The sequence below is a fragment of the Heptranchias perlo genome, chromosome 20, assembly GCF_035084215.1.
Source record: "Heptranchias perlo isolate sHepPer1 chromosome 20, sHepPer1.hap1, whole genome shotgun sequence".
NCBI classification, from domain to species: domain Eukaryota; kingdom Metazoa; phylum Chordata; class Chondrichthyes; order Hexanchiformes; family Hexanchidae; genus Heptranchias; species Heptranchias perlo.
Window position 1 is genome coordinate 49467382 of NC_090344.1, and position 244115 is coordinate 49711496.

The 244115-nt window shown below is 46.3% G+C and overlaps 1 protein-coding gene and 1 long non-coding RNA gene across 9 annotated transcripts; both read right to left on the reverse strand.

Moving 5' to 3' along the window:
• Positions 1 to 6634: 6634 nt before the first annotated feature.
• Positions 6635 to 218935, reverse strand: LOC137335843 (zinc finger MIZ domain-containing protein 1-like). Of its 8 annotated transcripts, none has more exons than XM_068001309.1 (24): positions 218839 to 218935; positions 213564 to 213736; positions 178891 to 179001; positions 147398 to 147541; positions 137678 to 137791; positions 120088 to 120193; positions 71425 to 71578; positions 66992 to 67109; positions 64148 to 64356; positions 57730 to 57928; positions 54495 to 54767; positions 41829 to 42008; positions 38558 to 38638; positions 35429 to 35600; positions 34621 to 34762; positions 30874 to 31084; positions 29451 to 29556; positions 26765 to 26925; positions 25770 to 25837; positions 25002 to 25070; positions 23457 to 23704; positions 21815 to 21975; positions 16686 to 16931; positions 6635 to 8238 (listed from the first exon to the last, which is right to left on the reverse strand). In XM_068001309.1, exons 4-24 carry the CDS (start codon positions 147464 to 147466, stop codon positions 8131 to 8133), a joined length of 3195 nt encoding a protein of 1064 aa, XP_067857410.1. In that variant the 5' UTR covers positions 147467 to 147541; positions 178891 to 179001; positions 213564 to 213736; positions 218839 to 218935; the 3' UTR covers positions 6635 to 8130. The 8 variants fall into 8 exon arrangements, with proteins under 8 accessions (XP_067857410.1, XP_067857408.1, XP_067857409.1 ...); XM_068001307.1 differs by having other exon boundaries at positions 41829 to 42011; positions 218839 to 218933; XM_068001308.1 differs by lacking the exons at positions 213564 to 213736; positions 218839 to 218935 and adding an exon at positions 208501 to 208651 and having other exon boundaries at positions 41829 to 42011.
• A 247-nt stretch (positions 218936 to 219182) lies between these two features.
• On the reverse strand, positions 219183 to 231556 carry LOC137335845 (uncharacterized). The gene is made up of 3 exons (XR_010966521.1): positions 231439 to 231556; positions 221819 to 221912; positions 219183 to 219822 (listed from the first exon to the last, which is right to left on the reverse strand). It is a non-coding gene; the product is annotated as an uncharacterized lncRNA (long non-coding RNA).
• Between the last annotated feature and the right edge of the window lie 12559 nt (positions 231557 to 244115).

Genomic DNA, 244115 nt, shown 5'->3' on the forward strand with positions numbered 1-244115 from the left:
TTATTAGTTAGGGTGAGCCATATATTAGTGTTATTAATAGATTTACTTTGTGTATTAGTGCCAATATTAGCAACATTTCTGAAGCACACCCTGAAATAGAAGACTCATTGTGAATGAGGGTCAAAACAGCCCATAAGCACGCTCAACAGAGTCTATATCAATGAGAAAACAAGGAGGGCAAGTCACAGTTAGTTAAGCTTAGGGAGGACAAAGTGCAGGACCTGACTGGATACATTCAAGGATCCTGAGAGAAATTCGGAAAAAAATAACGGAGACCATAGAAATTACATTTTAGAGTTCTATTGAGAATCGACGTGTGCTGGAGGACTGGAGAGTGGACAATGTAATATCCATTTTCAAAAAGGAAGACTGAGCTAATCCGGGTAATTACGGGCCAGTTCGTTTAACATCTGTGATAGAGAAAAATTTAGAATCTTTAATCAAAGATGGAATTACTAAATAGCTAGATGAAGAGAAAATAATTAGAAGCAGCCAACATGAATTTCAGAAAGGAAGCTCGTGCTTAACAAACCTGAGAGTTCTTTGAGGAGGTGACAGATATGATGGATGGGGGAAATGCAATGGATGTGATGTACATGGACTTTCAGAAAGCCTCTGACAAGGTACCATGCTGGAGACTTTTGGAGAAAATTAAGTGATATGGAATTAGGAGAAGGATAGAAAATTGGATTGAAACTGGTTGGAAGGGAGGAAAAAGAGTGTAGGAGTTAGGGCAGTTTCTCAGAATGGTTGGGTGGGTAGTGGTGTCCCACAGGATTCTGTCCTGGGACTACTTCTGTTCACTGTGTACATCAGTGATTTGGATTTAGGCCTAGAGGGAATGGTGTCCAAATTTGTAGAGAATAGGTGGCACAGTAAATAGTTCTGAGGACAAAAGGAAGCTGCAAGAGGATATTGATAAGATGGCGGAATGGGCAAAAAAGTGGCAGATAGAATTCAGTGACAAGTGTGAAGTGGTACACTTCGGTTTTAAAAAGAAAGTAATAATTATACTTTGAATGGGGGAAAGCTGGATGATATAGAAGAGCAGAGGGATTTTGGAGTTCAGGTTCACAAGACATGAGAAGTAGCACCTCTAGTGAATAAGGCCATTAAAAAAGCAAATGGAATGCTGGGTTTTATGGCAAGAGGTATAGAATTTAAAGTTGAGATGTAATTGTGAATCTATATAAAACCTTAAGTGAGGCCACATTTGGAGTATTGTGTGCAGTTTTGACCTCCACACCAGAGGAAGGGTGTTGAGGTAATGAAGAGGGTACAGTGCAGATTCACTAGGATGCTGGCTGGTATGAGGAAATACAAAGTGATTATTGTTAGAATGGAGATTAAGGAGTGATTTGATGGAGGTCTTTAAAATCCTGAAGGGATAGTACAGGTTAGATAAAAACAGGCTATTTCCAGTGATTGGGATGTCTGGACCAGGGGGACATAGATAGAAGATTAAAGGTAAGAGATTTAAAAAAGGAGAGCACGAGAAACTTTATTACACAGAAGATTGTGAGGCTGTGGAATGCACTATCGGAATTAGTGATTGAAGCAGAGACCATATCAATATTTAAGATTAGATTAGATAGGTGGTTGAAGGAAAGAGGAATAAAGGGATATGGAAACAGGGCAGGCACATTGGAATAAGGACTACCTCTTGTGTGGAGGATAAACACCAACATGGACGGGTAGGGCTGAATGGTCTATTTCAGTGTTGCAATTTCTATGTAATTCTACGTACATGGAAATGCAACCATTCAGGTACAGCCTGGCTCACTTCTCAGCAAATGGGAAAATTCCTAAATGAGACAGATGGGTCTCTGTCATTGGTGTCTGCAAGAACAGGTTGTATGGAATCACCCTGATAAAATGGTGGCTGAAATTTAGTCAACATATCCAGTTATATTAATAATGTTTCACAAAAAAAGTGAAAACTTGTCAATATAGCACAACAATTCAGTGCAGCAATTGGTACAGTATGTTTCAGTGCAACTTGTACAGTGTCATTACAGCACTACAATTCAGTGTAGCTGTGTCAGTGCAATATTCTATACCTGGAAAGGTGTCAGTACTTGGTTAGATTAAAATGCTGCTGTACTAAATTTTCATGGACTAACTTCACATTGCCAATGTAAAGCCTAATATTAATAACATTAGAAATAGGAGAAGGAGTAGGCCATACAGCCCCTCGAGCCTGCTCTGCCATTCAATAAGATCATGGCTGATCTTCGACCTCAACTCCACTTTCCCGCTCGATCCCCATATCCCTTGATTCCCTTAAAGTCCAAAAATCTATCGATCTCAGCCTTGAATATACTCAATGACTGAGCATCCACTGGAGTAGAGAATTCCAAATATTCACAACCCTCTGAGTGAAGAAATTTCTCCTCATCCGTCCTTAATGTACGACTCTTTATCCTGAGACTATGTCCCCTATTTCTAGACTCTGCAGTCAGTGGAAATATCCTCTCAGCATCTACCCTGGCAAACCCTTTTAGAGTCTTATATGTTCCAATGAGATCACCTCTCAATCTTCCAAACTCCAGAGAGTATAGGCCCATTCTAATCAATCTCTCCTCATAGGACAACCCTCTCATCATATTCTTCACTATGAGGGGACAGTAATTACAGGCCAGTACTGACCCCAGCATAAGTCAAAAGAGACACATGGGAGGATATTTATTAGGAGGTAATATTTCTTTTTTGTGTTTGAAAAAGTCTCCTAAGATGTCAGTGGGAAGTTGGAAGCCAACTTGGAGAGGCGAGAGCTCATTTTGGCCCATCACCCATTCTTCCCTGTTGTGTCAAAGCTAAATGGAAGAAATATGCAAGAAGTGACCTGTACTATATTTTTGCAAAGTGTGTGTTTGATAACTAACCAAGATCAAGATACAACCTTTATCTTCAATTAAGTTAACTGAAAGTACCTTTAACAATATCCAAAGACCAGGATATATGAAAAAAGCAATGCTATGTAGCTTTGATTTTTGTTACTTTTGTTGATGGGTTCAAGAGTCAGTCTGTCTTTTTAAAAATTGAGAAACTCAGGTGAAGCGCCAAGGGCCACAGTACAGCAAAGGGAGGAAAGAGTAAGAAAGAAAATGGAAAGCTTGTAGGTTTTAGGAGGAAGGAAAGACTGAGGGAGGTAAGGAAATTCCAGTTTTGAGGTTCTAGGAAAGAATGAATTGGAGGAGACAGCATAATTCGTTGATTTCAATGATGATGTAGAGAAGGAAAAGTATTTTCCTCTTTCTTGCTGTCTTGGTCTAAGCAATGCTTTCCCTTTATAGTTATTGTGCATCTGGTGCGACTGGGAGAGTCAGGATGCAGAGATACATTATAACTTCTGTTTTGTTAATTTATATGTTGGCCTATTCCAGAGGAGATATTTTCTATAACACCACACATCATTTCCTGAGCAAGAGGTGAGCAGACAAACTGTTCCCAAACTTTTTGTCACATTACTTAGAACCAGTACTGGTGGATGCATGAAATTGGTTGACAAGCCTTCCAACCTGTCCTTTCACCCTCCAAGGATGCATCCTGCCTTGGCCTCTGGAACTTACAGTGATTTCAGGAAATTTCAGATAAGAATCTGGTGGCTCCGTAGTGCACCAGGGCAATTGCTACCAGGCTGCTCTCCAGACCAGCTTTATGAATGTCTTGAATGCATTGATCAAGTTCCACTCTCTCCCTAGACCATTCTATTATTCTACTCACATCTGGTTGAATGAGATGAATTAAAACCCTTTACTGAACAGTGCTGGACCTGGCCATTCTTGTCAGTTGTTTTAGCTCTCTCTGAGCACACAGTGGGAGAGCAGGCTGCCAGACTTCCACAGTTTGTATCTGCCTTGCTCTACATATTGGCTGATCAGCGTTTGCAACAGACTGGAGTGGGATGAGTAGAGCTGTTAGTCATTCTTCATGGTTAGTCCCACAGCCAAGCAGCAGGTTGGAATGTGAGCCTGTAATTAAACTCAAATCTAAAATAGCCTTGCCAAGAATCAGCTACAGGAAAGGAAAGGAAAAAGTATGAAACCAGTACTTATTTTCTTAGCATGTGTTACTGCTGTGGCTTGAAGCTATTGGTCTCTGCACTGGATTTGCAGTTTAAGTCCATTAAAATGCTTAATGGTAGAATCAATGATGGCCATTTCCAAGTACAACCTTCATCTAAGAATCCTGATGTTACATATTTGGCAAACTAATTGTATGGCCAATTTACTGATTTTGTTTGAGGAAGTTAGAGATCTAGTGGATAAGGGTGAGGCAGTGGATGCTATCTGCCTGGATTCCACGAAGGCATTTGACAATATCCCACATAGCAGACTGACTCACAAGGTGTGTGACCATAGGATAGGTGGCAAAGCATGAGGCTGGATTGATTCATGACTGAAAGGTAGACAGTAAAGGGTGGTGTGTGTGTTGGTAGGTGGAGACCAGTTGCCAGTGGAATCCCAGGGGTTGGTACTGTTCATAATTTTTATAAATGACTTGGAAGATGGACTCTTGTCCAAGGTGTCTAAGTTTGTGGATGACACCAAATGGAGCACAGTGGCCAATGACGCCAAACAATGTGCAATAATCCAAATATGGATAAGTGTTAAGTGGAGTACATGTTAAATGGTTAAATGGATGAAGTAACAGAACAGGAAACAGATGTTGATGGATCGGTTCAGTGTTTACAGGCAGTGAAGAAATCAAATAAAATTTTGGGATATATAGCTAAGGGTACGACTTATAAATCACAGAATCATGGTAAGTAAACTGATCGGTAGTGTGGATGATTAGGCGGGATGCACCAATTCTGCTGCCCCAAACATTGCTATATGCTGTGTTTATTAATATTTAGTTGTCAATCAAACCTGTTCCATTCAAACTAAACAGAAGTTAAAGGACTTCCCTGGGTATGTGTGTGCGGCGTACATGTGCTTCTGCGCCTGTCTTTGTGTAAAAGACAAACCTGCATGCGTGCATACACCAGTTGGTAACTTACACGAAAGCTTCCTTCCGTGAGCCATGTCATGATTGACCAGTGTTACATTTCCCAAGTGCACACTATTTGGTAACATACAACAGCAGGGACAGGCCCAACAGAGAAACAAACATGCCTACAGAAACAGGCATACAAACACAAGCACATACATGCACACACAGGCAATAAACAGTGACGCTGAAATCCCAGAAGCCAGAGGAATTTTTAACTCTTGTTAGGTTTGTATGGAGCAGAATTGATTGATAACTGAAAATTTATTTGAATGGACTCAGTCGAACGGGGTAGGAGGATTGAGCTAACACGTACTTGCTAGTATGGTCATAATCCAGCTTCAGGATGACATATGCTTTCCAGCTCAGGCTACTCTAGCTGATGCAGCATCTATTGCCACAGCTGCCTTATCAGCATGATACACTTTCAGGGTGACGTGCCCTGGATTGTTTCGGTTAAAGGCAGTTTCAGGTACTTTGAGCACAAAACCCAGAGTTGTGAGACAGAAATTTAGAGGAGGAATCCAAACATCACTTCTAGAGATGACAAAACCTGGGAATGCTGATCCAGATCAGAAGTTTGGATTTGCATTCTCCAATGTAAGATCTGTGCAATGTATTAGCATTTTGTCAGTCTCAGTGTAAATCAGATTTTTTTTTTCATTTAATAATTAAAAATCATGGGCTAACAGGTGCCACAGTGCCCTAATGTACAAACATACTGGGTAACCAGCTGGTCGGATCCCAGTTTGCTGCATGATTTCCACACACTCATTAATAATCTCAGCTGGGCAATGCAGGGAAATCAAAAGGCGGAAACAAGTTGAGAGGGAGGGAAAGTTAGAGACCATGTTATTCCACGCTACCCTCAGTAGTTCCTGGCAACCACACAGCATTGATGGGCTCGAGAGTTGGTTGCCTGCTTGAACTTTTGCTCAGGAAATGTTGCATGGTTAATTAAAAGGAAAAATGGGATATTTAAGAAAATCAAAACCTGAGAGAATTGGACAGATGCAATCTCTTTTCTGTTTTAAAATTCACACTATCCCTTTGAATATTGACTCATCTTTCACCTGGGCACTGTTGATCCCTTAAGTGTGAACGATGACTCGGCAATTTCAGATCTTAGCCGCCGCACTCCCCACCCCCCCCCAATTTTTCTCTTATCCACATTCCACTGCTTTCTCTTCTATTTGGAGATATTTAATTCCCCTTTTGTCTTTCTAATACCTTTCACTTGTCTGACCTTTATACAGCATACTGCGCCCTGCATCTCTTTTCTGGCTATTGAACTATTTGCTGCATCATTGTGAAAATTGCATATTCGTACCAATTCTTCACCCCTCTTTGTTTTGCTCAGGCCTGTAAAAAAGCTTCTCCTGCCTGCCTGCATCAGTTTTGATGGACAGTTCCACCCAAAAGTCAATCTGTCTTTCAGACACTGAATCACCCTCTGTGTATTTTCAGCATTCATGACTTTGTATCTCATTTATTTGTTTTTGATCCAATTTAAAAGCAGCAGCCCGGCTCTTCATGTCCTGGGGTTGCTGTAGAATCAAGACTTTCAATGACTAGTATAGATTACTGTATTAAAATTTAAATTCTTTCTAATAGAAAACAATAGTTTAAAAATAAAAAGTTATAGAAATTGAACAAAGCTTTTATTGTCTTACAGATTTCAATACAACCCTAGAAAATCCTAACAAAGGAGATGGATTCAATAAACTTAAAACCCAAACCTACACAACATTGATTTACATATCCTAGCCATCTTAAATAGTTCACGGACATCTTGAACTGCTTTAGCTCAACAGAACTGATGGAATATACATACCCCCCCACCCCTCCAAAGTTATGGAAGTAATCTGCACATACAGAATGTCAGGACAAAGATTATTTTACGCAATGATTGTATTGTTTTAATCCATCTCTCTCACCACAAGGTGTATAAAAATGTTGCATTTCACTTGCAATCGATGGCAGTATTAAAATGAATGACAATTGTTGTGTGCTGTTGTCAATTATTTTGCCAAAAGCCATTGCCACCCCTATTCCACAGTACTTTAGGTATAAAGGAAGAAAGCTATGTTTTTTTGGTGCCACATGGACTTGGTACAAAAACCACAGCATGTAGAACAGTATTGGTGTGTTCAGATAAGTCTACATTAAGATTAGGGAATGCTCTTTTTCAAATATACAAAAGAACAAAAAAGGTGAAAAGGGTAGGACATCAAAATGGAATAATAACACAGTACTCTGTCATTTAATCACCTCTGCGTACTCCTTTTATATTACAATGACACGACGTCCAACATTTTTACTCACAGGTTGTGAAATGTAGGCAGTGATACTGTTTCATTACAGCGTAAGAGAAGACATCATCTTTCCCCTCATGGTGCTGTAGTGTCCCTACATTGTACACTTAGAACCTCTTGTGCTTTTTTTTTGTATCTGATCATAATTCTTTTTTTTTGCGTTCTCTTCAGTAATTCTGAAGTTAGTGTTGGTGAGTCCATCCATCTCTTCTATACAGATGGAACTGTAGGGATCCAGGAAAGCCACTATACTTGATAAGGAGGTTTGCAAGTTCCCTTTTATTTTTGTTTTTCAGCTTCCTCCCTGTACAAGGCATTTGATTCCTAGGATATCACAGTCCTCACTTCATCAGTGAATGTGGAGAATAATCCACAATATTACTGAGCTGAAGAAACAACTTCTGCAATTAGTGGCCCAGGGCTAATTGTTGCATTGAAGTCTTTCCCATCTTTTGCCTTCTAATGCCTTGAAATCCAGACAAGATTTGTGGCATTAGTAGCAAAAGATTACTCTGATGATTCTTTGACAACCATTGGTAGTAGTTAGAGAATCCCTAATATCTGCTTTCTTCTAGCTTGTCAAACTTTCAAACCTGGTCCGTATCCTAGTGTTCTAAAGATATTTAGAACTCTAAAGGTGCTAGATGACATTTTACAATGGGTCTGGGAGGATCTCCTACCAGTACTGTCCACACAGACATCTGTCAATAGGTTTTCACTGCTAACAGTGCAAAGCAGTGCGCAGTCTCGGCTGAGCTTCAGTGGAGATGGAGCTAGGGATATTATGGTGGTTTCACCCGCTGTGTAAAAGGGAAGAATTTCAGTTGTTCTCAAACAAGGAGAGAAGGTCTTCATTGCTGTTGTTTGGCATGTCTGGAGGTCCTAGGTAGGACAGTAGCTCATCTGGGTTTGTGATCTCCGGAAGAAGCTAGGAAATAGATAGAAGGAAACAAAGGGAAAATTAAGATCAATTCTGTTTTTACTCTTTTCTGACAAATTAATTGAACTTTGTGTTGATGTTGGAGCTAAAACAGTTTAAAATTCCTCAGCTGAAAAAATACTAAACAAATTCCCACAGATTTTAGCCTTGAAATCCATGGGGTTGTCAGCTTTGCAAGAACACAGCTCACAGGCACCTAATTAAGAATAATAAGACTGCTCAAGTCATTCCACAAGACTAAAGGTGGCGATCTTGGTCCTTTTCCTTTATATTCTCCAAAACACATTTTGTTTACTTTCCTTTAGGGACCTTCATGACGTACTATTCTCTAACCAAAAGGGCAGGCAAATTACCTTCACTGATGACGCTGCCCACTGGTCAAACAACCTGTTGATACTCATTATCAAGGCTCCATGGTTACCGGTCACTTAGACAAGGTACCAGAGACTTAGCACCCATGGAACTATTCCCAGAAAGGAGTCAATTCCAGGGGATGTGAAGGAAGGGAGGAAATTGGCAGAAGGAAACAAAATGAACAACCTTTTTGGAACAAATACACAGTTGATGGAGTTTGGTTATTGAAGGAGTTTGGAATTCATTTCACATCCGCGGTTTCTACCAGAATGATCAGTAGTGGATTTTTCAGTGTTTGAAAACACCAATTGCTGTGTATTATCATTGCCAGGAATAGGTTAAGTAATTCCTTGTGCTCAAATCTAGCCAAAACAAATACAATCTAACGAAAGTGATTATTACATCAAGGTGCCGTCACCTTCAGGACAAAAGGAGAAGGGCAAAAAGTGGACACACACTTATTGATGGAAGAACTGCTTGGGATAGGGAGTTAGACTATGCATGGGTGGCAAAATGCAGACACGTAAGCCCAGGGTGGGGGCTGAGGTTGCCGGCAAACTGTCCTGACCCTGGTAGCGTGAGGTTCGGGTGATTTCATCTCCCGGACCTCATCTGCATGCTCCCCATCAGTTGTCTGCCTGAAACCGGTGGGCAGAAACGTCATGTCGGATGGCAGGAGGCCAGTCCCCGACACTTAGGTAAGTCACAGAGAGGGGCTTTCAAGAGGGTCTTGTGATCGATCAGGTGAGGTAAGGGGTCCTAAACTTTTCTTGTGCAGCCCAGAGGAGCACTCCTGACCCCACAAGGAAAGTAAAAGTTTACAAACTTAACCATTTGGGCCTGTCTGGCCTAGACTGTTCTTCCCACTAGGTTGACCTGTTGGGCTTCCCCGCTCAGACCACTGGTTAAAATACCAGTTTGGCTCTGATTACGTCTTCAGAGCCTGATCTGCATATTGAAAGCAGGATCCCACCACCTTCTGGCAGGTGTCTTTCTCGCACGCTCAGAAGAGCAGGTTAAAATGGAAAAAAAGAGAGGGACGTCAGCAACTAAGTCTCCCGAGTGATTTTAACTCACTGCTTGCCCAGTTTCCACTGGGAATGCAGGGTTAACATTGCCCCTATAGTCCTCAGCTGCCATCCTCTCTATCTTCTTCATTTCAAGGTGGAAGGCTTAACAGAGATTCAGGAGCAGCCCCAGTAATTACAAAATGTACACATATACATTAGGTTTTCTGTTTTTGTCAGCAGAATGGTAATGTTGATGATTTTCTTGGCAACAGAGCTTCTTCAAGAAAACAAGCAAAGAATTTGGCTTAAACTCCTGAGCTAAGGGATAGGTACCTTTTCTTTCTTACTGCAACCATACCACAGAACATTCCTTGTGATTGATAACAAATAATTCCTGTGACACTATAATTTATTGCACAAGCACTGTGAACTATCCAGGAAATGTTTACATGCTCCCAACCTATCTGAAAATTACCCATCAGCGATATACTTCTCTCCTATAAAATTACACTCAGCACTTGCCCCTCTTTCCCCCTCTCCTATTTTAGGAACCGAGGAGCAGGAGTCGGCCATTCAGCCCCTCGAGTCTGTTCCGCTACTCAATTAGATCATGGCTGAGCTGTACCTCAACTCCATATCCCTGAATACACTTGCTATCAAAAATCTATCTCAGTTCTGAATTTTTCAATTGACCCTCAGCCTCAACAGCTTTTTGAGAGAGTTCCCGATTTCCACTATCCTTTGTGTGAAGAACTATTTCCTGACATCACTCCTGAATGGCCTAACACTAGGTTTAAGGTTATGCCTCCTTCTGGATTCCCCCAGAGGAAATAGTTTCTCTCTTTCTACCCTATCAAATCCTTTAATCATCTTAAACATCTCAATTAGATCACCCCTTAATCTGCTAAACTCAAGGGAATACAAGCCTAGACGATTTTTTATGCATTCATGGGATGTAGGCATCAATGGCAAGACCAGCCCTAATTGCCCTTGAGAAGGTGGTGGTGAGCCCCCTTCTTGAACCACTGCAGTCCGTGTGGTGAAGGTTCTCCCACAGTGCTGTTAGGGAGGGAGTTCCAGGATTTTGACCCAGTGACAATGAAGGAATGGTGATATATTTCCAAGTCAGGACGGTGTGAGACTTGGAGGGGAACGTGCAGGTGGTGTTCCCATGTGCCTGCTGCCCTTGTCCTTCTAGGTGGTGGAGGTCGCTGGTTTGGGAGGTGCTATCAAAGAAGCCTTGGCGAGTTGCTGCAGTGCATCTTGTAGATGGTACACACTGCAGCCATGGTGTGCTGGTGGTGGAGGGAGTGAATGTTTAGGGTGGTGGATGGGGTGCCAATCAAGCGGGCTGCTTTGTCCTGGATGGTGTCGAGCTTCTTGAGCATTGTTGGAGCTGCACTCATCCAGGCAAGTGGAGAGTATTTCATCACACTCCTGACTTGTGCTTTGTAGATGGTGGAAAGGCTTTGGGGAGTCACTCGCTGCAGAATACCCAGCCTCTGACCTGCTCTTATAGCCACAGTATTTATGTGACTGATCCAGTTAAGTTTCTGGTCAGTGGTGACCCCCAGGATGTTGATGGGTGTTTTTGTAACTGGAAGACTGTTTCCAGTGGGGTTCCGCAGAGCTTAGCATTAGGTCCCTTGTGTTTTGTGGTATATATTAATGATTTGGATCTAAATGTAGGGGGCATGATTAAGAAGCTTGTAGATGATATAAAAATTGGCCGTGTGGTTGATAGTGAGGAAGAAAGCCGTACACTGCAAGAAGATGTCAATGGACTGGTCAGGTGGGCAGAAAAGTGGCAAATGGAATTCAATCTGGAGAAGTGTGAGGTTTGCCCTCCCCAAATGCATTACAAGGCAAGGGAATACACAATAAATGAGAGGATACTGAGAGGTGTAGAGGAACAGAGGGACCTTGGAGTGCATGTCCACAGATCCCTCAAGGTAGCAGGGCAGGTAGATATGGTGGTTAAGAAGGCATACAGGATACTTTCCTTTATTAGCTGAGGCACAGAATATAAGTGTAAGGAGTCTTACAACACCAGGTTATAGTCCAACAGCTTTATTTAAAATCACAAGCTTTTGGAGGCTTCCTCCTTCGTCAGGTGACGAAGGAGGAAGCCTCCGAAAGCTTGTGATTTTAAATAAAGCTGTTGGACTATAACCTGGTGTTGTAAGACTCCTTCCATTTGTCCACCACAGTCCATCACCGGCATCTCCACATCACAGAATATAAGAGCAAAGAGGTTAGCCTGAAACTGTATAAAACACTAGTTAGGCCACAGCTTGAATACTGCGTACAGTTCTGGTCACCACATTACAGGAAAGATGTGATTGCACGAGATGGGGTACAGAGGAGATTTACAAGGATGTTGCCAGGACTGGTGAATTTTAGCCATGAGTAAAGATGGGATAGGCTAGGGTTGTTTCACAGAATCATAGAAAATTTATGGCACAGGAGGAGACCATTCGGCCCATCGTGTCCACGCCGGCCGAAAATGAACCATCCAGCCTAATCCCACTTTCCAGCACTTGGTCCATAGCCTTGTAGGTCACGGCACTTCAGGTGCACATCCAGGTACTTTTTTAAGTGAGTTGAGGGTTTCTGTCTCTTCCACCCTTTCAGGCAGTGAGCTCCAGACCGCCACCAACCTCTGGGTGAAAAAGTTTTTCCTCAGCTCCCCTCTAATCCTTCTACCAATCACTTTAAATCTATGCCCCGAGGTTATTAACCTCTCTGCTAAGGGAAATAGGTCCTTCCTATCCACTCTATCCAGGCCCCTCATAATTTTGTTCACCTCAATTAAATCTCCCCTCAGCCTCCTCTGTTCTAAAGAGAACAACCCCAGCGTATCCAATTTTTCCTCAAAGCTAAAATTCTCCAGTCCTGGCAACATCCTCGTAAATCTCTTCTGTACCCTCTCTGGTGCAATTACATTGTATGTTTCCATTGGAACAGAGGAGGCTGCGGGGTGATTTAATTGAGGTGTATAAAATTACAAGGAGCCTAGATAGAGCGGATAGGAAGGACCTATTTCGCTTAGCAGAGAGGTCAATAACCAGAGGGTATTGGTTTGAAGTAACTGGTAGAAGGATTAGAGGGAAGCGGAGGAGAAAGTTTTTTACCCAGAGGTGGCGGGGGTCTGGAACTCACTGCCTGAAAGGGTGAGAGCGGCAGAAACCCTCAACGCATTTAAAAAGGTACTTGGATGTGCACTTGAAGTGCTGTAACCTACAAGGCTACGGACCAAGAGCTGGAAAGTGGGATTAGGCTGGATAGCTCTTTTTCCACTGACACAGACACTATGGACCGAATGGCCTTCTTCTGAGCTGTAACTTTCTCTGATTCTATGATGGTGGGGGATTCGGCGATGGTAATGCCATTGAATGTCAAGGGGAGGTGGTTCGACACTCTCTTGTTGGAGATGGTCATTGCCTGGCACTTGTCTGGCACGAATGTTACTTGCCACTTGTCAGCCCAAGCCTGGATGTTGTCCAGGTCTTGTTGCATGCGTGCATGAACTGCTTCATTATCTAAGGGGTTGCGAATGGAACTGAACACTGTGCAATCATCAGTGAACATCCCCATTTCTGACCTTATGATGGAGGGAAGGTCATTGATGAAGCAGCTGAAGATGGTTGGGCCTAGGACACGGCCCTGAGGAACCCCTGCAGCAATGTTCTGGGGCTGAGATGATTGGCCTCCAACAACCACTACCATCTACCTTTGAGCTAGGTATGATTCCAGCCAATGGAGAGTTTTCCCCGATTCCCATCGACTTCAATTTTACTAGGGCAGTCACTCTTCACCTCACCTCACCTCAGTGCAACTTGTCCTCATAATTTAATCCTTTTGGTCCTGGTATCATCCTGGTGAACCTGCGCTGCACTCCCTCCAAGGCCAAAATATTCTTCCCGAGGTGCGGCGCTCTGTACTGAACGCAGTACTCCAGATGGGGTCTAACCAAAGCTTTATATAACTGTAATATAACTTCTACCCCTTTGTATTCCAGCCCCCTTGAGATAAAGGCCAACATTCCATTCGACTTCTTAATTATTTTTTGAACCTATCCATTAGCTTTTAATGATTTCTGTACTTGGACCCCCAAATCTCTGCTCCTCCACAGTTCCTAGCTTCTTACCATTTAGAAAATACCTTGATCTGTCTTTCTTAGGTCCAAAGTGGATGACCTCACACTTCCCCACACTGAACTCCATTTGCCACAGTTTTGCCCACTCACTTCATCTATCAATGTCACATTGCATCTTTCTGCTCCCATCTACACTATTCTCTGTGGCACCTAACTTAGTGTCGTCAGCAAACTTGGATATCCTGCTCTCTATTCCTTTCTCTACGTCATTTATAAATATAGTGAAGAGCTGAGGCTCCAGTTCAGATCCCTGGGGGACACTGCTAGTCACATCCTGCCAATACATACATCGGAATACATACCCATTATCCCTACTCCCCATCTCCTACCTCCTAATCAATTCCTTATTCACGTCAAATAGGTCCATGTATTCTCATTTTTGTTCAAATAGGTCCATGTATTCTCATTTTTGTTCAAGAACATATTGGGCGCCAAATTGGGCCGTGTAGCGCCGAAACAACAGGCGCTACACGGCCTCTCCGACATCCAAGATGGCGTCTTGGATGCGCACGCATGTTTCCAGTGTGACGTGCGCCAGATGCCACCTTGGGATAGGAGTTTGTGCAGGCGCAGATAATGCACGCTGAAATCATGTAAAGTAGGAAGAAAATGGCTTCAATCAGTGTGCAACACTGATTTAAGGTGATAGACTCCATTTTGGGACTTAACGCTCAACTCAACGGACAGTCTTAACTCCGACCATCTGAACGTGTCTTAGAGTGCCTGGAAGACCCCGCACTGGCGCTATTTAATGGGACCATGCAAGATTTACAGGTTAGTGGCTGGATTATTGCTTCTGGCTGCCGAGACATTTGTAACTCTTTTTGGAGGTCTCCTACACTTCAACACTAGGACGTGGGGACATAGCCTAACATTTAGAACCAGGATGTGCAGAAGTGAAGTTAGAAAATGGTTCGACAGGCAAAAAACTGCAGACGGCAGTTGATGCTAGCTCACTTGTGAAAGTTAAATCTGAGATTGATAGATTTCTGTGAACCAAGGGTATTAAGGGATGTCGGGCTAAGGCGGGTATATGGAGTTAGGTCACAGGTCCACCATGATCTCATTGAATGGTGGAACAGGCTCGAGGGGCTAAATGCCACGGCCACTTGCTGCCTCTTGATATGCGCCACCTTCTCCTGCAAGAAAGCAGGACGTGTGTCTGGGTGATGTGCATGTTATGGTTGAATAGTTGCCAGTGTGTGTGGCCTGTGAGTTGTGGGTGAGTGGCTTGAAGTAGTGGTAATGTTTAAGGGTGAGAGGAAGCATCTGATTGGAAGAGATGAGTACTGATGGAAAGAGTTTGTTGGTATGTGGGTGATGGGGGGTGTAGTGCATGGTGCAGTTGGTAGGAGACGCCACTTGACAGGTGACCTCACTCACCCTGACCACTCATGTCAAAGCAATGAACTTCTTCCTGCACTGCATCCATGTTCATGATGCTGTGTGCCTGGCATTGACTTCGTCCCCCGCTGCCTCCCACTGCCTTTTGAGTTTGTCTGGAGGGCCTCTTGTTCCCCCCTCCCTGCGGATATACGATGTCCCTCCTTCTGTCCACCTCTTGCACCCAAAGTCTTTACTGCATCAGCAGAGAACCTTGGTGCATGCACTCTCGCAGGCCTGGTACCAACTCAGATCGGCAGATTGGTGAGGCCTGGCGTGCAGATTGCAGGATGTGGGATTTAGTAGTGCGCAACCATTAGTCAATGTTTTAACATAACTCATCAGTGTGTAAACATAGGGATGGGACCTGCATCTGTGTTTTACGTGTGCGATGTCTGATCTCCGTTCAGACAATAGACTGTTATTTCCAGCAAATAACAGGTACCCGCTACCTTTAAGAGATTTCTAAGAAACATCCTCCCTTTAAGAGATTGAGCTCCCTCTGGTGGTGGAAAGGGTGAACTGCATTGATTCCAATGCAAGGCCTGGAAAGGAACGCTGCCGATTGCGGGTAAGTTCTCTGGTGGGTCCAAACTTGCGTCCTGCCTGCGCTGGGGCCATTGGGCGCGGGGCACTACTAGCGCATTGCGCTATGCGCATCCAAAAACGGCCCCTATCGAATTTTTCCCCCATTGTTTCCGAAATCTGTCTCAAACAATCTCAAGAAATTTGTTGCCTTTGGGACTCATGTTGTCCTGCTTCTCCCCTCTATGTGAAAATTAACGTCTGTCATTATAACCACTCTGTATTTGCAATAAGCTTTCTCTTGAAAATGGCCATATTTTGCTGCAGTATGGTCCATGGATGCCAGCACTCCTTTTGTACCTTGCCCAAGTGGTCATTCTTTTTGTGTGAACCTAGACAAGGTTGACAGGCTATTCAACTGTGATGGACAGCCTGTCTTGTCCTCACCCAATATCCAAGCACACACACACTTCTCAGGGGGAGTGAATGAATAGCAATAAGGAATAAGAACCCTGCCCGATTTTTCTCTTGCCTAGTCCATGGACACTGACACCAGTATAAATTCGGTCCAGATCAACCACGTAAGCACAGACCTGGAATGAAATCTGGCACCACACCAAGTGGAGCTGTGGTTGGTGAAGAGAGATGGGGATGAAGATTCTGTTCGCATTTATTTCTACAGAAATATTTTGGTGTAAGATTTTTCAGGACAAAAACAGTCAAAGCTACAGACTGCTTATTAACACAGGTTCCTTTCGAGAACTGTGGAAATGTCCAATAGGGAAAGAGCATGCACAATGCAGCTTACCGAAACTGAAGTCCCAAGATAAAATCCCTAACATTTATGCCACAGGAGTTGGAATCTTGGTTGCACTATTCATTGTATTAAGAGTTCCTGACCTTTCAGTTCGAAGCAAAGGTAAAGTTTTGTGGCTGACATATTATTCACTGAAAAGAAGCTGCTGATAGTACATGAAGGGGTAATGAAAAAATGCTACACTTACTTCCAGAGAAGGTTCTGGAACATCAGCTGCTCCCTGGCCACTTGTCTGACCTTCCATAACTGAGGATGGGTTGAAGGTCAATTCGCTGTGTGAATGGGCACTGGAGCCTGCCTGCTGGAGCTGCCGTGGGTGCTGGGAAGGGCTTCTGTGGTGCAGTGACTGCCCCGATTGGGTGCCAAGGTGAGGTGCATGGACTCCTTGCTGCAGAGTAGTGTGGGATTGATCCATTGTGCCAGAATGAGGGATCTGTGGACAAAAAAAGATAAAGACAGAAATTACATCAAATAATGGGACGATCATAGACGTGCAAACCTTTCCCAGGCTATTTAACTGGCGATGGGAAGAGTACAATGCATTACACAATGATCCAAAAGTGTGGCAATACAACCCAATACAAGACCTGTGACATGGAAGCAAGAACGAAGAGACCACAGTCCATCATGGGTGGCCTTGTAGGGATAGGCACTGGCTGATATAGTACTATAGCCCCAGAGGGCCCAGGTTCAATTCCTCATTTGCTAGCTGATCTCAGTTGGGGCAACAGTTGGAAATGCTCGTACGTTCGTAATCTATGGGGTATACAATATAGGAGATTAGCTGGGGCAAGCATTATGTAATTGTGAAGACTGCTATCTGTGTGTGTATATATATATATATATATATATTAAAAAAATATACATACGCACACACTTTTGTTCTTTTTCCAAATTTCTCTCCTGTCTCTTGGTGGGGTACTGTTCCTTGGGGGCCAACAGTTCTACAGCACCATATCCAAGTGGTTATTCTTTATGAGAGAGCCTGGACAGTGAGTATGGGGGGAGTTATTCAAACACAGAGGGCATCACAGCTGAGCTGAATACGCTCTCTCTGCTAACTTCAGCATTTTTAAAATTTATACTTCCACCTCCCATTCACTTGTAATGTTTGTACCACTTTCGAAGTGTGTAAACTGCAATTCCCATGCTGATGATGCTCGAGGGTAAATTAACCCACAAACAACGATGTCATGAGAGTTGAAAAAAAAAATCACTGTTTTGTGATTATTTACGAAGCATAAAGAAAAATGTTTCAGCATCATTCCCATTCGTGTCGCTGATTTTTTGGGGAATGGATTGCAGAGTGAATTGGACAATGGTCTTTCACCTCTGAGGGTTAAATTCAAATGCAGCCATGAATGATGGGATCGAACTCTCCATTGGCTGGTGGCTGTCAGGATCCCATGTAAAATGAGTTTGGGCAGACTCAATCCAGTTCGTCGTCGGCACGGGCGCACAAAAATGAAACTGCAGCTGATTTTGCATTAATTGACAACCTCATTCAGGTGGTTGACATTGATCCTCGGAGAATGTTTCAATGGTGCTATTGTGATGCTCTTCTTCTGAGGTTGGGGCTGAGGAACAAAGAGGGAGCTCCACTCTGTTTCTAACCCTATTCTGTACCTGACCTTGGAGTGCTTAATGTTGACACTTTTGCCTGAAATAGAAAGTGTTCCATTCATTAGGACCAATATCCTTCTTCGTGATGAGCACAAGATTTACAAAAAAAAACCTAGTCAGTTCTCTCGGTAAGCTCGGGGTACACTCACACCAGTTCGCTAATTTTGAAGTGTAAATCCAAAGTTAGATCGCACGAGGAAGTGGAAAACAGCTGGGTGCTTCAAACCCAGACTGCACATCCCTGACCACACTGTAAATGCGGTCTTCAGCAGTTTGGGTTCCAAACTCTTGATTACAGGCAGCCTTCGCCAAAATGTCACAATGCTTGAAAACGGGCTGCAAAAAGAGGAAGTAAGATGGATTTTGACGAGGCAGGGTATTGGGACTCTACTGTTATACATTGCATTTATTGTGTGGTAAATTCAGCATTAAACATGACAACTTTATTCTTCCCCGAAGCTGAGGGATACTCACTTCCAACCCGTGAGAGACAGTATATGCAAACAATTTGTAACTCTTAATAAGAGACAGATTAGCTGTTGACCCAGAGTTTACCCAAGTGTAAAATACTTGTTACTGTTTTCGCTTGTCAAAATGCCAAATGCAGGTTATGCTGGATGAGAAGGTGTTGTATATACAGCTGTACCAGTGTCAGTGGAAAGCAACAATCTGAAGGGAGTGTTGCAAGCTCCCCTTTCCTTGGAATACAGCAAGAACAGAGGCAAAGTTTATTTCCTATCTTCTGCACAGCGATAGCCAGCTAGAAACAGCCATCTTAGGACTTTTACCAAACATTCTTTAAAGACTGGTAATCTTGTAACAGAGACTGAAGTCATCTTTTGCTGGGGCGCATATTAGAGACATATTTTACAATTGGTTACGTCCAATTAATGGAAGTCGGCAAAACCAAAATTAAAAATGGGCAGAGATTCATTGCACCAGACTTTCTCCCATGCACATTATCCGGTCTTATCATACATAAAATGGGCATCCAGTGCTGCTCAGGTGTGTATATGGAAGTGTATTTAAGGAGCCCTGTAGCAGCATTTTGAGCCTATTTTAAATCCTTTCTCTCATTTCTTTTCTGTTCATGATGTGGAGATGCCGGTGATGGACTTGGGTTGACAATTGTAAACAATTTTACAACACCAAGTTATAGTCCAGCAATTTTATTTTAAATTCACAAGCTTTCGGAGGCTTCCTCCTTCGTCAGGTGAACGATGTGAAAAAAGCGTTCACCTGACGAAGGAGGAAGCCTCCGAAAGCTTGTGAATTTAAAATAAAATTGCTGGACTATAACTTGGTGTTGTAAAATTGTTTACAATTCTTTTCTGTTAGTTGGTCAGGAAGCTTTGTGCCAAGTGTCCATTATTTTATTGTGTCCACCATATTGGGGGGACAGTGGGTTTCCCAGAGGAAACCACCTTTTACTTGCATTTTTTGGAGGAGCCATGGAGAGATGGCAGGCAAGTCAGCCTGCACCCATCTGACAATGCCTTTCCATCCCCATTTACAAGCAAGGTGCACCTACTTGAAAACGACCACGCAAAACTGTTAATATAGGGTGTTCTGGGACGGTAGACAGCCAACTACAGAGGTGTGTCATCTGCTGCAAGGATACTGCAACTAACATGCAACATAGTGCTGTACTGTCAGGACCTCACAGTCTGCCTACTTCCAGGCATGCTGCAACACTGTCCTTTGGGGACAAAAAGAGGGTACCCTGGAGTGGAAAGCAGGGCAACCCTCTTCACTGCCGCTTCAGTCCGCACCACCTCTATTCACCAGCCATTAAACAGGGAGCTGGAATGTTGCATCACTTTATCACTTGGCCACAGACTCATTTTCTTCCCTTCACATTTATTGCGCTAGTCACTGGGTTTTTCCAGTCATTTCTGTTATCCAAAGAACTTTTGCAAAACCGGAAACAAACATTAAAAATATTAGCAGATACCAACATTTTTATCCCCATATGAGGTCAGTTAACTTTAAGTGGTCGCATCCCGATAAATTTAACCATCACCTCTTCTCTAGATCGGGGGTATCAAACTTAATTTACATGGTGGGCCTGATCTGACATCCTGGTACTTGGCATGGGCCAAATTCAGCGAAAGTTATTTGGACACATTGGGGGTAGAAATTGGTAGGCGTCTTGCCTTTTTTTGGGTGTAAAATGGACGCAATATCTGGGCTTAAGGTGCTGCACCTAATCTGCGTCGGTGGCAATGGCCCCCACCATATTGGTCCTCAGTGTACTTAACCAGATCTGGCGGCTGCCTGAAATCAGTGTTGGATCAATTTAAATATGCGAAGAAGGATTCTTTGCCTGTTTCAGGACTCTTCTGCAAAATGTGTGAAAAACTAAAGGGAGCATGCACCTTGCAAGCTCCGACTAGTTTTTCCAGATCTACAGTGGCCTAAACAGCGGTCCTTAAAGGGACTGCTGAAGAAATGTTTGGGAAAGTGTTTTTTTTTACTTCCCCTTCCGTAGAGTGTGGAAGGACAGGAGCGCTCCTCACAACACCACAGTGGGCCACTACCGGCCCCTACTCGGCCCTCCTGCATCTCCTCCATGTATTCGAGCTTGTGATACTCCCTGTGTGCAAGGAGAATTGTCGGTCTCTGTCCCCTTGTTCCCCATTCGCCCATCAGTGGAAACAAGCTTACACGATTTACCCACAGTAAGGTCCCCGGGTTTCACTCACCCCATTACTGGCTGCTCCTCTCTCGTCACTGCTCCCAATCACCATGTTGCTGCTGCTGCTCCCTGCTCTGCAGAAAATGCTGGGCTCCACGCCCATCCCATCCTTCCCTCCCTCTCCCCCCCCCCCCCCCGCCCAACCCCCATCCAAGCCCCAATCCTCACGACCCTCAGTTTCCCTCTCTCCCCCTGCCCCGAGCCCCAATCTCCCGACCCCCCTATTTCCAATCTTTTGAACCAGCCATCTCAATCGCAGCCTCCTGACAGCACCGCCCCCACCCGCCACCCAAGTCCCAATATTAATCTCCCGACCTTAACCTTGCAACTCCCACCCCCGTCCCGACCTTTATCTCGCGACCCCTAGTCTCAATCTGTTTCCTGACACGCACCCCCCCCCCTCTCAGTACCAGTCTTAATCTTGCAATCCTCCAATCTTAATCTCACGACCTCCGATCTTACACTCCACTGTGTGCCGGTGGGGGAGGGGTGACATTGCGGAATGGGGCCGATGCTGCGGCACGAATTTTAAAAGGTGCAGTTCTCACAGGCTGTTAGAATTGTGCTGCTGGTATTCTGAATCAGCCTGTTTTTACTCTGTAAATGTCCAGTTGCTCAGGAGTGACTTTACACTTCTGGTCCATGGACTTCAATCAACTTACAGGCCACCAAAATTCAGCAATGTCAGTGGGATCCATTTACATTTGCTGTCACCCCCATATCAGCTAGGGCTGTTTTCCTTCTGCTCTCTAGTATACTTGAACCAGAAGATGAAGTCATTTTGTTGATGATAAATCTCATGTTGACATTGACGAGATTTGATATTCTCTTAATTGATAGAGTAGGGTTGAGTGTGAATACCAGATGAAACTAATTTGAATTTTGGTCTCTGGTGCAGTAGGTGCTCCGCTGCTTTAGCATTGTAACTACTCAGCTGCCTCAGTGACTAAGCTCTAAGGACACAGCAAAAAATGTTTCAAGGTGCAAAGCCTTACCTGATCTGGCATGGAGTGCCCCAGGGACTTGTCAGAAGTCATATTTGACATATCTGGTGGGTAGGACAGTGGTGGTCCGTGCATAAACTCGTTAATGGATGTGTTGGTAGGATTGCCATGGGGGAAATCAGGAAAGTTCCCCTGCCCAGAATAAACGGCATCTGTTGAAAATAAAAAGCAGTGCTGTCACCAGGCTTTGCGCGTATTATACCGATGCACTGTGGAGAAAAACACACTAACTAAATACACTTTAATGTTCTGCAATACTCTTCATTGATCCCTAAATTGCTCCTACCTCAATGATAGGTCTGTACCCACCAGTACTTTACCTAGTGATATACAGCTTAAAATACTCTGTCCAGATAGCATACAAATCTATATTTGTACTCCTGGTGCTTTTTACAGTCCAAGTTAACGATATGAAAATTTCACACACTGTTATACTGTACTGAAATCTTGGTGACAATTAAAACCACACTTTGGAAATGCGTAAACGTTCTAATTGGTAATCGGTCCTTGATTTTATATTCGCCAAATGTACAGAATCAAAGACATGTCTTAACTTGCAACCTTGGCTTAACTGTTAACAACCACTGATGTTGGGCATTATCATAAAGAGATGGGTCTCACACCGCACCTGATAGTCCCCACTCAGGGACTTCTCTATGTCAGGTATTCTTCTGGGAGGCCCCAAGCAGAGGCATGTAGCTTTGGAAGGAAGATTTAACGAGGTACCTCCTTACTGGCTGGTTACACAACATCACTAGTGGGGCCCCAAGCGGGTCACATGCCCTTTTGGTTGGAACTGAATGTGCATTGTGGAAAAGAAACTGTGTTGAAATCAGTAATAAAAATGAATCCTTTCAGTAGCCATGTGCACCCTTGCCTTGCAGTAATATAACTTCATACTCACCATGAGCATCACTGCTGGAGACCCACCAGTACATTAAAAAAATGGAACTCTTACTTTGGAATAAAATTTCAATGCACTATATCATTGTCTCCTGGAGCATTTCTAATTGCTAAAGTTGATTATAATGTCGACTTTGATTAATGCCCAGAATAACAAAAGTGATTTATTCAGACTCAGACTAGTCACTGGTTGGGACAAAAAGTGAGAGGTGGACACCCCTGATATGTATAGATATCATAGATGAAGCTTACCAGAGCATGGAACAACTCACTTATAAATTATGGAATGTGGATGTGAGTACTGGCAGAAATGATAATGAGGGAGAAATCCACCGCAGGGAACTGAACTGATGCTGAGAAAAATCAGGATTATTGTTGATGTTTTCGTTTGTCTGACATTTAAAAAAAGGGGGAAAAATAGGAAAATCCACAAAAGGAAATGTGTGGATAAATGTCTTGTTGATAGGTTTACTGATGCAGTTGTGCATTCAGGAGATAGCTTCGAAATTGAAATGCCGAGGAAATCCTGCCAAAGATTAGAATATCTGCAGATTTCTTCACCTTCAATCCCCTATATTTATGTGGGATTTTATAGGTGTAACTAAAGTAAACACTGAAAATTGGAAACCTGTAAGGATCTTTCTGAGCAAACTGACTTTCTATCTACCAGTATGTCACTGTGCTGGTCTGGAGGAGCAGCAGCACAGCCTTCTGCGGCAGATGTACTTACTCTGATGAGCATAGTCACTGTTATTACTGCCCCCTGGTGGCAGTGACAGAGATGGGTAGGGAGATGTTCCTGGACCCAGTGCTGCAATCATCTCCATTACGTTCGGCATGATCATCTGGCTGGGGCTCATCGTCTTACACCTCTTGGCCATCGGACCATCTGGGTCGTCCTTAATGTGAATGTCTGACTTCACTGGTACCGGCCTCCAGCTGCATGTCGGGTCGATTGTGACCTCTTCGAACTCCGTGCTAGGGAAATTAAACAGAAATGTAACCGTTTCTCGTCCAACTGCTTTCAGGTTGCTGTACTCTGACCATTCTGCGTCCATTTCTGTATATACTGCATATGAAAATGTGAAAAGCCGATTGGGCACCACAATTCGTCTGAGTGGCCTCGGCCAGGGAGGGTGTAGTAATTTGAAATCAGGCAGGGTTCCAGCTCCTCAGCAGTATCCAGCAACTTCTGCTGACGTGCACACGGATAGAGATACCATCCACAATGAAATGGCCTGTCAATGCTCACTGTCGAGGCTCATTTTATGAAAACTTGCCGTTTAAATGGATTGCTATAGCCAATATCCATACACAGGTTTCACCTCAGAGTCAGGAGTGGAAACTGTAGCCAGTGTATTCCCACCACTGCCAGAAGCCCAACTGTTGCACCATAACTCACCACCACCTTCTCAAGGGCAATTAGGGATGGGCAATAAATGCCGGCCTCGCCAGCGACGCCCACATCCCATGAACAAACAAAAAAAGATGTCCCCTTTTCATCAGATGCTCCCTGATTTTGTAGGTGCATTCAATTCTGGCCTGAATATTTTGCAATTTTAAAAATGTCCTCCAAGCACAAACTATTGAGTTTTGGTTTAGAGTTACAGAAATAAAGCAAGACTGAAAAATTAATTTATATTTTATCGTTTCTCAGTCCAAGGGATCAATGTTGAGGGAGTGGCTCATAGACACCACCTCCTACTGCATAGGCACAACCACTAACAAAATGGTGGCAAGAACACCAGCCATCCCACCCAAATCCTCGCTCTCCCCTCATGCATGCCCCACGCTCTGTAACTTTTCATTAACCTCATTATTGCTGCAGATAACAAACACAGTGTTCAGCATGCAGATTCTTTCAGTAAGGTTTGTACTTGCAATACATAGCTAGCTTTGAAAAACAAACGTAAAAGGAATGTGTTCCTAAGCAGTATTTTGATTTGCTGTTCAAAGACCATCACTGCAGCCGGTCCATAGCCAGCCGCCAGGTCAGACTGCCTGCTCGCATTCAACTATCAGCAGCTGGCTGCCAGCTCGCAGAAAAACACCTGAGTTCGTCCACAGCAAGACCAAAGGGAAGGAGGAATGATGGTGGAATTTCAGTGCCTCAGGTTACAGGAGGTTCTCTTAACTTTAAGGTTGTACAGTGCTTTAGGACATTAGACTGTATATAGTGGTCCGTGAGTTGGCCAGTCATTGAGCATTGGTATCCACACAACTACAGAGGAAACATTGCTGACGTCACAAACAAAATAGTAACACATTCACTTACTTCTGAATGGCTGCCAAGATGCCCCACATGTACTGGTCTACCTCCAGCCCTTCCAGCAGTGCTGTTTTACTGTTAAAAATAAGAGAGAAATATATTAAAGGCCAAAGTTAATAAAACACAGTGCAGATCTACAACTCCAAACTAACAGCACTACAGGGTTGATTTTTCAAATGCATGGAGCTTCAACTGGAGGGTCTGAGGAGCCCGATACTATACCGAGAGCAAATTTCTCAACTGATCCTCCGGCCAGGACTTGGAGCCTCCTGGCAGCTGCTCTCCAGCAGCAGCCATAAGGCCCTGAGGATGATGGCCAGAACTGCATCTGCCGGCCTCTGCTGTTTGTCAGTGCAAGGCCCCACCAGGGTGGACCGAGTGAGGTGTCGAACAGTGGGGGTAAAATTGTGTCCCGAGCCCTGAAGAGGAAAAATCAGGCAAGGTTGATTGTGGTCCAGTGATCCCTGCTGGAAAGTACACAGTATGTGGATATCAAGTGAGGACAGATTTGGAATGAGCTGTGGCAGCCCCCACAATTGAATATCTTGCCAACACTCATTGTTCAGGCTAACAAATAAAGAAAGGAAACTTCGTTGAGGTACCATAAGACTCCAGTGGCTGTGGAATTGTACCCGGACTATTGAGGAGACAAGGGGGAGACAAGTGGAGTCTTTTTTTTAGAACAGAGCTGATACCAATTGTAATTCTTTTTTCACTGCTTTCTCTACTGACTCTACCAATGAGGAACCAAATGAAGATACACTTTGCACTTACTTGCACACCGGACACCTCCACGTTCCTCGCTCACAGTTCAACTGTAGATAGGACTCAAGATCAAAACACTGGTAAGGACAAGAAAGCATTGTTAGGCTCATTGATCCTGTATTGCAATTACCCAAATGTGAAACACTTTGAGGGTGAAATCCCTTTTATCGATAATTTTAAATGAACTCTTTATTTCAATACAAAACTAGAAATCTTATTTAATATGTACTTTATGTGTATATTTGGGAATGATACAGAGCGTGCAGCAGTAGTCAGAGAATCTGTAATGGTATAGTACCCACACTACGCAATGGATGTTTACGCTCAGATTAACGAGTATGTACTAGTTGCGCACACGAATGGTAATGGATCAGTACCCACGGTATGTATTGGATGCGTGCACTCTAACGATAATACAGCGACCCTGGGGAATCTTACTTTGTACTGGCAGAAACTTTTTTCACTAAAGGTATGAGCAGGATGACTTTCAAACCCTTTATAATTTACCCAATTGATGTTTTTTTAATTGAAACCAGGCCGTCTATGACCAGAAAATTGAACACACACCCACGAGTGAGCAAACAAGATAAATATGGAAACACAAACTGTTACAATATTTTTTATTGCATGCATGCACACCTCGGGTCCATCAAAGAAAATAGATAGGAATTGTAAGTGTCAGCGCTGTCTCAAGCAATTCATTCCTTTCATTTTCCTCTCCTCCTCCCCAAGACGCTGACTTGGGTGAGACAATGTGAACACTGCATCGTTATCCTTAGTGTATGCATCCACAGCAGGTGATGTGCAACCGTACCCCAGTCCAACTGGCAGACTCTCCTGTGTGAGCCTTGATAATGGCCTGGATTTTCCGATCTGGAGGCAATGCTGGGTGTCCACTTCAAGAGTAAGGGGAGAGAAATTGCTGCGGTACCTGCCGAAGCAGTCGGGGAGAGGAGTGCTATTGTCGTGATCAGGGACAATGTAAGTTTGTCAGTCCCACTGACCTGTATGTGCTTACAGTCGTGTCCTCGTGCTGGAAGCTGGATTCGTCTGAATGTGATCGGACATTTCAGGGACACTTTAATTGCTGTTTGTTCAACACCATCCTCTCCATTCAGCCCAGGGTTACCTGATGACACTGCACTGCTGCTGAAATTCCGCTTGACTGTTACATTGAAAAATAAAACGTTTGCAAGTTTAAAAAATTACATCCTGCAGAATGTACAGCAGCTTTATTGATACAATGAATCCGACTTAATTTTTCATCCCCTCGTCTGATGGCACTCATTATTGCTAGGGTACAGTTCCTGCAGCCTTGCAGTGCTCCAGTGCCTCATCCAAGTGACCGTATTTCAACATTTGCGAATCTAGACAGTAAGTCAGCAGAATATTTTGCTGCAGGGGGGGGTATCACCGCCAAGCCTGCTGTTCTCCACCAATATCCAGACACATTCCTTGCGCTAGGGGTCATTAGATAGTGAACACCAGAGAATCCTGGCTAATTTTACTCCCTTTGAAGCCCTGTTACAAGAACTCTGTATTCTGCTTACCCGCTTGCCTTAAGCAGATCATTTTTTCTCAGAAGAATCAGGTTTTAAAATTTGACATTTTGAGGTTTCTCCCAACACTCATCACAAATACAGCTTCCACAGGCAAGTCCTCATTTCCTAAAAACCAGAACTTAAACCGTATGCATGAAGTGAATGGGGTAGCATGCTGAGTATGGAATTCCCATTGTATATCTCTGGTCCCTCAACAGGCAGAAAACACCATGCTGACTGTCCAGATGTTTCAGGCTAAACCATAAATTTATGCAGAAGCAAAAAAAAACCAACCAAATAAAGGGTTAGACAACACATAAATGTCAATGGTACTACTGTTTCCTGAAACTAAAATAACATAGTGTTTGAATTCTTAAGAGTCCTTTGACTGAGTTATTTGACATCTCTTATGTGGGGCATACATCGGCTTCCATAGAGTTCTGTCTCACCCAATAAAATGGGACTACATTTCAAACAGGTGCATGGAAAATGAATGAGATCTGGGGGTCCTGACTGACAATAAATTGAAGCTGTCACAACGATGCTGAGTGGCTGTGAGTAAAGCAAATGTTGGGATGTATTAAAAGGTCAACATTGAGCTGAAATAGTGAGGTAATCCTGCCACTTTATAAATCATTGGTGCAACTGCACTTGGAATACTGTGTACAGCTCTGGTCGCAACAATACAAAAAGATAGTGCAGCTATTGAAAGGATACAGAAGAGAGCAACCAGAATGATTGAGGGGATGAAGGCATTGCAGCATGAGGAGCGATTATGTAAATTGGGCATGTTCTCACTGGAAAAGAGGTGGTTATGAGTGACATGCTTGCTGTTCTTAACAGGGACTAGATAATGTGGACCATGGCAAGCTGTTTCACGTTGTCCAGAATAATAGAACCAGAGGACACGAACTCCGCTTGAAAGGGGGTTAAATTCAAAACTAATCAGCGGAAACAATATTTCAGTGAGTGAGTGGTCAATCTACGGAACAGCCTCTCGAGCGAGATAATAGAAGCAGTTCGTACTGATTCATTCAAATGCAAATTAGATAGATTTCTTTCAGAAAATAACATTTTGGGATTCAGTGTGTGAGTAATTTGAGACATGACGTGGTGAGTGCAGCAGGCTTGAGGGGAACAGGTGACTTTGGACCTATGGTTCTCAAAGCTCTCCATCACTGGGGGTTTTTCCTCACCTCATGTCTGGGTCTGTTGGAGACTCATGGATAGAGATTGATCGCTATGATTAGTCAAAACTCCATTATCATTATATCATGCAACTACCAGGATGGTTAAAGGCGAACTAGATGGACCGCAGCCCTTTTCCATCGAGCAATTCTTATTTTCCTCTGTAACTAAAAATATGTTGAAAGCCTGCAGTAAATATACCTAGTTTGGGAGCTTCTGACACCTCAGAACAAAGGCACATCATAGACAAATATCCCAAGAGGAATCCCTAAATCTTTTCTCAACAGATCGGTAATCAACAATTAATTGGGGAAACTGTTTTGAGGGTTTTCTTGATTTACTGTCATAACCTTGGCAAAACCCTTGGAGAATCGGCACAAATGGCCGTTTTTAGCCATTTAAACTGGGGATTTCGCCAGTTATGGTATGAGAACCCCAAGGAAATTCCAGATTTTTATCTCTATCGTCCAGGGAAGTTCAAGTTGTCTGATGAGTTGATCAGACTATTGGAATTTCATCCTCTTTTAATGGCCATAGCAATCACGGACAATTAGCTCCTGCCTGCCCCTACCAATAGGCACATTGAGAGCAAAGTGATGTAAAATGTTACTCCCGATGGAGGCAATTCTGAAGTGAGTGGGATTGGAAAATTAAAAATTAGGAAGTTCGGAGTAAGAGGGGATATCAGGTGTAACTTTTAAACCTTTGAAGTAATAGATTGTGGATAAGTTACTGCAGAAGGACATTAAAGCAGACAGCATAAATGGGCTCAAGAGACAATTGGATGTGTTTCTGGTGAGAGAAGGGATTGAAGGACATCGTTGGTGAATGGGGTTGTTCTGTGAAAAAAGGATTGTTGAACCTATTGGCCATTTCCTACTCCTAAACATTCTTCTGTTCTTGGAAAATTCTTGACAGCGTGTTTTCTCCAGATTTGACCACACATTTGGTGAGTACTCACTTTTTGTTATACAGTGCTCTGCGGGCAGAAGTCTCTTTTTCAGCAGGCCTTGTAATACTGATCGAACTGAAGGTCTGTGCACTAACTGTAGCACAAACAGATGTGACTGCAAGAAAAGCAACAGAGTGTGGTTTAATCAACAGCAGGAGAATTGCTCCAGACTCACAAAGTGTCTCCATATGGAAATGCAATTAAGAGTCTGTTTTTAAAGCGATTTGTTTGTAAAATGCCTCCACAGAGGAACCTCGTTACCTTGTTGATGTGACTGGCTAAACCCCTCACTGTAATAATGGGGCAATTTCCCAAGCAGTGACTACAAATGCTGAACGTGCACATTCTAAATTCCTGCCTGTGCTATTTTAACCCTTCAACAGATCAACAGCATTTGAAAAAAAGTGCAGAGTGGAATTTAGTATGAGTGCGTTAAGTGTTTGTCTCTGAACAGCACCGTTCAGAAGATCTACCTCTCTGTGTACATTCACATCTAAATCCTGACAGGTGAACAGATCTGGAACTGCATGGACATTCAAGCTGCTTGGCCATGCAGCTTGAATGTCCATCTCTTCAAATATTGAAAAAGATGCAGGTACTGAGATATATGGAGGTCCCTCATGGACAAATATTGGGTTTTTGTATTTTCCATTAAGATTTGATCGAGCTGAAACTAAACCGTGCGATCCCCAAGCTATTCATGTTGTAACTAATAAAAGTAATCTTATTACAATCTATGGAGTGCCACAACATGATCAATTTACTATTTCAATAAGGCTACTGGACGTAATGCTGAGGACATACAAGGCAGATTCTGACTTAAGGGAAAGGGAGAAAATTGGATGAGTCAACATTCTTCTGCGGATTAAAATTGTACTGTTTGATATTGGAAACTAACACATTGATAGGAAATTCCTTTGTCTGCACCAACCCGCTTAATGTATAGCACTATTTCAACACTCGAGTTTTCAACACCCAACAGCCCTCAATACAGAAAATGTCCCATGGTGCTTCTCAGAGGAGAGATCGATGCCGAGCAGCGGTGGAACAGTTAGGCAAGATGATCGAAAGCACAGTCAAAAATATAGGCTTCGAGGAGGGGAAAGGGAAATCTCGAGGGAGTGGGTTTTTTAGTGAGGCAGGATCAGAGAGTAGGGCTGAGACAGCAGAAGGATCCGCTATTGATGGTGAAGCAGAAGGAAATGGGATGCAGCGGAGGTCAGGAATGGAAGACCGAAGAATACAGGCTGAGAGGTGGGCTGGAGGAGGTTGCAGAAGTAGTGTGGGGCGTTTATAAACGAGGACAAGAATTGTGAATTTGATGTGTTGCGGGGGGAGGGAGCTGAGAGCCAGTGAAGCTCAGCAAGGATGATGGTGACAGGTGAAAATAAAGCAAAACTAACAATCAACGTCGGACAGCAGTGGTACTTACACAGCAGCAGGCAGTCACAGTGATCTGAATGGTGTTCCTCCCAGGCTGGCACACATGTTTCAAGTAGAGAGGTTTGTGGGAAGTTTTATTGTCGCCTCGCTCTATTGTGAGGGGTGTAGCATTCACGCTAACCTGTACAGAGGCCGGCCAGTTTGTGTTCATCTGTCTGTCTTCGTGATGATAACATTTGAATTGAAGCTCCAGATCCGGCCTGAAGGAAATATTTGGAGCAATGTGCATGAAAACAAATCCTTTTTCCTGGGCTTTTTTTTATACTGAAATCAGAATGATTAGTAAAAACACATATTGTATGCCACCTCCCCATTTTTTGGTAGTGAGATGCCTTTTAAAAAAAAAAAAACTTTTTTGTGAATTGCGCTCTCATCAGAGTGAGGGGTGTTAGTGCTAGGAATGGAGCACTTTCCATTTCAGGCACCCAGTGTCAGCATCAAGCACTCCCAAGTCAGATGCAGCATGAGCCAAATACAGACTGAAGCTCCATTTACCCTGTCCCATAAAGCACTCCCAGGTCAGGTGCACTTTTACCTCAACAATGTGCCTCAGCCGCAACTTCAGAACAGCGCTCCCCTACTGCTCCAGTGGGATAATTTTCCATTTCCCAGGCCAGCCACCTCGTGGCCTTTTGAGTGAGATGATGAATTTAGTGGTGAATTAGGTGTAGTTTTGTGCTGTGGGCCTTGTTCGGTCAGAACTAGGTTGAGACGGGTCAAACTCATTTCATCTGGAGTTCTTCCATTCAGCAGGGAGGAACTGTTTATCCCAGCGGACTGGGCTGCATTTAATGGTCTCTCCTTGGGAGGGCGACCCTGTTCCCAGACCTTTGTCAGAGCAGCACTGAATCAGCTCCCGGAAGATACAAAGCAACTCTGGTAATTGTCCTTCTCTAACTGTCAGGAGGAGACTTGGCTACTTCTGGCAAAACGGTTCAGATAAAGGGCTTGATGGGTTAGTGGAGGGGCGGAACACAGTTGCGTTCCGCCCTCTATCATAACGCCCATTGATACTCCAATGGGCAGTACTGCTGTGCCATCTTAACCATTACATCGTTTAAGACATTGCAGTGATTTGCTATTTATCATTCTGCTTGTTAACATTATGAAAATATATCTCTGCTGAAAGTCTATTGGGCACCGCCTGTTATGGTACCGAGCCACACAGACCAGAAGGTTCCAAGTCCAAATTGCAAGTCTGTGCTGTGTCAGCCAAGGGAGTAACAACTGAGCTCCCCATTCCTGGATTGAAGGTTGAAAAAAAAATATCAGCAAGGGTTCCAGCATTAAACAAATACCAATTTTCTAGACTCCCATATGAAGAATTACTCCAAGACTGAGGTTTCGGAGGTGCACTGGCACCTGTGAAACCGTTCCCTGGAATCAAAAAAAAACATTGGGGCATTAGAGGATAGTTCTGTTTCTGAAAGTACAGAATATGCAGGCTACAGTAAAACCCAGGTGCCTGCAGGTAAAATTAATCTGGGATTTGTAATTCAGACTCATGGATTTCAATAAATTCAATTATTTTCTTGTTCGTGTCAAACTGACGTGGACTTTTACAGCAAGTGCTTCTGGCTGGCAGCTTTTAGCAACTGACTGCCCTTTTTGCAAAAAATATGCCAGAACTATATGTAGTGGCAGTAACTCCCACACCTCCAGATGTATCTCTGTGTCATCTTTGATTATTCAGCCAAGTCAAGATTTAGCTCTCGCCTTTATAATGAGCACATCACCATGACTGCAATGCAGCAAGAAACAGAGGAAACACCCAAAACTGAAGAAAATCAGTGCAGTAATGAGAATCCAGTACTGGCTGCGTGGCACTGGCTCCACAGTACTGCCTCACTGATGCTGGTTCCATGGTGATGCACATGCAAAACCTCGAATGCAAATTTTTTCAGGAAAGGATGCTCGCAAAGAGTCATCAATATTTAGAATCGTCTTGCACAGAGGAAATTGGGAGTTAAATATGTTGGATTCATTCAAGGTAAAAAAATTAGATGATGCGATTGGGAGGCAGTAACTTTTCCCCTCCCCGACAAGGATAAGTTAAGACAGGCCGATTGGTCTTGTGATCAAGACTAAATTAATTATTTAATACTGTGGGAAACTCAGCTAATGATTACGACAGACAGCGGGCCTATAAAACAGGTGTTACTTTACAGAAATACACCAGCCATCAAGAGACTGTGCAAACCTGATTGCATGTGACCTCTGAATAGAAGTGTAGTGCAGTGAATTCTGCACGGTGACTCTGTCACGCCATGAAGTAAAACTGCCTCCAGGGTGAGGTCATGCCAGGATCTATTCAGAGACAGTACATCACATCATCTTCTCCATGATGCATTTATGGATATGTCAGTCACTGTCGGTGCATAAACACATACAGAGCCAACCAGTCTCTCTTGCACACATGCACAGGTGCTGCAATGTGAAAATTCACAAACACACATTACCCTCCCCACCCCCCCCCAATTGTGGGTAAATGCACCATCCAGTTTGGTGACCACAGAGACCAGAAAGGTCCCTGGTCTGTGCTGAATTCGCTACAATGAGCCTCCGTGCCCTCGGCTGGAGTTCGTGGGGAAATCGGCAAGGTCCTGATCTTGATCCTGATTTCTATTCAGTGGCCCATGATGGAAGATGCTCAGATGTGAATATCGAGTGAGAAGAGGTTTGGTCTTGGCTGCGATACCTCCTACGGTTGTGCAGTCTGCCAACACTCATTCTCTAGGCTCGCACATTAAGAATAGTTACTTGGACGAGGTATCAGATGGCTGCCAATGCCTGTGGAACTGTATCCAGTCACGAGGGGACCCTGCCAGCATGCAGACAGGTCAAGTAAAGCTCCAGGATTCAATATGAACCCAGACATTACCGTGGGCAAATTCAGCAATGAAGAGAAGTAATATTGTTCAATGTGACAGATACCTACTGAGGTGGAAAAAACAACACAAGGTCATTCTTCCCCTTCCCAAATTTTCTCCCTGACTCCCGGAGGTGCTCAGTATTGCTGTACTATTTCATAAGCAGGGGTTGCACAAGTAGCTGTTTGACTGTGAAAGGAAGCACAGCGAAGCTCAGTGCTATTCTCATCACACATGCAGGAGTGGGAAGCCAAAGGGTTCAGCTATATTCCAAATTTAGTGTCACTTGCCCTGACTTCAGAGAGAAGTAGTGTGAGGTTCCCTGGAGGAGCACTTGGGTTATCACCACTAAGTGTCATTACAATGTGGGGCCAAACTGGATGTAAAAAGTGTTCAGGCAGGCGGGTGGCCATAGACACTTTTTAAACTTACCTGTAGATGGTGGAGATATTTCCCCTCTGCGCTCTCTAAACACTTTTAATTGCCAGGAGAGGAAATGTGTGCATGCGCAGAGGTTTCTGCTGGGCTGAAGAATTCCAGTCAGAGCCAGGCAGTGTTAACGATCCACTGGCTGGCTAGAACCCATACTGAACCTGTTGATCTCACAATGGCAGCACAATTTAATTCCCTTGTCTTGAGCTCAGGGGTGCCAAGACAAACTGTCGTGCCCCGAGGGCAGATCTCAACTAAATTTTTTTGGACAATTAGAAATGAGTTAACTATGAATTATTAATATTTCAGGAAGGACAGATTCTCCTAATATGAAAACACGTCAACTGACAAGCTCTGGAAATGTGAAACTTCACGTTTTAATTGGATTTCCCACCACCCTATCTCTTTGATACCCTCTTTTATCCCCCACTCACCTCCACATTAGAGTCTGATGCACAGAATGGCGCAGGTGAAAGACGTGGTTGCTGACAGCAAGATTGTGCTCTAACCGGAATGGTTCCAATACAACACCATCCCGCACGGGGAATGTCAATCGCAGCTCATCTGCAGGGTTTGCTGCAATCAACAAAAGCCATCTTGTCAGATTCTGTTGTTCTTATATTTCCAATACCATTTAGTTCTTGTACTACAATACAAGGTACTAACTATCACCATTAAATATAAACTGTGCCTTCAAAGTCCTTGTTTCCAACAAATCACTCACTGTCTCCCACTCCAGCTGTTCTTCCTGGTACAGTCGCCATCTTTGCTCCCTTCGGTCTGAGGGCTGCAAACTGCAGTGCACCTGTTGCACGACAGGTCCAGTCATTCATTGGCAGATTGACTTGACCACATCAACCATTACTGTACCGTACTTTTTCGGACAAATCCTCCTACTACTCCATGATTGTCCCGGAAGCAACGACAACCCAAAAGCTCCTTTTATCGACGATGAACTGCCTCTTCATACCCCTTCCTCCTGCCTCCTCACCTCCAACGCTAAGTGCAAAAGACTCATGGATTTCTTCATCTCTAATATTGAGACCATTTGTATCGTTGCCTCTACCATTACTTCCCCTTCCTCTCTACTCTTACTCCTGCCTTTCCCCAGGTCTCTAACCCACCTTACCTTGGATCCCCCATCATTCTGCAGTTTCTCTCCAAGCTTCCATCTCCCAGGCTTTCCCCAAGTTCTACTCTTATGTTATCGTGTGTGATTGCATGACAGAAGCTCATACTTACACGAAGGGGGTGGAGGAAGACTATTCAGGTTGGGCTTTATGTCAGGGAGAAAGGGTGATTTGACATCCTGGTTTGGTGACATGTATGGAGGAATATTGCTTCCTGGAGTCATTGGAGGTGTTGGGTTTCCTGATATGGGAGAATTGGGGTAACCAGGCATTGATCTTGCAGGCTGGAAAATAAAGTTTGTGGATTATTTCCGGTTTAAATATGCAACCCAGGTTAACATTCAGCAGTCATAAACCCTCGACTCCTCTTCAGAACACTACTGAATTTAGGGAGAAACTGACCGTCACTATTTTTCAAAAATGTAATTTCCTTAAGTTCCCACTCCTCATCACTCTCCAGTGTCTCCTTCTGGAAAGTGTCCGTGTGGAGACAGGATCAGGTTCATCCATGATTCCCTCCGTAGTCAAATAGCCTGCTAACGCTCAATATAGCGTCTAGTCTAGTCAGTGATTCTGTGCTCCCAGTGGGGAGTCCCCCTTGATGAGAGCCTGTGTTGGAGAATCGGTGTGAGTGATATAGCGCCTTCACCAGTCAGTGCTCCCATCAAACGACACTTCCCGCTGGGAGCACAGGATCACTGATTTACCCTCAGTTCCCAGCAAGAGGCAACACTTACAGGAGGAAAGAAAACTGGAGAATGGTCCTTTTCAAATTAGATTACCAGCAGTTTGAAGAAATTGTGATAACAAGGATAACTGGTTTGCACTATGTTCCCCCTCTATAGATCCAATGCTAATATCAATAGTGGAAGGATGATAGTGAAGGAGGGAGTGTAAAAAGTTTACATTGATAGACAGATTGTGTGCACACAGAAACGTAGAAAATAGGAGCAGGAGTCGGCCATTCGGCCCTTCAAGCCTGCTCCGCCATTCAATATGATCATGGCTGACCCTCTATCTCAATACCATATTCCCGCTCTCTCCCCATACCCTTTGATGCCTTTTGTGTCTGGAAATCTATCCAGCTCCTTCTTAAATATATTCAGTGACTTGGCCTCCACAGCCTTCTGTGGCAAAGAATTCCACAGGTTCACCACCATCTGAGTGAAGAAATTTCTCCTCATCTCAGTCCTAAATGTCTCACCCCGTATCCTGAGACTACGACCCCTCGTTCTGGACCCCCCAGACAGGGAAAACATCCTCCCTGCATCCAGTCTGTCTAGCGCTGTCAGAATTTTATATGTTCTCATTCTTCTAAACTTGAGTGAATATAGGCCTAGTCGACCCAATCTCTCCTCATACGTCAGTCCTGCCATCCCAGGAATCAGTCTGGTGAACCTTTGCTTCACTCCCTCTATGGCAGGTATATCCTTTCTTAGGTAAGGAGACCAAACTGCACACAATACTCCAGCAAAGCCTTTGACAAGGTACCGCATGGTAGGTTGTTACATAAGGTTAAATCTCACGGGATCCAAGGTGAGGTAGCCAATTGGATACAAAATTGGATTGACGACAGAAGACAGAAGACAGAGGGTGGTCGTAGAGGGTTGTTTTTCAAACTGGAGGCCTGTGACCAGCGGTGTGCCTCAGGGATCGGTGCTGGGTCCGCTGTTATTTGTTATTTATATTAATGATTTGGATGAGAATTTAGGAGGCATGGTTAGTAAGTTTGCAGATGACACCAAGATTGGTGGCATTGTGGACAGTGGAGAAGGTTATCTAGGATTGCAACGGGATCTTGATAAATTGGGCCAGTGGGCCGATGAATGGCAGATGGAGTTTAATTTAGATAAATGTGAGGTGATGCATTTTGGTAGATCGAATCGGGCCAGAACCTACTCCGTTAATGGTAGGGCGTTGGGGAGAGTTATAGAGCAAAGAGATCTAGGAGTACAGGTTCATAGCTCCTTGAAAGTGGAGTCACAGGTGGATAGGGTGGTGAAGAAGGCATTCAGCATGCTTGGTTTCATTGGTCAGAACATTGAATACAGGAGTTGGGATGTCTTGTTGAAGTTGTACAAGACATTAGTAAGGCCACACTTGGAATACTGTGTACAGTTCTGGTCACCCTATTATAGAAAGGATATTATTAAACTAGAAAGAGTGCAGAAAGGATGCTACCGGGACTTGATGGTTTGACTTATAGGGAGAGGTTAGATAGACTGGGACTTTTTTCCCTGGAGAGTAGGAGGTTAAGGGGTGATCTTATAGAAGTCTATAAAATAATGAGGGGCATAGATAAGGTAGATAGTCAAAATCTTTTCCCAAAGGTAGGGGAGTCTATAACGAGGGGACATAGATTTAAGGTGAGAGGGGAGAGATACAAAAGGGTCCAGAGGGGCAATTTTTTCACTCAAAGGGTGGTGAGTGTCTGGAACGAGCTGCCAGAGGCAGTAGTAGAGGCGGGTACAATTTTGTCTTTTAAAAAGTATTTGGACAGTTACATGGGTAAGATGGGTATAGAGGGATATGGGCCAAGTGCAGGCAATTGGGACGAGCTTAGTGGTATAAACTGGGCGACATGGACATGTTGGGCCGAAGGGCCTGTTTCCATGTTGTAAACTTCTATGATTCTAGGTGTGGTCTCACCAAGGCCCTGTATAACTGCAGTAAGACATTCTTGCTCCTGGACTCAAATCTTCTTGCAATGAAGGCCAACATACCATTTGCCTTTCTAACTGCTTGCTGCACCTGCATGTTTGCTTTCAGTGACTGGTGTACAAGGACACCCAGGTCCCTTTGTACATCAACATTTCCCAATCTATCACCATTTAAATAACACTCTGCCTTTCTGTTTTTCCTTCCGAAGTGGATAACTTCACATTTTTCCACATTATACTGCATCTGCCATGTATTTGCCCACTCACTCAACTTGTCTAAATCGCCTTGAAGCCTCTTTGCATCCTCCTCACAGCTCACAATCCCACCTAGTTTTGTGTCATCAGCAAACTTGGAAATATTACATTTGGTTCCCTCATCCAAATCATTGATCTATATTGTGAATAGCTGGGGCCCAAGCACTGATCCCATAGATACTATGAAACTCCAAATGATACATTACATTTAATTACAGAAAAACTGACTCCTCAAAACCTGAAGGATTGAATGGCATACACAAAACTCATCTGCTTTCATTATCCAGTGCTGTAAGTTAGAGATGGATTGCAAAAACTGTACATACCCCATTAATATTGGCCTGAGTGTAATTGCTGTAGTTGCCACCTGCGAAGCTGTTATTCTGCCCATTATACTGCTCAGATGGCTGTAAAAGAAAAAGGCACAAGATATGCTACCATCAACAGCTCCAAACATCACAGTACCATTTATCACCAAAACAGTTCTTTTGGTCAAAATCATGAGGGTCAGAGGCAAAGACTTTATTGTGTCTGTTTTCTTCCTTCCTCTCCTCTTCTCAAGAAATCTGTGGACACTACTTATCATCCAGTTCCTCATCCAAATTGTTGTTCTTTGTATGTAAGCTTGGGCAGTGAAGCACCAAATTTAACTTGGGGTGAGAATCAGGAGCGTGGCAAGCCCAGGGGCAGGGGAGGACAAAACATTCCTTGTGGGGCCCGGAGCAAAGTAAGAAGACGTACCTTTTTAGACCTCTTCTGGCCCCAACTCCTCTTCCCGCTAAGTTGACCTGGCAGGAAAGCCACAATAATTTCCCCGCTCAAGCCCACGTTAAAATAGCAGTCGGGGTCCCAATTACATCATCAGAGCCTGATCTGCATATTTAAAGAAGGACCCCATCTGGTTTCCGTTGGATGTCCGTCTCACCTGCTCAGAAGAGCAGGTTAAAATCGTAGCCTGCGGGGGGATGTCAGCGGGTCAGTCCCACATGCGACTTCAACTGCCCGCCCGGTTTCTGTTGGATGGACAAGGTTAAAATTGTCCGTTGTGTGTCAGTACACTTTTCTGTCTTGGGGTTCATCACGGCCAAGCCCAATCCTGTCGTCGTGTGATCTGCATCCAGCAGGGGTAACTCAATAGTGATCAGTAATTGGAACCCTGCCAGAATTTTTCTCTATCCTGCTCAGTGGAATTTGTAGCGATGCCTACTGCAATGCTGGCTCACAACAGCTAGCTAGCACAGACCTTCTGATAATTTCTAGCATTTTCTGTTTTTATTTCCGATTTCCAGTATTCAGTGCTTTGGTAATACAGTGGAGCCGATATGATAAATATCTGATGCGAGTTTCACAGGATTGTGGTATAATGCAGATTTATTAGTGTTGCAGAGCACTTTACAAGAAATCCCCATGTCACTAATTGGGACTGTGAAGACACAGCGATGCCGTCTCTCAGTCAACGATTAACAATTGTGGCTCAACCCTCCAAAGATTGAAGGACAAATTTCAAAAATTTAACAAGGCTACAATCTGGATATAAAAACAGAAAATACTGGAGTTACACAGCAAGTCTATCAGCATTTGAAGAGAGAAACGAACAGGTCAGTACTTCAGGTGGAGAACCAGTTTCGCCTGAAATGTTAATGCTTTCTCTTTCAGATGCTGGCAGATCTGCTCTGTATTTTCAACATGTTCTGTTTTTATTTCAGATTTCCAACATCCTTTTCATTGTTACAATTTGGGTTTTACTCCAATTAAGAAATCACTGCCTCTTTCACTAATTGCAGATGATCATTATTCCAGTTGGAAAGTGAAGCTGATAGGTGTGTGTCAGCTTGGCTCGATACGCAGCCACAAGCTTGTGGGTCTCTGCCCATACCAGTGTTTGAGCTCGCTTTAGGAGTCAGTGGGAGCACGCTTGCCTCTCAGTTGGAAGGTTATGGGTTCAAGACCAACTCCGGAGACTTGAGCATGTAATCCAGACGGATACTTCAGCGTAGTACTGAGGGAGCACTACTGCGCTGTCAGAGTTGCCTTCCTTCGGATGAAACGTTAAACCAAGCCACCGTCTGCCCTCTCGGGTGGACATGGAAGATCCCGTGACACTATTCGAGGAAGAGCTGGGGAGCTCTCCCCGTGTCTGGCCAACATTTATCCCTCAACCAACACCACTAAACAAACAGATTATCAAGTCATTTATCTCACTGCTGATTGTGGGATCTTGCTGTGCTCAAACAGCACAGTGTGTTTCCCCACAGTGACTACACTTCAAAAGTGCCTCATTGGCTGTGAAGCGCTTTGGGATGTCCTGAGGTCATGAAAGGTGCTGTTTAAATGTAGGTTCCTTCTTTCTCATAATTAGGTTGACAGTGCAGTGCAGTATCGTGGGAATGTTACATTGTTGGAGGTGCTGTGCGTTGGCATTCATCTGCCTGTTCCAGTGACTCATTTGAATGTTAAAGATCCCATGGCAGCATTCGAAGAATTTGGGTATGGATAGCTACGGGATTTAAGGTAATTTCACCACTCCTACACTCAGTGGGGAGCTGCTTTCAAAGGGAACATGAACCATAGCCAGGGTCACAACAGTAGTGCTAATTCTCCAATCTGGACTTTTATAATAGTTTTATAATTCTTTACACAATAGCCAATTCCCACAAAGGGAGGTGATGCCTTTTAATTAACCTGTAGAGTAAATTCATCAATTCCACGATCCTGGTAGGGAACCATGCTTGAAGGGAGTGCAAAAACGTTCTTGGACCTAATTCATTATGTTAAGCACTTTGAAATGTTTTGATGTGATAAGGCCGTACATTATAATAAGTATTTATAGGAACAGGAGTAGGCCATTCAGCCCCTCATGCCTGCTCCGCCTCTTGATAACATCATGGCTGATCTGTGATCTAACTCCATATACCTGCCTTTGGCCCATATCCCTTAATACCTTTTGGTTGCCAAAAAGCTATCTATCTCACATTTAAATTTAGCAATTGAGCTAGTATCAATTGCCGTTTGTGGAAGAGAGTTCCAAACTTCTACAACCATTTGTGTGTAGAAATGTTTTCTAATCTTGCTCCTGAAAGGTCTGGCTCTAATTTTTAGACTGTGCCCCCTACTCCTAGAATCCCCAACCAGCAATTTATAATTGCTAAAAGTAAAGAACTTGCATTTATAAAAATTTGTTCTTGGGATGGGAGTGATGTTGACAAGGCTGCATTTATTGCCCATCCCTAATTGCTCCGATAAGGTGGTACTGGGCCTTCTCCTTGAACTGCTGCAGTCCTTGTGGTGATGGTGCTCCCGCAAGGCAGGAAATTCCAGGTTACTGACCCAGTAAAGATGAAGGAACGGCAATATATATACCTGAGTCATGATGGTGTGAGACTTGGGAGGGTAAACAGGAGCGTGCTGGTGTTCCCATGACATTGCTGCTGTTGGAGGTCAGGGGGCAATGCCTTTCATCCTCAGGAGCTTCACAGCTAACAAATTACTTTTGAAATATAGTCACTGCTTTCATGTAGGCAAATGCAGCAGCCAATTTATGCATGGTTTGAAGTTTAAAAATGGAATTTCCATATTCAATGCTACTTTCTTTCTTACCTTGTAATACTGCCCCATTGAGCCTGGTGGCATCGGGTACTGTCCTGTGTTTTGCTGGCCTGGCATCCTATGAGCAGGATAGTTGGGAGAAGGAATAGATCGCTGGGGGTTCGCGGGAGCATACTGGCTGGGTTGGCTAGCGTACTGGCTGTTTGGACCATATTGTTGCCCTGGATAGCTCTGCTGCAGGAGATTAAGAACAGAGCTATGAGTTAATAATGTTAGCAGGCTCCCCTCTCACCAAAACAACCCCACGACAAAAACTTTTAAAAATAGAGAACATTTTCTGAAATCAAGCGCAAGACTGTCCAAAGATAACAGAACGTGCAGTCCAGCCGAGTGTCACCAGAGCAGAAAATCTATAGATTTTGGATTCGATTCCAGATTTAGTGCAACATTTTAACATGAGGAGTATGTACATTAACTGGGTGTTGGCCGGGTCTATGTATTGTCCGGGTACAGGCCAGTTCTCTATTTTACCCAGGTATCTGCCAGTTCTGTGCATTACCCGGTATGGACAGTTCTGTATATTATTCGGTATCGGACAGTTCTGTGTATTATTCGGTATCTGACAGTTCTGTGTATTATTCGGTATCGGACAGTTCTGTGTATTATTCGGTATCGGACAGTTCTGTGTATTATTCGGTATCGGACAGTTCTGTGTATTACTCGGTATCGGACAGTTCTGTGCATTACCCGGTATGGACAGTTCTGTATATTATTCGGTATCGGACAGTTCTGTATATTATTCGGTATCGGACAGTTCTGTGTATTATTCGGTATCTGCCAGTTCTGTGCATTACCCGGTATGGACAGTTCTGTATATTATTCGGTATCGGACAGTTCTGTGCATTACCCGGTATGGACAGTTCTGTATATTATTCGGTATCGGACAGTTCTGTGTATTATTCGGTATCGGACAGTTCTGTGTATTATTCGGTATCTGCCAGTTCTGTGTATTACTCGGTATGGACAGTTCTGTGTATTGTTCGGTATCGGACAGTTCTGTGTATTATTTGGTATCGGACAGTTCTGTGTATTATTCGGTATCGGACAGTTCTGTGTATTATTCGGTATCTGCCAGTTCTGTGTATTACTCGGTATGGACAGTTCTGTGTATTACCCGGTATGGACAGTTCTGTATATTATTCGGTATCGGACAGTTCTGTGTATTATTCGGTATCGGACAGTTCTGTGTATTACTCGGTATCGGACAGTTCTGTGTATTATTCGGTATCGGACAGTTCTGTGCATTACCCGGTATGGACAGTTCTGTGTATTACCCGGTATCGGACAGTTCTGTGTATTATTCGGTATCTGACAGTTCTGTGCATTACCCGGTATGGACAGTTCTGTGTATTATTCGGTATCTGACAGTTCTGTGCATTACCCGGTATGGACAGTTCTGTGTATTACCCGGTATCGGACAGTTCTGTGTATTATTCGGTATCGGACAGTTCTGTGCATTACCCGGTATCGGACAGTTCTGTGTATTATTCGGTATCGGACAGTTCTGTGTATTATTCGGTATCGGACAGTTCTGTGTATTATTCGGTATCGGACAGTTCTGTGTATTATTCGGTATCGGACAGTTCTGTGTATTATTCGGTATCGGACAGTTCTGTGTATTACTCGGTATCGGACAGTTCTGTGTATTATTCGGTATCGGACAGTTCTGTGCATTACCTGGTATGGACAGTTCTGTGTATTACCCGGTATCGGACAGTTCTGTGTATTATTCGGTATCTGACAGTTCTGTGCATTACCCGGTATGGACAGTTCTGTGTATTATTCGGTATCTGACAGTTCTGTGCATTACCCGGTATGGACAGTTCTGTGTATTACCCGGTATCGGACAGTTCTGTGTATTATTCGGTATCGGACAGTTCTGTGCATTACCCGGTATGGACAGTTCTGTGCATTACCCGGTATCGGACAGTTCTGTGTATTATTCGGTATCGGACAGTTCTGTGTATTATTCGGTATCGGACAGTTCTGTGTATTATTCGGTATCTGACAGTTCTGTGCATTACCCGGTATGGACAGTTCTGTGTATTGTTCGGTATCGGACAGTTCTGTGTATTGTTCGGTATCGGACATTTCTGTGTATTACCCGGTATCGGACAGTTCTGTGTATTATTTGGTATCGGACAGTTCTGTGTATTGTTCGGTATCGGACAGTTCTGTGTATTATTCGGTATCGGACAGTTCTGTGTATTACCCGGTATCGGACAGTTCTGTGTATTGTTCGGTATCGGACAGTTCTGTGTATTACCCGAGTATCGGACAGTTCTGTGTATTATTCGGTATCGGACAGTTCTGTGTATTACCCGAGTATCGGACAGTTCTGTGTATTACTCGGTATCGGACAGTTCTGTGTATTATTCGGTATCGGACAGTTCTGTGTATTATTCGGTATCTGACAGTTCTGTGCATTACCCGGTATGGACAGTTCTGTGTATTGTTCGGTATCGGACAGTTCTGTGTATTGTTCGGTATCGGACATTTCTGTGTATTACCCGGTATCGGACAGTTCTGTGTATTATTTGGTATCGGACAGTTCTGTGTATTGTTCGGTATCGGACAGTTCTGTGTATTATTCGGTATCGGACAGTTCTGTGTATTACCCGGTATCGGACAGTTCTGTGTATTGTTCGGTATCGGACAGTTCTGTGTATTACCCGAGTATCGGACAGTTCTGTGTATTATTCGGTATCGGACAGTTCTGTGTATTACCCGAGTATCGGACAGTTCTGTGTATTACTCGGTATCGGACAGTTCTGTGTATTATTCGGTGTTGGACAGTTCTGTGTATTACCCGGTATCGGACAGTTCTGTGTATTGTTCGGTATCGGACAGTTCTGTGTATTGTTCGGTATTGGACAGTTCTGTGTATTACCCGGTATCGGCCAGTTCTGTTGATGATTCCTTTTTCGCCAGTTCTGTGTATTACCCTGTATCAGACAGTTCTATGTATTACCCAGGTAACTGCCCGTTTTATGTATTACCCGATATTGACCAGTTCTGCGTTTTATCCAGGTATCTGCCAGTTCTGTGTATTACCCAGGTATCTGCCAGTTCTGTGCATTACTCGGTATCAGACGGTTCTGTGCATTACTCGGTATCGGACAGTTTGTGTATTAATTGGTATCGGACAATTCTGTGCACTAATCAGTATCTGTCAGTTCTGTGTATTACTCGATATCAGACAGTTCTGTGTATTACCCGGCATGGACAGTTCTGAGCATTATTCAGTATCGGATAGTATCTGTGTATTGTTCGGTATCGGACAGTTCTTTGTATTACCCGAGTATCGGACAGATCTGTGTATTACTTGGTATCGGACAGTTCTGTGTATTACCCGGTATCAGACAGTTCTGTGTATTACTCGGTATCGGACAGCTCTGTGTATTACTCGGTATCGGACAGCTCTGTGTATTACTCGGTATCAGACAGATCTGTGTATTACTCGGTATCGGACAGCTCTGTGTATTACTCGGTATCAGACAGTTCTGTGTATTACCCGGTATCAGACAGCTCTGTGTATTACCCAGGATCGGACAGTTCTGTGTGTTACTCGGTATCGGACAGTTCTGTGTATTACTCGGTATCGGACAGTTCTGTGTATTACTCGGTATCGGACAGCTCTGTGTATTACCCGAGTATCGGACAACTCTGTGTATTACTTGGTATCGGACAGCTCTGTGTATTACTCGAGTATCGGACAACTCTGTGTATTACTCGGTATCGGACAGTTCTTTGTATTACTCAGTATCGGACAGCTGTGTATTACTTGGTATCGGATAGCTCTGTGTATTACCCGAGTATCGGACAGTTCTGTGTATTACTCGGTATCGGACAGCTCTGTGTATTACCCGAGTATCGGACAGTTCTGTGTATTACTCGGTATCGGACAGCTCTGTGTATTACTCGGTATCGGACAGCTCTGTGTATTACTCGGTATCGGACAGCTCTGTGTATTACTCGGTATCGGACAGCTCTGTGTATTACTCGGTATCGGACAGCTCTGTGTATTACCCGGTATCGGACAGTTCTGTGTATTACTCGGTATCGGACAGTTCTTTGTATTACTCGGTATCGGACAGTTCTGTGTATTACACGGTATCGGACAGTTCTGTGTATTACTCGGTATCGGACAGCTCTGTGTATTACCCGGTATCGGACAGTTCTGTGTATTACACGGTATCGGACAGTTCTTTGTATTACTCGGTATCGGACAGCTCTGTGTATTACTCGGTATCGGACAGTTCTGTGTATTACACGGTATCGGACAGTTCTGTGTATTACTCGGTATCGGACAGTTCTTTGTATTACTCGGTATCGGACAGCTCTGTATATTACTTGGTATCGGACAGCTCTGTGTATTACCCGAGTATCGGACAGTTCTGTGTATTACTCGGTATCGGACAGCTCTGTGTATTACTCGGTATCGGACAGTTCTTTGTATTACTCGGTATCGGACAGCTGTGTATTACTTGGTATCGGACAGCTCTGTGTATTACCCGAGTATCGGACAGTTCTGTGTATTACTCGGTATCGGACAGCTCTGTGTATTACCCGAGTATCGGACAGTTCTGTGTATTACTCGGTATCGGACAGCTCTGTGTATTACCCGAGTATCGGACAGTTCTGTGTATTACTCGGTATCGGACAGCTCTGTGTATTACCCGAGTATCGGACAGCTCTGTGTATTACTCGGTATCGGACAGCTCTGTGTATTACCCGAGTATCGGACAGTTCTGTGTATTACTCGGTATCGGACAGCTCTGTGTATTACTTGGTATCGGACAGCTCTGTGTATTACTCGGTATCGGACAGCTCTGTGTATTACTCGGTATCGGATAGTTCTGTGTATTACTTGGTATCGGACAGCTCTGTGTATTACTCGGTATCGGACAGCTCTGTGTATTACTCGGTATCGGACAGCTCTGTGTATTACCCGAGTATCGGACAACTCTGTGTATTACTCGGTATCGGACAGCTCTGTGTATTATTCGGTATCGGACAGTTCTGTGTATTACCCGAGTATCGGACAGTTCTGTGTATTACTCGGTATCGGACAGTTCTGTGTATTATTCGGTATCGGACAGTTCTGTGTATTATTCGGTATCTGACAGTTCTGTGCATTACCCGGTATGGACAGTTCTGTGTATTGTTCGGTATCGGACAGTTCTGTGTATTGTTCGGTATCGGACATTTCTGTGTATTACCCGGTATCGGACAGTTCTGTGTATTATTTGGTATCGGACAGTTCTGTGTATTGTTCGGTATCGGACAGTTCTGTGTATTATTCGGTATCGGACAGTTCTGTGTATTACCCGGTATCGGACAGTTCTGTGTATTGTTCGGTATCGGACAGTTCTGTGTATTACCCGAGTATCGGACAGTTCTGTGTATTATTCGGTATCGGACAGTTCTGTGTATTACCCGAGTATCGGACAGTTCTGTGTATTATTCGGTATCTGACAGTTCTGTGCATTACCCGGTATGGACAGTTCTGTGTATTGTTCGGTATCGGACAGTTCTGTGTATTGTTCGGTATCGGACATTTCTGTGTATTACCCGGTATCGGACAGTTCTGTGTATTATTTGGTATCGGACAGTTCTGTGTATTGTTCGGTATCGGACAGTTCTGTGTATTATTCGGTATCGGACAGTTCTGTGTATTACCCGGTATCGGACAGTTCTGTGTATTGTTCGGTATCGGACAGTTCTGTGTATTACCCGAGTATCGGACAGTTCTGTGTATTATTCGGTATCGGACAGTTCTGTGTATTACCCGAGTATCGGACAGTTCTGTGTATTACTCGGTATCGGACAGTTCTGTGTATTATTCGGTGTTGGACAGTTCTGTGTATTACCCGGTATCGGACAGTTCTGTGTATTGTTCGGTATCGGACAGTTCTGTGTATTGTTCGGTATTGGACAGTTCTGTGTATTACCCGGTATCGGCCAGTTCTGTTGATGATTCCTTTTTCGCCAGTTCTGTGTATTACCCTGTATCAGACAGTTCTATGTATTACCCAGGTAACTGCCCGTTTTATGTATTACCCGATATTGACCAGTTCTGCGTTTTATCCAGGTATCTGCCAGTTCTGTGTATTACCCAGGTATCTGCCAGTTCTGTGCATTACTCGGTATCAGACGGTTCTGTGCATTACTCGGTATCGGACAGTTTGTGTATTAATTGGTATCGGACAATTCTGTGCACTAATCAGTATCTGTCAGTTCTGTGTATTACTCGATATCAGACAGTTCTGTGTATTACCCGGCATGGACAGTTCTGAGCATTATTCAGTATCGGATAGTATCTGTGTATTGTTCGGTATCAGACAGTTCTTTGTATTACTCGGTATCGGACAGTTCTTTGTATTACCCGAGTATCGGACAGATCTGTGTATTACTTGGTATCGGACAGTTCTGTGTATTACCCGGTATCAGACAGTTCTGTGTATTACTCGGTATCGGACAGCTCTGTGTATTACTCGGTATCGGACAGCTCTGTGTATTACTCGGTATCAGACAGATCTGTGTATTACTCGGTATCGGACAGCTCTGTGTATTACTCGGTATCAGACAGTTCTGTGTATTACCCGGTATCAGACAGCTCTGTGTATTACCCAGGATCGGACAGTTCTGTGTGTTACTCGGTATCGGACAGTTCTGTGTATTACTCGGTATCGGACAGTTCTGTGTATTACTCGGTATCGGACAGCTCTGTGTATTACCCGAGTATCGGACAACTCTGTGTATTACTCGGTATCGGACAGCTCTGTGTATTACTTGGTATCGGACAGCTCTGTGTATTACTCGAGTATCGGACAACTCTGTGTATTACTCGGTATCGGACAGTTCTTTGTATTACTCAGTATCGGACAGCTGTGTATTACTTGGTATCGGATAGCTCTGTGTATTACCCGAGTATCGGACAGTTCTGTGTATTACTCGGTATCGGACAGCTCTGTGTATTACCCGAGTATCGGACAGTTCTGTGTATTACTCGGTATCGGACAGCTCTGTGTATTACCCGAGTATCGGACAGTTCTGTGTATTACTCGGTATCGGACAGCTCTGTGTATTACTCGGTATCGGACAGCTCTGTGTATTACTCGGTATCGGACAGCTCTGTGTATTACTCGGTATCGGACAGCTCTGTGTATTACTCGGTATCGGACAGCTCTGTGTATTACCCGGTATCGGACAGTTCTGTGTATTACTCGGTATCGGACAGTTCTTTGTATTACTCGGTATCGGACAGTTCTGTGTATTACACGGTATCGGACAGTTCTGTGTATTACTCGGTATCGGACAGCTCTGTGTATTACCCGGTATCGGACAGTTCTGTGTATTACACGGTATCGGACAGTTCTTTGTATTACTCGGTATCGGACAGCTCTGTGTATTACTCGGTATCGGACAGTTCTGTGTATTACACGGTATCGGACAGTTCTGTGTATTACTCGGTATCGGACAGTTCTTTGTATTACTCGGTATCGGACAGCTCTGTATATTACTTGGTATCGGACAGCTCTGTGTATTACCCGAGTATCGGACAGTTCTGTGTATTACTCGGTATCGGACAGCTCTGTGTATTACTCGGTATCGGACAGTTCTTTGTATTACTCGGTATCGGACAGCTGTGTATTACTTGGTATCGGACAGCTCTGTGTATTACCCGAGTATCGGACAGTTCTGTGTATTACTCGGTATCGGACAGCTCTGTGTATTACCCGAGTATCGGACAGTTCTGTGTATTACTCGGTATCGGACAGCTCTGTGTATTACCCGAGTATCGGACAGTTCTGTGTATTACTCGGTATCGGACAGCTCTGTGTATTACCCGAGTATCGGACAGCTCTGTGTATTACTCGGTATCGGACAGCTCTGTGTATTACCCGAGTATCGGACAGTTCTGTGTATTACTCGGTATCGGACAGCTCTGTGTATTACTTGGTATCGGACAGCTCTGTGTATTACTCGGTATCGGACAGCTCTGTGTATTACTCGGTATCGGATAGTTCTGTGTATTACTTGGTATCGGACAGCTCTGTGTATTACTCGGTATCGGACAGCTCTGTGTATTACTCGGTATCGGACAGCTCTGTGTATTACCCGAGTATCGGACAACTCTGTGTATTACTCGGTATCGGACAGCTCTGTGTATTACTCGGTATCGGACAGCTCTGTGTATTACCCGGTATCGGACAGTTCTTTGTATTACTCGGTATCGGACAGCTGTGTATTACACGGTATCGGACAGTTCTTTGTATTACTCGGTATCGGACAGCTCTGTGTATTACTCGGTATCGGACAGTTCTGTGTATTACACGGTATCGGACAGCTCTGTGTATTACCCGAGTATCGGACAGTTCTGTGTATTACTCGGTATCGGACAGCTCTGTGTATTACCCGAGTATCGGACAGTTCTGTGTATTACTCGGTATCGGACAGCTCTGTGTATTACCCGAGTATCGGACAGCTCTGTGTATTACTCGGTATCGGACAGCTCTGTGTATTACCCGAGTATCGGACAGTTCTGTGTATTACCCGGTATGGGACAGCTCTGTGTATTACTTGGTATCGGACAGCTCTGTGTATTACTCGGTATCGGACAGCTCTGTGTATTACTCGGTATCGGACAGCTCTGTGTATTACTCGGTATCGGACAGCTCTGTGTATTACCCGAGTATCGGACAACTCTGTGTATTACTCGGTATCGGACAGCTCTGTGTATTACTCGGTATCGGACAGTTCTGTGTATTACTCGGTATCGGACAGTTCTTTGTATTACTCGGTATCGGACAGCTGTATATTACACGGTATCGGACAGTTCTTTGTATTACTCGGTATCGGACAGCTCTGTGTATTACTCGGTATCGGACAGTTCTGTGTATTACACGGTATCGGACAGTTCTGTGTATTACTCGGTATCGGACAGTTCTTTGTATTACTCGGTATCGGACAGCTCTGTATATTACTTGGTATCGGACAGCTCTGTGTATTACCCGAGTATCGGACAGTTCTGTGTATTACTCGGTATCGGACAGCTCTGTGTATTACTCGGTATCGGACACTTCTGTGTATTACTCGGTATCGGACAGCTCTGTGTATTACTCGGTATCGGACAGTTCTGTGTATTACTCGGTATCGGACAGCTCTGTGTATTACTCGGTATCGGACAGCTCTGTGTATTACTCGGTATCGGACAGCTCTGTGTATTACTCGGTATCGGACAGCTCTGTGTATTACTCGGTATCGGACAGCTCTGTGTATTACTCGGTATCGGACAGCTCTGTGTATTACTCGGTATCGGACAGCTCTGTGTATTACTCGGTATCGGACAGCTCTGTGTATTACTCGGTATCGGACAGCTCTGTGTATTACTCGGTATCGGACAGCTCTGTGTATTACCCGAGTATCGGACAGCTCTGTGTATTACCCGAGTATCGGACAGTTCTGTGTATTACTCGGTATCGGACAGCTCTGTGTATTACCCGAGTATCGGACAGTTCTGTGTATTACTCGGTATCGGACAGTTCTGTGTATTACTCGGTGTCGGACAGTTCTGTGTATTACTCGGTATCGGACAGTTCTTTGTATTACTCGGTATCGGACAGCTGTGTATTACCCGAGTATCAGACAGTTCTTTGATTAAAGAAAGTTGAAGCTTGCACGACAGTAACTTTTAAAATCCAGCACTGGCTGCCCCATGTATCAAGATTAAACTTATTCTATGCTAATTTATGGAGCACTAAGATTCTAGAATCATTTGACAAAGATGAAAACCATCATCCAAGACTGAGATGATCAGAGGCTCATGATAACCCAGTGGTGCTATGGATTTGAGAGTCAGGAAGCTCCACTTTGGCAGTGTGACAAACTGCTGCAGCAGAGTTGGAGCAGTTCATCTTGTGACTGCATGAAAATACCTGCACTGCTGCCAACCTACTTATTAAGGTCGACCAAGAGACAAAAAAGGGTGCAGACAGAGGCAGAGAATAAAACTGATACATAGGAGGGATAGTGATAGTGAGAATGAGAGGGCAAGTGATGGAGACCAAAAGAGAGGATAGGGATAGAGAGAGGGAGTTATAGAGCCTCATGTGAGAGAAGGGTAGTGATAGAGAGAACGGGTATAATCGAGAGACAGAGAGTCAGTGAGATTGCCCATGTCACCAAGTTCCCCGAGATGTGGAGAATCTCAGTGGATACAAAGATAGAATGTGAGAAAACATTTTCTCTGCTGTTATGTTTAATTCTTTTTAAATCTATCACAGAGTGCTGTGTAATGTCTTGCTGCAAACTCCTAACCGGCTATCTTATAAACTGGGGTCTGTGTAATATTTGGCTTGTTTTAATGTGCAGTGTTTACCAGCAGTGATGTGCTAAAAATGTCTTCATTCACATTAGTCAGTGTCTCTTATAATTAACTTTAAACAAACTGAATAAAAAAACCTTCTACAACGCTTAGACAGTATTCATTATTTAGCAAAAATGAACCACAAGTGCCATCTCTTCAGTGGCTCTGTTCAGCTTTTAACACCCGTTAGTGCATGGGAAGTTTAGACTGGAAAATGTACATTTAGCTTTCAACAACACACATACAGATTACATCGGGAATGCCATGACCGTTTAAGCAGCTTTATACTATGGATTGACTACAGCTAATTGCAGATGCACGGTTCTCTGTCTGCACTCCACATTGTAAACCTACAGCATCGTGGGCCCAGAAACGTGGATAGGGTTGTGGTGTTGGACAGTTTAATTACAGCAAATGCGAGAGTTGCTCTTTTGTGTTCTAACTCTGGGGCTCCATGTTCACAGTGGAGCTACAGTTCACGATGCAGAGGGCAAAAAGGGGGAGAGTGACGGACAAAGGCAGCTCTCCTGAAAAAGGAACAAAAGTTCTGATATAAAATGTAAAAGCACCCTAAAGCTGTACAATGGACAGCAACATTTTGTGACATGCTGGCTCAGGAGCTGGCAGTCATGGCATTCTTTCATGGTGTCAAGCCTGCTAATTTGTGGTTTTCATGGAAAAATGGACAGACTTGCAGTTTAATTGCCAAAACACCAATAAAATTCCATAATGTCAGGTAATGAACAGAATTTGACTTATTTAGTCACCACAAACCAGTGCCATTGATTCTCTCAATGTACCTCCCTCCCAGTAGGCAATCCGTTTACACTTTTGAAGAAATGGGGCTCACTTGCCTGCCAAAATTAGTGCCCGTCTCTACCAAATCTATCTTCCGCTCTGACAGACAGGGATCTAATTTAATATTTAAATTTCTTGGCCACTTTATTCAGATGTTTTTACATCTGAAATGTGGAATCCCATCAGAGGAAAGCAGAACACAAGGCATCCAACCAACAGGTTCAACACCCCAGATTCAATCTATTCAACAAAAAAAAATGTTTTTGTTTTCTTTCCTCCTCTCTTGAAGGCACAAACTGTTGCTAGGGTAGAGTTCCATGGATACCAGCAGACCAATGGTACCTTACCTAAGTGACCGTTCTTCATCTGTGAACCAAGACATTGAGTGATTTTGTCTCCCTCTCAGCAATTGCCTGGACTCCACTTTTCCCCTCCCCTGTCAAGATAGTGCAGATTGGGAACTCACCTTATCAACCATTGTAAACAATTTTACAACACCAAGTTATAGTCCAGCAATTTTATTTTAAATTCACAAGCTTTCGGAGGCTACCTCCTTCGTCAGGTGAACGATGTTTCACATCGTTCACCTGACGAAGGAGGTAGCCTCCGAAAGCTTGTGAATTTAAAATAAAATTGCTGGACTATAACTTGGTGTTATAAAATTGTTTACAATTGTCAACCCCAGTCCATCACCAGCATCTCCACATCATGCTTATCAACCATGTGAGAGCATACATCCAATCATGGTATTCTGGAGCGCACAAGAGCTTTGCCACCATTTTTATTCTGGGCTTTAGCAGGTTAGAGTGATGCTGCTCAAAATATAAGAGCTAAAGTGAGTTGGGTGTTTCTGCTGACAGTAGCAGCCTTCCCGTGTTGGATATGAGTAAAATAAATCATAATACTCTGGAAATTATGACGAACAACCTTACTGTACCAACGCTTAATGGTCTGTTAAAACAGCGGTGAGAGGAATTTAGTCTGAATGCATTAAGTATTTGTGAGATAACGTTTCTCAGACTTATACCCTCAAGTGGCTTTTCATGTGTTAGAACAAAGTTGTCGTAGTCAGCACTCTAGCTTAAAGGGGATGGAAGTTTTCTTTAGATAAGGACATGTGCATGGCATGGTAGTCGGAGAGCGGGATGTGGGGGTGCAACAGTGATCCTGCATATGCCGAGTTATCACTGGTCTCAGGCGTGCTGTCATGGGGAACTAGTGAATAGAAATGGCCATTTCAACAGGGGAGGAAGGTGGGGGGGAATAGTCCCTTTCCCAGTCCCAGTTTCTTTGAGGAAAGGCATGGTAGCAAGTTGCCAGCCAGTGTAAGTGGTGCGTGGGTTCAGCTAAGATAGGAGATGCCTTTGAAAGAGGGTATCACAATTTGGAAAAAAATATATAAGGAAAGCTACAAGGATGTGTACATTTTCTCAGTCTGGGATTAGCACTAATAGATGTAGCCAGCAAGAATGATTCAACAAGCTTACCTCACTGACGTATGGCCTCTTTACTCCTTGCCCAGGCATCTGCTGCGTTGGACGGGGTCCCGGGTATCCATGCTGTGGCATTCGCTGGCTTTGTGCACTGAACATGGGGTTGATACCGGGAGGCCTTGAATGGTTCATGGACATATGTGATATACCCGATGGTCCCATTGCACCAGCCATTCCTCCTGTGGTCATTCCAGCTGACATCTGGGGTGGACCTCGAGGGCCTGAGTGAGTCATGTACTGGTTATTATAGGACTGGGCTGCACTTATCTGAAAAAGAAAAAAGCTGATTAAAACATACGTTAAGTGTTTCGCTGAAATCCCCGAGTGCTAACGTCCCAGACGACTGACATTTACTGTGCCATATAATCGGAGAAGGTCCCAGGTTTGATCCTTTGTGCTGAGTTGGCTGATCTCCAGTAGTAGAATCGCTACAATTGGCCTTAGAGCTCCTGGGCTAAGGAAGGAGAGGAAAAGAAGATCATCCATCATTCCTGCTCCTGACCAGTGGTGATTACTGGAAGTGCACGTTTGTGGACACTGGCAAAAGGAAGACCAACAAAATGGCATACAGACACTCACTGCCGAGGCTCACACACTTGTACCTGTCCAACGACTGGCACTTTGGAACTGTATGTACCTCAGCGAGAGGCAGCGGCTTCAGGGGAAGAGGGGAGAAAATCACAGGGGGAGGAAACAGTATTGACTTTTTATTTGATACAGGTTGATGGGATTGTTTGGATGTATCACAGTGGCAGTGCCAGTTACAAACTTGAATTTGAGTCTCAGACTTGACTGATAATCACACTTGAATTTGTCTGAGGGAGTAGAGGCATCCTACAACATATGGACTCAATCTGGCCCAATAGGCATTCCAAAATAAATATACTGTCCTGGCCACACTCAGAGCAGCTGAGAGGCCGATGTCAGCTTGGCTCAGTGGGTAGCAGTCTCACGTCTAGATCAGAAGATATGGTTTGAAGCCCCACTCCAGGACTTGAGCACATAATCGAGGCTGACACTTCAGTTCTGAGGGGGTGCTGCGTTGTTAGAATTGTTGTCCCTTCAGCTCAAATGTTAAACCAAGGTCCTCTCTGTCAGTTCAGGTGGATGTTAAGGATTCGTTGGCACTATTCAAAGAAGAGCAGTGGAGTTCTCCTGGCCAACATTAATCCTTCCATCAAAATACCACAGGTGATAAAACAGGTGAACGCGGCCATTCATCTCTTATTGTCTGTGGGATCAGAATGGTTTCTGCCATAACAACAGTCACTGTATTTCAAAAGATAATTCATTGTGTCGAAAGTGCATTAGATATTATAATGTACCATATGAAAGAAAATATTAATATCTAAAACTGCAGTCATATTTGCTGTTTGACCTCCTAACTCAGACCAGTGATACTGACTAAAATAGCTGCACTCCCACATATGTCACAATATCATTCCACTAACACAGGGCTGCCTCTGTACTTTCCCATTTCATCTCCCACTTGTCATAATGCAGTGGAATTACTTCGGACTCATCAGAGTCCAGGTGGTCTCTGCTGGTGGGTGTGAGACAGCACACAGCATCACACATCAAAACAAAGAACTGTTTTGTTAACACTACCGCTGTTGAGAAGACATTTTCAGAAAAAAAGCAAAATGTACCAAAACATACATGGAACAACAGTGTTATTTACATTAAATCATCTTCCTGTAGAAGAGTGTAAAGGATTTATTTACAACAAATCAAAACACATTAATTAAATCCCACACAGTCCTTAAAGGCCGAGCATGTAAAAGCACTACCAGCTGCAGCTCTAAACCATCCAGACCAGAAGTGTCCCAGTTCAATTCCCAGCTAAGTTAGCTCATCTCACCCAGGACCCCAACCTGAGGTGCCACCAATGGGCGCAGTGCTCCACATTACAGAGGGGGAAATCAGCCAGAGTCCGACTGCTGGTGGCTATCCAGTGACCTCTGCTGGACGTGCGCGCGTGTATGGTTGTCGAGTGAGAACAGGATTGGTCTCATCTGTGACGCACTCAATAGTCTGAGTCTGCTGATGTTTACTGTCTAATGAATGGCTACCTGAAAACTGTAAACAATTTTACAACACCAAGTTATAGTCCAGCAATTTTATTTTAAATTCACAAGCTTTCGGAGGCTTCCTCCTTCCTCAGGTGAACGTTCCAACAACGTTCACCCGAGGAAGGAGGAAGCCTCCGAAAGCTTGTGAATTTAAAATAAAATTGCTGGACTATAACTTGGTGTTGTAAAATTGTTTACAATTCCACATCATGGCTACCTGAAAACTGTCAGAGATGAAAGGAGAGAACTGGGGAATTAAAAAAAAAATCATTTCAGTACACTGCATCCAATGGGACAATTCTGCTCTGCAATTTCGAACAACTGATAATTCCGAGCAAGCCTGTTTGCTGTGACTAGTATTGGGATTAATAGCGCCACCTATCACTGGAGGAAAAACAGATTGGAACGACGACTTGCATTCCGAGAATCCGCCTTACGGGCAGGAAGATACCCGAAAGTGCTTAACTGTTGGGACGAGAATCAGTTGGCACTGAATAGGATGGTAAAACATGAGAAAAGGAGGGTGAGTTTGGAGGAGGCACCAAAGGCACAGTCGAAAAGAAGGGTTTTGAGGAGGTTTTTGAAAACCGACAGGGAGATGACAGGGCAAAGAGAAGCCTTAGTGTGGTGTTCCAGGCAGCAGGAGTCTAGTGAGCAGCCACCAATGGTGGAATGGAGTGAGTGGATAACAAGGAGAAATCAGTGTAGTGGAGGGTGTGTGTGAGGATGTAATGTTGGATGAAATCATGGATAAAGTAGAATGGAGAGTGGCTCTAGAGGGAATTGAAAATGAAGAGATTATTCCACCTGCAGTTAGAGTAAGTGGAAGCAAAGCATGTATGGCATTGTACACTTTACAAATCGCCCTATGTTTCCGGATGGAACTTGGATGATCTGTGCCAGTTCCTGATGTTGCAGACAATCCTCTTCTCTGCACTGTCCCACTGCTCTGTTGGAGCAGTGCAATCTGAAGCAGTGCACAACCAGGAATTGGGACCCTCTAGGAGGCCTAAAAACCTGGGTTCCACCATGGGCCAAGGGCGTTACAGGTCTATTATCCAAACCGCACTCCCATTGTTCTGTTGGTTTATTGCTCGCCCGCTCTGGTGGCCACTCAAAAAAATGGAGGTTAGAGAGAGATAACGTCCAGTTCTTACCGGTCCATACTGACTCATCTCCTGGTTTTGCTTCTCCTGCAGGGCGGCCACGGTGGCTGTGGCGGTGGCAGTGGCAGTGGCCGCAGCTGCAGCCACTGCAGCAGCAGCCGCAGCAGCAGCTGGTTGGGTGAAGTGTGTTGGCGGCCTGGAGTGTGAAGGGATTCCCATTCCACCAGAACCGTTAGGGCCACCGGGGTAACTAAAAGCAAAAAGAAAGTGAGTGTTAATGGAATGAACTGATAAAGATTTTTTAAACTCTTGGAAAGGTTGCTTCCCTACCCACACTGAGGATGGCAGTGTTGCCCTGTGTAACCTCTCGTTTGTATTCATTACTCAAAAAGTTTCTGATACACAATGAAAGTCTTGGCTATCGTTCACATCATGTCTTTAAAATTGCAGCACAGGAGGCTCTTCAGCCCATGATATCTGTGCTAGCTCTGCGACTGGGACTATCTACTCTAATCCCATTTCCTTATCCTCTTATGTTCTTCTTTTCAGATATTTATCAGACTCCCTTTCAAATGAAGTTCATAGTCTTTGTCCCAATGGCCTCTGTGGTAAAGCATTTCATGTTCTAATAACTCTGTGTGAATATATTTCTTCTAACTCCTCCCTTCGTTCTTCGAATGATGATCATCAGTCTGCTCCTCTTGCTCATTCACCAGTGAGCAAACAATCTTCACTTTTTACCCCCTCAAAATTTGAAAGCTCTATTTGATCCTCCTTATCCTTCTTTGTTCCAGTGTAAAACATCCAGTTTTTTGAGCTTTTCTTCATAACAATATCCTCTCATTTCTGGTATCATTCCAGGAAATCTTTGCCGGGTTCCATTCCATGGTTCTAATATCCTTTCTATAATTGGATACTGTGGCCTTGCCAGTTGTCTTGTACTAATTCAAAATGACTTCCTTGCTTGCATATTCAATGCCCATATGTATCAAATAGAATCCCATTTGGCTTTATATGACCTTTTCTACCTCTGCCTCTACCTCTCTACCTGCAACCCGAGGTCTCTCTGTTTATCTCTGTTAAAAGTCTTACCATTTAGGGTTTCCTTTCTTTCACTGTTCTTATTCCCAAAATGTGCTACTTCTCATTTCTCTGCACTAAACTGTATCTGCCACCTCTAAAAACTGTTTTTCCACTCCAAGTTCTACTGGCTGCCTTTATGAGTGTTCAATGCAACAGAAATTTTATGACATTTTTCCAATGTCTTGTTCTGTCTGTATGCAACACATATATTGGTTTCACATTAAGAGTAATATTTTCCATGTTGTTGACACCCTGGAATGAAGGAGGAGTTGGAACACAAGAAAACCTCCAAGACAGTAAGGGTCTATAAAATGTCTTTAGCCTAAAGATGAATCAAGCAAAATTCTGAATATTAATGAAACTGTACAATCCACATTATGTAACTCTGATGAACTGCATTCCACAGATTACACTTCGGGTCCCAGGATCACTGGAACAATTATGTTCCCCAGCATTTGTTCATTGCTGTCTACTCATCCTTAAAACCTTCAATCCTGTTCTTAATCAAATATTTATTTAGCTCATTTTTAAAGGAGTTTAATCAAAATAGTATTAACTGTTTTGTTGAGTCCATTCCACCTATACACTACTCTCTGGGAAAGCAACATTTTTTCTAATGTCTTACTTGAAACTTGTCAATTTTCCATTAATGTGCTCTCATGCTGCAACCACACTAAGTTCAATAATTTACTTCTACAGTTTCGATAACTCCGATTATCTCGGAGACCCCTTCTCTTGTTTATGACATAAGGCCTGGAATTCCGGAATCAACTTTGATGCTCTGCTCTAAACTTGCTTTGTGCATCAATGTTCCTTTGGCAGTGCAGTGCCAAAACTGCACAATATATTTTAAAGTATCAGGTCAAAACCTTTCTGATAATAAATTGTCCATCGGTAGCTTGATTCTTAAACTAGCAGCTTTGATAAAGGGGAAACCAGTGATGTAGTGTATTTGGATTTTCAAAAGGCATTCGATAAGGTGCGACATAAAAGGTAGTTACACAAGGCAAGGGCTCGTGGGGTTGGGGGTAACATATTGGCACGGATAGAGGATTGGTTAACGGACAGAAAACAGAGTGGGGATAAACGGGTCATTCTCAGGTTGGCAGGCTGTTACTAGTGGGGTGCCGCTAGTAACAGCGGCACCCCACTAGCGGCACCCCACTAGTGGGCCTCAGCTATTTACAATCTATATTAATGACTTAGATGAAGGGACCGAGTGTAATGTATCCAAGTTCGCTGATGATACAAAGCTAGGTGGGAAAGTAAGCTGTGAGGAGGGCACAAAGAGTCTGCAAAGGGATATAGACAGCTTAAGTGAGTGGGCAAGAAGGTGGCAGATGGAGTATAATGTGGGGAAATGTGAGGTTATTCACTTTGGTAGGAAGAATAGAAAAACAGAATATTTTTTAAATGGTGAGAAACTATTAAATGTTGGTGATCAGAGAGACTTGCGTGTCCTCGAACAAGAAACACAATAAGTAAGTATGCAGGTACAGCACGCAATTAGGAAAGCAAATGGCATGTTGGCCTTTATTGCAAGGGGGTCGGAGTACAAGAGTAAGGAAGTCTTACTACAATTGTACAGGGCTTTGGCGAGACCTCACCTGGAGTACTGCGTACAGTTTTGGTCTCCTTATCTAAGGAAGGACATACTTGCCTTGGAGACGGTGCAACAAAGGTTCACTAGATTAATTCCTGGGATGAGAGCACTGTCCTATGAAGAGAGGTAGAGTAGAATGGGCCTATACTCTGCAGTTTAGAAGAATGAGAGGTGACCTCATTGAAACAGGGTAGATGCTGAGAGATTGTTTCCCCTGGCAAGAGTGTCTAGAACTAGGGGGCTTAGTCGCAGGATAAGGGGTTGTCCATTCAAGACTGAGATGAGGAGGAATTTCTTCACGCAGAGGGTTGTGAACTTTGGAATTCTCTACCCCAGAGGTCTGTGGATGCTGAGTCTTTGAATATATTCAAGGCTGAGATCGATAGATTTTTGGACTCTCGGGGAATCAAGGGATATGGGGATCGGGCGGGAAAGTGGAGTTGAGGTCGACGACCAGCCATGATCTGATTGAATGGCGGAGCAGGCTCGAGGAGGGGCCGAATGGCCTACTCCTGCTCCTATTTCTTATGTTCTTAAAGGGGAACATGGTTCCAATGGGAATATGTAAAATACTGCCTACAATGCTTAGTGACAAAGTTACTCTGTGTTTCAATGTCAGCAGTAAGAATCATGGAAGCAACAGGAAAGGGGTAAAAGATAAGAGTTCTGTGATGGTCTCAACGTTCTTGTGAAGGACAGTAGCTTTTACCAGCAATCTTTCAGCATTATCAGTCGACTGTGAAGTTAAGTAATTGGGGGAGGGTCTATACAATTTAAAGGATGCTTGTACAATAATTCAAATAAAATAATTGTTAATGTTTTGATTAATTATCAGGGCCTAATGTAATATATATTAGTTATATATCATCTTGACTCATCATTAACCGTGGAAAAAATTAGCCAAACTGCAATTCTTCATAAGTTTTTTGTGCTATAGACGTTTACACTGGAAAGAACATTTGAAGTAGGGCTTAATTTCTCCTCTCTAAAAGAAATGACTCACTACATTCTCTATCTATATTGTCTGCTATGTATGAAATGCTGGTGATGAACAGAACTATTGTGATTCATCATCATTCACTATGATGCTATCGCACAAGAACTTTAGAATTCTGAATCAGTCTAGATTTTAACAGTGATTATATTACATTAAACAGTTGACAGTAAGTAACAGAAACAAATACTACAAATGGAATTGCATTCTACATTACTCAACCAAGCATCTTCTGCATGAAGAGAGGAAAGAAATTAGAACCCAGACGTTAAAGGTGAAACACACTCGCTGTAGACTTCAGAAAGTAAAAATAAAGCCCGACACAGGGTCACCTTGCAGCTCTTGTACCACATTTTTAAAAAAAAAGAAAATTGAAATGGCAACCAGCCTTCTGGCAATGAATGAAAAGAACATGGACACAGATGTGATGAAACAACTTTATTTGATAAGTATTCAATGAAAAGGTAAATAAATAATATTCCAAATTTAATAATTAAAAAGAAATGATTAGTAGTTATCTTCGCTACTGATCATCTTTGTCGTTAAACTGTAAACATAACATGTTGTAGAACTTTGGGGGGTGGGGGGGGGGGAGGATTCACTGTTTGGACTCTCCAGTGCACCAATCTCTGAATGGAGGGACTCATCAGGCAAAGCAGCACCCGAGACTACCTCAGTAATCTCAATACAAGACATCGGAAGACTCCAAGAAAGTCCGGCAATGCGATGCATAGAAGAATGTGGTCATAACCAGATTGACAATAGAACCAATCTGTTCAGCTAACCCAGGGCCAGACAACCTGCACATTATGCAGCTGGGGGAAATCACTCTGCAAGGCATTAAAAACACTTCAGGGATCCTGAGCCTTCAGGGTGTTGTGTGGGGATAGGGGTAGTTGAATGGGCAACTCCAGACTTCCATAACTGAAGTGTGTCTCTTCCCATTTTCCTGATGCAGCAGAGACTTCCTCCTTTTGTAAGGTGCTTCTGCGGAGGATCCTGCAATTGAGGTATAATTCTGCAGGCATTTTCTTTTGCAAATTGAATTATGGCCTTTGAATGTTGGCTAGCATTCCACAGAGTCAGTGGTGTGCACCTCCTTCACTTCTTCCTACTCCCCCTCGGATTAGAAAATAATGCATTCTTTGGAGGAGTCGGTCACGGTTTGGCATGTTGATAGTGATCTCTATAAGTTATAATTTATGGACGTGAGATTTTTTTGCTTCACAACATCTCAGCAGTTTTACAGCATTATGTATTTGCTCAAAAAAAACTTAATGGCTGCAGATAAATGTGGGTGAGGACCACTATAGCTGTATTTTGACATGCTGTGTAACATTCTGCTCACACTCATTTCATGTTAGCCTATACTGTTTTCTACAGTCAATAGCATGGTTCCATCAAATTAATAACGTACTAGAATCCTGGTCTCCTCACCCATGGGTTGGAAAGATACAACTACTTTCTGCAACATTGGATTTTGTTTTTTGGTGCCACAGCTGTACCCTTTCTCTCGCTTTGCAGATTGTCATTAGGAGTGACCTTCAGCCTTTCCATTCACCACTCACTGAAATCCTCTCCATTTTTCAGATTCTAATGTTTTAGCTCAGGATTCCAATGCCACATGCTGTTGATAAATGACTTTGGAACCCCCCCTCATTTTCTCCATGAATTCTGACGCTTTGAAGTCCCTCCTCCCAGAAATGTAACTTGTGCCTTAGTTGGGTTTGGTAAACCATTTTGCTTCCATTGGTGATGATGCAAACTAGACCACACTCAGCAGCAAAGGTCAAGTAATTCATATCTGGTTGTAGAACTGTTTAATTTGTATAACTACATTGGATGGCTTTACTCATCGCTGGTGCTCAATGCACGGACACTAAGTGGAAAATGGCATTGCAACATTTGGGCATCAACGACATATAATCACTGCACATTTACCCCTCCATTCCCTGCAAATATCCGCAAAGACTGCAGACAGGATAATTCTGGTGTGCATTATTTTTAAACTGGAACTCTTCAACAAACACTAACACGTCATAGAGTGGACAGATGATTATTTAATTATTAAATATTGCACTTTGAAGTAAGTTAATGTTACTGGTGTGGCCAATATTGGTTTATATGTTAGGATTGCGGCAGGATTTTTAAAAAAAATGTATGACAGTAGCATGTGAATACCCTCCATAGCGAGGCAAATGCTTGCAGGGAATAATATGATCTTACAACTTGTCTTCAATCAATCGATTGATAAGTAGACAATTGCTTAGTGGTTGTCTTCTGATGTAGGCCAGATTACATTGTGTCCAAATATATCAATTATGAATCTGTAATATCGTAAATGTTTGATGTTGAAAATTGTCTTTTTCTTTCTGTACATTGCTGTACAAATTTTTTTTAAATGCAAAAAAAAATACATCTGCTATTTGTCCTCAGTCAAGTAAGTCCACAGTCCAAGTTTCCACTTGATGTTTCTTGATAAATATATTTATAGTTCAGTGCTGAACCTCCCCTCCTTAATATGAACTGAAATTCCAGAGATATCCTATTTTTTTGTAAACGTGTACTTGCTGTATAGACCAACGCCATCATAATGCTCCACATTTGATCCTCACATGCACCGCAGGCCTGATCTTAAAGACACACAAGCACATTTAGTGACATGAATACAATTTGACTGTCAACCATCAATCAGCTGCTGAGACAGCTCTGTAAAAACCTTTCAAATTGGACATATTTCCGCACTTGTAAATCATCATTCAATATATGTGTTTTTTTTCTCTGGTTACCTTCCTCCGTATCCTGCTCCTCCAGGATAGTTAGGCCGTCCATACATGTTTTGCTGCATGTAACTCTTGCTTGAACCTGTTTCTGTGGCTGGGAATGGTTGCTGTCCCATAAACTGTGGAGAGTTCATTCCTGGACCATTTCCAGGTATCCCAGATGCCATGTGATTCCCACTGGAGTTACCCCCAGGAGCCATAGGATTTCCAAGGACCTGTGAAAGGGGCAGGAGAGGGGTACAGATTTAAAACAAGAAAAGTGGCAACTTTTTTGTTGAAGTTTTCAGAATCGTACACTTCAGTACTGAAGTGCGTGCACAAAATCCTTTAAAAGCTACTCTCCATTTTATTCATACATTTACCCAATGTTTCTACCCTTTTCGTCTTCATGCTGGTAAAATTCCTTTATAAATTGTAGCTGGGAAGTTTTCTGAGGCTGCTGTCAATGAGATAAGACTGATGAAAAGGATGGGCCAAGCAATGGCAGATGTATTTTAAATCAGATAAATGCAAGACAACACATACTTGTACATGAAATATACTTGCACAATGAATTTGTGCCCATTAGCAAAAATGGAAAAGGGCCAAATTATCAACCATTCACTCAAGAGTACCAAGTCAATGTAAAGTTGTCAGAAAGATGAAAGAACATGCATTTATATAGCACCTTATCACATCGCTCAGAAGCGTCCGAAAGCACTTCACGTACAATAAATTACTTTTTGAAGCACAGTGACTGTTGTTATGTAGGTGAATACGGCAGCTATTTTGAGTACAGGAAAGTTCCACAAACGGCAACAAGACTAATGACTAGTTAATGTGCTTTTGGTGGTGTTGATCGAAGAAGGAATGTTGGCCAGGACACCGGGGGAACTCTCAGCCTCCTCTTCAGAAGATCTTTCCAAGGAAACTTTAACATCCAGAACAGAAAGTTTGAAAGCCTCAGTTTTTAATGTCTCATCTAAAGAACGGTCATTAACAAAGTTATCAATTACTAGGATGTATTTCAGAGACTACACTGGGACAGATCAGAAAAGAGTAACAAGAATGATTCCAGGAGTTGGGATTCTAAATTACTAAGATAAATATACAGACATATTAGATCTTGTTTTCATTGTCATAAAGACGATTGGGAGAGGGGGTTCCAGGATCTGAAATACCGAGTGGTATGGATAATATAGAAAAAGCAGTTTAATTGATTTACAAAGTGACCACAGCCGTAAAGGATGGGTACAACAAGCCTCAAGCAGGACTAAAGATTAGAATCCTTTCGTCACACACAGAGAATTGTGGACATGTTGAATAGGATCACAGTTGAAGAATAATCATAGACAAGATGAAAAAGTCCTCTCTCAAACATAATGGTTCCAATGCTGCTGGGACCAAGGATATTTTATCTGTGGAATGCAACAGGTTAGGGTAGAATGATGCTGGTTATAATGTTGGATTAACATCCAGGAGTTCCTTGGGAATCAGAGAGATATTTCATAGAACTTTGTCTTGGACGGTTTACCTCATCTTGAGAAAGGTCCACAACAGGACAAATTGTACATGGCTTCTAGAGGAAACTGGATTGAAGGACAAAATGGCCTTCCGTTCCATTCTTTACATTCAGAAGGCAAGTCAATTCATACCACCCTTAGGTAGGTCTTAGTGGATGACTTAAGAGTGGCATTGGCGGAGGTTTGCAAGCAGGGCAGCCAACTCCTTTTAAGGAAATGACATCATGAGGTGGGAAGGAAACTTGGGGGCTGGGGGAAGAGAAAAGAACCTGGTGGCCACACTGGAAATTCAATCTTCAACTAGGAGACCAATTTCAAATCTCATTTCACTGATATTCACAGTTGGTTTCCCTAAGTCGTGAGTTTGCTCATCTCAGCCACATCACCTAGGGAAGGAAGAAACATGGATAAAGTGAGGTCTCTTCCTGCACTAGTCTAGCCCTCTCCTTGTGCCAGGCCCACTAAGCACTGTCGCTGAAATTGCTTTAAGTGATGTCTGCCAACCAAGAACTGATAATCACAAAAGTCAAGAAAGTGATTTACTCCAGCCTCAAGTTGAATGGGCTGAAATGTTGGCCAGCAAAGAAACCACAAACTACAAAAACTAAGCACTTCCAATTACCACACTACCAGGCTGCTGTTGGTCCAATTTATAGATTTGTAATAACTAAGAATTATGTGGGAATAAATGTCTTTGTAGAAATAGCAATAAAGAGATTGCAATCAGACAGAAAAGTGAGCAGAAGTAAATAAAACAGATCTTACAAATATAATATCTGATCTGAGAAGAATTCACATTCGTATTGATATCTGCATGTGTTGCTAACCAGTAGTGAAATGCACATTTTACATGTTTATTAAAATGAGCCTGGTCCAGTGATATAACATGCTCGTTAACGGACGTGCTGTTCCATGTAGTGGCAGGGAGAGAATCCACACCCGTGAGCTTCTACAAGGGGTGTTCCCAATTTCCGCAGACCATGAGAAAAGGCAGCTGGTGCAGGGACTTCCTCTGCACAGAGGGAGAGAGAACAGGAGGGCAAGTCAATGCAGGACACTGTCACATTCTGAATAGTACAGGGCTGGTCCTCTCAGCTGGGAAATTTTCTCAAAAATAGAGAAAGGAAAACATTCCGGCAGAAGAAAACGTACAACCTCACTTAGCAGAGCAGTGAATTGATAGTGCACTAATTTCTTCTCATGTCACTGCACAATCGAGCCAACTTTAAACAGTTTGTGGTTATTGTGGACCTATACAGGTGACAAACACTGAAATTCATAGCACTGGCTGCAAGAGCTGAATCGTGTTTTAATATAGAGGCAACCCTAGAAATGGAATGAATTTTACCTGACTCTGAGGTGTATTATTGACTCCCCATACTGTAGTTACGACAGAAAGCGAACCTGGAGGCTGATTGGTGTTCTGTTGCCAAGGAACAGAATCATTGTATGTGAATGACCCATCACTGAGGAAGGAAGGGAAAAGAAGACAGCAGCTGTCAGTGTGGGAGGAAAGGTTTGCTCTCTTGTGTTGCAATTAAGAGACAGAAAAACAATGTGCTACGTTTGGCACTAGCAGGATTACGAAAATCCAACTCTCATGCATTCAATTTGGTCATGCTCACCTTTTGTTTTCTTCTTGTGTAGTGGGAAACCAGCAGCCCATTAAAGTAATAATCAGCAACCTTAATCAAGAGCAACTCTTGTAGATCTACAACTGAGTCATATGTTCCGTTACTATCATCTGGAACTAATGAACTAGGTATCGACATGTATTTAAAATGAAGGAAACAAAAAGTATACAGTGGGCGAGCCAGTGTGTTCCAACACTGTCCTTTCATCTCTGGAACTGAAATCTGAATCTAGCCGAGAGACAAGAATGTCTCCTCTCTTGCTTGGCTGTTAGGGACACTCAAGTAAAATGGTTCAGGCAACATCAACCTTGTTCCCAGTGGGTAAAACACAAATCTGGTTTCATAATTGGGAATAACTGACACATCGAATTCCCCTGCCACATAAATAAAAGATCACTGTTTTATCTACTTTTCACATCAAAACATCAACTTAGCTTATCATAGTTTGATGGTGGCATAAATCTGAACAGGTCTGAGATTTTGACAATACAGGAAATTAAAAAGCAATCATGTGTTTGTGTGTGTGTGTGTGTGTGAGCGAGAGATGGAAATAGCCCCTACCAATGTTACTTTTCATACTCCTTCATTCCCTTGTAGTTGATTTCCTTTCTTACCTTTTTCTCATATTATTTTACTGATTGTCACCCCTCATTTTTAACTCTCTTTGTGTCGTTCTAATGTAGCAGATGGCACCAGGATTGGGAGGAGGGTAGAGTAGACAGGGCTCTTTTATCTCTTGCACTTGGCTTCAAATCTAGCCCATGCAGACAGAATGAAGATCTTGATCCTGTATTCAGACCTTAGCCAGTCATTTGGTGTTGACTGTGTTGAGCTCACTGAGCTCCTGATGCTAAATATTCTGATTCACTGCTTCCCAACTTTACACTAGCAGTAGGTGTAGCCATCCAATGAGAAGTTAGTCAAATTAGTTGAACTTATCATTCTAACCAGCAGATATGAGGTAGATGATCTCTGCAAATGAAGATGGCTTGGAGAATTCTGGCGGTAAAGGATGGATGAGGATGTATAAAGGAAAGGCACTATCCAGACTGAACTGATCATTTTCATGATGCAATTAAGATGTATTGCTTCAAAATAAAACAATAGCTGCAGCAGAGGGCTGTTAAGATGCTTGGGCAATTAGAGTAAAAAAACATTAACACCATTTCCAAACATTTTTCAAAATGCCACGGTCTGTATAAAACGTAATGATTTAAAATGTGCGGCTAGATTCAATATAGCATTCATCAAATAAAAGTAATTGGTGAATAAATACCGCTTCAGCTCCCCACATCAAATCCTTACAGCTCCACTAGCAAATCCTTGCAACTGCCTCCCCGTCAAATCCCGAGAGCTCCCTCCCATCAAATCCGAACAACTCTCTCCCTGTTAAACCCTTATAACTACCTCCCCCTACCCCTCCCACCCCCCACCGTCAATTCCTGACTGATCCCCCTTCAAATCCTGTCAGGACCAGAGAAATTCATGCCCAAAGCCTCCCAATCTGTCGGTTATGGAAATGTCTGACTCTTCCAATTGTACCAAATTATATATCCTGTTTGTTCAAAAATCTACTTACAAATTAGAAATATAACATAATATCGTATTAGTAATATTGTCAGGAACATTTAGCAAAGCCTTTAAGTCTCAAGTATAAGATTTTGCGTTCATAATTGTTTGCTGTGTTTACTATAAATTAATTGTTGATTCTCCATCTTCTTCAAACATCTAATTGTAAAAGCATTAGCAGTTCATGGAGAGCGCAACGTCAAAAAATACTCTTTCCTGTCTTCACAGAAGATGGTTCCACAACCACATGTTCAGCGTGAAGATGACATGGTCTCAGGCGATCAGTTGTACATCATGGCTTCAAAGGCAAAAGATCATACACTATGCTGCTGATCCATGGGAGGACATCACACCGATGGGAGGGAACCTCCAGCCACTGAATCACACTTCACCAGTCAGTGAGTCTAGTATCATAGGGACATATCAGACAAGTCCCATTACACCCAGAGCACACAGCATTTTCGAGGTACATCAAACCATTCTAAATGCTTGTGACCTGCGCAAACTGATCTTAACCAGACGCACAGTAACAAGCCAGCATTGCATCACATTATGCAATTTCATTGGGCACAGTTGGTGGAGCAGATCAGCTCTATATTTAATCTCACCGCACCGGCCAGAAAGCCTAGTTTGCTGATAGAACAACAGTTACTGCATCCCAAAAGGTAATTCACTGGGTGAACCACTTTTGAGACATTTCAGCACAGTAAAGCGCTGTTTTAATGCAAGTTGTCATACAACAGCAAGATCCCTCCTCACAGCTCTAGGACTTAGGTTTTCAGAGCTCCCGCAAGTCCTCTGAAGGCTAGTCCAGGGTGGGGTCGGGGGAGGATGGGAGATTGTCATTGCAGCATGCAAACTCACTCTGCCTGAGGTGCCTTGCACCAAGAATCCTTCAAGGGATGAGTCTTCCCAAAGCTCAGCAACCAGTTTGTTGTGAATTCTGCAAACAGAAAATATTCACAGTTTTATGTTACTGTAAAAAAAAAGTGACCAGAACATCCCTTTGAATATCTTGATTAATCTTTTACACATTTATCATGCACATAACTACTATTAATTTAACAGTTTTTAAAGAAATAGATTTTGTTTAAATGAAATGAACTCCATTTAATCTACACATTTTGAAATGCAGAAGTTCTACATTTACCTGTGAAGTCTTATACATTTTGTTTTGATCACTCGTAAACCCAACAGTTTGTCTTGTGCCTTTTCTTTTATCTTCTCCAAGGGCAAAAAAACAGCTGCAACATCTCGTTTCACTTCCTAAAGTTTCTGGAAGTCTCTGTCACACCTGATGTTCTTTTATCCTGAAGTTTCTTGTGATCACTAATATATCCCAAGTAGAAGATGACTTGGCTTATGTCAGATCAAAACCACAAGTTATTTCCCCCCCCCAACAAAGTTGGAATTGTAAATTTTTCCTGTGTCCATCCTGAGCACTGCAGTAATACAATGCAAATCTGAGAGGTTAGTTACACGTCACAGACCACGCAGGTCTTTGGGAACATATCATTTGTATTGCACCATGATGAATCATCATTTGTCTGTAAAGTATGAAAGCTTATTGCAGATTCTGTCATACATAGTTACAAAGAAACCGAAAAGTATTGACATGGTGGGAGCATCAACGAAACTGACTGTGATTTAGAAACGGTTTCATAAGAAGTCTAAAATATTAAAATACTGATGGGTCCAACCGATAATTGACTAAATTGTTGCTTATAATTCACCGAGCAAATGTTTAATGCTGAATTAATTCCATGACTGATCACCCTCTTCCATCTCCCTTCATTCTGAATATGTTGAAATCAAGCCTCATTGCACCACTTCCTACTCTTGATTCAATCTTTCCCAGAGCCTCAAAACTGTGGAATTCATCATCTGTTTCAGTCTTCCCTTCCTCTTCCACAAACTGAAACCAAGCTTGGTTTCACCCAACCATCACTTCCTGATCTGCCTCCACTTTTCATGCTTGATGGTGTTCTGCACTATGGGACTTGATCCATCAACTGGGTTTCTCAATGGGAAAAAAAGTACAGGTTTACACCTCTCTTTACATCAAAACTATTAAAAAGTACTTTTACTGCACAAAGTATAATTTTACACTCAATGCGGTTAGGCATAAAATTTCCGATGAGATTCTAAATATAGGTTCACTTCTTTCCAAAGCGGCTAGCTGAAATGGGATTAGGAAGTCTAAATCCCATAAAGCTGTCCACAGATTCAATCCATTTTGCACCAATTCATCAAATTTTACCCAGATGCCTTAAGATGAGACACAACATGGAATGGAAAAGTTCTGCAATTGCAGTAATGACACTGAGGTTGAGGTAAGGTGGTGTTGAAAGAGCTCTGAATTAGATGCATCTGATGGACCTGACTCACTCTAAATGCAAACTGGAAACTTATTTTAATCCCCAAAACTATCCTTCACTTTGACATGTAAACACCACAATTTACAGTGTAACCCAAGATAGCGATGCTCTTTGCTTGATAAGAAGGAGAGTTGGACACAATCTCACTCTCAAACATTGAGGCCCATTTCGGGTTATACACGCTCGGTGCTAACACTAACCTGTGAGGTGTGGGTGGAAGGGAAGGCTTCATGGGATTCATTGAGTTCATGGGTGTCTGCAAGGGCAATTTGACAGCTGAGTTGTTTGCACGGGTCTTCTGATGGCGCAGAAGTAGGAGTCTGCCCAAATCCTCACACCACGAGGTAAGGAGTGCTGGACAAGAAACAAAAAAATAAGGTTCTTAAACTCGAGATGAAATGCAAAACTAAATCCAGTATATATTCAATAAAGGACTTGTTGTATATAATGGCACTGACATAAGCTTGGACTGAGATTACACAATGGTGGTCTTCAACCCTCTGATGTTAGTACCTGATATTGAAATACTTCACAATTGTGTTTGGAACAGTGGTTTCCAAGCATTCCCGTGTGCAAATATTTGTATTTTTGCTATGTTCTGTTCAAGTTCCCTCTTTGCATTTTTTGATCAGTCCCCTGGTCTTCATCTGCTTGATTTTGTAATTCTCCCTATACTGTTCCTTCTGTGCACTTCAGAATCTTGTACCCCATTTCTTTCTCCCTCTGTTTTTCATCCTTTCCTATTTTGTCTTCAACCTATTTCTGGGAAAAACTGCCTCTGTATTGTAACAAAAAAAAATCTTTAGGACACTCCCATTTCTCCTATTTTAATACTTTCAGGCAACATTTCATTCATTCAAAGTCGATTCTCCTGAAATCCAATTTCTTAATTGTTTTTGCTATTTTTACCTCATTTCGACCTTAAAATTAACAACTTTATGCTCCATAGACCCCAAATGTCCCTTTACTTTTACTTGACTTAGGACTGAATTTAATCCTGCCTCCTCTTTTGTGGGTTCCCTCATCTGCTGTTTAAAAAACGATTCTTGAACTAGTGCAATAAACTCCTTTGTCTGTACAGACTGCCCCCACATTAAGTCCCAGTCTATGTCAGGATGATTAAAACACCCCATGATTACAACTGGGACCTGAGCACGAAACTTCTTTAAAATCATCTCCCACAGCAGAACATCCCCAAAACTGTCCCTGACATATAAACACCACAATTTACAATGTAGCCTAAGATTTGTTAAGGGAAGGTCGTGTCTGACTAACTTGATTGAATTTTTTGAGGAGGTAACAAGGCGTGTTTGATTAGTCGACATGGATTTTAGCAAGGCTTTTGACAATGTCTCTTGTGGCAGACGAGTCAGAAAAGTAAAAGCCCATGGGATCCAAGGGAAAGTGGCAAGTTGGATCCAGAATTGACAGAATTCAGTGGCAGGAAGCAAAGGCTGACAGGCGTTCTTGTGACTGGAAGGCTGTTTCCAGTGGGGTTCCGCAGGGCTCAGTACTCTGTCCCCTGTTTTTTGGGGTATATATTAATGATTTGGATCTCAATGTAGGAGGCATGATTAAGAAGTTTTCAGATGATACAAAAATTAGTCGTGTGGTTGATAGTGAGGAGGAAAGCTGTTGACTGCAGGAAGATATCAATGGACTGGTCAGGTGGGCAGAAAAGTGACAAACTGAATTCAATCCGGAGAAGTGTGAGATAATGCATTTGGGGAGGGCAAACGAGGCAAGGGAATACACAATAAATGGGAGGATACTAAGCAGTGTAGAGGAACAGAGGGACCTTGGAGTACATGTCTATAGATCCCTAAAGGTAGCAGGACAGGTAAATAAGGTGGTTAAGAGGGCATACGGGATACTTTCCTTTATTATCCGAGGCGTAGAATATAAGAGCAGGGAGGTTATGCTAGAACTGTATAGAACATAGAAACATAGAAAATAGGAGCAAGAGTTGGCCCTTCGGGCCTGCTCCGCCATTCAAAATTATCATGGCTGATCGTCTAACTCAGTACCCTGTTCCCGCTTTTTCCCCCAAATCCCTTGATCCCTTTCAGATAATAATCTGCCTTTCTGTTTTTACAACCAAAGTGGATAACCTCACATTTATCCACGTTACACTGCATCTGCCATGTTCTTGCCGACTCACCCAACTTGTTTAAATCACATTGGAGCCTCTTTGCATCCTCCTCACAGCTCACATTCCACCCCAGCTTTGTGTCATCTGCAAACTTGGAAATGTTACATTTAGTTCCCTCATCCAAATCATTGATTTTTTTTTATTCGTTCACGGGATGTGGGCATCGCTGGCGAGGCCGGCATTTATTGCCCATCCCTAATTGCCCTTGAGAAGGTGGTGGTGAGCCGCCTTCTTGAACCGCTGCAGTCCACGTGGTGAAGGTTCTCCCACAGTGCTGTTAGGTAGAGAGTTCCAGCATTTTGACCCAGTGACTATGAAGGAACGGCGATATATTTCCAAGTTGGGATGGTGTGTGACTTGAGGGAACGTGCAGTTGATGTTGTTCCCATGTGCCTGCTGCTCTTGTCCTTCTAGGTGGTAGAGGTCGCGGGTTTGGGAGGTGCTGTCGAAGAAGCCTTGGCGAGTTGCTGCAGTGCATCCTGTGGATGGTGCATACTGCAGCCACTGTGCGCCGGTGGTGAAGGGAGTGAATGTTTAGGGTGGTGGATGGGGTGCCAATCAAGCGGGCTGCTTTGTCCTGGATGGTGTCGAGCTTCTTGAGTGTTGTTGGAGCTGCACTCATCCAGGCAAGTGGAGAGTATTCCATCACACTCCTGACTTGTGCCTTGTGGATGGTGGAAAGGCTTTGAGGAGTCAGGAGGTGAGTCAGGAGGTGAGTCACTCGCCGCAGAATACCCAGCCTCTGACCTGCTCTTGTAGCCACAGTATTTATATGGCTGGTCCAGTTAAGTTTCTGGTCAATGGTGACCCCCAGGCTGTTGATGGTGGGGGATTCGGCGATGGTTATGCCATTGAATGTTAAGGAGAGGTGGTTAGACCCTCTCTTGTTGGAGATGGTCATTGCCTGGCACTTGTCTGGCACGAATGTTACTTGCCACTTGTCAGCCCAAGCCTGGTTGTTGTCCAGGTCTTGCTGCATGCGGGCTCGGACTGCTTCATTATCTGAGGGGTTGCAAATGGAACTGAACACTGTGCAATCATCAGCAAACATCCCCATTTCTGACCTTCTGATGGAGGGAAGGTCATTGATGAAGCAGCTGAAGATGGTTGGGCCAAGGACACTGCCCTGAGGAACTCCTGCAGCAGTGCCCTGGGGCTGAAATGATTGGCCTCCAACAACCACTAACATCTTCAAGTGGTTGTTGTGAATAGCTGGGGCCCAAGCACTGATCCCTGCGGTATCCGACTAGTCACTACCTGTCACCCGGAAAAAGACCCGTTTATTCGTACTCTCTGTTTCCTGTCTGTCAACCAATTCTCAATCCATGCCAGTATATTCCCCCCAAGACCATGTGCTTTAATTTTGCACACTAACCTCTTATGTGGAACCTTATGAAAGCCTTCCGAAAATCCAAATACACCATATCCACTGGTTCTCCCCTATCTATTCTACTAGTTGCATCCTCAAAAAACTCCAGTAATTTGTTAAGCATGATTTCCCTTTCATAAACCCATGCTGACTTTGTTCAATCCCGTTAATGCCCTCCAAGTGTTCTGTTATCATATCTTTTATAACAGACTCCAGTATTTTCCCCACAACTGATGTTCGGCTAACTGGTCTGTAATTCCCTGTTTTTTCTCTCCTTTTTTAAATAGTGGGGTTACATTTGCCACTCTCCTAGTTAGGCTACAGCTAGAGTATTGCGTACAGTTCTGGTCACCACATTAAAGGAAAGATGTGCTTGCACTGGAGAGGGTACAGAGGAGATTTACAAGGATGTTGTCAGGACTGGAGAATTTTAGCCATGAGGAAAGGCTGGATAGGCTGGGGTTGTTTTCTTTGTAACAGAGGAGGCTGAGGGGAGATTTAATTGAGGTGTATAAAATTATGAGGGGCCTGGATGGAGTGGACAGGAAGGACCTATTTCCCTTAGCAGAGAGGTCAATAACCAGGGGACGTAGATTTAAAGTAATTGGTAGAAGGATTAGTGGGGAGCTGAGGAGAAATGTTTTCACCCAGAGGTGGAGGGGGTCTGGAACTCACCGCCTGAAAAGGTGAGAGAGGCAGAAACCCTCATCACATTTAAAAAGTACTTGGATATGCACCTGAAGTGCCGTGACCTATAAGGCTACGGAGCAAGAGCTGGAATGTGGGATCAGGCTGGATAGCTCTTTCTTGGCCAGCACAGACACGATGGGCCGAATGGCCGCCTTCTGTGTTGTAAATTTCCATGATTCTATCCCCCTCCTTTTTATGGTGGCCCATTAATTTTTTGCCTGGACAGATTTTGTTCTATTGTTGCAATTTTTTTAAACTCAATTTTTAAAATAAAACAATGGGATGGGAAAATCTCTCGACATAAGTTCGATACTGCACGTGCAGAATTTTAATAGATATTTATTTATTTAAATTTTCCATATGGGGGTGCAATAGAGTCAGGGGGACGGTCAGAAGGAACATTTTGGGGACCTGTGTCACCTGTTTCCAATTTATACTGGCAGACATTCCACTATAAGTCTGAATCATCCACAGCGCGAAGCCCACCCCAAGGTATTTCTCCTATACATCAGCGGCAAATTGGAATTTGTACCTCAGGCAATTTACAGTGGTGTACACTTAACATCTTATATGCGTACATGTTTTCTATATTTTTTTTTTAAGTACAATATTACTTGGGAGGACAGCAGCAGTTGGTAAATGAGAAACTGTTGGAGCGAGGAGGAAGCTGCCAATAGGAGAGCAGCAGCAGTGGAGACTGGGGTGGAGAGTTCGGCTGCATGCCAGTTTATATTGGCAGGCATCCAAATATCTCTGATTACGTTCTGGAAGAGGGACATTTTGTTGACTTGTGCCTCGGTTAAACTGCAGATCTTCCATGAACTGTTGGGCTACACTCTTAACGCAAGATCTGTAGAATAACTGCTGATCTGGTATTGTACAGCGCTCAAGCAAACCAGTGTATTTAAAATTTAAAACAAAACCTCACTTCTAATGATTATAAAGAGTTGACTATCCTGTCAGCTCATTTCATTGGTTATCTGACTGAAATTGGAAGTCAGTGAGAACAGATTCCTGCATGTTCTCGAGTACAGATAAGCAGAACTCTCCCTCCTCCCACTGGCCAACCTCTGGTCTGTGCTCAGTTAGCCGATCATTGCGGGGGTCATTACAATTCACCTCACTGCCCTTGGGCGACAGAGAAGCTAAATTATCAGGCCTGGTTCTTGTGAGTGATCCAGTGACCCCTGCTGGCAACCATGTGTGTAGACATTGGATGAGGGCAGGCTTGGCTCAGATCAATCACCTCTCCTTTCCCCTGCTGTTTGCTGATCCCTGTCACTGATCCCAGATGATGACCAGCCACTTGTGTAAGGGACTGGTAACCCACCAGGAGTTGGAGGCGGGGGAGGGGCAGAAAATGGGCGAGGTGCTGGGCATTGAAGTGACACGATAAATTCAGGCTAACAAACTGAATAGAAACCTTACACAGTGCAGCTCCGTCAGATTAAAAAGCTTCCATGAGGAAACTTCCAACCTTTAGCAAACTGAAAAACAAATCTATAAAGATTACATACCAGTCTGAACCAGACGGTGTCAGACTGACACTATGGGTTCAGTTGCCCTGAAGCATTTATAACTGTTCAAGGGTCCACATCTATTTAGCCATTGCTCACAACAGGTTTCAAGTCAATTTTGTTTTTCTTCTCCTGCACCACAGCCTGTTATCCGAGACATATTTAGGTCATTGTACAATCAGTTCACGTGCTAAGTCTTGTCAGAGGAGAACATGGAGTGCTGCCCAGAGCAAGGAACAAAAAGGCTGCACACAGGTCATCTCTGGGTGTAATTCATTCTTTGTCTAATTAGCAACTTGAAAGAAGAATCAGTGCCAAGAATAAAGGAAACAACTGCACCACTCCAAGGCTGCAAGTCCTGCAGCTTTTTGATGGCTCAGATTATTTTATATTTATCGGATTTAGTGATATGTCTACAGTTATCGTCATCTTCTAAATATACAATTAGAAAACTTCACCAGTCGGGCAGGTACTCATTTTGATTTTTGACCAATGGATTTGTACTCACGTAAGCAAATATTAGTCATTATTGTGAAAATAAAATAATTACACGTGGAAAGGAACATCCTGTTCCCTTTCTTTCATGCTAGTTCCGGTGTATTTTTGAAGACCGTGTCTCTTGGGGGCCTTGGTGGTGAAGCAGGTTAGACACTATCCTTTCACGTCTGCAAAATGGGTTCAAATGCAGCCCAGGATCCTATACACGAGAGTGTGAGAGAAAGTTTGCATAAGAGAGCGCGTGTGATTTTTTTTTTGTACGAGACCGTTTGTGGGTATGAGTGTGTGCGAGTGTAAATGAGAGTCAATGTGAGCAAGAACGAGTGGATGTGTTTGTGAGTGAGTGAGAGATGATGTGATAGAGTGTGAATATCAGAGAGGGAATAAACGTGAGGATGTGCGCTTTCACACGTCTGTAATTGAGACACATCCCAGCCATAATGGATCAACTAAATGGATGAAATATGGTACTAGTGTAAAAGCTGAATTGGAATTTCTGAAACTTTAGCAAGATTAACAGTAAAATAATAATTTTATTTCCATTCCCATCTGGATCACTGGCTTCATAGTTATATCATTGAAGAAAGGGAGTGCATGCAATAGCGATCTGGGATTGTATTTTATTGCACCAGCATTGCTGTCAACTTTTAAGGGACACCTGAGTGCTGTTTTTATTAGCTAAACGTTCTCCCCTTCTCTTTTGTTAAACTTTCTTGTGGAAATGCAACTATGGGTTAAAAAAACAATATTTTTGTAAAACACAAAATGTAAAGTTATTTTAAAATCATGCATTACCACAATTTTGAGAAACACCTTGAAGTGCTTCACGTATAACGAATTACTTCGAAGTACAGTGACTGTTGTTATGTAGGCAAAAGCAGCAGCAATTTGTGCACAGCAAAACTGCACAAACAGCAATGGGATAAAAGACCAGTTAATCTGGTTTTGGTCGTGTTGGTTGAGAATGGAATGTTGTCCAGGGCAGCAGGAAATCACCCTGGTTTTCCTTGAAAGAGTGGCGTTGGACCTTTGGTATTCACTGCAACACGCTGATGGGAATTAAATCCACGGTCTCATCTGAAATACGGCACCTCTGACAATGCAGCACTCCGAACACTGCACCGGAGGGTCTGTGCTGACGTCCGGGGCCTGGGGCGGAGGAGGAAATCTCTTTGCATTATGTATCAGGAACTAGTGAATTCATTCTTTACAAAACAGGTTTATGATTTCTTTATACCGAGCAAACATAGGGAACTGACTGGTATGAGGCCAGAACCCACAAACTTCTGACCAAGAGGCGAGAGTGTTATCAAGTGAGCCAAGTGGACACACTAGGGTAACTATAAAAGGGACCATCAGAGTTGCTTGATATATCCTAAAATGGTATGGCATAGCTGTCCTCACTGATGTCACGGAGGAAAAGAATGCTGAATATGTCCAGCAGCTATTTCCTATAAACTTATGGCGCAACACTATCAGGAACAAGTACATAAAGTGCCTGAGAAGATTTGAACATTTTGTCTTCTTTATATATTTCAACAAGTGCTCTAAAATTAAACCACAAACAAAACTGAAACCAGATAGATCAAACAGGAGCTGTCATGTTTAATTCATAACACAATTTACCTCAACTCTCGCCGTAAGGAGACACCCAGATAAGACCTGTATTGTCCCCGTTGGTTTTGCATTGTAAATGCATCCAGCATCATCAGAAAGCAAACAAGCACCTCCTGAAGTTCCAGATGGTTATTATGTACAATGAATTTTGTCATAGGCTCAACAAGAATTAAAATCATGACATTTCAAGTACAGTTCTGACTGTTCTAAAAATGGAACGTTATGTAACATTTTTTTCCTTCATTAACAGGCAGCAGCCACTCAGGGTTTACAATTGCTCATCTACTTCAAAGGAGCTGTAGGTTTTATTTTGACACTGGCGCTACAATAAATCATGTATTCATCTCCTTGAACACTGAAGGATACAATACCATTTTGCTCTCATATTAACTTGGTTACAAATCCTCGGTACTTTTCTGCTGTAATTAAGCACAATTTTTCAAAAATATAATTACCTAATAAAGTTTATTCAAATTAATCTTTTGTAGACATGATCTACTTACGGTTACGCTGTGGGATACTTGCATACTAAAAACTTACCCTGTTCATGAGAAGTTCCTCCCTCTGCTATTATAATGGAGCCGTTAAACCTGTCGTTTTAATTCCTCTGCCAAAATAGCAGAGAGAGGAACTTTAGGCAAACTTGTTAAGTGCTTATTCATTCGTATCCTACAGTGTAACTTCAGGGCCTTGGTGTAAAGCAGACTGTTTGGGTAAGAGATTAACCAATGTCACCACAGGCACGTCTGGTAAATGCATCACTCTACACTCATCACCTTGGTGTGTGGCTGCCTCAGGATGGGTGTCGAGCCCCAGTATGCAAACACCAAGTGTCACTATGTGGAGAGTTTCTATCTGTCCACCACACTGAGAAGGCTGGGTCTGGCCACGCTGGCCGAGCAGACGCAGGACGTCCCCCACCACCTGTCCCAGGTGGAGGCGGTCAGACAGTGGTCGGCATGGAACGTTCGGAGAGTCCTGCAGCGAAAGGGGAGGGTGGATCCGTTCAGGCAGTTCCCCGACCAGATGATCGATGCCATTTGGCAGAATGAATCATCACCAGAACTGACCAACAGGCACCAGGATGTCGCCTGGATGGTGGTGAGAAGGGCCCACCCAGTGCGGTCCTTCCAACATGCATGGAATCTCAGCACCACCGTGAGCTGCCCTCGAGACTGCGGTGGGGAGGAGACCATCGTCCACCTCCTGATGGACTGCCCATTCGTGCAGTAGGTGTGGAGAGAGATGCTTTGGTATCTGTCCCGGTTCATCCCCAACAGCTCGGTAACACAGGACGTCGTGCTCTACGGGATATTCCCAGGGACGCACACCGAGACAGATAGTAACTGCTGCTGGAAGGCCATCAACTCGGTGAAGGAGGCCCTTTGGTCCATCCGAAACCTGTTGGTCTTCCAGCTGAAGGAGCTATCCACAACCGAGTGTTGCCGACTGGCACACTCCAAGGTCCAGGAGTACGTGCTGCGGGACGCACTGAAGCGAGGTGCGGCCTACGCAAAGGCTCTATGGGGAAAGGCCACCATGTAAGGCCACCCCACCTTGTATTGTACAGAATACATTGGAAGATATGTACTGTGTTTTGAATTGTAAAAATGAAATCATGGTGTGTACGATCTGCATTGTATTAGTTCAAACTATATTGCTTGAAATTGTGTCTTTTCACATTGAACTGTGTGTATCTTAAAACATTTTATGAAATAAAGTATGTTTTGAAATATTTATAAAAAAGCATCACTCTACACTCATCCCAAATGGACCAGCCATCTCTTAAATTGTAGCTTGGATTTTAACCCATGGGAAAATCAAACCTATCCTCTGAACATCTACCAATGCTTTAGAAGGTTCATGTTCAGCAAACATAATCGCAGCTGACAAAGGAAATCTGTAAAAGCAGCATTCCTTGGAGGAGTTTATGTTTCTTTTTATTAAAATTTTTGTTCTCATCAAGGTGAGGGACGTCAAGAATTGGGAATGGAACTCTTCCCATTTCAGGCCCTGAGTGTCAGGTATCGCACGGGTTAGATACAGAGCAAAGCTCTCTATCCCATCAAGCACTCCCAGGTCAGGTACAACACACTGTATATACAGAGTAAAACCTACACTGTCCCAGAAAAGCACCCCTCCTCCATTTCCCATATCAACCATCGTATGGCATCTCTGAGCAAGATTGCGAATTAGTATAGAATAAGGGACAATTTTGTGCTGTGAGTCCATTCCCACTAGGAACTAGATGAAAACTGTCCAGACTTATTTCACAAAAGGACTCTTGTAGCTACCAGACAGAATATTTTCATATCAGGATGGGCTGGATTTGAATCCTGGTCCCAGACATGAAAGGCCGGTGTCTAAACCCACTGTGTGACCCTGTTTCCCTTTAGGTGAGTTTGATATCCCATTTACTTTACAAGGTTGTCTTGGTAATGCTGTTAGAGGCATTGTAAATCCCTATGGGAGCTGTCTTCATGGGATGTCTTTACTGGGGACCATCAATGGCCTTTCTGCCATCTTTTGCCTGGCTGCCGACGGGCTGACCTTTCAGCCTGCCTCGACAGATCAGCAGTGCCGATTCCACAATGATGGCTGGCATGGACCTCTTCCTCCAAGAGGAATAGATCTGACTGGAATGAAAAGACACAACCTTGATTGTGCGCTAACTGTACTAACTGCATTCTGTCGTCTTTTAAAAAAGCACTCTTGCATCTCGAGAACTTTCAGCTGTGATTACAACCATGTCTAATCTGTGGTGTAGATTATATATAGACCCTGACCATGTCGTAGATTGTTGGTCATGCAGTGAGTGTCTCAGCAAATATTGGATATGACTACTGCTGAATATATAATTAAAAACATTTTTTATTTTCAAACTATCCAATAAAGACAAAGTGTAGCTTCAAAGCTACAAAATTAATGTGGCACTTAAGATTTTAAGCACTGGAGCCATGAACAAATTCATTAAATATGAATTAATCTGCACTCGTACTGGAAAAGGAAACAACACAGACTATCTTGCAAAAAGGCACGACGTAGCCAGTTAGCACACCATCTGCCTATAAACCAGATGGTCACAGGTTTCGGTCCCAAGGCTTCCATCATTTGTATTTACCTTCGAATGTCTGGGTGAGAGTCCCACCGCTGCCTGTCACCAGAGCTCAGGCGTCACAGCCTGGGTGCGAGTCATAGAATCATATTAAATTATCGAATGATACAGCGCAAGAGGCCAGTCAGCCCATCGTGCCTGTGCCGCCTCTTTGAAAGAGCTATCCAATTAGTCCCACTCCCCCTGCCCTTTCCCCATGGCGCTGCAAAATTTTCTCCCTTCAAGTATTTATCCAATTCCCTTTTGAAAGTTATTATTGAATCTGCTTCCACTGCCCTTTCAAGCAGCGCATTCCAGATCATAACAACTCGCTGCGTAACAATTTCTCATCTCCCCTCTGGTTCTTTTGCCAATTACCTTAAATCTGTGTCCTCTGGTTACCGACCCTCCTCTCAGTAGAAACAGTTTCTCCTTATTTACTCTGTCAAAACTCTTCATGATTTTGAGCACCTCTGCTAAATCTTCCCTTAACCTTCTCTGCTCTAAGGAGAAGAACTCCAGCTTCTCTGGTCTCTCCATGTAACTGAAGTCCCTCATCCCTGGTGCCATTCTAGTAAATCTCCTCTGAACCCTCTCTAAGGCGTTGGTATCCTTCCTAAAGTGTGGACACAATACTCCATCCGAGGCCTTACCAGTGATTTGTAACGGTTTAGCATAACTTCCTTGTATTTGTACTCTATGCCTATGTTTATAAAGCCCAGGATCCCTTTTGCTTTAACAGCCTTCTCAACTTGTCCGACCACCTTCAAAGATTTGTGTACTTACACTCCCAGGTCTCTCTGTTCCTGCATCCCCTTTAAAATTGTATCATTTAATTTATATTGCCTCTCGTCGTTCTTCCTTCCAAAATGCATCACTTCACATTTCATAGAATCATAGAAGTTTACAACATGGAAACAGGCCCTTCGGCCCAACATGTCCATGTCGCCCAGTTTATACCACGAAGCTAGTCCCAATTGCCTGCACTTGGCCCATATCCCTCTATACCCATCTTACCCATGTAACTGTCCAAATGCTTTTTAAAAGACAAAATTGTACCCGCCTCTACTACTGCCTCTGGCAGCTCGTTCCAGACACTCACCACCCTTTGAGTGAAAAAATTGCCCCTCTGGACCCTTTTGTATCTCTCACCTCTCACCTTAAATCTATGCCCCCTTGTTATAGACTCCCCTACCTTTGGGAAAAGATTTTGACTATATACCTTATCTATGCCCCTCATTATTTTATAGACTTGTATAAGATCACCCCTCAACCTCCTACTCTCCAGGGAAAAAAGTCCCAGTCTATCTAACCTCTCCCTATAAGTCAAACCATCAAGTGCCGGCAGCATCCTAGTAAATCTTTTCTGCACTCTTTCTAGTTTAATAATATCCTTTCTATAGTAGGGTGACCAGAACTGTACACAGTATTCCAAGTGTGGCCTTACTAATGTCTTGTACAACTTCAACAAGACATCCCAACTCCTGTATTCAATGTTCTGACCAATGAAACCAAGCAAGCTGAATGCCTTCTTCACCACCCTATCCACCTGTGACTCCACTTTCAAGGAGCTATGAACCTGTACTCCTAGATCTCTTTGTTCTATAACTCTCCCCAACGCCCTACCATTAACGGAGTAGGTCCTGGCCCAATTCGATCTACCAAAATGCATCACCTCACATTTATCTAAATTAAACTCCATCTGCCATTCATCGGCCCACTGGCCTAATTTATCAAGATCCCGTTGCAATCCTAGATAACCTTCTTCACTGTCCACGATGCCACCAATCTTGGTGTCATCTGCAAACTTACTAACCATGCCTCCTAAATTCTCATCCAAATCATTAATATAAATAACAAATAACAGCGGACCCAGCACCGATCCCTGAGGCACACCGCTGGTCACAGGCCTCCAATTTGAAAAACAACCCTCTACACCCACCCTCTGTCTTCTGTCGTCAAGCCAATGTCGTATCCAATTGGCAACCTCACCTTGGATCCCGTGAGATTTAACCTTATGTAACAACCTACCATGAGTACCTTGTCAAAGGCTTTGCTAAAGTCCATGTAGACCACGTCTACTGCACAGCCCTCATCTATCTTCTTGGTTACCCCTTCAAAAAACTCAATCAAATTCGTGAGACATGATTTTCCTCTCACAAAACCATGCTGACTGTTCCGAATCAGTCCCTGCCTCTCCAAATGCCTGTAGATCCTGTCTCTCAGAATACCCTCTAACAACTTACCCACTACAGATGTCAGGCTCACCGGTCTGTAGTTCCCAGGCTTTTCCCTGCCGCCCTTCTTAAACAAAGGTACAACATTTGCTACCCTCCAATCTTCAGGCACCTCACCTGTAGCGGTGGATGATTCAAATATCTCTGCTCGGGGACCCGCAATTTCCTCCCTAACCTCCCATAACGTCCTGGGATACATTTCATCAGGTCCCGGAGATTTATCTACCTTGATGCGCGTTAAGACTTCCAGCACCTCCCTCTCTGTAATATGTACACTCCTCAAGACATCACTATTTATTTCCCCAAGTTCCCTAACATCCATGCCTTTCTCAACCGTAAATACCGATGCAAAATATTCATTTAGGATCTCACCCATCTTTTGTGGTTCCGCACATAGATGACCTTGTTGATCCTTCAGAGGCCCTACTTTCTCCCTTGTTACTCTTTTGCCCTTTCTCTGCGTTAAATTGCATCTGCCATGTGTCTGCCCATTTCACCAGTCTGTCTATGTCCTACTGAAGTCTATTGCTATCCTCCTCACTGTTTACTACATTTCCAAGTTTTGTGTCATCTGCAAACTTTGAAATGATGCCCTTTATACCCTAGTCCAGGTCATTAAATCATATCAAAAAGAGCAGTGGTCCTAGTACCGACCCCTGGGGGTCACTACTGTCCATTCTGAAAAACAACCATTCACCATTACCCTCTGCTTTCTGTATCCATGCTGCCACTGCCCCTTTAATCACAGGGGTTTCAATAATGTCCCATTTGGGAAAAAGACGAGTGCCTTCCATAAAGCTGAAAATTTACCTTGAGAAATTTGCAGCATATCGATGCTGCATTGCCTGACTGTCACAAGCTTAAATCTTACAGAAAACCGCACTGATCAATGGACTAATCTTCTTGGTGCCTTAGGTTACAACAATCAGACAGGCACTTTCTGGACATCACACGGATCATAAATCATATCTACTGCAAATTGTAACTCCAAGGCATTTCTGAGTGAGGTTTGATTTTTTTTTTCACAAGTTTCCTTCTGAATTATATTGCATGTGGTCTGACCAACGGCAGCTTCCAATGGGTGAATTAGAATCGTTATTAATGAATAATAATGCACAAGGGGGCACAATCTTAAAATTAGAGCTCGGCCACCCAGGGGTGATGTCAGGAAGCGCTTCTTCACACAAAGGGTAGTGGAAATCTGGAACTCTCTCCCTCAAAAGGCTGTAGATGCTGGGTCAACTGAAATTTTCAAGACTGATTTTTAGTAGGTAAGGGTATCAAGGGATAATTCTTCAACTCTGGCTTCTTGTGTATCTCTCCGCCGCCCTCCCCCCACGTCCCCCACCCACCCCGGTCACTCCACCGTTGGCAGCCACGCCTAGCCTTCACACTCTGGGATTCCCTCCCAAAACCTCTCCACCATTAAGACCCTCCTTAAAACCCACCTTTGACCAAGCATTTCGTCACTCCTCCTAATAGATCCCGCTTTGGCTCGGTGTCCACTTTAAAAAAAAACTATTCCTCCGAAGTTAACGGCGATTGATAGGAGCTCAATTGCGAATTTTAAATCTGAGATAGATAGCTTTTTGGCAACCAAAGGTATTAAGGGATATGGGCCAAAGGCAGGTATATGGAGCTAGATCACAGATCAGCCATGATCTTATCAAATGGTGGAACGGGCTCGAGGGGCTGAATAGCCTACTCCTGTTCCTACGTTCCTATGAAGTGCCTTGGGCCAGTTTTCTACGTTGAAGGCACAATGTGAGTGCAAGCTGTTGTGGTGTGCAGGCTGGGCTGGGCTGTCAGCCTAACAACGGGTATGGTCCACGGGCAAAATGGGAGTGTCACAAGTGCTGCTTGGTATAAATGGAGCAAATTCAATACCAAGGAACTGGCACTTGGTCACTTTCAACTGTGGTGTTAAACAGAGAATAAAACAACGAGAGAATATTAAACTTGATCCAGCTGCTGTGGAAACCCTGCAGCACAAGCAGAGCAACCTCAACAACAGTGGAACTGGTGGCATGTGGGGAACTAGGTATCTAGTATTAACGGGCCATTCGCTGGATGCGTACTAGAAAAGGAAAAAAATTGCAGGGCTATGAGCAAACAGCAATGGAGTGGGACCAATTGGAAAGCTCTTTCAAAGAGCCAGCACAGGTACAATGGGCCAAATAGCCTCCTTCTGTGTTGTATGATTCTAGTTGTAAATGCGGCATTATACATTGCTACTGTTTGCAGTGAACAGGAGGGCCCTCTTTCTAGTACAATATCTATCAACAGTTTGACAGTTACTTATCTTTAAAGCTTGTTGTTGGGCAGAGAGCACATCTTTAAAGCTAACTGATTCTCCTAAGATTAAGGCCTTTCCAAAGTGCTAAGAGGCAGAAGCTGTATTTACTCCTTCACGACACTTTTAACATCTGGCCCGAACAGCTGATTAATGCTTTCGTAGGAGCGCGCACAAATCTGTAGTGTGCATTTTCAGCCAATTTTCTGTCCTGGTGTCTGAAGACTCCTTGCTGGAGTACTCCTCCATACACCAAGCATGAGCCTAGATCATGTGCCTTGGCAGGTTACTTGACCATGTGGGGATATCACAACTAAGTTTGATCACCTTCTCATCCAACATTCACACAATCCCCTGCACTGGATAGTAATCAGGAGCAAAACTTCTGACTGATTTTTCCCTCCCTATCTACCACAGCGCTCCTTACTGCTGCCCTGCATTGATCAGCACACGGGTTCCAGAACCTTCTGGTCTGCATGGGTTAAGTCCCACACTGACTGAGAAGCCAGGCAATGAATTCTTCTAGCAGCTCAGTTGGTAAAGGCAGCCAGTGCCCGCACGAAACCAATCCTTCAGCTTACACTGGTGCCTGGATGTTGAGCAGGTGTGAAATCGACAGGCACCAGTGTAACCGTGGCAATAGACAGGCCCCGGCCCATGGCTCGGTGGTTAAATTCACCATCTAGTTTAGCACCCAGTAAAAAGGAAACCGGAAAGACTCCGGACCCAATCGACACTGAGTTAGCCAAACGCAGCCAGGGCACTGAGGCACAGCTGGAAAGTGTAGGTGTGTTGGCATGAGGTGGGGTGGAGGGAACCAAGAGTTGGCCCACCTGAGAAGACCACCATGGTCAAACTGCTCACCAAAATTTAGTGCCCAACCTCACACGAGGGCAAAAATACTTGAATGAGGTTATTGCTTCCTGCACAGAAATGACAGAACATATCGCAGCCGCTGCACATGGGGAGAAGTTCTGATCCTGGCCTGCTCCAGTGGCTCAGATGGATGTCAAAGATCTTGCGACAATATTCAAAGAAGAGCAGGGAGTTTTGCCAGTTCTCTCGGCAACAATCCTCGACCAACACCCCCCCAAAAATAGATTAATTGGTCATTCATCTCACGAAGGGATCATGCTATGCACAAAACAATGCTGTATTTGCTTACATAACAATCGTCACTGCGTCTAAAATTAATTGGGACGTTTCTGAGAGACAGGATCAGGGGTTTTATTAATGCAAGTCTTTCTTATCAAAGTACGTGCTTCGATTTCACATGTCCCACTTATTCTCCACAGCAACTAGATGCTGATTGCAATCAAAGCATTGGAAATGGCTGCAGGAAAAAAAAATAATCAGAATTGGTTAAAGTATCAAGATGCCGTGAATGTGTGCAACTGTGCTTCTTTCTACATCCAGCTGGAAAAAACTGGAATGGTTATCATTAGACTTTTTCAACAGCACAATATATATTTTTTTGAAGTCACTTTAATAAATTCTGCTTTAAAAGAAAATTAAAACAGGTCATTGTGGAGCCAGACCGACTATAAAATGGGACAGACCCGCTGTCTGGAGTCCCAATTCCAAAATGTGGTACTGTGGACCAAAACCAACTGATGGCAGCAGAATTTTAACAGATTTCAGTACTTTGCACAGGAAGCAATGGAATCTGTGCGGTATTTAAATACTACTTAGCATCACCCTCAGGATTGCAGGCTCCTGTGAAAGTCATGCAGCAGACAGACGTCTCCTCACCCGTATCAAATATCTCACTGTGCACAACGCAGCTTTCAACCCCCTTCTTTTCCCTCCAGCATGTTTTCATAGTTGTCAAGGAAACCACCAGAGATTACAGGAGTGGGTAAATCAGTAACAGATCGTTGGAAGGCTCACACTGGACAGATAAGAGTTTGAGGCGTCTCTGGCCAAGCAAAAGGCAAATTGATGAGAAAGACAAAAGTCTACAGACTGGGAACCCTGGCCGACGTGCCCTCCACAACTCAGGGACCCCTAAGCCCACTGGTACCCCAGCGGAGATCAGCCAGCTCAGCACCAGGCCAGACTGAGAAATCGTCCTGATCTGTACGGTTCATCTGCTCAATGGTTGAACTCATTCAGCCATCGATGAAATCTCCTGAAGATTTTGTTTAACATTCCTCATAAAACCTTTTTGTAACTGCAAGGAAGCATAGGAACATCAAGTCTGCCCTTCCTGCTCTGTGACATCGCTGGTGGTCAAGTGTCCAAAGTGGCTCATTGACAGCAGGTCACGTGATTCCTAGGGCTTTCAAGGCAGTCCGCAATCATGGTCCCTGTTGTTCGAGAAGAAGCTGCTTCAGACTATTCTACATCAGTAACGTCACAGAGCAATCTGGGACCAAGACATGACCGTGCCTGGCTCCCAGCAGCTCAGAAAATTTACATTTTTTAAAACTATTTCACCCTATAAACAAGTGGGAGGGGGGAGCATTTTAAATTAAAAGTACTTCCTCCATACTCATCTGTCCCTTTTACCAAAAGGTTTCTGTGTAGCTTTAAATATTTTTCTGCATCTGGTCAAAGGCTAAATAGTAGCATTATTTTGTTAAATAATAAATATGGCTTCTGTTATGTTATTCATAAGTAGCTATTTATTATTTAGTTAACTTGCACTACAAAGCGGCGTATTAAACATATAGTCAGTCAAGTACAAGAGACCCATAAAAATGTAAAACTGCTAATAGTTTCCAGCCTGCCCTATGCATTTCATTAACTAACTGTCTCATGTTTTTTATTGCAAACTAATTAGCTATGAAACTCACAGCAGTGTTGTACTGGGAATTCAGTCAAGTGTAATGGTATTTTCATTCCAAGTCCAGTCAAATCATATGGCCTAGAATACAATTCTAGATTCTGCTCTTCCAAACTTGGGTTGTGCCTGGAGCGAACATTTTAAGCTGTTTAACACGAGGGTGAAGTATTTCTGGGTTCACGCCCGTCACTGAGCGTGCCAATGACCTGAAGGGATTAATTAAAAAGATTGCATAAATGGACCAGACAGAGTTAAACTGTATTTTCCCCCGTCACGAATTGGTACCAAAGCACTAACTGAGTTCAGTAACAATGGACTGGACGAATTACCAAGACACCACAGGAATGTGCATTTTCAAGGACTCCGCCCTCAAAGAAATTAAAAAGTGTTTTCAAAACAGGGGCTGAATTAAAAGCCACTATGTCCCACTCCCAATCCTCCCAACACCTTACTTTCCAGTACTTGCTTGAAGGACAGAACTTGCATGTACAGAGTACCTTATCAAGAACAGCACCAAAGCACTTCATACAGAATGAATTACTCTGAAGTGTAGTGACACTATTGTGAGTGAATGAGGCAGTTATTTGTTGCACAGCAAGTAATATGGTGTACAACCAGTTAATTTATTTTTGGTGCTGTTGGTTGAGGGAGGAATGTTGGCCAGGACAACAGGAGACAATCTGCTGGTCGTCAAATGGTGCCATGGGATCTTTAAAATCCACCTGGGTCAGTTGGCAACGTTGGTGTCTCCCACTTGATTCTCTGATTAGCCTTTGAAGAGAACAGGATCAATGCGACAGAGAGAGAATGAGGAAACATTTTTTTTTAACACAGCGAGTTCTAACGATCTGGAATGCGCTGCCTGAAAGGGCGGTGGAAGCAGATTCAATAGTAACTTTCAAAAGAGAATTGGATAAATACTCGGAGGGAAAAAAATTAGAGGGCTATGGGGAAAGAGCAGAGGAATGGGACTAATTGGTTAACTCTTTCAAAGAGCTGGCACGGGCACGATGGGCCAAATGGCCACCTCCTATGTTGTACCTACTATGATAACGCAGGTGGGGTGGAGGGTAGGGGGGTTGGAGGCTGTGTTTTCTTCCTTTAATGCATGATCCCTCTAATCCTCCAACCCATTTTCCACTTATAGTTTTTCCCTTCTTTCTTCTGAGAGCTTTTACTTTTTTTAATCCTCATTTATTCCAAACTGGAGTGAAGTCTTTGACTGCCAGCTGAAAAAAGGCCAGGGCTCCCTAAGCACCAATCTGTTTATGTGCCAGTTGTTAATAGTCTGACAAAAAGAGTTCCATCTCCAAGCTTTAGAGGAATCTGAACTGGGATCTCCACTGATGTAGCCAAACCCACTCAGAATACTTTGGAAGTTAATACAAGATTGAGAGCTGTAAATGTACACAGTATTTATCTTTGACTTCAGTCTGGCATATATACACTGGCCAGGCAAAGGAATCCAGTATCCTTCGTGTAATATCCAATGGGAATAACTGGACAACGCTGCTGAGAGCAGTACCATCAGCATGATGTACACTCAAAACAGGTCAATTATGCTGGCAACTGGGTTTGCATGTGGTCTTGACAGAAAACACTGATCCTGGCAAAAAATAACACCTGTACATCCCAGAGTTTTCTACGGTACAATTTCTCACTCAGTGCAAAATTCTGAAAACACACTGAGAATGTTGCAAGAAGCCAGTGAGCTTGCATCTCACAAATCCTTCCTAAACATTTCCATCGCAGAACGTTCAGTAATTTTCACTTACGTGCTCTGTATATGCCTGTACTGTACATGTAAATTCAGCTATAAATTTGGAGAGGACGTTTTACACCATGTGTTCTGTGAGATATAAACTGAGTAATCACTTTCCAGATTACTCCTAAAGAAGGCATCTCATGACGCTGGATACCCACGTACACCCTTCAGTCTCATTCTTTCTCCTGTAATTAAAATGCTAAAGCCGTGTGGCAAAGCTGAAATTATATCTTTGTGAACATCTGTGATTTCACCAGATCATTAAAAAGTTTAGAGGGATTACTTTCCTTTCAAAATACCCGTGCCACCCGTATCTATCCAGCAAAAAAATATATGGGATAAATTCACTGATTCCACACTGTCAGCAGGGAGCCATATTTGAAGGCATGCAGGTCGTTTTCAGTTCATCGTCCTCCTTGGTTTCAAACTAACACGTCAGAGGAAGAAAGTAGCAATAAGCCGATACTTTTGTAATTGTAGGGAGAACTTGCGCTGTGAATGCCATTGAGAACTTTGTGAAAGAACACATTTACCATTAGCAGCAATGTTCTCCAGCAGTTGGCAAGCCTCGAGTGCAGTTGGGAGTCTCCTCAAACGTTTAAGGTGTCTGCGAGTGCAGTTGTGGATCAGCTGGTTACTGTACATCCAACCACTTTAAACAGCTGAGCAGAGCATCGGAGAGGAGAGGTGAGGTGAGGAGAGGTGAGCAGCTTTTTATTTTTTTTTAAAATCACTTTTAATATTGTGTTCTCACGTTAAAGCGGAAAGAAATGTTAAAAGCAGTTCAACCTCTCCTCCCCTAAACCATTCAGTGCTACTCTGTACAATCAACTCATTATATTACAAACACATTTGATGTGCCCCAGCAAGTTAATTATTAATGAGACTACTGTAGACAAAAAAAATTCAGCTCCCTGCTTCACAGCCACTGAACAAACAAACCGTCAGGCTCTAACTTAATCTACCGGTCCATTCTTGTGCAGTTCCTCTGACTTGCCAACCCATTGCCACCAGCACTGGGTCAAGCCATAAGCGCCACACGTTCCCCAGACCCCCCTCCCACTCTGGAACGAGCCTTGGCCCCTTGCTAGTTGCTTGCACCCTGCCCTCACACCCACCCTCCTGCTCACTCCCAGCTCTGCTACGGACCCCGGCCTCCAGCTCGCTCCCAGGTCACCCGTCCTTAACCCACGAGAGATACGAGTTCTTGAAAACAAATGTCACCACCTTTCAAAAGTTAGGTCTGGAATAAGAAAACGGGAAGATATGACATTTTGAATTACGACTGTACAGTGATTAATGAACTCAGTAATGAACAGTAAAAGCTACAACCACTGAACACAGTTACCACTCTGAACCTGTCCTAATATCTCTATGTGGCTTGGTGTCGAATTTTTGTTTGATAATCGCTCCTGTGAAGCGCCTTGGGACGTTTTACAACATTAAAAGGCGCTATATAAATGCAAGTTGTTGTTGTTGTTGAAGTACTTAATAATGGGGAGTCTGGGTTAAGAACTCTTTCTGCATTATATTATTTTGAAGGTACACAAAGAAATCCAACGATGCTGGAAATCTGAAAACGGATTGACATAGGAGAGCCTCTTCGCAGCACTGTACAAGCTCTTTGCCTTTGTGAGCTGCATACATGCATCCCAAAGAGCCTCAGGGGGCCACAGTTAAAAGTTTGAATCCACGTTCCCATTAATTCCCAGATATCGCAAGCTTCTGATGCGAACAGATCTTGGTGTCCTGATTGAGGATTTATCCACCATTGAGGCAACATCTCGAATAACAGCCTTTTCCAAACCTCCAGGTCCACAAAATTTAAACAGGGCAAACCAGTGAAGAAGATATCGGAGCGCAAACGGGACTGAGTGGCCCGCAGGATGTGGTTTGGATGCTCTGGTTTATAGAATCAGTCCGAGAGAAGGGGCTGTCCTTTCTGTGGGTACCTGGTTTGATGAAAGGTCCCATCTGACACATCAACCAATTTATTCTCTTTCAGACGCTGACTGGCCGACTGGATATTTCCAACATTTTCTGTTTTATTTAAAATTTTTGAAGGATGTCCAGAGACAGTCCGTACCAGAAATGTTTTCAAAAATAATAGCTCAAATGGTGAAGTCTTGAGTACATTTTTGGTGGAGGCTCTTCAGTTATTAATGACTGCTCATCTTATTTGTGATATCAGTCTTGATAACAAGCGTGAAATACAGGTATTTCATTCACAACATGAAAAGTATGTCAGCGTCAACAGCAACGATAAGACCACTGGCAATTGCTCAGTCCCTGATAAATCAAACTTCAATTACTAAACATTTCGAGACTGAACCAGGCTCCAGAATGACTTCAGAGTTGTCACTGGGTTTATTTATCTTATTGCTACCAATATAGTGTCGGATAAATCGCACGTAACTCACCACCCCTTAACGTTGTGTGATATGCTGCCTCTGAGCTACTCTGAATTCATCCTCTCAAACTTCTCCCATGCCCACTGTACCCATCAGTCCTTCACACTCAAACTGCACAGGATTCAAAACTCCAGCCATTGCCCAAGTTTGGAAGGACACAACCTGGAATTATAATACTGGGTACTTTTCACGGTTTAAGTGGCCAGCGCCTGAAAATTTTACACATTCAGCATTACGGTTTACTGAGAGTGAAGTGACGGTAATAGAAAACAGATAGAAAATGTATTTAGAGAAAAATTACTTCAGTAACCGCATTGATGCAGTTTCTTAAAAAGGATTGTGGTGATGCAGTACAAAGTGTTCTGGCAATCTACAAGCTTGGAAACAGAAAACATGGATTGGATGTTGTGTCAACTGCTAAATATAGCAACTATTAAGCACAATAAGGCTCCAATTAGCTTCACTGATATTAAAGTTGGTAGTTTTACAAGGCAGAGCTGCCAAGTATCCTGGCCAGGACTGTGCCTCAGTGCTAAAATCCATGGGCACATACAGAAATGTCGATTTATTTACATATATATATATATATATACATATAAAAAAGTTTTGAATCCAGTGCGTATTCACCATCAGACATCATGCCAAGTGTCAAAAATACTTCTAAAAAGCAAGTCCCTTCCTGTCAGTTTTTCTGACATTGGCGACCTGGCCTTTTCCCGAAGGTAGGAACCAGGGATTTACAAGAAGCTACCAATCGACAGAAACTCCCATTAACCACAAATCCAACCTCACCACGTTGCCATTTAGAGCATTTCCCCACCGGGAGAACCTCAAAAGGGACATGGCAAGTTAAACCAAGCTCCATCTTAACTGGAACTATGCTCGACATCGTAGACTACAGAGGAGCACTGCCACTGAAGATCAGCCAGTGCGGAAACCTTTCAAAACCGGGCATCAGCGTGTGTTGTCCGTCACACAAGTATATATGCAAATTTCTGTAGCCGATTGGTTCAATTTTAATATTCAGAAAATAACTCAACTGAATCAGTAGGAAACAGTCAGATCAAATGTAAGGGAAGCAGACAGATAAACGTCCAGTAAGGATGAGGAATGGAGATATTAAAACAATGAATCAAGCAGTCAGCAAAATCTACCAACAAAGGGGTTAAGGGATCAATCAAATCGCTCCAAATATTTTTTTAAAAAATCCTTTCACCCATCACCTTGAGGAATTACTACTCAAATATTTGTAACGTAATAAAGACAATGTCCCGATACAATAGCATTTTCTAACGTAAGAACATAAGAAATAGGAGCAGGAGTAGGCCATACGGCCCCTCGAGCCTGCTCCGCCATTCAATCAGATCATGGCTGATCTTTGACCTCAACTCCACTTTCCCGCCCGATCCCCATATCCCTTGATTCCCTTAGTGACCAAAAATCTATCTATCTCAGCCTTGAATACACTCAACGACTGAGCATCCACAGCCCTCTGCGGTAGAGAATTCCAAAGATTCACAACCCTCTGAGTAAAGAAATTTTTCCTCATCTCAGTCCCAAATGGTTGACCCCTTATCCTGAGACTATGACCCCTAGTTCTAGACTCTCTGGCCAGGGGAAACAGCCTCTCAGCATCTACCCTGTCAATCCCTCTAAGAATTTTATACGTTTCAATGAGATCACCTTTCATTCTTCTGAACTCCAGAGAATATAGGCCCATTCTACTCAATCTCCCCTCATAGGACAACCCTCTCATCCCAGGAATCAATCGAGTGAACCTTTCGCTGGAGATGTGCATCCCACCCCTAATTCACAGCCACCCCCCCTCTTTGGAACAGTCCAACCTCTGACTTGTCTGAGCCACAGTAGATCTGCTAATATTTTTAGGGGAAAAAAAAACCCAAAAATGTTTGAAGCTTGTTCAGATTTGCTTCTAATGGTACAGATTCTATGCTGTACCTAGACGACACTGATGGTAATTTTTAATGCAGATATTTCCTTACGACAGCTTGAGAGTGCTTGAAGCTGTGTAGATTTTTGCCAGTCGCTAACAGATGTGATTACTGCTCTGCTGTTCACTAATGGCACTGTTAACAGCCAGGCACAGATGTGGCAGAGCATCAGAACTATTGTAAATGTTAAGTATTAGCACAAGAAATACTTGGTTTAGCCCTAAGCTGCCAGAAATCTTTGCACAAAATTAATTTTGCTGAGTGTTATTTGATTCATCCAAAGCCCACGACATCTCATTGTTTGGAAAAACTTCTCAGCAACATTAATTAGTTTAGAATGCTGCAATTTTAACACATCTGCTGGTATTTCAAATGATGTCAGCTCACATCCCTGAATTTACATTCAACCGCACACAAAAACAAGACTTTAATTCTCACCTCTTTTTCCCCTGTGCTCTCCTTAAAACTGTTGCTGAGGTACAGTCTGCACCCTACCTCACTCAATTGCCTATTATCCGCGTGTGAGATATCGCAATGAATGCCAGGTTATTCGGGGGGGGGGGGGGGGGGGAGGAGGCACACGTTACCATAACCAACCCCGATACCAGTCCAACCTGTCATTAACACACTTACACTTACGGCATGAGTTACTGGATAATGATAATCCTGAGCAATGATTCCTGGCTGATGTTCCATCCCCTAACCTGGGATAATGAGGCCAACTGCAGCATCTCTTCCTGCTGTCCTGGCTCAAATCAGCAGATTTAACAGACAGGGGACCAAACCTGGAGCGGTCCTCGTGTGCAGGGCTCAGCACTCACTGGATAAACCTACTCAGCTTGCAGAGGGAATGGAAACGTGAGTTTTACGGGATTCATAGCATCATGGATCCTTACAGCACAGAAGGAGGCCATTTGGCCCATTGTGCCTGTGCCGGCTCTATGAAAGAGCTGTCCAATTAGTCCCACTTCCCCCTGCTTTTTCCCCATAGCCCTTTGAGTTTTGAATTGAATTCTAGATAGAATCACTCAATAATGAAGAACCCAAGTTTTGTCAGGAATTAAATGTATCCCAAGATTTACTGGAAATCTAGACGTTTTCATTGTCACATGAATTTCACACTATCGAGGTCCTGTGCAAATTTGGCAGAATTTCCCAATTTATAATGTGCTCTTTTCCCATCCACAGACAGTGTGTACAGTGCAACAGTTGTAGAAAGGCGGGACGGGGGGTGGGGGGAGAAATACATTTAATAAAGACTGTCCTGTATTATTTTCTAGGTAGGTGATACTTCCAAATGGAGTATGGTTAGAAAGAAGACACAATGCAAACCATGTTAAGATAAGTTTGTCTTAAAATGGGAGGGATGTTTGGACCCTGGGTTGGGAACGAGCCCCTCCAACACCTACTGCAACTAATGGAGCAGCCAGAGTGAGGGACCAGCAGAGCCACCAAGTTCTCTGCATCGCACAAGATTCTCTCACAACTAACTGATCATCATAAAGAGGTTGGGGAAGATCAGGAGGGATGGCGCACCACAACTCCAATCACAGAAGATGTTGTTGGTGACTTTGACCAGGTCAGTCTTGACGTGTGGGCAGAAACCAGACCGAGGAATTCAAACAAGACGTGATGGGAGAGGTGGACGCGGAGTTTGGGGGCAGTGACACTTTCGAGGTTGGAGAGAAGGCTCAGGGGAAATATTATTCCGGTATTCAAGATTCTTAAGGGAAACAGATAAGTTGAAACCTGATAATATATTTGAGATTTGCCTAAACTCTCGGACCACAGGATGCAAGCTCGTGGGAAGGTGCACAAGCAGTTTACAGTTAACTACTTTACACACAGGATGATAAACACGAGGAATGAGGCTGACCACTGAGGCAGACAATATGGAAACATTTAAGGGAGAATTGGATCGATATTTGAGTGAGTGGGCAATTGCAGGGTCCTCGTTTTTGGAACTGGCGAGGTGGACCTCAGTGTTCTTTCCCAGTCCCATACTCTCCTATGTTCCTGAAATATCCATTAAATCAAAGAGTCCTTTTGTATGCATGGAATCTCTGAACCAAATATCAGTGATTGTGGCTAGCTTAGGATTATGTTTACACTTTACCAATTTACAATTCAGAGAAGTAACATTCTTTTAAAAATTAATAACTTTGCCTCACCAGGAATGTCTGAACATGTGGATGCAGGCAGGCCTTTCAGTCACACCACTCCAATCACCTTTCAAGAGCCAACACTACAGCAAGTACACTTTCCCATTGTACACCAAGTAAACGCTCTGCCCACCGACCACCCATTTTGCGCCAAAAGTTAAAATTGGCCCCAATTAAGGAAACTAGATGATCCTCCACGATGTTGATCACAGATATTTGGAGCGTGGATCTGATGTCTAGCTGAGATGAAGCTATGTTTAACCTGGCCTGTCTCCTTAAGGCTACTGCCCAGGTTTTCTCAGTGGTGAACTGTTCTTAATAGACACATGTTGAGATCAATTAGAGGCTAATTGTATAGAGGGAAGTTTCTATAGATTGGCGACTGCTTGTAAATCTCTGGCTCTTATTCTCGAGAACTGGTCAGTTTATCAAGGTCAGAAAAACCACCATGTAATGCCTGGCTTTCTTGCTGTTTTAAAAAAAAATACTTTTGGCACTGTGAGGTGTGACAGACACATGTTGGATAGCAGACTTTGAAGTCTTCAGAAAGAACATACCTGGAATGTAAGGACACAGAGACTGCACTCTGGAGAGATGGAAATAATTAACCTTTTACGATGTTGAGTCGCATAACCTATTTTTGAACTGGGGTGTTTGTGATATAATTGAAGGGACAACGTTCTGGGCAGACCGTTCACCATTATGAAGTGTTCAAATCCGAGGGGACACAAGTTAAAAATTAGAAAATTAGGAGTAAGAAGAGAAGACAGGTTGAACTTTTTTTTAACCTAAAGGGGAATAGAGTAATGGAATAAGTTACCAGGAAAGAACACTGAAGTAGGCAGTATAAATGGAGTCAAGAGACACTTCGATGAGTTTATGCAAAGGGATGGGATTGAGGATGTGGTGAAAAGGTATGTAGATAGAGTTGCTTCATGATAAAGGGAAGGGCTTGTTGTCCCGAATGGTTTTTTTCCTGTTCCTTTTTTCTGCTGTCTGATTTCACCTGATGACATTTGTGTTTTTTAATTAATGCATCAATCCCTTAAAAGTATCTTCTGGAAAGAAACAAACAAACATCTCAAAAACAGATTAAAGAAACAAATATCTCCCCAGACATTGAAACAAGTATCTCCCTATATACTGCCGTACACATCAAAAGAAACAAACCTTTCCCTACACACAAACAAACATTTTCTCAGACATTAAAAACCACATGACTTTTCAGTACACATTTCTCTAAAATATGCACTGCTGTAAAAATATTCCTGATCAAAGTACGATTCCAATCCCAGTGAGAAAATCACTCGTGTTTCACTGCTAGTAACGTGACACTGTAATAAAAGTCAGGATGAGCAAGGACCATTCAACCCCTTGAAGCACATCCCTTCAGTACATTAACTCTCCCACTGCGGTGGCAACATATTGTCTGCTTTTCATTAATGTTTGGGCAAGGAGTGAGGCACCTACTAAAAAGTCAACATTCAGTCTTAAATAATAATCTCACACAAGACTCTGATAAAGAGTTATGGAATTTGACTGAAGCCAATACCCAGGGATTTGTTCATAAGCAGCAACATTATTTTGTAGGACTGCAGCGAATGTTGACCGGAACCAACATTTTGGACAGAAAACAGTGACAAAAGTTTCTGAACAAGCATTTTGCTAATACGATTAAATCAACTGGGTCAAAATAATGTGTCAAATTAACTGGACAAAAGTCACTGGGGTAGAATTTCAGTTTGATTTCACTGGTAATGTAAATCAGGCTGGTTTCTGTAACGGGTGGCCAATCCACAACACCAGTTTTATATCTGGGGGGGCAAGTTGAAAATCGACCCCATAATATCCCAACACATTGACCGCTGGACAACGGCTCCAAAATAATCAGCCACAAGAACAGGACATTACAAAGTACTGCAAGTGCAGAAAACAATGGAAACCACGGGATGTCAAATAGTAAAATATATTGAGCCACACCATGCAAATAGGCCCGATATGAATTCCTGACATTTAAATGTAAAAACCTGATTCCCAACCAGACAGAGCAACAAATTACCTCAGACGTCTCATTTTATACGATAAGATGCTATTTTTCCCCTCAAAACAATGCTGTAAGTACCATACACCATTAAGGGCTGAGCAGCTGGCTGGCTACCTATTCTTAGCCTTCTCCAAACAGCCCCTGAACTCTTCTTTTGCTCTCTCTCCCGCACAGATTAGTTTAGATGAGGAACCATCTGTGTGCGGGAATTTGCAAGGATGAGACACATCATGTGACTGCACAAACACATTGCAACACGACCACCACATGGCACACTCATTTACATTCAGATGCAGTGAGCAGTAGCTCCGACATCCTCGCGGATAAAATGATCTTCATCACTGATACTGATCAGGACGTTCCAAGCTTCAATCCTCCAGTCCGTGCTGAGTTAGCGGATCTCAACCAAGTCAGCAGTTGGGACGCTACAACTGCTCCCACTGCTCCTTGGCTAGGAAAGGCGGGGGGGGGGGGGGGGGGGGGGAGGGGGTCAAAGCCCCCCCCCACAATCAGGGTCCTTGCTCCAGATCACATCCAATCTTCACTGCCGGACAGCGTGGGTGTGAGGTACTTGGGGGAGGGCAGAATTGGTTCCAGCTGTGACGCCCTCCACAATCGAATTGTCCAGCGACACTCACCGTCGAGGGTCACACACGAGGAACGGCTGCTTGGTGGTGGTACTGAAAGGCTGGCAGGCTTCACGGGACCACAGCCCAGAGAGAGCCGACACATTCAGAAGAGGACCAGAGACAATTGGAAGTAAAAAGATTTGAATGCAATAAATAAACGAACTGAGCTACAAAAGACAAACTACAAATTTTTCCTTTTGCAAACCGACAGGTAGAAATTCAGAGCAGAAATATATTTTCTTGGCAAACGTTGTTATGAGTTTGTCAAAATTAAAGCTCTGACTTTCATTTTTCCTAACAGTAATTGCCAGCCATAATTGTTTGGTTACCTGACTCGACGTCTACTGGTTGCTCCACATTTAGATACCCAACCATAATTTTGGTGGCCAAGACTGAGCTGTTTCCTTCCAGACTTCTTCGTTCCCAACCTCAGTGATGGGGCAATGAGGATCAGTCAGGCAGGGTGAGGACACCTCAGAGAGGATGTATCTCTGGCCCCATCATTCACTTATCTCCTCAGGGTTAGTTTCTGAGCAGCATTGGTGCAAGATACTGACATTCTCAGCGACTGTCACCGTCCAGGTAGAATACAACACTAAAACAAAAAGACACCCTCAAAACTAGGAATAGAAGGATATGCTGATAGGGTGAGATGAACTAGGGTGGGAGGAGGCTCGTGTGGAGCATAAACACTGGCACAGATTAACTGGGCCGAATGGCCTGTTTTTGTGCTGTAAATTCTATGTAAAAAATACAACTTCAATTACCTACACTTGTAATTACTCGTGTGACCGTTACACACACTCACAAATGCCAGCACTCCTGACTACTCACACTCCCTATTACGCAAAAGATTTTCGTGAGAATTGGGGCTCAGTTTTACATAAACCAACATAAGCCAGGCAATGACCATCTCCAACAAGAGAGAGTCCAACCACCTCCCCTTGACATTCAACGGCATTACCATCGCCGAATCCTCCACCATCAACATCCTGGGGGTCACCACTGACCAGAAACTTAACTGGACCAGCCATATGAATACTGTGGCTACGAGAGCAGGTCAGAGGCTGGGTATTCTGCGGCAAGTGACTCACCTCCTGACTCCCCAAAGCCTTTCCACCATCTACAAAGCACAAGTCAGGAGTGTGATGGAATACTCTCCACTTGCCTGGATGAGTGCAGCTCCAACAACACTCAAGAAGCTCGACAACATCCAAGACAAAGCAGCCTGCTTGATTGGCACCCCATCCACCACCTGAAACATTCACTCCCTTCACCACCGGCGCACTGTGGCTGCAGTGTGTACCATCCACAGGATGCACTGCAGCAACTCGCCAAGGCTTATTCGACAGCACCTCCCAAACCTGCGACCTCTCCCACCAAGAAGGACAAGAGCAGCAGGCACATGGGAACAACACCACCTGCACGTTCCCCTCCAAGTCACACACCATCCCGACTTGGAAATATATCGCCGTTCCTTCATCGTCGCTGGGTCAAAATCCTGGAACTCCCTTCCTAACAGCACTGTGGGAGAACCTTCACCACACGGACTGCAGCAGTTCAAGAAGGCGGCTCACCACCACCTTCGCAAGGGGCAATTAGGGATGGGCAATAAATGCCAGCCTCGCCAGCGACACCCACACCCCATGAAAAAATAAAAAAATAACTAAAATGTAATTGGGTGTTTTTAATTGCTTTTCCCCAGACTCCAGGTTCTTGATTGAGCAGACGTAGTTGGCATCTGGTTGTAGAGCATCTGTAGAATTGGCTACCCATAATCTTCAGGTTGGGAACCAGTAGGAGTCAGGGGTCCCGGTCCAGAACCGGTAGGAGTCAGGGGTCCCGGTCCGGAGACCTGCCTGAATCCGATCTCATTTGCAGGAGAACAGTGGGAGTCAGAGTTCAGGTCAGAGGAGTTCCACAGGCAGGAGACTTTCGACACTGATCCAGGATTTTGAGGTGCAGCTGCTGCAGCTTACATCCTCCTGGTCTCGTTTCTCCATGGATTAATTAGTTGTTCTTAGTTTTGGACTGAAGTTTCCATAGGGTTTATATAAATGTTCTGATGAAAGGTCATCCACCTGAAATGTTAACTCTGTTTCTCTCTCCACAGATGCTGCCTGACCCTCTGAACAATTCCTGCATTTTCTGTTTTTATTTCAAATTTCCACCATCTGCAGTATTTTGCTTCTGTGTATAAATGGAGTTTTGTGTACTCTGCTTTTGCGAGAGAAAAAAATTCTTTGCCCAAAATATTTTAATAAAGAAAAATACAGATCCAGCTGAAGGGCTTGAAATGTTAATGCTGTGGCTCAATTCATTCTGTTGTAGCGGACAGACAGTCTGGCCACAGCTCTTTGATGTTGGAGATGCTGGACTCTGGGAATGGAGTAAGTCATCTCATCAAACCCACTGGTCTGCAGCCCAGCTTTACATCATTAGTCATTAGCAAGACGTGCATTGTCCCTCCAGCTGGCCAAAATCAGGGATGCAATATACCATCAATTGTTGGGTTTGTCGAACACCGCTATTGCCAACAGTGACAAGTGTGGGCAAACTTTCTTGTGGATTCTGACCCTTCAACTATCTTCTCGAGCCATCTCGACGACCTGCTTGGACCAGATGTTACGACCAAGCCCAAGCAGCTGAACGTGTGTAACTGAAGAGAGCTTGGAACATTTGCAGAGAAGGGGCAGGTGGGCCACATTACGGACAATCTTTCTGAACAGTGACGAACTTAAATTCAGTGTTTGAGATGTTGCACAAGTCATTGGCCCACTGTCCAACTCTGGTTGGCAGGTTAGACTGAAAGGGAGGCCCCAGGATATAGAGCGTGTTTTGGCAACCCAAGGCCCATGGTTGCAATTGTATTCATTGAAAACTAATGAGCCTGTAACATTATTAATATGTACATTTAAGGTAAAACTTCGAATTTTTTTTCCAAATATCACAATTTCATCACTCATGCCAACAAATAAAGTTGGCACTAGTGATGATAAAACTACATTCATCATTAAAAACAATAATTTGATATCTACTGTTCTACAGACCTCATCTGTTCATTTGGTCTATACTATTCTACCTTACCCCTTCACCATTTTCGAAGTGACTTTATCCACCTCTTTCTCTCCACTTCAGGTGGCCAGCAACTTGTTTTTGAATTGGGACTGTCTGGTTTCAGGTGTGACAAATGGTCATTTCAGTAATGGAAAAGTGGCCAACAGCATTTTAAAAAATGTTTTCCGTGAATGGACCTGTTCCACACACGTATGCGCCCGCCCAGCGTTGTTATTTCAGGTGCCCCGTGGAGAGGGCAAAAAATGCCTTCCTCTTTCCTCTGCCCTACACTTACCGACCTTACCAGGGTGGCAGGCAGGTGAAGTGTTACAAGCCATCTGCCAATTCCGCTCTTCAGCTAGCCATCAGAAGGTGCTTGACAGCACTGCGGGCCGACTCATTCTCCAGTTTTGCCTCCCGACCTCTGCTTTTGCTTCACTTGTTCCCTCCGCAGACAGCCCAGCAGAGCTCAAGCACTCAACATGTAGGGAATTGTGGGCTAGAATTTGCATTCAACTGCAATGGGGGGGGGGGGGGGGGGGGCAGTGGGGGCAACTTATTAGTGCAATAATGCACAGTCCCCACTGGTTCAGAGGCAGTTAATGGCACATCAATGCACTGGGGGATTGACTAATATATTAGTGCAGCAATGCACTGGGGGGGATTGAGGATGATATATTAGTGCAGCAATGCACTGGGGGATATAGAGCAGTGCATTGGGGGGGATTGAGGGTAATATATCAGTGCAGCAGTGCACTGGGGGATTGAGGGCAATGCATTGGGGGGGATTGAGGGTGATATATTCGTGCAGCAATGCACTGAGGGATACAGAGCAGTGCATTGGGGGGGATTGAGGGTAATATATCAGTGCAGCAATGCACTGGGGGATTGAGGGCAATGCATTGGGGGGGATTGAGGGTGATATATTCGTGCAGCAATGCACTGGGGGATATAGAGCAATGCATTGGGGGGATTGAGGATGATATATTAGTGCAGCAATGCACTGGGGGATATAGAGCAGTGCATTGGGGGGGATTGAGGGTAATATATCAGTGCAGCAATGCACTGGGGGATTGAGGGCAATGCATTGGGGGGGATTGAGGGTGATATATTCGTGCAGCAATGCACTGGGGGATATAGAGCAGTGCATTGGGGGGGATTGAGGATGATATATTAGTGCAGCAATGCACTGGGGGATTGAGGGCAATGCATTGTGGGGGATTGAGGGTAATATATTAGTGCAGCAATGCACTGGGGGATTGAGGGCAATGCATTGGGGGGGATTGAGGGTGATATATTAGTGCAGCAATGCACTGGGGGATTGAGGGCAATGCATTGGGGGGGATTGAGGGTGATATATTCGTGCAGCAATGCACTGGGGGATATAGAGCAGTGCATTGGGGGGGATTGAGGATGATATATTAGTGCAACAATGCACTGGGGGATTGAGGGCAATGCATTGGGGGGGGATTGAGGGTAATATATTAGTGCAGCAATGCATTGGGGGGGGCAGCACATTTGGCCAGCAATGCATTGTCCCACCAGGTACTGGTGAATTTGTTTTTATGTTCACACCACTGCTGCACAATATAACACCGATCTCAAAAATTCTATTTATTTTTGAGCGTGTACGATTTTTTAAAAAATTGTAATTACGATTCGTACTGAGAGCCCTTAACCTAAATTACATCGCTGCGATTTAGAGACGGTGGCAGTGAAATGTATTTGTACTGCACTTTCTGCATTGCTGTAACATCATATTTAAGTCACCAGAACAAAGTTTAAAATACACAGCCAAATACTGTCTTTGGAAAACACATGTACTGCATGTAATTTCCACCCTGGGTGTGCACAGAACTCACACAATTTAAAAATTATTATCACAAAACACATTCGTGTCAACAGAGTGCTGTGTCCCTTTTCATTCCTGAACACCAGCTCTGTACTTAAGCCAAGACTCAATTTTCATTTTTTGCTTTTGTAACCAAAGCTGGCGTTTGCACCCGATTCTCTTCCCTGCCCCAAACACCTGAGCTTGTGCCCTGCACAGATATCTCTTACACAACAAGCTGTCTTGCTGTTTTAAAAAAAAGCTCAGTAACAGGCTGCCTAAACTCATGTTCCAGAGCTTGTAGGCACATCTCTCACTTACCCAGCGGCAGACTGAAAGGTATGCTCCTTATCTGTGTCGGTTTTTTTTCTCCTCTCTCTGCTGTGTTCCCTCAGCACAGACCAGAAGCTTGTATCAGGTCTCCATTTTTACCCACAGATCCACTGCAGCACAACAAAGCCCACCAAGGCAGCCTGCCTTGTCTCTGTATCAGCAGCAAGCAGCAGTCCTCCCAGGGAGCAGTGTGTGTCTCACCAGCTATTGCACAATACATATTAATTATTCATTATCCCTGAACCCTTGGCTTCTAGACAGAGGCAGTTGAGTGCAGATCCAGCCAGCTGATCACATGGGGAAGGCAGTGAGAGAGAGAGAGAGAGAAAAGCTCCACTGCAACCTTGTGCTTTCGCGTGCCAAGCCTGCTGAGGACACGGCCCTTTCCTCTTGACCTTGACTGACCTCTACATCTGCGTCTCCCCTGGACGACCAAGATGTCTGGTAGCAGCTCGCTGACGATGAAGCGGGGTGGGGGGGGGTGGGGAGAAAGACAGCCAAGCTTGCCTGAGTTCTTCAAATCAACCAGTCCTAGCTCCCAGTGATCTCTCTCTGTTCTCCAGTGATCCACTGCTTGCTTTCTGTCTCTCTTTTCTCTCCTTTTAAATCCCCCCCAATGCACTGCCAAGACACTTAATCAAAGGGAAAAGAATGGGCGGGCTCATGCTGAAAGGCTGGCAGGGGAGACTGCTTCTCACAGAATAACAACTTTTGGACATGGGCCAAAGGATTTTCCTTTTTTTTTATATAAAAAGGCGTGCGCTCCCAAATAATTGCCTTGCTAAAACTCTGATCACAACAGCAAAAAGCAAACATATCTTCAGAATTTTTTAAAAACTTCAAGCCTGATTGAAATCTCATTCCATCTCTCCCACCCATTCCTCAGCTGTTTTTCCTAAACCCATTATGCTAATTAGAATCCAGAGCAAACGGAGTGCGCATCCAGGCTCTGGTGGCAGTATTTGTGAGGAGCTTTTCAAACTCGAGCAAGCCAAGGTTCTGGCAGGAAAGCATGGGTCTTGTACCGTGCATTGAAAAGGGAGAATAAATTCAGGTCATTTGAGGCCTGAGAGTCAATGATTTACCAGATACCAATCAAGGACTCTTAACGACTTACTCATCACTCAGAGACCATGTCGGCATGGCTCAGTGAACGCTCTCACCTGAGTCAGAAGGTCATGGGTTGGAACTCCACTCCAGGGACTTGACTGACACTTCAGTGGAGAACTGAGCAAGTGCTGCACACAGGCAGAGTTGTCCCTTGTTGGGTGAGACGTTAGACCAAGGTACTGTCTACCTGCTCAGGATGGCTGTAAAAGACTCCATGGCACTTTTTGAAGAAGAGCAGGGAATTGTCCCAGCGTCCTGGCCAATATTTATCCCTCAACCAACATCACCAAAACAGATTAACTGGTCACTCGTGTCACTGTAGTTTGTGGGATCTTGCTGTGTGCAAATTGGTTGTGGTATTTGCATACACAATAAAAGTGACCACATTTCAAAAATAATTGACTGTGAAACTCTGGGACAAGTGAACAACAACTTGTGCCTTTAACATAGGGTGACGTCCCAAGGTGTGATCAGACAAAACTTGACAACAAGCCAAAGGAGGTGGTATTAGGGAGCATGACTAAAAGCTTTGTCAAAGAGGTAGATTTTAAGGAGGGTCTTAAAGGACGAGAGGTGTGGGGAGGCAGAGGGGTTTAGGGAGGGAATTCCAGAACTCACAGCCAAAAAGGCACGGCCACCAATGGCGGGGCAAAGTGAAGAGGGGATGCACAAGAGGCCAGAGTTGGAGGAATGCAGAGTTCTCGGAGGGTTGAAGGGCTGGAGGAGGTACAGAGGGGTGAGGCCATGAAAGAATCTGAACACGAGGATGAGCAGATGTTGGAGGACCGGGAGCCAATGTAGATCAGCAAGCACAGGGACGACGGGTGAACGGGACTTGGTGCGAGTTAGGATACGGGCAGCAGAGTTTTGGATGAGCTGAAGTTTATGGAGGGTGGAGGATGGGAGGCCAGCCAGGAGAGCATTGGAATAGTCCAGTCTGGAGGTGACAAAAGGCATGGATGAGGGTTTTGGGGCTGTTGCAAGGATGGAGATGGGCAATGTTACGGAGGTGGGTGCAGGTGGTCTTTGTGATGGAGGGGTTATGAGGTTGGAATCTCAGCTCAGGATTAAATAGGATGCCGAGGTTGCAAACAATCGGCTTCAAGTGAGATAGTACTGGGGAGAGAGCTGTAATTGGAGGCAAGGGTACAGAGTTTGTGGCAGGGGCCAAAGATGATGGCTTCAGTCTTCCCAATGTTTAACTGAGGGTGTGAAAGGTGCTATAGTAAGTGTAATTTCTTTCTTTAACTGTTCCTGATCGCATGTTTATAAAGCTCTTCAGACAATACGAGGTGGTTCATTCCACTTCACTCCACTTTGGTTTTAAGCTTCCCATTAAGACTGCCTGGAGAAAGCTCAAGTTCCTGTACTATAAATTAATTAGCATCGTGCTAGCACCATGCAGTTTTGAGGATTTTAGACCTCTTCACTATGAGAGATTCATCTTGCAAAGAAAAATGCGAACATGTTAAACAGAGGCTCCAAACACATTTCTCGGGAGCTGCGTTCCAGGCTCCACATCCACTCAGAATAGAAAAGAGACGTCAACAAATCACTCAGTCCCCAAGGCTTGAACAAAAGAGAAATTCTTTGAAATCTGGTCCCCGTTTCTGGCCCATTACAATTGGCTGCCGGGCACGTCGACAACACCTTCCACATAAGTCACACAACAAGTACCTCAAACGCCCAAACCCAAACAGGGTAACTGGCAACACAATCAAGGTCGCCAGACACAAACACAGTGGTACACATTAACTGGACTCAGGCCACAGGGCATCCCCTGTGAAGCACCGCACAGACACAAACCTTTCACCTCTTCTCTGCCTCTTTAATCCCAAAGGGTGATGCTCACCCATTCTTAGCTTCTACCCCTCTTTTCCTGCAGATCCACCACAGCAACGGGCAACACATGGTGACGGTGGACGTGAAGGGGATGATGAGGGACTGAAAGCCGCGGCACGATACCGCCGTCTCCTCGGACCGCGGCACGTGCCGGGCCTCCAGCTGTACCCCTAACGTAGCGCCACGCCAGAGGAACATGGGAGGCGAAACTCGGCTGGAACGAGGCGAGGGGAGACCTCAGTCACATGAGCCCTCTTGTAGGGCGTGAGCTTTCAGCCACCTGCTGCGGTTCTGGCCCTCAGGTGGCACCGAGAGGAAAGCACAAGAATTGGTCTCCATAAGGAATACCATAGCCGCTCCTGAAAAGCCCTGAAAATGTGGGTAAGGGTGGGAGCGGGGAGTCCAAAATCAGCCGGTGGTCCGACTCTCTGAGGAACAACTGCAGGTGTCTGTAAAAAAAAAACGCTTGCTGCCTGCGGAAATCTGAAGTGACAGATCTCCGGCCTCTTCTGTGTCAAGGACTCCTCACTTCCACCTTGAAGAGTTGATCCTGACGGCTGCCGTGCCTCACCGAGAACTGTGTCTAACTTACCCCCACCCCCCCCCCCCCCCGTCCGAATCGAGGCAACTCGGAGGTGTTTCGCCTCTGGCTCTCACTCCGACGTATTCGTAACGCAACCGATGGTGACCCACTGGGCAGATCGCAGGAGCACGACTGAAGCGCGAGGGGGGAGCTGCACAAACATGGGAGTCAAGCAGAAGCGGCTTCCACTCGACTTTCCTCACAAAGATAAGTTGCCAACGCTGTTCCTTCCACGGTAAGTGTCGCGGAAACGGCGAGGAAATTCACCCCCATTTCTCTGCCCTCTCGTTACCTTCTCACCGACTAGTGGAAACAATCTATCTCTGTTCAACCGACGAGAACCCTTCGCAACCTTGGAAATCTCGACAAGGTCACCTCTTAACTCTCTCAACTCTCGCTTCATCCTCATCCTGACAACATCCCAGGGAATCTACACTGCAGCTATTCCATTGCTTTGATATCCTCCCTATATTGTGGCACAAAATTTAAGTATTTTCAGTTTGTTTTAACTTGCTGGACATTCCCTTCATTTAGTCACAAGACACAAGGGAGACAATTTTCCTTTCCCCCTCACCCCTTGAAATTAGCTGAGCCCAGCTACATTTTTTGGGGTCAGGTCATTTGCCCAGACTGGTCGTGCACTCGGTGGGAATACCAATGGGCAGTTACCCCAGACTGGGTCTTGCTTTGTGCGGTACTTTATTTAGTGTTTGGCGAGGTTGTTGATTGAGTGAAGTTTTGCAACTGTCAGCTGACAGTCGGTTCATCAGATATTGTACCATTTGTTGTAACATCAAGGGACCGAGTGTATCGACAGTAACAAGCTTTGATCTGTCGGATACGGTGCACCTTGAGTAAGGGGAAAGGTGCTCTGTTGATGACCAGGACTTGTCTCTTCATATCCCTGCCATGCCCATGTAACCCAATTCTCTCTGCGTCCATTTGCAACTCATTTTGGCTGTCGCTCCGGACCGGAGACCATTACTTCAATCATCCCTTGTTTTTTCTCTTGGCCCCTTCTGACCTGTCGCCCAGCCATCTTTCATCCCTCCCCTCATGGGTACTTTGTCCCAACCTATCACTCCCCCTCTGCCTTCCTACTCTGCTGCAGTCAGCTTGCATCACTTAGTCCACCTCCTGCTCCCTTGACCCTGTTCCCACTAAACTGTTGACCACCCAGCTTCCCTTCCTGACCTACGTACGGGCTGACATGTAACTGGTTCCCTCTCCTCAGGTACTTAATGACCCACCCCCCACCTCCCCCTTTCAAAACCGCTATCATCACCACCTCTCAAAAAAACCCACACTTGAATCCTCTGACCTCACAAACATCCACCCCATTCAAATCCCCCTTTCCTCTCCAAAATCCGTGCCCATCTTTCCCTCAACTTCCTGTTTCAATCTCTCCAACTAGATTGCCGCATCACCGAAATGGCCTTAACCAAAATCACAAAAGATATTTTCTGTGACTGTGGCCATGGCATTATCACTTCTCACCCTCCTCGATTGAAGTGTGCATCCCATGTCCAATGACCTTTGTGCATGGAGGAGTTAACTTGCTCTTCGTGCACTGGCAGTGCGTTAAAGGAGAATTCATGTGTTTGCCTTTTAGTTTAGTGTTCTCACAGGAACACACGACTTTACTCAGTGTGTGCAAGGTCAGAAGTTTTCAAATTAAAACACAACTGAGGAGCTAATAAGAACACAACAGCAACAATTGGTACTTAATCACCTGTTAACCATCCAAACGGACACATAACCAATGTAAATAGTACAGTGGATCCACCCAGCTGTGAAGTACATAGTTTGGGCATTCACGGATCAGAAAGAAGGAGATTGTAAAGAGCTTGTCTCGCGAGTGAGGCCTGCACATTATCGTGACTGGCGGGACGGATCGGCTAAATGTCCTTTTTGCACATGGAGAACAAAGACAAGGGGTGAACCTTGCCCTGCCCGCCTGGTGGAAACTGGGCGGGCAGACTGTTAAAATCGCGGGACCCCACCCTCCAACGTCCCGCTCTCTTCCATTTTAACTTGCTCCTCTGAGCAAGTGAGAGGGACACCCACAGGAAGCAGCGGGACCCCTTCTTTAAATATGCGGATTGGGGGCCCAGCTGCTAGTTTAACCATGAGCCTCAGCTGGTAAACAGTTGTGATTCTCCTGTCAGGTCAACCTGGTGGGAAGAGGAGCCGGGACCAAGAGGACCAAACAGGTAAGTCTTCGAAACTTTTTTTTTAAACTTTATTTGTGAGGTCAGGTGGAGCAGGAGTGCTCCCTCTGGCCTTTAGGCCTCCCCCCACTTCCCGAAACGCTCTCCCCGCGATGTACCCGGGGACCGCTCCTTCAGTCCCTGTCGGCAGCCTCGAGCTGCCCAACATTGCGCTCATGCCCACTGGTCACCGACCACTTTCCATCAGAGGAAACTGACCGGGGGCACGGTGAAGCAGCCTAGTAGTTAAAATCAACCCGGGCCTCTCACCGCCAAGGGTCAGGACGGTTCGCTCCCTTTTGTGGCCTGCTCTAATGCTTCTGAAATATCCTTGGAGGCTCTTAAAAACAGGGCTACAGTGTCCAGTTGTGATGGAAGGCAATCGCACAGGGGTGAATGTGCTGTCTCTCCTGTCTACTGCACATGGAAGGATGTCCAGAAGGTATCCAATCTGAAGAAAAGTGCCACGGTCAGCAACGAGGATGGCCATCAATTATCTTACATCGCTACATATGAATATGGCTGTGAATGATCTCACTTTGTTTTCCCAAGAGTATCCAAGGAAGTTGACGGTATCAGATGTGTTTGCCCAAGTGGACTCACAAAAGAGTGCTTTAACCCGAATTTATCCAGCAAGGTGCTTGAAGTGGAGCACAAAAGATAGATGATGAGGATAGTTCAGAAGTATCAGCGCAGGCCACAAGAGGGAAAGAGGCAAAGTTGCAGGTGGAAACAGTTGATCAATAATCATCCTTATTGACTGAGAGAACGGACATGTGGAAAGTGGACAACCTGATTTTCCAACTTCAGCTACTGTTTTCTGACCATCCCGAGCAATATGGAAACAGTCTGCGGCCTTTGCTTCTCATGTCATCTCTTACAACCTGTGCTGTTCTTTACAGAAAAGGAAGCCTTCAACAATAGACAAGGTACGGGAACTGGTGGTGGCATTCCTTACCCAGTAAGGATAGGTCACAATTGACAATATAGGCTGGAAGGCCATCCAGTAATGCTGAAATCTGAGGAGATGACAGGGGACGATTTTCATTTTGGGGTTTAAATCACTTCTAATGGTTTACAACGGGTGCAAACACTGCCTGAAAGGTCAAGTGCAAACAGCATCAATTCTGATGTAAGCTCAAACTGCATAAGCATTCACCGCTCGAGCTGCAGACTCAGGCGAGTGAGTGATAGAAGATGAAAACTGGGGGCAAGTCAAATCTAAAAGGGACGGGGACAATTAAAGGGGAGTGTCGTAACAGGGGGACAAAAATTCTGAAAGCCTTTGTCGGGATACAAACAGCACCTCAATCCATTCGCAGCCACTGCTTCGACTGAGGGGGGTCAGGCCATTGAGAAGTGGCAACATAGCAATTGAGCCCGTTTCCCCTCATTCGATGGCTGCAGGTCAAGATAGTGCTACACAATGCACTTAGACTATAAGAGCATATGACCATAGAGGATAGGAGCAGGAGTTGGCCATTCGGCCCCTCGAGCCTGCTACGCCATTCAATGAGATCATGGCTGATCTGATTTTTACCTCAACTCCACTTTCCCGCCCTTTCCCCATATCCTTTGACTCCCTCGCTGATCAAAAATTTGTCTAACTCAGCCTTGAATGTATTCAATGACTCAGCCTCCACAGCTTTTTGGGGTAAAGAATTCCAAAGATTCACGACCCTCTGGGAGAAGAAATTCCTCCTCATTTCCGTCTTAAACGGGCGACCCCTTATTCTGAGACCATGTCCCCTAGTTTTAGATTCCCCCATGAGGGGTAACATCCTCTCAGCATCTCCCGATCGAGTCCCCTCAGAATCTTGTATGTTTCAACAAGATCTCCTCTCAATCTTCTAAACTCCAATGAGTATAGACCCAACCTGTTCAATCTGTCCTCATAAGACAACCCTTCCATACCCGGAATCAACCTAGTGAACCTTCTCTGAACTGCCTCCAATGCAAGTATGTCCTTCCTTAAATAAGGGCACCAGAACTGTACGCAGTGCTCCAGGTGTGGTCTCACCAGCACCCTGTACAGTTGGAGCATGACTTCCCTGCTTTTATACTCCATCCCCCTAGAAATAAAGGCCAATATTCCATTTGCCTTCCGGATTACCTGCTGCACCTGTATGTTGACTTTTTTGTTTCATGTACGAGGACACCCAGATCCCTCTGTACCGCAGCATTTTGTAGTATTTCTCCATTCAAATAATATTTTGCTTTTTTATTTTTCCTCCCAAAGTGGATGACTTCACATTTTCCCACATTATATTCCATCTGCCAAATTTTTGCCCATTCACTTAACCTGTCAATATCCCTTTGCAGACACTTTGTGTCCTCATCACAACTTGCTTTTCCACCTATCTTTGTATCATCAGCAAATTTGGCCACAAGACACTCTGTTCCTTCATCCAAGTCATTGATATATATTGTAAATAGTTGAGGCCCCAGCACTGATCCCTGCGGCACCCCACTAGTTACAGATTGCCATTTTGAAAGTGAGGAAGGTTGCCCTCTGAGCCATTCCATGGTGCCACACACCGCGGTTAACACTGCAGTTTGCCTGCAAGGATGTGCGGCCAAGCTCCAGGCCATCGGACCTCTCTCAAACCCTTCCCCCTTTTGGGGTCAAAGGTGCGATAAAGGTTGGCTTCATCATTTTACACGAACTTTTCCACTAAAAGGTGTTTGTTGAAATTGTTTGGATTCGTCAAGTTAACCTGCAGAAAGAAGCTATTTGACTCAAGCAAACAAATGTGACATGCAATGCAAACGGTTTTATAAACAGGAAAAGGCCATTAGATTTAACAAGCCCATCCCCCTTTCACTGTTCAACCCCGCCTGGTAACACTTGTGCCACAGACTACACACAAGCGACTGCATTTCACTGAAGTGTAGCAGTCTGTGTTCCAGTGGCACAGCACAGAAGGATTGAAGATGCATTCTTCACAGTCGATTTATCCAAACCAGGGATCCATCAGGCAGCATGGACCACCCAGGAAGGTGAAGTAAGGGTTCCGAAATGACCACATCTGCAGAATGAAGCACCACTGGCTGCCATTCCACAGGGCAGTCATCAATCTTTCCCCAATCCCAGCACAGACGCTGCCACGGAGACACTGGAGGAATAACGATCGGCGCTACTCTGGACTGCGCCTCCACCTTATTCCCTTTCGTTTTTGATCATCTGATTCTCCCTTCAAATCCCTCACCGGTCCTCGTTCTATTTTGATGCAGACATCTCACCCGCGACTTGATGCACCAACAACGATTTCCATCAACCCGGGGGACTGCGCAAACTTGGGGCTTCCAAGAGCGATGAGCTGGGTATCGGGTTAGGGCGAGGGCTGGGGATCGGGTTAGGGCGAGGGCTGGGGATCGGGTAAGGGCGAGGGCTGGGGATCGGGTTAGGGCGAGGGCTGGGGATCGGGTTAGGGCGAGGGCTGGGGATCGGGTAAGGGCGAGGGCTGGGGATCGGGTTAGGGCGAGGGCTGGGGATCGGGTAAGGGCGAGGGCTGGGGATCGGGTTAGGGCGAGGGCTGGGGATCGGGTTAGGGCGAGGGCTGGGGATCGGGTTAGGGCGAGGGCTGGGGATCGGGTTAGGGCGAGGGCTGGGGATCGGGTAAGGGCGAGGGCTGGGGATCGGGTTAGGGCGAGGGCTGCGGATCGGGTTAGGGCGAGTGTTGGGGTCAGGTTTAGGGCGAGTGTTGGGGTCAGGGTTAACCCAGCGGCAGAATCGTCGACCCAGTTTTGTGTGGGTGTTGGATTCTGCCACCAGTCTAAAGGGAGCCGGAGGGAGCAGCTTAAACACAGGGTTGTAGAAGTTTGGAACTCTCTTCCGCAAACGGCAATTGACACTAGCTCAATTGCTAAATTTAAATCTGAGATAGATAGCATTTTGGCAACCAAAGGTATTAAGGGATCTGAGCCAAAGGCAGGTATATGGAGTTAGATCACAGATCAGCTATGATCTTATCAAATGGTGGAGCAGGCACGAGGGGCTGAATGGCCTCCTCCTGTTCCTATGTTCCAAAGGAGGCTGGCTCAGGGACGCCAGTCTCCCAGAATCTGATCCAAAACAACACGGTGAGAGAAGAATTCCATCCCGTTTTTGTTTTACTTTTATTGAGGACAGTCCCAACAAATGAAATCAGAACGCTGGCCTGGCAGCAATTTTAAAAGATCCACTTTGCGTGCACAGAAACAAAGGGCATAATTTTCCATCCTCCCTCTGCAAAAGATAGCCGGGGCTGCTGACAGACAAGATATGGACAAAGAGCACAGAAACACAAGAGTCCCACCCGCCACTGCACACTGGGTACCTGACACGTGCAAAAGGTTCGTCGTCACCAAGCGGCTGGGTTTGTCCTCTTTCCTCCGGCCCCCAGGGATTTCATCCAACCCGCTCTGCCCTGACTGAAAGCTGCTGACCCCAACATGTTCCACTCCTGGCGATCTGTTACAGTCACTTCCTCAGCAGGCACACATTGGTCTCCCATCCGGTTCCTCTTAATCGAAGATAATCATCCTGTTTTGACGTGATGCCCACTTCTTTTTGGGCGTTTCCCCACATTACAACAGTGACGACACTTCAAAAGTACTTCATTGGCTGTAAAGCGCTTTGGGACTCCGTGAAAGGCGCTATACAAATGCAAGTCTTTCATTCATTTGGAAGCAGCTAGCTTATTGGGATGGGGGGAGGGGAGCAGGTCCCCATATTATTGGATGCGGAGGCCTGTGATCTAATCCACGTCCAATGTAATTGTCACGTTGCAGCAAGTCATGTGCTGGGAGGCTGCGCGCAAGGCTCATTAAGGCCCCAAAAATGATACAATTAGGTGACCTCTTCACAAAGCACCTGGAGCAGCTATCCAGTCACCGAACGCCCGTCTGGAATGGGCGCTTCGGGGGAGGCCTGTGAGGATTTTAAGGAGTCTTGATCCTGCCCCCTTTTGTTTTAGCCTTAGGAACATAGGAACAGGAGTAGGCCATTCAGCCCCTCGTGCCTGGAGCCTTCCCTGGCCAAATCCTGCTAGTCGCTGCCCCCCACCCCCCCCAGTGACTGCAGTCCAAGTAAAAATGGTGGCAATGAACCATTACTGGTAACACCCAGCGTTTCAGCCCCACCCTCACTTAACCTGGCGCCTCCCAGCGCGATGTACCGGGAACGCTGTCCAATTATATAAATGAGCTAACCTTGCACTCCGGAACGAGGTCACTCATTTAGGCAATGGGTGCAACCTGCTCCTCGGGAGTGACATGCCACTGCCATGCAGTCAGGCTCGCATTATTGCTCCCCATCATCATTATCATAGTGGGTGCAGCACAGGAGGAGGCCGTTCGGCCAATCGTGCCTGTGCCAGCTCTTTGAAAGAGCTATGCAATTAGTCCCATTCCCCCTGCTCCTTCCCCATAGCCTTGTAAAAACTTTCCTTTCAAGAATTTATCCAATTCCCTTTTGAATGATATTATTGAATCTGCTTCCACCGCCCTTTCAGGCAGCGCATTCCAGATCATAACAACTCGCTGCGTAAAAAAAAAGTTTCCTCATTCGCCTCTGGCTCTTTTGCCAATCAACTTAAATCTGTGTCCTCTGGTTACCGACCCTCCTGCCACTGGAAACAGTTCCTCCTTATTTACTCTATCAAAACCCTTCATGATTTTGAACACCTCTATCAAATCTCTCCTTAATGTTCTCTGTTCAAAGGCGAACAACCCCAGCTTCTCCAGTCTCTCCACATAACTGAAGTCCCTTATCCCTGGTACCATTCCAGTAAATCTCTTCTGCACCCTTGACATCCTTCCTAAAGTGCGGTGCCCAGAATTGGACACAATACTCCAGCTGAGGCCTAACCAGTGTTTTATAAATATTTACAAATAACTTCCTTGCTTTTGTACTCTATGCCTCTACTAATGAAGCCCAGGATCCCGGATGCATTTTGAAACAGCCTTCTCAACTTGTCCTGTCACCTTCAAAAATTTGTGGATGTGCATCCCCAGGTCCCCCGATCCCCATTGGAAAATACATGTGTGTTGGAAAAGGACAGGATCGGGCTCAATGATGATACCCCTTTTGATCGAACAGCTGTCTGCAATCTCGGCCCACAGATGGAACCCTTAAGTGAGGTACTGGACAGCACCGTCATCAGTCGTGTAACCTGTGCCCCAGCGAGAGACAGCTCCTTGAGGAAAGGAAGGGAGAAAATGAGAGAAAAAAAAATCTCTCTCATTTCTACTCAGGCAACGTCAAGTATTTTAACAAAAAGAGCAATGCGCACTGAAAACCAATCACATCCCAAAACAAAGCATACACCACAGTGAACAGTACGCCGCAGTCATTTCACGTCTCGCTGCCAAAAGGCTTCAAAAATTATCCTCAAGAATATAAACTGTTTTTAGCAAAGGCACAAGCACCAAGAAATGGACAAGTTTAAAAAGAGACATTTGTGCAAGAATAATTAAAAGCGGATTCAAAGGTAGTCAGTGAAACTTCGTCTAAATCATTAGCTGAGTGAGTCAGAGACATCAGTTCCTCAGGATGTTCTCGAGGGCCCCCAGAGGCCTCCCTGCATTGCCAGACCATGTATCGTACCATATAAGGATGATTCAGTTCAGATCCCGCAGACTGCGTAGGTGCAGTCTGTATAAATACAACTGTCTTCCTTGGAATATCTGAATAAATCACAGGCTTTGAATGGTTTGGGACTGAGGGCAAGTTGCAGCAGTCTGGGACTGAGTGGAGAGAGGTGCCTGCTCAGTCTACCTGCGCTCTCCAAGCTCTCCTTTATGTAACGTCCTGCCCTGTTTTCTGGCACTTCGACGGATGGTTTGCAGAGGTGTCGGCAGCAGCTCCGTCCCGTCGACAAAATGCAAGCTTTACACAGTGGGTCAGCGGGTCAATCGCCAATCGGAGCCACCCACATGGTATGAGTGGTCACCAGACGGTGATCAGGGACAGAAACCTCCGATCGATTCCCCCCGCCGCCCCCTCAGCCCACCATGGGGCCGGGAAGCGAACTGTCGCATCCCCCGACTGCTGCCCCTGAAGACATCAGCTGGCTCAACGCTGACCGGCGATGAAGGTTAATCTGTATGGTCCAGTATCGCCAGTGTGAACGAGGGTTGGTGCTGATGGTGTGGGCCGCTGCGGTGAGCTGGGGTGGGTGCGGGAGCTCGCTGGTGTACGATGTGGCCACTAACCAAGCAGCAAATTGAGTTCAGTGGGCAATTGTTTCACTGGACAATGACTTCATCCAATCAGGTAGAGTGCAGACAGTTGTAGTTTGCTGTCAGTTTTGATCCTGGCTACAATATTAAATCACAATATCTTGGCAGAGTCTTATTCTCACTTATTAGTTTCAGCTTTAGTGTCAACACTTAGAGAGATTGTCAGAGACGCAGTGATAAAAACATATTTTATTCAGCAACACAGTGTGGAATTACGTCCCCTCAAGATTGGCTCCCCGACAGTTAAGTAAGTTTATTCACCGGGTACATTAACCTTAAAGACCAGGAACAATCAACAAACCCTTCGTCTGTGCTGTGTTAGCTAGGGGCAGCAGTGGGTGCAAAGGGGCAGCAGTGGGGGCAAAGGGGCAGCAGTGGGGGCAAAGGGGCAGCAGTGGGAGTACAGTACTGGTGAGTACAGGTCTGTCACTGTACAACATGGGGTTCAGTACTGGTGAGTTTACGTCTGTCACTGTATAACACTGGGGTTCAGTACTGGGGAGTATAGATCTGTCACTGTACAACACTGGGGTTCAGTACTGGTGAGCACAGGTCTGTCACTGTATAACACTGGGCTCAGTACTAGTGAGTACAGGTCTGTCACTATACAACACTGGGGTTCAGCACTAGTGAGTACAGGTCTGTCAATGTATAACACTGGGGTTCAGTACTGGTGAGTTTCGGTCTGTCACTTAATACTGGGGTTCAGTACTGGTGAGTATAGGTCTGTCGTTATACAATACTGGGGTTCAGTACTGGTGCGTATAGGTCTGTCACTGTATAATACTGGGGTTCAGTACTGGTGAGTATAGGCCTGTCACTGTTTAACATTGGGGTTTGGTACTGGTGAGTATAGGTCTGTCGTTATACAATACTGGGGTTCAGTACTGGTGCGTATAGGTCTGTCACTGTATAATACTGGGGTTCAGTACTGGTGAGTACAGGTCTGTCACTGTTAATACTGGGGTTCAGTACTGGTGAGTATAGGTCTGTCACTGTATAATACTGGGGTTCAGTACTGGTGAGTACAGGTCTGTCACTGTTAATACTGGGGTTCAGTACTGGTGAGTATAGGTCTGTCACTGTATAACATTGGGGTTCAGTACTGGTGAGTATTGGTCTGTTATTATACAACACTGGGGTACAGTACTGGTGGACACAGATCTGTAAATGTGTAACACTGGGGTACAGTAGTAATGGGCACAGATTTGTCACTGGGGTGGCAGCAATTTGAGGAGATGAATTCAGAGTGTCACACTTTAAGCATGTTGTATGGTGTTAACGGGTATTGGGTTAAGTTGGATTTCTTCCCCCCCCCAGTGTATTGGTATCAACAGGATAAATAAAGCCAATGACAAACGGATCCTGTTCAATTACCAGTCTTCCGTCTGCTCCATCAATGCTAAAGAAGCATTGTATTGGGACAGCCAGTGCGATCAGAAAATGCTCCCTTACCCGCAGACTTGGGGGTGAACTTCTCCCTGTGGGCAGCACAGACAGCCAACAGCCGATACCCGAGCTCCAAGTCAAAACCTTGTTGGGTCGAGACGCGACTCACAACCTGCAATAAAGAAGCAGAAACAAATGAATAAACAGCAAACGACAGTAGCAGCGGCTCCCCAACGGTTGGGTTGGTAAAAACACCGGCCGTGATTTTTCCACTTCAGTGCTCCTAAGTGCCCAATCGGGAAACTGGACATCGCAACCGGGATTTTCCCACTCACTAATTTTAACCGGCTGCCGGCGCACAATCTCCCCACTCCCCGTGCGTGCCAGGAACCAGAAGTGTAAAAAAAAAACCATCTCTACCAGTGATGTGACTGAGCCAAACAGGCCAGAAAGGGGGATTTTCTGCTCTGGCGCCCACCGTGGATTCCGGGATCTCGCATCAGGAAGTTGAGCATCCCCAGTCCGGGATTTTGCGTCCATTAAAGTTAATCTGGAACGTTCTCCCCCGGCATTCGCCACCCTCCCCATTTGAAGGGAGAAATGCAGCCGTGGGGAGAAGTTTACATTTTTTGTTGGATTTCATCCAGAGATGGATCTTCACCACAGGCAACAAAAGGTGGCAGAAATTAGCACAAAGCAACAAAACTTTAGAGAAAATAAGCAGCGGTTCAAAAGCACCTGATCAGGTCTCACTCAAAGTTCTTCACCCACAGTGAATTACCCTGATGTGTAATTGTTGTTCTGTGGGCACAAAATGACAGTTTCTTCACGGACAGCAATTGCGTCCAAAAACTAGTTAATCTGAGGAATGTTGGCCAAGATACCGGGAGAGCCTGCTGCCCCTCTTCAAATAGTGTCATGGGATCTTAAACACCTACCTGAGCTGTCGGAAGAGGCAGACAGGGCTTCGGCTTAATGACTCATTCAAAGGTCACTGAAGTGAATCACAGTGTGAATCTTAACCTTCCAACTTACTTACTATGAATTTATGTTTCACCAAAGCAAGGGTTTGACTAGACGGGCAAATGGAAAATGTCCCCAGCTACTCTGCATCGTTTACCTTTGATTAGCCGCCCGCTGCATCTGCGAACTACTGTCGGTGGCAACAGTGCCTTTTACGATAGTGAACTCTGTGCCTGAACTGCATCCAAGACCCAACTTTTCATGGGTTCAGGTCAAAGACGACATAAATATCAATTGTGACGACAATTGAAATCCAAAACTATGAATAAGCACCATTGCACACTCTCTGCAGCATATAGTGCTGAGTTTTTGTTGGTTTTCACTAAAATATTAGCTCCGACAATGCCATGTAAATGAGTGATCTTGTGGAGCAAGATTTACAAGTACAGTAATTTTAATGGATTACCGCTCGACAACTTTTGCTACATAACTGCACCCGAGTCGATATTTCTCCCTGGCGTTTGTTCCAAAAGCTCACCTGAATGGGTATATCGATACACCCATTCATATATCAATCCAAAGACATGATCTCACTGAATGGTGGAACAGGCTCGAGGGGCTGAATGGCCTCCTCCAGTTCCTATGTTGCAGAAGCAAGTATGAACGCAATGACGATGGTTTTTCTAACTTGCAACATCTTCACCTGTAGTCAACTGTGAAGGGATCCAACCATCCTTCACACAATGAAGTAACTGTGTGGATATATAACATCATAATGTCAGAAGGTGCCCAGAGTCCAGTGGCAGTGCTATAATATGGATACAGTGTCCAGAGTCCAGTGGCAGTGCTATAATATGGATACAGTGTCCAGAGTCCAGTGGCAGTGCTATAATATGGATACAGTGTCCAGAGTCCAGTGGCAGTGCTATAATATGGATACAGTGTCCAGAGTCCTGTGGCAGTGCTGTGATATGGACACAGTGCCCAGAGTCCAGTGGCAGTGCTGTGATATGGACACAGTGCCCAGAGTCCAGTGGCAGTGCTGTGATATGGACACAGTGCCCAGGGTCCAGTGGCAGTGCTATAATATGGACACAGTTCCCAGAGTCCAGTGGCAGTGCTGTGATATGGACACAGTGCCCAGATCCAGTGGCAGTGCTGTGATATGGACACAGTGCCCAGAGTCCAGTGGCAGTGCTATAATATGGACACAGTTCCCAGAGTCCAGTGGCAGTGCTGTGATATGGACACAGTGCCCAGAGTCCAGTGGCAGTGCTGTGATATGGACACAGCGCCCAGAGTCCAGTGGCAGTGCTGTGATATGGACACAGCCCAGAGTCCAGTGGCAGTGCTATAATATGGACACAGTTCCCAGAGTCCAGTGGCAGTGCTGTGATATGGACACAGTGCCCAGAGTCCAGTGGCAGTGCTGTGATATGGACACAGCGCCCAGAGTCCAGTGGCAGTGCTGTGATATGGACACAGCCCAGAGTCCAGTGGCAGTGCTATAATATGGACACAGTTCCCAGAGTCCAGTGGCAGTGCTGTGATATGGACACAGTGCCCAGAGTCCAGTGGCAGTGCTGTGATATGGACACAGTGCCCAGAGTCCAGTGGCAGTGCTATAATATGGACACAGTGCCCAGAGTCCAGTGGCAGTGCTATAATATGGACACGATGACCCTAGTGCCTCTGGCTGCAAAGAAAACCACCTCAAAAAGTGACTTACACCAGTCCTGGCAAATATAAACGGCCTCCCTGGTGGCGATGGGTTGCAATGCGCTGCCATTTTTTGTTAAGACAATGGGGTAGAAATCTGCCTTGGACGGTGAGGTACCGGCCTCCTGTTATACGCCCCGCCAGGTCTTCAGCTCTATTTGAAGACTGGATATTGGACAGGGCGGAGAATGGGCGGCCAATTCAACACCAACCGGCTTGCGCCTGTCGCCCAAGGCGGATTTCTGCCCCGATCGCTACAAAATGCAGCTTTTGCATTCCAGACCCACACAAACCTTTCACCCAAATCAGGGGCAGGTTCACCGCCAGATATTCCAGAACGATAACCGCCTCGCTCGCAGACTGTCACGTACTCTACGTCTACCAGCAGTAGCAAGGTGCTTCCACTGAAATATTTCATTCCAAACGACACCCTGATTTAAACCAGGAATCAGTCTCAATTAACTCCTGGTTTGAAACATTTTGGACCTAGCAAAACAGAGCCACAACCCTCAATTGAAGAAGTGCAAAAGTGATGATCACCTTCAATTTTCTGCACATAATGGAGATCTAGCCAGATGTGCAGCTCCTGGACTCTCAAACAGTGGGGAAGAGCGAGTCAGGGCAGCAAATACTTCTAATCAGAGAAACCGGGCGACACTCCCCGTCTTTCAGACGAGACGTTAAACCGAGGCCCCGTCTGCCCCCTCAGGTGGACATCAAAAATCCCATGGCACTATTTTGAAGAGGAGCAGGGACGTTCTTCCCGGTGTCCTGGACAATACCTCAAAACAAATTATCTGGTCATTATCACATTGCTGTTTGTGGGATCTCGCTGTCCACAAATTTGCTTCCGCGTTTCCCAAATTACAACAGTGACTGCACTTCAATAAGCACTTCATTGGCTGTAAAGCGCTTTGGGACGTCCTGAGGTCGTGAAAGGCACTACACAAATGCAAGTCTTTCTTTCTGGTCAGCTGGTTAAAGCAGTGAGCGAGCTGGCCTGGGTTTTCGCTCAGTCAAGGTCCGGGGTGCTACGACTGGCTTCAGCATCCCAGGCTCGGGAGAGGAGAATCAGCCAGAGCTCCTGATTGCTGGTGATTTAACGAAAATGGCAGCACATTGCAACCCATCGCCACCAGGGAGGGCCAGTCGGCAGTCAATGCCTTCAGGAAAGGAAAAAACTGGCAGGAAAACAAAATCAAATCACTATATAACCACAACTGGGCATTTGTACAGCTCCTTCACGACCTCGGGAAGTCCCAAAGCTCTTTACAGCCAATTAAATACTTCTGAAGTGTAGTCACTGTTGTAATGTAGGAAACGCAGCAGCCAATTTGCGCACAGCAAGCTCCCACAAACAGCAATGAGATAATGACCAGGTCATCTGGTTTTTTTTTTGGTGATGTTGGTTGAAGGATAAATATCAGCCAGGACACCGGGAGAACTCTCCTGCTCTTCTTCCAATAGTGGCCATGTGATCTTTTACGTCCACCCGAGAGGTTTAATGTCTCATCCGAAAGACGGCACCTCTGACAGTGCGGCACTCCCTCAGTACTGCACTGGGAGCGTCAGCCCAGATTATGTGCTCAAGTGTCCGGAGTCTCAGAGGCGAGAGATCTTCCCAGTGAGCCACGGCTGACTCTCCGCGTGCTTGCGGACACTGGGGAGGACGGATTCAAGCCCGATTGCGGTGCCTTCTGTGACTGAACAGCCTGCCAACAACTCAGGGACCAGCCTCACACATGAAGAATGGCCAGATTGGTGAGTTCCCAGAAGGTGACTGGTGCCCTGTAGGCAGTCCACGTCTTCAGGGGAAGGAAAGAACTGGCAGAAAAAACTAAACCAAACTGTTGTATAAAACTAACCAGACTCGTACAAGCCGTCACAGCCAGGTGTTTTCAGGTCTCGCTGTGTGAACCAGCGGCTACACCATTTGTTGAATGTTGCCACCCTGCTTCTAACTGGCATTTCTATTTTCCTCATGGCCTTCATCAGCAGCACCACCTTCGCAATGCTGCCTGTTCTCAATTTACTTTATTTAAAATTACCCGCTCGATGGAAATGAGGCCCGATGGCCCAATATCGGGGGTACCTGGGCCTCACCAATCAATTGTTCCCTGCGCTTCCCCGCCCACCCCCACCCCCCAACCCCCCAAACCCCCCGCCCACCCAACGCACCCAAAGGTGGGTGTGCCTGAATTTCTAGGCCATGGTCTCAGAGAAAGGGGCAGCTCAGGACTTACAGTGTTAGAGGGGGGGGCTGGTGCCAAAAACACACCAACAGCAATTCACAACAGTCAGTCTCCTTGTAGCACTGGAATATCTGGTTCTTAACTCACACCTTGTTTGTGCTGAGACTAGAATCCTTGCACAGCACTTACATCACAAGGATAAGATTTATGGAGCTGCCCTGTTTGCGGACTGGGCAGGTACATGGGAGCACTGCTAATACTTTGCAATCAAACAGCAGATACATGTGGCTGCGCGCACGCAGTGAACGTGTGAGTGTGCGCACGCAGTAAACGTGTGTGTGTGGGTGTTGTGATCGTGTGAGTGTGCGCACGCAGTGAACGTGTGGGTGTTGTGATCGTGTGGGTGTGCGCACGCAGTGAACGTGTGGGTGTTGTGATCGTGTGAGTGTGCGCACACAGTGAACGTGCGGGTGCTGTGATCGTGTGAGTGTGCGCATGCAGTGAACGTGTGGGTGTTGTGATCGTGTGAGTGTGCGCACGCAGTGAATGTGTGGGTGTTGTGAACGTGTGAGTGTGCGCACGCAGTGAACGTGTGGGTGTGCACACACAGTGAATGTGCGGGTGCTGTGAACGTGTGAGTGTGCGCATGCAGTGAACGTGTGGGTGCTGTGATCGTGTGAGTGTGCGCACACAGTGAACGTGCGGGTGCTGTGATCGTGTGAGTGTGCGCATGCAGTGAACGTGTGGGTGTTGTGATCGTGTGAGTGTGCGCACACAGTGAACGTCTGGGTGTTGTGATCGTGTGAGTGTGCGCATGCAGTGAACGTGTGGGTGTTGTGATCGTGTGAGTGTGCGCATGCAGTGAACGTGTGGGTGCTGTGATCGTGTGAGTGTGCGCATGCAGTGAACGTGTGGGTGTTGTGAACATGTGAGTGTGCGCATGCAGTGAACGTGTGGGTGCTGTGATCGTGTGAGTGTGCGCACACAGTGAACGTGCGGGTGTTGTGATCGTGTGAGTGTGCGCACACAGTGAACGTGCGGGTGCTGTGAACATGTGAGTGTGCGCATGCAGTGAACGTGTGGGTGTTGTGATCGTGTGAGTGTGCGCATGCAGTGAACGTGTGGGTGTTGTGAACATGTGAGTGTGCGCATGCAGTGAACGTGTGGGTGCTGTGATCGTGTGAGTGTGCGCATGCAGTGAACGTGTGGGTGCTGTGAACGTGTGAGTGTGCGCATGCAGTGAACGTGCGGGTGCTGTGAACGTGTGAGTGTGCGCATGCAGTGAACGTGTGGGTGCTGTGAACGTGTGAGTGTGCGCATGCAGTGAATGTGTGGGTGCTGTGAACGTGTGAGTGTGCGCATGCAGTGAACGTGTGGGTGCTGTGAACGTGTGAGTGTGCGCATGCAGTGAACGTGTGGGTGCTGTGAACGTGTGAGTGTGCGCATGCAGTGAATGTGCGGGTGCTGTGAACGTGTGAGTGTGCGCACGCAGTGAATGTGCGGGTGCTGTGAACGTGTGAGTGTGCGCACACAGTGAACGTGTGGGTGTTGTGATCGTGTGAGTGTGCGCATGCAGTGAACGTGCGGGTGCTGTGAACGTGTGAGTGTGCGCACACAGTGAATGTGTGGGTGTTGTGAACATGTGAGTGTGCGCACACAGTGAATGTGTGGGTGCTGTGAACGTGTGAGTGTTGTGATTGTGATAGTGTGCGCACGCAGTAAATATGCGGACATGGTGAACGTGCGGGCGTTGTGAACGTGTGAGTGTGCGCATGCAGTGAATGTGTGGGTGTTGTGAACATGTGAGTGTGCGCACGCAGTGAATGTGTGGGTGTTGTGAACATGTGAGTGTGCGCACGCAGTGAACGTGCGGGTGTTGTGAACATGTGAGTGTGCGCACGCAGTGAACGTGCGGGTGCTGTGAACGTGTGAGTGTTGTGATTGTGATAGTGTGCGCACGCAGTAAATATGCGGACATGGTGAACGTGCGGGCGTTGTGAACGTGTGAGTGTGCGGGTGTTGTGAGTGTGCGGGCGTTGTGAACGTGTGAGTGTGCGGGCGTTGTGAGTGTGCGGGCGTTGTGAACGTGTGTGTGCGGGCGTTGTGAACATGTGGGTGTGCGCACGCAGTGAACGTGCGGGTGTTGTGAACATGTGAGTGTGCGCATGCAGTGAACGTGTGGGTGCTGTGATCGTGTGAGTGTGCGCACACAGTGAACGTGCGGGTGTTGTGATCGTGTGAGTGTGCGCACACAGTGAACGTGCGGGTGCTGTGAACATGTGAGTGTGCGCATGCAGTGAACGTGTGGGTGTTGTGAACATGTGAGTGTGCGCATGCAGTGAACGTGTGGGTGCTGTGATCGTGTGAGTGTGCGCACGCAGTGAATGTGTGGGTGTTGTGATCGTGTGGGTGTGCGCACACAGTGAACGTGCGGGTGTTGTGATCGTGTGGGTGTGCGCACACAGATGAACGTGCGGGTGCTGTGATCGTGTGGGTGTGCGCATGCAGTGAACGTGTGGGTGCTGTGATCGTGTGAGTGTGCGCATGCAGTGAACGTGTGGGTGCTGTGAACGTGTGAGTGTGCGCATGCAGTGAACGTGTGGGTGCTGTGAACGTGTGAGTGTGCGCATGCAGTGAATGTGCGGGTGCTGTGAACGTGTGAGTGTGCGCACGCAGTGAATGTGCGGGTGCTGTGAACGTGTGAGTGTGCGCACACAGTGAATGTGTGGGTGATGTGATCGTGTGAGTGTGCGCATGCAGTGAACGTGCGGGTGCTGTGAACGTGTGAGTGTGCGCACACAGTGAACGTGTGGGTGTTGTGATCGTGTGAGTGTGCGCATGCAGTGAACGTGCGGGTGCTGTGAACGTGTGAGTGTGCGCACACAGTGAATGTGTGGGTGTTGTGAACATGTGAGTGTGCGCACACAGTGAACGTGTGGGTGTTGTGATCGTGTGAGTGTGCGCATGCAGTGAATGTGCGGGTGCTGTGAACGTGTGAGTGTGCGCACGCAGTGAATGTGCGGGTGCTGTGAACGTGTGAGTGTGCGCACACAGTGAACGTGTGGGTGTTGTGATCGTGTGAGTGTGCGCATGCAGTGAACGTGCGGGTGCTGTGAACGTGTGAGTGTGCGCACACAGTGAATGTGTGGGTGTTGTGAACATGTGAGTGTGCGCACACAGTGAATGTGTGGGTGCTGTGAACGTGTGAGTGTTGTGATTGTGATAGTGTGCGCACGCAGTAAATATGCGGACATGGTGAACGTGCGGGCGTTGTGAACGTGTGAGTGTGCGCATGCAGTGAATGTGTGGGTGTTGTGAACATGTGAGTGTGCGCACGCAGTGAACGTGCGGGTGCTGTGAACGTGTGAGTGTGCGCATGCAGTGAATGTGTGGGTGTTGTGAACGTGTGAGTGTGCGCACGCAGTGAATGTGTGGGTGTTGTGAACGTGTGAGTGTGCGCACGCAGTGAATGTGTGGGTGTTGTGAACATGTGAGTGTGCGCACGCAGTGAACGTGCGGGTGCTGTGAACGTGTGAGTGTTGTGATTGTGATAGTGTGCGCACGCAGTAAATATGCGGACATGGTGAACGTGCGGGCGTTGTGAACGTGTGAGTGTGCGCATGCAGTGAATATGTGGGTGTTGTGAACGTGTGAGTGTGCGCACGCAGTGAATGTGTGGGTGTTGTGAACATGTGAGTGTGCGCACGCAGTGAACGTGCGGGTGCTGTGAACGTGTGAGTGTTGTGATTGTGATAGTGTGCGCACGCAGTAAATATGCGGACATGGTGAACGTGCGGGCGTTGTGAACGTGTGAGTGTGCGGGTGTTGTGAGTGTGCGGGCGTTGTGAACGTGTGAGTGTGCGGGCGTTGTGAGTGTGCGGGCGTTGTGAACGTGTGTGTGTGGGCGTTGTGAACATGTGGGTGTGCGCACGCAGTGAACGTGCGGGTGTTGTGAACATGTGAGTGTGCGCATGCAGTGAACGTGTGGGTGCTGTGATCGTGTGAGTGTGCGCACACAGTGAACGTGCGGGTGTTGTGATCGTGTGAGTGTGCGCACACAGTGAACGTGCGGGTGCTGTGAACATGTGAGTGTGCGCATGCAGTGAACGTGTGGGTGTTGTGATCGTGTGAGTGTGCGCACGCAGTGAATGTGTGGGTGTTGTGATCGTGTGGGTGTGCGCACACAGTGAACGTGCGGGTGTTGTGATCGTGTGGGTGTGCGCACACAGATGAACGTGCGGGTGCTGTGATCGTGTGGGTGTGCGCATGCAGTGAACGTGTGGGTGCTGTGATCGTGTGAGTGTGCGCATGCAGTGAACGTGTGGGTGCTGTGAACGTGTGAGTGTGCGCATGCAGTGAACGTGTGGGTGCTGTGAACGTGTGAGTGTGCGCATGCAGTGAATGTGCGGGTGCTGTGAACGTGTGAGTGTGCGCACGCAGTGAATGTGCGGGTGCTGTGAACGTGTGAGTGTGCGCACACAGTGAACGTGTGGGTGTTGTGATCGTGTGAGTGTGCGCATGCAGTGAACGTGCGGGTGCTGTGAACGTGTGAGTGTGCGCACACAGTGAATGTGTGGGTGTTGTGAACATGTGAGTGTGCGCACACAGTGAATGTGTGGGTGCTGTGAACGTGTGAGTGTTGTGATTGTGATAGTGTGCGCACGCAGTAAATATGCGGACATGCTGAACGTGCGGGCGTTGTGAACGTGTGAGTGTGCGCATGCAGTGAATGTGTGGGTGTTGTGAACATGTGAGTGTGCGCACGCAGTGAATGTGTGGGTGTTGTGAACATGTGAGTGTGCGCACGCAGTGAACGTGCGGGTGCTGTGAACGTGTGAGTGTTGTGATTGTGATAGTGTGCGCACGCAGTAAATATGCGGACATGGTGAACGTGCGGGCGTTGTGAACGTGTGAGTGTGCGGGTGTTGTGAGTGTGCGGGCGTTGTGAACGTGTGAGTGTGCGGGCGTTGTGAGTGTGCGGGCGTTGTGAACGTGTGTGTGTGCGGGCGTTGTGAGTGTGCGGGCGTTGTGAACGTGTGTGTGCGGGCGTTGTGAACATGTGGGTGTGCGCACGCAGTGAACGTGCGGGCGTTGTGAACATGTGAGTGTGCGCATGCAGTGAACGTGTGGGTGCTGTGATCGTGTGAGTGTGCGCACACAGTGAACGTGCGGGTGTTGTGATCGTGTGAGTGTGCGCACACAGTGAACGTGCGGGTGCTGTGAACATGTGAGTGTGCGCATGCAGTGAACGTGTGGGTGTTGTGATCGTGTGAGTGTGCGCATGCAGTGAACGTGTGGGTGTTGTGAACATGTGAGTGTGCGCATGCAGTGAACGTGTGGGTGCTGTGATCGTGTGAGTGTGCGCACGCAGTGAATGTGTGGGTGTTGTGATCGTGTGGGTGTGCGCACACAGTGAACGTGCGGGTGTTGTGATCGTGTGGGTGTGCGCACACAGATGAACGTGCGGGTGCTGTGATCGTGTGGGTGTGCGCATGCAGTGAACGTGTGGGTGCTGTGATCGTGTGAGTGTGCGCATGCAGTGAACGTGTGGGTGCTGTGAACGTGTGAGTGTGCGCATGCAGTGAACGTGTGGGTGCTGTGAACGTGTGAGTGTGCGCATGCAGTGAATGTGCGGGTGCTGTGAACGTGTGAGTGTGCGCACGCAGTGAATGTGCGGGTGCTGTGAACGTGTGAGTGTGCGCACACAGTGAACGTGTGGGTGTTGTGATCGTGTGAGTGTGCGCATGCAGTGAACGTGCGGGTGCTGTGAACGTGTGAGTGTGCGCACACAGTGAATGTGTGGGTGTTGTGAACATGTGAGTGTGCGCACACAGTGAATGTGTGGGTGCTGTGAACGTGTGAGTGTTGTGATTGTGATAGTGTGCGCACGCAGTAAATATGCGGATATGGTGAACGTGCGGGCGTTGTGAACGTGTGAGTGTGCGCATGCAGTGAATGTGTGGGTGTTGTGAACATGTGAGTGTGCGCACGCAGTGAATGTGTGGGTGTTGTGAACATGTGAGTGTGCGCACGCAGTGAACGTGCGGGTGCTGTGAACGTGTGAGTGTTGTGATTGTGATAGTGTGCGCACGCAGTAAATATGCGGACATGGTGAACGTGCGGGCGTTGTGAACGTGTGAGTGTGCGGGTGTTGTGAGTGTGCGGGCGTTATGAACGTGTGAGTGTGCGGGCGTTGTGAGTGTGCGGGCGTTGTGAACGTGTGTGTGTGCGGGCGTTGTGAGTGTGCGGGCGTTGTGAACGTGTGTGTGCGGGCGTTGTGAACATGTGGGTGTGCGCACGCAGTGAACGTGCGGGCGTTGTGAACATGTGAGTGTGCGCATGCAGTGAACGTGTGGGTGCTGTGAACGTGTGAGTGTGCGCACACAGTGAACGTGTGGGTGTTGTGATCGTGTGAGTGTGCGCACACAGTGAATGTGTGGGTGTTGTGAACATGTGAGTGTGCGCACACAGTGAATGTGTGGGTGCTGTGAACGTGTGAGTGTTGTGATTGTGATAGTGTGCGCACGCAGTAAATATGCGGACATGGTGAACGTGCGGGCGTTGTGAACGTGTGAGTGTGCGCATGCAGTGAATGTGTGGGTGTTGTGAACATGTGAGTGTGCGCACGCAGTGAATGTGTGGGTGTTGTGAACATGTGAGTGTGCGCACGCAGTGAACGTGCGGGTGCTGTGAACGTGTGAGTGTTGTGATTGTGATAGTGTGCGCACGCAGTAAATATGCGGACATGGTGAACGTGCGGGCGTTGTGAACGTGTGAGTGTGCGGGTGTTGTGAGTGTGCGGGCGTTGTGAACGTGTGAGTGTGCGGGCGTTGTGAGTGTGCGGGCGTTGTGAACGTGTGTGTGTGCGGGCGTTGTGAGTGTGCGGGCGTTGTGAACGTGTGTGTGCGGGCGTTGTGAACATGTGGGTGTGCGCACGCAGTGAACGTGCGGGCGTTGTGAACATGTGAGTGTGCGCATGCAGTGAACGTGTGGGTGCTGTGAACGTGTGAGTGTGCGCACACAGTGAACGTGTGGGTGTTGTGATCGTGTGAGTGTGCGCACACAGTGAATGTGTGGGTGTTGTGAACATGTGAGTGTGCGCACACAGTGAATGTGTGGGTGCTGTGAACGTGTGAGTGTTGTGATTGTGATAGTGTGCGCACGCAGTAAATATGCGGACATGGTGAACGTGCGGGCGTTGTGAACGTGTGAGTGTGCGCATGCAGTGAATGTGTGGGTGTTGTGAACATGTGAGTGTGCGCACGCAGTGAATGTGTGGGTGTTGTGAACATGTGAGTGTGCGCACGCAGTGAACGTGCGGGTGCTGTGAACGTGTGAGTGTTGTGATTGTGATAGTGTGCGCACGCAGTAAATATGCGGACATGGTGAACGTGCGGGCGTTGTGAACGTGTGAGTGTGCGGGCGTTGTGAGTGTGCGGGCGTTGTGAACATGTGAGTGTGCAGGCGTTGTGAGTGTGCGGGCGTTGTGAACGTGTGTGTGCGGGCGTTGTGAGTGTGCGGGCGTTGTGAACGTGTGTGTGCGGGCGTTGTGAACATGTGGGTGTGCGCACGCAGTGAACGTGCGGGCGTTGTGAGTGTGCGGGTGTTGTGAACGTGTGGGTGTGCGGGTGTTGTGAACGTGTGGGTGTGCGGGCGTTGTGAGTGTGCGGGCGTTGTGAACGTGTGAGTGTGCGGGCGTTGTGAGTGTGCGCACGCAGTGAACGTGTGGGTGTTGTGATTGTGATAGTGTGCGCACGCAGTAAATATGCGGACATGGTGAACGTGCGGGCGTTGTGAACGTGTGAGTGTGCGGGCGTTGTGAGTGTGCGGGCGTTGTGAACGTGTGAGTGTGCGGGCGTTGTGAGTGTGCGGGCGTTGTGAACGTGTGAGTGTGCGGGCGTTGTGAACGTGCGGGCGTTGTGAGTGTGCGGGTGTTGTGAACGTGTGGGTGTGCGGGTGTTGTGAACGTGTGGGTGTGCGCACGCTGTGAACGTGCGGGCGTTGTGAGTGTGCGGGTGTTGTGAACGTGTGAGTGTGCGGGTGTTGTGAACGTGTGGGTGTGCGGGTGTTGTGAACGTGTGGGTGTGCGCACGCTGTGAACGTGCGGGCGTTGTGAGTGTGCGGGTGTTGTGAACGTGTGGGTGTGCGGGTGTTGTGAACGTGTGGGTGTGCGGGTGTTGTGAACGTGTGGGTGTGCGGGCGTTGTGAACGTGTGGGTGTGCGGGCGTTGTGAACGTGTGCGGGTGTTGTGAACGTGTGGGTGTGCGGGTGTTGTGAACGTGTGGGTGTGCGGGTGTTGTGAACGTGTGGGTGTGCGGGCGTTGTGAACGGGTGCGGGTGTTGTGAACGTGTGGGTGTGCGGGTGTTGTGAACGTGTGAGTGTGCGGGTGTTGTGAACGTGTGGGTGTGCGGGCGTTGTGAACGTGTGCGGGTGTTGTGAACGTGTGGGTGTGCGGGTGTTGTGAACGTGTGGGTGTGCGGGCGTTGTGAACGTGTGCGGGTGTTGTGAACGTGTGAGTGTGCGGGTGTTGTGAACGTGTGAGTGTGCGGGTGTTGTGAACGTGTGGGTGTGCGGGTGTTGTGAACGTGTGGGTGTGCGCACGCTGTGAACGTGCGGGCGTTGTGAACGTGTGAGTGTGCGGGTGTTGTGAACGTGTGGGTGTGCGGGCGTTGTGAACGTGTGCGGGTGTTGTGAACGTGTGAGTGTGCGGGTGTTGTGAACGTGTGGGTGTGCGGGCGTTGTGAGTGTGCGGGTGTTGTGAACGTGTGAGTGTGCGGGCGTTGTGAGTGTGCGGGTGTTGTGAGTGTGTGAGTGTGCGGGCGTTGTGAGTGTGCGGGTGTTGTGAACGTGTGAGTGTGCGGGTGTTGTGAACGTGTGAGTGTGCGGGCGTTGTGAGTGTGCGGGTGTTGTGAGTGTGTGAGTGTGCGGGCGTTGTGAGTGTGCGGGTGTTGTGAACGTGTGAGTGTGCGGGCGTTGTGAGTGTGCGGGTTTTGTGAACGTGTGGGTGTGCGGGCGTTGTGAGTGTGCGGGTGTTGTGAACGTGTGAGTGTGCGGGCGTTGTGAGTGTGCGGGTGTTGTGAACGTGTGAGTGTGCGGGCGTTGTGAGTGTGCGGGTGTTGTGAACGTGTGAGTGTGCGGGTGTTGTGAACGTTGTGAGTGTGCGGGTGTTGTGAACATGTGAGTGTGCGGGTGTTGTGAACGTGTGAGTGTGCGGGTGTTGTGAACGTTGTGAGTGTGCGGGTGTTGTGAACGTGTGAGTGTGCGGGCGTTGTGAACGTGTGAGTGTGCGGGCGTTGTGAGTGTGCGGGTGTTGTGAGTGTGTGAGTGTGCGGGCGTTGTGAGTGTGCGGGTGTTTTGAACGTGTGAGTGTGCGGGCGTTGTGAGTGTGCGGGTGTTGTGAACGTGTGGGTGTGCGGGCGTTGTGAGTGTGCGGGTGTTGTGAACGTGTGAGTGTGCGGGCGTTGTGAGTGTGCGGGTGTTGTGAACGTTGTGAGTGTGCGGGTGTTGTGAACGTGCGAGTGTGCGGGTGTTGTGAACGTGTGAGTGTGCGGGTGTTGTGAACGTTGTGAGTGTGCGGGCGTTGTGAACGTGTGAGTGTGCGGGTGTTGTGAGTGTGTGAGTGTGCGGGCGTTGTGAGTGTGCGGGTGTTGTGAACGTGTGGGTGTGCGGGCGTTGTGAGTGTGCGGGCGTTGTGAACGTGTGAGTGTGCGGGTGTTGTGAACGTGTGAGTGTGCGGGCGTTGTGAACGTGTGAGTGTGCGGGCGTTGTGAGTGTGCGGGTGTTGTGAACGTGTGGGTGTGCGGGCGTTGTGAGTGTGCGGGTGTTGTGAACGTGTGAGTGTGCGGGCGTTGTGAGTGTGCGGGTGTTGTGAACGTGTGGGTGTGCGGGCGTTGTGAGTGTGCGGGTGTTGTGAACGTGTGAGTGTGGCGTTGTGAGTGTGCGGGTGTTGTGAGCGTGTGAGTGTGCGGGTGTTGTGAGCGTGTGAGTGTGCGGGTGTTGTGAACGTGTGAGTGTGCGGGTGTTGTGAACGTGTGAGTGTGCGGGCGTTGTGAACGTGTGAGTGTGCGGGCGTTGTGAGTGTGCGGGTGTTGTGAGTGTGTGAGTGTGCGGGCGTTGTGAGTGTGCGGGTGTTGTGAACGTGTGAGTGTGCGGGCGTTGTGAGTGTGCGGGTGTTGTGAACGTGTGGGTGTGCGGGCGTTGTGAGTGTGCGGGTGTTGTGAACGTGTGAGTGTGCGGGCGTTGTGAGTGTGCGGGTGTTGTGAACGTTGTGAGTGTGCGGGTGTTGTGAACGTGTGAGTGTGCGGGTGTTGTGAACGTGTGAGTGTGCGGGTGTTGTGAACGTTGTGAGTGTGCGGGCGTTGTGAACGTGTGAGTGTGCGGGTGTTGTGAGTGTGTGAGTGTGCGGGCGTTGTGAGTGTGCGGGTGTTGTGAACGTGTGGGTGTGCGGGCGTTGTGAGTGTGCGGGTGTTGTGAACGTTGTGAGTGTGCGGGCGTTGTGAACGTGTGAGTGTGCGGGTGTTGTGAGTGTGTGAGTGTGCGGGCGTTGTGAGTGTGCGGGTGTTGTGAACGTGTGGGTGTGCGGGCGTTGTGAGTGTGCGGGTGTTGTGAACGTGTGAGTGTGCGGGCGTTGTGAGTGTGCGGGTGTTGTGAACGTGTGAGTGTGCGGGCGTTGTGAGTGTGCGGGTGTTGTGAACGTTGTGAGTGTGCGGGTGTTGTGAACGTTGTGAGTGTGCGGGCGTTGTGAGTGTGCGGGTGTTGTGAACGTGTGAGTGTGCGGGCGTTGTGAGTGTGCGGGCGTTGTGAACGTTGTGAGTGTGCGGGTGTTGTGAACGTGTGAGTGTGCGGGCGTTGTGAACGTGTGAGTGTGCGGGCGTTGTGAACGTGTGAGTGTGCGGGCGTTGTGAACGTGTGAGTGTGCGGGCGTTGTGGACGTGTGAGTGTGCGGGTGTTGTGAACGTGTGCGGGTGTTGTGAACGTGTGAGTGTGCGCACGCTGTGAAAGTGCAGGCGTTGAATAATGGACTGAATGCAGAATGTGTCCATGTGGGGAACAGCAGGCTGGAGAAGAAATGCATTTGCTGGTCTGCGGGTCTGGGTTGTGAGTCAGCTGGCGATTTATACTGGCAATGTAACTAAATCAGTGTCAGCTCGCCAAGGAAGTGGGTCTGATTTATGGCGGTGCTGACTCAGATCTCATAACCCTGGGCCCTCCCCCCATCAACCAAACTCAGATCTTCAAGTTGCTGTGAACAGGATGCTGGAGCATTCAAGTCTCAGTCTTGACCAATATTCAGGTTCAATCCTCCCCGTGTGTGTCCAAGCTTATCTCTCCGAGGGTGTCCGAGAAAGGGAAGAGAACCAGCCTGAACGTGGAGCCAATACATAATTTAACAGCTGCCCACAACGTAAAGAAAGTCAGCCGGCATTGTCGATCCACAGGATGGGGTGGATAGAAAGCATTCTCCCAACTGAAAGGGTTAACATGTTTGTCAGGGACGACTGGTGAAGGGGGAGGAATTATCGAAATAAAATATAAAATAATGAACATGTGGCCAAGCGAGTGCAGAGCAAATGCCTCAATCTCTATGTGCAACAGGACTTTTCCCCTTTGAAGCAACTAATAACGCAAGATTAACATTCAGATTTGGCAATCCACAAAGTGAGGCTGAAGTTCAGCCAGGTCCCCCTCGGCCTTCCTCAAGGTCCCCCTCGGCCTTCCGCCAGGTCCCCCTCGGCCTTCCTCAAGGTCCCCCTCGGCCTTCCGCCAGGTCCCCCTCGGCCTTCCGCCAGGTCCCCCTCGGCCTTCCGCCAGGTCCCCCTCGGCCTTCCGCCAGGTCCCCCTCGGCCTTCCTCAAGGTCCCCCTCGGCCTTCCTCAAGGTCCCCCTCGGCCTTCCTCAAGGTCCCCCTCGGTCTTCCGCCATCTCTCCCACCTGGTGGGACACCCAGCAGACGGATCCCCCGCAGAATTTCAGAACCAGTATTTTAGACCAGGTCAATAACTAAAGATTGGGTCCTTTATGACGGTTTATCTCAACTCATCCTCAGCAAGCTGGATGTACTGTAATCACACCTACTGAAAATGGTACCATTGTTCCAGCTGTCTCAGTCACACCTAGCCTGCGCAATGGTTCACAACATGCACTGAATCGTTAAAAAAATTATTCAAGACTATATTATAGTTTTCACTGGAACAACGGCAGGTATCGACCAATGTTCCAGGCACAGTCCAGAATGGCTTCGCTGCAGTTTACTTTTGATCTCGCTCAGCACCACATCTGTCCTAGACTGCATCAGTAGCAGAAGTGGGATCAGGTGTCGGTACAGAGATGGGATCAGGCAGCCAGCGTCATAAATTGAAGTTCAACCTTCAGCAGTGATTTTTACGAACAGCATTTTCCCCCTGCTGTTGCTGCCAATTATCCTCCTCTGACGAGGAAGGTGGAATGGGCCTTCAGTCATGACCTCTTCATAAAGGTTTTCAACTCAGCATCTTGGAAATTTTCAGTTTTCTGCCTGATCCTGAGCTGCGGCACTGAGCTACCCGGCGATGCCCCATTTGGCAGCCCAGTGCGGGACCGACTGACAAAACTCTTTTGGTTGAGGGACGTGAATCTGAACAGACAGGCAAGTCCTGTGATTCAAAACTCACATCCTTCTTGAAAGGAGTCAAGTGGTAAACCGTTTGAGCTGATGGGTCACGGGCCTTCTGGAGTTATGGAAGGACGGTCACCCAAATGTCATTAAAGGCAAGTGCTAACCGGCAGTCGGTGAGAGAACTTACCGTCAAACATCCCATGAGACTCTGCTCGAAAGCTCTCTGGAACGCCCGAGGGTCTTCACACCAGTCAAGGAGTTCTTGGGCTGCTGTCTGGAAACTGCCTGGACTTTGTAGGTGCTGTAAAAGGAGGAGAGATCACGTCAGAAATGACCTGGGAAAGCAATGGCACTCACTGTACGAAAGCATTGATAAGAGTCACATTGGGGATGGGGGAGGGAGAGCATAATCTTTATTCAGAGTCGCTGTCCAAACACATTCCGTTCCAAATCAACACTGAGAACCATTGTCGAGAAGTGGTTCCTCTATTGAGCTGGTTTTTTAATTCAGTAAATCTAATTGTATAAAAATATCGGGAACGCCCGTCACGTTCCAGATTTCCCACTTTTTGCACACAGCAGCAACAAATCACAATCAGAATTTTTTTTTAAAAAGAAAGACAAAAAGAGAAAGAAACCCAGTTACTTCCTGTTGTTAATCTAACTTAAAATCATAGAATCTTACAGCACAGAAGGAGGCCATTCGGCCCATCGTGCCTGTGCCGGCTCTTTGAAAGAGCTATCCAATTAGTCCCACTCCCCCTGCTCTTTCCCCATAGCCCTGTAAATTTTGCCTTTTCAAGTATTTATCCAATTCCCTTTTGAAAGCTTCCACCACCCTTTCAGGCAGTGCATTCCAGATCGTAAAAATAATTTCTCCTCATCCCTCTCCCCTCTGGTTCTTTTGACAATTATCTTAAATCTGTGTCCTCTGGTTACCGACCCTCCTGCCACTGGAAACAGTTTCTCCCCATCTACTCTGTCAAACCCCTTCATGATTTTGAACACCTCTTAAATCTCCCCTTAACCTTCTCTGCTCTGAGGAGAACAACCCCAGCTTTTCCGGTCTCTCCACATAACTGAAGTCCCTCATCCCTGGTCCCATTGTGGCAAATCTCCTCTGCACCCTCTCTAAGGCCTTAACATCCTTGAGATAACCTGGAGACGTTCTTGAGGCCAAGCAGCAGCCCATCCCGAGAAACGTCCAACGACAATAATAATTAGCCCACTGGCCTCCAGCCCCATTCAGACCACTTCCCCACGGGGAATATCTAACCAGTGGTAAGGGAACGGGGTTTATGCCAGGGGTCAGTGACAATGTTCAGTTGCAGGAAGCTGTGGCTCATCCATGACTTGATGTCAGACATATCAGATATCGAGGAGTTCTCTACACATTGCGTGCCACAGTGACAGTTTGGTTGATCTGAAAGAGGAATAGAGCTTGACGACGCATGGGTTGAAATTGGTTTGTGTGGTATTAGAAACCAATGCATGAAAAGGCTCGCATTAAACCTCTCCGCTACTGTAGTCGCAGGTTAGAACCTTCCTGGAAACAGAAGACAAAGGAAGTCCAATGAACATGTTAACAGACCCTTTACACAGCGCAATCTCAACCGACCCGAGTTCTGACAAAGGGTCTCCACCTGGGACATTAACCTGTCTTCCCTCTCTCTCAGATGCTGACCGACCTTACTGAGTATTTTGCAGCGTCTACAGATTTTCTTTTTGAACCTCAGAAATTAGACGTTGGTGGTGAAAGTTTTGGAAAGAGCACGACAAAGTTGCAATGTGTTGAGATTTTGCTTGTTCGGCTGGAGTTCAAAGCAGGGCATGACGCAGCAGATTTTTGCAGAGATGATATCATTACTAATAACTAAATAGCTCCCGAAGTGGTTCTAACATGTACAATTAGCGAGTAATCACAGACTTATGCAGCAAGCGCCACATTGGGAACTACACTTTATTGTACAGAAACCCAGGTGAAGAGCCAAGGCCCGCAGAGCAGGATATCAGTGAGGTGTCTGAGAAAGAAGAAAGAAAGGACGAGCTCAAAAGCAAAACACTGCAGATGCTGGAAATCTGAAATAAAACAGAAAATGCAGGACAGGCTCAGCAGGTGAGGTTCAGTTCTGACGAAAGGTCTTCGGCCTGAAACTTTAACTCTGTTTCTTTCTCCACAGATGCTGCCTGACTTGCTGAGCTTCTCCAGCATTTTCTGTTTTTATTCAAGAAAGAACTAACGCCTTTCATGGCCTCAGGATGTCCCAAAGCGCTTTACAGCCAATGAGGTACTTTTGAAGTGTAGTCACTGTTGCGATGCAGGAAACGCGACAGCCAATTTGAGATAAATGACCAGATAATCTGTTTTACTGATGTCATTTGAAATATTGTCCGGGACGCCGGGGAGAACTCCCCCCCATGCTCTTCTTCGAAATAGTGCCGTAAGATCCATTACGGCGACCTGAGGCGGCAGTCGAGAATAGCGAGGAAGAGCGAAGCAGGAAAGTTGGAGGCAGGTGGTGGCCCCAATGTGAGCTCCTCAGGTGTGACTCGCCCGATAATGATGTGTGTTCTCTCGAGAACAGCGCAGTTTCGAAAACAAGCCTGCACATCATTCCAACGGTGTCAGGCGTTGGCATAGGAACAGCTTGTACTGTTCTGTGGCTCCTGGCACAGTTTAAAAAAAGATACGATTAAGGCTTGGCCACCTCCAAATTAAGTGAGCACTTTAACCCCTTCACTACTGGACCTGCGAGCAGTGGAATTAGCTATTCCAGGTAATGGAAGGCCCCTCCAGAAACAGGCGGAGAGGCGATCCGTCGCAGGGGAAGGAATGAACAATAAAAAGAGTGATACTGAATACTAAGAGCACTGATACGCTGCTGCAATCAAACTCTTTCTTTAAATGCCAGTTTTTGTCCCCTCTTCTCCTGGAGGTGACAACCCTCGCCGGGCGATGATTCCACAGAATACGAAGTTCTGATCCACCTCAGCCCAATGGCCTCCACGTGAGAGTCTGGACACAGAGCACACTGGCAGGCTATTGGACTGTGGGAGGCACACCGGCTGAGCTTGCTCCTCCTCACCCAAAGTCCGTACACTTTGCAGCAGGGTAATGATCACGGGCGGGGGGACCCTGGTTGCTTTCTCTCTCCCCCCCCACCCACCCCCCCAGCTCCCCCCGCCCGTCCCCCCCGCACAGAGCTGGTCGAGCGGCCCAACTGAAATCAGCTAACTCCGCACAGACGGAATCAAACCTCACCCCCAACGCGCCATCGGAATGGCTCAACAATGTCAAGTTTCAAAAAGAGTACCACTGCAGTTAAAATTACTCGGCAGCAGGCAGGATGCAGCGCTCTCTCTCTCTCTCTCTCATATAATTAAAAATTAACGTGGTAAACAGTCGATTCTGATGGGGCTCCACTGAGGGTGTGGCAATTAAAGTCAGAGAATCGCTGACAGAAGTCAACAGTAATAATAAAAAAAAAAGAGTAAAAATAAATATAATTGAATTCGGGCCAGAACTTACCGCACCAAGTACAGGGGCCGTTGGAAGCAGTTTGCAAAGAGCCTGCCTGAGAAGCTTGCCGCATGTGGGAGCTAAATGTTGTCAGCATGTGAAGGAGTTTGCACTGCGACTATTGTCCCTCAGACCAGATTACTCCCACTCTCCCCTCTGTCTGTTGTTAAGTGTCGCTCCAGGCCCACTTGTCACTGCTCATTTTGAGCCCTGATTGTTCATCTCTCTTTACAGTGAGCAGCACATTTCATTCTCATTTTTTAAATCGCACAGCAGAATTCTACGGACCCAAGGCCCCGAGATTAACAGATTCACAACAGACCTTCAAAAGTCCAAGGTTTTTCGTTAACTGAGCTCATAGTAGCACTATGTGAAACTGCTGGAAAATAATCTCAGCCAGCAGACAAAAAAAATGTTCAACAACATCATAAAATTCTCAAAAAAAAAATCCTTTGCAGAACCAAACATACAATGAACGCACGATGAATTTCCGAGATCCACTGAACTGACTCCATTGAGATCACTGCTGCCATAAATAAAGTTGCCAACAAGTGTATCTGGTGCACATAAATTCTCCCACAGTTCTGGTCACTGTGAGCCAGAGGTTGTCTTCGAAAAGCTGAGTGGTCTTTCCAGGCTCACAAACGAGGCATCGCCACACGGGCTTGTTGCCAGAGGGTTACCAGTGCCAAGTGAAATCAAAATGAATTGCCAGCCGTGGCTCGGTGGGGAGCACTCGTCTCCGAGTCAGAAGGTTGTGGGTTCAGGCCCCACTCACATAATCTCGGCTGACACTCCTAGTGCAGCACTGAGGGAGTGCTGCATAGTCAGAGGTGCCGTCTTTCAGATGAGATGTCAAACCGAAGGCCCATCTGCCCCCTCAGGTGGACGTAAAAGATCCCATGGCCACTATTCGAAGAAGAGCAGGGGTAGTTCGCCCCTGAGTCCTGACCAATATTTATCCCTCAACCAACATCACTAAAACACAGATTGTCTGGTAATTATCACACTGCTGATTGTGGGCCCTTGCTGTGCGCAAATTGGCTGCCCCGTTTCCTACATTACAACAGTGACTACACTTCAAAAGCACCTGAATGGCTGTAAAGCGCTCTGGGACATCCTGAGGTCGTGAAAGGCGCTATATAAATGCAAGTTCTTTGTGGAACCAATCCCAGCAAGAGCCAATGCCTCCAGGAGAGGAGGGCATGCGTTAGTCAGGACCAGTCAGCATGACTTTCGAAAAGACAGGCCTTGCTTGACCAAACTTATCGAATTCTTTGAAGAAATAGGAGTGCTGGGGGGACAATGCGGCGGATGTGGTTTACATGCATTTCCAAAAAGCATTTAATAAAGTACAAAGTGAGAGACTTACGGCAAAGATGGAATTGAGGGGAATGTGGCCACATGAGTAAAGAGACAGTTTGAGAGCAGAAAGTAAAGGGGAGGGGCACTGACTGGAAAGGAGTCGTGGGTGAACTTATGAATTACGGGAACAAGATTGAAATTTGCCGATTAAGGAAATTTGGGGATTTGGCAGATTTGGGTGAGGATTGTGAAAAACTGTAGGAGGACATATGGGCGGAGAGGTGGCAAATGCAGATTCATGCAGAAAATGGGAAGTAATACATTCTACAGGTCAGGAAGAGGCGGTACACCATTAATGGGCAGATTGTAAATGAAGCGTCCGAGCTTTGGGGTGTGGGGTACTTGGGTCATTGACGGCTGAGCGTGCAGCTCCCTTGTCAGTCATCGGTCATTTCATAGAATAAATTACAGCATAAAAGGAGGACATTCAGCCCATCGCGGCTGTGCTGGTGACGGCTCTTGAACTGGAGTAGTCTACCCCAATCCCATTCCCTGGCAATATTGGTACCCCGTTTTACAGCTGGGTAGATTGGAGCTCGCTCCCACTTGTGGTGAATCTCATGGTCAGGGGGATTACTTGTATCAGAAAATGTTGTCAGTGGGGGTGGTGGGTGAGTGTATTTAAAACAGAAATGTATTTCCCCATCTCACTCCCACCCTGCCCTCTTACGGCCGAGTGGTGGTGGGATGTCCTTGGCCGCCTACACTGTTCCAATCAAGCTCAACGCAACTCGAGGAACAGCACCTCATCTTTCAGCCTTTACTTTGCACCTTTCCAGCTTTAACAATGAGTTTAGCGACTTCAGATCTTAACCAACTCTCCCATTTTCTCGGACAGCAGATACTGATAACGGAGGATGGCAGCACTAGAGTCACTGGGAGTGGGGGAGGTGTGGGCCGGTGTTTGGGGAGAGGGGGAGGTGTGGGGGAGGGTGTTTGGGGAGTGGGGGAGGTGTGGGGGCCGGTGTTTGGGGAGTGGGGGAGGTGTGGGCCGGTGTTTGGGGAGCGGGGGAGGTGTGGGGGAGGGTGTTTGGGGAGTGGGGGAGGTGTGGGGGCAGGTGTTTGGGGAGAGGGGGAGGTGTGGGGGAGGGTGTTTGGGGAGTGGGGGAGGTGTGGGGGCCGGTGTTTGGGGAGTGGGGGAGGTGTGGGCCGGTGTTTGGGGAGAGGGGGAGGTGTGGGGGAGGGTGTTTGGGGAGCGGGGGAGGTGTGGACCGGTGTTTGGGGAGTGGGGGAGGTGTGGGGGCCGGTGTTTGGGGAGTGGGGGAGGTGTGGGGGTCAGTGTTTGGGGAGTGGGGGAGGTGTGGGGGCCGGTGTTTGGGGAGAGGGGGAGGTGTGGGGGCCGGTGTTTGGGGAGCGGGGGAGGTGTGGGGGCTGGTGTTTGGGGAGTGGGGGAGGTGTGGGGGACGGTGTTTGGGGAGTGGGGGAGGTGTGGGGGCCGGTGTTTGGGGAGCGGGGGAGGTGTGGGGGTCAGTGTTTGGGGAGCGGGGGAGGTGTGGGGGTCAGTGTTTGGGGAGCGGGGGAGGTGTGGGGGTCAGTGTTTGGGGAGCGGGGGAGGTGTGGGGGCCGATGTTTGGGGAGCGGGGGAGGTGTGGGGGACGGTGTTTGGGGAGTGGGGGAGGTGTGGGGGACGGTGTTTGGGGAGCGGGGGAGGTGTGGGGGACGGTGTTTGGGGAGCGGGGGAGGTGTGGGGGCTGGTGTTTGGGGAGTGGGGGAGGTGCGGGGGCTGGTGTTTGGGGAGTGGGGGAGGTGTGGGGGTCAGTGTTTGGGGAGTGGGGGAGGTGTGGGGGACGGTGTTTGGGGAGTGGGGGAGGTGTGGGGGCCGGTGTTTGGGGAGCGGGGGAGGTGTGGGGGCCGGTGTTTGGGGAGCGGGGGAGGTGTGGGGGCTGGTGTTTGGGGAGTGGGGGAGGTGTGGGGGCTGGTGTTTGGGGAGTGGGGGAGGTGTGGGGGTCAGTGTTTGGGGAGCGGGGGAGGTGTGGGGGACGTTGTTTGGGGAGCGGGGGAGGTGTGGGGGTCGGTGTTTGGGGAGCGGGGGAGGTGTGGGGGTCAGTGTTTGGGGAGTGGGGGAGGTGTGGGGGACGGTGTTTGGGGAGTGGGGGAGGTGTGGGGGTCAGTGTTTGGGGAGTGGGGGAGGTGTGGGGGACGGTGTTTGGGGAGTGGGGGAGGTGTGGGGGACGGTGTTTGGGGAGTGGGGGAGGTGTGGGGGTCAGTGTTTGGGGAGTGGGGGAGGTGTGGGGGACGGTGTTTGGGGAGTGGGGGAGGTGTGGGGGAGGGTGTTTGGGGAGTGGGGGAGGTGTGGGGGAGGGTGTTTGGGGAGTGGGGGAGGTGTGGGGGCCGGTGTTTGGGGAGTGGGGGAGGTGTGGGGGACGGTGTTTGGGGAGTGGGGGAGGTGTGGGGGTCAGTGTTTGGGGAGTGGGGGAGGTGTGGGGGTCAGTGTTTGGGGAGCGGGGGAGGTGTGGGGGCTGGTGTTTGGGGAGCGGGGGAGGTGTGGGGGCCGGTGTTTGGGGAGTGGGGGAGGTGTGGGGGAGGGTGTTTGGGGAGTGGGGGAGGTGTGGGGGCCGGTGTTTGGGGAGCGGGGGAGGTGTGGGGGCCGGTGTTTGGGGAGTGGGGGAGGTGTGGACCAGTATTTGGGGAGTGGGGGAGGTGTGGGGGCCGGTGTTTGGGGAGCGGGGGAGGTGTGGGGGACGGTGTTTGGGGAGCGGGGGAGGTGTGGACCAGTATTTGGGGAGTGGGGGACGGTGTTTGGGGAGCGGGGGAGGTGTGGGGGCCGGTGTTTGGGGAGCGGGGGAGGTGTGGGGGACGGTGTTTGGGGAGTGGGGGAGGTGTGGACCAGTATTTGGGGAGTGGGGGAGGTGTGGGGGCCGGTGTTTGGGGAGCGGGGGAGGTGTGGACCAGTATTTGGGGAGTGGGGGACGGTGTTTGGGGAGCGGGGGAGGTGTGGGGGACGGTGTTTGGGGAGCGGGGGAGGTGTGGGGGCCGGTGTTTGGGGAGCGGGGGAGGTGTGGACCAGTATTTGTGGAGTGGGGGAGGTGTGGGGGCCGGTGTTTGGGGAGCGGGGGAGGTGTGGACCAGTATTTGGGGAGTGGGGATCCCCTATCAGTGCACTGCCGGGAGGGGGATTGGGGGGGTTGGTGAGGAGATCTGTATCCCTGGGGTCTCCCCATCTTTCTCCACCACATTCCCAGGCCACGGAAATCTTCCTAACTTTGCCAGGTTTTCCATGCTTCCCTCCTCCTCTGCTGTAACTATTCACACCTCCTCTGGACCCATCTATTGTTTCTTCACTTGTCCCATTCCCACCCCCTTGTGTCATTTAATCACCCCTCCCCTCCACACTACACCAACTTTCCCCTTTGTTCTTTCCTCCCCTCACCTCTTTTTTTCTGTCTCTGTACTTGCTTAAAAACTGCTCAATCTCTAAAATCTTCCAGCTCTGATGAAAGGTCATTGACCTGAAATCTTAAAATAAAAACAGAAAATGCTGGAAACACTCAGCAAGTCAGGCAGCATCTGTGGAGAAAGAAACAGAGTTAACGTTTCAGGTCGAAGACCTTTCGTCAGAGTTTACATCCGCAGTATTTTGATTTTGACCTGAAACCTTAACTCTGTTTCTCTCGCAGGGTAGATAAAGGCGAACCAGTGGATGTAGTATATTTGGATTTTCAAAAGGCATTCGATAAGGTGCAACATAGGAGGTTGTTACACAAGATCAGGGATCACGGGGTTGGGGTTAATATATTAGCATGGATTGAGGACTGGTTTACTGGCAGAAAACAGAGAGTGAGGATAAACGGGTCATTCTCAGGTTGGCAGGCTGTAACTCGTGGGGTGCCACAAGGATCAGTGCTTGGGCCTCAGCTGTTTACAATCTATATTAATGACTTAGATGAAGGGACCGAGTGTAATGTATCCGAGTTTGCTGATGATACAAAGCTGGGTGGGAAAGTAAGCTGTGAGGAGGGCACAAAGAGTCTGCAAAGGGATATAGACAGGGTTAAGTGAGTGGGCAAGAAGGTGGCAGATGGAGTATAATGTGGGGAAATGTGAGGTTATTCACTTTGGTAGGAAGAATAGAAAAACAGAATATTTTTTTTAAAAGGTGAGAGACTAGTAAATGTTGGTATTCAGAGGGATTTGGGTGTCCTTGTACACGAATCACAGAAAGTTAACATGCAGGTACAGCAAGCAATTAGGAAGGCTGATGGTATGTTGGCCTTTATTGCAAGAGGGTTGGAGTACAAGAGTAAGGAAGTCTTGCTGCAATTGTACAGGGCTTTGCTGAGACCACACCTGGAGTACTGCGTACAGTTTTGGTCTCCCGACCTGAGGAAGGATATACAACGGAGGTTCACTGGATTGATTCCTGGGATGAGAGGGTTGTCCTTTGAGGAGAGATTGAGTAGAATGGGCCTATACTCTATGGAGTTTAGAAGAATGACAGGTGATCTCATTGAAACGTATGAGATTCTGAGGGGGTTTGCCAGGGTAGATGTCGAGAGGTTGCTTCCCTTGGCTGGAGAGTCTCGAACTGGGGGTCATAGTCTCAGGATACGGGGTCGGCCATTTAGGACCGAGATGAGGAGGAATTTCTTCACTCAGAGGGTTGTGAATATTTGGAATTCTCTACCCCAGAGGGCTGTGGATGCTCAGTCATTGAGTGTATTCAAGACTGAGATCGATAGATCTTTGGTCACTAAGAGAATCAAGGGATATGGGGATCGGGCGGGAAAGTGGAGTTGAGGTCGAAGATCAGCCACGATCTTATTGAATGGCGGAGCAGGCTCGAGGGGCCGTATGGCCTACTCCTGCTCCTATATCTAATGTTCTCTCTCCACCAATGCTACCTGACCTGCCTTGTGTTTTCCAGAATTTTTTGTTTTTATTTCAGATTTCCAGCATCTGCGGTATTTTGGTTTTGTTAAAACATAACGCCCTATGGTTGAAAAACCCAACACTTAACTATTGGACGACACAAGCTCCAACAAATCACCATAACAGAGTCTAGCTGACAGCAGGGGCCTTTACCTGTTTAATACACTGCAGTCGATCATTTGTCTGTTGAATGTGTCTGTCCATGGAGGCTAGGGTGTTCATCCTGTCAGGCTGCTGTCGTCCTCTATCTTTCGGCCATCAATTTTCCAAAATACCTTGTCGCAATGCAAGCTGTATCTGAAAATCAAAAGGTGTAGATTACTATTGGTATATCTCGGCCACAATCTGAACAACAACTTGTATTTATATAGTGACTTAACATTGAAAAAATGTCCCTCTGTGCTTCACAGAGGCGATGTCAGGAACAAATGGATGCTGAGCCAATGAAGGCAATATCAGGAGAGGTCACCGAAAGTTTGGTCAAAGAAGTCGGTTTAAAGAGGAGGAGAGGGAGTTGGAGAGGTGGAGGGGCTTCGGCTGGGAATTCCGGAGCTGTGGAGCCTGGGCGGCTGAGGGCGCCATTTGCTGGAGATGCTCTGGCTACGATCGGATAGGTCAGAGTAGAAACAAGCGAGGGTAGTGCCACCCAGCTGGACAACGGAGGAGAGGTGTTGGCGGAGGACGGTGTGGTGGACCGTGTCACAGGCTGCAGACAGGTCGAGCAGGACGATAAATGATAATGCATCCTGGCCACGGTCACAGAAAATGTTTTTTTTTTTATTCGTTCACGGGATGTGGGCGTCGCTGGCGAGGCCGGCATTTATTGCCCATCCCTAATTGCCCTTGAGAAGGTGGTGGTGAGCCGCCTTCTTGAACCGCTGCAGTCCGTGTGGTGAAGGTTCTCCCACAGTGCTGTTAGGAAGGGAGTTCCAGGATTTTGACCCAGCGACGATGAAGGAACGGCGATATATTTCCAAGTCGGGATGGTGTGTGACTTGGAGGGGAATGTGCAGGTGGTGTTGTTCCCATGCGCCTGCTGCTCTTGTCCTTCTAGGTGGTGGAGGTCGCGGGTTTGGGAGGTGCTGTCGAAGAAGCCTTGGCGAGTTGCTGCAGTGCATCCTGCGGATGGTACACACTGCAGCCACTGTGCGCCGGTGGTGAAGGGAGTGAATGTTTCGGGTGGTGGATGGGGTGCCAATCAAGCGGGCTGCTTTATCTTGGATGGTGTCGAGCTTCTTGAGTGTTGTTGCGACTTTAGCTAAGGCCGATTCAGCGCTGTGGCAGCGGCAGAACCCTGATTGGAGAGATTCAAACATGAAGTTGCGGGAAAGATGCGTATTGATTTGGGAGGCGACAACACGTTCACAGACCTTGGAGAGGAAAGGGAGGTTGGAGATCGCGCCTCAGTTTGCAAGGACAGAGAGATTAAGGGTGGGGTTTATTTGAGGAGGGGAGGTTACGATGGTAGTTTTGAAAGGGAGGGGGTCAGTCCCTGAGGAGAGGTGACTATTCACAAAATCAGCCAGCATCGGGGGGCCAGGGAGGGAAGTTAGGTGGTCAGCAGTTTGGCGGGGTTGTAATCAAGGGAGCAAGAGATGAAATTGGTAGGACGTGAGGGGGGATGGGACAGAAACTAGAAGGTCAACTGGAAACAAACAACCCCAGCATAATTAGATTGTCATTTCAAATGTTTTTGTTAAGAGGTTTTTCATTAATGGAAGTTGACGAACATTTGGATTTTCGAGGGTCTGAAAAATTTTATCTGAATTGCTTTCTCGGGCAAATCGAGTGCCGCAGTGAGTTGGTGAGGTCCCTTCCCGTTGGATGTGTGGAGGGTATAGGAGGATAGGAACGGGCTTGGCGGTGATGAACAGTCAGCCAACAGCCACAGTCTGGACTCATACACAAATAGTGGCTTCTTGGGACAAGGTTCTGGAGACACCCCACGGGTGCCCAAAGAAGCAAGTCCCAGCAGGGGTTAGTCCGTCAGGCCAGGAGAGGAAATGGTTCAGGAAAAGAAAACATAAATTGAAGCAATTACAAACAAAAACTGTATGACAAGAGCAATCATTGAAACAATCATTTTTTTTTTTAAGCGGTGCAACAGTTTGCAATGTTGAACAGAACTGTTTTAAAATTGAATCTGAAGGACAGTCTGTTTGGAACGCCGTTGCAATGCTGCCTGGTGGCACAGTGTATTAATACACTGACCCACAGGTCACACCCCAGTGTCCCACAGCATGCTGCGGGGAACAGTCTTGAGTTCGGGGTTCTCTAAAGGTGGGAGAAGGGGCTGATCTCGTCGTCCAGCCAAACCAGCCAGGAAGGTCTCCAGTTCAATCACTCGTCTGCACCATGATGTGGAGATGCCGGTGATGGACTGGGGTGGACAAATGTGAGGAATCTTACAAAACCAGGTTATAGTCCAACAGTTTTATTTGAAAATCACAAGCTTTCGGAGGCTTTCTCCTTTGTCAGGTGAGTGTGTGATTCCTTGAAGGTTACCGCATATGTAGTCAGAGAACAATGCCTGGTGATTACAGATAATCTTTCCAACTGCCCATTGTCAAGGCAATCAGACAGAGAGACAGTACATACAGGACTACTGAATATACAAACGGTCCGAACCCAAAGACAGAGAGAGGGAGAGAGAGAGAGAGAGAGAGAGAGAGAGAAACATCCGAGAGGAAGAGAAAGAGACAGAATGACCAGTTGTATTAAAAACAGGTAACTCTTTTTTTAACCCCACCAGCGAAAAAAAGAGTTAACTGTTTTTAATACAACTGGTCATTCTCTCTCTTTCTCTTCCTCTCGGATGTTTCTCTCTCTCTCTCTCTCTCTGTCTTTGGGTTCGGACCGTTTGTATATTCAGTAGTCCTGTATGTACTGTCTCTCTGTCTGATTGCCTTGACAACGGGCAGTTGGAAAGATTATCTGCAATCACCAGGTATTGTTCTCTGACTATAAATGCGGTAACCTTCCAAGGAATCACACACTCACCTGACGAAGGAGAAAGCCTCCGAAAGCTTGTGATTTTCAAATAAAACTGTTGGACTATAACCTGGTGTTGTAAGATTCCTCACATTAGTCTGCACCAGACTGCCTGGTCTCTGCCGGGGTTACGGCGCGGTCTCTCCCGGGGTTACGGCGCGGTCTCTCCCGGGGTTACGGCGCGGTCCCTCCCGGGGTTACGGCGCGGTCCCTCCCGGGGTTACGGCGCGGTCTCTCCCGGGGTTACGGCGCGGTCTCTCCCGGGGTTACGGCGCGGTCTCTCCCGGGGTTACGGCGCGGTCTCTCCCATTGACCTCAGCTGCCTTAAGCTTCGGAGGGGAAATTCAACCAATGCTCTGGTTGGTGAAAAGTGCACGTGCGAAGCTTGTGATGTGTGTGTGTGCTTGAATATCCTGCTGACATCCACTGTCCAAGTTCATGGATACTCACTATTTTGGCAAGGCAACGAGCACCTTCACAAGAGAGGAGAAAATTGGCAAGTTGAAGTAAAATTGGAACAAAGAGGGTACTTGATATTTGGAGGGTTTTGCCCTTTTCTGAATTATTTTTGGTTTCCTTAAGCAATGCTGGGTCATTCCCCGTCTCCCAACCTGAGGGAGCGGGCCAGCTGATCTGCAATAACTCACCCTCCCATTTTCCCCAACCTCTGGGGACACCTCCACTCTCCGCTTGAGTGCTGTCATTGGGATTTCAGTGCAGGGTAACGCTGGGTGTGTGAAACTTCCACACTGAGGCCACTCGAACTGTGAAAAAACACCCAGCAGCAAAATCCTAGACCGTGTCCTTCTAAACGTGGGCTGTATGTGGAGTGAGCGGTTTGAGCTGTCTGATTCTTGGGTGAAGTACCGATGGGTACATGCCTGTCACTGGGGGCGGGAATAGTTTGAAGAGACAAATTAAGAGCATCAGACAAGAAGCGTATTGTCGAATTTTAAAGGGCATTGGGTTAGATGCATTTATTTCTACAATATATTGCACTGATAAGCTAAATGAACCCAGTGCAAATGCTGAGGCAGCAATTTTATTTTAATTACAATGTCGTTTCAAGTCAAAATACATAATTATTATATGGCGATGCCAATGCCAGTCACAAGCCAAGGTTGACTGTTATTAAATTACACAAAAAAGTAAATACTGCAAATATTTTTTCTCAAGCACAGAGCTGCATTTGTCTCTAATATTTCTTCCTTCCAGGTTTCCTGCCCTCCCCTCCTGAACAGGCTGACCCCTTCCTCGCTGGGGGTTACGAGCTGCTCCCCTCGTCGGCCCTGCATTTTGTGTGAGCTGAGGCAGAGTCTCAGCAGGCTCCTTCTCCGTGGAAAATATCACAGCTGAGCCCAATGCGGCCACCTGCACACAAGGACTTCCAGCGATAGTGATTAGGAGCAGGGACCCTTGCTGATTTATCCCCTCTCGCCCAGAGGCACTGAGGGCCAACGTAGGGCCCCCCCAGCTCAGCGGGGACGAACGTACCACCTTCTGTTCCGTGTGGCTGCTGATGGCACCTCACGCATGTACCCAGTGCCTGATTTCATGTACTCAGCACCTGATGCGTGTACCCAGCACCTGATGCGTGTACCCACTAAGCCAACAGAAGAGCACTTTTAGCTACCAGCTGCAAAGCAATCCTGTAACACTGCTCTGACAGTGTTCTATGGTAGCCTCCTCCAGCCCGACAACCCTCCCAGGTCCATGTAACCTCCTCCAGCCCTACCAGATCCATGTAACCTCCTCCAGCCCTACCAGATCCATGTAACCTCCTCCAGCCCTACCAGATCCATGTCGCCTCCTCCAGCCCGACAACCCTCCCAGATCTATGTAACCTCCTCCAGCCCTCCCAGATCCACGTAACCTCCTCCAGCCTGACAGCCCTCCCAGATCTCTGCGTTCCTCCAAATCTGGCCTCTTGCGCATCCTCAATTTTAATCGCTCCACCATCGGCGGCCGTGACTTCAGCTCCCCTAAGTTGCGGAATTCCCTCCCTAAACCTCTCCGCCTCTCTCTCCTCCTTGAAGGCGCTCCTTAAAATCTACCTCTTTGACCGAGCTTTTGGTCACCTGTCCTAATATCTCCTTATGTGGCTCGGTGTCAAATTTTGTTTGATAATCGCTCCTGCGAAGCGCCTTGGGTGGTTCTACTACGTTAAAGGCGCTGTATAATTGCATGTTGTTATTATTTGGTAATGCGATTCGTGAGTTCAGACTCAAAACTGGTCAAGCTGGGCTACGTCAGTGTTAGGACCACTTTCGTTGGTTTTGAACACACTTTACACTTCAGCTGCCCCAGTGCACCCCAGAGCGTGGATCTGGAAACTCCACACTCCCAGCCCATAATTTCCTGACCACTAATATGAATGGGGAGAAAACGACAGGGTCGGGGTGGGGGGGGGGAGGGGGGGTGGGGCAGTTTCCAGATCCGCTTTGCTCTCAAGTGGAAAATCTCTCCTCTTGCCGCGCAGAGCAGAAAGGCTCCAAGTTTTGATCCCCAATCCGTGCGGAGTTAGCCGGTCTCAGCCAGGGTAACAGGAGGGGTCGCCATGACCGCTCTCCGAGCCCTTGGGTTTGGCGGCTGCGATGTTCCTCTTTGCGATCTCACTATCTCAACTCACGCAAGAAACGGACCCTTGGCTGAGATACTGAGAGGCAGCTAGCACCCGGGCAACTGAACCCCCCCCAACAAGGTGCCAGGAGAGGGGAAAAAAAACCGGCAAAGAAACAAACTCAAAGTAAACCTCGGACAGAGACGAGAGGAAAGAAGCGACAAGTTCAGCGGGCAGCAAAGCTCAGAGGAATAAACAAGCACGCTGTTGGAGACTATTTTTATTTTCATCAAAGTTCACGAGCAACACCCTTCTGGACGCTCGACAAAATCCTCTGCTGTATTTATCAGTCTCTCTCTCTCTGGTACTTTGTACAGAAGCCCAGCAGCAATAACTTCTGTTTGTCTGCGCCCTTGACATTGACACTGCACACAAGCCACTTGCAGTGTTCATTATCCAGACATAAACAGAAGCGAAGGCTCTCTGATAGAACTCCAGTCCATACTGGTGACTCCCTCCCCCCCGCTCTTTGTACTCAGACCGTCTGATTGCAGGTTATCTCTGCCGGGTGAGGGTGATCAATGTCATTCAAAGCACGTCTCCCGCAAGAAACACACACGCAGAGCTGGGTAACGCTCGATACACATGGCATATGTTTTCCATGACTTATGTCAAGGAGGCTTAAATATTTTCAGGGTTGCCATCATTGCAACCATCTACATCTGCACATCACTGCGACGTTCTACTGTATTCATTCTGAAAGAAATAAGCATTTGTTTCATGAGGCAGAGGGTGAACCTTCCACCCGCCCGATGCCTTCACTCACAAAATGACCCGTATTTCAATCTCCTTGTTCATTTTGTGTCTTTATCAAGATTTATTAGTCTCGCCTGCACTCAGCTCAGCCATGTTGCCGTAGAAACAGCAGCAATTCCCTCCAAATCAATACAGACAGCAGCAGCGCACTCCTGACGCAGTCATTAAGCCCATTTTTGTTAACCTGAACAATGTGATTAAAAGAATGACTACATATCCCTTGGTACTGCAGTATTTTATTCAACACTCCAGCTCATTCTCTTCACAACACGCCACAGAGACGGGGGTTTTTTTCCCCAGAGGTTGCATAACGCTGCAGTTACTTAAATGCAGCCCACCTGCCATCAACCCTTTCACCAGCCCAAAGCTATATTGAACAAACTGCACCACAATACACTTTTAGGGGGTAGATTTTTCTCACGACATTAAGTGAAATGTGTATGAATGCTCGTATCAAATTCTCCCTCTGTGCTGTTTAACATGGAGCACAGGAAGGGTTTGGTGAGAGTGCATCAAATGTTGATATATGAGAACAGCGACTGGATATTCGACTTTTATATTTCTGTTTTTACTTCGATTTCCCCCCAACCCACACTTGTGCCAAATGGGCGTTATCTACGTGTGAGCAGACTGGTGTGAGGCCAGACGGCGAGCGAGGGCAGACTGGTGTGAGCCCAGACGGCGAGCGCGGGCAGACTGGTGTGAGGCCAGACGGCGAGTGCGGGCAGACTGGTGTGAGCCCAGACGGCGAGTGCGGGCAGACTGGTGTGAGCCCAGACGGCGAGCGAGGGCAGACTGGTGTGAGCCCAGACGGCGAGCGCGGGCAGACTGGTGTGAGCCCAGACGGCGAGCGCGGGCAGACTGGTGTGAGCCCAGACGGCGAGCGCGGGCAGACTGGTGTGAGGCCAGACGGCGAGCGCGGGCAGACTGGTGTGAGGCCAGACGGCGAGCGCGGGAAGACTGGTGTGAGCCCAGACGGCGAGTGAGGGCAGACTGGTGTGAGCCCAGACGGCGAGTGCGGGCAGACTGGTGTGAGCCCAGACGGCGAGTGCGGGCAGACTGGTGTGAGCCCAGACGGCGAGTGCGGGCAGACTGGTGTGAGCCCAGACGGCGAGTGCGGGCAGACTGGTGTGAGCCCAGACGGCGAGTGCGGGCAGACTGGTGTGAGCCCAGACGGCGAGTGCGGGCAGACTGGTGTGAGCCCAGACGGCGAGTGCGGGCAGACTGGTGTGAGCCCAGACGGGTGTGAGCAGACTGGTGTGAGCTCAGACGGTGAGTGTGAGCAGACTGGTGTGAGCAGACTGCTCATGGAGGGTATCGGAGCCGAGCCTGACATTAGCCTCAATGAATGTCGACACACCCAAGCAGGGGTCAACATTTACAGTCCCCACCACTTAAACCGTCCACAGTTAAATCGGGCGATTGGTTAAATCGGGCGAATAGCACAAACCAATTTCCACGACCATTATTATTGATTACAAAGCCTCCTCTTATAGCTCATTAACCCCTCCGGCTATTTCAGGCGTGAAACAGGTGGACTTCGAAGTAAATTACACAACAATAACCCAACCAAGCCATTCGGGTACCGCTGATCCCACCAGCTTTTTATAACAGACTATTTTGACCGTCAGTACTTGTTTGTCATCTGCTCCCCCTGCTCAGCTTCAGCAGAGTTCAAGTCTCTCTGAGCCTGCCAGTCTTGTGCCGGTAATCACTGTGAGAGAAGAACCTTACAGCAAACAAGCAGTACAGGTTCAATCAGAGTCTGCCTTTTCCATGTGACGCACCAATGGCGCTAAGCACAGGTTCTCCTGGAGGAATTTTTTTTTGTCCATTTCAAGGTTTAATCACTGGTCACGTGAACGGTCGAACGTGTACAGCAGGCAAATCGTGTTAGCGCCAAACCCACCCACTAGTTACGTTAAACTTGTAGAGAACTTTGCTTGGACCACTGTGAACAGTTCTCGTCTCCATTTTATGAAAAGGATATCAGGGCACTGGAGAAGGTGCAAAATAGATCGACTTGGATGATACCAGAACAGAGAGATTATACCCATCAGGAAAGATTGAACAGGCTGGGGCTCTTTTCTCTGGAAAAGGGAAGACTGAGGGATGACCTGATAGGAGGTCTTTAAAATTATGAAAGGGTTTGATGGGATAGACGTAGAGAAGATGTTTCCACTTGGGAGGGAGACCAGAACTAGGGGCCATAAATATAAGATAGTCACTAATAAATCCAATAGGGAATTCGGGAGAAACTTCTTTACCCAGAGAGTGGTGAGAATGTGGAACTCGCTCCCACAAGGAGTAGTTGAGGCGAATAGTGTAGATACATTTAAGGGGAAGCTAGATAAACACATGAGGGAGAAAGGAATAGAAGGATATGCTGATAGGGTTTGATGAAGTCAGGAAGGAGGAGACTCGTGGGGAATATAAACACCGGCATGGACCCGTTGGGCCGAATGGCCTGTTTCTGTGCTGTACATTCTATGTAATTCTATGCACTAAGTGGCGGAGACTGTAGCAGAAAACCTGGCTTTTTTTTTTCTCTCCCTAACCCAGTGGGGCTGAGGCCAATTTTTTAAACTGAGGACAGCTGCCTTGCCTGGGCTGTGATCAACTCATAGCAGAGATCCAACCTGCAATCTTCCTTCGAAACGGCTCAGCTACACGCTCATTAACCCATCGGGAGTCTTCGTTTTAGGCTCGAGGAAATACATTATTTTTTTATCAAAATTCAGACTTTGGAAGACGCTGTGCTAATACTTCACAGTTTTGTGGTCTCAGAAAACAGCACCAGTAATTGATAAACCCACAGGAAGGACCATGGCCCACAGTGCAGGATACCAGCAAGGTTGGAAAGAGTGAGAGATAAAATAAGGCAAATCAGAAAGTAGCGATGAGCTGAGGCCAAGCTTGGGTTTGAAAAACCTGTACGGGGAAGAAAAGAAAAAAAAACTTACATTTCACGACCTCAGGACGTTCCAAAGCGCTTTGCAGCAAATGAACTACTTTTGAAGCATCGTCACTGTTGCAATGTAGGAAACACGGCAGTCAATTTGCGCACAGCAAGATCCCACAATCAGCGATATGATAATGACCAGATAAACTGTACTATAGTGATGTTGGTGGAGGGGTAAATATTGGCCCAGGGCACTGCGGAGAACTCCCCTGCTCTTCTTTGAAATAGTGGCCGTAAAATAGTTTTACGTCCAACCGAGAGGGCAGACGGTGCCTCGGTTTAACGTCTCATCCGAAAGACGGCACCTCCGACAGTGCAGCACTCCCTCAGCACTGCGCTGGAGTCTCGGCTGAGATTTTGTGCTCAAGTCTCCGGACCCACATCCTTCTGCCTCAGAGGCGAGAGAGCTCCACATTGAGTCACGGCTGACACTTAAAGAGAAGACAGAGGGAGGTGAGGAGTTTTACGGTGGCAGTGCCTGGATGCGCCATTAATGCTCTCTTCACCCGTTCCTTCACCATGCACCATGGCAGATGGGGGAGGGGGCAAAGGTCGAACGAGTTGTCATTAGACCCCCTGATTTTAACTCAGCTTTCAGCGGGTGAGTTTTGGTTTCAATTTAAAATTCACGCACTGCAGCCAAAAACAGACTCAGGGTATTTTAACTCCCGGGCCTCATTATAATCTCACCGGCGAGAATGGGCTAACCTGGCCGCAGAGCCGCCATTTTCTAAGGCGCAATTTCTGGCGGGTCCTATTTAACGTGGGAATGCATCCCTTGAAAGCGAGCTTGTATTCCCTTCTGGCTTCTCCGCTTCCAGAGCGCTGGAAGTAAACAGTCTGAGAAACGAGCGCAGGCGAAGTCTCCTGGTTGTCTGAAGCCTCCCCTGAAGGTGCTTGTGGAGGAGGTGAGGTCAAGGCAGGAACCCCTGTCCCCCCAACAGTGCCAGGAGTGTCGCCAAAAACTCTTGTCCACCAGGCGTGGAGAGAGATTTCAGAGGTCATCAGCTCACGCAGTGACAACCCCAGGTCCTGGGAACAGTGCAGTTAGCACTTCAATCAACACACTCGAGTAGCAAGGATGAGCATTGCTCTTCATTTATCCCCCTCTCTGTGGATCACAGTAGTTCTTCACCCCTCTCTCTTCCACAGTTCTCTTCCCTCCGTCACCCAGCCACACTGCAGTGCCTCTCACTCCCACTCCAAACACACACTCACCCCTTCCTCGATCCGTGCAGGCCAGCCACGAGCAGCATTCTCTCCTCACTCGCTAGCCTTTGCAGAATCACCAGCTCCTCTCTCAGGACTCCTTCCTCACTTCACACTCCACACACTTGCTTCCCATTCACCATCTCCTCATCCTGCTTCTCCCTCTCAGCATTTTGTTAAGCTAGCATCGGGGTCTCGATGATATCACCGGACGGCGAGTTGGATCTGGTCATCAGGCAGCCGCCAGAGTCCGACCCCAGTCAGTCGCGCCGTTAAGATCACGATCGGAGAGTTCTTGGTGGAAACAGTGCAATATGTGAACCCCAGTGATTTTAACCGCCCGCCAGCCCCATTCCCGACAGTTAAAATCGGGCCTGGATTTTTTTTGCCACAATATAACATCAGCGTAATCTGGCATGGCAGCAAACCAATATTCCACAGTGAGCTGAAGTCACTTTCGAGGTTCCAAACGTGCAAACATCTGTCTTAATCTTTAAAAGCTTGAATCAAATTAACAAACAATCCTGCAGTCAGCCTGTGCTCATGTTCACATTGCACAAATAATGTACCATTAATCTCGAGGAAGTCTTTGCTGAGCCGCATAATCCCACTTGAGCTTTTAATTGTGTCGTAAACTGAACCAAAAAACCCCAACCAGCTCAGCCAGCAAATAAAGCAGCAGATACACTGCTTGAAAACACTCTCTCTGTTCATTCAGTATCAACACATGCCTGTCCTTCTCACTTCACAGCCACACTCAGAGTATAACAAATCAAGTTCTATTAAAGAGACAACCGCCCTGAAATTATACCGTGCGGCACTGAGCGCATCCGTCCGAGATTCCTCCTCTCGCCTCGGTCACAGTGGGAGGTGTTGACCGTTTCGATGGGTTATCACCTCGACTAAAATAATAATTTCAGACAAAAGCATTAGACCGTGAAACGCTGGCGTAATTTCAGGGTTTATATGCTTTTCGTTTGGTCTGTGAACCACAGTCGCGGGGCGGGGGGTGTGGCGGGGGGGGAAGAATTATTCCAGCCGGTCTGCGATGTGTTTAGAGTTAACGAGAAATACTGACCTCATTAACACATCACTCAGTCACCTCAGGAACTGTTCCCGGGTAAAACTTCCAAATGTTCATAATCTTTACAAACATTGCATTTTACTTGATAACCACAATTTTTTGATGTTAAGAATATAAAAACGTATTCAGTTTGCACACAGCTGTCCCATCCCCAAAGGATTTTGCTTCCTGCACATTCCGAGTTGTAAATTTTAAACAACAGAACTGGTCACATCCTGAGGTGGCAGATCTCAACTGGGGCAGTGGCAGCGGGAGCAACAATTGGCAGGAAAAGAAATCAGCCAGAATTCCCACTCCCGATCCCCATCCAGTCTCCCCGACTGCAAGGTGAATGTGACTGTCCGGTAAGGGCAAGATCAGGTGCAGCTGTGGGCCTAGCACCCCATGGTAGAATAGCCAGTCACTGTTAATTGTTTTAGTTCACAAAGAATGGCCACTTCAGGGGGTACCGCAGGGTGAGCACCCATCAAACTGTACCCCAATAACAGCACCTTCAGAGGGTGAGCACCCATGAAACTGTACCCCAATAACAGCACCTTCAGGGGGTACCAGAGGGTGAGCACCCATCAAACTGTACCCCAATAACAGCACCTTCAGAGGGTGAGCACCCATGAAACTGTACCCCAATAACAGCACCTTCAGGGGGTACAAGAGGGTGAGCACCCATCAAACTGTACCCCAATAACAGCACCTTCAGAGGGGTACCCCAGGGTGAGCACCCATCAAACTGTACCCCAATAACAGCACCTTCAGAGGGGTACCAGAGGGTGAGCACCCATCAAACTGTACCCCAATAACAGCACCTTCAGGGGGTACCAGAGGGTGAGCACCCATCAAACTGTACCCCAATAACAGCACCTTCAGGGGGTACAAGAGGGTGAGCACCCATCAAATTGTACCCCAATAACAGCACCTTCAGGGGGTACCAGAGGGTGAGCACCCATCAAACTGTACCCCAATAACAGCATCTTCAGGGAGTACAAGAATGTGAGCACCCATCAAACTGTACCCCAGAAACAGCACCTTCAGGGGGAACCAGAGGGTGAGCACCCATCAAACTGTACCCCAATAACAGCACCTTCAGGGGGTACAAGAGGGTGAGCACCCATCAAACTGTACCCCAATAACAGCACCTTCAGGGGGTACCAGAGGGTGAGCACCCATCAAACTGTACCCCAATAACAGCATCTTCAGGGAGTACAAGAGGGTGAGCACCCATCAAACTGTACCCCAGAAACAGCACCTTCAGGGGGAACCAGAGGGTGAGCACCCATCAAACTGTACCCCAATAACAGCACCTTCAGGGGATACCAGAGGGTGAGCACCCATCAAACTGTACCCCATAACAGCACCTTCAGAGGGTGAGCACCCATCAAACTGTACCCCAATAACAGCACCTTCAGGGGGTACAAGAGGGTGTGCACCCATCAAACTGTACCCCAATAACAGCACCTTCAGGGGGTACAAGAGGATGAGCACCCATCACACTGTACCCCAGAAACAGCACCTTCAGGGGATACCAGAGGGTGAGCACCCATCAAACTGTACCCCAGAAACAGCACCTTCAGGGGGTACCAGAGGGTGAGCACCCATCAAACTGTACCCAGAAACAGCACCTTCAGGGGGTACCAAAGGGTGAGCACCCATCAAACTGTACCCCAATAACAGCACCTTCAGGGGGTACCAGAGGGTGAGCACCCATCAAACTGTACCCCAGAAACAGCACCTTCAGGGGGTACCATAGGGTGAGCACCCATCAAACTGTACCCCAGAAACAGTCAACACCTTCAGGGGGTACAACAGGGTGAGCACCCATCAAACTGTACCCCAATAACAGCACCTTCAGGGGATACCAGAGGGTGAGCACCCATCAAACTGTACCCCAATAACAGCACCTTCAGAGGGGTACAAGAGGGTGAGCACCCATCAAACTGTACCCCAGAAACAGTCAGCACCTTCGTTGGGGGCGAAGAGGTAAGTTTTTAAAAAAACTATGAGAACTATTTAAACGTTATATGTATTTATAAGAGATATACAGTTAAAATAGTTCTACAAAAGAAAACTAAGACTGCAATGCAGTGTCTGAACTTCGCTCCACAGCGGCTACCTGGGACTAGATCTGTTCGCTTTGAATTTGTGTAGTTTAATCTGTTCTCCGCGGGACAGCAAAGAGGAACAGCTGAAGGCGGTGCAGGAAGTGCAACTAATGGCCAGGAGAAGGTCTGGTACTCGGGTTCTCTGGTCGCTCGTGACATCGTATCTGGAGGGAACTACAAGAAACCAGGGCTGCTGAAACTCAGTGGGCAGAGAACAAACTGATACCAGTCTGTGCACCCTCACCTCAACAGCAGCACGGTGGGAGTGACATGGACTGACGCATTCACTCAGTTCAGACGGAGGAGTCTTCATCGACCTCCTTACTGCAAGGCTGGCCATAAAAAGAGTGACAGGAACTAAAACTTGGAACACAGTCTACAACAACCTGCCAAAACACTGGATGCCAGGACAGTAAACAGTGAGTGAACACACAGATCAAACTCCAGTGCAACTCAGTGGATGGTACAATTTGCATCCCATTGATAACAACTTAATGGAGCTGGCCCCACCCACCACCCCGACACTAAGTGCACCAACCATGTCACCCAGTGTTCCTGTTAGCTGCTGGGACTGTGCAATGTGGGCAATGGAAGAGCACAATTAATTTATTGCTGGAAATTTCCCCCCCCCCGACTCTCCAGACTCTACACTGCCACAAGAACCCACCCCCACCCCACCCGCTATAAATTGGATAGCCCGGTGGTGAAGGATACAATACTGGAGCCTGGTCTTCAGTTGCTTCCAAGCCTTTATTCACAGAGCTCCACTTTATCCCCACACGACAACCTAGATCAGCTCTCTTATAAATGAATACAAGAGAGTTCTCAGTTGGCAACCAAAGGTATTAAGGGATATGGGCCAAAGGCAGGTATATGGAGTTAGATCACAGATCAGCCATGTTCTTATCAAATGGCGGAGCAGGCTCGAGGGGCTGAATGGCCTACTCCTGTGCCTATGTTACCCACCACCTGAATACAATTAACATTAACTGATATAAATCACATGGATACACTTAACACCACCCAGTATCTCATTTTAGTGACCATCCTTCAAGTGTGAATTTAAGACAGTAAGCACCAATTGGCTATTGCACTGTGGAGAGCATCGCTCGTCTGGCACCGATTCTGTTCTCGCCCACCATCAACAAACATGCACACCCTTTCCAGCAGGAGTCACTGATTGGAGATCGAGGCAGAAATCACGATAGGTTTCCCCATCTCCTATCTGCAGTTATAGTACCCCAGCTTCTGAGACTCAAGCCCATAATCCAGGCTGGCACTCCCAGTGCAGTACTGAGGGAGTGCTGCGCTGTCAGAGCTGCAATCGCGTGGGGATGAGACGTTAAACCCTCTCTGGTGGACATAAAAGATCCCATGACACTATTCGAAGAAGAGCAGGGGAGTTCTCCCCAGTGTCCTGACCAATACTGATCCCTCAACCATCATTAAAACAGATCATCTGGTTATCATCACATTGCTGATTGTTGGATCTTGCTGTGCGCAAATTGGCTGCCGCTTTTCCTACATTGCAACAGTGACTACTCTTCAAAAGTACTTCATTGGCTGTAAAACACTTTGGGACGTCCTGAGGTCGTGAAAGGCTCTATAGGAATGCAAATCTTTCTTTCTGAACACAAATATTATTGATCGCAGCTATCAAACTGTGAGAGAAACACACACTCTGATTTTTGTGGGTCCTTTTGTTCTGTGGCTGGCAACTTGAGCTTGACTGTATCCAGTGTTCTTGAAACTTAATCCCGGATGATAGCAACAACAAAAGAAGTCAGACACATTTTCAATTTGCAACACTCACAATTTCTCCAAGGTTCTCCACAGCGGCCTGGGCCTAACTCCTGAGATAGGTGTCCCCGTACAGTTAGCTCCGACTGCACCTAATACATCAGAGTCCGTATAACAGAAAGGCAACAAAAAAAAAATGGAAGTGTGTGTTATAAATAATTTACCAATTTGTGCAGTGCAATCTTGCGCCCACAATACTGCCACATACAGCAGGATTAGGTTTAGTGTGCCTCGGTGTCACTGTGTTCTGGCAGATATTTTCCTCCACTAATATCAGGAGTTGTTGCTTAGCAGGGACATGACTGCGCAACAGATGGCCAATAAATGTTTAATGAGGTTTATCAGCTCTCAGTCAAGCTGCTTGGAGGGGCGTTACGAGCGTGAGCAAAACTAACAGCACGATTACCTTGTAACTCCTCATATTGTGGGTTTCCTATAAATCAATGAAGTCACGGGGAGATACGACAGTGGACTACTACAACAACAACTTGCATTTATATAGCGCCTTTCACGTAGCTCCAAGGCGCTTTCACGGGAGCGTAAGCAGACAAAAATTGATAATGAAGGCGGCAATATTAGGACAGGTGACCAAAAGCTTGGTCAAAGAGGTAGGTTTTAAATCGCGCCTTAAAAAGGAGGAGAGAGAGGTTTAGAGAGGGAATTCCAGAGCTTAGGATCAAGGCGGCTGATGGCATGGCCTCGAATGGAAGGGCAAAGGAAGTGGAGGATGCACAAGAGACCAGAGTTGGAGGAACGCAGAGTCCTCGGAGGGTTGTAGGGATGGAGGGATTTGAACACAAGGATGAGAATTTTAAAATTCGAAGCACTGGTGCTCTGGGTGTCAATGTGGGTCAGCGAGCACAGGGGCGATGGGTGAATGGGGCCACTTGGTGCGAGTTAGCAGAGTTTTGGATGAGCTCAAGTTTATGGAGGCTGGCCAGGAGAAGATTGGAATAGTCGAGTCTGGAGGTAACAAAAGCACAGACGAGGGTTTCAGCAGCAGATGAGCTGATGTACAGCCTATCGCATTTTTGTGACATCCCAGAGCACCGGACAACCCAGGGATATCCATTTTGAAGTGCGGTCACTTGTTGTTATGTGGGCTTCATCGTCGCTGGGTCAAAATCCTGGAACTCCCTTCCTAACAGCACTGTGGGAGAACCTTCACCACACGGACTGCAGCGGTTCAAGAAGGCGGCTCACCGCCACCTTCTCAAGGACAATTAGGGATGGGCAATAAATGCCGGCCTCGCCAGCGACGCCCACATCCCATGAACGAATAAAAAAAAAACATGGCAACCAGCTTGCACATAGCAAGGTCCCACAAATGGCAAGTTAAGGAATTGCCAAATAATCTGTTTTTGGTCAAGGGATGAATGTTGGCCAGGACACCAAACAAATTTGTTGCTCTACTTTGAATCAGAAATGGGGAGATAATAACATCAAAAATGGGAAGACACAACATCCGAAACCATGGCGATTTCCAGAATACCCAGGCATCTCATGTGGCCCCGATTATGCGAGATGTCCCATTTATAAAGCTTATAACAATAATCATCCCACTCGTCTATATCTGGCAGGGCTCAAAACCCCTCCCCCCTCCAACCCTTGGATTTCTCTGCCTGGCCCCCACTTTGAATGTGGAGTGGAGATCATGCCCCCCCCGCCTCCTGTTTCTCCATTGCTCTTCGGTTAACAGTAGCACAGGCTGCCAAAAAACGGGTGTCCTGATTTTCTATCATCGGTTCCTGACTGTTTGCGGGACCCGTTCCAAATTGGTTGGTTGAAATGCGTGGGATGATGAGTCAAAATCAAACACCTGGGACGAAGAATAGCAAGTCACGAAATGTCGGATGCATCTGACAGCCTGAGGTGGCACGTTCCTGGAGTGGAAGCTAACAGACACTTGCAATACAGTCACCGTACCTGACCTCCTCCACCTCCATTCCCTTCCCCTGGAGCTGTTGCTTGCCCCTCTGCAACTTCCTCCAGTGGGGAGGAGAGGTCAGTGTGGGCTCAGGTGATACCATGTCAATGTTGGATACCACAGGCCCAATTAGTTCCCACAGTTCAGACAGCCCATCAATACTTGGCACAAAGAGGAAAATTGGTAGCAGGCAGTTCTACAACAGTAAATAAGTGTGGAATAATAGATAGCTGGCAGAGTTACAGAAGCAACAGCTCAATTAAGGGCCTCTATTGATACAGAAACCACAAGAGCAAAACTTGAGAGCAGGTTGCGGACGTCAGTGCAACTCTTGAGTTTATACTATCCCCGTATGCCGAGTGCAGGAATTGAGACACAAGGTCGGTGAATGAAGTGAGAGCTGCTGTACTAATACTGCAGGATCACCCGCTTTTTCTGCCCCCGCCCACCGCCCCTTCCAGTCCCGAGTCTTTCACACTGCTCCACGATACCTCACAGGCCATTCTTCATGCGTGAGCGTTGACAGCGAGGGTTAACAGGCTATTCAACTGTGGAGTGCATCACAGCTGAGCCCAATCCTGTCCTCGCCTCACATCTGCTCATGCACGTGCTTTTACAGCAGGGGTCGTTGATTGGTGAACGAGAGTGATAACCCCAGCAGATGTGTTCACTTCTGACGCAGCAGTGCACAAGAGAAACACATCTCACACAAAAAGATAAGGAAGAACGTGCATTTATATAGCACCTTTCACAACCTCAGGATGTCCCAAAGTGCTTTACAGCCAATTAAGATATTTTTTGAAGTGTAGTCACTGTTGTAATGTAGGAAACGTGGCAGCCAATTTGCGCACAGCAAGATCCCACAAACAGCAATGTGATAATGAGCAGATCATCTGTTTTTAAGGTGTTGATTGAGGGATAAATATTGGCCAGGAAACTGGGGAGAACTCCCCTTCCTCTTCTTCGAAATCGTGCCTTGGGATCTTTAACGTCCACCTGGGGGGGCAGGCCAGGCCTCAGTTTAAGGTCTCATCCGAAAGACGGCCCCTCCGACAGCGCAGCGCGCCCTCAGTACTGCACTGGGAGTGTCAGCCGAGATTTTGTGCTCAAGTCTCTGGAGTGGGACTCGAACCCTCTGACCCAGAAGCAAGAGTGCTGCCACTGAGCCACGGCTGATAAACATACCTCAAAAATTATAAGCTGCCACCAAACCTCATCAGCAACATTATGTGAACAGTATCATGGTGGGGAACTACAGGCCTCTTATATTTCAGAAACCTGTCCAACCCAGGTATGTAATTAATTTTGAAGTATATTATGCAGATAAACAAAGGGGACAAACTGAGGTCCACAAACATGATGACATCTGTAATACCCACCTGCAGTACTCTACGAGAATACTTCATAATCACCATCTAAAAACACTCATGCTCCAAATGGGACAGCCAATTATAATGCTGACTTAGACACGACCAGGTTTTAAGGCCTTTACTCATCTCAGTGTTTAGGAGAAGTTCTTAAGCAGCACGCAAACAGAGAATGATCGTGAGCAGCTGCCTCGCTGACATTTTATTAATTTGCATCCAACAGCACAAAAAGAGCAAGGAGTGAGAAAAGGCCATTCAGCCTCGCGAAGCAGCACATGTACACTGATGGACTCCATCCCAGCCATTTCATCTCCTGCCGTGGTCCGTGTCATCTCTATCCTGTCCATTTAATCTCCTGACAGAAAGTGCTGCAGGAAAAAGCAAATCACCCATCCCATATACATTGCACCGTATATGGATATATGAATGTGGTGGATCATCAAAGGCACGTGATTATCAACTAGTCTAAACTGGTAACGTTCAGATTAACACTGATGAATTTCACATGGAATTACACGGAACACACAGCACAGAAACAGGCCATTCGGCCCAACGGGTCCATGCCGGTGTTTATGCTCCACACGAGCCTCCTCCCTCCCATCTTCATCTCACCCTATCAGCATATCCTTCTATTCCTTTCTCCCTCATGTGTTTATCCCGCTTCCCCTTAAATGCATCTACACTATTCACCTCAACTACTCCAATACGGTAGCGAGTTCCACATTCTAACCACTCTCCGGGTGAAGAAGTTTCTCCTGAATTCCCCATTGGATTTATTAGTGACTATCTTCCATTTATGGCCCCTAGTTCTGGTCTCCCCCACAAGTGGAAACATTTTCTCCACGTCTATCCTATCAAACCCTTTCATAATCTTAAAGGCCTCGATCAGGTCAGCCTTCTCTTTTCTAGAGATAAGAGCCCCAGAGAGATAAGAGCCCCAGCCTGTTCAATCTTCCTGGATAGGTGTAACCTCTCAGTTCTGGTACATTGAGTTGATCAAGGTGTTGGATGTTAGTGCTGGGGTTTCAGACGTCAACATCAAGCCCCAACCTCAGAAGGGCACCTACTGGTGCACCAATGTGACATTGGTCCATTTCTGCACCAGCCATCCTGTATCCTCTCTGAGTGAGCTTTTCCAGTTAACATAGAACAAGGGGCAGATCTGTGCCGTGCCCGCCAGGAACTGGGTTAAGACTGCATTTCACGTGGCATCCTTAAAACGAGAGGATAGAAAGACTTTCATCCATTCATCTCGGCTGCATCTGAACCCAGGTCCCAGAGGTGAAAGGCCAGTGTTTAACTCACAGTGCCATCCAGTCAACCTCAAGAGTATCATTCTGAATTCAGCGCTCACATTATTAATCCTGTTATTGTCCCCAGAAATGTCACCTCGGGAGAGGTTAAAACCACTTACGCCCACTGATAGAGGGAAGCCAATTCTGAATGTCAGCTGAGCCTGGGATTCAAGCTCTGACCCACCACACGAACAGAAGAACAACCATTTCAACGCTGCATTTTAAATCAATGAATGAAATAAGGTGCAGCAGTCATGTGAAAGGATACAGGGATACATACCATGATGCAAAGTTAACGCAGACTAACATGGCCAGTAGTTCTGCAAAAGAGAAACAGAGCAAATGCTAGAAACACAGAGCAAAATCGCTCAGCGTGTGAAAGAGAAAAAGTTTTAACGTTTCGGACGGAGACCCTTCAGCGAGCAGGGTGCGCACCCAAAACGTCAGTCCGTCTGTGCCCTTTCAGATGCTGACAGACCTGCCAAGGTATTTCCAGCCATTCGCAACTCCTTCTCCTCTTCGCCCAGAGCAGCCACCATAATCCATAATCCAACGTTCAGCCTCCTGGTAACACTGGAGAGAACTGGATGTTTGCTGTTATGGTGCGGCAAAAATTTCATCCAAACAGTGGGGAGCTGTGAGTCAGAGCAGCAGCTGGGAAAGTCAGTCTGCCAGCAACAGCTCAACCAGAAAAATATCCTTTGTACAAGTCCATTTAATTAATGTGTTGAATAACTGGCTATGTGGCACAACGAAAACTCCAATAATCGATGCTCTTATTCATAGCCTTCGTCCCGCAGTTCAATGCCGAATAGTTTTTTCTTCCTGCTCCGGTTAAATGCAAGTTTGATTGAACCACAAATTCCACCGCACCGTTCCGACTCGTTCTCATTAAAACAAAATATCTTTCAGCACCCCCTGGGCTAGCGAGAGACGACAGTCCCTCTCCTGACTGCTGTCCAGTGACCTCTGCTGGAATGAGTACATCTGGGGGTCACTGGACAAGGACAGGATTAGGCTCAGCTGTGATGCCCTCTGTGGAGGAATAGCCCAGCAGCACTCACTGGCAAAGCTCGCCCAAAAATAAATAAATAAATGACAAGCTCGTGCAAGGCAGCGCCTGTGGAATGATATCCCAGCAAGAGTCAGTGGCTTCTGGGCACAGGGAACGGAAAGGAAAAACCATGGAACCCACTTGAAGAGTTGCAGGAAACTGGTCGATGATGTGGTGAGAATTTTATTAAATGGAGGAATATTAAGTGACCAGGCAATGGGAGGCTAGGGAATTGTTACCAGAGTATGGAAGTGGTTAAGTGTTCCTGTTTGTGTAATTGTGTTTGCAAGTGTGAATGTGTGCATTGAGAGAGTGCGTAAGTGTGAGAGCGTGCACGTGTGAATGTGGGTTGCAAGAGTGTTAGTGCCTGTAAATGTGAGAGAATGTGAGTGTGTGGATAAATGTGAATGTTTAAGATTGTGTACAAGTGCATGTATAAGTGAGTGTATAAATGTGAGTGTGTGTGTGTGAATATGTAGGTTGCCAGTGTGTTAAGTATCTGTAAATGTGTTGGTATGTGAGTGTGTATATGGGAATATGTTGGTAAGTGTGAATGTGTAAGAGTGTGTGCATGAGTACGTAAATGTGAGTGTGTAAATGTTTGGCTGTGAATATGTCGGTTGCAAGTGTGTTAAGTGTCCGTAAATGTGTGGGTAGGTGTGTGTAAATGTGTAAGACCGCGTTTAATCAAGTGTGTTAATGTGAGCATGTGAGTGTGTGGGTATGTGAATATGTCGGCAAGAGAGTGTGTGTGTGTGTGTGTGTGTGTGTGTATAAATGTTAGTGTGTGAGCCCCTCTTCCAATTATTACAAATTACTACTTCAAGATTCAACATCACGTTGTTCTCCCCTTTCAACCAACAATGCACTCAAGAGTGCTTTTCTGTGAGGCATCACTCACTGCAAGGGTTAACTTGCACATAGATCTCTGCTTTATGAGTCCTTTGAGGGTTTTCATCCTGCCCACCCAGCCCACACTGGCCCTGCCCTAAATAGTCTAATCAAATGGAATTTACCCACAATGCAAAGACCGTCTGAAGCACATGGATTTAATTGGGAAAATAAGGTGACCTCTGGTGACCTCTTGTCCTGGACGCCCCCCTCCCACACTCCCGCTGCAGCTTGGCCACAAAGAGTTCCATAAAAACGCCCTGATGCAGCCAGTTGTGAACGACGGGGAATCGCTCTGGTAATGGGAATGAATTAGCAGAGTTACATCCTTTCTCCTGTTACACCACACAGGGCAGAAAGCCAACAAGCAACTTTTTTTTTCCCCCCCGAACATGGTCACTGCAACTGAAGAATGGAAAAGAAAGGGGCTCCTGATGGAGACTCCAGAATCTGCTCAAACTCCCTTTGCAGTTTGCAGATGGGGCTTTTCAAATCTTCAGGGCAATTATACGTAATACTCGAATTGTCCAAAATAGCTGTTGATCTGAATTTTCATGATGCTTTAAGCATTTTTCCTGTTACATTAATATCTGGCTGTCGCTGCACAGTAGTATTCACTCATAGTTCTACGTGGTAGATGTGCACAACAGCACTTGCCACTTCGACAGCCGGGATTGTTTTAAAACTGTTGATTTTATCGGTTTCCCCTAATTTACTGAAGGTGCTGACTCTTGCTGGGAGGCCTCAGCAGCCCAGATGCAACCCAATTTTCATTCCCTCGGGTTGGAGATCTCGACTTGGCATCTCCCTGCGGCAATAGCCAAGATCAGACTCTCAGAGTTGTAGGCGATCAGGCCTGTGAATACCCCACTCTTCGTGCCTGAGCCCAAACAGTAAGTATTGGCAGGCTATTTGACTGTGGAGGGCGTCGCGGCCGAGCCTGAGCCTGAGTCTGGCCTCACCCAGCCGCCACACGCTCGCCCTGTGCAGCCAAGGTCACTGGATAGTGATCAGGTACAGGGACCCGAACGAGTTCCTTCCTCCCTTGGTGCGGCAGGGTCGACTGTAAGGGCCCAGCTGCTACTCTGTTCAACGTCAGTACAGACTGGGAACGGAACTTTCTGGAAGCTTACGCACTCGGCTGTCGGTGGAGCTTTATTTTAAATTATTGAATAAAATGCAGCCAATTAAGTCCTTCTGAGTAGAAAGCCAGGACACTGCTTAAAACTGAAGTATTCATTTTTTGGTTAAATTAGCAAAGGGAGGAAGCTCATAGCCCAAGAGTACGATTTGTGTTCAGCTCACTTTGCATTTCTGCAGAGCTGATTTATTACGATTTATGTGTAACTTGATATCTCACTGCAAAAAAAATGCTTCCATCAGTCATGTGGCCAATACCCTTACACTTGCGTATGTCAGAATGTTCCTGATCTGCAACAGCCAATGACAACTGGAATCTGCGCAGTTTATAACATTTGACATACAGAATTTTTTTTCCCCAATTTCATTCTCTCCCATTTACATTCCCTCAGTTCCTTTCTCTTTCTCCTGGTTTAGTTTTCCATCTTCCCTTTCATTCTCTCTCTGTTACATGTTCCCTCCGTTCCCCAACCTCTCTCATTATTTCTGACATTACATCCATCTTTCACATTCCCGTTCTCCACGTCTCCCCCATGCTCATTCCCCTTTCTCCTTCCCATCTTTCATTCCTTCTTTCCCTCTCATTGCCTCTCTAAATCACAATCCCGCTGTCTCTCATAATCTCTCTCATTATTTATCATTTACTCTCTCCTCAGGTTTTGTTATTCCTTCATTCTCTGTGGCCCTCTCATTCTTCCTCTCTGTCTCTCATTTCCACTTTATCATTCCCCCTCTCTCACAATTGCAGCTCTTTGTCTCACCATCCCAACTGGTGCCTGCATTTCACGGAACACCATCTGGCTTCTCTTCTGCTCGAGAGCCAGCAGCACTGGAGAGGTGTCCTTGCAGAGACAACAGTGCTGTTGGTCCCCACTGCTCTTCTGCTGGCCTCCAGACCAAATGGTTGTTCAAGAGCTGAGTGTGAGTGTGTGGCAGGTTTCTTACTAGACATAGCGATGCATTCAGGCTAGAATTTAATGAATCAAAAATGATTCCACAAACTTAGCAACAGATAAACTTGTTTATCTTCAGGAAAGTCTATTTCAGAAGGATGTAAAAAAAGACTTGCATTTCTATAGCGCCTCTCACATCCTCAGGACGTCCGAAAGCTCTTTACAGCCGATGAAGTATTTTTTGAAGTGTCGTCCCTGTTGTCATGTCGGAAAATATAATGCAGGAAAATGAACGGGCGACCTGAGCGGCCATTACCAAACGGCCCTCGCTCATGGTGAAGGACGGTTTCAACGGTCAAGAATGAATGGCCGCTCTCGTCTGAACGATGTGTTTTCCACCAGCGACCATCAAAACACAAGCAAAAGAACATCCCACAATGAACTAAAAACGATGGCAACTCAACTTCAATTACCAAATCTCGCTCACTGACGGGTGATCTTGTTATTTATCAGGAGAATGTGCATGAATCAAGTTTTGTCAAAAAATGTCTCTATTTTCCCAAAGACATACCCAATACACTCACTGGAATTTGGAACTTCCACCTATTCTGATGAATCTTAAACTAGCCCCCACCACCCCGCCCCCACAACCCCCGGCCAAAAAAAAAGGACATTTTTTTGATGGAGGGAATCAATGATGTTTCTTGACCTGAAGTTGTGACGAGCTCTTTCTACCTCCAGGAGCTTGTTGTGCGTTCTTTTCTCGAGCCCTTCTTGAGCAGATTACCACTTTGGGTGGATATAAATGATCGTCCTCTTGCTCAGCAATTCGTCGAGAAACGGGAGACAGCCCTCCGCACCATCCTTTTTTTTTTAACCCCCGTTGACCTCAAAGCAAAAGAAAAACGGGGTGTGGTGTGAAACGGGCGGCCGATTCGCCAGCGCCTGTTCCACGCCACCTCGAGTGGAATGCATGACCCTTGTACTTTCAGGACATTTTTGGCAAATGCACAAGTGGGAGAGAGAAGAGACAGAGGCAGCAAAGAGAGGGATTAGAAATGCAGCAAAAATAGTTTGAGAAAAGCAGCAGTTTTGACTGCAGTAGATAAATAATACGTTACAATAAATTATAAATATGCAGCTTCGTTGGGTCAGAAGGGAAGGAAGGTGGCCTACTTTGCTGTGCCTGATGGTGTCCTTTGTTATTCTGCATCTCTGATTGAGGGACCGAGTGTCTGGGCAGGACAGCAGAACAAAGCATTTCAAAGAGCTGCACTTCAGCCACAGAACAGCCACATGCGGCTTTGGAGATGCCAGACGGTTACCGCTGGTTCAGACTTTCCTTCGCTTCTGGCTGCAGCAAACGGTGAGGCCAGAGAACAGGACGCAGGCCCGATCGATCTCCCATGCCGCCGAGGGTCCCGTCTTAAGTCGCTCTGCTGCTGGGAGTTGGCGAGAGGACATGGGGCACGGTCCCACCGAGAGGGGAGAATTGGGAGGGAAACGGTCCCCGGGAGCTGCCTCAGATTTAGGGGGAAATGCGGTGCCTTAAAGCCCCCCCCACCCCCCCCGACTCCAAACTAAGGAAAAGATGTTAGCAATAGTTAGTGCAGAAACTGACCGACCCTATAGATGGATCTGATTGGGGTCTTGGGACCATGTCTGGGCCAGTTTGACCAGCACTGAAGCAGGCCGAAATTCCCAATCTCAGTTTCCTGAGTGGACGCTTGTGATTCAGCTCAGGGGAAGAATGGTGCTCAAGCATGAACATCGCTCTCCTCTTGTGAGCTGCCAAATGTCCGCTGAATACCGTGTAGGGCCTTGTGCTTGGCCTCTCAAACAGCCACTCTCTGCGAAGCTTGCTTCCATATTGTAATACACTCTCAGCAGCGCAACTACGGGCCATCACATCAACAGACACTCTCAACGTAAAGGTGTCTTGGGTATCGAGGGAAATGGAGCAAAGCCGCGAAATAGGAGTCGAGGTGCAAATCGGCCATGATCTCACTGAATGACGGAGCAGGCTCGAGGGGCTGAATGGCCTCCTCCTGTTCCCAATGTTCCAATCTCTTTGGAGTAACCAGGGATGTCACTCACCTTATTTGACACATTACAACTGAGTGCTTTGCTTAGGCCACTGTTGGTGTGAGACTGGAGTCACATGTAGGCCAGTCCTGGTAAAGGTGACAGGTTCCATAAAAGGACATTACTATGACACCAACCTTTTATTTCCAGATTTTTAAAAACTGAATTCAGATTCTCAAATTGCCGAGGTGGGATTTGAACACACGTTCTCTGGATTACGAGTCCAGTGACATAACCGCTACGCTACCGTACCCCTCACAGCAATAAAACTTCACACACACCCAGCAGTACACTTTACTGAAATCCCAGCCACAACACTATCCATTCCATGCAACAGTCTAAAAAGGACTGGCAAAAAAAAAACACACAAAGTAACAGAACACAAGTCTGAATGTCAGTGAAAGCTGAGATTTAAACTCAAACCTTCTGGTTGATAGAACAATGTGCTACTGCCTGAGCTATTGTGCTGCCAAACAGTCAGTCTGAATGAAGCATTACGTTGCACTCGTCAATGCATCATTCCCTGTTAAGTGAGGAATTACAGCGTGTAGATGAAGATACAAACCAGACAAGGGATGCAGTCACAGCTTGTTACTAAAAGAAACTTTAATCACAGCGCTCTAAAATTAATGTCCTGATCTTGAGATATGCAGGATTTTGGTCAATATTCTTCACCCAAGGATTCTGCAAACATAACGCAACCAGCCTTTGGAATTTCTACAGACCTGATCCCACACAACTCTGCACCGAGCCATCGATGTAACTGACACCGCTTTCTTCATAAATATGCAAGAATTATACTGACTGCCTTGCACTGAAGAGAGTTACAATTTCAGAATTGTTGAGTGAAATAAATACTTTTTTCTCATACTCGCCGTTAGAAATTCATTCAAAAAAAAATTGGTCCCTTGCAGTTCTTTCATGATTTTACAATAACATGCATTTGTACAGCGCCATTCATGTACTAAAACCATCCCGAGATGCTTCACACAGCAAAGAACTGACTGTCCGGTGGTAAGACAATTAGGAGAGGTGAAGAGGTGAGCAAATGCACGGTCAAAAAAGAAAGCTTTTGAGGCGGCTTAACGGTCGGGATAGAATTAGCCAGGGCAAGTATTCCAGGGAAGGAGGCCCACAGAGTTGGGCTGAAGGAACTGACACTGAGTGAGGAGTGTCGCGAGGGAGGGGATGAACAGGAGGCCAGAGTTGGACGTGAGCTGGAACATAAGGACTGGAGGAGGCTGGGACTAGGGAGGGATTTTTAAATGAAGATGAGGTTTTTTAATTCATTGTTTTGGGGATAGGGATCCAGTGCAGACCTGCGAGGACAGGGCAAGCAGGATTTAGACCTGCAGAGCCACTCTGAGTGCTCAGGATGGAGGTGGTGGAGTTCGATATAAGCTGGCACAAGATGGCAGTTTATTCTACAAACACAATTTCTCTAAGCCACTGATATTATTTCAAGATGGAAATTGCAGACTGCACAATGAACTACAGCCTCTTGTACATCCCTCCTTCCCACTATTGGTGGCCGTGCCTTCAGGCGACTTGGCTCTAAGCTCTGCAAGTCCCTCCCTAAAGCTCTCCGCCTCTCTCTCCTCAATACCCACCTCTTTGACCAAGTTTTTTCGTTATCCCTCCTAATATCTCTTTCTTTGGCTCAGTGTCCATTTTTGTCCGATTATGCTTCTGTGAAACGCCTTGCTGCACTTTCTGCATTAAAGGCACTACATAAATGCCAATTCTTGTCGTAAATCCTGCATTTACTAACATTTCTAGCAAGTTTGCAAGGAAAGAACGACTTGTATTCATGTAGTGCCTTTCATGACCTCAGGACGTCCCAAGGCGCTTTACAACATAAGAACGTAAGAAATAGGAGCAGTAGACCACCATACGGCCCCTCGAACCTGCTCCGCCATTCAATAAGATCATGGCTGATCTTCGACCTCAACTCCACTTTCCCGCCCAATCCCCATATCCCTTGATTCCCCTAGAGTCCAAAAATCGATCTTGCCCACTCCATATCCCTTTGCAGACTCTTTGCGTCCTCCTCACAGCTAACTTTCCCACCTAGCTTTTTATTGTCAGCAAACTTGGATACATTACACTTGGTCCTTTCATCTAAGTCATTAATATAGATTGTAAATAGCTGAGGTCCCAGCACTGATCCTTGTGGCACCCCACGAGTTACAGCCTGCCAACCTGAGAATGACCTGTTTATTCCTACTCTCTGTTTTCTGTCCGTTAACCAATCCTCAATCTATGCTGATATATTACCCCCAACCCCATGATCCCTATCTTGTCTAACAACCAATGAAGTACTTTTGAAGTGTAGTCACTGTTGTAATGTAGGAAACACGGCAGCCCATTTGTGCCCAGCGAGGTCCCACAAACAGCAATCAGATAGTCTGTTTTAGTGATGTTGGTTGAGGGAATAAATACTCACCGGGACACCGGGGTGAACTCCCCTGCTCTTCTTCAAACAGTGTCATGGGATCTTTTATGTCCACCTGAGAGGGCAGACGGGGCCTCGGTTAAACGCCCCATCCGAAATAGGGCACCTCCCTCAGGATAGCAGTGAAGTGTCAGCCTGGATTATGTGCTCAAGTCTGTAGAGTGGGACTTGAATTCACAACCTTCTGACTCAAGAGGGGGAAGAGAGCTGCCCACTGAGCCACACTCATAGCTAAGAGCAGAGCAGAGCAGAGCTGCACCTCAGTGTAGGGCAGAACTATATAAACAACAAGAGCCAGATTCAATCACACTATCTAGTCTTTAGTGTCAGTTCCTTAATATTGAACTGTTCATGGCTGGCACAGGTGTTGTCTCGATGCAGTATGAATTACAGAGATGTGCTGTAAACTTTTATGTTTCTATGACTCATTGATGCCATGTAAGAATGATATTTAGCCTCCCAACTCAAGGAGGCATCTCTGTGCACTGCTGATACTTGACTCAGTGATATGATCAGTGCAGTTGATGGAAAGGCACAGGGTCAGACATGTTGTGTGTGCGCTCACTGTGTATGTGCATGATTGATCAGGTACTTTGGCACTTTCATGCCAAAAGTGCAATACTGTCATTGCCAAACACGTCACAGTAGGTTGAAGGAGCGAGCTGAGTAAACGGACGAAATAAAAACAAACAGAACGAACAGAAAGAATCAAAGGAAGCAAAAATAAAGCGATAAAGAAGAAAAAGGAGTGAGGGAAGAAAGGAGAGAGAAATGGGGATAAATCACTCCTTACGTAATGTTAAACTCTGGATAGCTGTTCAATCTGAGATTGTACCGTAAATTCCTCAGTGAACGTAGGGATGACCACAAACACACAATCTGGCACGGAGAATCGATGATCTATGAAAAATAAACCACTGCATAATTCAATTGATGGATCCTTCTCCAACAATCATTGATTTCTTGCGTGACCTTGTGAGCAATTACTGTGACTCTAAAATACCTGAGGGAAAGTAATAGTTTCTTCAGCCTCTCACCTGAGATCAGAATACCAGGTTAGAAGGTAATAAAGTATTCATTTTGTGTCTGTCTGTTCGTGTGTTTTTTTTAAAAAGGAACATGTTAACCCTTATTGTACCATCAACAAGATGAGTAATCTCATCCAAGTGCCTAAAGTGCCCTAAATTGCATCCAAAGCTGTGAAAGTGTTCCCCTGGTCACTTCAAAAGGCACAAGCAGGTCAATCTTCAATGTTCTCAGTCTCAACTGGCTGAAAAATTGCCCTTTGGTTAATTTTGGGCCAAGTGGGTCCCACCTCCAGTCAGCATCCAAAAATAACAGAAAACAAAAGAGGGATTAACACAGTGAAGAAGTAAAAAAGGGAAAGGCAAAAGAAGCAGAATGAAACTTTTAGTAGTGTTAACTTTTAATATTGGTTGTAGGTCTACATTTTGGTAGTAGAGAGGTTAATCTTACTGTGCTCAGGGTTCACCTTGCCTCAGTCACTCTAATTGTTCTAACATTACAGTTTATAACATGGGGCCCAGGCCTGACCGGACTGGGGGGTGGGGGGGTCACAGGTCTGACCGGACTGGGGGGTGGGGGGGTCACAGGCCTGACCGGACTGGGGGGTGGGGGGGTCACAGGCCTGACCGGACTGGGGGGTGGGGGGGGTCACAGGCCTGACCGGACTGGGGGGTGGGGGGGTCACAGGCCTGACCGGACTGGGGGGTGGGGGGGTCACAGGCCTGACCGGACTGGGGGGTGGGGGGGGTCACAGGCCTGACCGGACTGGGGGGTGGGGGGGTCACAGGCCTGACCGGACTGGGGGGTGGGGGGGGTCACAGGCCTGACCGGACTGGGGGGGTGGGGGGGTCACAGGCCTGACCGGACTGGGGGGTGGGGGGTCACAGGTCTGACCATACTGGGGGGTGGGGGGGGGTCACAGGCCTGACCGGACTGGGGGGTGGGGGGGGTCACAGGCCTGACCGGACTGGGGGGTGGGGGGGTCACAGGCCTGACCGGACTGGGGGGGTCACAGGCCTGACCGGACTGGGGGGTGGGGGGGTCACAGGCCTGACCGGACTGGGGGGTGGGGGGGTCACAGGCCTGACCGGACTGGGGGGTGGGGGGGGTCACAGGTCTGACCGGACTGGGGGGTGGGGGGGGTCACAGGTCTGACCGGACTGGGGGGTGGGGGGGTCACAGGCCTGACCGGACTGGGGGGTGGAGGGGTCACAGGCCTGACCGGACTGGGGGGTGGAGGGGTCACAGGCCTGACCGGACTGGGGGGTGGGGGGGGTCACAGGTCTGACCGGACTGGGGGGTGGGGTCACAGGTCTGACCGGACTGGGGGGTGGGTCACAGGTCTGACCGGACTGGGGGGTGGGGGGGGGGTCACAGGTCTGACCGGACTGGGGGGTGGGGGGGGGTCACAGGCCTGACCGGACTGGGGGGTGGGGGGGGTCACAGGCCTGACCGGACTGGGGGGTGGGGGGGGTCACAGGCCTGACCGGACTGGGGGGTGGGGTCACAGGCCTGACCGGACTGGGGGGTGGGGGGTCCCTAGTTTGACAGCACTGGTTTGTAAGTTTCTAACAGATTTCTGCAAATATTGAATTTTTTTGGTGACTGATCCCTGGAAAAATCCTGCTTCCCTTGGACAAATAAATCTTACAGCTGGATGAGTAAATATACAGGTTTAATTCTGTGTGCATCTGCCTCTGGAAGTAAATATACAGGTTTTGCTCTGTGTATCTGCCTCACTGGATCAATAAATAAACACATGGCTGCTTTAATAATATTTATTTTTGTTTCCAACTTGTGAAATTCAGACAGCATTATTTGAATTTCTTGGAAAATGGATAGAAAGGCACAGTTTGCAACCAACATCCTCTGTGAATGATCTGTCTTCCTGTCAATCATAATCACTCCCAGAAATTGCCATATTGTTAATAAGAGCCTCAAGAGTACTTTCTGTAATTTTCCTACTCATCGGTGAATAATTCGTGTTTCACTCACCCACAACAGCAGCTGGATAAATTGGTCGTATGTAGCTCGTGATCTGTTTTCAAATCGTAGACAATGGGCCAATGTCTCTGCGCCTTTCTGTCTCTCAGCTTGACACGCTTTCTGAAGTTAAGAGAAGGAAAATTAATAGCTTCTACTTCACATCCGGTTTGTAATCAAATCCTTTCCGAGAACAGACAAACTTCAACAACAACTTTTGTGCCTTTAATGTCGAAAATGTGCAAAGGCTCTCCATGTGAGCTTGGTTGAAGAGGTGGGTTTTAAGGAGGGTCTTGAAGGAAGAGAGAGGTGGAGAGGCAGAGATGCTTAGGGAGGGAATTCCAAAGCTTAGCCGAAGGCACGGCCGCCAATGGTGGGGCAAATAAAGTGGGTGGGGTTGAGAAGAGGCCAGAGTTGGAGGAACACAGAGTTCTCGAAGGGTCATAGGGCTGGAGGAGGTTACACAGAAGCAATTTATCCCCAGAGATAGGAGTCCATTATTAAATTTGTCAGGTTCAGGGTGATTCTGACAAAGGCCCAAAAAAGATTGTTCTGTCAGTGTGTTGCCTCTTAACCTCGATTGTTAAAAATGCTGCTTTGGCTTCCCCAATGGATCGGCTGATTAAGGCGTGGCCAGCTGGACCATACAAAACAGCAATGCCCCAGGTTGTATGCCTTGTCTGTGCACCTGTCAGCGGAGGCAGCAGTAAATATGTTAGAGCTGGCTTCAACACACCTGATGGAAGGGAAAGGCAGACTGGCTCGGGCGTCCTGTTTCTGGTTACTATCTAGTGACCCCTGCTGGAAGTACATGTCAGATGAGGACCAGATTGGGCTCCGCCCTTCGTCAAATAGCTACTAACCTATCAGCACTCACACATGAAGAGCTGACATAGCGCAGGACACACTGAATGCAACATTGCACTGCAGCCCACCTGAGATTCAATGGTCAGAGAGGAGTAGCCTTGTTGTACCTTACAGGGTTGGCCATGACACAAGCACAGTTGGAGGCAACCAGGCAGCATAAGTGACGCAGCACTATTGCCATCCGAGGATGTGAAACCACGCTCTGTGCATGGTACGGAACCGTAAAGGGGACATGGTATAATTGGCCTGGACGGCCACATTTACACAATGCGTGACAGTGAAACTGTTCCAATCGTGCTATAAACTGGGTATATGTCGGCTACATTCGGGAATCGTGGAGGATTTGATTCACGTTTCACCAATGAGCTGACCTGATAACTTACAAGTGCTGAACTCATAGACAAAATTATGTCGGGACTAGATAGTGGAGAGGGAGGGCCTGTTTCCCTGAGCAGAGGGGTCAGTGACCAGGGGGCATAGATTTAAATTGGTAGAAGAATTAGAGGGGAGCTGAGGAGAATTTTTTTCACCCAGAGGGTGGTGGGGGTCTGGAACTCACTGCCTGAAAGGGTGGTAGAGGCAGAAACTCTCAACTCATTTAAAAAGTACTTGGATGGGCACTTGAAGTGCCGTAATCTACAGGGCTATGGACCAAGTGCTGGGAAGTGGGATTAAGCTGGATGGTTCTTTTTCGGCTGGCACGGACACGATGGGCCGAATGGCCTCCTTCTGTGCCGTAACTTTCTGTGGTTCTATGTTTCAAGGACGAGTTGGACTCGGTGAGATAAATCAGACCTTGAGGGGGTTTTCAGAATGTACTTTGTTTCTACCAAATCAGAATCACTGTGGAAGAGTTCAGTGTTGTGGAAAGGATTGGTGTCACGGTGTCACGGCGCACGGCGTCACGGCGCTCCTTTGCAAATCAATTCCCCGCTCCAACTCCCACCCCTCCGATTCGGCACTTTTTCCTCCCTTCCCCGTTGACTTGACTTGGACTAAGAGAAACATAAGTGCCACAATGATTGGGAATCAAGCTCATGTCTCCTGGTCCAAGTCATCCTGGACTTTGGTCAATCTGAACCCAGATGATATTCTGAACTAATCAACTGGCTTGTCCCTCGAATGATCACGATCACAACCTCTCCAATCAAACAAACGGCAGACACAATCCACACCGAGTCCAACTCGTCCTTGAAACATAGAACCACAGAAAGATATGACACAGAAGGAGGCCATTCAGCCCATCGTGTCCGCGCCAGCCGAAAAAGAGCCATCCAGCTTAATCCCACTTCCCAGCACTTGGTCCATAGCCCTGTAGATTACGGCACTTCGAGTGCCCATCCAAGTACTTTTTAAATGAGTTGAGGGTTTCTGCCTCTACCACCCTTTCAGGCAGTGAGTTCCAGACCCCCACCACCCTCTGGGTGAAAAAAATTCTCCTCAGCTCCCCTCTAATTCTTCTACCAATTTAAATATATGCCCCTGGTCACTGACCCCTCTGCTCAGGGAAACAGGCCCTCCCTCTCCACTATCTAGTCCCGACATAATTTTGTACACCTCAATTAAATCTCCCCTCAGCCTCCTTTGTTCCAACGAAAACAACCCCAGCCTATCCAATCTTTTCTCATAGCTAAAATTCTCCAGTCCTGGCAACATCCTCGTAAATCTCCTCTGTACCCTCTCTAGTACAATCACATCTTTTCTGTAATGTGGTGACCAGAACCGTACGCAGTACTCAAGCTGTGGCCTAACCAATGTTTTGTACAGTTCTAGCATAACCTCCCTGCTCTTATATTCTATGCCTTGGCTAATAAAGGAAAGTATCCCATATGCCTTTTTAACCACCTTATCTCCCTGTCCTGCTCCCTTCAGGGATCTGTGGACATGCACTCCAAGGTCCCTCTCTTCCTCTACACCTCAGTATCCTCCCATTTATTGTGTATTCCCTTGCCTTGTTTGCCCTCCTCAAATGCATTACCTCACACCTCTCTGGTTTGAATTCCATTTGCCACTTTTCTGCCCACCTGACCAGTCCATTGATATCTTCCTGCAGTCTACAGCTTTCCTCCTCACTATCAACCACACGGCCAATTTTTGTATCATCTGCAAACTTCTTGATCAAGCCCCCCACATTCAAGTCCAAATCATTAATAAATACCACAAAAATCAAGGGACCAAGTACTGAGCCCTGCGGAACCCCACTGGAAACAGCCTTCCAGTCACAAAAACACCTGTCAACCATTACCCTTTGCTTCCTGCCACTGAGCCAATTTTGGATCCAACTTGCCACTTTCCTTTGGATCCCATGGGCTTTTTCTTTTTTGACCAGTCTGCCATGTGGAACCTTGTCAAAAGCCTTTCTAAAATCCATGTACACTGCATCAAACGTGTTACCCTCATCGACCCTCCTTGTTACCTGCTCAAAAAATTCAATCAAGTTTGTCAGACACGATCTTGATACAAATCCATGCTGACTTTCTAACCCGTGCCTTTCTAAATGACGATTTATGCTGTCCCTCAGAATTGATTCCGATAATTTGCCCACCACCGAGGTTAGACTGACTGGCCTATAATTACTCGGTCTATCTCTTTCTCCCTTTTTAAAACAACTGTATAACATTAGCAATCCTCCAATCCTCCAACATCACACCTGTAATCCAGGGAGGATTGGAAAATGATGGTCAGAGCCTCCGCTATTTCCTCCCTCACTTCTCTCAACAGCCTGGGATACATTTCATCCGGGCCTGGCGATTTATCTACTTTCAAGGATGCTAATCCCCTTAATGCTTCCTCTCTCACTAGGTTTAACCCATCCAATGTTTCAGACTCCTCCTCCTCCTCCTCCTCCTCCTCAACGTCCCCCCACTTCTGTGAAGGCAGACGCGTAGTATTCATTGAGAAGTATACCCACATCTTCCACCTTCACACAAAGGGTACCTTTTTGGTCTCTAATAGGCCCTACTCTTTCCTTAGTTTTCCTTGAAAGAAGCACTGCAAAGTTAATTCACTTTCCTTCCCATCTATGAAGCAGCCAGTTGAGGTAACTCAATCCCAGGCAGGTGACGAACAATACACGTTATCAAATAGCACCTCAGCTACTTGCACTAACTATATGCAGTGTGTTTACTAGAATTCCAATTTAATTGGCTTGATTAAATGATACATAGATTAAGATACAGTAATAGTACATCGTCTGCGTCACTGCTTCCACTGTAAGCAGACGCAGATATTTGGGGCTATTAACACCATGATTCATACACTGTACCGTGCTGTTGAATATTAAAAGACTCGGATTAAGTTAAAATGAGTTTGTTTTATTCATGCTCCACACACAAATGAGAATGTGATCCAGCAGGGGGGGGAAAAATTGACCATTTCAGCGACACGCAAGACATGCTATATTGCGGCTTCCTGCATTTTACATGCTCATCCCCACCGTACCATTGTACTCTTGAAACCACTCTGGGCTAGCTACCGTCAGATTTAATTAAAAATAAAATGCTTGAATGAATAAATTTCACTTTCATTACCAAAGTTAAATGAGGGAGTTGCAGGGCTATGGGGAAAGGGCAGGGGAGTGGGGCTAATTGGATGGGTCTTTCAAAGAGCCAGCACAGGCACGATGGGCCGAATGGCCTCCTACTGTGCTGTATGATTCTATGAGTGGGTTGGGAATGGAAGGTAAAATGCTCCGACCATTAGTAATTTTTGTGCTGCCCGCTGTGAGACACTAAAGAGGAGTTTTGAACTTCACCTCCTGGGCGTTAACCTGCCGGAGCGGATCGCCCGCCCATTGTAGAACCCGCCCGACTTTCATCCCACTGAAACCAATGGAACTAAAATCAGGCAGGTTCTGTGTAGGGCAGGCCGATCCCCTCCACCAGCTCATCGACCAGGTGGTAAAGCTGTAAAGTATCCCCACGTGTCAGGGCATGCAGCGCTCGTAACTGGGCGGTGTTTGCCACAGAACAATTGAACGGACAAGTCGGCAGCCTCTGAATTTGGTCATTCTCTGTGCCATTAGCACCAGATTCTGATGAAATTGCCTTAACATCCAACAGTTAGTAAATAATCAGAATCAGGTGCTAACAACATTTTTTTAAAAAGGCATGGGAGCATTTGGAAGTTTCTGACTTGTAAGTTTAATTGAAAATATAAACTGATCCAACACACACTCTGGACAGACTCTCACGAGGAACACAAAACAGAATGGATCAATGACATTGTAAACATCAACAGGTTTAGGATTTAAAGTCTTTTGCGAATCACTTGTATTTTTTTTCCCCACAATTTAATTACCTCGTTTCTTAAATTAATATTTCAAAACTATTTCTCCCTTGGGATGGCAGGAAACTCACAATATTAAAGGAAGAACTACTTTCCTAGTTACGAAAGGTGATGTGCCCTGGTATGGGACAATGTGAAACCCAACTCTGGATATAGCCAGGCAGTTGGATGCAGATTCAAGGCAGATCAGGAGGGGTTGCTGCTCAGGTTAGGAAGTGGGGCTCAGACTGAGGTTTGATATCTATCACGGACTGAAGGCTCAAGATAACTGGAAGCCCGAGTTTCATTCCATTGAAAATATCCTGTCCCTGATGTGTCTTGAGTGGACCAAATGGGCAAAGTTGATGACAGTCTAGGAATCAGTTTAGTTTCCTTTTTTTTTTAAGAATGTACCATGCTCCCCTTGTTTTTTTTAAATCAGGCAGATACATCTCTAGGGAGAGACAGCATAAGGCTCACTGATTCAGTGCAACTTTACAGTCAGTATAACTTATACCCACAGCTTCCTTTTCTCTTGACGCGCTGGGATACATTTATTTTACTTTCTCATTCCCAATGGTTTGACTGCATCATGAATACTGCCATGGTCAAGTTATCAGTGGCAAACTTGCTAACGTTTTCCACTGCAAATATCTGAAGACAACTGACAGACTTACATTGCTACTATTGCGTATTTCAATGCTCACCCTCCTCCCTGTAATGAAATAGAGATTCCTCACACCCTCTCCTACCTGAACTCCTTCTTTCCCAGGAGCCCATAACAATACAACTCTTCATTTTCTTCAGTCCTTCCTTCCTCCTACAACTTTCAGGCTTTTAAAGTCCAAGCGTGGTGTTACCTAATCACTACTTAGTGATTTATGTCCTCCTCTCTCCTGCTCTTTTCAACCTTGGCAGTGTCTTGCCTTCTAGGCCCTGGCCCTTCACTTTTGTTTCTCCACTTTAAGAATGTTCTTTGATTAGGTTTGACATCCAGCCTCTCCAGCAGCTCACAGAATCAAAACCTTCTCCTCAATATGGTACAGTCTCTGCAACTTGGTAGATAAGCTGACTGTTTTATCTGAGAGCTCTGTGTGTGTGTGTGTGTGTGTGTGTGTGTGTGTGTGTGTACACACGTGCCTGAGAGTGACTCTAAAGCTTAATATTCACATTTGCTTGAAAAATTTTCAAATTCAATTGGGCCTTCCACTTCCCTCCTAGGATCTACGGGGCTGAATGCTTTTGTGGGCACAAATCAGAAATAGATTACTGGTAATCAGCATCCACCAATCCCACATGAGAGTGGCACAGCAGCATTTCACCCGACTCAGAGAGGGTTTTAACACCACTCCGAGTGTGTAAAACTCTTCTTCATAACAGAAAGTGGCTGGAATGGTCTGTCTGTTGGGAGCAGGACCTCCTACACTCTGACCCTCACAAATACAGGCAAAGAAATCCAGCTGGTCAGAATGTGGTCAGTTTAGTTGAACACTGAGCCCAATGTGTACCCACATTTTCACCATGGGCAGGAACCATATTTTCAAGTATAAATGCCGCGTTTCTGCCAAAGCTGAACTGAAAACATTCAAGTCAGTATCACCTGGATGTTCAGCGGTGCTCATCCCTCATGTTGGCACAGAATTATCACTGGGCTTAATAAGCACATTGGTACATGCTACAGGAAATAAAAATCAGTCCGCCAACACATCTCCACGTTGTGTGATATTCTGAACTCATCGCCTTTCATTGTACTGACGGGGGTTTTCACATTTCAAATGGACACAGCATGAGAATTTCACACATCCAGGGTCACACTGCATTGAAATCCTGGTGGTGATACTGCCGTGGATTGGGATAAAGGGTCCAAGCCATTTAATGGATGGGTTTTTTTGCATGATCCTCGGGCTGCAGGTTAACAGAATCAGAATAGAGTATATCTCGTTTTACCAAAGAAAATCTCCCTCCTTTTGTAAATTTATTTACTGTCACAAACGTAGGTCTCCCCTACATAGAGGGAAGACAGGTCACTTGATCGCTGGGACCAACCAGTGCCACTCTTAAAGCATGATGTGGAGATGCCAGTGATGGACTGGGGTGGACAAATGTAAGGAATCTTACAACAACAGGTTATATGACGAAGGAGGTAAGCTCCGAAAGCTTGTGATTTTCAAATAAAACTGTTGGACTATCACCTGGTGTTGTAAGATTCCTTACTCTTAAAGCAGATGATGTGGGACTGACCAGCTCTCAGCTCTCGGGGACTCAGTGTGTGGGCAATGGGAGGGAACCTACTGCTTCCTGGCGCTGCAATTTTTTTCTGTTTCCGTATTCCCTTTCCTCTTACTTCACTTCCAGCATTTCCTCTTTGTTTTGGCTTTTCCTGCCCTCTCTCTTTTTCTTCCTCTGCTTCTTGCCGTACTTGTTCCTTCCAAACCTTCCTTTTCTCCTCTTTTGCTGATTCTTTCACAAACTAATAGAATTAACTGATTCCCCCATGCGTCAAACACAAAACGAAGAGAGACAACTCACAAATTGAGTATTCAGCTGTTAGGGTGACTACATAGCCTTTAACCACGGAGACTGTTTTAAGTGATTTGTTAGACTACTAAAACAGCTTTGTATCTCCCTGCCTGAAATAATTTTTAAGTAAATGTTTGTGCTTATCAGGCTGTTTGAAGGTCATGCTGGAGAATTAAACATTCTTTTCACTTTTGTCATCTCAGCATCATTAGGGTGAAGCTCCTCTGTAATATCCCTGAATTTCAGCATCAGAAGAATTCCAGTGCAAAGTTTCCAATTCCCACACAACCCATCCTCATGTCTTGTCTTAGTTAATTTGCAGTTAGTGCAAGATTAAGGGCTATTTTTATACAATGGACTCAGACCCGCCAGGAGCTGAACTGGCACCGCCTCAAATCATTACAATTAGGATTCTTAGATTCATGGAATCGCACAGCACAGGAGGCCACTTGGCCCATCATACGTGTACCGGCTCTCTGAAAGAACTATCCAAGTTAGTTCCACTCCCCCTGCTCTTTCCCCACAGTCCTGCAAATTGACTCTTAATGCTGCCAGCGAGAGATATTCACACTGAGCTGAGGCAAGGAAGAAGGGAGAAGCAAAAATAAAAGACCAAGTCAACCGATGGCTTTCCAGTGAATCTAATCAACAACCCAAGTGCAGCAGCAGTGGCTGGAGCCCATGGACACCTGCTAACCTGCTCTCTTGGTCAGTAACGGTTTGCAGTGTGGAATGATCCTCAATTGGTATGGGTCTGGGAAGGGAAGAGAAATATATGGTGATAAATTACAGGGTGCAGTTGGCGGCTTGATTAAGCTTAATTGTGATATCCGTGAATCACAAGTGTGGGATTTACAGCTTGTGCATGAGCCAGCTCGGAGTTCAATGCTACCCATTCTGCAATCTGTGTCTATCACGTGTTCTGTGTTTTAATTACTTGATCCTTAACAGCATATCAATTTTTCACCCAACACAATGAATATTTCCATTTTCCCCCCAAATCTCCTTTGGCCCCTTTTATCCTGGAGGCGCTGACTCATTCCGGGGATATGGCTTCTGGTAATCCTCTGATCCACCATCGATCAGTGATCTCCCCGCAATCCATCGAACCGTGCCATGTCATCCGAACCCCCAAAACAGGCAGTCAGGACCTCAGTTTAACTTCACATCCAAAGGACAGTCGGGGCAGCCCCTGGAGGTGGTGGGAAGGTTTGTGTGCCCGTAAGACCCGGAGAGCTAGTTCTGGTGGGAGTATGACTCTTGGTCAGGGACACCCAAACCAGACTGGTCGAACGGTCGGAGCCAGACTTGGGGCTCTCCTGGCAGTGGGTTCTGAGTCAGGCAAACAAGCTGACTACATAAAAACGCCATTGGTTACAGAAACAACCCAGAAACAAGACAAGTCTGTTCCAGACCTCAAATATAAACATCAACTGTGGAGAATCACGATCTGTCAGACGTAGGGCAAGATGATACTTTGAAGGGGTCAAATATCTTGCTCCAGGACAGTTAGCCGTAGGGAAATGAGTTGCCTCATGTGCCATTAGGCACAGGAGACTGACTGACCAATGGACAGGACCTCTAAACAATGCAGCACTCCCTCAGTACTGCACTGAAGCGTCAGCCGAGATTGTGTGCTCCAGTCTTGGAGTGAGGCTTGAACTCAGAGGTGAAAATACTACCAAAGGAACAAAGGCATAGTTCAAACTACTCCCTCCAAACACATCCCAAATCGGTACAGTGGATTCACCAGTATTAACAAAAAAAAGTAGCCAGGAGTAGCCTCTCGGAGGGGAGAAACACGGCCCAGTTCTGTGATCTACTTGTCCTGGTTAAAATGGACACAGCAAGAATATTTCAGATTCTCACTGTTAAACGTTACTGAATCCCCAGTAACAACACTGTCCACCTCCTCATAACACTCAGCATTGTAAAAGGCATGAAATGTTGCTGCTGGTAATATTAAATTAAATAATGCAGACTTTAGTTTTATGAAATGCCCACAGCATTCAAAAGGCTTAAGTTTTAAATTAGTGGTTTATCTTGAGATGACGTTGTGTTAAGGACAGAGGAATTGTGACAGATTGATCGGGATTCATCCTTGTGAAACAATGTTGTTTCATTTGCGTTCCCCTTGTTTATCAAACCTGGGTGATAGCAATGCATTTCTGTGTCTAAGAGCTGCGTCATTGCCTGGGAATACATTTACTATAAAAAGAACGAAAGACTTGCATTTATATAACACCTTTCACAACTTCAGGACGTCCCAAAGTGCTTCACATCCAATTAAGTACTTTTGAAGTGTAGTCACTGTTGTAAAGTAGGAAATGCAGCAGCCAATTTGCTCACAGCAAGGTCCCACAAACAATAACGTGATAAAGACCAGGTAATCTGTTTTTTTTTCAAAATTGACGTTGGTTGAGGGATAAATATTGGTCAGGGCAACGGGGAGGACTCCCCTGCTCGTCTCCAAAATAGTGGCCATGGGATCTTTTAGGTCCACCTGAGAGGGCAGACGGGACCTTGGTTTAACGTCTCATCCAAAAGACACGGTAGGTTCAATTATTTTGAGAGCTAAGGAGGCTACGTTGAAAAACTGTGGACGGTTAAAAGAAAATGATAAAATATTGCCTTGTGTGCAAGTGCCCAAATCAAAATGGAAAATGGGGCAAAGGTCATTTATATTTGACCATGTTTATCCCAGAATTGTTTTTGCTTCGGTATTTACTCCATTTATTACCGTTGATGTTTGGCGGACAATGAGGTATTTGCTGCTAACCCCCGGATTTATCCGTTGTCTCCTTTTATACCAGTCTAGAAGTGTTCAGTGTTGAATCTGCTGAATGTGTTGCAGCAATTCCTGATTCAGGCAAAGATTCCACCAGTAACCATCATCCAGAGACACAAAAGACAAATGTCTCTGAAGTCCTCAATTGACACTCAGAATCTATCTCACAGAATCAGCAGCGTGACGCTCTTGATGAATTGCAACCAGTTCTGTGATTTACCTCCGTGTAAACCACCAAACAAAGCTTCTGTAAAAACCACAGCTCACTCAGCTGCTTTCCCCATCCCAGGCATTCTGCTGCCTCTTGCTGCTTGACTGGGTTAAGAAGCCAGAACAAACGAATCCAAGCGCAGTGACACAAGGCTTCTTCCTGAAGGAGAGAGGAGCTCTCCTTAACCTGTGAAGTGCCGATACAAACAGTGACTTCCTTCTGTATCGCCCGCATCAAAACCACCGTTAAACCGCAGGGGGGAGAAATGTCAACACTACCCGCACTGTTTTGGAATTCCTTCTTTTATCCCCTCTGCCTCTCCTGAAGGCGTGGGGGGGGCGGCTCCTGGGCACCAGTTCCAACCAGTACCTTACCTAAGTGACAACATACACCCACACCCATACACACAAACAAACCCACGCACAAGCACACACCCATACACACAAACAAACCCACGCACAAGCACACACCCATACACACAAACAAACCCACGCACAAGCACACACCCATACACACAAACAAACCCACGCACAAGCACACACCCATACACACAAACAAACCCATACACAAGCACACACCCATACACACAAACAAGCCCATTCACAAGCACACACCCATACACACAAACAAACCCATTCACAAACACAAGTCCATTCACAAGCATACACCCATACACACAAACAAACCCATACACAAGCATACACCCATACACACAAACAAACCCATACACAAGCACACACCCATACACACAAACAAGCCCATTCACAAGCACACACCCATACACACAAACAAACCCATTCACAAACACAAGTCCATTCACAAGCATACACCCATACACACAAACAAACCCATTCACAAACACACACCCATACACACAAACAAACCCACGCACAAGCACACACCCATACACACAAACAAACCCATACACAAACACAAGTCCATTCACAAGCATACACCCATACACAAACAAACACAAGCCCATTCACAAACACAAACACATTCACAAGCACACACCCATACACACACAAACACACGCCCATTCACAAACACAAGCCCATTCACACAAACACATGCCCATTCACGAGCGCACACCCATACACACAAACCCAAACACACGCCCATTCACGAGCACACGCCCATTCACACAAACAAATCCATATACAAACACAAACACACACGCACACCCATACCCATACATATGCACATCCACACCCGTATGCACAAGTACACTTTCCAGCAAGCACAAGTAGGAACCTTGGCTGAATTTGTTCTCTCTCTAAGATGGTTATGTGGGGTGGGGGGGGGGTGGGGGGGGCAGACTGAGGCCAACGCTTTAAAATGATAATACATACCTTAAAGTGACTTATGATTTTCCAACATCCAACAATGCCATGCCTTCTGACAGGAAAATGTTAACATAAATAAAGCAGATTCAATTATATCGCTATGATCTGAACTGAGTCTGATTGGTGGTTTTAGATGTCATTAGGTGGTGAGATTCCTCTTCAAACCACCTCAGGCCTCGGTCCTGCAGTAATCGATTCACAACTGGGTGGTGCGCTGGGCCATTTCAGAGGGCGCGAAGAGTCAGCAACATATTGTAGTACTGGAGTCACCTATAGGCCAGACTGGTTAGGAGGCAGCAGGTTCCTTTAATTGAAAAACGCAGGACAGATCCAATCCGGCCAATTACCGCCCCATCAGTCTACTCTCAATCATCAGCAAAGTGATGGAAGGTGTCATCGACAGTGCAATCAAGCGGCACTTACTCACCAATAACCTGCTCACCGATGCTCAGTTTGGGTTCCGCCAGGACCACTCGGCTCCAGACCTCATTACAGCCTTGGTCCAAACATGGACAAAAGAGCTGAATTCCAGAGGTGAGGTGAGAGTGACTGCCCTTGACATCAAGGCAGCATTTAACCGAGTGTGGCACCAAGGAGCCCTAGTAAAACTGAAATCAATGTGAATCAGGGGGGAAACTCTCCATTGGCTGGAGTCATACCTCGCACAAAGGAAGATGGTAGTGGTTGTTGGAGGCCAATCATCTCAGCCCCAGGGCATTGCTGCAGGAGTTCCTCACGGCAGTGTCCTAGGCCCAATCATCTTCAGCTGCTTCATCAATGACCTTCCCTCCATCAGAAGGTCAGAAATGGGGATGTTCGCTGATGATTGCACAGTGTTCAGTTCCATTCGCAACCCCTCAGATAATGAAGCAGTCCGAGCCTGCATGCAGCAAGACCTGGACGACATCCAAGCTTGGGCTGATAAGTGGCAAGTAACATTCGCGCCAGACAAGTGCCAGGCAATGACCATCTCCAACAAGAGAGGGTCTAACCACCTCCCCTTGACATTCAACGGCATTACCATCGCCAAATCCCCCACCATCAACATCCTGGGGGTCACCATTGACCAGAAACTTAACTGGATCAGCCATATAAATACTGTGGCTGCAAGAGCAGGTCAGAGGCTGGGTATTCTGCGGCGAGTGACTCACCTCCTGACTCCCTAAAGCCTTTCCACCATCAACAAGGCACAAGTCAGGAGTGTGATGGAATACTCTCCACTTGCCTGGATGGGTGCAGTTCGATACCAGAGGACAAAGCAGCCCACTTGATTGGCACCCCATCCACCACCCGAAACATTCACTCCCTTCACCACCGGCACACAGTGGCTGCAGTGTGTACCATCCACAGGATGCACTGCAGCAACTCGCCAAGGCTTCTTTGACAGCACCTCCCAAACCCGCGACCTCTACCACCTAGAAGGACAAGGGCAGCAGGCACATGGGAACAACACCACCTGCACGTTCCCCTCCAAGTCACACACCATCCCGACTTGGAAATATATCGCCGTTCCTTCATCGTCGCTGGGTCAAAATCCTGGAACTCCCTTCCTAACAGCACTGTGGGAGAACCGTCACCACACGGACTGCAGCGGTTCAAGAAGGCGGCTCACCACCACCTTCTCAAGGGCAATTAGGGATGGGCAATAAATGCCGGCCTCGCCAGCGACGCCCACATCCCATGAACGAATAAAAAAAAAATTGAAGGACGTCAATGAACCAGTTGGGTTTTTACAAGTATCAAGCAGCTTTCACTCATTTCCACCTGATGCCAGCCCACAAATTACCAGATTTGTTGAATTTAATTTCATAACTTGCCGTGGTAGCATATGAACTCGCAACCTCTAAGTTGTTAGTCCAGTCCCATAACCACTACACTACCACACCCTTACTGTACACTACCTGTGTATTGATCTGAACAATGATGCCACAACTGGAAGAACTGGCATTTCTACACTGGTAGGATATAGGAAGGATATACTTGCCTTAGAGGGGGTGCAATGAAGGTTCACTAGATTAATTCCTGGGATGAGAAGGTTGTCCTATGAGGAGAGATCGAGTCGAATGGGCCTATACTCCCTGGAGTTTAAGAATGAGAGGTGATCTCATTGAAACATACAAGATTCTGAGGGGGCTTGACAGGGTAGACGCTGAGAGGCTGTTTCCCCTGGCTGGAGTGTCTCAGGATAAGGGTGTGGCCATTTAAGGCTGAGATGAGGAGGAATTTCTTCACTCAGACGGTCATGAATATTGAGAATTCTCTACCCCAGAGGGCTGTGGATGCTCAGTTATTGAGTATTTTCAAGACTGAGATCAATAGGTTTTTGAACACTTGGGGAATCAAGGGATATGGGGATCGGGCGGGAAAGTGGAGTTGAGGTAGAAGGTCAGCCATGATCTGACTGAATGGCGGAGCAAGGCTCGAGGGGCTGAATGGCCTCGTTCTGCTCCTATTTCTTATCTTCTTATGGCTCATCATGTCTCAGAAACATGCCAAAATACTTCACGTGCAATTAATTACTTTGAAGAACAGTAACTCTTGTTTTGTAAGTAAATAGGGCAGCCATTTTGTACGTAGCATAGTCCCACAAACAGCAATGTGATGAATGACCAGTTAATCTGTTCTTGGTGGTTCAGGGGAGAATGTTGACTTGGAACATTCCCTGGCCTTCTTCAGATAGTGCCATGGAATCATTGACAATCACCTGAACCATTGGAGCAGGGAGACATGGCCTCAGTTTAATACCTCATCCAGAAGACGAAATGAAAGACTTGCATTTCTATAGCTCCTTTCATGACCTCAGGATGTCCCAAACTGCTTTACAGTCAATCAAGTATTTTTGAAGTGTAGTCACTGTTGTAATGTAGGAAACACGGCAGCCAATTTGCACACAGCAAGGTCCCAAAACAGCAATGAGATAAATGACCAGATAATTTATTTTGGTGATGTTGGTTGAGGGATAAATATTGGCCCCAGGACACTGGGGAGAAATTCTCTGGTCTTCTTCAAAATAGTGCCATGGGATCTTTTACATCCACCTGAGAGGGCAGACGGGGCCTCGGTTTAACATCTCATCCGAAAGACGGCACCTCCGACAGTGCAGCGTTCCCTCAGTGCTGTACTGGGAGTGTCAGCCTGGAATATTGGGCTCAAGACTTCGAAGAAATACCTCATTAATTCCAGCACTCAAATTCACTCAGGGTCCTGTTGAATGAATTGTAATCCAACCAACCTACATTTACCACAATCTCCATACTTTTGCTTTGCATCATAACGCACATCAATCAGGATCGATCTTGGTGCGTACTCCGGAGCAGGGGGAGGAATGGCAATGCTGAACCAGTCTCCTCCCAACACGCCCCATTTAAATCCACTCCTTATTTAAAGATTTTCACAACAGTCAAAATAAAGTTCAGACCAGTGAACCAGAGCAATAAAGGGATAAAAAACAGATCATCAGTTCAAAGACGGAACCGCGATTACAACAAATCAGGTATTGGCAACACCTCCAAGATCAGGGAAATCAGTGAGAGTCACACAAAGACCATCCAAAGAAAGAAGGGCTGAAGATGGTCCAGACTGGGCCACGACACATCTGGCTGCTAACAGAAACAGAACACAAAATTCAGGCTTGAATTCAAACCAAAGTGTGTGTACTAGGCTTTGTTCATTCTGATTTTGAACAGGCACAGGGAAGATGTTAATACATCCTCACATCAAGGTAAGTTGACATGTACTTTCTGAGCCATGCACTTTGATCACTTGACAACAGCTAAACATTCAGGGAACAAACATTTACATCTGTAACTTAAACAGCTACACTGCAGTGATCTGCTCAACCGTTCACCAAATTATCAATCTTTCTCTAATTTGGCAACACTTCAATGGTTTTTGCAACTGTTGGCGATGTGGGGGTGGGGTGGGCGTGTTGGCTGATTTCACACCACATGTCCTTCATAAAGGAGGTAGCTGGTCCTGCACCGGCAACTGTTGCCTAGTTTAACATCAAGACATAAGGAATTGGAACCTGGTTTGGATGACAATAAGTCACACAAAATGAAAAGGTTCAGATCATTCCCCGCTGTCCAAAAAGGTATATTTTCAACACAGCACAAACAAAACATACAAGAATGGAATTTCCTCTTCACAAGTAATTTTCTGGCTGTGCTTTCTTTGGGACATCCAGAGCAGGTGCAAATGTGTTATATATATGCAATTATTTTTCTTTTGTTACTCATTCCCTTAACAGGCTGAAGCATTAAAGCATTAGCACACATTAGAGTTTTAAAGAAAGAGACGAGCGTTGTTAGGAATGAAAAACAATTTACATTATGTAATGCTCATGTTAAAGAATGTCTCAGAGACAAATACAAAGTGATGGAATATGGGGAGGGGGGAGGGTCGGAGAAAGACAAAAGGCTCCGTCAAAGAAATGATTTTTTACAGGATGCTTTTGAAGACAGAGAATGAGGCTGCAATGTAACGTGGTTTTAGAGGACGGTTCCAGAAGGCAAAGGGTGTAACAGTAAAAGACGGGCCCCTGACAGTGGAGCAGTGGATGCAGCAATCTAGAATCGGAAGAACAGGGAGGGCGGGAGGACAGCAATGTAGGGCTGGAGAACATTTCCCAAACAGGATGGGGCGAGGTTATGGACAGATCCAAAAATAAAGAAGGGGGTTTAGAAACTTATTCGTTGGGGCACTGGGAGTCAGTGGAGTTGGGGACGGTCAGTACTGATGAGTGTTTGGGACGTCGTGTGGGAGAGGTTGGGATTGATGAGTTTTGGACGCTGTGTGGGAGGGGTTGGGGCTGATGAGCGTTTGGGACGTTGTGTGGGAGGGGTTGGGGCTGATGAGCGTTTGGGACGTTGTGTGGGAGGGGTTGGGGCTGATGAGCGTTTGGGACGTTGTGTGGGAGATCACGGGATTGATGAGTGTTTGGGACATTGTGTGGGAGGGATTCAGACTGCAGAGTTGGCCGTAGCTGATGTTGCTGTATGGTGGTAGTGGGGAGGCCAGTGAGGAGAGCAATTGAGAAGTCGATCCTGGAGGTGATGGAGCAGCAGATGAGGCTTTCAGTAGCAGAGGGAACTGATGTAGGAGCATGAGTGGGTGAAGTTCCAGAGGCGGAATGTGAGTGGTCCTGGTAACACACAAGTTGTGGGATTGGGCAGAATGCTGACATTATACACCATCAGGTCCTCCCCGAGTGGGAACTTGGGGGGGGGGTGGGAGATGCAATTGGAATCAGAAGCACGTAGGTTCTGTCAAGACCTGAACAGAATGGCTTCAGGTTGATCAACACTGAGTTTTTGGAAGTTTTGATTCGTCTAAGACTTGGACAGGTGGTCAGATATAACAGCAACAGCCTTGGAGTCAATGGTCGTGGCAGGAATGTACCTTCACCCTGTGCTTGAGGATTCTGTCACCAAACGTGGCGTGTAAATAATAGGAAAGGTCAAAGGATGAAACTTTGGGGGACAGCAGATGTGACCAGCCAGCTTGGAAGAAGAAACAATTTGAGGAATTGCATTGGGACAGGTGTGAGTAGAACCACGAGAAATCAATTCCATGGAGGTAAACCATGAAGGAGAATTGGTAGGAGAGAATCTAATGGTCAAAGTTGAAGACCCCCCCCCCCAAGAGAGGTTAAGAAGGGACGGTGAACCACAGGTGCTGTCGCAAAAGGTATTGTTGATGAGTTTAACCAGGGCAGTCTCGGTCCCAATTGGAAAGCAGGAAAAGAAAAATGTGACACAAAAATATGCATCTTCTTGAATGATGTAATGAGTAAACCAAGCAGTCATTTAAGTTGAAATCTCATGTAAGAAATTGGAGGAAAAAAAGTACAAAACTGTAAACTCACTGCACATCAACATGCTTCTTAATAGATTAATTATTCACATAACTAATCCAGACAATAAAGCAACAGAGAAACAAACTGAAACACACAGAACAAAAACATTCAACACAACACTTTTGTCAAAGTCAGTCGGATCCATCTGATACCTGATCATCTGGCCGGTGCTCTTGGTTTCTTCATTAATTCAAACCTGTCAGACATGTTAGAAATAACCCAGTTGCTGTACGCAAGGAAATCAGGCTAAAAATAATAGTTTGAAGAAACACGATTGAACTTAATTCGAGCACCCTTCAAATTTAAAGTTGTTCTTGTTTCCAATTTAAGGTCATTCAAATTTTTCTGGATTTAATTCCCCTCCTCCCTTGGCATAGTGGGTAAACGGTCGACTTGAGAAAGCCCTAAACATCCAGGCCAGGGGTTTGCAGGTTTGATTTCTAGCCTGTGCTGAGTTAGATCATTTCAACCAGGGCAGTAACCATTGCAGTACAACTGGCCTCGGTCTCTCTGAGCTGGAGGGGCGGGACAATCAGCCAGGCTTCCCACTCCTGATGGGCAAGAACAAAATTGGTTTCAGCCGTTACGTCTTCCACAATTGCACAGCCCGTCAGCACTTATTGTCTATATAACGGTGTCACTGAAGGGCTACTGGTAGCTATGAAACTTGTATCCTGGCAAGAGTCAGGAGATGGGGAGAAAATAAACTTAAGATGCTTTGATATTATTGCCTCCTGATGCACAGGTCTCCTACAGCCAAAAGCAACATCAAAGGAAGCTTGCAGATTTGGTCCATTAATACAAATTCTTTTCTCAGGCTGACTGCCAGGAACAGGCAATTTTTAGCGTCTTTCTGACCACCAGTTTTAGCAAATCTGCTAAGTTACCCTTTGGAGTTGCTGTCAATTGCACAAGTCCTGTGCGTAATATGCCTGAGGCACTGAGCCAATGTAACCCCAGCTTTATTTTGGATTAGCTATTCTGGTGCAAACTTCCACTGAACTCATAGGAAAGCAAAATTCTGAACACGTCTGTATCTACTTCCACGCCTGAGTCCATGTTTGTATCCATGTCGCTATCAGTATCAATGTCCATATCTGGGTCCATCTCTCTGCCTATGTCTGTATTCATGTCCGTGCCTGCACCCATGTATGTCTCTGTCGATATCTGTATTCTCCTCATCTTCTCTGGTAGGGCGCTGATCAAGCAAACTGCTTTGTCCCAGTTGGTATCGAGTGTTGTTGCGGCCGCATCAATCCAGGTGAGTGGTGAGTATCCATCACACTCTTGATTTGAGCCTTGGAGATGGTTGGGTGGCTTTAAGGGGTCAGGAGATGAGCCACTCATTGCCTCCGCTTGCTCTTGCAGCCACGGTGGTGACACAGTTGATCTAGTTAAGCTTCTGTTCAATGTCGACCCTCCAAGAAGTTGATGGTGGGGAACTCAGCAACAGAGATGGTTGAGCTTTCTCTTCTTTGCCCCGTGCTGCACTTGTCCAGGGAGTTCTTGATGGGACAGTGTGGAGGGAACTTTACTACATATCTATGGATCTGATCTGGGAGTGCTTGAAGCTGGCAATGTGTCCCTGGATCAGAAAGTGTTCCATCGGCCTCTCTTACTTTGAGTGCTGGCATTCCTCACAATCAGGTAGCCTCTGATCGTATTTGATGAGGATGCGTTCTTTCCAAATGAAGTAACAACTTCTGGGCATTAGGATTAATATCCGGCCATGGCGGCAGTGGGGGGGGGCGCGGAGGGAGGGAGGAGGCAAAGATAATTGATTCCTGCATCCCTCCTGGAAAATCAAAATCAAGGAATGGTATAAATAGCATGTGTGAAAATATCCACATACTGCACAGTCCTGTATTCCAAACTAAGGACAATACCATGGAAAAGGGCAGGAGGAGAATTTCATTTCTTGTTTTATTTTGCCAATTAACCCCCTCCCCCTCCGGATCGCCTCTCCTGGAATGACTCGTGCTGGGATATAGTGGGAGCTGTCTCCCCCATTCTTTATGCGTGAGCCTTCCTACAACAGTGAGTACACTTCAAAAGTACTTTATTGGCTGTAAAAACGCTTCGGGACGCCCTGAGGCTGTGAAAGGCAGTGTAGAAATACAAGTCTTTCTTTGAAAACATTTCAAGCAAATTGTACCATTCAGTTTAAAAAAAAACCCTGAAAACTCTAAATACATACTGAATGGGCAAAATTGTCCTCTTCATTGACTGAATTTTTGCAGCCTAGAATTGCACGTGTGTCAGCTGAAAGTCATTGGATAAACTCTAAAACGAAGGGTTGCAGTAGCGATCAAACAGCAAAATAAAAACGGCAATATAGTAACTTTGTATTTTGAATTAAGGAACAATTCTATACAATTATCTGAGGCAAATACATTAGAAAATTGTGCAACTGATTTCTGCAGACTTTACATTCCTTTGGGTGGAAAATCGGAATATTTCGAAAGCTTTGAAGAACAGTCTGTGCTCAGAAAGTTAAAACCTGCAGTATGTTTTCTACTGCCCTTCATAATACTGGCTTTCTATCAAAATTACATTCCCAGATCATCTACATTTACATATCCAAAGTCACGTTAATTTTTCTAACTTTAAATTCTGTGCGAGTACTCAAAAGCACTACTGAGATTTTTGTTTTTATCAAGTAGACAACAGATTTGGCTCCATTGCCTGTTCTCCAATGTGCACCTACTCCTCCTGGCACCAGGCTTGAAGCAGATGGTAAATATACATTCGGCAAGAGGCCTTAGCTTCAAACCTCACAGCTCTTCAAGCATGAAGGAACACACAAAGAGCTGAGCAGAGCTTCTATTACATGTTGGTTCAGCGTCCCTGAATTCTTGACTCAAAACTCAGCTGTTGGGCAATTTACAAGTGGGTGTGAGAGTGGGGGGGCGCGGGCGCCCCGGGGGGAGTAAGGAGGAGGGGGGGGGAAAAACAGAAAAAGGCCGTAAGTTGGGTCACTAACTTGTGTAAATGTTTGTCGTCACCTCAGAATCTTGAAATTGAGTCGCAACAACTCGTGAAGTTGAGAGATGACAGAGCCCAAAAAGGAACATTCTCTTCCCTGTTTTGTTACCCAATCAACCATTTCCAACAGACGCTGAATCGATCAGACCCTAAATCAGATTAAAATTCAACTTCAGTTTGCGAATCGTAATCAGACGAGGTAGGAATGCTGGATTGGTGCTGATTTTAACCAGACGCACCTCAGGGGTATATCTCACGCTGGTACAAATTTCATTGCAACCCGCAATATCCGAACATACGAATCGAGAGCAGGATATATAATGCTGAGGTCTCACAGGCAAAATTCCTGCCCCTTCACCCCCCAATCCTTCTCATCGAATTCACTCCATTCTTCCATTCTCCTGGCCACCTTTCCAATCACAATATAAAACAAACTCAATAGTGCAGGCCCACAGCAAGCGATTCTGGCATGGACCCCAATCCAGAAAGTGGCGAAGAAAATCCAACCCACACTGCAATCGGCCCAGTAAACACCCCCTCCACCTCCTCGCGGCTTTCAGCCAGTGCAAACGAATAGCTGGTCTCACTCCAGAAAGAGCCCCCGATGCTTTTCGCATGTCTCCACGCACGGACAGCCAGCTGCATGGTGACTTCGACCTACTGCACTGCCGTTCACTCTCACTGCACACAAAACTAAAATGGAAAAAAACTCCATGCTCTGCAGCAGCGTTAACGGTGCAGACCCCGTACTGATTCCTGGGATGAACTGTGAAAGTCACACTACAATCTGCACTGCAGTATTTGTCAGCTATCTTTACGTGCTTACATGCAGCACATAATCTCTCTAACATTACCTGGCAAGATGCTCAAAACTCAAACCTCACAAGGGCATTCCCCCTCACCGCACTAATCTGAAATTTTCAGAGATTGTGGATCTCTGACACAGATCCCCAAATTAGTGCTTCTTGATAAAGAAAGAACTTTCATTTATATAACACTTTTCACAACCTCAGGACATCTTAAAGCGCTCTGTCACCAATGAAGTACTTTTGAAGTATAGTCACTGTTGTAATGTCGGGAAATGTGGTGGTCAGTTTGCTCACAGTGAGGAATCACAAACAGCAACGAGGTAAATGACCAGATAATTTATTTTTGATGGTGTTGGTTGAGGGATAAATACTGGCAGCACATCTGGAGAATTATCCCCCCCCTTCAAATAGTGCTGTGTGATATTTTGCATCCACCTGAGGGGGCAGACAGGGCCTCGGTTCAACAACTCATCCAACAGACGGCCCCTCCGACAGTGCAGCACTCCCTCAGTACTGCACTGGAGTGTCAGCCTGGATTTTTGTGCTCAAATCTCTGGAGTGGGACTTGAACCCCACGACCTTCTGACTCAGGAGGTAAGAATGCTGCCCACAGAGTCAAGGCTGACACTTGCTCAGTATCGATGCCAAAATGAAGTGAAAATCTTGCAAACTCATGGCCATTGAGGGAAAATCATGCAAATTCCACTCTGAACTAGACTGAGAGAATTCAGCAGCTCATCATGGACGATCGACTATTAGTCTCTGTCTCGGTTGGATCTACAACAAGGCGGTTGGAATAAAATGACCATTTTAATCAAACTTCAAATATCTTGGTGGCATTCTCGCCTCTGAGTCAGAAGCTTGTGGATTCATGCTCCACTCTCGAACAAGTACTAATTGTAGAATGACAATGGACAGCACTGAGGGAGTCCAGCATTGTCACAAAAGCCATCTTTTAGATGAGACATTAAAACTGAGACCCCCGTTTGCCTATGTCATGGCACTATTCAAAGAAGAGCAAGGAATTCTCCTGGTGTCCTGACCCAATATTCCTCCGTGAGCCAACACCACCAAAAACAAATTACCTGGTCATTCATCTCACTGTCGTTTGTGGGCTCTCGTCCAATGTGCTCATTGCTGCATTTAACTGCAAAATAAGTCCGAGTAATCCAGTAGCGGGCCAGCTGTTTTGGGATATTTCTGAGGCACAGTCCTTCTTTCGTTTACAATTCTCAAACGAGTTTAAGTAACATAAACGATCAACACACTGTCATTGGTGTCTGTGTGATATCGTGGCATTCACATTCACCGTAAGGAAAATCCAAGAACCTCCTGCATGAAGCCATCAATTGGATTGTTCACTGAGCAGCACAGTGTAGTGACATTTTGCTCAAGCCACTTCAGGTGTCTAAGGAATTTTTCATTTGCAATCTGACGACAGAATCTCTTCAAAATGGATTGAAGAAACGTAAATACAGAATTCTTGCCGGAAATAGCATGGACCTGAAAATCAAGTGACAAGAGGCCAAATCTTCTTATTTCATTCAATGATTTACTTCAGGGGGACGGTGATTATGTTGAGTTCTCACAGAATAAAATCCAATCCTATCGCTACGAACAATACCATGAAAATAATTTGCACTCCACACGGAAATCCAACACACAAATGGAAACTGCTGAAACCACTCTGCAGCATTTGTGCAGCTTGTCTCCTCCTCCCCTTCTTTACAGTAGTTCATGGCCCAGAACATGTCTACCAACTAATTCTATCTCTGACTTTTCCCTGCCCCTCTCTCGCTTCTTCCTTCAGCAGCTTTCTTTTGATCTGAATCTTGCAGTTCTCTCTCGATGTGCGCATCCCTTTTTGTTACTGCTTGCCATCTCGCTCAACCTTGTATTTCTGATTTCTCCAACTTCTTTCTCCTTCCTACTTGCTCACCTAGTCTCTTCCCAACTTTCAAAAAGGAACTGGATAAATACTTGAAGGGAAAAAATTTGGAGGGCTATGGGGAAAGAGCGGGGGGAATGGGACTAACTGGATTGCTCTTAGAAAGAACTGGCACAGACTCAATGGGCCAAATGGCCTCCTTCTGTGCAGTAACCATTCTATGATTCTAACTTCTTTCCATTGTTATATCTACGCTCTAATTTGATTCGTCTATGTAATTGTTCTCTCACTTCCAGACAGAGCTATCGTGTGCACGACACGATCACACACGGTGACAGAAAAATGCCCTGGGGGGGCCACATCACTAATGTCGGGATACAAGAACGCAAGAAAGATGGAATGAGAAAAGGTCGTTCAGCAAATCAGGCCTGTTCCATCCACAAATCATGTGCAACCCAACATGATGTGGACTCTTCCCCTACTTAATCTCCGAAGAAAGGTTCTGCGTAAATATTCCCTGATCCCAAACACACTCCCTCCCCAGCAGCACAGCACCATAGAATTACATAGAATTTACAGCACAGAAACAGGCCATTCGGCCCAACTTGTCTATGCCAGTGTTTATAGTCCAAAAGAGCCTCCTCCCATTCTATTCACTTCATCTCACCCTATCAACATATCCTTCTATTCCTTTCTCCCTCATGTACTTATCTTGCTTCCCCTTAAATACATCATGTACTATTACACATTAAATGATTTTGGCCTTCACGTATAAGCCCTTAACCAGATATCTATCCAGCTCTTTTTTGAAGGAGTTAGTCATTACAGGTTCAACTGTACATTGGGGGGGAAAAATTCTATTCTTTCTTCTCATTTGAGGTTCCTTAACTTTAAATCTGTATCCTCCAGCGGAAATCTGGAACTCATTCTCTCAAGAAGCTGTCAAGGCTGAGGGTCAATTTCAAAACCGAGATCGGTGGATTTTTGTTAGGCGAGGATTACGGAACCAAGGCGGGTGGATGGAGTTAAGATACACATCACCCACGATCTAACTGAACGGCAGAACAAGCTCGAGGGGTTAAACGGCCTACTCCTGTTCCTATGTCCTGTGCTCAAAGGCTAAATCCAGCATCTCAGCAAAAAAAAATCCATAAAAACATTGCCTTGAATTATAGCTCTTACTCGGAAATGCAGAAACGTGTGGTATAAACTGGCTACATGCAAAGAAGGCATAGAACACAGTCTATAACCCACTTATCAAGTAGCCAAAATAACTCACATGCACCTGTGCCATTTCTGAGTTCTGCAGCCCATGATATGTCAGAATTAAGCTCCTCGAATATTAGCTTAACATGTTTGTTTGGGATTCCCTTGTCCACTATTTAAACAAGTTAAGCACCACCGTTAACAGAGCAGACAAAGGGATTTAATTCAAATGCATTACTATTTAATGAGCCTAATTTCAAGGCATAAGTGCTCATTTTTTGTAATGCACCATATCGTTGTATGTATCCTCTTTACATTCGTAAAACGGTCATTTATAATGGAACAGATATTCACTGAATTGAACTTAATTCTATATTATGCTGACCACCAACAGTACCTAATTATATTACTGTGATTAAAATGGACATTAAAACATTTTTAATGGTAGAACAGAGGGCTGACAGCAGATTAAAGCACAAAGCAAAGGCATTCCATTCCAGCCTGCAAGCTTATTGGAACATTGGGGTAATTTTAAACTTTTGGCGACTGTGCGATACTGATCAGCCGCCCGATATACACCTCTCCTGATTTTTCTCTCCACCGTGAAACGGAAAATCAGGAGAGGCGTTTGACGGACACCCAGTCTGATATCGCCCATTTCACCTGATTGCCAAAAGTTAAAATTACCCACATTTATTCAAACCAGTGATAGAAATGCAACAACAACAACTTGCATTTATATAGTGCCTTCAACATAGTAAAACAGCCCAAGGCGCTTCACAGGAGCGATTATCAAACAAAATTCGACACCGAGCCAGGTACGGAGATATTAGGTCAGGTGGCCAAAAGCTTGGCCAAAGAGGTATGTTTTGAGGAACATCTTGATGGAGAAGAGAGAGAGGCGGAGGGGTTTAGGGAGGGAATTCCAGAGCTTAGCGCCTAGGCAGCTGGAGGCACGGCCGCCAATGGTGGAGCGATTAAAATCGGGGACTGATCCGTGACATCAGAGTTTGTTCTTGGAATACAAACATTGCCCAGTTTTCCTTTTTACTGTGGAAAGGAAAGCAGGGTGTGGGGTATAATGACTGGCTGATGCGTTATTACGCGTTTTACCCCATTGCTGGAAGTTACCGCCCCTCGAGTTCCCAATCTCCGCTGTTCTTTCAAGACTATCGTCCCTTGACTGGCCATCAAAACGACAGCAATCCAAAGATGACGTCCCACCCTCTCCATCCAATTATCCCTCCCTCCTACAGGCAGCTTCCGCACCAGCACGGTTTAGATCAGAAACAGAGTGCAGTGTGGAGAATCTAACCTGCCACATGTATATGGTGGCCGAACAAATGAGAATGTACTTTTTTAAAAAAACACAAGTGGCTGGATCAGGTTACAGACCTTGTGCCAATCCAAGTTTGTTTTCAGAAATAAGACCCCATGTCTTGGCAATTACAGTATTGCTGCCAGATACCTTCTGTGTTCAAATCAAAACACTTTTTAAGCATAATTAGAAAGAATCCCATCAGTTCCGAGGTGGGCTGGAAGGCAGCCCCTGAGCCTGTCACAACCCCAGCACAGTCATGCGTCTTGCCTCCCCGGGATGAGACACTAATTCCATTTACATCCCCCTCATGGAGTGTTGGTGTTCCGTCTGGAACACGGAGCAGAAAGTTGTTTCCTCTTCTCTTGGAAAAAAAAACACACACTTTGGACTGAGACCGCAACCAAGAACAGAGAGATGATCGGGACTAAGGATTTCATAAGGGTGTTGAACAAAGAATAAGAGGCGGAGCTTTCCATTCAACGCCACGGAGTAAATGTGGCCAGGAGCCTCAGCAGACAGGAGTTTGGACCACAGGATTGGCCCTGACCAGTGCTCTGTGACCAGTGCTCTGACCAGTGCTCTGTGTCGTGAGGCTCAACAACGGGAGCAGAGCAACGGAAACGATTAATGTAATGTGCTTCAAATGTCGAAAGAGGAAAAAAAGCCACAATATGATAATAAATCTAGATAAACCGCAGCTAACACATACAGCACTTGCACTGACACACACACGCACATATAAAAGAAAGACTTGCATTTATGTAGTGCCTTTCATGACCTCACGATATCTCAAAGCCCTTTACAGCCCATGAAGTACTTTTGAAGTATAGTCACTGTTGTAAATGTAGGAAACGCGTCTGCCAATTTACACACAGCGAGATCCCACAAACAGCAATGTGCTACTGACCCCCAGATAATCTGTTTTTAGGTGTTGGTTGAGGGATAAATACTGTCCAGGAGAACGGGGAGAAGTCCCCTGCCTTGGGATCTTTTAGCATAATTAGGGGGCCTCAGTTTAACGTCTCATCCAATAGTCGGCACCTCCGACACTGCAGCACTCCCTCAGTACTGCACTGGGAGTGTCAGCCTAGATTTTGTGCTCAAGTCTCTGGATTGGGCCTTGAACTCACGAGCTTCTGACTTAAGAGGCAAAAGTGCTACCCCCACTGTGCCACAGCTGACACCGTGTGCACACGCACACACATTAAGTCCTGGCACATGTATAACGCTGTTGCTTCACAACAATACTTGACAAAGTAACATTTTTAAGCACTGGTCTGTAATAAAGCCCTGGAAATTGCACTGGTGGCACTCAGGGTACAGTGAACTGTTGGTTGGGGCAGAGTCTGCTCTTATTTCTAAACAGCTAATATTCTTCCTACTTTTGATACAAATGGAGAGGGGTGTCAATTTGACAGCAATGTTAAGGTATTCAATAGCCAGCTTTACCCTAATGTGTTTTCATGAATACTAAGGACAAAGCAATGCATTGCATATGGACGTTAAACAGGTGCCAGCCGTGGCTCATTGTTAGCTCTTGCCTCTGAGTCAGTAAGTTGTGGGTTCAAGTCCCACTCCTAAGATTTGAGCGCATAATCTAGGCTAACTCATAAGGGCAGTGCTGAGGGAGCACTGCACTGTCAGAGGCGCCGTCTGTCAGATGAGTCGTTTAAACAGAAGCCCTGTCCGCCCTCTCAGGTGGATGTAAAAGATCCCACGGCCACAATTCGAAGAAGAGCAAGGGAGTTCTCCCCGACGTCCTGATAATCATTTATCGCTCAACCAACATCACTAAAACAGATGATTTGGTCATTATCACGATGCTGTTTGTGGGATCTTGCTGTGCACAAATTGTCTGCCGTGTTTCCTATACATTACAACAGTGGCTACACTTCAAAAGTATTTCGTTGGCTGTAAAGCTCTTTGGGACGCCCTGAAAGGCACTATATAATTGCAAGTCTTTTTAAGATAAATACATGACTTCTTACCTATCATGCAGGTTAAAAAAAAATCAAGCATTCCTGCGAACAATTCATCACACCCACCCTGCAAAGTGTGTAACGAACCAAATGTGGGTCAATGCTTGGGGAGGGAGTACAGGCCTCTGTAGAAATGGTGAAGCAGCTGATTTTGTTGGCTTGGGAAGTTTTGCATTTCTATGGCTTTTCTCAACGGTTGATTAATATCAGGTTGTCCCAAATTAAAGCAGGACAGGAACATTGGTTCTTCCAATTTTTTTTTATATATAATCAACTGAGCCGTACAGATCAGGACTGTCCCAGGTTCAATCCTCAAATGTGGCAGGGTTACAGTAGGGGTGCAAGAACTCAGCACCCCTGGGGTCAGAAAGGAGAAGAATTATCCAGCGTTCTCGCTCTGGGTTTCCATCCAGTGACTCCAGCAGTGAGTGCGTACGTGAGCGGATGTTGGATCGTGTTCAGCCGCGATGCCCTCGGCAGTAGAATAGCATAGGCCCACATATTAATAACAATAACATGAGCAAGATACCAAAAAGCAATTTGGGTCCACGTAACCAAACTCCAACAAGGAGTCAGTACCACCAGGAGAGGAGAGAGAAACAAATGGCACAATTGGGAGGTATATTTACCACAGACCATTGAACTATTATTAGTTAACAAGTGTTTTTCTCCTCCCATTTTACCCTTTTCTTCCTAAACTAAACTAAAAATGCTCTCAGGCTAATTTCAACTTTCCATTGTGCTGATTTGGTACCAAAACACAGCAGACAACTTTGAGAAAGAAATTACTTAGATAAACATCCCGTGGTATATGTTTGGATTTTTAAGATATGACAGTGATCCATCTCACCTCCCACAGTGGAGGGACACTATTGCTCAAGTCTCTTGGGCCACAAAGCCCTCAGCAACCTTGTCTGTCCCATGTTCCCAGATGAAGTGCCCCTAATGCTCGAGTGGTTCTGACTGGGATCAGAAAGAAAATGGGGCCAAAAAAAAGACCCTCCGATTGTTCCCCTTCCTGGAGCGGGGCTATGCAGATACAAACATAGACAGAAAACTGAATGAAATTCCATACACACACACACACAGACACAATGCCCTGAAAGCTGTCGCACTCCCTCTCCATGATCGTGAGTACACACACACCAACACTCACTAACTTGTTCTCAACAAGGGCTCCAACATAAACTAACTAAGCCAGTTTTACACTAATTCAACGCCTGGGATCTGCACGTTTCCCCCCCCCCCCCCAGTCTGATAAGGGGCAGCACGAACCAGCACAGTTCACTCAGCTAGTTTCATTGCACTGCCTATCCGTAACCTTATCCGAATGACAAGTCAAAGAGCACAGTGCAATCACACCAATTCAATCAAGCACGCCTTGTTTGGCAATAATGCATCCATCAGCTTTTACCCATTACTCACTCATTGTTCACAGGCTTGTGTCGGGAGCTTGGTCGAGTGCTGAAATTCACACATTGCAATCCACCCCTAGTTCCATTCACAAAGGTTTTTTAAAAAAAGGACACTCCCCCACAACAACAAACAGCGTGCAACCAATAAATTTCAACATACTTACAAATTCAAAGGGGGGTGGGGGGAGAGATTCGGGGTGCTGCATGAAACAACAGATTGAGAAGTGGAATTGCCCCTCTCCTGGCCCCAGTGCCTCTCTTTCTTTGCTTCTTCTGTCCACAGTAGGAAAGAAAGCACCGGCCTGATGTTGCTGCTCGAGTGAGTGAATCAACCTAGCATTACACAGAACAGAGCCAGCACAAGTCTCAGGTTACATTGGCTATTCTGTTAGCAGAGGGCCATGCTTGCCGGCCAGTGGGAAAACCCTAACAGGAGTCCAGAGGCACTGGAATGGATTTAAATCCTCATTGTCTACACATCATCTGCCTGATTGGCATGTTGTCTCTCCACTGCTTGTAAAATGCGGGTTCACTTTCACAGACCAGAATTTTTCACGTTAGAAATTGTCAAAGACCAAAGGAGTAATAATGCAGTGGGATCACGTTGTGCGGTATCCAACTGCATTATATTGATGCTGGGGAGAGTGATAATTTGAGCTGATTTTCACTTGCTGCTCTTCCTTTTCCTGCAGCAGCAGCAGCATGCTTCACTGGGTCTGTAAGAAAGACAATACCAAGCAAGCCATTTTCCGCATTTTCCACAGGCGCCCCTTGGACCCTGCAAGAACTTACTTCCTTGTGTCCTTTAGCATCGTAAAATGACCAGAGGTGCTTCACCAGGAGAAAACAGACACACAGCAATCATGTAAGGGTTAGGGATAGCAGCCAAAGGCGTTGTCAGGGAGTTCAATTTTGAGGCTTTTAAAGCACAGGAGGGAGGGAGGGAGGTAAGCATGGCAGAGGAGTTTTGGGGAGGGGGGAAAAGAGTGCCAGAGTATGGGGCCCAAAGTGGCTGAAGATTAATTGGTGGGGGTGGGAGATGCGGTGGGGGGGCCAAGAGTCAGAAGAGCAGAGGGCGGGAGCCAGCGGACACAGGGACTGCCAAGACAGTGGAGGGATCTGCAAATGAGGATGGAATGGGGGATGGGCAGCCACGGGAAGTCGTCAAGCAAAGGGGCGATAAGACGAGCAGGATTTAGTGTTGGACAAGTCGAGCCTGGAGGTGACGATGGCACGGTCGAGCGTTTCAGTCGCAGTGGGGTTGAGGGACAGCCGGAGATGGAAATAAGTGGAAAATTCCCATCCCAAATGCCCTCAGCAGTGTGGAATTTGTCTCTTTTATATTGCAGCTTGCTGTCACAGTGCGAGAGCCTCTTGTTTATAGAATCAAGCAACCAAATTCTCTATAGTAGCATTTATACAAAGAGTTGGTCCACAGATATAACACAATATTCCCCGGATTCTTGAACGGAGGATGAGGCAGACCCATCCTGACTCCTACGGTATAAGTATTGGTACCCTCAGTCAACTATTTTTAGGCTTTCTGGTTTTCCGTGTCTATTTATTTTCCTTCGTTTCTGAGTGCGTTTCACCAGGTTTTGTATTTTTGGTGTATTAGTTATTTTTTTGTTGGAAGACAAGTCAAAAGTGGTGTCGGGGTGTATTTAAAAAGTTTCAGCCACAGGCACTGCACTGACACACTTAGCTTGTGGTATCAGTGACAGGGAGCAGTGGGATCGCAGTTCACCCAGAAAAGTAAATATGAACAGGAACCTGTTGGTCATCAGTTCATTCTGCAGGCGAGATGTTTTAATCAGACTGATGGATCTCCTGGTGAGGACACTTAATGCTTTACCCTATTTTGAAGATACTTTTTTGGTTATCAAAATAAGTACTGACTTCAAAGTTTTTGTTTGTGGGGGGGGGTTGTGTTTATCAGTTAAACTTAAATACTGGGCACAATTTTTTAATAACATTTTATTTTTTTCCCTCTCCATTTAATTTCTTTCAGAATGAAATATACGTGAAAAGGAATAAAATTTCAGGGCTATGGAGAAAGCGCAGGGGGAGTGGGACTAATTGGATAGCTCCTTCAAAGAGCCGGCACGGGTACGATGGGCCGAATGGCCTCCTTCTGCGCTGCATGATTCCATAAATTTTATACATTCGGGAAATCGTTAATGACACTTCGACAAAAGCAGAGAATGTGACGTTTACAGACTTTTATAGATCTTACTTTTCTGCCTCATTTTCACTGGTGAACATCGAATGTTTAAAGTCAACCGGTCGATCTCCCTTGGCGTTGCACGCGGGGAGTCAAGGCCAAGGGGTTGATTTTAACCCAAACCGCCTGCCAGAAACCAGATGGGTGGGCAGTTAAAATAGCCCGGGTTCACTTACCCGCCCCGGAGCTCATCCGGGCTCCACAAGGAAAGCTTACTCCCACACCTGCCCCTCCCCTCCCCTCTCCTGCCCCTCCCCTCCCCTCTCCTGCCCCGGACTCTCCCCTCCGCCCTCCCCCACCCCACCCCACCCGTGCAACCTCGGGACAATCACGCAATGTCAGCAGTGGGTCTCCATTTCCCGTCGGGAGCAGGCGAGAAGTTGGCCTGTGGGATTTACATCAAAATACTCCCAGCCTCACTGCTAACTCACACTGCTGCTCACCCGCCAAAAACTGGCCCGCAGTTAAAATCAGGGCCCAAGTGTGGTCTTCAGGTGAAGGAGGGTTAGAGGCCAGGGAGAATTGGACCAGGACACACAGATATAATTCATTCATTACCCATTTTACAGTCATAGATTCTGTCATTTTTTATTATAAATTACAATGTCCATTTTTTTTTACAGAAACTGCCTATGTAAACCTTTATGCTATAATCACACCCTCCCACCAGTGGTGGCACTGCAAATTACTGCTGCAGTTAAGTGTTTCCTCTCCTGTGAGGTGAACTGAGTAGATGCTTGCTTCTGTTTACTGACCACAGGATTCTGAGATTATGTACTGTCTAAATGCCAACATTTCACACAGTTGCGAAAACTCTTGTGTTCTGCAGGTGAAATTACCCGATCACAAGGCAGGAATTACAATATATTACAATCCCGTACAATTCAATGCAACGATTCGAAGAAACAGATTACAATTTATTATTATAAAGAATTACAAGCAATGCACAGCACAGAATCAGGCCATTCGGCCCAACAGGTCCATGCTGGTGTTTATGTTTGTGAGCTTCCTCCCACCAGTCTCCATCTAGCCCTATCACTTTGCTTTCTGGTCCCTTTCTCTCTCGTGTTAATCCAGCTTCCCCTTAAATGCATCTATGCTATTCACCTCAACTACTTCTCGTGGTAGTGAGTTCCACTTTCTGGGCGAAGAAGTTTCTCCTGGATTCCCTATTTAGTGACTATCTTATATTTATGGTCCCTAGTTCTGGTCTCCCCCACAAGTGGAAACATCTTCTCTACGTCCACCCATTTCAAACCCTTTCATAATCTTAAAGACGTCTATAGGTCACCCCTCAGTCTTCTCTTTTCTAGGGAAAAGAGCCCCAGCCTGTTCAATCTTTCCTGATGGGTTTCACCTCTCATCTCTGGTATCATCCTCGTAATCCTTTTTGCACCTTCTCCAGTGCCTCTATATCCTTTTTATAGTGTGGAGACCAGAACTGTTCATAATGCAGTAATGCATTGCAATGCAATACAACTTAAAGCAATATATTCTAGTGCAATACCAGTAGTACAATACAAAATGCAATATATTACAATATGGCATAATGCACCAGAACACAATGCAATATGCCACAGTGCATCGCAAAACAGCAAAGTATATAGTTTTTTTTTATTCGTTCACAGGATGTGGGCGTCGCTGGCGAGGCCAGCATTTATTGCCCATCCCTAATTGCCCTCGAGAAGGTGGTGGTGAGCCGCCTTCTTGAACCGCTGCAGTCCGTGTGGTGACGGTTCTCCCACAGTGCTGTTAATTATTACAATACAGAAGATTGTCTTGGAATATCATTGTTCCAGCCATCTACCTTATGAATGATTAGTTGCACGCATTTGCATCGTTGTTAAATCAAATTGGAGCATAAAAATATAAAAGTACCATTTCAGACAGCTGGACCACCAGATAATTATAGGTGAGGAAGGTGACCAGTTTAGTTCACCCATTGTAACATCCCCTTGTTTTTTGAATTAACCCAGGGTTTTCTCCATCACTACCCTGGTTGGGATTATTTACTCCGCAATAATATAACACGAGAAATAGTTTCTCTTTCGCTAGCCAATTCCCTGGATAAACTCACTGACCCCTCGGGGAGTGCGCTACACAAACAGGCTCCGCCAAAAAAAAAATTAGGAAATCTGATCAGTGTTTAAAATAAAACACGTGATCAACAAACAAACAAAAGAACCGAAGAAATTGCTTTGAATTCACTGATCCGAGCCAGGAGGAACCAGTAGGAGTGCTGCAATTGGCTCGGAGTTAGAGTGAGGAAAAAATATATCTTCCAGGGTTCCTGCTCGTCATGGCGATGCAATCAGCTTGCATGTGGACATCGAGTAAGGCCAGGATAAGGGTTGGCTGTGATGCCCCCTTTGGTCGAATAGCAGGTCAGCATTCGCACTTGATGAACTGGAGTGTTCACACTCAACCAAGCACCAGCGATGTCAAGAAGAGAGGGGATAGAATTCCAAAAAAGGCAAATTATGGCCACGTGGTCTTTATACTTGGTCTCGTTACGAAAACGAGGTAACAATGATGAACCATTCATTAGTACTTGGGCTACTTCTGCCATCCAGCGCTCCCAGGGAGCACGAGTCGGTGAAACCCAGCTACAGGGCTTCAGATCCACCTCCTCGCTTCCGAGCACAGTTTCCCCATAGGGAATGTCAAATTAAGAGTGAAAGTAAGCAGTTATTGTACTGAACCATTCACCTCGATATCAGACACAAAACAGGTAAATTATTTCAGCCCATATCTGTACAGGCACTGGAAGTTTTTTAATACCCCATTCAAGTGAATGTTGTTCAACTACGTACAGGGGGGGGTGAGGGGGGGGCATTATAGCCGAGCCCACTCCCGTCCTCACCTAATGAGGAGTCACCAGACAGCAGACTGGAGCACAAACCCAGGCTGATGCTCCCCCCTCCCCAGCTCACGAGCACGGAGACCGATGACTGCACACAACTGCTGCCCAGCTAGGATTATGATTATAAAATTTTCACTCACCTAATTAAAGACACTCCAATGCAGTACTGAGGGAGTGCTGCACTGTCGGAGGTGCAGTCTTTTGCATGCAAGGTTAAACCGAGGTCCCGTCTGCCTTCTCAGGTGGATGTACAAGATCCCATGGCACTATTTTGAAGATGTCTCCTGGCCAATATTTATCTCTCAACCAACACCTAAAAAGGAAACGATTATCCGGTCATTATCTCATTGCTGTTTGTGGGATCTTGCTGTGCACATATTGGCTGCTGAGTTTCCTACATTACAACAGTGACGACACTTCAAAAAGTACTTCATTGGCTGTAAAGCACTTTGGGAAATCCTGAGGTCATGAAAGGTGCTGTATAAATCCAAGCTCTTTCTTTTATTTGCACAGAGTACCAATGCTTATTCTGAAGAAGTTGGTTATTAGCGAGCACACGGACCAGGGAGTGAACGTGGGACTTTCTCATCTGTCCGACACCACACGGTGCCTTTACCCACTGACCCATTCAGCCAGCTCACAGGATATTCACGATCCAGTGACCTCTGCCCGGAACTGCGGAGCCAATTCTGGTTTACTGTGGCGATCGTCTCGCCCGCGTGCCCGCTCACAGCAGCCACAGGCCCAAACCTCATTGCCTGTAAAACGCTTTGGGACGTCCCGAGGTCGTAAAAGGCGCTGGAGAAATGCAAGTCTTCCTTTCTTTCTATTTGCATGTGGCCGGTGAGCCATGAGCGGTGAATGGGCAACTCTGAGGCAACTCGCAGATGGACCATGGTGGGAAATCAGCTGGCTCCTCCTCCTCCTCCGCCGAGTCGGGGAGGGGGAGGGGGAGGCGATCCCAGGGAATGTGTCGGTGGGGGGAGATTCTGTGCAGGGATCGGCAGCGTCCTGCAAAGGCTCATGAGGACCACTGATTAGACCACTTCATGCCAGGGACCAATGGGAAGGGCGTGCACAGCATACATCCCCGCCCACTGGTAAATCGCATCGGGGTCCTACATCGGGCGTGGGACCCTGTTTGAATAAGTCTCTCATCTGTTTCGGGGGCAAGAGTGCTGGCCACCCGTGTCGAGGCCCGCTCGATAGTGGAGTCAGGCGGGCCTCAGGTCAGTCAGCGGGTTGGTCTTCTTGTTCAAATTTCCCTTTGCCTTCCGCCCCATTTTCCAGCAGAAACGAGATAGGAGGCACAAAAAAAAATTGGTCCCCCCCCCCCGCCGTGTGCATAGACATCGAGAACATGATGAAGCTCAGATGTGGTGTCCTTCACAGTCAAACACTCACTGTCTTGGCTCAGAACAGAGAGGTTATACTTGTCAGTGAAGACTGAACAGGCTGGGGCTCTTTTCTCGAGAAATGAGAAGGCCAAAAGGTGACCTGATCGAGGTCTTTAAGATTATGAAAGTGTTCGATAGGGTAGATGTAGATGTTTCCACTTGTGGGGGAGACCAGAACTTGGGGCCATAAATATAAGATAACCACTAATAAATCCAATAAGGAATTCAGGAGCCACTTCTTCACCCAGAGAGTGGTGAGAATGTGGAACTCGCTACCACAAGGAGTAGTTAAGGTGAATAACGTGGATGCATTTAAGGTGAAGCTAGATGAACACATGAGGGAGAAAGGAATAGAAGGATTTGGTGATCGGGTGACATGGAGTATGGTGGGAGGAGACTGGTGAGGAGCAGTTGGGCCGAATGGCCTGATTCTGTGTGTACATTCTATGTAATTCACACCAGCAAGTACCAGAAGATGCACAAGTACTTTGTTACTTGGACCAACGAGCCAAGGAGTCCATGAGTCATCGCCTTCAGAAGGGAAGGGGAGAAAAACGATCTTATTTACTGAATTGTGTGTTTCCCATCACACTTGAAGATATGGTCACAGTGGGCATTTATGGTGAGAAAGCTACACGTCAACAGAAACAAACAAAGTGCTTATAAAACAGTCAAGGCTCCTCCAATCTTTCACAATGGAATGACTGCATGCTAATAACCCAACTTTTACAGAACAAGCAACGGCATTTTGTGCAAATAAATGGGTGGGAATTGATCTCAGGGCAAAATCTTGTACAAATAAGTGGTTGACATGATTAATCATATCCAATTAAGTGAGAGAAATTTACATAATAACAATAACAACAGACAGATCTGTAAATTAGTGTCTCACGCTATGTGTCAGAGCAACTCTATTAATCCAACCAGCACAATCGAGGAATTAAAGTCACACACATCTGTTGAAAGACAAGACCTCGAACTGCATCTCCTAAATTAGCCAAAACTGCACACATGGGTAAAATGATTGATTAATATGTTATGAGATGATTTAACTGCACTGGGAAAAGAGAAAGAAAGATGGGGATAATTGCCTGTGTAACACCACAGTACCTCCCACCGCCTGTGTAATACGCAACACCGTGCCTCCCACCGCCTGCGCAATACGCAACGCCGTGCCTCCCACCGCCTGCGCAATACGTAACGCCGTGCCTCCCACCGCCTGCGTAATACGTAACGCCGTGCCTCCCACCGCCTGCGTAATACGCAACGCCGTGCCTCCCACCGCCTGCGTAATACGCAACGCCGGGCCTCCCACCGCCTGCGTAATACGCAACGCCGGGCCTCCCACCGCCTGCGTAATACGCAACGCCGGGCCTCCCACCGCCTGCGTAATACGCAACGCCGGGCCTCCCACCGCCTACGTAATACGCAACGCCGGGCCTCCCACCGCCTGCGTAATACGCAACGCCGGGCCTCCCACCGCCTGCGTAATACGCAACGCCGGGCCTCCCACCGCCTGCGTAATACGCAACGCCGGGCCTCCCACCGCCTGCGTAATACGCAACGCCGGGCCTCCCACCGCCTGCGTAATACGCAACGCCGGGCCTCCCACCGCCTGCGTAATACGCAACGCCGGGCCTCCCACCGCCTGCGTAATACGCAACGCCGTGCCTCCCACCGCCTGCGTAATACGCAACGCCGTGCCTCCCACCGCCTGTGTAATACGCAACGCCGTGCCTCCCACCGCCTGTGTAATACGCAACGCCGTGCCTCCCACCGCCTGTGTAATACGCAACGCCGTGCCTCCCACCGCCTGTGTAATACGCAACAATGTGCCTCCCACCGCCTGTGTAATACGCAACACCGGGCCTCCCACCGCCTGTGTAATACGCAACACCGGGACTCCCACCGCCTGTGTAATACGCAACGCCGTGCCTCCCACCGCCTGTGTAATACGCAACACCGTGCCTCCCACCGCCTGTGTAATACGCAACACCGTGCCTCCCACCGCCTGTGTAATACGCAACGCCGTGCCTCCCACCGCCTGTGTAATACGCAACGCCGTGCCTCCCACCGCCTGTGTAATACGCAACACCGTGCCTCCCACCGCCTGTGTAATACGCAACGCCGTGCCTCCCACCGCCTGTGTAATACGCAACGCCGTGCCTCCCACCGCCTGTGTAATACGCAACGCCGTGCCTCCCACCGCCTGTGTAATACGCAACACCATGCCTCCCACCGCCTGTGTAATACGCAACACCTCCAAGTTCGAGGACATTGTTTTTGAAATAGAAACCCAATCATTTCCTGCTGCCTTTGAAAACTTGACCTCTCCCTCAGGGAAGTGTCAGGGATTTAAAAGCAACTGCCAGTCGAGAGAAAAACTTCCCTCGCATGCAGCAATTAGCCTCTAACTGACCTAAGGATATGCCTTTTGGGAGCACCTCATCGCAGGGATAACACTTTGTAGGCAGGCAAAGAACACAGCTTCATCTTACCAGCAGACTTGAAGCTGATTAGGAAAAGGCATTCGAGAGGTAAACATTCCCCTCATTATGTAATAATAAATGGCTTAATACTCTTGTAATTATAAAACAACGTATTCTCTAAATTACCATGAGCAACGTCAAGGGAGCCCTGCTAGTATAAGAGTGAAATCTCGAATTTACAGTCTCATTCTGTGTTACAGAGGAAGGGTATTCCCATTCATTGAGTATATTCATCTGCAATGACTGCTACAGCGATATTTTATTTTTGTACCACCTCCCATTCCTTTCAGACTCCTCGACCTCCCTCCCCCTCCAACACCACCGCTAACATTGGCATCACAAGCACAATTATTTTACCCGATGGTTCCCATTATCACCAGGCTAAAAACACACTCAAATGTTACTGCCAAGTGGGCTACTTCACCCAGCGTTGTACAAAAGAGATAATGCTGCACCATGTCAGTGCTCGCACAGCGATGCAACGCAGATTCCAGCTCCGTGATTTCCCACATGCTGAGTCCTGTCTCTGTAACACCCGCTTCAATACTGCTCCTGTTTCAGTTCGGGTTTAGGTCCGTGAGCCAGCTAAATCGGTGACCCTTCATCCTGGCAGTGGGGACCATGCACCCAATTTTCTCCAGGGTTCCACAAGTCTGTCTCTGGCTTAGAAGGAAGGAGATGTCGCAGGTATCGATGCTGGGATCCTGGTCGCAGATACCGCGCTCTTATAATCTGAACTAAAACAGAGGCAGTGAAAAAGAAGACATCCGGAGACCCATCTGGGGAGGTGTTTCCCCCAGGCAAGGAAGCATCTCCCCAGGCACTCGCTACTGACCAGTGCAGATTTGGTCACTCAACAGAGGAAGGAAGGGACCCAACTCATTTCTGGGGGGAAAATAACTCAGAGATTTTCTTTGATCTGGTCATTTGCTCATTGCTGTGTGTGGGACCTTGCTGTGCGAAAGTTGGCTGTCATGTTCGCCTACAAAAACAAGTGACTACATTTCAGAAGTTATTCATGAGTTGCAGTTCATTTGAGGGTATGAAAGGTGCTTTTAATTACGAGTAGATTACCCATGTTAACACTCATGATTAAATGATTCGCTGTTTTGTGAGGGAAGCGTTACAATATGTAACAAAAAATGTATTATTTTGCTGCTGTAAAAGAGCAAGTTTTTTCTTTCTTAAAATGGTTTTTAGAATCATTATTATTCATTGAAACAAAACAAAGAGAAATTTACTTTTTTTTGGAACATAAATGTGGGGATTGATCAGTGCTGAAGACTAAATCAGATTCCTCCGAAAATGATCGCTGTACAAAGCAACCTAAACACTACTCCTTGTACAGTCAGCGAATGATCTTAAAGAACCAGGAGTACTGTCACATCACATCCCAGAGACAGCACTCCCACATACTACATCAAAGAAAAGATCTCTTCCCTATCACGGCATGAAAGCTGGAAGAACATGTAGATCTACATGTGATAAAAATATGTCAGAGGGAAAGAGAGAAGATTCGAAACACTTACTTGAGTTGCAGAAGTTTCTGGTGAGCTGGTGCATCATGGCCTGGGAGATCTGGAGTAGGGAGAACAAGCCAGAGAAGTAGATAAATGACACGGCTACTTGTACACACTCGAGCAGATTTGCATGTCTATACTATAATTGTAAGGTTTTCCTTTAGAATTCATCTGTTGTTTTATCAATTACAAATTTTAAGCAACAAAAGTGGATCATAAGTTTGCTAGGTCTGTACCAGTGCAAACTGGGGAAAAACTTGCCAGGAATAATTTAATCTTTGTTTTTCCAATAATAGCAGATCACCCACGTTACAACTCAATTCGTCAAAGGAGACGCTGTTTTATAAGGAGGGGAGCATTACAATATGTAACACACAATGTATTATTTTGCTCCTAAGGTGAAGCCACGTCACTGGAAAGCTATAAAGTCTAATTAATGTTAAGTAAACAGTGGGTGAGTTCATTCAAAGGTCAATTGCTTCTTAGGCTGGAGATCAGAATCCTGGCGTTGTTTGTGGGAATGTCAATTAATTGCAGACACGGTGGCTCCAGTACCTTGTGCCTGGAGAGTTTGTACATTCCAAATAACTGCGAAGATATTTGCCTGGAACATACGTGAAATGTGACACAAAAAGTGCGATGACACAGTGTCGGAATTTCCCGAGCGCTTGCCGCTGGTAACTGTGGTGGAAAGGTGGTTGACCTGTGTAGATGGAGTTTCTGCCAAAGTTCCGGCGGCAGAGCGGGAGAAGCCGCGAGGAAATTCCCGTGGTGGATGTGTGATGCTCACATGACTGGAACTGCATGCAGATGCACCATTTCGATGATGTCACGTGGACCTCCTATGGGGTTACTCATGGCAGGTTGGAGCACGCAGCCTCTCTCTCTTCCCTGTCTCTGTTATCCTCTTGTTGATGTTGGTGTTTCTCTCGCTCTCTTCGACATCTCACTCCCTTTCTTTTTTCTCAAAAAAAATCGAATAAAGCACAAATCCTAAAAAAGGACAAGGAAAGTGTTTCAAGTTAAATCATAAAGTTATTACTATTATCCACTGCTTCAGTGACACGGGCCTTTTTATAAATTCATTCTCGAGATGTGGGCACGCTGGAAAGGCTGGCATTTATTGTCCATCCCGAGTTGCCCTTGGTAAGGTGGTGGTGGGCCGCCTTCTTGAACCGCTGCAGTCCTTGTGGTGAAGGTTCTCCCACCCTGCTTTTTAACTATTTTGGTACTGCAGGACTTACTTGTGTTTTTTTATACTTCACTTGCTCACCTACTCTTCAAAACACATGTTTTGAAGATGTTAATTGGTGGCCCAAATTACAACGACTCCAGACTGATGTTTCTGAGTTTGGGTATCAGTGTCATCTGTCACTCACAGCAGCACAACTGGAGTAGGTTCAGTTCTCAATTAAGCTGCTGGGTGGTGATTGTCTCACTGGGGACGATGATAGGGGACGAATCTAAAACTATCCATTTTGACCAACTAAAGCATGCGTCTTTTCACAGAAGTGACACAAATGATGGAATCTGCTGTCCAGCCGCTTCAACTTGCAAACATGAAAACACAGAAAACAGGAGCAAGAGTAGGCCATTCGGCCCTTCGAAAATTATCACGGCTGATCGTCTAACTCAGCACCCTCTTCCCGCTTTTTCCCCCATATCCCTTGATCCCTAGGTAACAGAGTTTGGGGAAAGCGCAGTGTCCTACAGAGCGGCTGGAAACTGGTACAGAAAAATTAAATTGGTGACAAGAAGCGAAATATGCGATAAAATTCCTCACATCAGTTTAATTGTATTTCTGGTACGCAACAAATCATCAATTGGAAACGAGGAAGTGCTGCAGATATACCAACACTTAACTTTTTTCCTCCCAGTCCCCTCCCCCAACCCCCCCACAAAAGGTCAACGACTCTTTGCCAAGGTTACCAAACGATTAACATCCCGTACCTCGACCCAAACAGCCATTGTCTGTGAGAGAACCTCAACAGTCAGTGGCAGCAAGATGTCCAATCAAGCCCGACCGTGGATGGGGTTTCAACAAAAAAAGAACAAAAGTTTATTTTTAACATATTAACAAATTTAATTTGAATTAGTCGAATGTTGCAACAGTTAAAAGGAAGAATGTGATCTTGCTGTTGCTGGCGGGTTTTGAAATATTCAGTAAACAAACAAATGAAACGCAACTGAGATTTTAATGGCTCTCTCTTATCTCCGATCAAATCACTATTTCCAGTCTCCTATAAATCTGTGTCCTAGCTGTGGCAAATTCTCGGGGACTTTTGGGGGATTACTCAACAAAGTCAGGAATAGCCGTTTCCCTCAGCGAGCTAAAGTCGTTGAAATGATTTGAATTCAGTGGCGTTGCTTTCCCACTCCACTCCGTGAGGTGTATAAACACACAGAATGCTACAGCCCAGACCATTGTCAGCTGTGCCTCAGTTGGCGGCACTCTCACATCTGAGTCAGAAGGTCGTGGGTTCAAGTCCCACTCCAGAGACATGAGCACAAAATCCAGGCTGACGCTCCCAGTGCCGTACTGAGGGAGTGCAGCGCTGTCGGAGGTGCCGTCTTTCGGGTGAGACGTTAAACCGAGGCCCCGTCTGCCCTCTCAGATGGGTGTGAAAGATCCCATGGCCACTATTTCAAAGAAGAGCAGGGGGATGCTCCCCCGTATCCTGGCCAATATGTATCCCCCAACCAACAACACCAAAACAGATTATCTGGTCATTATCACAATGCTGTTTGTGGGATCTTGCTGTGCGCAAATTGGCTGCCACAATTCCCCTCATTACAACAGTGACTACAATTCAAAAGGTACTCCATTGGTTGTAAAGCACATTGGCACATCCTGAGGTTGTGAAAGGCGCAATATAAATTTTGTTTGATTACGCTCCTCCTGTGAAGCACCTTGGAATGTTTTACTACATTAAAGATGCTATATAAGTGCGAGTTATTGTTGTAAACGCAAGTCTTTCTTTTTTTTTACCATTAAATCTGTGCTAGTGCTTCTCTCCGTACGATTCACTCAGTCCAATCCCACTCTCCTGCTCATTACGGTGACAAATTCCATGGTATTTTCACTGTATAAAAGGTAGGCAAAGGCAGAATTAGCTTTGTGTATAAATATAAATGACTACATTGTGTGCTGTGTAAATGGAAAGCCGAGACAGGTGATGGTCCATGACGGCCAGCCAGCTCCTACGAAACTAGTTTCCAGAAAGTGGCTTTTGTTTTTTCGCTTTCATTAATGAGTTAATTACACCAGGAAGTCCTCATTGGGATGATGTGAACAATAATCACTTGTGGATCATTCAACTTCGAAATGGGACTGTCAGAGGAAACATTAAGTCATTGATAGACATTCTGGGAAGATCAAAGACGACTGGAAATGTGAGTTCCTGCAAAAGGCTGAAACACAAGAGCATGGAAACCAGTGTGGTCCAGGGCAAAATGGAATCAAAAGTGAGGACTGGAATAATTTCATCCCATATTATCGATTTTATTAGTTTACCAACAACTGAAGACTAACTCGCCTATTATTTCCTGGTTTATCCCAGTACCATTTTGGAAGATTGGGCGGAGATTCTGATAAAAGTCCTGAATTTAAATATATTTGTTAATAACGCACAGTATTGTGCCAGAGATATTTGATGAAGAATGAAAGCTGAAAATGTTTTATTATTTCTTGGTCCCCTCCATAAAAACTTGTGCCCTCAACATAATGGACATCCTGCCTGATTGATTTTGTAGGCAATGATGTCTTCAAAGGGAATTATTATAACTTGTTTTATTTTTACTCATTGTACTTTGAGTAATAATAACCATGAAGAAAACACACAAGGTAAAATATTAATATTTAAAGCTGGACTTCAGAAAACTGTTGGTTAAAAAAATGGGAGCTGCAATGTGGTTTACTTCAAGTAATACAGGTCAGATAAATGTCGATTCTTATATTTTCAAGTATGACTTTTTTACCAATTTGTACCTGGCAGTCTCGTACTGGCCTCAACGAAACCATCTCAGTGGCTGCATTAAAGTATTGGTTTAACCATACCCAGCAAACTCCCGTTCCCAATTGTGAGAGGGAGATGTGCTCACTGTAGCACAACCTCCGACTCACCATGAGCATCATCATGGGAGATCTGCTCATCAGGTAAAAATACACATCTTCACGTCACAGATAGTTTGTGTTAAATTTTTGTTTTGAGATTCTGCATCGTAGAGCATGCAATGGGGCTGTGTGATTACATTAGAGTTTAACAGTAAATACAGCAGATCGAACAATTCCGATCAAAACGACCTGTTTTGATTTGTGTTCAAATGACCAATTATGGTACAATCAGCACAAAATGATTTTTTTTCCCCCTGAGTCAATACTTCTTATAGCACTTAATACCCAATTTTGGTTCAGACCAATTGTTCAACAAGCCCTTTCAAATCAGCCAGGGCTTCTGCCCCCAAACGCTACCCACTGATTCCTCCTGGAACATTGCACGTGTCTGGTTGTGGGTTAGAGCAGGTTTGGGTTCAGCTCTAATGCCCTCCATCACTGAATAGCTTGCAAACACACACTGTCTTGGCGCAACAAAAGGGGTATCCGTCTGGACGAGGTAGTGGACAAGGTGGTCAGTGCCCATGAAACTGAGCCGCAGCGTCATTCAAAGAGCAGTGGAAGAGAAAGAGAGGAAAATTTCAACTTTAAAAAAAAAAATTCTACTTGCTTTAAGAGTTATTGACCATATATGTGGAGAATACTGTTTCTTTCAAACTGCCTTTTCAATGTTGTACTTGTGTAAATCACAGACTCCTGAAGCTGGCCTGTGTAACACATCAATTATTGAGTGTTAATCGCCTGGTGAAGCTCAAGTTTGAAGTCATAGAATCACAGCATGATACAGCACAGAAGGAGGCCATTCGGTCCATTATGCCCGTGCCGGCTCTTTGAAAGAGCTATCCAATTAGTCCCACTCCCCCCTGTGATCTGTAATAGTCATAGTTTCAAATTCTGTTCAACTCAGTGGCTGGGTAAATGACAGTTCTAATTCTGCAATGTTAACATAAGTAAGTTACCAGCAGGTTATAATCCTGCTCGGAGAAATGGTAGGAGCTGATTTCAGAATTCTGTAGGCTGTCATCACAGATACTCCTTGAAGACAAGATCTGGCAGTGCTCGATAAAAATTGGCAAAAATAGTGGAAAAGTTGAGAATTCTGACGAATGTCAAAACAAGGCGTAAAAGAAAAGTACTGAGTAACAGCAAACCTGAATAATTAATAACCAGTGTCACAGCCAGAATTGTTCCAGTTTTATATCTGTGTTCGAGAATGTGGGGAAGGGAAGAACAGATAATTTTGATAGACATACCGTGGTGTTTCGTCTTTGTAACGAGCACTTCAATGGGATTCTTTCACAAAGTGGTATGTACAATAACCGGATACCTTATACAGTGTCCTCAGCGTAGTGAAATGTGCAAGGTGTTTCGTAAATGGACGGGGTGGTGGGGGGGGGCGGGTGGCTGAGGGGTAACTGACATCAAACACGAGTTAGGAGAGGTGACCTAAAGTCCAGATGAAGAGGTTGGTTTTGTGGCAGCTTTGGAGGATGGGAAGAGATATCGCAAGGCGAAGGGGTCCAAGAAGAGAATCTGAGCGTTTAGGGCACGATGCCTGAAGGTTCTGAGGGAGAAAGGGGTACACGGTGGTAGGTTGGAGAGTGCGAGATGGAATGTAGGGCTGGAGAAGGTTGCAAAGGTGAGGCCATGGAGGGATTTGTAAATGAGGACAAGAATTGTGAAATCAATGCACTGGGGTGCGGAGCCGGAGAGGGTCAGTGATGGACGTGGGGTGGGGGATGTTAAGGCGATGCACCCAAAAAGATACGGACAGGACTGTAACTTTTTTTTTAAGAAGTTACTTGTCCCTGTTCTTGCAGCTCCCCCACACAATGCACCACCCCAGCTGAGAAATTGGGTAGCTGACCCTCTCTTTGACCTCTCCCAACACTGCACTACAATCAGCTGCTGGAAGGTGCATAAATGGTCCAGGGTGACAGCTAGTTTCCCCTTCACTTGGCATTTTCTTGACAATGAAGATTGATAAATTGACCAATGCCTTCCTTCACGGAGGGTTGATGACAGTCAGATTAGTGTTCTGCCAAGTTTCTGTCCTTTGTTCCCATATCCCACTTGTTGTGATGCCTGTACCACTCGGGAATGGGCGGCCTTGACTTATTTCTCCTGGCACTAACCCTCACAGCATCACTGTTTCCATTTCACTCTTTTTAGGTGATCCTGGCAGTGACGCTTTAGATAATGTTTCGTTCATCAGTGGGAGAGGCAGAAACCCTCATCGCATTTAAAAAGTACTTGGATATGCACTTTAAGTGCCGTAACGTACAAGGCTACGGACCAAGAGCTGGAAAGTGGGATTCGGCTGGATGGCTCTTTCTCGGTCGGCACAGACACGACGGGCTGAATGCCGTAAATTTCTGTGATTCCATGATTTACCCATGATTTAAGCAGTGTAAATGTGGGAGCCGGCCTCCCAGAATCCTAATTAAAACAGCACACGTATAAAAGCAACTACTGACAGCTACTGATGATCAGCAACATCTGATGACTCTTCTCTGAGCCTTTCGAACATATTATTGCATACATTACTTCCAAGTGTGACTTTACCAACAGGTTATGATGAGTAAAAACTACCTGTTTTGATTAGTGTTCAAATGGCCTTTGCCTGAACACAGTTGTTTTAATGTTACAGTGCAGTGAATATTTTTCAGCATCCAGTCACAGATGCAAATTCATGTGACTTGGTGTGGGGGCTTCAAATCAATGTTGCCTCTGAACAGTTTTAAAAAAATTGCACTTATAAACCATCTTGAACAGAGCAAAATGTCCCAACTAAGGGGGAAGGGGGTCATGGGATTTGGACACGAAGCAGGAATTGGAAGATGATTTTGGGGAGGTGCAGGGTGACTGAAGGCAAGGTCAAAGGAGTGGGTTTTGGGAAAGCCTTTGAACATAGCTAGAGATGTAGCAAGCTGGAGGAGTTTGGGGAATGAGCACCACAGTGCAGAGCCATGATGGCTGGTAACAGAACAGATGGAGGGGAAAGTGGAAGGTGCCAGCTGGGATGTAGGGCTGGAAGAGGTTGCAGGATAGTACAAGGATAGTAAATGACACAAGGAATTTACAATCAATGATCTGAGGGATGGGAAGCCAATGGAGATCAGTAAGGACCGGGCAAGCAGCTGTTCACACAAGGTAGGATACAGGTAGCAGAGTTCTGGTTGAATTGGACTTTGTGTTGGATGAAGCTCAAGAGATCAGCAAAGAGAGGATTGGAGAGGTTAAACCTGAAGGTAAGTAGTGTGTGGCTGAAGGTTTCAGCATTGATGAGGGTGAGTTCGGGACAGAGGTGGTCAATATTCCAGAAATGATAAAAGGCTGTCTCGGTGATTGGTTGGACGGAGGCATGAAGTTCAGCTCACGGAGGAACAGGACACAGAAGTTGTGCACTGCCATGGTTAATCTGAGCAAACAGCTCGAGGGTGGGGAAAACAGATTTAGGGCTACGAATTTCTGGTGAGAACAGGATAGCTTCGGTCTTGCCAATGTTTAGATGGAGAAAGCTCAGCCCCGTCTCCAAGTGGATGATGGAAAGGCAGTCAAACAGGCCAGCAACATTGCAGAGTTGAGGGTGGTGGTAAAGTAGTAACGCAGGGGGTCAGTGGTGTACATAAGGAAGCTGACCGTATGTTTACAGATACCTCTGAGAGGCGGAATGTAAATGAGGAATAGGAAGAGTCTGAGAATGAAACCTCGTAGCATGAGAAGGCCACGGTCGAAACTTGGGACACACTGTTGGTACAGCAGGAAAGGTCACTGTAGGTTTCGTGCTGGCTCCGTTGAGACAAGTAGCAATGGAACCATGAAAGGATGATGCTATGGAGGTGGAGCACAGATTAGAGGGTCGGAAGAGGGTGGAATGATCGACTGTACTGAATGCTGTACAAAGATCAAAGAGGAGAAGGAGAGAAACTCGCCATGTCACGGACACACAAGATATCAATGATGAGTCTCAGCAACGTGGTCAGAACACAAGCGAGACTTTGGCGACTCAAACAAAGAATGGTGGGAGCAATGGGCAAGGTAAAAAAAAAGGGGAGAAAAATTACTACAAGACATACTGACTTGCCAGAGTCTCAGCCATGGGAAGTTAATCAGTAACAATCAAGGAGACAGAGTGCAGGAGAAAATGCCCAGCAGAAACAGCCTGCCAAGCAAAGATCAAGAAAATCTTTATCCATCCTAATGTTGTCAAGTACAGTACTGTGATGTTAAGACAAGGACTCATGCATTATCATGTTTCTGTACTCACTGCAAAAACATGACATCTACCCTTTCAGACTAAACAGTCTCACACAGATCTTTTCTCATACGATAAAGGCATTCACAATTTAAATTCAGAGATTGTGTTTTGTACAAGTGAATGTTTTAAGTCCCCGTTTTTTTGAAAGATGAATGTGTCCAGGGGCGCACTCTGCAAATACTTTTAAGCTCTGCTTGTAATTTTTTTTTGTATCCTGACAAAAACGGTTTACGTTGCGAGAATCCAAACTCCGAGCCGGATTGGTGCTCCAGGTCTTACAATCAACCTGCAGCTCAGATAGAAAGTGTCTAAATAACGGAGGCATGTTTGAGAGCAGGACAGGGCGACTGACGTCAGGGCAGAACACTGCCAGAAGAGAGAGAGAGAGAGGGAGAGGGAGAGGGGGAGAGAGCGAGAGAGAGAGTAATCGAGCGGGAGAGTGTGGAGAATAAGAAAGAAATCAGGAGAGGAGAGTTGAAGACAGACAGAGGGGAGCGAGACAAATGAAACAGAGGCCCAGAGAATGAGAAAATGCGGTAATAGGGAAAAGGTTTTTTTGTAAAGAGCAGTAAATGAAGAAAAAAAATCCCTTTGCCATCACAATTTTAAGTTCAGACTTGTTCCATTTTACAGCTGCTCTAATTGAAAACAGACAATCTAAATAGTGTTAATTAATTTAGCCTGATGCCAGAAAACCTTCCCACCCCCACCCCCCGAGATCAAATTAAAGGTCGAGTGTTGTCCCACTGGGAAGCAGCATGGTGTGGTAATGCTTGCAACAACCTTAAGCTCTGACCATCGCGTACAGTTAAAGGTATCACCATGAATCCCTGACGATGTTTCACTGCTTCTCCTCTCCTCTCCTCTCCTCATGAAGATGTTGGCTCCAACGAGCCCCGTGCACTCTCCGCTAACTCACCCCGTGCGCCACTTTCTTCCCGTGCGATCCCAGACAGTCGGGCGTTGACAGACTATTTGGCCACGGGGAGGCATGACACTCGAGACTAAACCCCGTCCTCGCCCAACGGAAACACGTCATACTTGACAGCAGGCTTTCCTGGGACGGCATTTACAACGACAACAACTCGCATTGATATCACGCCTTCAAGGTAGTGAAACGTCCCAGGGCGCCTCACGGGAGGGTAAATAGACAAAATTCATACTGCCGCCGCTCCCCCCCATCTAAAGTGGCTCTGGGTGTACGTCAATGTCGAAGTGGAAAGAGTGAATCAAGAGAGTACCCTGAGGAGTGAGACCCCCTTCCAGGACCTCGCCTCACAGTGGGGTTTGAGTTCACAAAGACTGCAGTATAAATCCAGCCCCTGATAGTCATCAAGATGGGATCCCTGGCTGATTTGCCCCTCCCTGACCCAAGGGCATTGAGGCCTCTTGTAGCATCCTGGTCGCCATCCCAGCTGAGAACTGCTAAATCAGCTTTACCTGGGAATCAAGCCTTGGACTTTACGGTCAGCTGCTCACTGAGCAATCGGGAGGAGCCCCAATAATGTTTTTTGAATAAAATGAGTCACCCCATGGCTCAGTTGGTGGTGCTCTCGTCTTTAAGTCAGTAGGTCCTGGGTTTGAGTCTCCACGATGACTTGAGTACATAGTCGAGACTGACACTCCCAGTGCAGTAACGAGGGGGTGCTGCACCGTCTGAGGTGCCGTCTTTCGGAAGAGACGTTAAACCGAGGCCCCTCAGGTGGATGTAAAAGATCCCATGGCACTATTTCAAAGAAGGGCAGGGGAGTTCTCCCCCGTGTCCTGGCCAAATATTTATCCCTCAACCAACACCGAAAACAGATGGCCTGGTTTATTATCAGCTTGCTGTTTGTGGGAGCTTGCTGTGCGCAAATTGGCTGCCCCGTTTCCCTACATTACACACAGTGATTACACTTCAAAACTACTTCATTGGCTGGAAAGCGCTCTGGAAGGTCCTGAGGTTGTGAAAGGCGCTATATAAATCCAAGTTCTTTCTTTTAAAGATATGGGGCTTCGGAACCGAGGTGGTGCTTTTCGGCATCACACCACGAGTCAGCAACAACTTGCACTGATAAGGGCAGATTTTCTGAGTTCATGTTACCTCTCCCATCACCAAGGCCGATCAGAAAAATTTGATTTTCTGTCCACTCAAGTCAATGGCCAGAAAATCACCGGCAAAGGCGTCTGCAATTTTCCGATATGTGCTGGCAATGGGCACACGGGTCACTGCAAATCTACACCAGAAATTAAAATTTCATCCAGGGTGGCAGTACCGCTGCTGCAGTTTGCCTCCTGGAAATCGGGAGTGAAAAATCGGGCCAGGTCCTCGCTCCCGATTGCCATCCAACGGCCCTCGATTGGAAAGCTTTTACCTGCGGCTGTGGAATGAGGACACCGTAAGGCTTGGCTGTGATGCCTCCCATGGTCCAATATCCTGCCAACGCTCATTGTCCAGACTCACAAGTGATCAATGGCCATTTGGTGGCAGTGACAGAGGGCTCCCACGGGTGAAACCATATCCCAAGTGAGGAGTCAGTGCCTTCGGGAGAGCAGGGGAGAAACTAAAACAAAAAACAAAAACGGAAATACGACAAATTCCTGCAAGCAACAAGTCTCCCAAACGTCATGCGGAATTGCTGCGAGAATTTAATGTTGCAGCAGCAGTTAGAGAAAGAAAAGGCAAGATAACGCAGGGATTGGAGATGAGGTGATGTCAAACCCGGGTTTTAAAAACTCGAAGGCTGAAGTTAAAAGTAGGTGAGAAACAAGGACACAAAAATAAACAAGTGTTGCAGCGACTCAGTCAGGTAAATGAGACCTTAGTTTATACTGTAAGCTGCACAAACACTATGGATGACAAAGCTATAATTTTTGTGATGTAAAGTCTCCTTTACCTGGAGTGGAAACGAGGCAAAACCTCAGAAGGGAGACCACAGCACAGGCCTGGAAATTAAATTTTACATGTCTGAATGCCCACCTTCCCTGCACTAATTAATGAGTGAATGGCATTATGTATCATATGGAGTGGTGCCATTTATTGCAAGGGGAATGGAATATAAAAGTTTTGCTCCAGTTGTACAGGGCTTTGGTGAGACCACATCTAGAATACTGTGTGCAGTTTTGGTCTCCTTATTTAAGAAAGGACAAAATTGCTTTAGAGGCGGTTCAGAGAAGGTTCACTCGACTGATTCCTGGGATGAGGGGTGATCTTATGAGGAAAGGTTGGACAAGTTAGGCCTGTATACACTGGAGTTTAGAAGAATGAGAGGTGATCTTATTGAAACATATAAGATCCTGAGGGGACTAAACGGGGTAGATGCTGAGAGGATGTTTCCCCTTGTGGGAGAGACTAGAACTCGGGGCCACAGCTTAAAAATGAGAGGTCTCCCATTTAAGATGGAGATGAGGAGGGTCGTGAGTCTGTGGAACTCCATTCTCCAGAGAGTGGTGGAGGCAGGGTCATTGAATATTTTTAAGGCTGAGTTAGATCGATTCCTGATTAACAAGGGGGTCAAAGGTTATAATTGGTAGACGGGAAAATAGGGCTGAGGTCACAATCAGATCAGCCACGATCTTATCAAATGGCAGAGCAGGCTCGAGGGGCCGAATGGCCTACTCCTGCTCTTAATTCGTATGTTTGCATGTATGAGACGGGGAGAGTACAGTCACAGGCTGGTCTTGTACGTTTAAGGGTGGGTTACCTGAATATCTTTCATAGTGCAATGTGCAGCATCGTCAGTCTGCTTTCCAGGAGACAGGTGAGCAGGAGCAGAGTGGTACTCAGAAGCAATAGAATGACGCAGAACAGAAGGAGGCCATTGCACCCATCAGGCCTGTGCTGGAGTGGTCTCCCAGCAGCAAGGATGTGCGGGGCACAGTGGGGCAGCCCAAGGTGCAGCTCAGAGTCAGCTTCTGAGGGAGGAAGGAGGGATTCAGAGGCAACTACAAGGAAACAGCAAAAGACAGCACAACTCATCAGTCAGATTCTCCACATGCCCACAATCGTCGTTGGGAAGCTCAGTCCAGGGGAATAACCTTTAATAACATGCCCTGCAGTCTGGAAACTATACTTTTCAGTTTTTAGTCAACAATAAAATACACAATAGTATCACAAAGAAATCCTCATTTTTTTTTACTTTGACTAACAGATTTCTAGGCTTTGATGATTTCAATATTTCAAAAACTGAAGTACATAACTCAACAGTTACTTTTCCTCCTCCAGCTTTCTCAGCTCCTGCAGCCAGTGACTCACCTGGGTTACAGTTCCAGGGGCATTGGACACCATGTGGCAATTTGCTCAAGTGTTCTTCATGTGCGAGTCCAGACAGGGAATGTCAGCAGATGATTCAACGGCAGAACTCATTGGAGCCAGGAACAGTCCTGCATGGACAAAAAAAATGCATGGTGGTGGACAATTAAACAACTGACGGGAGGAGGAGGCTCTGTAAACATCCCCATCCTCAATGATGGCAGAGTCCAGCACGTGAGTGCAAAAGACAAGGCTGAAGCGTTTGCAACCATCTTCAGCCAGAAGTGCCGAGTGGATGATCCATCTCGGCCTCCTCCCGATATCCCCACCATCACAGAAGCCAGTCTTCAGCCAATTCGATTCACTCCACGTGATATCAAGAAACGGCTGAGTGCACTGGATACAGCAAAGGCTATGGGCCCCGACAACATCCCGGCTGTAGTGCTGAAGACTTGTGCTCCAGAACTAGCCGTGCCTCGAGCCAAACTGTTCCAGTACAGTTTCAACACTGGCATCCACCCGACAATGTGGAAAATTGCCCAGATATGTCCTGTCCACAAAAAGGACAAATCCAATCCGGCCAATTACTGCCCCATCAGTCTACTCTCAATCATCAGCAAAGTGATGGAAGGTGTCGTCGACAGTGCTGACAAGCAGCACTTACTCACCAATAATCTGCTCACCGATGCTCAGTTTGGGTTCTGCCAGGACCACTCGGCTCCAGACCTCATTACAACCTTGGTCCAAACATGGACAAAAGAGCTGAATTCCAGAGGTGAGGTGAGAGTGACTGCCCTTGACATCAAGGAGCCCGAGTAAAATTGAAGTCAATGGGAATCAGGAGAAAAACTCTCCAGTGGCTGGAGTCATACCTAGCACAAAGGAAGATGGTCGTGGTTGTTGGAGGCCAATCATCTCAGCCCCAGGACATTGCTGCAGGAGTTCCTCAGGGCAGTGTCATAGGCCCAACCATCTCCAGCTGCTTCATCAATGACCTTCCCTCCATCAGAAGGTCAGAAATGGGGATGTTCGCTGATGATTGCACAGTGTTTAGTTCCATTCACAACCCCTCAGATAATGAAGCAGTCCGTGCCCGCATGCAGCAAGACGTGGACAACATCCAGGCTTGGGCTGATAAGTGGCAAGTAACATTCGCGCCAGACAAGTGCCAGGCAATGACTATCTCCAACAAGAGAGTGTCTTACCACCTCCCCATGATATTCAACAGCATTACCATCGCCGAATCCCCCACCATCAACATCCTGGGGGTTACCATTGACCAGAAACTTAACTGGATCAGCCATATAAATATTGTGGCTACAAGAGCAGGTCAGAGGTTGGGTATTCTGCGGCGAGTGACTCACCTCCTGACTCCCCAAAGCCTTTCCACCATCTACAAGGCACAAGTCAGGAGTGTGATGGAATAGTCTCCACTTGCCTGGATGAGTGCAGCTCCAACAACACTCAAGAAGCTCGACACCATTCAGGACAAAGCAGCCTGCTTGATTGGCACCCCATCCACCACCCTAAACATTCACTCCCTTCACCACCGGCGCACTGTGCCTGCAGTACCATCCACAGGATGCTCTGCAGCAACTCGCCAAGGCTTCTTCAACAGCACCTCCCAAACCCACAACCTCTACCACCTAGAAGGACAAGGGCAGCAAGCACATGGGAACAACACGTCCTGCACGATTCCCTCCAAGTCACACACCATCCCGACTTGGAAATATATCGCCGTCCCTTCATCGTCGCTGGGTCAAAATCCTGGAACTCCCTTCCTAACAGCATTGTGGGAGAACCTGCATCACACGGACTACAGCGGTTCAACAAGGCGGCTCACCACCACCTTCTCAAGGGCAATTAGGGACGGGCAATAAATGCTGGTCTCGCCAGCGGCGCCCACATCCCATGAACGAATTAAAGAGAAGTGGGAAAAATAGAGACAATAACAAGACATACAGGGGATGTCTGGAGGCTGAGTGGTGATGTGAAGAACAGCAGAAAGAAAGAACTGGAAAACTGGAAGAGCTCTGATGAAGTAATTGCTTTTGGTGGTATTGAAACATTCTAGTCCGATCAAGGCTCACTTCCAGGGCATATGAAAACGTTTTTCTTTATAAAGTTGCAGTTATTTCAAAGCTATTCCAATCTTTTTTTTTAAAATGTTGTTGTTGGGATGTGGGTGATGCAAGCAAGGCTGCATTTATTGTCCATCCCTGAGAAGGTGGTGGTCGGCTTTCTCCTTGAACGGCTGCAGCCCTTGTGGTGTTGGTGTAGTGTTAAGTGGAGAATTCCAGGATATTGATCTAGTGACGAAGAAGAAATGGCGATACATGTCCACGTCATAATGGTGCGTGACTTCGAGGGGAACTTGGAGGTGATGGTGTTGCCATGACATTGCTGCTCTTGTCCTTCTTGGTGGTGGAGGGCGCAAGGGAGAGAGCTGCTGTTGAAGTAACCTTGGTGAATTGCTGGAGCGTACCCTGTAGATTGAACATACCGCAGCCACAGTGTGCAGGTCGTGGATATTAAGTCCACACTGGACCAGGGGCGCTGATGAAGCAAATTATCCTGGATAGTGTTGAGCTTCTTGAGTGATGTTGTGGCTGTACTCTTCCAGGCAAATAGTGAGTAATCAATCGCACTCCTGACTTCAGCCTTGGAGATGGAGGAGAAGCTTTAAAGCGGTCAGATTTTGCATTTAGCACCAACATCCCAAAGCACTTCACACGCAGTAAATTACGGTTGAAATGTGGTCACTCTTGTAATGTAGCCAATAACCTCACAGTGACGAGATGAATGACGAGTTAATAGCTTCTGGCGGGATTGGTTGGGGATAAACGTCGGCCAGGACACTGGGAGAACTCCGTTCTTTGAAAAAGTGCCATGTGAACTTTCGAGTCCAACTGAACAGATTGGTTTAAAATCTCATCCAAAAGACAGCAAATTCAACACTAAGACATTCCCTCAGTGCTGAAGTGTCAATCTAGATTATGGGTTCAAGTGGGACTGAACCCAAAACCTTCTCACTCAGAGGGGAGAATATTACTAACTGAGTATGGGGTGAGGCCAATTTACACTCAGCCCAAAATGTGTCAAGGTGGAGGAGAGACCGGCCATGAGTCTCCAGGTTTATTTTGCTGGTGAAAATTTGTTGTAAACTTTTAATGCCTCCAGAACACAGTGGGAAAATGGACTAAACTGTAAAGACTGTGTCTAATTAACATTTTAGAAGCTTCTATCCAGTCCATTCATAACTGGATATGTGACACTTGTTATGTACACGCTGGACTAGACATGACTATTGGGTCTATGAGCGGCCAAACACGGCGTCCCACTGAATACTTTGTTAAAGTTTTTTTTAAAAAATGTTTAAGGAGGTGCATACTGCGATTAAAATAGTGGACGGAGGAATCTGCTATGAAGACATTAAATCTTGGTCCAGGCACGGGTCTCTCATTAAGTTAACAAACATGTTCAAAAATAACAAACTATTTGCAGAAGTTCCTGCGAATTCCAGCAGTTCCCGGTGAAGCTCCCGGTGAAGCTCCGGTTACCATGGGAGCGACCCGGGACCCACACAACTCCCTCAACTCGAAGACTTTGGACTTTCTTCAAACTGATCAGCACGTTGTTTCTTCCCACTCCCACCTGACCTCGTCCATCCTCAGATTCCTCACCGTCTCCGTCGCAATTTCTCCGGACTGGAGATAAAACCGAGTTCATCCTTCAACCGGGTGGAAAATGTTCCAAACCACAGCCTGACCCCCGCCCCCGCCCCCGCCCCAAATTGGAAACCGCGCCCCAAACTGCGCGAGAGCAGCGCACAATAACGCCCCAAATTCGCGGGAAGCCAGCTCCCAGCCCCGGAGAAGGGAAAGAGAGGTAGGGGGGAGATTGTGGGAAAACATTTTATATACTTGTGATTTGCCTTGTCATGGGTGTGCTCTGGATATTTTTATAAACTAATTATTATGTCTCTGTATCCCCCCTGGTTCTTTTGTTAAAATTAAAAACTGATGTTGTAGTACAATAAAAACATTCAGATTTACATTTCCCCCTTTGTTTTGTGATCACACATTATTCTGCTGATCCCTGATCCTTCTCGAAACATTATTCATCCACGTTGCAATCTTTCAATTTTTCTCAGTTCTCACTGGGCACATTCATCCTGTTTCCATTTTTTTTGATGCTGTTGAATATTGAACAAACAAATGGTTTCCATAAAATATGATATTTTTAATCCATAGAACCATAGAAAAGATACAGCAAAGAAGGGGGCCATTCGGCCCATCGTGTCCGCAACAGCTCGAAGAACAACCAGGTCCCCATTCTAATCCCCCCTTCCAGCACCCGGTCCGTAGCCCTGCAGCTTACAGCACTTTAGGTACAGGTCCAGGTACTTTATAAAAGAGTTGAGGGTCCCTGCCTCTACCACCAATTCAGGCAGTGAATTCCATACACCCACCACCCTCTGGGTAAAAAAGTTTTTCCTCATGTCCCCTCTAATCCTTCCGCCAATCAGCTTAAATCTATGTCCTCTAGTTCTTGAACTCTCCGCTAGGGGAAACAGGTACTTCCTGTCTACTCTATCCGGGCCCCTCATAATTTTGTACACCTCAATCAAGTCTCCCCTCAGCCTCCTCTGCTCCAAGGAAAACAACCCCAGCCTATCCAATCTCTCCTCGTAGCTGCAATTTTCAAGCCCTGGCAACATTCTTGTAAATCTTCTCTGCACTCTCTCCAGAGCAATTACGCCCTTCCTGTAATGTGGTGACCAGAACTGCGCACAATACTCCAGCTGTGGCCTTAACAGCGTTTTATACAGTTCCATCATTACATCCCTGCTTTTGTATTCTATACCTCGGCTAATAACGGAGAGCAGTCCGTATGCCTTCTTCACAACCTTATCTACCTGTACTGCCACCTTCAGGGACCTGTGCACATGCACTCCAAGGTCTCTCACTTCCTCTATCCCTCTCAATATATTCCCGTTTACTGCGTATTCCCTTTTACTGTTTGCCCTCCCGAAGTGCATTACCTCACACTTCTCCGGGTTGAACTCCATTTGCCACTTTTCCACCCACTCCACCAACCCATTGGTATCATCTTGGAGTCTACAGCTATCCTTTTCACTATTGACTACACGGCCAATTTTTGTGTCGTCTGCAAATTTGCCAATCATGCCCCCTACATTCAAGTCCATATCATTAATATATACCACAAACAGCAAGGGACCCAACACTGAGCCCTGTGGCACACCACTGGAAACGGATTTCCATTCGCAAAGACATCCATCGACTTTTACCCTTTGTTTCCTGTTACTGAGCCAATTTTGGATCCATTTCGTCACATTTCCCTGTATCCCATGGGCTTTTACTTTTCTGACCAGTCTGCCATGTGGGACCTTGTCAAATGCCTTACTAAAATGCATGTAGACAACATCCACTGCACTACCCTCATCAATCTTCCTTGTCACTTCCTCAAAGAATGCAATCAGGTTTGTAAGGCATAACCTTCCCTGAACAAATCCATGCTGACGATCCCTGATTAAACCATGCCTTTCCAAGTGACAGTTTATCCTATCTCTCAGTATTGATTCTAATAGTTTGCCCACCACCGAAGTAAGACTGACCGGCCTATAATTGTTTGGTCTTTCCCTCATACCCTTTTTAAACAATGGCACTACGTTTGCAGTCTTCCAGTCCTCCGGTACCTCCCCTGTATCTAGTGAGGATTGGAAAATGATCCTCAGAGCATCCGCTATTTCCTCCCTGGCTTCCTTCAATCGCCCAGGAAACAATCCATCCGGCCCTGGTGACTTATCAACTTTCAAGGGTTCCAGTCCCTCTCGTACTGCCTCGCTCGTTATGTTTACCTTATCCAATATTTCACACCTCTCCTCTTTAACTACTACGTTCGGATCATCCCTTTCCTTTGTGAATACGGAGACAAAATGTTCATTTAAAACCCTACCCACATCCTCTATTTCTACACACAAGTTACCCTTATCATCCCTGATAGGTCCCACCTTTTCCTTAGCTATCCTCTTGTTCTTAGTGTACTGATAAAACATCTTTGGGTTTTCTTTAATCTTATTAGCTGATATTTTTTCATGCCCTCTCTTTGCTCTCCTTATTTCCTTTTTACGTCATCCCTGTACTTTCTGTACTCCTCTTGGCTTTCTGCGGTATTTAGTTTTCTGTGACAGTCATAAGCTTTCTTCTTCTGCTTTATCTTGCCCCGAATACTTCTAGACAACCAGGGGGCTATAAATTTGGCAGCGCTACTCTTTTTCTTTGAGGGGACGTGTCTGCATTGTACCCGTAGAATTTCACTTTTTAGTGCCTCCCACTGGCTTGCCACTGATTTCTCCTCAAGTAGTTGTGTCCAGTCCACTTCTGCCAAATCACCTCTTAGTACTGTAAAATTTGCCTTCCCCCAATTTAAAACATTTACTCCTGATTTAACTCTGTCCTTTTTCATTATAATGCTGAAGCTAACTGAATTGTGGTCACTATCCCCAATATGGTCACTCACTGTCACGTCACCCACTTGACCGTATTCATTTCCCAGGACTAAATCTAGAATTGTATCCCCTCTTGTTGGGCTTGTCACGTACTGGCTAAAAAAGTTCTCCTGGACACCGATACTGTAAGCGAGGAAAATCTGGAAGGTAAAACAGAACTAACAGACTTAGGTGTTACCCAGATCGATAGTTTATTACGAGTGCACACGGGAGAACAATCTCAGCCACCCCAGCTGGAGACCTCGTTCTCAAAGGAAAAGTGGCAATACAACTTAGTTAACACAGTTTATTGGACAACACCCACTAATTACTAATGGGGGTGTGTACATGGTAATATTGATACATCATTGGTTTATAGGGTTAATCAATCAACTTCTAGGCCTGCCCTTTGAACTCGAGTACCCCCCTGTGAGAAGCTTATGGGCTGCAGAGGCTTCACTCTAACTTCGCATTCTTGAGCTATCTCTGACCCTTGTTGTCACTATAGGGAGGGATCTTCAGCAGGAACATGGCCTGCTTGACTACAAAGCTCTATTGAATTATGCAGCCAACTGACTCCTTTCCTAGACCATCAGCAGATGTTTCATCAATACGCCTTTGTACTCTTATCTCTTCTCAGGAACAGACCCCTTCTCAACATTCCCTAAGTAAAGCTCGGAATGTCCTTGGTCAGCTAAACCTATCTATGTTAGTTTGAAAAGGGCTAACATGGTCACGTATCCCATGGTGCTTTGTGTTTTGTTTCCAGCCTAACAAGACTGAATGGTACCTTTCAGACCGTTTTATACCGGCGAATTGAGGCCCACCCCTTTATATCCCCTTAATCCAAATTTTATCCCGACAGATACGATGATTTGATGATGAGACTCAAAAGTGAGACCCTAACCCCAAGTGTGGGCTGTGGGCCTATAATGGACAGGGCAGTTCTGGCACATGAAACAGAGTCGAACTAAGGCACTCTCAAATAATCGGCAAATCTGACAGTACCTGGAACAATGTATACCAAACGAGCTAAACAGACACTCAATTAACGTCGTGAACTGCACAATTTCTGGGAGAGGATTTTAACTATGAGGAAAGATTGGATAGGCTTGGGTTGTTTTCTTTGGAACAGAGGAGGCTGAGGGGAGATTTAATTGAGGTGTATCAAATTATGAGGGGCCTCGATAGAGTGGATAGGAAGGACCTATTTCCCTTAGCAGAGAGGTCAGTGACCAGGGGGCATAGATTTAAAGTAATTAGCAGAAGGATTAGAGGGGAGTTGAGGAGAAATTTTTCATCCAGAAAGTGGTAGAGGTCTGCAACTCACTGCCTGAAAGGGTGGTCGAGGCAGAAACCCTCATCATGTTTCAAGGGTACTTAAAGTGCCGTAACGTGCAAGACTACGGACCAAGAGCTGGAAAGTCAGATTAGGCTGGATAGCTCATTTACGACCGGCGCGGACACGATGGGCCGAATGGCTGCCTTCTGTGCCACAAATTTCTATAATTCTGTGAGAAATGGAGGGACAGTACTAACAGAGGGTGCCACAATTTATGGGCAGGTCTGAGGTCATAGTGAACCGTGTGAAGGCAAGTCGAACTCGTCTGTGGCAAACGCCTAACAACTGGAGAGTTAAGCAGGCATCGGATCATTGCCCTGGTCACAACCACAGGATCATTACTGCAGAAGCTGGAAGTCCATTGCAGGACATGGAAAAATGTCACATTTGTGCATTTGTGGTCCTCTGAGGAGGTTTGGGCTGAGGCACTTTGTTAGGACAGTGTAGAGGGAGCTTTACCCTGTATCTAACCCTGTACCTGCCCTGGGAGTGTTTGATGGGACAGTGTAGAGGGAGCTTTACTCTGTATCTAACCCTGTACCTGCCCTGGGAGTGTTTGATGGGACAGTGTAGAGGGAGCTTTACTCTGTATCTAACCCTGCACCTGCCCTGGGAGTGTTTGACGGGACAGTGTAGAGGGAGCTTTACTCTGTATCTAACCCTGTACCTGCCCTGGGAGTGTTTGATGGGACAGTGTAGAGGGAGCTTTACTCTGTATCTAACTCATGCTGCACCTGACTGGAAGTGTTTGATGGGATCGTGTAGAGGATCTAACTGTGCTGTACCGGAGTGTTTGATGCCAACACTGGGTGTCTGAAATGGAAAAGTGTTGCAGATTTAATGAGCATATCCCCTGATTAAATTGCCCTGTATGGAACATAAAACAGAAACACAGCAAGCTCTGCCCACGGGGTACAAGTTCATCGTCATCCAAGCTGGTTGGATGCACAGAAAACCCAGTGCCCTGGAGCAAAAATAAATATAAAACTATTGCAGTGCTTGTGGTCCTGAGTGGCCCTGGGGAATATCATAAACGATTCCAATGCTGTGGGTTAGTCTTGGCTCGTAGTGTACCATAGTTTGGGAGATAGTGTACCATAGATTGGGAGGTAGTGTACCATAGTCTGGGAGGTAGTGTACCATCGTCTGGGAGATAGTGTATTATAATCTGGGAGATAGTGTACCATAGTTTGGGAGGTAGTGTACCATCGTTTGGGAGGTAGTGTACCACAGTTTGGGAGGTAGTGTACCATCGTCTGGGAGATAGTGTATTATAATCTGGGAGATAGTGTACCATAGTTTGGGAGGTCGTGTACCACAGTTTGGGAGGTAGTGTACCACAGTTTGGGAGGTAGTGTACCACAGTTTGGGAGGTAGTGTACCACAGTTTGGGAGGTAGTGTACCACAGTTTGGGAGGTAGTGTACCATCGTCTGGGAGATAGTGTACCATCGTCTGGGAGATAGTGTACCATCGTCTGGGAGATAGTGTATTATAATCTGGGAGATAGTGTACCATAGTTTGGGAGGTCGTGTACCACCGTTTGGGAGGTAGTGTACCACCGTTTGGGAGGTAGTGTACCACCGTTTGGGAGGTAGTGTACCACCGTTTGGGAGGTAGTGTACCATCGTTTGGGAGGTCGTGTACCATCGTCTGGGAGATAGTGTATTATAATCTGGGAGATAGTGTACCATAGATTGGGAGGTAGTGTACCATGGATTGGGAGATAGTGTATTATAATCTGGGAGATAGTGTACCATAGTTTGGGAGATGGTGTACCACAGATTGGGAGGTAGTGTATCATAGTTTGGGAGGTAGTGTACCATAGTTTGGGAGATGGTGTACCATAGATTGGGAGGTAGTGTATCATAGTTTGGGAGGTAGTGTACCATAGTTTGGGAGGTAGTGTATCATAGTTTGGGAGATGGTGTACCACAGATTCGGAGGTAGTGTACCATAGTCTGGGAGATGGTGTACCACAGATTGGGAGGTAGTGTATCATAGTTTGGGAGATGGTGTACCACAGATTGGGAGGTAGTGTATCATAGTTTGGGAGGTAGTGTACCATAGTCTGGGAGATAGTGTATTATAATCTGGGAGATGGTGTACCATAGTTTGGGAGGTAGTGTATCATAGTTTGGGAGGTAGTGTACCATCGTCTGGGAGATAGTGTATTATAATCTGGGAGATGGTGTACCATAGTTTGGGAGATGGTGTACCATAGTTTGGGAGGTAGTGTACCATAGTTTGGGAGGTAGTGTACCATAGTTTGGGAGATGGTGTACCACAGATTGGGAGGTAGTGTATCATAGATTGGGAGATGGTGTACCATAGTTTGGGAGATGGTGTACCATAGTTTGGGAGATGGTGTACCATAGTTTGGGAGATGGTGTACCATAGATTGGGAGATGGTGTACCATAGTTTGGGAGATGGTGTACCATAGATTGGGAGATGGTGTACCATAGTTTGGGAGATGGTGTACCATAGATTGGGAGATGGTGCCATCCAGCGACATGGGTGGATGGAGTCAGTTCAGTGATGTTCTGCTGGACACCACCATCCAGAGGCAGGAGAGAGATATTACAGCAATCATCACCCAATCTGCTCAAAGCGACACACGGCCCAGGACCGACACCCAATGCACTGAGTCCGCAATCCCAGTCACTCTCCGGGAGGTCCCAGACCATGGACCGGCCTCTCGCAGTGTGGGGAAGGAGGAGAGGTCTGTTCACAGGACCCCCCCCCCCTCACCACATCAGTGGGGGTGATGGCCCGGGGGGGGGGGTGATATTTCCAGGTGTGAATGGGGCGATCGTGGACCGAAAATCGCGGGGCACTGCTCACTGCCACCTCCCTCCTCAATCCGCAAATCGGGGGTCGCACCGTCTGTCGGACCTGCGGGACTGGGCGGAGAGCGGCCCAACCACCGCTCCTGAAAGGAGCAGCTCCTCCTCGCCCCAAAAATTCATCCCACCGACTGCCAATCGCTCAGGAGCCTCCCTCCTTCTCTGTTCCTCCCCACTCCCATTTACTCTCCTCCCCTTCCTCCTCTCCCCACTCCCTCACTCATTCCCTCCTCTCCCCACTCCCTCCTCTCCCCACTCCCTCACTCATTCCCTCCTCTCCCCACTCCCTCACTCATTCCCTCCTCTCCCCATTCCCTCCTCTCCCCACTCCCTCACTCATTCCCTCCTCTCCCCACTCCCTCCTCTCCCCACTCCCTCACTCATTCCCTCCTCTCCCCACTCCCTCCTCTCCCCACTCCCTCACTCATTCCCTCCTCTCCCCACTCCCTCACTCATTCCCTCCTCTCCCCACTCCCTCACTCATTCCCTCCTCTCCCCACTCATTCCCTCCTCTCCCCACTCCCTCACTCCTCTCCCCACTCCCTCACTCATTCCCTCCTCTCCCCACTCCCTCACTCATTCCCTCCTCTCCCAGGGGTGAGAGTGTTTGTCAGGGGAGTGTGGGGAGCGGGACCCCCCAATCCACACTCACCTCCCAGCAGGGTTCACTGGACAGTCACCACAGGCTGGATCTCTGGCTGATCTTTTCACCCTCTCCCCACCCCAGGGGTGACTCCAGTCAATTGCAGCCCCCACCATCAGATCAACTAACGCAGCACAGACACGTTCCCCCTGCTCTGTTTCCTTTCTCTGGGCTCGGGTGAACATTCAGGAAAAGGTCCAAAACTGCAGCACAGAGCAGAGAGTTTCACTTTCACAATTGCTGTTCGAGAGAATACCAATTTCTGATTGGAGATCCGAGCATCCCAGTGGGTCACATGACACTGGGGTCTTGTATGAGTTGATCTGTTCAATCAGCCTCGAGAAACAGAAAGGAAAGGAAGGTAAGTGAGTGAGAGACTTATTCCAGAAAGGAAAGGGAGGTAAGTGAGTGAGAGACTTATTCCAGAAAGGAAAGGGAGGTAAGTGAGTGAGAGACTTATTCCAGAAAGGAAAGGGAGGTAAGTGAGTGAGAGACTTATTCCAGAAAGGAAAGGGAGGTAAGTGAGAGACTTATTCCAGAAAGGAAAGGAAGGGAAGTGAGAGACTTATTCCAGAAAGGAAAAGGAAGGGAAGTGAGAGACTTATTCCAGAAAGGAAAGGAAGGTAAGTGAGTGAGAGACTTATTCCAGAAAGGAAAGGAAGGGAAGTGAGAGACTTATTCCAGAAAGGAAAGGAAGGTAAGTGAGTGAGAGACTTATTCCAGAAAGGAAAGGAAGGGAAGTGAGAGACTTATTCCAGAAAGGAAAGGAAGGTAAGTGAGTGAGAGACTTATTCCAGAAAGGAAAGGGAGGTAAGTGAGAGACTTATTCCAGAAAGGAAAGGAAGGGAAGTGAGAGACTTATTCCAGAAAGGAAAGGAAGGGAAGTGAGAGACTTATTCCAGAAAGGAAAGGAAGGTAAGTGAGTGAGAGACTTATTCCAGAAAGGAAAAGAAGGGAAGTGAGAGACTTATTCCAGAAAGGAAAGGAAGGTAAGTGAGTGAGAGACTTATTCCAGAAAGGAAAGGAAGGGAAGTGAGAGACTTATTCCAGAAAGGAAAGGAAGGTAAGTGAGTGAGAGACTTATTCCAGAAAGGAAAGGGAGGTAAGTGAGAGACTTATTCCAGAAAGGAAAGGGAGGTAAGTGAGAGACTTATTCCAGAAAGGAAAGGAAGGGAAGTGAGAGACTTATTCCAGAAAGGAAAGGAAGGGAAGTGAGAGACTTATTCCAGAAAGGAAAGGAAGGTAAGTGAGTGAGAGACTTATTCCAGAAAGGAAAGGAAGGGAAGTGAGAGACTTATTCCAGAAAGGAAAGGAAGGTAAGTGAGTGAGAGACTTATT

Coding starts and splice junctions, on each gene's coding strand:
- LOC137335843 (XM_068001307.1), bottom strand. CDS start 147,466: ATGAACACCCTAGCCTCCATGGACAGACACATTCAACAGACAAATGAT. Junction 120,194..137,677: donor GTCTCATGGGATGTTTGACG/GTAAGTTCTCTC, acceptor TCTTTATTGCAG/GTTGTGAGTCGCGTCTCGAC. Junction 26,926..29,450: donor AGAGCACTGTATAACAAAAA/GTGAGTACTCAC, acceptor TCAATGTAACAG/TCAAGCGGAATTTCAGCAGC.